General features: G+C 34.9%; 24 protein-coding genes, 1 non-coding gene and 1 pseudogene across 41 annotated transcripts; 13 read left to right on the forward strand and 13 right to left on the reverse strand.

Moving 5' to 3' along the window:
• Positions 1–4,524: 4,524 nt before the first annotated feature.
• Positions 4,525–6,454, reverse strand: LOC108998668 (gibberellin 20 oxidase 1). Its single transcript, XM_018975318.2, has 3 exons — positions 5,678–6,454; positions 5,258–5,579; positions 4,525–5,131 (listed from the first exon to the last, which is right to left on the reverse strand). The coding sequence occupies exons 1-3, from the start codon at positions 6,235–6,237 to the stop codon at positions 4,868–4,870; spliced, it is 1,146 nt and encodes a 381-aa protein (XP_018830863.1). The 5' UTR covers positions 6,238–6,454; the 3' UTR covers positions 4,525–4,867.
• Positions 6,455–13,029: 6,575 nt separating this feature from the next.
• Positions 13,030–24,006, reverse strand: LOC108998598 (phosphoglucomutase, chloroplastic). 2 transcript variants are annotated; one of them, XM_035692603.1, is made up of 22 exons: positions 23,613–24,004; positions 23,443–23,508; positions 23,142–23,186; positions 22,962–23,054; positions 22,807–22,859; positions 20,738–20,789; positions 20,541–20,609; positions 20,014–20,082; positions 18,759–18,881; positions 18,619–18,671; positions 16,907–16,985; positions 16,751–16,815; positions 16,601–16,668; positions 16,328–16,446; positions 16,162–16,236; positions 15,952–16,067; positions 14,479–14,620; positions 14,022–14,103; positions 13,885–13,931; positions 13,721–13,798; positions 13,521–13,626; positions 13,030–13,423 (listed from the first exon to the last, which is right to left on the reverse strand). In XM_035692603.1, exons 1-22 carry the CDS (start codon positions 23,862–23,864, stop codon positions 13,356–13,358), a joined length of 1,920 nt encoding a protein of 639 aa, XP_035548496.1. In that variant the 5' UTR covers positions 23,865–24,004; the 3' UTR covers positions 13,030–13,355. The 2 variants fall into 2 exon arrangements, 1 of the variants encoding a protein (XP_035548496.1); XR_004802044.1 differs by having other exon boundaries at positions 13,060–13,423; positions 13,771–13,798; positions 23,613–24,006.
• Positions 24,007–32,418: 8,412 nt separating this feature from the next.
• Positions 32,419–39,559, forward strand: LOC108998622 (agamous-like MADS-box protein MADS3). 4 transcript variants are annotated; one of them, XM_018975224.2, is made up of 8 exons: positions 32,419–32,772; positions 34,554–34,629; positions 34,993–35,054; positions 35,215–35,314; positions 37,625–37,666; positions 38,728–38,769; positions 38,885–39,027; positions 39,190–39,559. In XM_018975224.2, exons 1-8 carry the CDS (start codon positions 32,591–32,593, stop codon positions 39,284–39,286), a joined length of 744 nt encoding a protein of 247 aa, XP_018830769.1. In that variant the 5' UTR covers positions 32,419–32,590; the 3' UTR covers positions 39,287–39,559. The 4 variants fall into 4 exon arrangements, with proteins under 4 accessions (XP_018830769.1, XP_035549198.1, XP_018830771.1 ...); XM_018975226.2 differs by having other exon boundaries at positions 32,447–32,772; positions 39,207–39,545; XM_035693305.1 differs by lacking the exon at positions 38,728–38,769 and having other exon boundaries at positions 32,443–32,772; positions 39,207–39,545.
• Positions 39,560–43,023: 3,464 nt separating this feature from the next.
• On the forward strand, positions 43,024–46,917 carry LOC108998652 (probable fructokinase-7). The gene is made up of 7 exons (XM_018975283.2): positions 43,024–43,264; positions 44,316–44,530; positions 45,054–45,266; positions 45,375–45,572; positions 45,706–45,846; positions 46,022–46,138; positions 46,632–46,917. Exons 1-7 carry the CDS (start codon positions 43,243–43,245, stop codon positions 46,764–46,766), a joined length of 1,041 nt encoding a protein of 346 aa, XP_018830828.1. The 5' UTR covers positions 43,024–43,242; the 3' UTR covers positions 46,767–46,917.
• A 522-nt stretch (positions 46,918–47,439) lies between these two features.
• Positions 47,440–52,528, forward strand: LOC108998659. The gene is made up of 7 exons (XM_018975304.2): positions 47,440–47,710; positions 47,802–47,833; positions 49,322–49,419; positions 49,538–49,620; positions 50,203–50,280; positions 50,359–50,457; positions 51,990–52,528. The coding sequence occupies exons 1-7, from the start codon at positions 47,627–47,629 to the stop codon at positions 52,251–52,253; spliced, it is 738 nt and encodes a 245-aa protein (XP_018830849.1). The 5' UTR covers positions 47,440–47,626; the 3' UTR covers positions 52,254–52,528.
• A 12,106-nt stretch (positions 52,529–64,634) lies between these two features.
• LOC108998503 lies at positions 64,635–67,828 on the reverse strand. Its single transcript, XM_018975064.2, has 4 exons — positions 67,408–67,828; positions 67,229–67,329; positions 65,922–67,049; positions 64,635–65,769 (listed from the first exon to the last, which is right to left on the reverse strand). Exons 1-4 carry the CDS (start codon positions 67,604–67,606, stop codon positions 65,047–65,049), a joined length of 2,151 nt encoding a protein of 716 aa, XP_018830609.1. The 5' UTR covers positions 67,607–67,828; the 3' UTR covers positions 64,635–65,046.
• A 5,113-nt stretch (positions 67,829–72,941) lies between these two features.
• Positions 72,942–98,612, reverse strand: LOC108998644 (MADS-box protein AGL42-like). Its single transcript, XM_018975268.2, has 8 exons — positions 97,946–98,612; positions 97,656–97,840; positions 74,766–74,847; positions 74,392–74,453; positions 74,195–74,294; positions 73,942–73,983; positions 73,797–73,838; positions 72,942–73,441 (listed from the first exon to the last, which is right to left on the reverse strand). The coding sequence occupies exons 2-8, from the start codon at positions 97,835–97,837 to the stop codon at positions 73,328–73,330; spliced, it is 624 nt and encodes a 207-aa protein (XP_018830813.1). The 5' UTR covers positions 97,838–97,840; positions 97,946–98,612; the 3' UTR covers positions 72,942–73,327.
• Positions 98,613–110,314: 11,702 nt separating this feature from the next.
• LOC108998660 lies at positions 110,315–114,414 on the forward strand. Of its 2 annotated transcripts, none has more exons than XM_018975305.2 (5): positions 110,315–110,506; positions 111,277–111,524; positions 111,798–112,011; positions 112,133–112,286; positions 114,194–114,414. In XM_018975305.2, the coding sequence occupies exons 1-4, from the start codon at positions 110,357–110,359 to the stop codon at positions 112,253–112,255; spliced, it is 735 nt and encodes a 244-aa protein (XP_018830850.1). In that variant the 5' UTR covers positions 110,315–110,356; the 3' UTR covers positions 112,256–112,286; positions 114,194–114,414. The 2 variants fall into 2 exon arrangements, with proteins under 2 accessions (XP_018830850.1, XP_018830851.1); XM_018975306.2 differs by lacking the exon at positions 114,194–114,414 and adding an exon at positions 112,523–114,179 and having other exon boundaries at positions 110,340–110,506.
• Positions 114,415–119,296: 4,882 nt separating this feature from the next.
• LOC108998667 (pentatricopeptide repeat-containing protein At4g38010) lies at positions 119,297–124,381 on the forward strand. Of its 7 annotated transcripts, none has more exons than XM_018975313.2 (4): positions 119,297–120,046; positions 121,252–121,496; positions 121,854–121,967; positions 122,337–124,381. In XM_018975313.2, the coding sequence occupies exon 4, from the start codon at positions 122,369–122,371 to the stop codon at positions 124,151–124,153; it is 1,785 nt and encodes a 594-aa protein (XP_018830858.1). In that variant the 5' UTR covers positions 119,297–120,046; positions 121,252–121,496; positions 121,854–121,967; positions 122,337–122,368; the 3' UTR covers positions 124,154–124,381. The 7 variants fall into 7 exon arrangements, with proteins under 7 accessions (XP_018830858.1, XP_035538464.1, XP_035538663.1 ...); XM_035682571.1 differs by lacking the exon at positions 121,854–121,967 and having other exon boundaries at positions 119,297–119,699; positions 119,879–120,046; XM_035682770.1 differs by lacking the exon at positions 121,854–121,967 and having other exon boundaries at positions 119,297–119,503; positions 119,618–120,046.
• A 911-nt stretch (positions 124,382–125,292) lies between these two features.
• LOC108998656 (molybdenum cofactor sulfurase) lies at positions 125,293–127,625 on the reverse strand. Its single transcript, XM_035683604.1, has 2 exons — positions 127,611–127,625; positions 125,293–127,526 (listed from the first exon to the last, which is right to left on the reverse strand). The coding sequence occupies exon 2, from the start codon at positions 127,403–127,405 to the stop codon at positions 125,483–125,485; it is 1,923 nt and encodes a 640-aa protein (XP_035539497.1). The 5' UTR covers positions 127,406–127,526; positions 127,611–127,625; the 3' UTR covers positions 125,293–125,482.
• Positions 127,626–136,820: 9,195 nt separating this feature from the next.
• LOC108998512 (protein HOTHEAD-like) lies at positions 136,821–140,208 on the reverse strand. The gene is made up of 5 exons (XM_018975073.2): positions 139,863–140,208; positions 138,733–139,380; positions 138,123–138,520; positions 137,201–137,757; positions 136,821–137,075 (listed from the first exon to the last, which is right to left on the reverse strand). Exons 1-5 carry the CDS (start codon positions 139,939–139,941, stop codon positions 137,027–137,029), a joined length of 1,731 nt encoding a protein of 576 aa, XP_018830618.1. The 5' UTR covers positions 139,942–140,208; the 3' UTR covers positions 136,821–137,026.
• Positions 140,209–143,247: 3,039 nt separating this feature from the next.
• LOC108998528 lies at positions 143,248–143,571 on the reverse strand. Its single transcript, XM_018975096.1, has one exon. The coding sequence runs from the start codon at positions 143,569–143,571 to the stop codon at positions 143,248–143,250; it is 324 nt and encodes a 107-aa protein (XP_018830641.1).
• A 9,359-nt stretch (positions 143,572–152,930) lies between these two features.
• On the forward strand, positions 152,931–155,778 carry LOC108998508 (pentatricopeptide repeat-containing protein At2g22410, mitochondrial-like). The gene has a single exon (XM_018975068.2). It carries the CDS (start codon positions 153,024–153,026, stop codon positions 154,881–154,883), a length of 1,860 nt encoding a protein of 619 aa, XP_018830613.1. The 5' UTR covers positions 152,931–153,023; the 3' UTR covers positions 154,884–155,778.
• A 402-nt stretch (positions 155,779–156,180) lies between these two features.
• On the reverse strand, positions 156,181–159,099 carry LOC108998560 (L-idonate 5-dehydrogenase-like). Its single transcript, XM_018975124.2, has 6 exons — positions 158,843–159,099; positions 158,607–158,674; positions 158,241–158,477; positions 157,173–157,463; positions 156,827–157,014; positions 156,181–156,541 (listed from the first exon to the last, which is right to left on the reverse strand). Exons 1-6 carry the CDS (start codon positions 158,958–158,960, stop codon positions 156,349–156,351), a joined length of 1,095 nt encoding a protein of 364 aa, XP_018830669.1. The 5' UTR covers positions 158,961–159,099; the 3' UTR covers positions 156,181–156,348.
• Positions 159,100–161,199: 2,100 nt separating this feature from the next.
• On the forward strand, positions 161,200–164,825 carry LOC108998559 (sorbitol dehydrogenase). The gene is made up of 6 exons (XM_018975123.2): positions 161,200–161,493; positions 161,653–161,720; positions 161,807–162,043; positions 162,738–163,028; positions 163,477–163,664; positions 164,198–164,825. The coding sequence occupies exons 1-6, from the start codon at positions 161,367–161,369 to the stop codon at positions 164,388–164,390; spliced, it is 1,104 nt and encodes a 367-aa protein (XP_018830668.1). The 5' UTR covers positions 161,200–161,366; the 3' UTR covers positions 164,391–164,825.
• A 392-nt stretch (positions 164,826–165,217) lies between these two features.
• On the reverse strand, positions 165,218–170,798 carry LOC108998558 (zinc finger CCCH domain-containing protein 48-like). The gene is made up of 9 exons (XM_018975122.2): positions 169,658–170,798; positions 169,403–169,498; positions 168,631–168,720; positions 168,374–168,475; positions 167,672–167,818; positions 167,350–167,469; positions 167,190–167,249; positions 165,807–165,904; positions 165,218–165,679 (listed from the first exon to the last, which is right to left on the reverse strand). Exons 1-9 carry the CDS (start codon positions 170,081–170,083, stop codon positions 165,538–165,540), a joined length of 1,281 nt encoding a protein of 426 aa, XP_018830667.1. The 5' UTR covers positions 170,084–170,798; the 3' UTR covers positions 165,218–165,537.
• Positions 170,799–172,234: 1,436 nt separating this feature from the next.
• Positions 172,235–172,704, reverse strand: LOC108998561 (annotated as a pseudogene).
• A 4,433-nt stretch (positions 172,705–177,137) lies between these two features.
• LOC118344344 lies at positions 177,138–177,265 on the forward strand. The gene has a single exon (XR_004798116.1). It is a non-coding gene; the product is annotated as a small nucleolar RNA snoR80 (small nucleolar RNA).
• Positions 177,266–184,288: 7,023 nt separating this feature from the next.
• On the forward strand, positions 184,289–188,992 carry LOC108998584 (post-GPI attachment to proteins factor 3-like). The gene is made up of 5 exons (XM_018975162.2): positions 184,289–184,673; positions 186,230–186,491; positions 186,595–186,791; positions 187,183–187,370; positions 188,332–188,992. Exons 1-5 carry the CDS (start codon positions 184,579–184,581, stop codon positions 188,616–188,618), a joined length of 1,029 nt encoding a protein of 342 aa, XP_018830707.1. The 5' UTR covers positions 184,289–184,578; the 3' UTR covers positions 188,619–188,992.
• Positions 188,993–189,552: 560 nt separating this feature from the next.
• On the reverse strand, positions 189,553–190,774 carry LOC108998585 (dehydration-responsive element-binding protein 1D). Its single transcript, XM_035689005.1, has one exon. The coding sequence runs from the start codon at positions 190,588–190,590 to the stop codon at positions 189,952–189,954; it is 639 nt and encodes a 212-aa protein (XP_035544898.1). The 5' UTR covers positions 190,591–190,774; the 3' UTR covers positions 189,553–189,951.
• A 7,933-nt stretch (positions 190,775–198,707) lies between these two features.
• Positions 198,708–199,958, reverse strand: LOC108998614 (ethylene-responsive transcription factor ERF027-like). Its single transcript, XM_018975216.2, has one exon. It carries the CDS (start codon positions 199,849–199,851, stop codon positions 199,123–199,125), a length of 729 nt encoding a protein of 242 aa, XP_018830761.1. The 5' UTR covers positions 199,852–199,958; the 3' UTR covers positions 198,708–199,122.
• A 1,776-nt stretch (positions 199,959–201,734) lies between these two features.
• Positions 201,735–209,779, forward strand: LOC108998613 (traB domain-containing protein). Of its 2 annotated transcripts, none has more exons than XM_018975213.2 (7): positions 201,735–202,190; positions 202,807–202,922; positions 202,994–203,082; positions 203,184–203,258; positions 203,465–203,572; positions 208,867–208,962; positions 209,313–209,779. In XM_018975213.2, exons 1-7 carry the CDS (start codon positions 201,811–201,813, stop codon positions 209,586–209,588), a joined length of 1,140 nt encoding a protein of 379 aa, XP_018830758.1. In that variant the 5' UTR covers positions 201,735–201,810; the 3' UTR covers positions 209,589–209,779. The 2 variants fall into 2 exon arrangements, with proteins under 2 accessions (XP_018830758.1, XP_035540231.1); XM_035684338.1 differs by having other exon boundaries at positions 201,751–202,190; positions 203,441–203,572; positions 209,313–209,766.
• A 2,312-nt stretch (positions 209,780–212,091) lies between these two features.
• On the forward strand, positions 212,092–218,691 carry LOC108998612 (two-component response regulator ORR21-like). 3 transcript variants are annotated; one of them, XM_018975211.1, is made up of 10 exons: positions 212,092–212,274; positions 213,442–213,588; positions 213,848–214,030; positions 214,109–214,258; positions 214,364–214,440; positions 215,982–217,178; positions 217,323–217,430; positions 217,781–217,876; positions 218,097–218,156; positions 218,341–218,691. In XM_018975211.1, exons 1-10 carry the CDS (start codon positions 212,124–212,126, stop codon positions 218,389–218,391), a joined length of 2,220 nt encoding a protein of 739 aa, XP_018830756.1. In that variant the 5' UTR covers positions 212,092–212,123; the 3' UTR covers positions 218,392–218,691. The 3 variants fall into 3 exon arrangements, with proteins under 3 accessions (XP_018830756.1, XP_035538876.1, XP_035538886.1); XM_035682983.1 differs by having other exon boundaries at positions 213,848–214,258; XM_035682993.1 differs by lacking the exon at positions 212,092–212,274 and adding an exon at positions 212,405–212,467 and having other exon boundaries at positions 213,848–214,258.
• A 9,616-nt stretch (positions 218,692–228,307) lies between these two features.
• Positions 228,308–233,027, forward strand: LOC108998594 (serine/arginine-rich splicing factor RS40-like). 3 transcript variants are annotated; one of them, XM_018975176.2, is made up of 6 exons: positions 228,308–228,463; positions 229,501–229,612; positions 231,089–231,201; positions 231,290–231,525; positions 231,736–232,419; positions 232,530–233,027. In XM_018975176.2, exons 1-6 carry the CDS (start codon positions 228,332–228,334, stop codon positions 232,552–232,554), a joined length of 1,302 nt encoding a protein of 433 aa, XP_018830721.2. In that variant the 5' UTR covers positions 228,308–228,331; the 3' UTR covers positions 232,555–233,027. The 3 variants fall into 3 exon arrangements, with proteins under 3 accessions (XP_018830721.2, XP_018830723.1, XP_018830722.1); XM_018975178.2 differs by lacking the exon at positions 228,308–228,463 and adding an exon at positions 230,548–230,884; XM_018975177.2 differs by lacking the exons at positions 228,308–228,463; positions 229,501–229,612 and adding an exon at positions 229,630–230,884.
• Positions 233,028–256,823: 23,796 nt separating this feature from the next.
• Positions 256,824–258,692, forward strand: LOC108998511 (protein DETOXIFICATION 49-like). Its single transcript, XM_035694789.1, has one exon. The coding sequence runs from the start codon at positions 256,850–256,852 to the stop codon at positions 258,515–258,517; it is 1,668 nt and encodes a 555-aa protein (XP_035550682.1). The 5' UTR covers positions 256,824–256,849; the 3' UTR covers positions 258,518–258,692.
• A 26,838-nt stretch (positions 258,693–285,530) lies between these two features.
• LOC108998611 (BAG family molecular chaperone regulator 1-like) lies at positions 285,531–288,094 on the reverse strand. The gene is made up of 4 exons (XM_018975210.2): positions 287,173–288,094; positions 286,728–286,984; positions 286,463–286,609; positions 285,531–286,367 (listed from the first exon to the last, which is right to left on the reverse strand). The coding sequence occupies exons 1-4, from the start codon at positions 287,399–287,401 to the stop codon at positions 285,945–285,947; spliced, it is 1,056 nt and encodes a 351-aa protein (XP_018830755.1). The 5' UTR covers positions 287,402–288,094; the 3' UTR covers positions 285,531–285,944.
• Between the last annotated feature and the right edge of the window lie 264 nt (positions 288,095–288,358).

The raw sequence follows: 288,358 nt of genomic DNA on the forward strand, positions 1-288,358 counted from the left end.
TATGGACATAAGTCATTTTCGATCTTGCAATCGGCCTAATCCTCATTGTCCGACGCAACTAAAAACAAAAAAGCAGGGACTTTATTAATGAATTGATTAATTGGCGAATGGAGAGATAGCCAACTCTTGTGAAAAATCATCCCTACGTACGTACACTCTTTTATATAAACATTATTATTATTATTAAAAAATAATTTTCTGGGTCACGTGGCAAACTCTAATCGCTACCATGCATTAAGAAATGAGGACAAGATAATGCATGTAATATTACTGTTACTCTACAGTACTACTGTTGCTACCTAGCTAGAGAGAGGATAAGAGATGTGAGGACTGCATGCATATTGTATATATAAGCACTTCGTCGTCTTCCCCCGATCGACGACATGAATGATCACTACCCATTTCTTTATCACACTATATATATATATATTGCCGAAAGAAAAGACAAGGATATGAAAGAAATATAAGATTTTGTTGCGATTGATTAACTGTTGTGTGTGTTCGACATCCTGGCACGTAATTATTATATATGGAATATGATCCACTGTTGAATGCCACTTTAAAATATATAATATTTTCAAGAAAGAAGCTTGCTAGCTAGCTGCTAGGATATCCCAACTCGATCTGATCATGCTCGATCTTTGTCCTCACATGGTTCTATTAATATTTAGCTTTCTCGATCGATCGCCAGCTTGACTACCGGACCAGATTTTGAGCTAATTAATCTTCCAAATAATATCTGTAATTAATTAGTTCCCAATAATCAAGCTTTTCATGTTGTTCGATCTCGTGCATGCATGGAGCTAGCTGGTTACTCATGATCAAAATAATGTTTTGTTTTGATCTCAGTCGAAGGGCTATGAAAATGATATTATGGCATGGGACAGAAAAAGGAGTAGCGTACTAGCCCTGATTTAATTGGTGTGCACGTTTACAACTTTGACCAGCTGTTGCTTTGTTGTTTTACTTTTTGTTTGTTTGCATTAATTATATATTATGATTAATTAAATTCTCCTTTTATATATATGCGGGGCTCATGACAGTATAAATATTACGAATGAAAACAATTAAAGCTTGTCCATTCTGATCTATTAAAATATGGCAATAATTAAAGAGGTTTTGTAGCAATGGATCATGCAGTCTTTGCAGAGGTTCCTCGTGTTCATAATTGATTTCACGTTGGAATAAGTTTAATCTCCACGATTCAATCATGGATATGCCCAAGCTGCCTTTTAGATCCTCCTGTAACTAATTAAAACGCAAATCAATATATATCAACTTTAATTTGTGGGGTTCTTAATTTCTAAACTAATTGATTGTGCAGATTTACTAATCGGATACCCATAATTTATACGTGTTGCTTTTTCCATTGATCAATACCTAAGTTACCATAAGATGCATTTCATGTACTAGACCAGGGAAGAATTGTACCGATTAGTAGGTAGTTCTGTGTTTCCCCGAGCATGGATCTATATATGAATCGTAAGCTAACCACCGGAACTAATGCTCCGTTTGCACAATTGGACTATCAAGTTTTTGACAATTTATGCACTTAATTACATGACTACAATTGTTTATCAGACAAAAAATTCTATTTAGTCATAATTGTTGGGTTTGTGGAGCTTGATTTATTCGTGTAATGGCTCAATTTGATGATCTAACCGAACAAGGATTCATTACGATTTTTTTTTTATGGATTTTCAATGAGGCTTGTCGTGTCATGGAGTGCAAGCTTAAGCCGATAAGTCTAAGCTGAAGCAAACTGCCAGATAGAAAGTTCGTTCAGCATTCGCATAATAGGCCGCTCGAGTGAAGTTCAAGCAAATTCTTAAAGTTCAAGTAGAGAGTTTGCTTGACACTCACTCAAACATCAGACAGAGAGTTCACTCGAAGTTTGCTCAAGCGAATAACATAATAATAGAAGAATTAGGACTTCCACCGTATGACCAATCTGGAACAGTGTATTTTGCCATAAAGTGTATTTTTTCTTTCCTCAAGATAAGAAAACCCTCTGCAGTTTCGTGGACATAGACAAGTTAAAGCAGAACCACGTAAATCTTTGTATCGTGTAATTGATTTCTTATTTTACTTTACTTTTTTTGTATTATTTTCACAATAATATAACTGTTAAAGATAAACGAAAATTAAGTTGTAACGTGACACAACCTTGACGAGATATACTATAATATTTTAGTAATTAAAAGATACAACCAAGTAATTAATAGTTTGGGTACTGATGGAGTTACAAATGGGGGGATTAATAATTAAAAGAAGCAATATTAATAATAATAATAATTGGAAGAGTAGCAGACGAAACAGGAAGAAAACAAGAAGGGTACAGGTAGATACAGAGAAGGAAGGAAGGACAGGTAGTCGGGCATCCAAATCCAGGATACAAATCCTAAGAAATGTCGTATTATAAGAAAGAATAGTTGTACTGACCGCAAAATGTTTGCTTTGAGAGTTGGATTAGAAGTGGCATATATGGTGACAGAAGAAAGAACAAATGGGTTTCCACGTGATGCGGGCCTTTTGGAAGGTATAGGACGGGAATGGGACTGTCATTGTCCTTACTTGTGGCGGCTGTTGCCCTTTGCCATTTAAATGGATTCCTCAAATTTCATGTTTGTATTCATCATCAGTCTCATGTTGACAACGAAAGCCAAACTTCAAATATATATGCTACTTCCACAACATTATCTACGTACCTATATATACCACACGATTAATATTAATTTTGATCGAGAGAGTACTATAAAAAATATATATATATTTTTAAAGTAATGTTAGATTTAGTCTTAGATGTGCAAGTCATCTGCACTCATTTTGAACAAAAATGGGCTTTACTCATATTGAAAAAAAAAATCATGTGAATTATAGATTTATCAACTTTTTGTAAAATGAGTATGCGGGATTAGCACATCTTAAAATTATAAATATTATTTTTCTTTTTTTTCTTCCAATTTTGGGAGCCAAAGCCCCCCCTAAAACTATAAATTTTAATTCTTTTTTTTTAATTTTATAAAATAACTTACAAAAGTAATATCACTAATTTACATAAATATCATCATTTTAAAACATAATTATATAAAATATTGTAAAAAAGATTGTCATGTATTATAGAAAATTCTATACACCAGATTAACTATCATCTCACTTTTATCCCAATATGATGAGATGGCATTATCCATCAATCTTTATATTTATTCTTTAAAATAATAAAAAATTATTTAATATAAATAAATATATCACATCTTACATTATGATACGAAAGTGGGACGTGAGTGTGATAAACCGAACTACTAGTATATTATTACTCTATTTTAAAACCTTTTCTTTATTATCGAGGATTCTCTTTTATGTAGTCATCATTATGAGGATTCTCTTTTAATGCTGGGAAAGGCATAGAAATATTGCTATTGGTCTAATGGCATCTCCAACGTTCGAATTCTATTAATATAGGTTAAGGCTCGGAATTATTGACTGGAATATTACAGTTAACATTCGAATCTGATCATTACCTTTAAAAAAATAGAAGATAGTAACGTAAACTATGAATGAAGGTTGGAATCAAACACGTACCAGGCCTGATGTGTGTGTTTACTGTTTACAATATCATCCGAAGAATGTTGCAGCATTTAAAGACAAGCACCACGACAACTTCAGCAAATACTCCTTGGCATTCTCTACTGCAGAACCCTCCAAATTTCCAGGTATAAAAAAACTACAAGAATCAATACAAAAATAACAGTACTGGAATTAGCCCCATAAAAAATAAAAATAAAATAGAAGAAAAGGCTTGTGAGTCGTCATGAATCATGTACTCTAGCTCCCAATTCCTCAGAATCATTCAACAAGTGGACCACATTCTTTTTGGATTTATAGCTGGTTTTAACTCTTACCTTCTTAGGTCCAAGAACCTCAAATTAATGAAGATTATTGGGTTTTGCAGTAGAATCTAGCAGTGCAGTACAGAATCAATTCGATTAAGCTCGATCGATTTATGGTTACGCCAGGAAATATATATATAAATAATAAAAAATAGAAGTTTAGTTTATGGGTATAATGATCATCATGTTGTTTGCGCATTCCATAAAGAAACTGATCATCCTCTAGCTCCAGTCACGTTATCTTAAAATGCTCCTTTAAAAGCGCCCTTTTTTTCTTTTCTTTTTTTCCCTTTCTCATGTTTTCATGAAGAACTAGACAAAAGGGCAAAACATGGAAGGGATTGAGGGAAAGATAATTGATTTGTGAATGGGGATTTGGTGGATCTCATCAGATGATAGCCTTTCGTTTTTCCTTCGACCCCTTGTACTAGGTATAAGGTCCTCTAGTACTCCAACCTACAAGCTTTTTTAAGGCTCGGTCTCCAACCCGACCAACACAGTAAAATAAAAGTTACTTTCCTAATATATATAGATATACACGCGCGAAGATTTTTTTTTTTTTTTTAAAAAAAGACTAATTATTAAGTTCGTAATATATGAAGTTGCTTGCAACATTAATTAATAGACTCCGTAGTGTAATTTGAAATGCAATATTTTTATATAATTAGCGTGGTAACGCTATTGATAACCTTTTACATTATCAAATTAGAAAATTACAAAAATTAGCTGTTGAATACAGCCGTTTATTGGCTCCTTATATCTCTCGTTCTCTTGTCTTGCTTTTGTTCATCAATGAAAGTTATTGTACCAAACCCCAAAAACCATAAAACTGTCTTTTCCTTCAACTTTGGCCCTGTCTTCCTCTACCTCTTTAACGAAAGACTCCAACTCTCTCTGCCTCCATTTTCCTCTTCTTATCAACGTCATTTTCTGTGGAAGAATGACCACTAACATGATGGCCATGTCCGTTTGGAGTTTCAGCTGTTTTTCTGTTGAAGCCAGTTCGAAAAGACTTCGAGGGTCTTCATGTCAGCCCTGTAATGCTTCTGTGTGAATTCAAGCAGCATAGGCCATGTGAAATCCGGGTATATCCTTGGACGCACTGTGTCCACCAATTCACTTGGTGGGCTAACCACTTTATCATTTCTTGGACATAGAAAGAAAGCAAGAGATTTCCTTGGAGTTTTGATGTTCACCACTGCCCGATGCAAGCAACTTTTGTATCTTCCATTTGAAAGAGCCTGGAAACGTACAATACCCCTCTAAGTTCATGAAAGCTAATCCAAATTTCCAGATTTCAAATCAATATTTTGCAACAAATTAAAAAAAAAAAAAAAAAACATATACAATCTCCTTAACTGTCTTACCATGAAGGTATCGCCGATGTTAACAACAAAAGCATTCGAATTTGGGCTAATAGATCGCCACTCGTCGTCTACGAACACTTGAAGGCCACCTACTTGGTCCTGGTGAAGGATGGTTAACGATGTTGGATCGCAATGAGGCCCGGTGCCTAAAGTAAGGTCAGGTTTTTGGCACGGCGGATAGTAGTTGAGCCTCATTATCGAATCGTTCTCCTGAAAATACTCCTTAAAATGGGCTCTGCTTACACCTAGGCTCATTCCTAGGAGTTCCATGATCCCTAGAGAAAGAGTGTTCATTGCCTCGCAGTAGTCTTGATAAACCCTCCTATTGGAAAAAAAAAAAAAAGGGAATCCAAACCTCAGGAATAAGCAACATAAAAAAGAAAAGAAAAAGAACCAAAATGGTAATATATATTTGCTGACCCGAGTTGCTTGAAAGTTTCACCCATTGTATTACATAAATACTCCTGAACAACATTGGATGAGGTTTGGTCTGCTGAATAGCGGAAAGAAAGTGTTTCCTTCCAAGGGAGCTTGGAGGAGAACCTGCCTGTGAAGCTACTGGCATAACCACAGTGCTCACCAACTTTCCTGTGAGCCCTCTGCTTTGTTGAAAGGGGCAGCTCGAAGAAGTCGTCCATGTAGCCATGAGAATCAGCTATTAGCTTAGCATCCACACCATGATTGACAACAAGAAAGAAGCCATGCTTTTGGCACGCTTCGCCAACAAGTTTTGAGGCTTCCGCTGCAGCAGACGGGTCGCCCGAGAGGAAGCCGCCTAAGTCAATAAGGGGAACTGGAAGTTCCGGCGCATCAGAGCAAGGCTTTTCCTCGTCCGGCCATATGAACTGCTGTGGTATATTTGATTGGTATTTGAGCACCGAGGCATCAAAAACAAGTGGTAATTTTTGCTCGTCGCGCTCTTCTTCTTTTGGAGGTTGAGGAGGCATGGGCGGTATGCTTGTTATGCAGTCAATAGCCATTGCATTAATGAATTTTTAAAGCCCCAAAGGAATATGAGTGAGTCTGTAGTGGGGGAGAGAGAGAGAGGGAAATAGTAGGTTATGGGAAAAGAAGAGGTAGCTAGTGAAATAAGTTTGAGAGGTGGCGATCAAGGAAAAGCCAAGGCCGCTCTCATTGGGGAGATCGGTGAACAAAAATTGGAATCTTATAGCAAGCTCTCTCCCTCTCACAACCCAAAAATTGATTTTTCTTTTTAGCAATGAAGGACTTTGTACTGTAGTGAATTTGCAGTTTGGGTGCTTCTCAATGGGCAAAATTAGACAATGCTCCATTTTCCAGGCGCATTTGTCTTTTATATTGTTGCCAGGAAATCGTTTCCCAATGGATTTTGGCTTTTTTTGATAGGGGATATGCTAATGTCACCCCTTTGGACAAAACTCTTCAAGCGAAAATGTTGATGCTTAAGTACTCTCTAATTAATTAAAAGTTAAAAATAAATATATATATACATGATGGTGATACCCCTTTCAAGATCCCCATTTTGCTGTACCTAAGGGCTAAAAGCCCGCTTATGAAAGGCACCGTTCGTACCCTTTTCATGGAAACAAGCTGATATTAGAAATTCCGACCCATTGAAAAAGAAGAAGAAAGAAGTGAGTGTAAATGGGGTGAGAACCCCCAAAAAAAGCTATTAAACGGTTTCCCCCTACAGAATGCACCCATTACTCTCTTCTAAATTTCCTTTTGTTTGGTATAAACTCAGGATTTTTTGTTTTTTTGTTTTTTTGAAGTAGTTCAATTCGAGGAAAAAGATTGCCAACAAAAAGGGAAAAAAATGACGTTGAAGAAGCTTCATGCGAAGCATGTGAATTGAAAGACAATCAGGGCCGTTGGTTCGTGACGAAAGTACTTTGAGATGAGTAGCTTTTGTGGTGTGAATGGCTATGCATGCAGGAAAAGAGGGAAAAATATGTCCTTAAGATCATGTTTCAGAGGAACAGAATGACAGAAGCTAATTAAGAGGTAGAGCTAGGGACCGATATTTTCCTGTCATGATGGAAATAGCAGATCACTAACATGACCAAAGGAGGCTTTGGTTTGGTAGCCTAACTGTCAGCATTGCTCATTAGGGTCAGTAATCAGTATGATTCCAATTTCCTACGTAAAAGTTATAGCTAAAGATATGGAAAACTGAAAAGGAAACAACTTACTTGTATGGGGTAATGGGAACGGCGTAGTGCATGAGGTGGGGACTGGGAAAGCAAGAGTGTTTACTGTTCAGATGTGGCATGGTCCTATTATATAAGACTGGAAGAGAGAGAGAGAGAGAGAGAGAGAGAGTTCATGTGGAAACCACAAGGGCCCCATAGATTTGTTGTGGGGAAATAGCATACATGGGGTTTAAAAATATCTTCTATATACTGATCATCACAAACGCCCCTTTCATAGTTTTCATTCCAATTGGAAGCCTTTATATATATATATATATATATGGAAAATATATATAAATTTGACTTTGTTTATGATTTGAGCCTTTCTATTTCAGGTTCGAAATTAAAGTCGGGACAAGTACAAGTGATCATATTCATATGAGTTCGAATATTTACATGAATTCCAACTTATTTCCAAACCCAATGGATCCTAGAAAACAGTACTGGCTAGCTAGCTATCACCAGACACTTTTAATAGTTTATCGTTTATAACAGTTAATTTGAGACAGTACCTTCCAATATATATTTTATTTTTGTGAAGAAATTCCCAATGTTTCACCAAAAAAATGTTGAAATAAAATTTTCGAGACCCCTCAATATATTACGCCATTGGACAAGTACTAATAGAAGAAGGCAACTAATTATAAGTGGAGTGGTGGGGATTGACACAGTGCATTGCATGATATATAAGGAGGAGTTGACTCTCCAAAAAAAGTTCCTTGTAATAGTTATAAAACAAGAGTTGGAAGTCACAACCATAACTGGAAAAAATGAGTGCCATTTAGAAGACAATCTAGTTTTAAGTTATTTCATAATCCACTATAAAAGATTGCTAGCTTTTTGCCCCAATATTTGTCCCATCGTTTTCTAGTGGGTCCATTTTATCAGTTTATTATTTTAAGAATATATAAAAGGGGCACCTTGCTATCTATCTAATTATTATCCCACTTTTTTTTCTTGCTGTGGGCTTTTGAGAATAAAGAAACTCGATCGGTTTTATGTGTAATTAATGGCTTCATATTTAAAAGAAGCTTTAATTGTGCTAAAGGAAAAATTATTTAGGGTTGTAAAGGGATTTTTCTCTCACTCATAAGTTTATTGGGCGCTTGGCCGAGAGTAATAAGTTTCGGCCCGATACTCGACCCTTGGCCCAAATTTGCCCACGATGCAAGTCACCTGTAAGGAATAGTAAACAATGATGGCTGATGGGACGGATGAGTCTGACGTCGCTTGGTCGTACCCTGCTCATGGAGACTTGTACGGGGCAAAGCGGGAAAGACGAAAAACTTTTTACCTTCTGACATGGGAACATAGACGGAACACCAAAAACACCAACAAAGTAAAGCAAATCAGGGAACCACACTGCATTAATGGCACCACTACCCGAGCAACACTAATGGCACAGTCACAAAGGCACACTGCATTGAAAGGACTCTGACAAAATGAACAATAAAAAAGACATGGATTCCATAGGAGCAGGCACAATCTCCCCTCCCCCCCTCCCCCCCAAGACTCCTATATAAACGAGGATGCTCTCTGGTTTCTAGACTCTCTCATTATTTATAAATTTCTAAAATACTCTACTAACTTTAGCATCGGAGGCTTCTCGGCCCTACCCTCTCACAGCTGCTTTCTACTTCGTTTTCGCATGCTCATTTCTAAAAATCTAAGTTATTGGAACATAGTCCAAAAGCGTACAAAACACGACGTTAACAAAGATTTTCTTTGATCAGATATATAATTAGTAGAAAGGAATAAAAATAAATAAAACAAAGCAGGAAGAATAGTACTTCATTAGCAAATCTACTTGCAACAAGAAGCTAGCCCACAAAATACACTCCCCTCAGTTAGTAAACTAGAAAATGAGAATGGTACTGTTTCTTTTGGATAATAAAACTGGGGTGGTTCCTTCACGCAAATCAAAAAGGAAAGCTACGTAAATTCATGATCCAATTACCTCAGCTTCCTACGATATAAAAAGAATTTCTTTCGGAACTTGGAGAAACAATAGATCAGAGAAAATTAACATCGGGAGTGCCCACAAAGCACTATGTTCCAAAAAAAAAAAAAATCAATTAATACCACTATGTTATTATGCCATGCAAGAAACCAATAATGCCCTAACCTGTACAAACACAGCTAGAAAGCATACGTATCTGCCATCCCAATTGTTTCCCCTGTGCACATGCTGAGAAGTGAAAAGCATGATCAGATCGAAATTGATTCTGACAAACTACTCTGAGATCTTCTTGACCAAAAATATTGATTCCGAGCACAACTAATTCCTCATGACTCAAAGGCATTAATTGGAGGATCTTAGTGACATTAATTCAGTGACATGTGTGCATAAGATGTACAGCACCTAGCTAATTTTATTTATTTTTATTACTGTTTTTCTTGCCACGTATAATATTCGTAGAAATGGGCATGATATATGATAATCAAATCCATGCAAGTGGGTGGTAGATACATTGATATTTTAAGAGGTAGAACGCAAATTCTATCATGCACCGAAGAAACTGGAAACTCAATCAAAAAATACAGATATTTTAGTAGTTTGATCTTACTTCTCCTTTTTGGCAAATGGAAGTGGTACCAACGCCAGTCACAAAGAGGTTAAATGACTCTACATGAGCGAATTGTGTTGCACTAAGTTCCATTTAGTCCAACACAATTGATTATAGTTTAAATAAGTCAAACTCATTTCGAAATCAAATTGTTTGAATAGGTCAACTCATTAAAAAGCCAAATGCATTAAACAGGTCAACTCAATAAAGTCAAATTGTGTTGCACTAAATTCCATTAATTAGTACTTGAATTGATTACTGTTTAACACACTTTAATTTGTATTGTAGGAACTTTCAACATGATATATATGTACGTGATTAGTGTTAAAATCCATATCTTAAGGTTGAACTGACAAATTTTAAAGAAATGCTTTAACCACAAAGATACGAAGATTTCACATAAATAAATTTGTAAATTGACTTAACTTGATGTGGCATGTTAAATTGTAAAATTATTTTTAATATAAAATTATTTTTATTATAAAATAGATCTAACGTCGTATCACATTATAAAGTCATACCAGTACGTTTGTGAGTTTATTTTTATAAATTTGTAAATTGACTATTATTGTGCTTATATATCAACCGGCCATCTCTGAAAGTAATGTTCAAACGTGTGCCTAAATATTGTGCTTATATATCAATTTAGAGAAATTTATATCGGTTGAGCGCAGACCGTATTGTTTCTAATATTACATAATTTCAAGTTCGAAGTTGGACAAATACGGAGATAAATTTATTTGTAAAAAGTAAACTTTACCCCCTGGCCTTAAACTATTACAATTTTGCAATCCTATCCCAAACTATCAGAGTATATATTTTTAGTTTCGAACAACTACTTTCCTTACAAATTCTCCACTGATCATTTAATTAAAATCCAACTGTTTATAAGAGAGTAATTAACGATTTTAAGTCATACACTCATATATATATATATATATATATATATATATACATGTTAGGTTACATATATGGTAGGTCAAATTAGGCACAACTTGACAATTTTGATGGTTTGGTGGTCAAATCGTAATTATAAAAAGAACTGTTGTTTTTTTTTTTTTTTTTTTTGAAGCAAAAGAACTGTAGTTTGAGGTATTGATAAAGTATAACTTGTCCTGAGTGGAATGGCACGTTATAAGATTGTTGAAATAGCTCAAACTCAGTAAGAATATTATATACATGTGACTGATAATTAGGACTGCGACTGATGTTTGTTACTTACCGCGTACCAGTACTACTTAGGAAGAAGATAAAGAAAATCGATCCTACACACAAATTGTCTTGGTTATGGGTATTTAGCTGAAAGATCAAGAGTAAAAAGAGTTTGAAAAAACTCCTAATTAATTTGGTCTTGACAGGAGAAATTAATTAAGAAGCTGGTTGTTCTACTTGCATGTTCTTATATATATAATATCCATGGAGGCATTGCAGCACAATGACGAGTTCGGTACGTAGCTAGGTTGTCTTCATGAAATGATCCAGATTGATCAGAGACCACACGGTTTTGGCAATTTTGGGTTTTACATTGACGACCTCACAATGCATTCTCGATCTCTTTAAAAAGAAATAGATCTATATATAATATATCGTCAACATCTGAAGTACGTAATGGTTTATACTGTATTAATATATCATGTTAAAGTTACCTTCTTCAAATCACAAGTATTAGACATATTATATATATATATATATATATATATATATATGTAAAATTAATGGAAGGCTATGATCGTTGTAACACCTAAATATTCCATACTCTCAATTTGCAAAGAAGTGAGAAAACTGAGTCCTTAATTATTGCTAGTCTAGGCTAGGCTTCTTATTTCAGAACCACCCAATAATTATTTCCCTAAGAGCATAAGTTAGGAGTGTAGTCTAAGATAGAATTTGCAACTTGAGAATGAGACGTGATCCAAGATGATGATGATGATAATGATAGTCTAACATTAATATTGGTCCAAGGAGGAAACCTAGCGAGCTAGTGTCTGTCCCTGCATGTTGAGTGCGTGCTGTGCCATTATGTCACTTTGGGTTTGTTGGATGGGAAATAAGTTGTTGGTTTGCTTTGGGGATAGAAGACTTGAGAGTAAAGTAGGACAGCCTTTATTTTCCATTATGTTTACCAAAGATGAAGCTGGTGGTCTTGTTCTGTCAGTTGTACGTACACTCAGCTTCCATATATGATGGTCGGGGACATGCCATTGGGCAATTTGGTGGGATATGGAGACGTGATCACCCCACGGTTGGCTTGGACTTCACATTGCAGAAGCACCTCCTGCTGCTTGCTTTCCAAAATGCCAAAAAACAAAAAAAAAATCTAAAAGTAAGCCAATATACCGTCTCCAAAGAATGACCATAACCGTACGTGTATTAGTGTTGCTGCACTACTTGGGATACCTAGACCAATGCCTGACCTCTTCTTCTTCATATCGATGATCCTTGATCTTCATATAAGCATGTGGTTGCATATGAAGATCGCATTTGGGTGTAGAGAATATCTAAGATCATCTAAGATATTTTCAAACTGATGAGAATACCCTCATCCCAAACACAACTTATTTCATCTCAATTGATTTGATAAGACACACCACTTTTTTAACTTCTCTGAAAAAGTTCAATATATTTAAGCTTAGTTCATACATCCAAACTCACTACTATTCTAAGATTCTCTTAGGCTCGATCCAAACATCACAAAGGGTGGTGCGGGCCAGTAATAGAGAAGTGAAGTTATTTATCAATATTAGATTATTTGTATTATAACCTATGAAATGGAACTATAAAAAAGAATTCTAATCATGTTTAGAACATAGAATATTAGTGGGACTACTGTACAAGTCGAGAATCCAGGTATAGCCACTGAGTTCTACAAACACCAGGGCTTCAGTAGATGAACAATCAACCGATCGATGAATTAACCTGGCAGATAATCAAGTTATTCACAGCCTGACGATGTAATGATATTTGTTATATATACATAGGTCGTCTTCTTATACCTTGGATATTTAAAGAAGGTAGAAAATTCAGCTCATTCAAGAGATTCTAACCAGTACTTGGAGTTACTGGGTAGTGTTGGCATTTGTATGAACCAGAAATGCCAAAGGTATTATTACCATAACTATTACGTCAAACATATTCCGTTTTGACACATGATTTTACATGGCACATACATTTCAGAAATTTACATGGTAATGGAGTGGCCTTATTGATCGATTATTACAGGTTACCTACTGCACAAGCCAAAACTGAATGGGAGGAATATTATTATTGTGTATGACAACTCGAGAAAGGGACTGGTCAACCTGCCAGTGGGCATAACTTAAAATAAAACTGGATACATGAGAACTATCGTCGGATTGTGCTTTATGTGATGACAGTAGGTTTCTCCCTTCCTGTAAAGTCCTTCAACTTCGATATAGATAGCGCTAGATCTAAATCACAACAAAATAATAATAATAATAATAATAATAATAATGAAACAGATTGTAAAATTCAGTTTAAAGAAATTGACAATGGAAATGGTCTAACCTATCAATGGTTTTAGAGCCGTTTGGGCATCCACATCATGTTTCGATACATCTGGTTCAAACTGCTCAATGTAAACTCTAACAGTGGCACCTGCTGAACCAGTTCCCTGTTGATATTTAAAAAAAAAAAAAAAAAGCATTCCACTTAAAAGATGTATCCGCAAAATTATGACAGAGTGTGTGTGTGAGTTTGGCACATACTGATAATCTATATATAATCCTCGATCCATCTGTGAAAACAAACCGAACACCTTGCTTTGACACGACGCTCCCATCAACCTGGGCAACAAAATGAAACACGAGTTAAACATCTTGAGCAAGAAAAGTAAATTAGGATAATAATGATATATTCTGTTGAAACTTACAGGGTCTGTGTACTTAAAATCGTCCGCAAATTGGAGGGCATAACTTCCTGTAACAGGATTGTCAGCATCCAAATATTCCAAGCGAAAGGTCCTCTGATGGCATTAAAAAATAAAATTAAATTAAGATACAAACTTACCGTATTTTTCACCAGGCTTGCTCTTGGACACTAAATCTCTAAGATACTCTATCATCTTGTTGGCACCTTCAGATTCACATTCCTGAAAAAGAAGTCAAATAAATTAAAGAATGCACCTCCATGAGACAATACAACTTAGGGCTCGATTGTTTTCAGAGATGAGATGAGATGAGATGAGATGAGTTGAGATTAAAGTTAAAAAGTTGAATAAAATATTGTTAGAATATATTTTTTAATATTATTGTTGTTTTGGGATTTGAAAAAGTTGAATTGTTTATTTTATTTTTGTGTGGGGATTTGGGAAAGTTGTAATGATGAGGTGAGATGAGATGAGATGAGATGTTTTTGGAAAACAAACAAGGCCTTAATCTGGTGAGGAGATTGAAAATAAAAAACTCAAATTGGAGTAAAGACAGAAACATTGTGCAAGTTTCATTCCGAACATGGTATGACTTACTTCATAGTCATATCTAGAAAAGAAATTCCGTCCATAAATTGCCCAATGTTCCTTCACAACATCAGCTACAGAAACCAATTTCTCGCCCAGTTTCTTGTCTTTGTTTCGGTATGCAATAATTGAAATCCAAGCTAAGACAGCCCTGTTACATGGAGATATTGAAGTCACTTCACAGAGGAACTGATGGTTTAGGTAATAGAGACAGGATAGAAATAGTCATCTTTCAATGCTTGTATACGCTTCATAAACTATAAAAACTTGTGCTAGCCACTAATTGAAAAGTCAGGTTTTTTATTAGCATCACAAAAATCGAAAAGGTACAGTATGGGGAAAACTTTGATGGTATTGTAACTAAAGTCATATACCTGATTTGTTAGATCTTGATTTGTTATAATCTCGTCGATAAACAAAACTATGGTAATTAACATAAAAGGAAAAAAAGGCCTTGACAAAGGCCACAGTTGTTATCATGCATTTCTTGTATACTTGCCTTAATACTTGTAGTGCGCCATTTAATGAAATCTTAATACTTATAAAAAAAAGTAATCAAGTTCAAGCCCCATTTGATACTCGTTAGATAAACACACCAAGGCCAAGAGGACCATGCTTGGCTCAGTTAAGCTTGTGAACAGAAGGTTCAGCGAATTTTGTGTGATAGTTTTCACATTTTGAATCCAACTTAAAAGAGTTTTCAGTCAATTGTACAACCTGAAAATTGGAACAACAATGCATCAGCTCGTCTTAACATTTACTAACAATGTAAGAGTTTGTGTTATAGTTAATCTTTAAACAGATTAACTGAGACAAATCAAGCAGGTTTTGAGATCACAGAGCAGAAGCCATCCTGAATTTGAACAGAGATAGTGGCCCAAGGCTAGCTTGAGCTGAGGTTGAAGAATAAATTTTTAAACATATCCAAGTTCAACCGTCAGATACTGGGCTTGGCTCAAGCTCGTTTGCCAACCCTATTCAGCATACAAGCCCTTGAAAAAGGCTTGTGATTCTAGTTAATACAGCTAGTCAAGCTCTATGGGAGAAAAGGTTGAGCAATTTAAACATGGATATGTTCAAAGAATGTGGATAACAAAAAATTAAGATTTTTTTCACTTAGAAATCACTTAATAATGGCAAAATGGCATGCCACACCATGTAGTAACAAAATTGAGGCTAGGAAGCAGGGGGAGTTGCGGATGATTTTATGGTTAACAGCTCCATGGAACAAAAATCATCTAGCAGGACAAGTGATTTCTTTTTATTCAGCATGTACCCACTAAATTGAAAAGTGGGAGGCCAAATGAAGCATGTGCTAAGGGAGTGAGAATACATTATTATATAGATTCAACTAGGTGATGTCCTGCAGGAAATATTAGCCTTTTTCCTACAGCAAAAACAGTTTTAAATAGATGGGAAGTCCTGGAAAAGGAAGACAATATGTAGCACAACAATTACCCCAGTGTAAATGTACTCAATTACCATATGCCATCCTTCTCACGAATGTGATCAGAACCTGTTCCGAAACTCTCTTCCCCACAAATGGACAACTTCCCAGCGTCCATAAGATTTCCAAAGAACTTCCAACCAGTGGGGACCTGAAACAAAAAGATTAATAGTTTGTCAGTGGATAACTATGTCTAGATATAAGCCATTCTCCAAGTAATAATATAGTCCAAGGAGAGCAAAAACCTCAAAGAATGGAAGGTTCAATTTTTCAGCAACACGATCAAGAGCACCACTCGTTGGCATAGATCTGGCTAGACCCTATTAAATTTGAAATACATGTCATTTATTTCTTTTTCTAAAACTAAGCTATTAAGAAATCCAGGAAATAAAAGATAAAACACTTTTTTACCTTAGGGCCACTACGGAAATATGGAATCGCTTCTTGTGCATTGGCAGCAATAATTGCAACGGAGTCAGAAGGAGTAACAAAAAATCCTTGACCTAGAATCATATTTCTATCACCATCACCTATTAAAGGCAAAAGTACAACATCAGTCAACACAAAAAGAATACTAATTATAATATATAATACGTGTGTGCATGTGCACAAGAAAATGCTGACATTTTAGAATTCTATAGACATTAAACACAAATTTATGCCTCTTATAATCATCTAAAGTACCATCACTTGCAGCTCCAAAATCAGGTCCATTTTCACCATACATAATGTCGACCAACTCCTTTGCATATCTGTTTAACAAGAGAAGTCAAAATTGGTAATTCTCAAGGATAATGACAATCAGCTACAGCCAAACAAGTATCTAACTCTTACGTAAGATTGGGATCGGGATGACCATGCCCAAAATCCTCCAGAGGCACTCCATTCAAAATTGAATCCTACATGACATACCTAACATCTAAATGTCAGGAGCTCCAATAATAGCTAAGATTATAATTTCTTTCAGGATATTTCATGTGCACAACATACCAGACTGGCCCCTAGCTTGTCCACAAAGATGGGTTTTGCATAAGCACCAGTAACGGCGTGCATGGCATCAAATATAAACCTATAAAGCCACATCCAATATCCAATAGTTCAAAATCATGAACGCCTAGAAATCCAACAAATGACCACAATGTAAAGATTTAGTGATTTCCTACAAATAAATAAGAAAATAGAAGCAAATAACCCTAGACAGAATGGGGAGATCTACAAAGAAAGAATGGAAGGCCTAAAAAATGTAGATACACCAATTTGTAGACCTAGCTACCTGGCTAAACCATCTGATCATTACCAATAGGTAATAGTATGGAATATTTTAATGGAGAAATATAAAGAAAACCCCGGGGGTTTGGGTGCCAGCAGGTTAAGGATAGTATATAATTGTGAACTCCATGAGATTGAAGTAAACATCTATTTGGATAATGAAATTGAAATTCAATAAGGTATATACTAGAAATGCTAATATTACAAAGAAAGCAAAAGTTTAGCATTCCAAGATTTTACTATGAAGCTAACTCCCCTATGACTAAAAGGCACAATCTTTAAGCAAATTTTCAAAGATAAAAAAAAAAAAAAAAAACCCTCTGGTTTAGAAGCACTGGAAATCTTTGCATTGAAATAAAAGACAGATATGCATTATCTCTAAGAATGTAGCTCATAAGTTTAGTTCAAAGTATATCGATCAGATACTTTAAAGAGTTGTAAACCACAAGTCAGAAAGTTAAGGACCACTAGGCCAGGTTTGGATAGTGAGTTGAGATGGTTTGTGAATAGTAGTGAGATATTTGAGTTGAGATGAGATGAATTAGAAATAGTTTGAGTTAAAATGTTTTATGGGGTTTTGGGAAAGGAGAAAAAAAAAATTGAATAAAAATATTATAAAGTTAAGATATTGTTAGAATATTATTTTTTAATATTATTTTTGTTTTGGGATTTAAAAACTTGAATTGTTTTTTGTGTTTTGTTTGGAAGTTTGGGAAAGTTGTAGTAATTAGGTAATGAGTAGATGAAAAAATTGAAGATTTGAAATAGAAAAGTGTTTATGTTTCTGGTGTTTGCATATTGAGATGAGATAGAAGCATCTCTCTATCCAAACCAGGCCTAATTTACTTGATAGATACATTGGGGATGACTACTGCCCATAAAATGGATTAAGATGCCATGAAATTAATGAGACTTGAACCAAAAAAATTAAGCTCCATAGAATTTCAAAACAAGCATTTTTTTTTTTATAGGTTGACACCAGGGTTGAATTACAGATTACTGGTTTGTAACGCTAACAAACTAGCACTATCTATAGGTGTCAAAAGAAGCAAAAGGATTGAACAGAATTTAAAAGATGACAATCAAAAAGGAATGGGAGAATAACAGGCGTGAAGATGTGAAAAGCTCAGTTACAAAATTTTCTTAAAGGCCATCCCCCACACTTAATTTCAAGTCTTCACAGTAGCTCCACTGTCTGCCTCTATTACTGGTTGGTCAAATGGATAGCCTTAAGTCTTGGGTTAAGGAAGCAATAAGAGATACCATGACCAAATCTAACCATAAATATGCATGGAACCCATCAATCAGTCTAAGAAAACAGGATTCATGCAACAAATTGCATATAGAAAAGAGCAAAGTGAGGAGTAACAAGTTACAAACCTCTGAATATAACCAACAGACTATCTGGCCCTGTTAGATAGAGGGCATCATACCTGAAATTTGATCGTGACAGAAGACTTTTGATAAGCTGGAAGTCAAATACAATCTGCAGAAGAGCCCAGACAATTACTAAATCTGACCCTGTACGAATTTTCATCTCAAGAATCTAAAGGTGCAAATCTTTTTTGCCTACCTCCAGTAGCTCCAAATAGTCAGAAACTGGGTCTACCACTTCAACACTGAAGTTCCCATACTTAGTAACTCCAAGACGAGATAGGTCTACATCAGGAATGTCTGCCACCTTTATTTCATTAATCTGCATTGAACTTACACTATTGTCACAAACTAACAATATAAACGGAAAAAAAAAAAAAAAAAAAAAAAAAAGAAGCTAAAAAGGGCAGCAACATAAATGTTAAGTGGAAAACACTTGTACTGCTTAAAAGCAAATGTGGTAATTGAAAAAAATCAAGTTTCAGACCAGTAACATTTGCACCTAATTTTTTGTGTGCTTTCTCTCTCAAGAAATCAAAAGCTCAATCATTTTTCAAGGAACAAGAAGATTAAATAATGACCTACTAAAGTATCTGAAATAACAGACACAGCAAGGTTATCAGCAAAACAATTTGGAGAAATGATTTAAGAAAGGAGGAAGAACCAAGACTGATGTAGTAAGAAATAAATATGGCATGACCCCCCCCCCCCCAAAAAAAAGCAATAGTCCATCTTTCATAATAAAAAAATCTAATACGTTTCAATGTTTTTATCAAGGAGAAATAACAACATTGAAAAATGTATTGGATTTGTTATCATCGAGGACGGATTAACTATAGATATCAAACAATAGGGAGAGTACCTCAATCAGCTTTAATTAGACTTATCCGCTGTTTGGAGCTTCGATATTTCATATATTTCTCCTTTGAGAAGTCCTAAGTTCTACCTAGTTCGGTTTTGTGACACTCTGGCCACATGGTTGTTTCATTTAGAGATGCAATCTTACATATAGATTGGAAGGCCGCTCCTTTGCACTTCACCAAACTTTCAATTGGGAAGGAACTGGGAAGGGCTACTTTAGAGCTCAAGGATTTCTTATCCCAGTCTCATCTGCACAGATAACTAAGTCTGCAGGTTTTTCTCGCCCTTGCATGGACCATATAGATTCTTTACATTTTTAATTATTTTATTTGTTTGCTCTCCTTTGTCTAGGTGGTCCCTCTGTATTCTTCTTATGTACTTTTTTTGAAACCATTCTTCTTATGTACTTGGTCTCACCGCTTAGCTTTCATATTGTTTTTTTTTTTTTTGTACTGCATCTATCTAAGGATCAGAGAGAAAAAAAAATCACCTCAAAACAAGAAGTGACAGCAGTAACTAATTAACCTTATAAAGAGAAATGGAAGTAAAAATAGGAACCAAAATGAAGAGGAAAATAAATAAATAATACTTACAGAGAGAGTGTTTCCATAAATCTTGTCAGTGATGGATTCAGGTGCAGGCTGGCCACTGTTGTAATTGAACTGGGAAACCAACAGCAATGTCATTTTGAGTTGGAATACATTAGAGGATGTTATTGCAGGGAATGTTTTTTTTTTTTTACTGGTGGCTGGAGCAATGTTTTTTTTTTTTTTTTTTTTTTGCAGGTTTTAAAAAATAAGTAGGTTGATTGTTATAGGAAAAAAAATGTGGGCTTCCAGTACTTTTGGAATTTTAATCTGATATCAATCGGCATATCATGTGTTATCAATGAAAAAAAATAAAAAAGGAGAGAGAGAGAGAGAGAGAGAGAAATCCCATTACGCTAACCAAACACACCCAAAATGTTTTCTAAAAAAGATTCACTAACATCTAGGGAAAAGTGTAAACCTCAATTTGAAGGGAATTCAGAGAAACCAATATTTGAAATCATTCAAAAATTCAGGCATGAAAAACTCTTAAAGAGTATTTTAGATACTGGACATGTGAGATTGAAGTTCACCTTTATACCCCAATCATATTCAGGACCACCAGGATTATGACTTGCGCTCATTATAAATCCACCATTGGCCTGTGAAAATAGTTGTTGAGTTCCAAAGAATTGGGAGGGAGGATACAAAGCCAAAGGTAAATGAACCAAAATTTAGATATGCTATGTCAAGATGCTGAAGCATATAATTAAAAGTAACATGAGCATGCCTTTCTGTTGCGAATTACGGCAGAAACAGCTGGTGTTGACAGAATACCTTCCCTGCAAAGGTACAACACATGTTTATTGCTAGGAAAGGGGTATTATACGTGGGAAATTGCAGGAAAATGGCTTTGCAACATCATGACATCAATAGCATTATATATGTGTGGTGTAACTCACCCCTACAAGGCTACCTTCCTTTCTAGTTCACCATCCCAAAGGTATGAGAGGCACTTTGAAAATCAATGTATAAAGCAAATAGGCTTTCAGTTTATTGCTTTTTTTTATTGGAGCTTAAAGGTTATGGTCAGGTTAATGTTATGGTTCAGCCTAAGCCACACTCAATGAAGCAATTGACTTTCAGAATTCGGCCTTGGAATATTGGCAGTTAAATGCGGTTCGGTTAGATCTGAACAGAAAAGTGATTATGGAACGACTCTCAATGCATTTAGCCATCAGATCAATTAGTTGAAAAAGATGTTCTATAATATCAAAATGGCACACAAGAATCTCTTAACAGATGTTTAAAGGTAGGACATTGGAAAAACAAAGAAATTCTAAGGGAATGCGCAGATGCCCCATCATTCAAAATTATTGGAATCGCAGAAGCTGTAATTATCCAAGTACATAAGAGTTCTACATCATTTAAATTACTGGAGTCCAAGAAGCTGCAGTTATCAGAGAATGAACAAACTATTACATATAATCTCACAATTAAGCCAAAAAAAAACTTGTTTCTTTCAATGGGAGGAGAAATAAATTTGGCTCATTGAATTTTAAGTTTCAAGGGGAAATCTTAGATAAATTCTGGAGTATCGTACTTCGATATGTTGATATTATAATCAAAACATCACAGAATGTGTAGAATGAAATAGTTTACACATAAATATAGAATTATAATAACTGCCTCCAGATTTGGGCGTTGACTTTCAGTTTGTTTGTAACCATAAAGTATCTCTAAGTAGAGTTTTTCCAACAAATAAATTATCGACACATCCAGTCTCTAAAATGAAGAGAGGGAACCCTGATGAAACAATTTTTTCTGTTTTGAAGGCTTATGTTCAGCTATATCTGGATTTGCAAGTGCACATGTTAAAAGATGATCCACAAAAAGCAGTATAAATTAAGATAGATCGATAAATAACATGGCATAGCTTATATGCACAGGGTTAAGCTTGCACTTGAGCCTTGTTAGAGCTTGGATTGGAAAATACCAACATGCTTCACAACCAAAGTATATAGGGGTTCACTCTATCAACAATAACCAACAGAAATACTTTGGGACCCGAATTTGGGTCCCGAAGAAGTGTCCCGAATGACTTTTTTCTTTTTTTCTTTTTTCTTAGTGATTAAGGAAGTGTTTTTTAATGATGTTGTGAATTTTTTATTTTTTTAAAAAATGTTTATGATGATTAAAAAAATACATGAAAAAAAAAAGAAAAGAAAAATAGAAAAGTGAAATATACCGTTCGGGACAAAATTTCGGGAGCCGTAGCATTACTCATAACCCAATGGTAGTCCAATCTCTTTTTGGCAGCTCCACTCACATATTAGCATTCAATGACTTAGCACTATGCTTATACATGGTATTAACATTTTAATCTAGCCTCTAGGTCTCCCCCTTCAAAACTGTAACTTAATTGATCCCATACTTGGAAACCCGTATTCTACCCCTATTCAACATGGTGGTTGGCTCTGTTAATACCAAATGATAGAAACCATTGAGTAGAACTCACCCTTGAGAACCAGCTTGCAAGGAGAGGGTTCCCAAGAACTTATATTCATATGGTAAAGCTTACAATTAAGCCAAGCGAGACACTTCAATGGTAACAAGACAACACTTAGTTCTACTGCCCATTCTGCACATAACTAATGGTGGAATGATCTGTAATTATCCATTTTAGGTCTGAGAAGGGCATGAATAGGCAACTATGTCTCAATATGCAATCACAACCATTCTTTTGTCCACCCAGGTGGAGGAAGGACAAAAGGTGGAACAGATAAAGTAATTCGAACACTAAGGACAGGTAGGCATCTTACGCATCACTCTGTAATTGCAGCCAATTAAGAAACTTACTTGCCGACCAAAACTTTTCCAACACCATTTCCTGCAGCAATTTTGATAATTATCTGCAATGTAAACGCTAATTAGCTGTAAAAGTACAGAATGAAACTCAAAGAAAATATCATCAATTTAACATGGTGCATTGCGCAAATAAAGATAAAACTGACCTGTGCAGCTTCTCGATTAAAATAGCGCCCATCACCTCCTAACACCAATAGCCCATTCTTGTAATCCTCTGGTGGCAATGAATTGAACAATGCCTATAGACACAAATTCTGATCCAAATTGAAACAATAATACACTAAACATCAATAAAATAATTCGCTATTTCGAAGGTGTGTTAAAACCTGGATCCAATTGGCAAGGTAATTTTCTTGCATAAAAACTTTCGCCTACAAAACATATATTCAAACAAAATAAACATAACACCAATTATGCTCTGCTTGATTGCCAAGAAATTCGCAAGTATATAAAAGCAATGAAAATTACATTTACTTGAATTAAATACTTCATATTTTACAAATAATCAAGAAAAGATCACGAACCATACTTATTTTTCCCCTTCCTCTATTCTCTTACCAAACAAACAGAAAAGCACTAGAAAATCAACCAGAAATAGCATGACTAAACACCAAGAGAAAGAACAACCTTCTTGCGGAGTCCGCTCGTTCCAGTCTTCTGGCCTTCGATCGGCTTCGTAGGAATCGAATTAATCTGAAAACCGAGGGATAGACAAACCTCGATGCCTTCAGGCTCAGCAAAGAGAGAAATTATACATAGAAGTGTGTGTATGTGTGTGTAGCGAGAGATAGAGAAACCTTGATGCCTTCAGGCTCAGCAATGGCTGCGGAAGAAGAAGATGATAGAGAGGCCTTGATGGAGGAAAAGCGTGAGGCTCTCAGGGGGAGTTTGGGAGAAGCGAGAAGAGAAGGTTTGGAGGAGAAAAAAGAGACAGATGGGATCGTAGATGAGACAATAATGACGGCATTTGATGGCAATGATGATGACGACGATGCGGTGGATCTTGAGATAGATGAGGAGAGCAGGTTTAATCTCACAGAGAGAGCCATTGATGAAGTAATTCTCTTTTTCTTGGAGAGTTTTTAGAGAAGCATCGGGAAGAAGATGTTGAGCAATGTTGCTGACACTAGTAGAGTAGTCGGAGTTATATTTAAGAGGGAATCCATGGCTGCCACATGTTGTACCTTTGGAAGAACACAGTTACATACTTATCTCTACTGCTTACGTTATCGTGTGAACTTGCTTTTCCCACTCCGGGTTGTAACCGTCCGTTTTTACACATATTTTAGAAGTAAATCGGTATTTATCGATTTTAAAATTTAAAGAATTGATATTGCACCGAACACATTCTTAAATTGATATTTTTTATTTTACCGGTTCTGCTTCAATTTGATCTGATTTTTCTAATATATTATATAGTATATATAATTTAATATATTATAATATTAATGATAATATTATAATATATTATAATATATAATACAGTGATATATTATAATATATAATGATATAATATTAATATAACTATTAACATAATAGATTATAGTGATAATATATATAGTTATTTATATATGATTTTAAAACTAATATTATATTAATTATTAATTTATTATATAATATAAATTATTTTATATATAATTATATATATAAGAAATCATATAAAAAATATTTTATATAATATAAAAAATTAAAATATATATATGAACTAGTCATGTCCAATTATGTCAGTGTTAGAAAAAAAAAAATTAGAATCGGACCGATTTTGACTAGTTTTAAGAAAAATAAAATTAGTACCGGACCGAATCGAACTCAATACCGGACCAAACCCACCAGTTCGATCCAATCTTGTTTACTGGTTCATCGATTTTTTTTTTCACCCCTACTTTTCACTTTCCAATTCGTCCATGCATTGTTTATTGGGAATTTCTTTTGTGGAAAATGCTGGAGACCGATTAATTGGACCTCCCAAATTGACAAATACTATTTTTTTTTAAAAAAAAACGTTAATAGTGAACGATGTGTTTTTTTTAATGAATTGATATTTCTTTTTAAAAAAATATATATTTAAAGATGTTTAAAAAAATAAATAACAACAACAACAATTTTTATTCTTATCAGTTCATAGACTATCGGTACCTTTTATCAGTACCCGTAGCAAACCCTTCTTTTATAGAAAATCAAGGTTTTTATATTTATTTTTATTTTTTGAATTTTTCATATTAAATTAAATTGTCATCCGTAGATGTCTCGCTCACGCCGTAGATGTCTCGCTCACGCAGCTGAAGGTGGAAAGGATTGGCAAGAGCAAAAAAAAAAAAAAAAAAAAGTTTATAATAGATTTGGATTTTCTAAATACCAATAAAAATAAGTTAAAGATAAAAAATTTAAAATCTAATGGGACAGAAGCAGGCCTGGATAATACAACGGCCTGGGTCTGAGGAAAATCTTTAGACTCGGGCCTTCTTGGGTTGACCCAAAGGGCTAGAATTGGTTTGGCCCAGAGAGTCCGTGTGTAATAGACCGACCGAGCAGCAAAAATCAGCAAGACCACGGATCATCATTTTATAAAAGATAATGATAGGCTTTTAATTTTATATTATTATTTTTTAAAGTTTTTTTGTTAAATAAAAAATATATAATTTTATTAATAATTATTTTCTTAATTATTAAATAAATAATAATAATAATAATAAATAGGTGACAGAAGATATTATTAAGCCTATCATTCTCCTTTCCTGGAACATAACGTCCAAAATTTGAGTAGATCTGATGCAGAAATAAATAGGTACGTAGCGTGGGACGTGGGTCATACATTATACAATATTAAAGGAATATTTATGTTGTGCTGAGAGCTGTGCCGGCATCCATTTATTTCTTATTTAGTACCCACGCCGTATATGTACTAGACAGAGAAATGCGGTAAAGAAGCTTTGCATCAAACAATTTTCTCTAATTAATATACGATTTATTATTTTTATCATTCTATTTAAATAAATATATATATTTAAATATTAATATTAAATTATATTATCGGATCATGTTCATATTATATAAAAAAATATATATTATACTATATGGATCAATTCAAACACAACCCATTAAATTTATCGTATCAACATCTCAAACATTAATACGATTTATTAACATAACGGATCGTGTCACGACACAATCTAACTCGTTTCAATCTGTTTATATAAATGGGTTAAGCAGATCCGAAATTAACCCATTTGACTTTATTAAGTTCATCATAAATTTATACAAATGTTAAAATCACAATTTTTATAAAAAAATATAAAACTAATTATAAGTCTAAAATTACAATTCAAACAATAAAAATATCGAAATTAAAATCTCATCAATTTTATTTTTAGGTATGAAGGTATAATTATAACTTTAACTTTTTTACCGAGTTATAACAGGTCAAAACGGATTGATCCGTTCTCGACCCGTTAGACAATCATGTCTTAACATATCAATCCGTTTTGACCCGAACTCATTAAGATTAAATTTAAATATATTATTATCGTGTCATGTTCATGTTGAATTAACGGATTTTTCACATATTATCATCCATAATTAATATAGAATGACACAAAGAATAAATAAGATATTAATTATGTAGAAGTGTGTGATGTAAGATTTTCATATATAATTTTTCATACTTCATGTAATATATAGCGTTAGATCAATTGATTGAAGAAGTTAGGAGGATTTCAATCCCACCAACCAATTAGGCTCTTTTATTATTATTTTTTTTATGACATCAGCCAATTAGGCTCTTATAGTTGCCACATTGATTGTCCATTAATTTAAATAAGAGTACTCCGTAACATTCTTATAGTACGGCTGTAACAAACTACGTACTAAAGCACGAGCCCTATATATAGCTAGACGCATATATTTGTAGCTTAATAAATTACCTAACGAATCATGCACCTTAATGTTAATAATCAATGTTTTGATTCTTGAAGAACTATCATCCTATGTTTATCTTTAGTGCTCCTCTTATTATCATTAGTTTTTAAAAATGACTTAATTAATTTGCTATCCAACTGTTTACACTGCACATCACATTTGTTTGGATTTTTTTTATTTATGTTAAACTAATTAAGTTATTTTATTCATAATTCCTACACCACATACTTGTTAATGAAATAAAAAATAAATTAAAAAAATAAAAACAAATGCATGGTATAAAGATGATGAGTATAAATTTTATTCTAAGAAATAGCACGAGTGGCGAATTTCAATTTGAGTAAAAATGATATGGAGTTAATGTTGGATGTTTTCCTTTCAAATAATGTTGGATTTCATTAACTATTTTCATATACCTTATGGTTAGTAACTTCGTTCATTTCATGAAAAGTGGTACACTTCAAGTCTCATACTTATTTTCATGCAAACTTTTAAACTCGGTTTGGATATAATAAGTGTTTCAATCTTATTTCATCTCATAATTATTATAATTTTTTAACACACTATTCAAACAACACCTTATATTATTTGTAACTAATCCAAGAAAAACCTCGACTACAATTGGACAGACACTTCAATAAATAGTAAAGGTTACAATTGAAATTTTTATTAGACCTGAACTTCTCTCTCATAGATAATGCGAGATCTCATTCACGACAAATTTTTATGCACAATAAGATGTTACACTAAAACAATTAAGCGGCGTTGCTAACTATGACAAAGTTCAAAGGGAATTAAACGATATCGTTAGTCATTTGATGCTATGCATTTTTCTTTCATTTAATTATTAATCTCGGAGTTGTTTTCATCCATATATATCTACATAACAGGTTCACTATATTAATTTCATATCCATTTAGTTTACGATATAAGGTATTTTGATTTGTTTGTTGTCAATATATATAATATCTTTAAAAACATAATAACTAAAATACTCATGTTTAAACTAAATATACTACCATCTCAAATGAGATGATCAAGAGAATCATATATCTTATAAAAAAGAAAGTGAAAATTTGTATATAGGAGAGAATCAATAATAAGTCGTGATAATTAGCCATTTTCTTTTGGAAAATGATAGACATGTAATATTTTTTATAATTTTTTACACAATTATATTTTAAATGGGGGAATTTTTATAAATTAATTTATAAAAATAACATCACTTTACATAAATAATCCCATTTTAAAATATGATTATATAAAAGGTTGTACAATTAATTGTAAATATATCATTATTCTTTTCTTTTATACCATTTAATAATGTCGTGTTTCATATACCTTTGTGTCAGATTTCAGCAACCCGAATATTTAGAATTGAGCCTGCGAAAATAAAGTAGAAGGTAATTGGAGAGGATGACCTTGGAGTCGGAGAGTTTCCAACGCTAAAATTAATATCGTCTTTTAAAAATTTGTTAATAATAAAAGAGTTTAAAATTCAGAAAGAGATTTTTTATACTTGAGAGTTACAATTTATATCAAGAGTTTGAGAAAATAGATCGTGCCTACTCTCTATAGTCCATATCTTTTGAATTATTCTTTTAAGTAGACGTGCCCCTCTTTCCGGCCATGCGCACATTTTATTGGGACTTTTAAGAAATTGAGACTAATATAATTTACATAATTTAGGTGGAATACTTGTGGCGTGCAGTCAGAATACACGTCCAAATTGATTGATGCGCACATGATTTCTCTTTCCGGCCATGCGCACTGAGAATATCTTTTAAGAAACAAGTAATCAAACATTTTTTGTCATTTTCTAAAACAACCCTGTACTCTGCCTTCAACCTAATTAAGTTAAAGAAACTTGCTCTAAATCATCTAAAAATTAAGAGTGAGAATATGTGATACGATTTGTTAATTTAATATAAATGTGATACGATAAAAATTAGTTAGAGTTTATTTTTAACAGGTTCGAGTCAAAACGAATTGATCCGTTAAAAAATGATCGCTTAACGGGTTGATAATGAGTCAATCCGTTTTGATCCATTATGACCATTTAAGAAAGTTAAAGTTACAATTATATCCTTATACCTAAAAATAAAATTGTTGGGATTTTAATTTCTATTTTTTTATTGTTTAGATTGAAATTTTGGATTTGTAGTTAATTTTATATTTTTTATACATATTATGATTTTAACATTTATATAAAATTATGCTAAATTGAACTAGGTCAAACTGGTTAATTTCTGATTTTTTTGACTCATTTACATAAATGAGTCAAAACGGATTGACACGATACGACCCGTTATTTTAATGAGTCATGTTAGGGTTTGAAATTTTAACACGATAAACTTAACGGGTCGGGTTATGATTGACACATATAGTATAAATATATATGTCTTGACACGACACGAACACAACTCATTAACACAATTTGACACCCCTAATAAAAACACAATATTCATTAAATATGTGAATAGTACATATTTTCTTAAAGTCTAGTTTAAAAAATGAATAAATATAGATAAAAGTCACTATTGAGAGCATTCATTTTGTACACATGATGTGACATTATTTAGACCACACATTTTCTAAAGTGAGTATTAGAAACAATCAACTAGAAGTGATCATACAATGAATACAAAATATACATTACTATAATAACTTCTCTCTAATATTACTCTTAAAAAATTGACACTTCTTTTTATTAAAGAAATATGTTTCTCGCATCCTCAAAGAGTACGTAACAATTTTTTTAAAATGATAATGTTCATCCAATCCAACTTCTATTCTCTTTCTTGTGTAGCTGAGCTATCCTAGCCTTGAACCACAGATAATGGAACTATTAACGACAAGGCGAAAGGCAAGGAAATATTTAGATATGATTTGAACAGTCATGAGTTAAGATGAGATGAAATGATTTATAAATTATAGTAAGATATTTGAATTGAGATGAGATGAATTATAAATGATTTGAATTAAAATATTTTATGAGATTTTGAAAAATAAGAGAGAAAAAATTGAATAAAAATATTATAAAATTAAATATTTGTTATAATATAATTTTTATTTTGAGATTTGAAAAAATTGAATTATTTTTTGTTTTTTGTTTAAAAATTTGGAAAAGTCGTACAAATTAGTAATGATTAGATGAAAAAGTTAAAATTTTGAAATTGAAAATTATTTATATTTGTAGCGTTTAGATATTGAGATGAAATGAGAATAAGTTAGATGAGATGGAAACATTTCCTAGATGATGCATTTTAATCTTGGACATTTGAAAGGATGTTTGGAAGTAGTTTTTATCTCATCTCATCTCATATACTTTCCAAACATCATTTAAATACAAATATTTTCAAATAAAAAATAATTCAACTTTTTCAAATTATAAAATAAAAACTATATTAAAAAATTATATTTTAACCATATTTTAACTTTATAATATTTTATATTGAACTTTTTTTCTCTCATTTTTCAAAACCTGTAAAAATATTTTACTACTATTAACAAAATTTTCATCTTATCTTACTCTCTAAGCATCCCCAGAAGTTTTAGTAGGGGTGGCAAATTGTGTTTTTGGGTCATGTCAAGTCATGAACATTTGACTATATAGGTCAACCCGACCTCGACCTTTTAAACTAAACGTGTCAAACTTTCAAATCCTAATTCAACACATTTAGATAACGGGTTGTGTCACCCGTTTTGACTCGTTTAATAAGTAATTAGAAATAAATTAGCACAACACAATCCATTTAAACTCATTTCATATAAATAAGTTAAACTAACACGCTTAAATCATTTGACTTGATTAACATAATTTTACATAAAAATTAAAATATATATTTATTAGTAGCAACAATATCTTAAACAATATATATCAATATTTTTCAATTCTTAACATATAATAAAACCAATATTACATATCATACAATAACAAATACTAAGTATAGGTCTAAAATTACAATCCCAACAATAAAAATGTAAGCATACTTAAAAATATCAATATTACAATTTAACAATAATAAAATTTTTATTTTGAAATAAAATCTAAACAAGTCAAATAGGTTGATTTCGTGATAAGCGAGTAGACTCTTTAATAAATCGTGTCTTAAAGGGTCTACCCATTTTGATCTGAACTCGTTAACATCAAACTCAAACCCGCTAATTTCTTATTATATTCATGTTGAGTTCACTGATCATGTGATCACATATTGACACCCCTAAGTTTTGGGTGCTATTTGGATAGTGAGTTGAGATGAAAGTTAAAAATTAAAAAAATATTGTTAGAATATTATTTTTTAATATTATTATTATTTTGAGAATTAAAAAAATTGAATTATTTATTATATTTATGTATAAATTTTTAAAAAATTATAATGATAAAATAAGATAAAATGAGATAAGATAAAATATTTTTACTATCTTAACTAGTCTTAGTAATATATAATTTTTGTTCACGGTGTTTTTATTTTATTTATCTTTATGAATAAGAGAATAAAATAAAGAGAAATATTTCAACTACAAAATAATTATATAAAAATAATTTTAAAAATTAAAATGATTTAATATAATTTATTAGATTATAAAATTATTTATATTATAAAATAAATTTGACAAATTATATAAAATTACGTTAATTTTACTTTTGTATAATTGTTTGTTTTTTTTTTTTAAGATATAACATTCTCCTGAAATAAAGCAATATAGACCGCAAACAAAATTCACGGAGGAAAGCTATTTATAATTAATGGAGGAGTGAAGTTGTGACGGGAAAGTTCGACCGAAAAGGTACAAATACAGGAAGGGGGGAGAAATGGGGGCCCGGGCGATAGAAGGTCATCATATCACTGGAGCAAACGTCAGTAAGTAACTGACGTGTCACAAAAAATGCTGGGCGCACGGGCTCCGTGTGAACGGACCCTAGCATGAACAGTGTTCATGAGATGGTCCGTTACACGGAGCCCCCGTGCGGGTAGTACCTTAGCGGTGGTCGCGCAAATGGAACGGACTTTTGTAAACTTATCCATCAATTTAGTCTAGAAAAAGCAGGAAAAACCTACTGTACGCAGGTCGACACGTAGCACTGCCACTTCCCTAAACTCACGCAGCAAACCTCATAACACATACATCCAACAACAGGTGGCCCCACCACCCCTGTCGTTCTCTCTCTCTCTCTCGGCTTAAAAGCCGAAGAAGGAAAAGACAGTGGGTGGGGGGAATAGATTAGAGAGTCAGAGACCTCTACAGAGAGAGAGAGAGACAAAAGCCAGGCGCCGCTGCAAGTAAGATGTATAGATATTCAGCAAATTGATCCTAACTCATCCATCTCACACGCTATATACGTACACATGATTTAGAAAAAGGGATAACATGCATAGATGTTTTCTGTTGATACCTGATCGATCTAGCGGATGGATTAAACAGAAAAACACTGGAAAAGATCAAGAATGTGGCTTAATTTGGAGAGTAATAAAAACCGAACCTAATTTGTAGATTTTACCTTTATATATCCATTTGTATAATTGAGTGCGGGTTAAGGAAAGATTTTCAACAATTTGACTTTGTGTCCGGTGAGAAATTTCGATTTCACTTTCTCTAGGTTAGTTCCCTACGGCCTCTCTCTCTCTCTCTCTCTCTCTCGCTATCTTCTTTATTAAAAATTAAAAATGCACGCATGTATAGACGTGTTCTGTGTCATATTTTCAACCACCAAGTGCACACCACCCATTTTTTGTATCCAGAAAAGGACAAGCTCGGTGAGAGCCAGAGAGAGTGAGAGATCAGTTTATGCGCTTTATCTATCGGTGCAAGAAGGTAAGGGGAGACAGAGAGAGAGAGAGACAGAGCGAGAGAGAGGATGGGGAGGGGGAGAGTGGTATTGGAGAGAATAGAGAACAAGATCAACCGCCAAGTTACCTTTTCAAAGCGCAGAAATGGTTTGCTTAAGAAAGCCTTCGAGCTCTCCGTACTGTGCGATGCTGAAGTTGCGCTTATCATATTCTCCAGCCGCGGCAAGCTCTTCCAGTTCGGCAGCACTGAGTACCTCTCTCTCTCTCTCTCTCTCTCTCTCTCTCTCTCTCAATCTCTATATGTTGTCATATAGCATACTGATTTCTGTTCCATTTAAACATCAAAGTACTGTTATTTGGTGTTTACTTTGCTTAAATATATTACCATTTAACTAAGAAAGGAAACAAAGAACTAAAGAAGTGTTTGCTTTGCTACGCTTCCTCTTTAATACCTGGAAAAAGATTTTCCTTTTTCTTATGGGGAGGGCCGGGAAGAGTAGTGGCAGTCATCGGTTTCATAGCACGTCCGATCGTCCTTCCTTGTCGATCTCTTTCGGCGGATTGATGCATATTATGAGTCTTGTCAAATCGGTATGACCCCTTATGAGTCTGGACGTTCAATTGTCCTTTTTTTTGGTGGTTCTCTGGTTGGGTTTTAGCATCTAGGGTTGGTTTCTCTCTCCATGCGTGTGTGTATGCGCGCGCACTTCGCCTTTCTGGCTGCTTTGAGAAAGAATCTTTAAGCTTGAGAGAGAGAAAGAGAGAGAAGAGAAACTTTGTTTTCTTCTTTCTGCTTGGTACTGGGCATTTATACGAGCAAGTGCCTTCATTCATGGTGATTTTGCTTGAAACTTTTCAACATCTTTCTTTCTTAGGTACGCAACACCCTTATCTTTCTTGTCACTTGATGATCAATCTCGGCTCTAGATTTATTTTCCTTATATTATCATTCATTTCTTTCTTTTTTTCCCTCTCTTTGTGTTTTGCTTCGACGATATCAATAAAATAGAAGAAATGTTCTGATATATATATATTCTAAAAATCTTCATCTAGGATTTATGAAGCTCTAGGAACTGACTTAGAGCTGATCTTTTGATGTTCAACAGATTGGCTGATAAACCACTTTGTGAGCAAGTTAACTGGCCTATGAAAAATGCTAGGATTTGATGTGACGAGTTTCGTAGAGCATGTCATGCTAGGTTTCTCAAACTAACCGATCAAATGGAGACCTAGATAGCTATCTATAACTTCTCAAATAATCCTATCATAATTTCTTATTTTTTCTTGTTAGATTTCTCCCTTGTTACGTACGTAGGCTGGTAACAGCTAAAGTAAAGCCAGAGATTTTGGTTTAATTTTAGTATTTACACCACTATGGTTGTGAATTCAAATACCCATTTGGGCACAAAAGGCTTATTTGCACAAAGTTGGACGAGATTCTTGAGAGATGAAATCACGTTTGACATCATGATGGACGTCCAAAGTGATTGATCAGTATAAAGATCTCTCTTCCTTATGGTTAGTGTCAGTGAAATTTTAGTCACGACAAAAGTAGGAGAAGACAAGCTAGCTAGCTAGTAGTTATACTTGAAAAAAAGGATTCAGAAGACCAGAAAATTGGTGAAGCTGAAACCAGAAGGACACAAGAATGGGTGAAAGAAAAGAAAGAAAGAGATGCAATGGGAAGCGGCCAACAGCGATAGAAAATTGAACGAGATGATCATCTGATACTATGGAGAACTGAAAGTTATTCCTATTGTACCCTTGTTCATTAATGTACTGTTTCCGCAAGTTGATTTTGTAGCCCTTCACCCAACAACAAATGAACAAGCAAGTACTAAAGTATAAAAGGGTGAAATTGTACCCTTGTTCATTAATGTGTTGGAAGAAATGCATGTATGAAATAATTATGTACGTGCTAGATCATGTATCTACTTAATTAATAGCTTATACATAATATAATACTCATGCATGTAAATTCATGTAATGCTCATTTCATGAAATGGCCGATCGATTTCTCTCTGTTTTCAGGATGAACAAAATCCTTGAGCGCTACCGCCAATGTTGTTACTCGCAAGACACTGACGTTGTTGAGCAGGGAACACAGGTTTTGTACAAAAATATTTCTCATCAAAATTTCAATCTGTACGTTCAATGATGATTTTAACCTTGACGATCGAGTAGCTTATTACAGATCATTTTCTTCAAATTTTTCATTCTCTCAAATACTTGTTAAAATTCGGACAGAGATAGTAATTCTATTTGGTCTACGTACGTACTATGTCTTCTCTCTCTTAACTGTTGAAAATGTTTAAAGCAGAATAACTGTTACTTTAAGCAAAAAGTAACGTTTCTTTTAAGAACCCAGTACATTATTACCAGAACGATGCAGTTTATTAATGATTAATTGGACAGCTCGTTCTTATTTAATGCATGTACTGGTTCGGTCTCCTTTTGTTGTTCACTGCAGACCTTATACCGAGAGATCACAAGATTAAGGGCCAAATATGAATCTCTTCAGCGCTCACAAAGGTTAATTCATAACCAAAATTTCCATCCATTGACTCAAATGCATATTAATGCCTTTTCGTATCTCTTTTGAGTATAGTTACAGACAAATTAAAGATATCATTCTATCTCTCAAAATACTGCATGCATATCAACATTTCACTTTCATATTTATGTTTTATAGGCATATGCTTGGAGAAGATCTCGAACCCCTTAATCTGAAAGAGCTGCAAAACCTTGAGAAACAGCTTGACAAAACTCTCTCGCGTGCTAGGCAACGGAAGGTATGCACGTATAAGCTTGGTATTGTGCAAATAGCCCAAATGAAACCACAATAATACACAAGAATATTAATTACACATTCGCATTGTCACAACTTATGGATCGAGTCCATCGACCAATTTGCTTCCACATGCAGAAAAGTTCAATATGTTCTATATATTATGACCAAAGTTGATGACATCTTTCAATATAATGACACTCCCATAAGTATATATAGATCGACTGATCATGAAAACTCATGATAAGTATATATGATTCTTTAGTCATTATTTCTAGTCAAACATGGGGAGATTTGTTAAAACTTGAACATTCTCAAGCACCATCAAGGCCCCTATGAAATTCGGAGCAGCTTCACATGCAAAGCGTTCCTGTAGGATAGGGGTGATTGCATATACAAATAATAGGCAGCCAGAAAATTTCTACAGAAATCATGTATTCCTATATCTTTGATTTGAATATAAACAAATCGTCATGTAATCATCGACGGATTGCTTCTATTTTGACAAGGGAGGAGGACATGAAACAAAAAACGGAGGGAAAAATTTAAGGAAAAATTTAAGTATTGTGCTAGCACTCTTTATATGAACAGTGCTTACATTTTGCCCTAGGTATTTTTCGGCCTTGTTCCTCCCCCCTCGGTATATGTATCACGACTCTTACAAATTAGAGTGACCCATCATGAGTGTGTGTGTGTATATATATATATATATATATCTTTTGGACAAGCACCATGGTGGGAAATAACTTGATGTGACATCCCCCGTGCCACATCTATGAAAAGCAGGTAGTGAATAAAATTCTACATAAAAATCTGTTGTCACCTAATAGAAAGAAGTTGTTGAACTTTATAGTGATTCAATGAGTTTCAATTATAACTTTGATCAATGCAGCGTATCTTGAGAAATAGAGCATCCAGATCCACATAACAATTAACACAACCGAACTACTCACTCACATGATCACAACCAACCCAAGAAATTACTCGACATCAAGAAATCATCGTTTTTGCATAAATTGTAATTACATTGACTTCAATATGCCTTGTCATGTTTGTATTGGCTTTTTCCTTGCTAAAAGCCCAATCTCTTGCAGTGATGAAGCATTCTTTTTTTGCTAGATAGACATGAAACGACATTTATTCCCCAAGAACTCATCTCTTCCACATGCCCAATAGCTAAAAGTGAAGATTTTAGCTAGTCATGTGATAGTAGATGTTTGGGTGACTATAAAATTTAAGAGAAAATACAAGGAAATTGGTCACATTCAAGGTTGGCCTAGCCTCCAAGAGAAAAGAGAGACAAAGCATAATAGAAAAATAGAAAAATATTTTCATTAAGGTTCTGGATAATCCCCTGGGCGAATGCAACCCCACTACAAATACTCACCTGCTTTTACTATCTAATGGCCCAAGGCCAATCTTTTTTTTTTTTAGAAAGAGGACGGTACCTTAATTTTATTGATTTTTTTTTTTTATGGCAGAGGAAAACCGTGGTTACAACCAAACACATGGGGGATACAAATAAGCATAAAACCAAAACCCAGGTGTCAAAACAACCATTCAAACAAAACATTAATCACAATTGCTCAAATTACAATAACCAAAAATACAAAACCAACCCTAGAAACAAACCAACACCTGCAAGAAAGAGCACACAAACAAAAAATAATATCCAATGAATAAAAGAAACCATAGAAAACCAAACTTACCAAGGACAAACCTACGAGATGCAAAGATAAGGAAGCTCAATCCTGTCCGTGCGAAGAATCCCTCTTAACTGGTTAGGCATGTCGCTTTCATCCACCTAATCCCTGTTTAAACCTCCAGCATCCTTCTTAGCAAAAAAATCAGTCACAATATTACTTTCACGAAAAATATGACGAATACGATATTCCATGTAATCCTAGTATCTATATATGGGTCATGGCCCGAATCAACACTAACATGTAAATAAAATAAATGGTATCTAGTCACCCAAACACCAGGTACTATCAGGTGTGTTACAAATGGTATCTAGAGTCAGGCTTTCCTTTGCAGCTGTCTTCAGTGGGTTTTTTTTTACAATGGATATGTTCTAATGGAATGGCATTGCAAGTAGAAAGACAAGAAAGACAAACTGCCATCATCTAATATATTAATGTGACTTGTTCTATCTTATATATTTTGATACAAGCATTGGCTTATTAAACATTGTTTTCTCTCTATTATTGAATCTTCGATTTGTTTTATTTTTTGATTTTTTTCCCTTCTTACTGATTTATATATCCAGATTATAATGTTACAACGATTATAATTCATTTTGATTCAAATGCAGACACAGATAATGTTAGATCGATTAGAAGAACTACGGCAAAAGGTAAAGCATTCAAAATCAATAGTATATACCTTAATTTGCTTTCATGAATATTTGCTAGGGTTTGGAGGTGACAGTGGCTATAGTTCTGAAGTTTGAACTCCTTCCAATTTAATCATATTCTTTTGATTTCCCTAATTATATTCTGGGTAAACTTTGCCTTGAGAATAAACTTGGGACATGGTATATACTTGAAATGCCTGGTCTCTTTGGGCCAATTAGCTAGCTAGGAGCTGAACTCTCTCATTTTGTTCCCTTTTGTGAACTGAATGCCAAAAATATAGTGAGTCAAATTAATATTTAAAAAAAAAAATACTAATAAAGCCTAGATTCACCAACTCCAAGTATATATACAACTACGAACATCTGATCAAAGGTATTCCAAAAACAAAAAATGTCAAAGTTACAATATTTAGATGATTTCTATATACATCCGAAGTCTTTTCCTTACCCAATCACTACAGGCCGTCAAGACCGACCTCCTTTGACCCTTTAGCAAGCTCGACAGCTAGGTAGGTGTTTGATAATTTGCTATTAATGGGGATATTGGCCGTAATCTACTTTAAAGGATGAACAAAGAGTCTAATCGAGATTTCACATGAACTTACGTACACAGGTTACTGTTTCAAATATTTGATGAGTCATGATATTTATAAGCGAATCATGAATTAATCTCCTAATTAGCTGTAGAGAACTTCAGATATTTGAAAATAATTGATCGTCAAATTCATCAGGTATAGTTGGCTTATATATGATACCTGCATGGATATTTCATACAATTACTTATAAATTAAAGGTACTTAGGTTATATTGAAAAACAACACATGGAGACATGTTGGAATTTTGGTCGAATTTAAGATTTGATTTGGACAGAGCAGATGGTATTACAAATATAAATCCTTCAAATTAATGACGTGCGGCCGAGATTATCGAAACAATTTAAGGTTTGGTAGGGGATTTGCAAATAGCCAAATAAATGGTAGCCTGGGGAAAAAGTTGAATCCACCTCTATTATTATCATCATCATCGAAACCCTGTATCATTTGTTCAATACATCTTGGCAGGAGCGCTGTCTTGGAGAAATGAACAAACAGCTCAAGTCTAAGGTTTTCCCTTGAATACTTGAATTTCCGGCCTTGTCAGGAATATCTACGTAATAAATTAATTACATGTTTCGGTTATAAAGGCCTTATAAATGTGTTTCAATACTCAATATTTCAGATCGAGGAAAAGGGTCAACGTGTTCATGAAGCCATTCAAGGCCCAGGAAATCCTACCACACAAGCTCCTGTCGACTGTTTCGAGCAGTTGCACACTTCACATACCAATCACGCAGCATTAGAACGACCCACCTTTCATTCGGGGTATGCTCTCTCTCTCTCTCTCACAAACACACTTACACTTCAGTAATTATAATGATTTATTCAAACTATATATATAACATTTTAGTCCTTAGTCACTTATTGAAGTTTGCGAGCAAGAAATATATAATCTACGACACATGAGATGAATTCATATTAAAACAGGTACCATCAATCTGCAGTACTTGATCCCCAAGAAGCAGCAATGGAAACAAGGACCTTCACGGGTGGGACTAGCCGCTATCAGGCTTGGTTTCTTTGAAGTTCTTCGCATTAATTAAGCTGTACGTCCAACGTGTATGTGCGCGCGTGCACCTCTGTTTATCATACTCATGTGAGCATGCATGCATGCTGCTGAACATGCCTTGCAGCTAGCTTGTTCTCCCTATCCATGTCTCTCGTGTTGACTGGATCATCATTATCATCATGAACAGTTGTATGTGTGACTAATAATTTGTCATTGAACCATTTGGGCTAATGCATGATTGAATAAGAAAATGTGTATATAAGTTTATGTGATATATTCGTGATATTATATGACACATGCTTATAAGTTTACACCACTCGCAGTTTTCCATGACATTCATTCCGTTTTCCAACTTTTGAGCACAGGAAATTACAGGGACAATTAATAACCCTATTTTCTTTTAACTCGGCTTACATATTTGCTTCTTGCCTCGGACGCCGATCGAAGCTGCCGAACATTAGGTTTTGTTTGGATAAATTCGTTTAATTTCATCTAATTATTATAATTTTTCTAAACTTTCAAACAAAATATAATTAAGCTAGGAAATATCGGGTCACAACTTTATCTATCTGTGAGTCTGCGAGTCACAATACAATATTGGGCATAATTTTTGTAGTAGCCAGACATTTTCGGAATCATGTACCAATTTGACACCTGCCTCTGCAACTCTGCCCCCACCATTCTGAGTTATATCTTATCAAAATACTAATGTGGCAGTAATAAATGGGCACTTTTTAAGCCAATGCCAGTGGTCTGACGTGGAATATTCCCATTTTGAAAAGTTGGTCAAAACCAAGCGTCTAGCTCAAGTACAACTGTGCATGGTTGCAACCCAGCTGTCTGCACTGTGACCCGAGGCTTGTTCTTGGCTAGCTAGCCGTGTAAAGCAGCTTTCTGATAATGACACATGCAAAGAAAGCTCCTGCCTTTTCACACTGAAATATCATATTTTTATGTCAATATCATTCATTTATACATATATTATATGCCAGCCAGCGACCACATGAACTTCAATTAAAGCATCATTTTAATTATTTTCTCATTTCTTTCTGTGAACAAATGCAATACAACTATAGTACAAGTCTCTTTTTTTGCCCCAGATATATAGGAGAACTGATCGATCGATATAATTAATGTACAACCCACTTTTGTCGACCCTTGAAACAGTTTGTACACGGGTCGTGTTACAGATACGGCACGGAAGGCATCAGAATCCAGTGCACTACTTGATATATCTCTCCATTTCAGACATATAACGTTTGAACATTTTCCTAATTTTGTGCCATGCATGCATGCAGTAGCCCATACGGCTCATATTCCTTCGTTGGAACTGCAGCTGGAAGAATTGTCTCATTGTAAATATTCGTTGCTCTTTCAAGATTACAAAAACCTTATCGTTTAGTGCACGGATCTAAGAAAAAGCCAATGTATATCATGTTAATAATGCTTTGGGATTACCAAGCTGCATGCGTAAATGTTTATTACTATAATCAATATCTGTGTTTAATTGTCCTATGAAAAATGGTGATCATGCATGCTGCTGTGATTTTCACTTGAAATATATCATTGGATTAATAGGAGTACAACATGCAGATCACCAGGATAACATGATATATTATGAAATTTTATTACTCGATGATTTGGTTTTATATGCATTCTCCTGCATGTGTTTATCATCAAATACCCTTACAAATTACAAGCCTAATATTGCTCCATGGGTTTTCTTGGAAAAACAGTACTACTCCTCTCGGACCATCCAAGAATATTGTTCATTGGAGATCATGGACATGAATGCATCACAACTAAAGCCTGGTCAATTAATTCTTTGTGTCGGATACGGATATATAGTTGTCCCGATTAAGAACATGCATGGTAAATATATATCCAATTGGCTTCTCCAAACATTAATGTTAATTGGACAAGTTTCAGTACCCTTGAATTCTCAGTTAAGACTAATGGCCGCATGCATTAGAAACAAAGATTTATATAAAAAATCTTATATATATATATATGTATATATTGCATAAAGTTTCATTGCATTTTGTTTGCATATAAGTTTGTATATTTATAACGTATTTTTTTTCCCTGGTTTTTTCTCTTTTCATGCAATTTGTGATCTAATGCATGTTTTTTGGCTTGATAAATTATTTACGTACCCATGCATGTAGGGATCAATTGAAAATGAAGAGTTTGATGCATGATCGATTCGAATATGGTGAAAAATTATGGGACCGTTAGATCGTTACTAGATTTTTCTCATACCCTTGTTTTTGTGTCGGATGGAAGAATTAAAGTACTGATCATTATATTAGACACTTTGTTTTTTTGGGGCCTTTTGGCAATTAGTTAAAAGATTTGATAGAAATACACACTACAAGAAAAATGAATATTTATGATGAGTTATTTGCGACAAAAATAACTATTTGTGATCAGAATAGATTTATTTTGACAGAAAATAATTATTTTTTACAGAAAATAATTGGTAACAAATAAACAATTTTTTTTTAGTGACAATTATTCCTATTGTTACTACAAGAACAGTAGAGCAAAACCAAGCATAGGTAAAAGAACAGATTTACTACTCATCATCTTTATATACCACGCACACACCATACTTATTAATTTTTATTATTATTAATTTTTAATTTTATTTTTTATAAACTAATTGAATTCTTTTATTTATCATCTATATACCACATATTTTATAAGAGAAAAAAAAATTAAAAAATTATGTATGTCATGTGGTGAGATAATGGTGAGCAGAATTTTTCTAAGTAAAATATTCTACCAATTAGGGCTAGCTGGACCAGCTTGATTCTCCATCCATCTGAAAAGATATAGTCCATGGTCGAAGCCTACCGTTTAATATATTGGCATCTTTCAGTATTTATTATAAGGTTTTATAATTAAAAAAATTTAATAAACATGCATCTAAAATACTTTTAAAGTTAATTACGATAAGTTTTTAAAAATATAAAAATTAATGCCTTTTTGAAGAGTGGACTTTATATTTAGATGCTAAAAATAATTTTTTATAAATTTATTAAACATATTATTATTTTTAAATAAAGTTCTAGAATAAAAGTACTTTTCAAACTTTAACATGCACTGAATTTTAAAAATCATATCATTAATGTTAAATATAAATCTTAAATAGATAGATTTTATATAAATATTTTTATAAAAAATAGATTTTATTAATAAAAAAGTATTATAAATCTTAAATAGATAGATTTTATATAAATATTTTTATAAAAAATAGATTTTATTAATAAAAAAGTATTTTTTTTACATTTTTTAAAATTAAAATTTATATTTTTATAAAAAATTATATAAAATTTATTTATTTGAGACTTCTACTTATAATTTCTATCGTTATATATATGTCAAGTACAGCGAATTAATTTTAGAAGCAATTAGGATGGGACAGCTTAAACCTAGGTGGCCAACTACTGACCTATCCACAAACTACGGCGTGAAACCCAATAAGCTTATAATACTTTACAGAAAAGTCATCATACATATATGCAAACCCATGAGCTTATATTAAAATACTTGCGGCCCAAATTCGGTGGTTATTACTTTTGACGACGCCGACGATGACGACGACCATAATAATAATAATAATAATAATAATAATAATAATAATAATAATAATAAGTGTCTACATATGTATATAATGCAAATTAAGATTTATAATAATAATAATAATAATAAATTTTATGTATTCTTTTTTCCATCCTCAAGTAATTTTCGTGGTTGTTTCGTTTTCTTGTTTGGCAGTAAAATTTCCGTTATCTTTTCGTGGCTGCTCCGTGATATATTTCCATTTCAACATTTGTCAGCTGAATCCTTTCATTCCAGATCACAACCGCGTTCTTCCTTTCTCCTGTTCTCTTCTTTTAACGCTGACACTCTGCAATTGTTGTTGTAATACTCGGTTCGATCACTTTTTTACTTGCATCACTCCAATGGCTACGAATCCAACTCCAGGTTCCACCTACTTACTTCCATCTCTTCCATTGCTCATTGATACAATGATGGTTCTTGATTGAATATCTATCCTTTATTAGAATTATATTTCTCTGGTTTTACTATGCAGAGATTTCATATCTGGGTCATACCAGGTTTTTCAGTAAAAGATTGTTTAGTTATTATTACGGGTTTCTAAGATTATTATCGGTATCTTTTCTAGTATCTGATTATTGTTTTTCTTATTATCGGTATATATCTCGAATCTGATCGTTGTTTTTCTTGGGATGGTTTGTCTAGATTCAGCTAGTCTTGCGACTCTTTCTTTGTTTGTTTCATGGCTTGTTCTTGGTTGTGTAGTATTTTATCTTTCTGGGACAGTCGTAAGAACTGTTTCTGGTACGCCTTAACGTGAAATTTCAGTTCGTTACGTCTAAATAAAATGCCATTGTCAGTCTTTGCTTAATTAGTGCAAAACAGTCATTTTAATCGATTGTTTCTATTTGCTTTCGGTTTGTAAAACTAGTTTTTTGTTCTGTATGTGTTCACCAGACCTTAAGTTTTGTGGGGACACAGACGTTTGATAATTTATTGGGAAGTGGTAAAGGGGGGCATTTGCAAAAACTATGAAATTTGATTGAAAAGGATTAGTTCAGAATGGAATTTTAACAAATCAAGTTCAGCAGATAATATATCAGTTTTCCGACCAGATATAACGTTTTGGGAATATTGAATCACACAATTTGAAGCTTTTGCTCTAACGTGATATGGGATTTTTGGAGAATAAAAGAAATAGAAAGCTTGGATTACTGCAGGACATGTTTCCCTCTTGGACTTAATGTTTGATTTTTAACCATCTGATTTGCATTTTCGCTGGTATCCTTTTACATCCTTTTATTTCCTGTATCAACACCTTATATGTTTATCTGGGCACAAAAGGCCTATGCAACATATTTGTTTAACATAGTAAAAGACAGTGTTTCACTTTTCTGCTTTCTTGATAAATACTGTAGAAATGATATGACCATCAGACCACGACTCTTATTAATTTGAACCAATTTGATTTGTATAGGTGGTTCTGAAGATCTTCCCTCAGATACACAGGGGACTCGGGATAACAATTCACTGGTTGTTTGCTTTGGGGAAATGTTGATTGACTTTGTACCAACAGTTGGTGGAGTTTCACTTGCTGAAGCACCCGCTTTCAAGAAAGCTCCCGGTGGTGCTCCTGCTAATGTGGCTGTTGGCATTTCCAGATTGGGTGGTTCATCAGCTTTTATAGGCAAGGTGTATTATCAACTCTCTTTTTTTTTTCATCTAAGAATTTTAATATTAAACTTTAGATGCATACAAAGATGCAAGATGTGTGAGTAAGATTCAAAGGAACAGAGCACAATGCTTTTGAGTTTTAATAAGACAATGAAATTTGGTTGATTATGTAAAACTTTCTTCTAAAAATTTAAATGCTTTGTTAAATTTGTTTTCTTGTACTATGATGTTTCAGTCAATAATAGAATGATTTTTTGACCAACTGTTTTATATGAACCCATTGTGAGCTCCTATGTGGTTCCAAAATGATGCCTCAAAGGATATCTTCTCACTGTTTCTGCAGTAACTACTTTGGGACCTCAGTGCATTATCAATGGCTTTGGAGGAAAACTCTGTCCCTCTTGACTCGTGCCTTTTTTACTGCTTAACTCAATCCTCATACTTTTTCTGCATATGGCATACAAGTTTTTTTATCAATGGCTCATTGCTTCAACTTAAGCTAAGTAATACCAATTCTAAGTTCTTGACTTTACTATCACAGGTAGGTGACGATGAGTTTGGGTATATGTTGGCTGACATTTTAAAACAAAACAATGTTGACAATTCAGGCGTGAGGTTCGACCACAATGCAAGAACTGCACTGTCTTTTGTTACACTCCGAGCTGATGGTGAACGTGAATTCTTATTTTTCCGTCATCCAAGTGCTGATATGCTTCTTCATGAATCAGAACTTGATATAGACCTTATTAAGCAGGTCTCTCCTTTTGAATTTTATAATGAAAATGATAACAAAAGTTACCGATTCTACCGCAGATGCTTATTTCTGCAGAAAATTTAACATCCAAATAACGTATAATTGCAGGCAAGGATCTTCCATTATGGTTCAATTAGTTTGATTGATGAACCATGCAGATCAACCCATCTTGCTGCGATGAGCATTGCCAGAAAGTCTGGTTGCATCCTCTCCTATGATCCAAACTTGAGACTGCCATTATGGCCATCAGCAGAGGCTGCTCGGAAGGGCATAATGAATATATGGGACCAGGCAGATATTATTAAGGTGTTATATCCGATTATATAGGATTCTAATATGAGAGTTGTTTGCTACCACATTGGTGTAAACGAAATAATATTAGTTCATTGTAATAATCTGTTACATGGCACTCATCAAGCCTTCTTATATAAATTTGCAGATAAGTGAGGAAGAAATTACATTTCTGACTGGTGGTGATGACCCTTATGATGATAATGTGGTGTTAAAGAAGCTTTTCCATCCAAATCTTAAGCTTTTGGTTGTAACTGAAGGGTCAGAGGGTTGCAGATATTACACTAAGGTAAGTACTAGTGGATAATGTACTAAATGTCTAGCAGAGGAGACCTAGGATGATTAGTTTCTTGTGGAAAAATGAATGTACTTGCAGTTAGCAATAATTTCAGATGGTTGATCCTTTTATTCTATATCCTGTTGATAGGTTACAAGAACATTGACAACAAATGGATTTTATGCAGGAATTCAGGGGCAGGGTTGCTGGTGTTAAAGTTAAACCTGTTGACACAACCGGTGCTGGAGATGCATTTGTCAGTGGCATTCTGAACAGCTTAGCTTCTGACCTAAATCTTATCCAGGTACCTCTAGTTATTGAAGAGACTAATGAAATGTTTTGATTGCATCCTTTTTCCTTCCCCTGTTTATAATGTTTGCATTACATTGCTGCTATTTAAATCTACGTCAAATGCTTGTAGTTTGTGCGATCTTTGCTATGCAGGACAATTAGTACTATAGTTATATGTTTCTGGGTCATCTCCAAGAATGTAATATGCCTAAGAAGTGAGAGTTCCTGACATATCAGGCCATTTGGAATAATACTTGCTCTTGATATAATTGTAAACCATCTTATAGTAGTAGAGGAGCTTCAATGAGGCATTTAATTAAATTTTTTAAATGCATAGGTGCATTATATCATATGATTCTATATAGTGGTTGGTTTTTTAGTGAACTTATTTTGTGAAGCCTAAGAAGATTTATTCAATTAATCTACACTTTCGTTAATTGACAAGCTATAAACTTGGGTTTCAATGTGAATATATGTACTCTTAATGTAAACTTTTATTTTTAAAGGATGAGAAGCGATTACGAGAAGCTCTAGCTTTTGCCAATGCCTGTGGGGCCCTCACGGTGATAGAGAGGGGAGCCATTCCTGCCCTACCCACAAAAGAAGCAGTTCTCCAATTCTTGCCGAAGGTTGCTGCATGAAATACTAGTTCATGTACTTTCATTTCTTGAATTAAGATAACCTAATGAGTTACCTTGCCAGTGTAACTTGCTCCCATTTGTTGTGTACTGCATTACTCAGTATGGAACTTTCCATTCACCCATTTGTTATGTTAGCATACAAGTGTTATAAGGAAAATAAAAGATGCAATTTTAGTCACAAAAAGGAAAAAATGGTTTTGTTGAGGAGTATGAGACCTGAGCTGGGGATCACATCTTGCATGAATCACATGATAACGTCATCTCTTTTTGGGTGCTAATTTAAATGTCTTGAATTTTATTAAGAATAATTATATTTTCAAAGGAAATACGTGGATAGAACATGTTTAATAACTTGATAATAAAATAACTTTTTTATTAAATAAAAAAAGCAAACTCATTCCTTCTCGCGTGATTCCTATGAGATGGTCGATGAACCGGCCATATTGGATCATAAGATTTTTAACATTTTGAGATGCGTTTTGCAATGTATTTTGTGAAAGTGGATAGGAAAAATGAGAAAGTATTTGCAATGTATTTGTGAAACTGATAAATAAAAACCAAACATAGCAAATCGAAATTGAAGAAAAAAGAAAGGAACTCCTCGTTTTCCTTGATACCAACGGGGCAGTGGCAAATACTATTGATCAGAAGAAAAATCAGTAATCATTTTTTTATTGGAAAAAAATGTAAAATTTTGAAAAAACAAAAAACAATAAAATCTCATTTGTCGCCAATATCATTTCCCACTGAGAATAAAAAGATAATGAGTTCGTGGTAATATATCGGATGCAAGAGTTGGATCGAGGAGGGAGAGATCTGAAAAGCATTTTAGTTTCAAAAATTATTCCGGGAAACGGAAAATGGCTATCAATCCTTCTCTCCGACCCGAAATCGGACCGGATGGCCTCGCTCGTGAAGCCCCCGTCATTGCCTACACCGAAAAGGTTTTCTCCTCTCTCTCTCTCTCTCTCTCTCTCTCTCTCTCTCGCTCTGTGCAGAATGGGATTGTGATATATATTTTTGGGTGTGTGGCAGATAATTGAGGAAGAGCAGCTTCAATTAAAGAAGTACGTACATTTCCCAAATTTCAAGTTTTCAGACCCGTAACTGTTTGTTGTTCAATCTATAATAAACTTTGGTGTATCTTTATTTTAATCGGGTTTTTTTATTCGTCTATGATCTAAGTGATGGTTCTTTTGTTTAAATTTGGGGATGGAATGGAACCTTGAAGTGATGACCGATCTCGATTGGATGGTGGATGTTGTCGCGCCAGCCCGCGCCCCCCGACATCCCCCCCCCACCGGCTGGGCGCGGCATGCTTTCTTTGGCTGCGGAGAAAATAGAGAAGCAGGGAAAGAAAAACCAAGTAGCATATTTTGAATGATTGAATATGTATTCACAAAAAAAAAAAAAAAATAGTTGTTTCTAAAAGAGATCACAATGCTTTAGGGTTAGTTGGACAAGCAATTTATTGTGTTTATTTTAAATTTTCCTCCACCACAAAATGGAAGGAATGCTAGGACTAGTAATAAGCGTCTTGTTGGAAGTTTGAAAGTATGTGAAGTTGTGTGTTTATTAGTTTCCAAGCTTCTGTAATTATCATGGTTCGTAAAATGGAATGGTTTAGTTTTTTAACCATAACTATTATATACCTTGGTGAAATATTTGCACTTAATCTAGCCTGCAAACAATTTTCATAAAATGCCATGACGGGAATGAGATATATGGGTAGTATATAGCAAACTTCTTTAACTCTTTAATACATGTTTTCAAACCTAAATTATGATAAGATTTGGTGTCTTTTAAATCATATTTTTTTCCCTTAATGAGTGAGTCAAGAATGCCAAGGAGTTGAAACATGACGAGTTGATTGGTAAAAAGTGTTGTTAGGTCAGCATAGCTGGGTGGTCCGCGGGTTAGAGGAGGTAGCTGCACTGGTGGTAAAGTGATGGTTGTGGTGACATGGTGATGAAGGTGTGGTGGTGATTGTGGGTCAATTCTAAGGCTTGCTGCTGTGTTATGGTAAAGTTACCACTTATAGTAGTGGCTTATCACTGGTCACAGCTCTACTTTCTGGTGATTGTTGTAAGCTGGTGATGCTAGATTCTATTAGCTGTGAGGATCACAGTAACTGGTAGTGCTTGTTGCATGCTGGTGGTGGTAAGTATCTGCATAGTTAGTAGCAATAGGTACTTTGGTGGTATTTGTTTTGGGATGGCATGTTTATCATGGTGAGATTTTGGTGTTAGCAATATGATGCAAGCGACAGCATGGTAGTGGTAAGACATGTATTGGAGGCGGTTTTTGCTATCTTTGCCATTAGCCTTTTGATATCTTGCTTATAGTTTGCCTCTCGGCAGTAATAATAATTATAAGAATGATATCGACAAGTTTAAAGTGTACCTGGATTTTTTTGCCTTAATACAATGGCTTTCTGTTTCTCTGTCTTCTATCATGTAATTTAGTGTTGCTGCTTCCTTCATAATTCTTGGCCATGTAATAAATAATTTAGACAAAGAATGTCTTACTTAATTTTTTATGCTATTTTCTCCTAGGTACATTGAAGAAAATTATTCTAAAATTCGTGATGTGGAAAGAGAGCTAGCAAATCTTAACTTGGAGATGAAACTCACTGCTGGGCCCAAAAAAGCAGGTTGGTAGGTTGCCATCTTTAGTTTTTCTTCTATTGCAGAAATATGATTTTTTTTCTTCAGTAATGTGCATAGTTGATTGATTTTGTTGTTGCTGTCATGTATGACGCATGCCTTAAGCGCTTGAACACTTGAGAAAGAAAATAGAAATCTCAACAGAGAGAGTTCGTGTTGCCAAGCTGAAGGAAGACCAAGCACGAAAGGTTTGTCCATTTAATGCTTGATTGATTTTATATATACCCTTCAGATAGTGGAAATAATGTTTGACATCATTTAAATAGCTTATGAAGGCCTCTTCTTCAAAAGTGCCTCTGAAAATCCAAGTTGTTACTCAAGTCAATCAAGCTTTATTGAGAATGTTAACAATCAAATTCTTCAGGAGTGGGAATTTGGTCTAGTTTTTCGATTTCAAAATGCACTAAGTGCATATGTGCGTATATTCATAAGAAAGTGTCCTTAGCCATACTGAATTGGGAGAATTTTGGTGTCTTAAAGAATCTGATCTTCTTGTTTTTTTTTTTTTTTTTTTCCAAAAAATGGGAGGGCACATGGAACAAGATAAACTTTGTGAAATTTGACGAGTGTATTTATAGTATGTCTACATGTGCCTATTTAACTCTCAATGCATGTATTCCTTCTTTGACATCAGAGAGGGCTTTTGTTTTAAGTGTTAAGATATTTTTGGGTTACTGGAAATTCTTATTGTTTTCTAATCACTTCATTTTTCCAGGGCATATCTTTTTTCTCCATTCTGTCTAATAAATTGTTCTTTTTGTGTACTTCAGGTGTGGGAAGAAGCATCAAAGGCTGTGCAGGATGAGGAAGCAATTAAGCAGAAGCTATGTGAAGACCTTAGCCAGTTGGTATATATCTCTGCCTCATGTGTATTTGAATGGTTACTGGTTGAAACTTTGTCTTTTTGACACTATTATCTCTGATAGGTTCAAGAAAGCAGTAGCATACAGTTCTCTAGGCTGGAGGAATTAAAACGAAGACTAGAGGCCTTGAACCCAAGTAGAGCATCCACGTCTGTTCCTCTTGTAAGTTCTCTTGCTTTTTCTATTTGTTATATTAATATAAAGTCAGTGGCTTGGATGGGGCCCTATGGCTATTGATTGCTTGGATTGTTCTGTTTTGTGATGATCAGTTTTGCTATTTCTGTGTTTCTTTTTAACCTATCAAAAAAAAAAAAAAGTTATAGCCAAAAGAAAATAGTCTTGTGTGTATATTTGTTATATAAATAAAACTTTGTGCAGCAGCTGTTGTGATGAGCTTGTCCATTTCATTATGGTTTTGGTTTTGTGAAGAGATTCTTTATCACTTTTTATGGATATGTTTGCTTCATTTGATCTGCGGCGAGATAATCTACTGTCCAGATTGCAAAAGTACGAAGATTCAGACGCATGTTAACCTGGGTTTGTCCTGCTTATGTCCCTATTGACTTGCAAGGGAGTCTGCAAAGTTTAGACACTTTTTGGGGTGAAAGTAAAAGAATTGGAAGTGCAGAAAGAAGAAAGCATTAGTAATTTCTCGATTTGATCTGCCTTTTCAAGGACTTTTCCACTCATCCAAGTCACTAACCAAAATACAGTGATTGGGAAATATATTAGTGATCCATCTATTCATTCAAGAAACTAATAAAATGTCTTTGAAATTGAAAAACATATTAGTGGTTAGTCATTGTAAGAATTCTCTCATCCATAAATTTCTACTTTTTCTTTTCTGTACGATTAGACTCCTCTATGATCCTGTTGCTTTTTTTTTTATCAGGGTTTTGAGGTCATGACCCTATTTTGACTTTGGATTGTTCCAAGCTCATCTTCATCTTAAAATGGTTGGGTGCAGGTTTAGGCACTTCGACCTGTCGACTTGAACTTAACTTAGTGAGTTTGCTGTACATATTTATTGATTCTCATTTGATTTCAACTTTTTCATATTTTCACTCAATAATGACTGGTCAGCTTCAAGTTAAGCCATTTTAACTGTGACCAAACTTGCTTGTAGCTTGCACTACGTGTTCTCAACTGTATCTATTGATCTTGCTGCCCCTTAGTTTAACCCAATTTTTTCTTAACATATATTGTTCTTCTAATATCTAAGGATAGGATAACTGCTATATTAAGGCTGTCATGGGGTGAAATACTGATGTTCAATATATTGGAGGGGCTTTAGGTCAAATAAAAGGAAATCTACAAAAGAATGGCAGAGGTGGAGCAAGTACGAGGTACTGGACAGGCAGCTTTTGCCGACGGTGTAAATGCTGAAGCTTTGCAATTTGAATGGTGATGTCTTTGGGATGGTTCATTGCTTTTGTCTATGTCTGGCATGAGTGTGTGGTGGGTTAGTCAGTGGAGGGGAAGAAAAGGATGAGGGAAGGACGGGGGGAGGGGGGGGGGGTTAGTTTGGTTGCTGCTATTTGTCATTAAGCTTAACAAACTCCATTCATTTTGTTGCATTCTTACATCCGTCATGTACTTTCTGCTGATGTGACAAGCACTGATATATAATAGCAGTGTCAATAAAACAATTTTTTTTTTTTTTTTTATAATTTTGCACTCGGAATTATGTTTAGGATGGGAAACCAGCAGGACCTCCCCAGAATAGCGCAGTCGCAAATGCGGCAGTTCCTCAAACAACAGAACCAGGTGCTGGAGGAAATGTTGCTGTATCGAATGGGCAAAATCAACAGCCTTCTGTTGAGGGAGAAGGAAGAGGCAAGAAGAAAACTCAGTTCCAAGGAAGAGGAAAGGGAATTGGGGCTGTGCCTAAGGGTAGAGGACCTCCCGCACCTGGTTGGACTGGTGCTGGGTTTGATGTGGATGGTAGTAGAGCCTAGGAGCACCACTCCATGCAGATTCTTTGCTAGAGCCATAGGACAGGGATCGCCACTGTTGCTGGACTACTCGTCATTCTTTGGTTGATGTTTTACCTTCCATGTAATTCTTGTTGTTGTCTACATGAGCTTGTTGATAAGAAAATGTAATCTGAAATTTCTGACTTCTCATGGACACTTGAAAGTTGAATCTCATGTCACTAACATAGTATTTCAAGCAAGAATTAATAACATCGTTTGCAATGGTTCTGATCATCATCATGACCAAATTCTCTTGAGATTTTCCTGCTCGTTGAAAATTTGCCTTTGTGATCATGAATCGCATCAGTGAGTTGCTTGGAAATTTAGTTTCCGATCAACTTGTAGAATGCCTTCTCTCCTATTATATTTTGTTTAATTTTTGCAAGCCAGCGTATCTTTTATTAGCGGTATCACCGCAGAAGTGCCTTCTTGCTTTTGAAAGCAGACCTATGAAATATGGTTTGTGGGCTCTTCAAGTGATGTAAATAAAGGGAAAAAAATGGGGGAAGTGCTGATGAGATTTGAGCATTGTTTTAAGAGAGATGAAGAATCTGATTAGTAAAACAGAATGAACTGTCCAACGCAAAGAGCAAGAACAGCAAAGAATTCAGCAGCTTCCATGAAATTAGGAGGATCTTTGAGTTCTGCAAGGGTAAGGTGAACAGCACTTGTTTCTCTCAAATAATCTGATTCTGGCTTATACCCAACCTAAAACAGTCCAATCCCAGGCATCTTTCACTTTTCTTTCCTAAGCAAACAGCTTATTAATAAAACGGAACGAGATACGTGAGAGGGTGGAATTCCAAAACAAACATCCCATTCAATTAGTACAGCGCAAAAAAAATAAAATAAAAATAAAAACAAACAAACAAACAAAAACAAAAAACAAAAAAATGGGGCTATGGAATCAATTAGGAAAATTCTATACACCTATCTCATTTTTATCCTATTAAATAAGATGTAGTATATTTATTACAATTAAATGATCATTTATTATATTTTTTATCATATAATGATGATGAGGTGCCTGCAATTTGTTGATTTGAGTTGTTGTTTGAGGGGAAGACATGTATCTTCATCCTTAATATAAAAAGAATAATATTAGAGAGAAGTTATTATAACAGTGTATACTTTATATTCATTGTGTGACTACTTCTAATTAATTATTTCTAACACTCATTTAGAGAAATGTATAATCTAAATGATATCATATTATGTGTGTAAAATAAATATTTTTAATAATAACTTCTATTTATATTTATTCATATATAAAACACATAATCGAATTAAACCGCATTGACTGGCCCGAATTGCCAAGCATCTTTCACTGGTTTCTTCCATCATAATGAAATTTATACTGTTCTTCAGCACTATTTTACCCATCTCTGAAAAAGCATCTACGCGCATGCATCTCATAATGTCTGGGGGACTGCATTTCTTCAGCTTTGAGATTATTGTTATTCATACATAGTTAATGATATTTCTTATACCACATTTATTAATGTTTTATTATTTAATTATTTTTTTATTATTTAAATTTAAATTAAAAATCTCAAAACATAATCTTTTTATATAATTTATAAAAAAATAAATTCAATCAATTAACATAATTATATAATTTAATTAAAAATAAATTTAATTTTATAAAAATTAAATATCTTGTACTCTTTGAGTTAATTTTTATAAAATTAAATTTATTTACAATTAAATTATATAATTACGTTAATTAATTAAATTTATTATCTTCTAAATTATAAAAAAAATATCATATTTTAAAAATTTTAATTTTTAAATTCAAATAATAAAAAATGTAAATACATCATTACCATACATACATACATACATACGGCACAAAGATCAAAACATAGTTGACCATGAATAGGTTGTGGGAAAAATAAGGGCTAGGATGCTAGCAGGCAGCAGTACTACGTACAGTACTCCGGCCGAACTGACCTGGTCGACCTAACTTGCGACCGGGGAATGGCGTCTCTTTAAAGTTGTGCATTAACGATAATTTAAACACAAGCATAATAAGTTGGTTGAATACATTCAAATATTACAATGATTTGGTCAAAGGAACGTCAATTCCAGCTTCCACTTTTACTGAATTAAGTTGGTTAAAAGGGCCGTCCAGGAATCTCTTCTTTCCGGGTTTCCAACAACACTCTGATCTACCCAGTACAAACTTTTGGAGCTTCTATTATCATGTTTGCTTTGAGCCAATTCAATTATTTTCTTTTCTTTTCTTTTTCAACCCAAATCTATTTTACTTACTAAGTCGTTTTTTTTATTTTTCTCTGGGCATATCATTAGTACATTCAGATGTTTTTTATCTATTCATATACAAACAATTGATATTTCTATGGATGGAAAAGCACGAGAGGGATATTCCCGAGAAAATTTAAAACTCGTCTCTAATTGATCAAACACAGGAACAGTCAAAGCTCTACGCACGTACTTTTTTTTTTTTTTTAACCGACTGCATGCTGTCAATCCTAATTGATGAACATCCAACACATATTCAAAGTAGCTGGAAAGAAGGAACTTATATAATTTCAGCAATAATTTTCCAACTAACCCTCCTAGCTAGTCATTAAGAAGCTGCATGCATGGTCTCCTTGATTGTTCATGATCTGTTCTCTTAATAGCTCTACGGTGAGCTAGGGCAGTACATTACCTATCTAGCTACTTTGTAGCTAGCATGGATAGATGACACCTTCATCGTACAGCAAGAGCTTAACTGGAGGAACGTGAGAATGGATGGAATTCTACAGAATGGCACAGCAATTCTGCAGATAAATAGTCGTGGGTCAAGGCCTGGCTAGCTAGGGGTTCATAAACATTTCCATTAAAAACTTCTGGCAGCCGGTAGATTTTCTCTTTAAATATAGCCTGCAACTGTAGTTTCTCTTAGATTTTTTGCTGTATAGATGGTCTTGTTTGTCACGTCATTAATGGAGTTAAATAAGTTGTACTTTTAAGGGATGGTCGAGTTAGCCGAAGAGACCTGCAACCTATCACATTAAAATTTAAATTACATGATTCGTTTTTATATTAATTTATTTTTATAAAATCTTTTGATGACTACAAAACTTCTCTTATTAAAATTGTTTATATAAATATTACTTTTGAATAATATGTCACGTCATCTTATATTAAGACAAATACAACGTATCTTTATTGATAAAAAATTAGTAATAATATATACAACACATTATATAATAATATTATAAAATAAAAATATTTTTATAAAATGATGTTATTTTTATAATATTTTTTATAAAAATATCTTTTATTTAAAACATAATTATATAAGATATTGTAAAAAATGTTGTGTAAATCATTTTTCATATATAATTACTTCCATTAAAGATGGCCGCGGCTTCATAATCAATTTTGGGTGAACAAAAAGTAGTTTTTCAATGAGTATACAACATTAATTAAAAATAAAAATACACCAGGGCGGTGAACAAAAAAATAGTTACACCATAGGTCCATAACTGTTTATATATGTTTTGAAAAATAAATTAAAGTGACATTAGTATATAAAAAATTCAAATTAGAACGTGTTTCATGAAATTTGATTACAAACTGATCATTTTAATATTATCACTGTATTCAGAATGTCATATTCAAACTAATGAGTAGGAATAAAATATTATCCATCACTTAATTAATTTTTAATTGATTGTGTCGTGTATAATTTTTTTTTTTCAAGTGTCTTTCTGCATAATTAAATAGCATATAGTGTATGTCGATAAATATATTTGTTACACCAAAACTCTCATCAGATCTGTCGACATTGTCGTCGTTACGATCATCAATCATTAATCTCATTAATTACTTGAAAAATAATTGAAGAAATGGTACACAAATTCCACGAAATTGGATCACACACCCAAGAGAGAAAACTCAAGAATAAATAGGATCTTGGAAATTAGCAACAAGTCAGCTTGCCTCAAACAACCCCAACATTGATCGATCATGCATGATTAATTAAATAATTAAAACGACCAAGTCAAAGGTGTTCCCTCGTGAAATAATCCATGAGTACGTACCTCCCATCTCACCACCATTAATATACCTGACCACAATTAAACCATTACCTCACATTGACCGATCCAGTACCAGTACCATCAATCACATGATGCATGTCATTTGCATTTGCATTTGAATTTCCCGCTTGATCAGTAATGATCTTAGCTAGCACACTGGTTGTTCACTGCCATACTAGATTTGTGATCTGCAAGATATCTAAGCGAGATTGCTGTTGAAAATAATTAATGAAAGTTATAACACTCGTCAGGACTGGGGTCAGATCAGAAAATCGTACTTAATTATCGCAGAGACCCCGAGAGAGGCCGTAGCTACGTACGTACCTCCGCAGAACATGATGTTCATACAGTTACTTAAGGAAAACACTATTTGTTTTTCCCTTGGTGAATTATTAACTAATTATATATATACGTACTCGATCAACGGCGTTAATCATCTTTTCAAACCTTGTCCTTACTCATACGACGTGATGAATAACAATTCTTTTATGTACAGTTATTGATATAATCTACGGGAAAAATATTTGCATCAGCCTACTATTCATCACACACTCAACACACTTAGTGTATTGAGGTTTAAAAAAAAAAAAAAATTTTGAATACATAGTGTGTGAAGTGTGTAGGCTGATGCATAGAATTATCCATAATCTACGTGCAGTCATCTATATTACATTACATTTAAAATAAATTATTCTTCTCTTATCAGATTTCTTTTATCAGTTCGGTCTCTCATCTACTCGATCTCCCTCTCATCAAATATCTCCACGTCAGTCACGTTTATAAATTGTTTACACCATACGCTTGCAATTGCAACAGACGTTTTTCGATGAATAATAAATATCTCATGCAAGCTCGATCTTAATTTAGAACCGTAACATATCTGCATGTTGAATGATCTGAACGTTTCCAGGGACAAAACAAAATCATGATAACGTTAAAGTAGTAGTAATCCACAGATCGAAATAATATGCTTGATCAGATAAAACTTCTGATCATATATAGGTTTTTGAAAGAAATATACCATGTGTCAACATATATCTATATGAATAACTCTAGGCCGGGAACGGCAGTCGGAGTACTGCATCTAACGTTAGCTTTAAAAATGTCAGGTTTGAAGTAAAAAATACGTCCTTATGGGGAATCAACTGATCAGGGGCCTTCTCGGAAGAAAGAACAAAATATTTTATTTTGGTGCATGCAACCAGGAAATTCTCCGGCTTTTTATAGTACAATTGAACTTGGATAATAAATAAGATTTTGTTATATATGGCGTTAACTTGTGCAATTGGCACTATTAGATAATTCACGCTGTGTTTCTCATAAATTTTTCCAAAATTTGTTTAAAAACACTTTCTAAAATATTTTCTTTAATTTTATTCATCTTTAAAAAATTTCTTACATCTTATTTTCTATTATCATTTCTCTATTATATTAAAATCATATTTTTTCTATTACTTTTTTATTACTTTTTCTCACTTCTATTTACAAACTTAACTACTTACTATTTTCTATTTTTTTCTTATATCTTGAGTTATTACTCTCTAGCGAATATTTTAAACAAAAATTTAAATTATTTTTTTTGTGAGCATGATAATATTTTTAATTTTTTTTTTACATTTTTGTAATTATTTTAATTATTTTAAAATTATTATTTAAAACTATAATAAATATAAGCATAAGGGAAAGTGTAGATGATTGAAAGAATAATTTGTTTTATTTATTATAATAAAATATTTATAAAAAAATTATTTAAAGATAAATAGTAACTCTCCATATTTAGAAAGTCACTTTTCACATTCCAAAATCTTTTTTTAAAGGAAAATTTTATATATACACTACATCATCATCTCATTTTCATTTCATTATAGAAAATGTGATATATTTATTAAATAATTATTTATTATATGCTACATCTTAATTAATAAAAATAAAATAAGATAATAATATGATGTATAATATTATTTTATTTTAAAATAGGAAATCGGATGAATATGAGTTTTTATTTTTTTTAAAAAATGTAATTTCTTTTTTCAATATTTTAGAGAATCAGAAACTTAAGGATACGTTTGGATAGTGAAAAGTATTGAGAATATTTATAAATAGTAATGAAAAAATAATAATAAAATATTAAATAATAAACAATAAATAAATAATAAACAATAAATAAATAATAAACAATAAATAATAAAATAATAAAATAAAAAATAATAATAAAAATACTTAAAATACTTTCACATGCCAAACATAGGTTGTGTTTGGATGTTAAAGTGAGTTGAGTTGAGATGATAAAATATTGTTAGAATATTATTTTTTAATATTATTATTATTTTGAAATTTGAAAAAATTGAATTATTTATTATATTTTATATTAAAATTTGAAAAAATTATAATGATGATTTGAAATGAGTTGAGACCAAACTCACCCCTAAGACATTCGGATGCATCGGATGCTCTTATGGATAACAGGATCTGTTTTATTTTAAAGTCATTTTGATTTTTTTTTAAAAAAAATTCAAATGAAAGAGAAAGAAAATGATTATGGAAAGTCGTCAAAGGAACGTCAAATCAATAGTGAGCCACAGGGCTACTGAACCAGGGCCGTTCTCTAGCTACGGTCTGTAGAAAATGATAGTCTGCTTCGATGGTCTGTTTCACAGTTCGAATAGGATAAATCGTTTGTCGTGCACGCATACATGACTAGATATATCAATATACCAATGAGTATCGCGTGGAAACTTTTTGGAGTTTCACGTAAATAATCCTAGAAAAGATCCCTTGACGCGATGATGGTGATCATGATCATTCAGTACGTAAGACGAACAGTATCGAGCTCGCTCGCGTGTATATATATTTTAATAATATAGGCACGATATATTTCATAACATATTTTATAATATAATTTTATAAATAATATTAATTTTATAAAATATTTTACAAAATATTTATTTTTTTAAAATATTATTATATAAAATATTATAAAAAATAACATGTGTTTTTTATTTTTTATATATATATAACGAATCTTTCAATTCATATTATTTATTCTCACTATTTTCGTAATTATAATTAATATATAATTTTTTAATATGTGTGCTAATTGCACTTAATTATAGCATGCAGTTGGTGATCACTCTTACAGCTAGCTAGTACTCATGCAGTACTGGTTGTGAAAACTCAAAAATATTAGATCTTGAAAGTGTTCATGCGATATTTCAAATATTAGGTGGAATAATATTATACGAGAAATGATATTTATAATCATAAATGTGTAAGTATTGTATAATTATTTTTAAAAAATAAATAAATATGAGACTTATATAAAAAGAAATTAATTTTTTAATAATAAATTTTACTCTTTTTTAAAATAATTGTATAGTACTTACGTATTTTATAATTGTATATAAAATTACTCATTATATATATATATATATATATTACATGGTGGTAAAGTATAATTCCGGTTGAAGCGTATGATCAATCTAATCGTCTGTCCATAGTGTACATGTACGTAGACGATGATCATAAGTACTATATAGATCGATCTTATATAAATCATATAATTATATATATATTCATATATATATATATAATAATGAATACGTACCACATGTGAATGAACGTACATAAGGAAGTATGATTAGCATGAAAGGTCGCTGCACAACCTCAAAATAAAGTACAAAAATAGAGTACTAACCACAAACAGTACGTACAACCATTACTGGGTACCACATCACGATGCCACACGTCGTACCTATAATGATATTCAGGCCATTCGATCCCCAGAGAGAACAAACAAAATCATTAATTTTGATGTGGCAGAGTCAGGTAAAGTAGAAATTAAACTCATGAAGTGATGAAACATCAGGAAAAATCACGACAAGAGCAGAAAAAGCTTTAGGAAGGCATGGATATTGATTTGAGAATAGATAACGTAAAATGAAAATGAAAATGAAAATTTGAATAAAATATTCTTTTTATTTTAAAATTTTAAAAAATTAAATTATTTATCATATTTTATATTAAAATTTTAAAAAATATAATAATTAGATAAGATGACTCTTTCAACCCAAACAAGGCCTTAAACGCCTTCAAACAACACAAAGGAAATATCACTATGAGATATTCATACATGTATTGGTCTATATTCAATTTTCTCAATCAATTCCGAACTAAGTTTAAGATTGTGTTAAAATTTAAAAAAATTATAATGATTAGATAAGATGACTCTTAATCCAAACAAGGCCTTAAACGCCTTCAAACAACACAAATGAAAGATCACTATGAGATATTCATGCATGTATTGGTCTATTCAATTTTCTAGATCAATTCCAATCTAAGTTTAAGAACCGATCATGAAAAATAATTAAAAACATGTATAAAATATATATAGTTATATTCAGAATTAAAATAATCATCACCGAAATAAGAAATGAGAACTGCTAGAGACACATAGTGATCCTACAAACTGACGTATCAGTACCACACCTAGTTAAGTTTTTTTTTTTCCTAGCCCCAATCCCCCTTTCCCCTCCCCCTCCCTTCCCGGTTGCAATCCCACACTATTGTCCCCAGCAAAGAGCTAGCGCGTTTGTCGGAGCCAGCCCCAGAAAACCACTGATGCCGACATCTTAGCCGCCGTTCCCATCCCTCACCAGCAACAAACAACAGACTTCTCTCTCTTTCGGTCTCTCTTTCTCTCATACTCATTCTATTTTCCTTTGCAATTTTCTCAACAAACAAATAGATTAGGATTTTCCCTCTCAACAACCAAACACAAAACAAATTTTATGTTCCATTAATTTTCTCAACAACCAAACAAGAACAAGCTGCGATTTTCCCTCTCAACAACTAAATAGAGAAAAAATATTATTTTCTTTTCATTTTCTCAACAACTAAACAAAATTTTTCCTTTCATTTTCTCAACAACCAAACATAGAGAAGTATCCGGCGACAGAGGAATGGACAGCGGGGGAAGAGAGTGGGTTGTCGGCGACGGGGTTATGGGCAGTGTTTCAAATATCGTACCGTACCGGCCCAAATACCGGCCGTACTGGCCTATATTTCGGCTTGTACCAGCTGAAATATTTTGTTCCAGTACCTTGACCGATACGGCGTCTAGTACGATATTCAAAACATTGGTTATGGGGGACGGTGGTACTGGGTTGACGCCGAAAAGACATCGGCAACGTCACTGGGTAAAGAATCTCGTCGGGAGTACTAGAAGGGTCACAATCGTCGGCTGGCAGTGAGGAGTGTGGTGGATGGGGGGCTTCCGTGCATTGTCGGCTAGTAGTGAGGAGAGTGGCGGGGAGAGTCACAATCGTCGGCGGTGCTGAGGAGAGTGGCCTTTGTAAGGGTAAGGGGGGAGGAAGGGAGAGGCACTGGGAGGAGGGGAGAAGGGGAGAGAGGAAAGAAAAAAGGAAGAAAAAGAAAAAAAAAAAGACAAAGAGACGTCGGGGAGATGGGAAAAAAGAAAAAAATAGACACTTGGTGTGCCACATCTATTTATGGGATTCCTTTGTATCTATAGTATTTTCCATAATAAATTATAAACTAAATAACTTGACATTGCATTTATAAGAGGCAAATTAACCAGGATTAACATGCATGGAGGAAGATAACTTTTTATTAATACTATGTTTTGAAGTACTCCTTTCACAGTTCACATGAAAGACTCAAAGTTTATAATATTCCACATGATGATATTGCTCAGACATTCTAAGACAAGTGGATCGAGGTCGAGCATTAATGCATGAATTAATTTAATTATGTGCATGCTAATTAACTAGTGTAATTTCCATCATCTATTTATTCAATATATATATACCCCTCCAGTACTTGAATATTGCTCTTACAAAATACATAAAACTCTATTAATTTCCATAATCCACGCACGCAGTTATAGCTTTAAATAATAATAATAATAATAATATCAAAAACTCCCCTTCATATTTCTTTTTGTTCTCCCCACTCGTGTGCGAGACAACCTCAGCAACTACCATGAACCCCGAGAGAATGCAGAGGGTGCGTGTTTTACTTTAACTTTCCCAAAATCTCCTCACGAAACCACGAAGCACAACAAAAGAGAACCAGTTTGCACACATTTTTGTTCAAAATTTTGACTCTTGGTTTGCTTGACGTTGTTCTTCGTTTGCCCAGAATCTGATTGAAGCCCTTCGTCGAGTAATGGGGACAATTTCACTGTTTGAAGAAGTTTTTTTACTTGAATTTCATTGCGATGGAGGTTAGCATCGGGTTTGGGTCTTTTGTGAGTGATGGCCTACCATGGTTTGCTTCTGTTCCAAGCAAAATAAGGAGCGATGGGTTGTACGTAGCATTATTGATATTGATTTGGCCCAAAACGACTCATTTTAATAACTATCCACTTACTAAGAGCATTAATATTGGTTTCATCAAATTTATCTTCAAAATTTGATGAAAAATACATATTTTTCATAAATTCAAAACTTCCTTATCCATAACTCCACATTGGATTAGCCATTAGATTCATCAAAATAATAATATAATAATATTTTTAACTTTTTTTTTTCATATTTTACAATTACACTAATCATATATATATATATATTAATAATTTATTTTGATACTTAAATTATTGATACTAACTAGAGGGTCATTTATATTGTTAAGGCCAGAAAATGCATCAACACCCACCATGCAGTAATGTTAGTAAAAAAGGTACTCAAAAGAAAAGATGAAAGAATTACATTACACAAATTATAGGAAATGTAATAAATACATTTTATAATAAAATAATAGGAATAGAGAATGAATAGTGGGTCTTTAAATATAGAGATGAAGATGAAGGTACTGTAGCTCAAAACTTGAGCTTTGATAGTATACCGAATCCAATGCCAGCATTTTAATCTCCAAATCATCAAATTTTGATGAAAACTCCTCTTTGATGAGACAGATGCTGGTGCTCTAAGATGGCCATGTCGTTCTGATAAGTTTGAAAGAAAATAAAAAATAATAAAACTCACCCCAAACTTGAAATCTAGAGCTTGCACCATTTGCCCACCTTTTGTGAGTTTCTTAGAGAGAGAAGCGTGGGTGGGTTTTGGAGAGAGATACCGTGCGAGATATAGAGTCAGAGGAAGATAGAAATAAATGTGGCACAGTGTGGTTACGAAGGACTTGACCAGGGAACAAGAGAGAGAGAGACGGAGAGGTAGAGAGGTTATACAAAAGTTATATATACCAGTTGTACATAGCATTTCTGTAATGATATATATCGTAGGAGCTTTAATGCATGACAATTTACTCTCACTCACTCTGATATCTCCTCTCTCTCTCTCCCATGCATATTGCATATTCAATTTTTTTTTTCCAGATCAATGTTATTCTGATCCTCTCCATCATCTTCTATTCTGACATCTTACAACGGAGTCTCAGCTGGAGCTCACCTATTTTCAAAATAAAGGAATCTTAGCACTTATGTTCATAGACAGTGGTATTTAACTTCATGTCCGCCTTATTTATTTTTTTGACACGTAATATTTATGGTGGGCCGGAATATATGGTACTCATATAAATTATATGTCAGAACAGATCACACACACACAAACACACACATTATATATATATATAAATATATATGAAAAAAAAAAAAAAAGAGATCAATTGGTAATTAATGGTCAATTTACAAAAAAATGTCTTCATTTAAACTGGCCTGGCGACTGTTTACACGTTGTACGTACGTACAATGAAATTCAAATTAAACTTCTCATTTATTAATTAATGTACTTTATCCACGATAAATTAACAGAATCCAAGGATGTCCAATTGAATACCGTACCATCTGATCTCTTTTCTGCCAATAGTTGCAACTTTTTATTTTTCGGTCGAACTTGGTTGTAACTTTAGGGTGCCTCTGAAATAGAATCCACGTTCATGTCTCGGCTGCATGCAAGTCATCATTTTTTAAGTACCATTGTCGTATTAATGCAACTTTAAAGTATGGTAGACGGCTACTAATGAGTTAAAAAATACATGAGAAAAGTATGTATATATGTATTGTCCTCGGCAGAAGTCCTTAAACTGAACTTTCACTCTAGCAGTGTCAAGCGAACGTTTAGGACAGACATTTGTTCAAATTGAGTGTCGAGCAAATTCACAAGTTAGCTTCTCACTCAAACTGAATGTCGAGCTAAGTGTCAAGCCAGGATCACTCGATCCTAGGCCGAGCCACAGTCAAGCAGGATCAAGCAATAGCCAATCAAGTATTTGGAATGATATTTTCAATAAAAAATCAAGCCAAACTCAATAATTATTGCACCTAATTAATAATATACTGCTACTAAAGATTCAGAAGTTCTTTTTAAACCATACAACTTAAAGAAGAAAAAAGCTAAAGAAAAAACAAAGAGAGATATTGGAGATCAGTATTGCTTAAGAATAAATTAATTCTTTTTTAAAAAGAGAAAGAAAGAGTAGCAAATGAAAACAATATACAAGGGATGAGAGGAGTGAGAGAAAGGGATTCCTCTGCCAGCAATGCCTTTTGAGGACCAATCAGAAAGCGAATTCTGTCGGAAGTTCAAATCCCACGTGGAACCCTCAAAACTCTTTACAATTCCCAACCAGTGGCCCAACCGCAATACTGTCTCATCACGTGAATCACCCATGTGAGCCCCTCTGCTCTTTGTCTCTGTGTCTCTCCTCCAAACGGTGTCGTACGATCAAGTCCCCAACACCCCTCACCAAAACTCCAGAGCCGTTTCATGCACGAGCGTGTCCAATATGTCCTTCTCTATTTCCTTCACTATCTCCTCTCCTTCCTCCTCACATGCCATCGCACTTTGGAGCTTCAGTCTCGGAATATCCTTGTCGATCAAAGCATCAATGTCATCCAGAACACGACAATCGGCACATGGGAAGCTTCGGATTTTCGCACACAATTTTTCAATTAGTTGGGACCCTTGCATGTGACAAAAACCAGGTCCGCTCTTCGAACTTGCCCATGGCTTCATGTCTATGCAATTAGGCTTCAAAATCTCAACCAACAGTTCATCCACAAGATGGAACAGTAATAGTTTTTGGTTGCACCCTAAACCCAATTGACCAGGCATGATCCCAGTACTCTCAGTCTCAGTAGTAAAGATGGCATGCACAGTACTAGATGTATCGGTGCCAGTATATTCGAGTTCGTGAAGGATAGCCGGGTCTAACGGATGGGAAGGAGAGAACCAACTGGAGAAGGACACTATGCAGGTTTCTTTGTCTATACCAGTACGCCTTAGGATGTTGCTAACGTACTCATATTCTGCTCCACAAGCTCCGGTGGTGGAGTCACCGTTAAATTTGTCGTCGTTGCTTTCTCGGGCCATGAGCTTGTCCGTCGTTTCTGGTTTGTACTTCTGGCTCGTACAACTAGATAACTGTGAGCTACATCTTGATTCTTGGGCGTCAAATACCTGAAACTGTGTTCCCCATAATACAAAAACAAAATAAGCCTATAGACTAAACGATAAGTAACCCCCAAAAAAAAATTAAAAGCAAAAAGGAATACTGCTTGGTTTACTACAACAGATTTTTTCCTTCGAAAGGTAATAGAAAATCGAGAATAGAGCACCTGTTTTTGAGGAATCTTGGTTGCTTGTGGGGAAGGTTCTTTCTTCACTGTGAGAAGGTTTGGGACAGTAATGTTGAGAAGGTCATTTGACAAAGGGGTTTTCTTGCATTTCTTCTCTGGAATGTTGGCTCTGGTGGCTATTGATCGCCGAACAAATGGTTCCTCTTGCTTGTTTCGGATTATATCCGAAGTTTGTGGAGGCTTCTTTAGCCTCTGACGGAACCTTTCACCTTCGAGCTTTTCACATTTTTGGATTGTTTTCGGGCCCTGCTGCTGCTTTTGCAGTGGTTGAGGTTTCGGCTTCATGACTGAAACTTTAATCGGTTGCGGCTGGACATTCTGTGATGAAGACAGTGAAGACGACGATGGTTTTGGATAATTAAAAGATTTATCTTTGCTGGATACTTGTGTCATGCTTGATTTGATCTTTGGCTCCGAGAATCTGAGCCTTGGAGAGCAAGAAGGTGCTGAGTGCTTGCCTGGACTTGAATATTGATCTTCCACAACTTTGGTGAAAGCCTTGGAATACTTCCTCGATTTGAATTGGTTAACAAGCTCAGTTGATCTTCCTTGGTCTCTGTTCGTGATAGTGTTCGTAATGTCCATCCCGACTTTCCTGTTAACCTTTTCTTTCATCTGCTTCACAATTTGCCTAGCGTACTCGCTCGGACTTCTGTTATTCTCCTCTTCAACTCTGCGCTCTTTCCTTCTCAGATATGAAAATCGAGAGAACTCCAAGTCCTCACTTGCGCTCAAGTTCTCTTTGTTGATCTGAAGTGAGAGCCTGTGATCGACGTTGGATCTTCTAGCTGAGGATATTCTTGGAGTCTCCGGCAAAGACCGAGTACCAGTAATAATATCGTAGTCTAAGATATTTCTTAGCCTGCTTTGGAGGGGTTGCGGTGGACGAAGACGGTGAGAATGTGATTTGGGAAGAGGATTTTGTGTTCCATGTGCTGAAGAATAAGAAAAGGGAGAGCGAGTTTCGGGAAGAAGGTCGAGACCCATGAGTCTTGCTACCAAATTCGGGGTCTTGATTCCGGGAGAGCTGCTGATTTCCGAGGAACAATCATTTGGAGCTCCAGCCTTTGTTCCTCTGAGTCCACTTGTTTTAATTTGGATACCTATCTGGATTTTCAAAAAAAGAAATAAAAATCTTATAACAGTATTAGGGACTCCACATTATCATTATCATCACCATAACTCATGCACTTTACTAAACAAGAATCTTAGCAAAAAAATAAAATAGAGGAGGGTGCATGGCAACCTGGAAAATTGTAAAATAATTTTGTAACAGAATAACTTACAGGGATGTTAAAATCTTCTTCTTCCTCCTCTTCTCCTTCTCTTGTAATACATGATAACGAAAGCTCCTCCGATTGCAAGCTATTTCTTGGTGCTTCAATTCCTGGATTACACAGATATTCCATAATCGAAGTTTAAGAATGTATGAGAGAGAGACAGAGAGATCAGAGAGAGAGAGAACCTTTGGGATTAGTGGGTTCCTCTGGGAGGATACAGGTAGGCTCGAAAGAGGGTTTTCGGTGGTGCAAAGCGAACCGAAACTGATGGAAGTCAAAGAACTGAAAGACAGCATTCATGCAACCAGAAGAAGAGGCATCTTTCTCTCCTCCAGCACCACATTTCTTGGAGGATCTTCCGCCCCAATACCATTCCCTACCCATTTCTTAATGCTTCTCTTAGCTTGCTATTCCGTGGACAAGAAATATGGTCTGGAAAGAACTTTTCTAACAAAGAGAAAATCAGAATGAAAATGACAGAAAGATGCAGTCTTAGCTCACACAAAGAGACTATGTATGAGAGAGAGAGAGAGAGAGAGAGAGAGAGAATAGCTAAAAAGATTGTGGGATATGCAGGCGAGGAAGCGAGAAAAGCGGATCCATGAAGCATAAAACAGGCCCGTTTGATTTGAGGAATTAAGTACAGTGAAACTATTTGTCTGAGTTTCTTTATCTTTTTTCCCCCTTTCCCTTTTTTTTAAACCTTTTATTTCTATATATTTTCACTATCTCTGTTTATCTTTATCCTAGATTTTCACACTCACTCCCACGTTATACCAGAACCAACACTGCCCTCTCTTTGACAGTCATTGGGAATTGAGACGGGTAAAGAAATTGAGCTATGACGATATGACTACGTACCTCTCTATTTGCCAGCCCTGAGAGGAGGAAGCGTACGTACGGGCGTACAACGCCTTCCTTGCTTACAATGCAAGTGTTATAAAATCTTGATATACACTTACGCCTTGTGTTTTCATTTCATTTTATTTTTATTTTTAATTCTTAATATAAAATAAAATAAATAATTCAATTTTTTAAAATTTTAAAACAAAAATAATATTAAAAAAAATATATTTTAACAATACTTTATTCAACTTTTTAATTTTAATCTCAACTCATATAATCTACGAAAACAAACGAACCATTAATGAGTGATGACAAATATAATCTTGTAATTTTTTTGTATTCATTTTGAAAATAAGTGAATTCTATTTAAAAAAAATTAATTTTATGATGGAAATTTCAGATTTTCTTATTTTTCTTAAAAGTAGTGTATGCACGAAACTAACATATTTAAGACTATAAATATTATTTTTCATAGTAAAATATTGATGTAATAGACATTGTATATGCTCTCGTTTTGCATATCTTTTCTGCTCAACCTGGAATTACATACCTCTCCCATAGGCCATAACGTTAGGTTTGAAACAAAGCTATATTTTTTGAATCAAATAGATTAAAAAAAAAAAAAACAAAGTGAATTGGCTTGTATGGTATGGGAAAAGATCTCTTTAAATCATTATATGAATTTGAGGGTCTCAAGCGACATAGAGATAGACATATAAAGTACTGAGTTATACAACAGTTATTGTTGTCCATGTAAATTTACTAGACAAAATTAAATAAATATTCATTAATTATTGCAAGATTCATTTCATACATATATATATATATATATCTCTCTCTCATATGAGGGATCTTGATGTGTATAGTGTTTATCCTCTTCTATTTCCGAATTATGATGCATGTAGAATTCTCTAGCGTATTTAACTTATTTGTCTTTTTATTATCTTATTTTTTATGTTTCGAAGAAGACTATATATCTCAATTTTATTGAAAAAGATCGATCCTCATTTATAACAAAAGAATACTGTGGTAATTACAAGCTCAACACTTAATTTAGAAGTTGCATTAATATTCAAATGAAACCCAAATTAAACCAAGTCATAAAAAACCAAACGTAGCCACAACATTCACTATTCACTGATATCTCACTCATTTATTGGGTTGAGCCTCGCCTAGGACAACATGTTAACAAATTAAAGAAAGGCCTCAGCTGACTCTCGTTTGAGCTCCCTGTTTACTCTATATATAAAACCTTGATCAGACGGCCGGTATTAATCGCGCGTGCATGCAAGCATGGCTATATTTTGGGTAATGTTATTTTAAAGATCTTATATTGATCATCTATATTCTGACTCTATCCATTTATGTATTTATAATTGCTCTGGATCTATAAAAATTTCAAGATCGATCATGATTTATCTAGTGAAAGTCCCACCAGTACTAGTACTCCATATATATATATGCAAAAGACAAATCGATCGAGTACGTACTGGGATGAAAGCTTAATTAGAGTGGTTGGATGAAATCGGGGTGTACGTACAGTCATATCTCATATATAATGCATATGATGGGGGAAGAAATCGAAACATATAAAATCGTTATAAGTTGTCTAGGCAATTTGAGGGAATGTCAAATTTCTACAGTCTCTTTCTATGGTAAAATGGGTTCTTGGTACAGAAGTATGTACGTTCGTACGCATAAGAGTAGCCGAATTTCAAAATTTCTATTTCACAGAAATGGCGCCGGACCCATCATATTTTAGCCTATGTGCATCAGCCATCGGCCTGCATGTGATAGTTGTTGAGAGAGAGAGCCCGCGCGGTTACAGTGTTTGCAGAAGAAGCCACTGCAACATATTATCCCCATCACTCTCAGGCACCCCACGTAATAAAATCCCTCTTGACTCAGATCATTGGGGCTCGTCGGCCATATGCACCTAATTACAGTATACTCCCACACAAAACATCATGATGATATCTCTTTTCGTCAGTTTAAATATAGATATATACATGCATGCATGCATGAAGCCAACAGATCATCATATTACTTTAATTTTGATAAAATTAAAGTCGTTGTTATCAACTAACTTTGAATGACAATTCTCATGCATGCATGTTTATCCATTTGACTTGAAAAGAAAACAATTAGTACAAGTGGTCATGAGTCTAGTTTTAAAACGTCTAAGACCATCCATATATACTAGTACCTGTAATAATTAAGTCTATTTATTTCTTACTATAATGCCCAGAAACTAATTATCAAGAAACTGATCACCAAACAAAAAAATTAACTACATATATATATATATAATTTCTAAAACTTTTTGGGGGCCTAGATATATATAGCTAGCTTGTTGGCCCTACCGGTCCCCCTAATCCCGTCATTGCATTTAGACATTAGGGGACCACGACTATTCAAATGTTTCTATTCTTTTTTCTGATATGACACCATCTTGCATGATTCCTACCCATTTCCCTAAGATGAGCAGTTTTCAGCATGTCCCTTGGCTTTGTGTATATGAAAGAAAGATGGCGTGGGTTGAGATCATGAACATTACTATATAACGTGGTCCCAATTATGTTAATAATTAGGAGTAAAAGAAAGATGCCCCAACATTATATTAATATACTCTTTTTAATTATAAAATGCTAATTAATCAGCCATCTTGAAGCAGATCGATAATGCTAAATCTTGTTATAATTAGTCTATATATATATACTGCATTAAGATTAGGAAGATTAGTATAAGTGTATTAATTAACCAATGGAATAGTTCAGGATTACCAGTACTACTTATAGCTAGCTATATATATAGACTACAGTGCGTTGTTGAGAAAAACATGAAAAAAATGCACGAAACTCAATGCGCTGAGCCTTGAAGCTAGAGATCACACACGTTATCTGTATTGCATATATATTTAGTTATCTCGCCTGGATATGATTAACTAATAATAACAATCATATGCCGATCGTGAACAAAGTACTACTATAATATATATATATTTATATATATTTATATTGTGTTTATTTTCTTTTGGTGGGAGGAGATTTAATTAATCTTATCCTATTTTGGATTTACGTTAAGTTATCAAGGGGGTCCTGAGGTCATGAGATTCAGTTTTTGAGAAAAACTTGGCAGATTCCCCCCTACACATTATTCCTGAAGACCTGCAGTTTGCTCTAAATTCTAAGTTGAATCTCTGGAGAGAGAGAGAGAGATGTATTTGAAATTCAAAGTGGTCCTGTACTTCGCGGTGTCCAAATTAAAAGAGAGTCAATTAAAATATGTAAATGCTACCTAGGTAGGTCTATGCAAGATCATCATAAGAGTTCATTAATATTTTAACTTTTAAATTTAAGAAGAAAGGAACACAACTCTCACCATTTAATATATAACAGATACGAACTTTTAATCTTTAATTTCACATATATAATAACAATGCGGGCATGCTAGTTTTAATTAATTTGCTGCCTGCTATATATATATATATATATATCAGCATAGGCCAAATTGTTAATTAATAAGTAATGTGGGTTTATGGGCCTTTATTTTTTTTCTATTTATTTATTAATATGCTTGGAGCGTGGTATATATGGCTGATCATATATATATATATAGAAGATAAGACATGATGCATAAGGACTGGAGAAGAGGGAATAGGAGCGTGTTGGAGTGCAAATAAAGAGACACATGAGATTGGGATAGGGTGGGACATTATAAGTAGGGTTTTTTGTCCTCATGTTATCGAGCGTAGAAAGAAAGAAGCTTTATATTATTGAAGATGGGAATGGAAAGAGATGAGTAGTACTATATGGTTGGATAATATATAGAGAGGTCCCCTTCCTACTCTAAATTCCTAAATCATGCAAATAAACAATTATTGAGAGAGAGAGAGAGAGAGAGAGAGAGAGGCCATTATTCATTAATATACTAGTGATATGTATTATATATATATATATATATATATATAGTCGGTAGCTAGCTAGCTAGCTAGCATGCATGTTTAATTCTGACCAGGCCGCTCTTCAGGCCTTTTTCTTTTTCTGTTTTTGCTTTTATAGACAGAACTGTTCTCTTCTTATTCCTCCTTTTTATTCATTACAATCATGATTGTTTTTTTGTCAAATAAAAGGGGAAAGGATAATTGAGAGGAAAAGTTATAATTTCAGTCCACGACTTCTAGCTAAGCCTACTTACTGCTACCAGCTTCTACCTTCCTTTGGACTATAGTGAAATTAGCTCATATCCTCCCCTCCCCTCCCTCGCCAGGTATAATGGGGGGAGCGGCTAACCAAAAGAAAATTTATGCATGTTTTATATTATCGGGTTTTTTCTTTTTGTTAATAAAACCTCAAGTATCCATATATAAATTTGAAAAAAAATTATAATTTTATCCCTTTTTTTTTTTAATAAGAGATACATTTGTCTTGTTTGTTTTCGTAGCTTCTATCAACTCATCTAATTTAATCATTACAACTTTCTCAAATTTTCACACAAATAAAATAAACAATTTAACTTTTTCAAATTATAAAATAAAAATAATATTAAAAAAATATTCTAATAATATTTTATTTAACTTTTAATTTTAATCTCAATTCATTTTATCTCCGAAAATAAATGAGACCTTATAGTCCACCTCCCAAAAATATATAACAATCAACGCCCTGTCAACTGGGCAGGACAGTGCTGCTCAAGCCCGTCCCTAATAAGAAACTCAGATCTTAAACCCATGTAGTTCAGTCCATTTTAAGCAATACATAAGCTTTGGGTCGACTCAAGTCAGCCCGGATTTCACAACTCTCACTGGCCTTTCCAATAATTTCAAAGTCCTTGCGTCAGATCAGGGATCAAAAAAAGGTGGTAATGAACAATATTTCAATCAAATACCCATATATATATATATGAACTACATGTTTTTGCGTGAATGATAATGTATATACATGCAGGAATATTACGAGTAATTCTAATTCACTCGGTTAACATACTATATATTACATTGAAATCATTGCTAGCTTACATGATTACGATACATTATACAACTAGCTAGCTGACAAATTTGATGTCACAATATTGGAAGGAAAAGCATCATATGTATTTTGGGAATGAGGAATCAGAAGTGAACAACAAATCACAACTTATACTTATTTCTTCTAAATTATATAATAATGCATATATGGCCCGCCAGGGTATCATCATTATTCGATTCTGCTGACAAATCATAGAAGAACGTACGCCAAAAGCCCCCCCCACATACTTCTACTAGCAGCGCATTTGAGGCAGTCCAAGGAACAATTCAGTCTCCACATCTATGTCCGAACCCTGGCTACTTTGGCTGCAGTTGAGTACAATCTCTTTCTCTTGAGCAACTGGTAACTGCCGTAGACAATTTTTTGCACCGCAAGTAGTTGTGTTAAGTTAACATATGAAAATCAGACATCAAGATTCATGGTCTGCTAAAAGGATGCCAACAGGACAAGCTAATTAAGAAGCTGGGTGTCTTTTAATTCCAATGACATCTCAACTAAACTACTTTTTGTTTCTGGTTAGGGCAAGCATGAAGTGGAGAAACGTATGTTGGTTTGGAAATATTGATTTTTATGGTCAGTTCCCAGATTGGAAGCCAGCTAAAACATGCAGTTCTCTTAAAACTGAGTTATAAGACAGCTAACATTTCAAAGTAAGGTGTAGTTGCAGGTTTGAGTAGATCACGAGTACCAAAGGCATTCACCTTTTTTCTTAAGCTTGCATTCTCTTCTAGCAAAAGTCTCTCCTGAAATTCATGAAAAGGTTTTAAAAATTAACTACACACATATATTTTAGCAGTAAAAGTGAACAAATGAGAGCGTATGTGTTGGTCTCCAAGCCAAATATACCTTTTCCTTTAGATGCTTTATTTGATCCATCAATAACTGAGCCTGTAATTTAGGTCATTTCCTGTTTGTTAGCTTTTCATATATGATATTCATCTTCTTACTGTTTCGGTTGCTTAGAATGGCGAGATGCAGGAAGTGAAAGATAATTAACCAGAATCTTCCAGCCTCTCAACTTCCTCTCCCGTTTTCATGGCAACCGGAGAATATATAATTTCTGAAAGAAGCCGCGTGTTCAGGTCAGGTTTTGAAGTACCTTTCTTTCCCTGATGCGGCATAGGCTTCGCTCCAACTGGCTCTCGATCTCTTCAAGTTCCTCACAAGTACACAAACTTAAACCATGTCCCAAAAGCTTCCTATGACAATCAAATTGCAGAGTGTAAAATTCCAATTCAGACGGAGGCCGTAATTAGTAAACGCAGCAAGTAGCAGCGTCAAAGCAAGAGAAAGAACCTTTGAGAAACATCAAGAAGCTCGATCTTCTTTGCCATGCTTACACTTTCACGCATCAGTTGCTGCACGAGGGATGTAATTTAATTATCACAAAAGCAATAAGTACGCACTGGATTCGTATTGTTGCAGAATAAATTGGTCAAAGACTCAAAATAATGAGTTAAACTTGCACACCAAACGTCTCAACTTTCCAATGTGTAAATAATTATCATAGAACAGTGCACTGGATCTGTATGAAATCATGATACTAATGACCAGTGATCTATCTACTTGTTCTTATGAGAAAGTGCACGAACAACGGTTATGATAATTGGTCCACCTGCATTTTATCGCACTGTATATTTTCTAATCACAAGATCATAATAAAGGCCTACCTGCATATATTGGTCCACTGCAATATTGTTGAATTCCCCACCTTTTGCATGGTTAAGATATCGTTCTGTCAACTTTTGCATGCTGAACTTCCAAAACATAAGATGATATCATGATCTCATATAATCTATTCGATTTATCACCTTTTGCAATAAGATGAAACTGATCGAATTGCACTTATAAGTCAATAACTGAAAATATAACATACGATCAGCTTCCCAGTTTGTTCATAGTTTCACTTATCAAAACAAATTTCATCATGCTTTCGCTTGAAAAAATTCCTTTGCATTGTCTCACTGTAATATATAGCGACTAATTTTATAGTTTGTTATAGCTGATGGGGGCGATGTAATTAAGCATCTCATGTAAACATGCAAAGTGTGTTGATGAGTTGTTTATTTCCTTTTAGACTTCTGTGATTGTGCTGATTTATCTCTCATTTATGTTGATGATTGATATCTTCCCTATTTGGATTGTATCTTTCCTATAATGTATTTGGTCTCTCTATTATAAATAAGAATCTAGAGGAGAAGGAACCTAACAATCTGTGGGATTTCTCTTCTCCATTCACTTTGACTCCATTTTCTCTTCCTACATTACACTTTCAACTTGGTATAGAAGCATGCTTGGGCTGTGAGGGTTAGATTAGTACAAAACAGTGTGACTTGCAGCGGTTGGCGACAGCAACGTACGAACGGTGGCAGCGGCAAGGAAGTCGAACCCATGGGTCTAATCAAAATCTTCTGGGAATCCCACTGACCAAGTTTCACGGTGAACAGAGAACGTTTGAAGGTGATTTCTTGAAAAACAATGTTCCTTGGAGGTTCAACAAGAACTGTCTTTTATTGATCTGGGGTTGAGTTTTCCATGATTTCGGGCTGAAATTAAACTCAAGATGATGAGATCGGCCTGTAGCGGTGTTTTCGAAGCAGAATCGAAGCTTTCTGGTTTTTCCGGCAAGGCTCAGAGACGGAGAACGTTTGTATGGAGAACAACGACATGTCGTTTCGTTGTTGCATGTGTAAATGACATGTCGTTTTGTTGCTGCATGTGTAAACGACGTGTCGTGCAAAGGAAGAAGCAACGCCAGGAGCCAAAACGACCTGCCGTTTTGAGGTAAAGTTTCAAGAAAAAAAAAAGGAAGAAGGAAAAAGGGGAAGGAGGAGTTGTTCCAGATTGTCCACTAAAGTGTGATTAGTGGTTGTTGAGTTCCATTAATTGAGTAGTGGAGCTATTTGGTTATGGATGATCCAAAGAAGGGTGAAGGACAGACCAGTGACAAGAGAGTAGAGAGCCACGTGACCTACTCCAATGAAAATCCAACCCTCCAAATCTCAATTGTGAAATTAGATGGACTCAATTATTTGGCTTGGTCTCAATCTGCACTCTTGTATATCAAGAGTAGAGGGAAGATAGGATACTCGAATGGTAAGATCCCTGAACCAAAGCTAGATGATCCTGCTTATGATAGATGGGAAGCTGAAAATTCCATAATCATGTCTTTGTTACCACATTCTATGCAACCTGATATCAATAATGGTTTTCTACTTCTTCGCACTGCAAAAGAAGTGTGGGATGTAGCTGCTCAAACTTTTGCAAAGAAGGGGAATGATGCTAAAGTCTATGCACTAAAGCATGGGATGACCCAAGGAGGGTTATCTATGACTGCTTACTTTCATCAACTATGGACTTTGTGGCAAGAAGTGGATCAATATTAGAATCTTCAGACAGAGTGTACTGCTGATTTGGTGAAAATTCGGAAGATAATAGGAGAGGAACTTATTTATGCTTTCCTTGGAGGATTGAATGAAGAATACGATTCTGTTCGGATTCAGATCTTGGGAAAGGATCCTCTACCATATCTTTGAGAGGTTTTTTTCTTATGTTCCCCAGGATCGATCCGCCTTGCTTACTGCTACTCAGTGTATTGATAAGACGGGTAGGAGCCGTGATGGGGGAAAAAAGCTGACACTACAAATGAAAAGGACAAGTTGTGTTTTGTGATCACTGCAATAAACCACAACACACTCGAGAGACTTGTTGGAGACTTCATGGTCGTCCTACGAGAGGTAGAGGAGGTGGCTCTGGTGGTGGCACTAGGCCTCGTGCTAATCACACTTCGACTGTGGATTCTACACCTACCATGTCTATGCTTGGTCCTTCCACTTTGGACCCTGGGGGGCTTAGCAAGGAGGAACTTGACACACTCTGTCAGCTTATGTCTCAGCTGGAATCATCCACCATTGCATCCTCTTCATTTGCTCACTCAGGTAATGCCATATCTCTGAATGCATCCTCCATTGAGTCTAATGATCCCTGGATAATTGATTCGGGAGCATTTGATCACATGACTGGTTTATCATCTCTTTTCTCTTCATATCATCTCTATTCAGATAGGGAAAAGGTTAGAATTGCTGATGGATCCCTCTCATATGTATCTGGTAAAGGTTCAATTCTTGTGATTGAGTCTTTGTCCCTTTCAGATGTTTTACATGTTCCCAACTTTGCAAATAATCTTCTCTCCATTGCTCGTATCACTCTAGCCTTAAATTGTCAATCTCACCATTGTTTTTTCCAGGACCTAGCCATGGGGAGGATGATTGGCAGTGGTAGCTTGAAGGATGGTCTTTACTATCTGGATTCGCAAATCAAGACACCTGGGCAAATCAAACAGGCTTATCATACCACCCGCATTCACGACTCTATGGTTATGGCATGGCTTTGGCATCAAAGATTAGGGGACCCTTTCTTCTTGTTACAACATGTTTTTCCACATCTTTTTTCTGGCCTTGATGTATCTCAGTTTAAATGTGAGACGTGTGAACTTTCTAAACATCATCATGTGTCCTTTCCTCCTAGTAATAATAAAAAGTATGGAAGCATTTGCCATTGTTCATACTGATGTTTGGGGCCATTCTCATATTGTTTCTTTATCTGGCTTTCGTTGGTTTGTTACTTTTATTGATGATTTTTCTCGCACCACTTGGGTTTACCTATTAAAAGAGAAAAGCGAGGTGTTTTCCATTTTTCAAACTTTTTATAAAATGGTTCAAATCCAATTTGGTACATCTATTAAAGGTGTTTGTTTTGATAACGGAGGAGAATACATGTCTGATAATCTTCAAAATTTCTTCCATGTACATGGGGCATCATTCACCAAACTACTTGTGTTCCACAGCAAAATGATGTTGCTGAGAGAAAGAATATGCATCTCTTAGAGGTCACCCGTGCATTACTATTTTCCATGCATGTTCCAAAATCATATTATCACCCCACTTACAGCGGCCTACCTCATTAATCGAATGCCATCTCATGTATTGAATTCTAAGAAACCTATGGAAGTTTTGTTACCCTCATTGTCTTCCTCCTTGTTTGTTGTTCCTCCTAGAGTGCTTGGTTGTGTTTATTTTGTTCATGTTCAAGGGTGCTCGTGGTAAATTAGATCCTCGATCTCTCAAATGTATCTTCTTAGGGTATTCTCCCACTCAAAAGGGGTATAAGTGCTATCATCCACCATCGTGAAAACGGTTTGTCACTATGGATGTTACTTTCTTTGAATCTCAACCCTATTTTTCTTCCCCTTAGACTTCTCTTTAGGGGGGAGAATAGACTGAAGAGAAGTCATATGTGGATCCTTTACCTATATTTATCCAGGCTCCAGAACCAGCAAACCAACAGACACTCTTGCAACCTTTACCTAGTGAGAACCAGCAGCCAGAGCCACATACTGATAAGCTATGCGAGCCACCAGGTGAAGAACTGAGAGTCTACTCACGACGCCAGATTAGTAAGACTGTTACCTCATCTACTTGCCAGCTATCCAACCCGGGATTAGGTAATTCTTTGTCTATCCCATACTCTTCAATTCCTATTGTTCATGATATGGACTTACCAATTGCATAACGTAAAGGAGTAAGATCTTGTAGTCAGCACCCTCTCTCTAACTTTGTTTCTTACCAAAATTTGTCCCCTTCATATCGTACATTTATTTCCAATTTGTCCTCTGTGTTCATTCCAAAAAATCTACAGGATGCACTTAGTGACCCAAAGTGTTGAGAGGCAATGCCAGAAGAGATGAAAGCCCTTGTTAAGAATAACACTTCGGACTTAGTTCTATTATATGTAAGTGGGTGTTTACACCGAAACTTAAGCCTGATGGATCTGTTGATAGACTAAGGGCTCGTTTGTTTTCAGAGATAAGATGAAATGAGTTGAGATTAAAGTTAAAAAGTTGAATAAAGTATTATTAAAATATATTTTTTAATATTATTTTTGTTTTGAGATTTGAAAAAAGTTGAATTATTTATTTTATTTTGTATTGGAAGTTGGGAAAGTTGTAATGATGAGATGAGATGAGATGTTTCCTGAAAACAAACGAGCCCTAAATACAAGATTGATAGCAAAAGGGTTCACACAAACCTATGAGATAGACTACGAAGAGACGTTTGCTCCTTTGGCGAAGATGAATTCAGTTTGGGTTTTGCTTTCTTTCGCAGCAAATGAGGATTGACCACTTCATCAGCTTGATGTGAAGAATGCATTTCTCCATGGAGACTTGGAAGAGGAAGTATATGTAATTCCCTCCCGGCCTTGAGTTTCCAGAAGTGAAGAAATTGAAGAAATACTTGGCCAGCGAGTTCGAGATAAAAGACCTTGGAAATCTGAAATATTTCTTAGGCATTGAAGTTACTCGATCTTAGCATAGGATTTTTATCTCCCAAAGAAAGTATGTTCTTGATATCCTCAAGGAAACTGGAATGCTTGGATGCAAAATGGTTGATAATCCAGTAGAAACTAATGCTAAGTTGGGAGAAGATGCTGAAGGAAATATGGTAGACAGGGGCAGATATCAGAGATTGGTTGGTTGGTTGATTTATTTATCCCACACTCGTCCAGATATCGCCTATGCAGTTAGTATGGTGAGTCAATTCATGCATTTACCATGTGAGTCTCACATGGAGGTAGTCTATCAGATTCTTAGGTATCTAAAGTCATCACCAGGAAAAGACTTGTTGTTTTCTAAGCATAATCACTTGAGAATAGAAGCATATACAGATGCAGATCGGGCTAGATCAGTGGAGGATAGAAGGTCTACTTCAGGTTATTGTTCCTTTGTGGGAGGAAATTTGGTGACATGGCGTAGCAAAAAGCAATTAGTGGTTGTTAGATCAAGTGCAGAAGCTGAATTTCGAGCTATGGCACATGGAGTATGTGAGTTACTATGGTTGAAGTTGTTGTTAAAGGAGTTAAAGGACGATACTACAGAGCCTATGAGGTTGTATTGTGACAATAAAGCAGCAACTAACATTGCTCATAATCCAGTGCAACATGATAGAACCAAGAATATTGAAACTGATAGACATTTCACCAAGGAGAAGCTGCGTGCAGGATTGATTTGTACTCCTTATGTGAAGACAGGGGATCAGTTGGCAGATATCTTAACAAAAGAAGTTACTAGCAACATGTTTCAAACAACTCTTCGCAAGCTGGGAACGAGAGATATTTTTGCATCAACTTGAGGGGGAGTGTTGATGAGTTGTTTATTTCCTTCTATACTTTTGTGATTGTGCTGATTTATCTCTCATTTATGTTGATTGATATCTTCCCTATTTGGATTGTAACTCTCCTGTAATGTATTTGGTCTCTCTATTATAAATAAGAATCTAGAGGTGAAGGAACCTAACAATCTATGGGGTTTCTCTTCTCCATCCCCTTTGACTCCATTTTTCTCTTCCTACATTACACTCAACTAAGTGTCCCGTCAATCCAATTAAGAAATATTTGATCCGAATAATGGTTCATGAAATGATTGTGTTTTGGGAGCTAGCTGGAACTTCTATGCATAAGCTCAAGTTGATGTTTTTGAGTGTTTTCTTTCAATCCTGTGGCTCTTCTTTGTCCTTGTCACCTATAGGAGCAGTTAAATGCTCTTAATTTTGGTTTTCCAATTAGTTGGGTCGGCTTTGGGTCAAAGAGTTATGTCTCCCTATCTTGGACTAGCATGTTATTAGAATGAACCAAACTTATTTTTCTTAATGGTTAATTTCATGTCTTTGTTGCAGATTAGCACGACTATTTTCTCACTTAAGGTAATGCAATTATAGTATATATACTCAGCTGTATGTTATTAAATTTAAAGATACAATCTCTACTGTACATTTTAAAGACAACATTTAGGCCCTATTTGGATTAAGAGATGAGTTGAAATAATTTGTGAATAGTAGTGAGATTTGTGAGTTGAAATTTGTGAATAGTAGTGAATATTAGTGATCTTAACACATCTCTCAATCCAAACCGGCTCTTATAGTATGTCTTTAGGTTAAATTTAACCAAAAAATAACCACCCAAAACTCTGAAAGTTGATGCTTTCAATTCATTCTTGTACTTTCTAGTTTCTACTCTTCATAGCATTATTTCTAATGAGCTTTCTTTTCTTCAACTTAGGACTGAGATTAGAATTTAGGGGTGTCACCCGCACCATGCAGGTAGGGGCCACCCCCTTCTGCACCCCGCCCCCAGCATGGGCAAAGTCTGGGTTTCCCACCCCGAAATCCAGCCTTGCACCACGGGGGGGTGCCTATTCCACATGTCGAGGGGTGAATTGGCCCCTGGTCCGTATTTTATATATATATAATCAAATAACTTATAATAACTATTCTTTTTTATAAATACTTTTTACACATTTGATTATATATCTATTTCTCAATCTCTTCTATTTGATTATTTCTATGGTCTTGTATTTGATTAATTCTATGGTAGCATGATGAATCGATAAGACGGAAAAGTCAGATTGGACCCAACCGAAACCGAAAAATTGAAAGTTTTGATTTCAATGATGAATCGGTCCGGTATCAGTTCTTAAATTTTTAAAACTGGTGTATACTGGTTCGATTCTAAAATTTGTCAAAAACCAAATCAAATTGGACCGGTTACACTCCTAATGATGTTGAGAACAATGTGGCATGATGAGTGAGATAAAGCAATGATTGAGTCTTTTTTTGAACTAAAATAAAGTTTGACCGATAAAAAAATTATTTATCAAATAGTTGTAAGGTATGAACCCCACATTTGATTTGTTGGTTTGATTGCAGAACATTGAAGCCAAATGTGTTTTTCTTGTGAGGATTATAGGTGACGTATTGGCCATACTTGTTCCTATCGTTGCTTTCAAGTCAACCTTTAGTACAAAGAGATGTATGGTTTTCCTTTTTTAAAGCTCATTGGCTCCACAAACAATTGATACCCTTTCTATGATCAAAATCAAGACCCACTGATATTCTGGAGTCCATGAATAATATTGAGAACTTCTTGGTGGAACTAGGTAATGTCATAATCTGTAATGACCCGGCCTAATAATTCTAAGGTTAGAATATTGTAAATTTTTATTAGGCCTAAATTATATTAAATGAGCCATATTGGATAAGTCCACGAGCGATAAATTATTGAGATTGATTAGGAGTTTTAGTTAAGCTCAATAACTAGATTAAATCTCAATTATTATTTATTAAACGAGTTAGAATCATTTTAGAATTTAAAGAATAACTATTAGAAATTTATTTCAATTTAAAATCATCACTAATTGAAATTTCCTACACAATCTCAGTCACTCTCAATCCTACATTAAATGAACTACTAAAATACGTTTTTAATTTCAAACACATTAGGATTACAATTCTAGAATTTGCATCATCTTAAAATTCCTAAACTCAACCCATACCATCCTATATATAGAGTCTCATGCACTGTACGTGCACCTACCTCTTCAAGCCTAGGCTTTTTGTTTTAGCTCCCTTTTTACCTTCAACATGCCGTAGCCTCATCTCCCCCACCATGAAACACAACAAGGCCACAATTGTCTCTTCCTCCTTCCTAATCACAACCAATATCGTCGTCCCTCCATCGCATCGTGATCAATTTTGTGTCGAAAATTTTAGGAAGTAACACTATAAGGTAAGTAACTTGATTAAGATTAACATACGTTAACTAGTTATATATATTATTATAAAAGTCAGTTCTTTGGAAGCCAGTGTTTACATACCACGCATGTCATGATATTTGAAAGCACATCATCCATCATGTTTCATTCAACATATTATAATTATGTATGTATTATGTATCTCATGCATCTCACGTTGCATAAGACACGTAAGCTTTCATAAGATCAAGTGTAAAATAAGCTCAGAATAGTTAATCAGATGGTTATTCAGATGCATGATACCAATATGATTTATGGATGAATGTGCAAGCCATGGAGCTAAGCGTGGTCCACCATAGTATGCTAGAATACTATTAGCAAGCTCCCCTTGCGGCTGTGAGATGTGGGGCTAGTGCACAACCTTACACACAGGATTAAGTGTGTGGACTAGTATGATAAGTAAGATAAGTCAAATAAGCCAAGATGAGTCATGCATTTCATAGCATACGTATGAACAGTCATGATTTTAAGTTCTCAACATGAAATATTTTATGAAAAACGTTATGTTAAGTATGTTTACGTTATGATGAGTTTTTTACTAAGTCATCAACCCATTTTAGTTGTTTTATATTTTTAAACTACCCAAAATCAAAATATTTATGAAGGTAGAGCTGCAGGACAAGACTTAGTCTATAGAGGCATGACAGTGGCCTAGATCATGTACATAGATTTTAAATTATGGGTTTTATAGCACCGACTTTGAAAATTTTTAATGAATGCTTCCGCGTATTCTCATTTATGATTTCAGTATTTTAATACAAAACGACTCTATTTATTTTAAGGAACCAATGTATTTGACACTTTCTTTATAATAAAATAAATATATATTTAAATCAGGTTTAGTAGTAGCACTCCAGCTCTCCAGGTCTTTAAAAAATTGACTTTATTATTAACCGTGAGGAGCGAGGTGCTACATAATCATTTCAAGATAATGTAGCCAATTAGGTATTTGTTCATACATTTGCTTTATTGTAAATGTTTACCAATATTTATTCTTTTCTTGTCTATATAGAGGTGGATACACAATTGAATGTTACAATAAGTGATAAAGAGTAGGTATGGTGGAGAGTTCATGAGGGTCTGAAAGCTCTTAATTTGTGATTTTTAATTTTATTACTTTAAATTTGTAAGGTAATGATATATAGTTTTATTTTTATTGTACTTTTTGGTTGTAATGTATTAATCTATAGTGGAATTTGCATGGTGGTGGACTTTGAATTTTGAACATTGAATATTATTGGTGGGCTGGTTGTGGTGGAGTTTGAACTTTGAAGTGTCTTGTGGTGGGGTTGACCATGATTTTTAGGCATTTGATTTTAGTTTTATTTTTTGCTAATTAGGACCTACTTAGTCTATGATGTGGTTGTTAGAGACTTAGGATTTATTGTTACTCATTTACTCAAAATGCCAAATTTCCTTTTTATTATTTTCTTCAAATCTCCCCCACATACTTTCTATCTTTATTTCATTTGCCTGTAGGTATGGCATATAGACTAGAGAAGATTTTTCGTGATTTCCTATGGGGCAGTTTTGAGGACATGAAAAATTTCCATTTGATCAAGTGGGATAAGGTATGCACACCTTTGTCCAATGGCGGATTGAGGGTTCGTAAATTGAGAACTCTCAATAAGGCTCTCCTAGGAAAATGGTTATGGTGGTAACATAAGGAAATAGATGCCCTTTGGAGGAAAATTATCAACATTAAATATGGGAGCATTTGGGGAGGTGGGTGCTCTAATGAAGTAAGAGGGGCTTATAGCGTGGGCGTGTGGAAATTTATTCGTAATGGTTGGGAAGACTTGCTAATTGCAAGCTTGCAATGGATAGGGGCACACAAGTCAGATTTTGGCACGACACTTGGTGTGGCAATGTTACATTGAAGACCGCTTTTCTCTCCCTTTTCAGGATTGCGCTCGATAAGGATGCCTCAGTTGCTGATAATATGGCCATCTCCTCTACTCCACTCGATGGTCAGTGAGATTTATTAGAGTGGCACAGAATTGGGAAATGGGAGATATTGATGATTTTTAAAGCGCGTTATACGCGCTGAACTTCCATGCAGGTGGAGAGGATCGATTGCTTTGGACATCTACAGGGAACAAGAACTTCTCAGTTCGATCCTACTATAAGGTATTATCGGCCCACTCCCCCATTGCATTCCCTTGGAAGTGCATATGGAGGAGTAATGCTCCCCTCAAAGTGGCTTTCTTTGGTTGGCTAGAATCTCACGGGAAAATATTGACTATTGACAAGCTGAGGAGGCGTGGCCTCTACTTAACATATTGGTGCTTCATGTGCAAACATGATAGTGAATCAGTGGATCACCTTCTTCTTCATTGCAAAGTAGTTAAGGCTTTATGGGATGAAATATTCACAAGGTTTGGTATGGCATGGGTAATGCCTAGAAGGGTGATAGAGTTATTGGCATGCTGGAGAGGATTCCGGGGCAACAAGCAGATCATGACTATTTGGAAGATGGTGCATCTATGCCTAATGTGGTGCACATGGAATGAGAGGAATAGTCGTCGTCTCGAGGACAAGGAGTGCACACTTGAAGGGTTTAGAGACTTTTTTTTTTATCATAACTTGTTACTTTGGGCTTCATCTATTGTATTGAATGGAACATCTTTTAATGACTTTTATGCTGCTTTTCGCAACACTTAACTTGTAATCAAGCCTTTTTATATACTCACTGTGTACTTGGGCATTGCCTAATTACGAGAATTAATAAAATCTTTTTTTACCTATAAAAAATGATTTTCTTCAAATACAATTTGCGCTTTTCAATTTAAAATTAAATAGATGCCAAAATTAATTGCGCTTAGCACTTTTGGTAATTTAAATTCAATATTGTCCATTTTCTTTACAAATACAAATTAAAATCGAGTTTAATATCAAAATTAAGCTTTAAAATTAGAGTTATGACATTATTGGACCAAGAACTAGAAAAGAAAATCCTACTCTTAAAAATCATCAATAAATCCAATCCAAAAGAGGTAGAAAAGTGAAAGCACAAACCAACAGAACCAACCATAGACAGTCAAGGTCAGTTATGCTTGTTCCCAAGTAAATAAGAGTAATGTTAGATATAGTCATGAGTTGTGTAAGCATTGTGCACTCATTTTGGAAAAGAGTGAGTTCCACTATTAAGAAATTAATTTCTTCATGTAGGTCTCATATTTACTTACTTTTTTCAGAATGAGTGTATGGCGCTTGCACACTCTACGACTGAAATATCATTTCTCATAAAATAATGGGTTTGTCTTTAGCTTGGGATTGAATCCAAATTGACAATTCATTTTTTCAGCCCTACAACGCCTTAACCATTAAGAGGACCTACTATGGGTTAACCTTTCATGAAGACATGAGATTTTCAAAAAAGAAATGCTACTCTTCATCCTAAACTCTGTCATCTCCGGTTACATATAGTCATGATGTGTCATATTTTTCAAGTGTCCTCTTTCATCAACTACTTAAATGACACAGACTTGAAATCTACAAAATCAAGATGTGTGAGTGGAGATCATAGGAATTAGGGTGATTCAAAATTTCAATGTGCTATAATGGGTTTTAGGAACTACGATGATATTCAATGTTTTTTAGACCATGGAAATATTTTTAAAGCCTTTTGAGATTTAGGGCATGTTTGGGCGGGCAAAGAATTCTCAAGACTTCATTCCTAAACATTACTCAAACACAAAATAATTTTCAATGTCAAATTTTCAATTTTATAATCTAATCATTACTTAATCATTATTCAAACACAAAAACCAATACAACTTTTACAAACTTTAAAACAAAAGTAATATTCAAAAACTATATTCAAAAAAATTTTTAACTTTATAATATTTTTATTCAACTTTTTCTCTCATTTACCAAAATCCAATAAAACATATTCACTCAAACCATTTATTTACTATTCACAAAATTTTAAGATACTCAAAGTATCCAAACATGCCCCTTAAAGGAAGATTTAAGAGGGCCATTTCAATTTTTGGGGTTCCAAAATTTTATCCTCAACCCTCTAGCTCCACCACTGCGCAACTCCATTATTACAAGTGAGCAACCTAATGAATAGCTCACTCACAATTTGGAATATTACATGCAATGCATTTGGGAGAAAGGATGGTAATATGTCTATTTATGACACCTTTCTTACTCAATCTTACAATAACAATTTGTGGGTTGATAACTAGTACCTATGGTGCTTGGCTATCAATATAACCATATCAAACACCAGTTTATCACTGCTTGTTCCATTCGGATATCTTTCACAGGTCCTAGACTGACCAAGAGGTAGCAAGTGATCGTATTTTGAATGTTGGAGTTATAAGACGCATAAGTGTATGAGGAGATAACTCGAAATATGTTTGACTGATGGTGGGGTTCTCGGTGTGGAAGTTGACAAGACCTTATTTCCCTTCCTTTCATTACATGATTTTCCCTTCATGTAATTTGGCATAATCTTGTAATTCAATTTGAAGTCTCAAACACGATTCATCATTGAGAGAGAACATTTCACAAATGTACCATGAAACATGGTGGTGAAACAATGAGACTTAATAATTTACAATTCATAACTATTAGCTTTATAAAATGTTAATCTTATTTTATTTACAAACTAGTTGATCTTAATTATTTACCATCATCGTTATTGTGTTTTAAGCCTTTTTAGTGTACCGATATATCTAATAGTTGCGTTCTTTGTGGATCATCGTGCATATTGAACTTGTGACTAGATATGACAAATTAAAGTGAGCAAACCAATTAGGATTATAAGGGAGAAGAGTTAATGGACACGTGAAGAAGATGCAAAGTAGTGGACTTGTAAAGATTCCAAAAACCATCCTCAAAAGGCTCTAGGACTAAACGTTCCCCACATTATGATACTTAGCAATAGTATTGTTTTCAAGTAGAGGGCTATTGGGCAAGGTGCAGTTCAGACAGCAATGGATATAGTGAATGAGATATGATGCCTTTGCATTGAATACATGTTGCAATTAGTTAATATTAAATGTGTTGAGCTGTTGATCAAAGTTTTATATTAAGTTTTTAATTTTTTTCCCAATCAATCTCACATTTTGATCTTTAGTGGGGGGAGTTTATTTTTGGTGCATAAAAATTGCATCAGCAATAAGATATAAATATCACTTTCTGCATGATTTTTCTTCTGTTTGATATTCTATTTTCTCATATCATTTCATGATCCAAAAAGGGAAGAGTACTTTAGCGTGTAGATTGACAGAAGAGGGAGTAGTTATTAGATTAGTGTGAGGAAAATATATGTTTGGGAGGGGTTTCTGATGTTGCATATATGATGTAGTTTGACATTATGAAATATATCTAATCCATGTTGATATATAATGTATCTTTGACCCATTGATTATATTAACAATATTTCAGAATGAGCTGTTCTAATCATTGTATTATGTTTAATTATAGAGTAATGCTAAAAAAACAATAGTTACACTACTATTTCATCATTATTCTACCATGCTAATAAGATAACATTTAATAATCATCCCCTAGTTATATATTGAAAATATAAAAATATTCTCTCATTTTCGTTTTATGTTTGTTCCCTATGTGTTTGTGTGGTTGAGTGGTTTCGAGAAGCGGGGGTATAGTTCATGCAACAGATTAGTTGAGTTGCACTTGTAATTGGGATGGTCATATTTTTATGGTTTGTTAGAATTAGGTTCAATTATTTGTATTATTAGTTTTGTCATGTAATTGTCAAAGGGGAAAACTGTTGATGTAAAAATAATTGTGTTGGCAAATTCAAAGTCCAAAGTCAAAACTTGATTAATGTACTAAGTTGTAATGAAGTAAGATTAAGGTGCAATTTGGATAGTGAGTTGATATGAGATTAAATGAGTTGAGATGAAAGTTGAATAAAATATTATTAAAATATTAATTTTTAATATTATTATTATTTTGTGTAACAATATTAGAGATATTAGGGTAAACTTTGTAGCTCAACTCACTTAAGAGGGTGAGTAACCTCCAGAAATTGAGAGAGGAGAGGAAATTCTAGAATGTTCATTCAAAAGATTCTTTAGATAGTCCTTATAGGGTGCTGCAATGGAATTTAAGTGGAACCTCTCTAACGGTGTGGACCATTAGATCAAAAGCTCCACCACCGGTAAGTTCTTCGATTTCCTCAGTCTTCTTGACATGGTTTCTTTTGGTTCTGGTTTTATTGCTCCTTTGATGTTTGTGGGTGGTAAAGTTGGCTGAGCCGTAGTGTGTTGCCCTAATTTCTTTTTAATTTCTTTTTTCTTTTAATAAGTAAAAATATTATATATATATATATATATATATATCAAAAGGAGTAACCAAGTACACTGATGTATACAAGAGAACACCTTGCCCATAATAGAAAATCTCTTATAACCCAAAAAGCCTGTGACAAACAACTCAAAATACACCAAGCCCGACCACAATCCCTTGTTTCCCATAGAACTAATACTCTGCCCAAAAACCCCACCCCAACCCCTAGTTTCCCGTCTTCATAATGCCCTCCCCTTAGACTTCCTTCTAGTTGAGCTACCACCCTTGGCATCATAGTTGATTGTCGAAAAAAGACGTTGTAACTCCTTACTTTTCTTGAAACTTGATTTGGTTTCAAGCAAGTGGCTTGCCTCGATCGCAGGAATTAATTCTTTAAATTGGTCTTCACATCCTCCATGTAAAATTCCCACTAACTGCTGAATCTCATTAACTTTAGGCAGAATCCTATCTACTATTGGAGGAAGAGAGACCAAGGGAGCCACAATATCCCCAGACACAATATCTAGCTGCACTCCCGACTCTAGGCAAGGCACTAACGCCAAATCCATATTCAAATCTCGTACCTCCTCAACAACTCCATTGGTTGTCTCCAATGATATGACATCCAGTCCCCTCACCTCTGGTGACCCTTTATGTGCAACTTCAGCGGATCCCTCCACCAATGGTGTGACACCATTTTCCTTCAACTCCGACAAAGGAGCCATAGTTTCTTCAGGTACAGAAGTCACCTAAGGCGAATGACATTCTATTACAGATGTCTCTACGCCGATACCCGACGTAGAACCCACTTCAAATAACCTTGACTTCCTTTTGACCTGCCATACTCTTCTGGATTTGGTTATAGGAATAGGGCTGAATCTGATTTTTCGTTTTCCTTTATCTGAGTTTAAAGGATTCAAGCCTATCTTAGTCTTGTTCTTTACAACCTTGTTGCCTCCAGTTGAAAGTAGGTCTATTTTAGCAAACAAAAAAGCTATCGCTGCCTTCAATTCGACAAGTTGGGTTTCCATCTCCTTTAAAGAATTATGCATCTCGACAAGCTGGTTCTAAGGTGTGATCTTCAACCCACTTACCTCATTCCCCTCACTATGAACCCCCGAATCATGACCGGTCTTCAGAGCTGCCACATATGATCGTCTCGCCACCGTGGATATACTATGGTCTTTATGATTCACCTCCAAGTTGATATTCTCATTCTTCTGTTGGTTTTCCTTCTTTGACCCATCAGCAAAAAGCATATCCGCAGCTCTACGTAATTCCGCAGCAAATTTCTCCCAACCCAGACCTTCATACCCTTCAAGAATGGCTATAACACTCCGCCAGCCTCCTCTACCATATTCGGTGACAGTTAGAAACCTACCATGCTTATTGGAGCATCTTTGAGCCATGAATGTTCTGTTGCCTTCAGGCAAAGTGTTTTGTGAAGTCCAAATTTTTTCCCGCTTGTATTACTGCTTTCATCGTAGCCATCAACCATTCTAGACCACTGCGACCCATCACTAGATATCTCCACACCCTTCTACTCCTCTCCACAATTTTTAATGACGAACTCCATGATTCTGGCAAAAGCTCAAAAGCCTTCGATTTCACCCAAAAGCGCACCAGCTGACCCATACTGATCAACCCTTCGACTTCAGATGCAGGGGCATCCCACGCTGAAATGCATCATTATGAAGAGTAAAATCAGTGTGCGAATGTGGCTGGAATTATCAGGTTGGGAAAACCAGAGCCCAAAGGCGCACTAGGTTGGTAAAAACAGAACCCCTTAACTGAGATAACGGAAACCTCCAATCGCCGTAGAATGACCGGCGTCAGAGATCCCACAATGGGGTCGTCGGAGTCCGTTGAACACATCTGTAACGATGGCTAATGCAAAGGCTCAGGTCGCGTGAAGTAACGGAGGAAGTAACGAAAAAACAATAGAATACTCCCAGTCACCTGCAAAGGACCGACGTTGGATGCCTCACAACAGACTCACCGGAGTCCGTCGTCCAAGTCTGTGGCGGAGTTGAAAGTGCACGGCGATAGTACGACACCTTCGACAGAGATGAAGTGAAAAAACCAAGTTCGCCGGCAAGGACCGACGTCGGACGACCCTCAGCGAGGATGCTGGGGTCAGCCGGCCTCGTCTGTGATGGAGGTGAGATATCACACTCCGATTGATGATGGGTGAGAGGTGGCGGTGGGTTGGTTGAGTTAGGGTTTCTCGCTTCACTGTTCACCCACGAGAATCGCAAGGTGTAGGGAGAGAATCGCAAGGTTAGCCTACAAATTTCATTTTTAATTTGTGAAATGTGGAATACGAGGTGTATGGAAGAAGAAGGTGGTAGATCTAGTTTGTAGGCTACTTCTCCAACTTTTTGTATGATCTAATACGGCCCATAGAATCTAGGAAATAACTTAAGGCTCAGTCAGTTGGCCACTGAATGCTGCGTATAGGGTTGGAGTTTCAAATAAACTCACTCTCCCACTTCTATCTGATGTTTCTTCCTCTTAAGGTCAGCATACTTCTTCATGCGATCATGAGCCCTCTGTAGGTTTTTCTTTAATAATTGCAAAATCTGATCCCAAGATCTCAATTCCTCCTCCACGGCTTCCACCTTAGTAGTTCCAGGGGTATAGGATAGTAATTTTGGTGGGGCATAGCAGTATAAAGCCTCAAAGGGTGTGAGGCATGTTGAGGAATGGTAAGTGGTGTTACCACCATTCTGCTAGGGGAATCCAGTAGGCCCAAGTCTTGGGTTTATCACACACAACATCTTAGATAATTTTCTAGTCACTTGTTCACAGCCTCACTTTGATCATCAATCTATGAATGGTATGAAGTGCTTAAGGCCAGATGGATGCCTTGTATCCTGAAAAGCTCTTGCAAAAATAGACTAGTAAATACACTGTGAGATCCCTAATTTTCATGGGTTTTAATTCCTTATTATTTATTTAAATTTGTTATTTTATTTATGTTATTTTATTTTGGTGTGTTTCGATTTGGGCTTTTTAATTTGTAGTGTTTTTATTTTTGTTGGGCTGTATGTGTGTGTGTTTTATTTGGCCCAGCAGTGTGGCTTAACGGATGCCCAACCCGTGTGAATTGAAGGCCTAACCGTGTGGCTAAAGGGCCCAGCCCGTGCAGATTAAAGAACCCAGCCCCTTGATGAAAACGGTGCCGTTTTGGATAGAACTCTAGGGTTCCATCTCGTTTCCCTTGCGCCGTGCAGCTCATCTTCTTCCTGCTTTTCTTCTTCCTTTTTCTTCTTCTTCTATCTTCTTTTTTTTTTTTTTTTTGATAAGTAAACAATTCTTCTTCTATCTTTTTCCAGAGTCATCTTGTTCCAGCAGCTACCATTGCCACCACCTCCTTCATCCATCTCATGGCAGCTCCGTGTCGTTCGGCAGTGGCTTCGAAGAGTTGTTGTCGAGCTACAGCTCCACACGGCCACCACCACCTTCCACCTCGAGCTCCATGTTGTCCCCGTGTCAATCGGCAGTGCTTCCCTCAACTGCTGTCAACCGGCCATTTCACCAACCTTCACTTCCACCTCGAGCTTCCATTGCATGTGAACTGTGCTAGTCATCTTCAATCAAACCAACTTACTCGATCTATATATAGGCCACAAGTTCCCTCATTTAAATGTTCCTGTTCATGTTCCTCCTCCCTCTCTGGTATAGGCTAGTTTTTCTCATTTTGATCTTTGTTCTATAAATCTTTAAGCCTTTTGCCGTGTGCACCACCACACACAGTGTCTTACCGTGGTTGTGCGACCATTCTCGTGAATCACTCGATTGTTACAACTTGTATAAAAGCAACTCGTGAGTTAGGAGCTCGTTTCGGCATTGCTCCGCCGTGAGCTGCCGTGAGCTCCACCGTGTGCCGCTACTGTGCCGCCACCTTTGGCAACACCCCCTTTTGCGCGATCTTCCAGAAATTCTTCATCTTCGTGTAAGTAATTTTCCAACGCAACCCGTGAGGTTTAAAATAGGATTTTTATAATTAATGTTATTTTTGTAAACTGTTGGTTGAGATGGGCCTTGGGCTATTGAAGTGTTGGGATTTAATTGCAGTTGAGGTTAGATTTGGACCTTGGGCCAGATTGAGGACGAGATTATGCATGTAGTTGGTTGTAAACTAGATATTTGTAATTGTTGTGAATTTATAAATGAGTAATTCACTATGTCATCCAATATTTGTTGTCATGCATAATAATAATGTTTATGATTGGATCAAATGTGATTTTTGGCGTGAGCGATTAAAAGTGTATTTTTGAAAAAAAGAAATGTGGTTCTGTTTCCTTCATATTTGACTGTATATGGACGTGTGATTGTATTAATGTGTTTTAAATCTCTTGGATGTTGTTTTGCTTAATTACTTGTTGAGATGTCATAATCTCATTGTGGTGTATTACCCTACAGTTTCGTCTTATGGTATCGTAGATTCTGACGCAGAGCTCGAGTATGAACCTGAGGGACCGGCTCTGCCAAAGGCACGACTTGCTGATAAGTTGTTCAGCAATATGGGATTTGTTTCCCTTATGTTATTTATTTTCTTTAAATTATTTGTCAGATGGCTGTATAATTCTTGTAAAGATATTTTACTATTTTTTGAACATTATGGTACTTAATAAAATGACTTTTTTATTTCTCCGCAGTGAGTATTATATTGTACACTTATTACATGTTGTACACACTTTAAACACTGGTCGTTGGGGTGCATGATCCGTGTAGTCATCATCCCGGTATCACGAACTCCACTAAAATAACACGTGGGGGTAGAGGGCATCACATAAACTCCCTCTGTCTGAGACAATGGACTGAGGCATCCCATGCAACCTCAAAATCTGTTTAAGAAAGAGCTAGGCCACAGATTTTGCTAAAAAAGGATGCGTGATAGGAGTGAAGTGGGCATATTTAGTTAGACGATCCACCACTACCCACACACTATCAAACCCTTGAGATTTAGGTAGCCCTTCTACAAAATTCATAGTGATGTGCAACCAAGGTTGAGAAAGAATTGGAAGGGGTTGTAACAATCCACTAGGCTTAGCTTGATCTACCTTCACATTTTGAGAAAGTTATAATAATGAGATGAGATGAAACATTTCTTATATCCAAACGGGGCCCAAGTCTAGTTGGAAATTGGATTGGAAAATATGTAAAAATGTGGAGTTCACTAGGCACTCATGACACGCATACTTGACCAAATTCTAGAGACTTCGCTAGATGGCACACTAGACCCTTGCTCAAGCAAAATTTGCAGATTTTAGTTCGCAAGACATTCTTGGAGGCACTTGCATTAACAATACTTGAAACTAGTTCACGAGGTGCATGTGGGACATTGGCTCAAGCAAAATGAAAATTTTTAAGTTTGTATAGGATTATCTTGCTTTTAAAATGATGTATCTTCTCTTTATTAACCCTATATTCACGACATCAGATTTGAAAGGCCACATTTCAAGATTTCTTATTATTTTAGAGAGAGAAACACTTGAACATTCTTGTTTCTTTATTTTTTTTTATTGGCACTGGGTGTCTGAAAAGAGCATCGTGACTAATTCCAGAGGTGCACAGGCTCTCAGTAAGAAGTTTCCTACAAGTGTACTTCGGATAATTCAAAAAAAAACAAAAAAAACCCAATCCAATATATGGCCCCTAGAGATTGTTTGCACCCAAGGAGATTTGAACCTAAATATGCAAGCCATCTTTATGATTAATCAGAAACTAATTGAGAGATTGCTTGTGTGCATCTATGAACTTCTTGTAGTTAATTTTTTTTAGTGTATTTTTGGGTGTTGGGTGAGCACCCAGAGTGTTATTATTTTAAGTTCTTCAAAATTTTCAACTTCTTCAACAAAAACTGGCCTTGTGTTATTTACTTTAATTTCCTTCGGTATTAATAATTTTTATTGACTATAATTGCTGGAAAAGTTATCCCTCTTGAACTTTTGAACTGGTCATTATTGGCATAGAACACCTATATTCACCTCCCTCTATGTTTTTTCATATGTAACCTACCTCCTACGTGTCTTGTCAGGTCAAATATAGGATTTTCATAGATAAAATAAGAGACTCTTACAGAAAAGATATGGAAGTGTGCATTGGATGATTACTCTTATTGTTCTGGACGCAAATGAAGTGTAATTCCCTCCACGGTTTTACACCCTCACAACCTAATAAATGGTTCAAACTTCACTTATGTTGAGAGTTTATATATATATAAATATATATATATATATATATGCTGCAAGAGTAATACCAGGTACATATAGGTTCCAAATAGACAAGTCTCGTGCAGACTTTTTGTAACAATGTGGGTCACACTCAGAAGGAATTTTTTTTTTTTTTTTTACATTTTTTATGATAGAGTCTACTTTTTTACAAAAGACCTATGCAAAACTTGTTTATTGTAACTTGTACAAATTATTTATCATCTGAAAAAAAATCTGGAAGTGTGAACACTGTAGTTTATCTGCTGGTTTCACACATGCACTGTTATGGGTTTATCTGCTAGCTGGTTGCATCTTTTGCCCCTATGGGTTTTTTTATTGTTGGGTTTTCTCTTGGTCTTGGTTGTAGTTTATGAGGTGTTGTTCTTGTTGCAGTATTGGTATGATTTCTGTACTTCCCTGCAGTGTACAGGTTGCTGCTTATGGTCAAAGTTTCATTCAATTTTGAATTAGAGACGTTAATGTCGACTTAACCCCTAGCCTTCCAACAATACGGCGCTCTTAACATGTACTACGTAGCTCAAATAGCTTGTTCTTGAAGTATATGTGTGCTGGAATTTTGTGTTCTTGCGTACTATTTTTGCGTATTCTACTCAAATCACTTGGACCCTCCAAAAACAGAAGCACAAGGCCGAGAGGAATGGAAGGATGGAGAGGAAGTGGCGGTCATGATGTGGAGTGGGCCGGGGCGAGTGAGGTGTGATATTGGTGGTAGTTATAAGAGAGAGTTAAGGAGCTCTCTCTTATATGAGGTGATGGCGGTAACACAAAGAATTTATTGAAGGGAAATAATGAGCTGGTCACAAGAGCCATGGAGTTGAATTGAAAGATGGTTTACAATCCAGCTAAGCATAAACCGTTTCCCATCTGTTCGAGTATAATTTTCCACTGACTCAATTTTCGAATATATATTTCTTTTACATGAAAAATAAATCTTGTCTTATTTTTTACTAGTTTAAAACTATAAAACCGAGAGTTCATAGGAATTAGAATATACAAAACAACTTAGCTCAACAAAGATTTAGATGAGGACAATTGGTAGCATGCATGAAATCTTGTACAACATAAAATTAAGTCTTAACTAAACATTTATATGCATGTGGTGAAGTGAAAGAAAGAGTACTTATTGATATACTGTCATAATTAAGAATCTTAATTGCCTGATGTCGATGCATGCCACATAAACAAGATATATATATATATATATATAGCTGCTCAAGACTAATTAGAAGTCGAAAGAACGCAATTAATTAAGATAGTTTCTCCTGATATCATGTAATCTAACATATCTAAGTGCAACTGATGCAAACAATTAATTAGTAGCTATCAATAGAATGAACGTAAACCAAGCTATAGAATCAAATGCAATAAATTATATATATATATATATAGATGTATATTTGTTTTGTTTGAGTAGACACACAAAGTACAACCACCCCATAAAATAACATTCATTGCATTACCCACGATGCTGTACTGTAAAACTATTACTGTCGGTTGATTCAGCTTAAAAAGTGCAACTTTTCCCAATAAGTACTTATTGCTGTTATTAAAGGCTTCTTAATTGAAGGATTAGAATGCAATCCTCATACGACGGAATCTATATATGATGGCAAGGAAATTGGGGGAAGTTGTAATAATGGTATGTTAGCATGCAGATCAGGGTTTAGAAATTGCATTTAAAATGGCGGAATAGGGAAAATCCCATTGGTTGAACCAGAAGGACCAAAGGCAAGCTGGGGGGCTCCCCATTTCCAAAATCTCACTGGCTGTATGTATTTTCGTCCGACTTTAACAAACCCTAATGAACGAAAATTGCCTGCATAACGAGACAATTAATAATTGGAGAGGCACTTCAGAGACATCAGTAAAGATGAAAAGCGGCACAGAATCAGAAGAGATAGATCAGAGAGATCAGACCCACTAAGGAGATGGTTCTGAAACTCCAGACGATGGAAGAAAAGAAAACAGCAAGATGCCAGCAGAAAGCAAATCCCTAGGGCTGTTTTGCCTCCTAACTTGGCTATAGCTATGAGCGGAACTCAAAGGTATTGGCCAATCTAAAAAGTTCCCATGTAAAATCTAACCAACTGCTAGGGGAATGCTAAAAAGTAAGTAAGATATCACTGAGACACTCACACATGGAGCATATAATTGAAAAGAAACGGAAGAGAAACATATCCAACACAGAAAGGCCAAATTCCTCGTACATTAGGCCTGTACTGCAATTTCCCAGACCTTGTGCTACATCACGCAGTCATTAGTATTCCAAAAACATGGAAGTGCTCACAAATCTTTGATTACGCGTATCGAAGAAGCACAAGAGAGAAATAAAAGTAGAGACAAAAAGAAATGGAGGATTGCATAATTATTGTATTGGGAGATGAAGTAGAAAATAAACATACTCAGAGCTTGAAAACTCATAGAGCCTGCCTTTCTGGGAAAAGACGATCGCGGCGATTTCGGCCTCGCAAAGGATGGAGAGCTCGAAGGCTTTCTTTAGCAGTCCACTTCGACGCTTCGAGAAGGTGACTTGACGGCTCGTCGCGTTTTCGATTCGCTTCATCTGAATCTTTCCTCTCACCATGTTCTAAATGACCACAAAAACTGCTTCATATCAGTATGCCATATCCCCGATCGGTATCGGAGAAAAGTACTGTACGAAAGATCAGCATGAAATAAATCCAAATCTCACCAACTACTTTGGTGAAAATTCCAAGAACGCTTATGCTTTGGCTCAAAAAGTACTATAGGAAAGATATGTCAAAATTTACAGGAAAAATTACAGACGAAGAAATCCGGGAAGAATTTAGAAACATAAACGAAGGAAATTAGTGCTAAACTTGAGAGAAATTGTGACAACCCAGAACCAAAAAGAAACTAGATAAAAACTAAGAATTAAAATATTTTATGGAAAACTAAACCCCAGAATCTGCAAAAGATGCACACAAAAAAATGGGCATTTTTTATATGAATAGTCAGAACGCACAGACACCGGCAAGATTTAGACAAACCCCAGTTACATATCAGAGTGCTAGAAAATCTCAGAAACCCTAGGGAGATTCTAAGAGCAAAAACAAAGAGGGTCTTCTTAGCTATGGATGTATGGGTCTCTTTAACATCCATGCCACAGGCCCTTCCATTTCCAAATTCATCAATCCTTGTCTTTCTCTCTCAAGCTCTTACCCCACAAAACAGAAAAAGAAAAGCATATACAACCACAAACCAAAAGAAGAAGAAAAGGCAACTTCGAAGATCATGATTTGACGTATAAAATAAAGAAAATACATATCCATTTCTCTTAACTTGTTTTGGTAAAATTAAGAAAAGATTAAGAAAGACAAACCGAGCAAAATTTTTATAACTATTATAATACTGTCCAGCCGCTGTGGAGCAGCTCCAATGGGAAAAAAATACACAAAGAAAGGTTCAGTTAACTCACAACGTCAACATCATCGTACAATGACGTTCGCGACGACCCAATCAGATATAGACACGAGAGCAGTTCCGATTCTTGGCCGTGGAAGTCGACCGCGTCACGTGGTTCGCATTGTGCCGCGGGCCAGCTAACACTTTTTCACGTGAGCTTTGCTGCACAACCTCCACCACACTCCACACTTCACACTTTTTTTAATTTTTTAAATTTTTAATATTTTTTTTAAATTTTTTTTTGAGTTTATTCTTTTTAAATTATTTTAAATTTTTTATTCATTATTTATATAATAAATATTTAATAAAAGAAAAAAATAATAAAAATTAAAAATAATATAAAATGTAAAGGTTGTATAAATAATAAGAAGTTGACTAGATTTTTTGTTTTCATATATTTGTTTTGTTTTGTTTTATTTTATTTTATTTTGCGTTTGTTGCTGGGGAAGGGAGGGGGGGAGGTTGTTGGGAAGGAGAAGCGGAAATTCTGTGACACGTGGTTTTGGTAGAGAGATTCATCATGCCTTGGGGATTGGCCATTTCGGGGGAGTATCTGGGCTCTGATTTAAACAGTAACGTGACATAAAATAATTTTAATTGAATTTTAAAATTTTAAAATTTAAATTATTTATTATATTTAATATAAAAAATTTAAAAATTTATAATAATAAAATTTAAAAAAAAAAGATAAGATGAGTTTGTTTATCTATCTATCCAAATAAGTCATAAGTTTCTCTTCTTTTATTTTGGGCTTTAAATTATAATAATGTGCAAGGGACCATTGTGTTGTTTCTCTCATTTTAGATCTAATATTCCTCTCGTTGATCTGTATTTATAAATGAGTTGAGATGGTTTGTAAATAGTAAAATAAAAATTAAATTATTTATTATATTTTATGTGAAAATTTGATAAAGTTATTTGAAAAAGTTGAATTGTTTATTATATTTTATGTAAGAATTTGATAAAGTTATAATGATAAGTTGAGATGAGTTTATGTGAATTTTGAATACAAACAAGAAGATTACGACGAAATATCTTGTAACATGTTGGTAATTGGGAAGCACAATAAAATTATAAATGAATCAACTCTAACGTTCACAAGGAATATGTAACGCCCCGTACTCGAGGGTCCGGAGAGTTAACTCATGTCACTTAAAAATCATTTTTTTTTCACACAGTACATACTCTAATTTTTCTCTATCGCACAAAATACTCATATATTTACATCACTTACTCCAGAATAACGATTCTAAGACAAGACAAAATCTTAATATAAACATTAATCTCCCGACAAATCACAACATCAGAACACAACAAGTTTACTAAATGAAAACCATCAATACCCATATAAACATTCTATGCTTAAACCATCATTCTTAACTCTTCTCACCCATGCTCCATATCCTTGATCCTCAACTGAAATATTCAAATCATCTGAAAAATTACGTTTAAAAATAAATTAGAGTCTCCATAACATATCAAGATATTTGTTCAACCCAAAGATCCATGTTCCTACGTAAGGGCACCTCAATGGTGTCTTGTCGTTATACATAACTTTTCCACAAGACTAGAAATATTCATTACTTAACATACCAAAGTCACATAAAATTTCAATACTACCAAAAGTTACTCTCCAAAAGTCATTGTACCCTAAGGCACTTAGTCTTCCATAATCCACAAAACTTGCAAATACTTCCTATTCCTGATTCTCAACTGTTGCGTCAATATCATCTGAAACATATTATGAAGATAGGGGGTGAGTTATCAACAACTCAGTAAGCAGAGAACATATACTAGCATGTAAACATGAGCCCTTTTCAGAAAGTTCAATATGCAGAAACAAAACATTTTATTTTTATATGCAGATCTCAGAAAACGTGTTATCAGAAAATTAAAGCGACTTTTCAAACATTTCATACTCAAGTCAACAATTCATATTTGAGGATCCATTTCATATTCAAAAACGCTTTGGTATAACATAACTGAACATATTCATCTTATCATATCATATCATATACCATGTTTAACCCCCGTGGTAGGGTTGTGCTATCCCCGGTGGCCAAACCAGGCAGTATCATGTGGTGAACTTCCCATTTTTCAATCTCGGAGCCCCGAGTGTGCACACAGGAAATAACACGTAAAAAGACCACTTTGTTTCCAAAGTGGGTGCACTCATATCATATCATGGTAGTACCAACCATATCACGTGAACAGTATCATCATATCAGAACCATATTCAGAACAGATAAGTATGCCAAAGTTTTATCATATCCATATCATATCAAAACACGTGCGAAACATATTCATATCATTTCTATTTGATCAAAAACAGATCCAAATCATTTCATATCACACGCATAAAAATTTCAATAATATCATATTCGCTCTTTTGCATATTTCAGAAACATGTCAAATATTACTCATGTCTACACATTTCATGTCAAAAACATTTCTTTTCTCTTTCATACGTATCTCATGAGGGAAAGCAAAATATAAACTGAGGTTGTTTTTCACTTTTTCTTTTTTTTTAAAACAACATGCACATTTTTACAAACCAACCTCAGTTCATTTCTTTTTATGCAAATCTAGCATAGGAATCCCGCTTACCTGGACTTTTTAGCTTTTCAAAAATTTCCTCAATAATGCCGAACCAAAATTAATCGTCACCTATAAGATAATCACGTAAATTTTCATAAGTCTCCAATCAATCTCGTATTTTGATATTCAAGCCTACAACTTATAAAATAGTCCATTTTTAATTCCTCAAACTCAAAATTCTCATTATTCTCAACATACCAGCATCACTTTCTAAACTCGTCAATATCCGACTTCGACTAAACATTTAATTCTAACTTATTTAAGAAAGAGATCTTACTATAATTTACAATACAAGGTAACATAACTATAATAAATTCATTATCCTTCGAAATTCATAATTTTATTTAAATAATAATAATAATTCAAATATATTCTTTTAAAAGGATACGTTAAAATATTCTTTTTAAGTGTTACTTATTAATCTACTTATTAACTATTCCAATAAAATATAAGTCCCAAAAAAATACTCATTTAACAAAATAAATTTATGCATTTACGCCTAAATAAAACACACTTTACAATCCACGTATTATACTCATGATTTTAAATCCGAAATACATAACATAACTTAATTAAGCTAACACCCCAACACTAACTTTGGAGGCGCACTATAAGAGAACAGAAAATAAAATAAAATAAAACAAAACAATATTATTTCCTACTATTAATTTAATATAATTTTACATATACATCCGTATATATATATATACATATATATATTTGCACCAGAAAATCCGTATATATATACACATATAAATATATATTTACACCAGAAGAAAACAAATAAGTTTACATAACACTCATGCATATATATATATATATATATATGTAAGTACACACAAAAAAAAAAATTTCACTTCACATGGTGCGGCGAAAGCACTTACGGAGGGTGGGGGAAAGCACGGCGGCGTGGAGCTGGGGCTGGCTACGGCGGACGAGGGTGGCACCTAGCTGCGAAGCAAGAGAAAGAATGAGAGAGAGAGAGAGAGAGAGAGAGAGAGAGAGAGCTGAAACCGAGCAGTGAAAAATGAGAGAAGAGGTGGAGGGGAAGATATGGGGAGGGAGTGTCCGTGGCTTACTGAGGGGCAGAGGTAGCGCGCGGTGGACTGATGGTGGTGCGGCGATGGCTGGCGGTGAGGATTGCCAAGTTGGCAGCACACGGATGGAGGGAGGATTCCTCTGTTTTTCGGCGTGAAAACAGGGGAGAGGCTCTTAATCTAGTGGCTGAGAAACCGGACGTGGAACCCGGAGGGACGGTGGCGCACGGCTGGGGGAAAGACTCCGAGTGCTTGAGCTACCGGCGAGACTGTGTGTGGTGGAGTTGCTGCACGGAAGTGGCTCTGCGGGTGGCCATCTCTTGGTGCAGGCTGAGGTTTCGGTTTGGTGCTCTGCAGAGAAACTGTGGGCTTCTGTGAAGAGGGAACCGAGCGGCACTTAGTCTAGGGTTGTAGTTGCTTCATATATATATATAGATCAAAATAGAAAGTAGATTAAACCTAAATAAAAAGGGAAGAAAAACATGCACGAAAATGGAAACGAGAAACGTGAACCGTGCGATGCGTGGCCGTGAACCCGTGAAACGATTTCTGAAAACGTGAACCACGTGCATGGGTCTAGCAATGCTAGGTTTTACAGAATACCCCTAGTCTGATGTCGAGGATCAGAAATCATGACAAATCTTCTATATTTGAGACTAGGGGTGGGCGGCGAGCTACCACATCTAAACCCCTTCCCCTGGTCTGACCCTCCCTAGGCGGGGCACCCGTCTACACTTGACGAACGTGGTAAATGCTCGCATGCATTTGAGTGCCAAGGATGGGATTAGAGTGGGGCCAAACTTGCTCGAGTTTTATATATATTAGAAAATGAGTAATGATACATGCAGTCGTGGAGTACGTAAGTATCGCGCTGTCGCTTTGAAAAAGAGTGGAGTCTACTATTAAAAAATATTATTTTTTCATGTGAGTCCCATATTTATTCACTTTTTTCAAAGTAATTGTATGACGTTTGCACATTCACGACTACAACTATAATTTGTCTTAAAAAAAATAGATGCTACTCATCACACTACACACTTCACGTATTTTAAAATTATTTTTTATTTTATTTTATTATTTTTAAACTAATTGATTTGTTCTACTTATCATCCATATACTACATACTTGTTATGGGAAAAAAAAAAAAAAAAGGTATGGTGTGTGATGTGTGAGGATAAGTAGAATTATTCGTTAAAAAATAAGTTTTTAATAAAAAAATGTCTTTTTTATGTTTTATTTTGTTGTAAAAGAAATTCTAAACTCACACACGGGGGCTCTTGACAATGGTTTTTTTTTTTTATTTAGTGATTAATGAAGTATTTTTTAATGATGTTGTGATTTTTTTAAATATTTAAAAGTGTTAAAAAATGCATAAAAAAAAATTGCACTGTCAAGATCCCTCGTGTGTGGTTGTAGAGCCACTCTTGTTTTAAACCCTCTTTCTCTCACTTCCCTTTGTTTTAAAGTTTAATCTGATCGTAGTCACGACCTCTATCTCCCTTTCACTGTTGCAGCAGGATCGGGACCTGGGGCCCAACTCTCTCTCTCTCTCTCTCTCTCTCCCTCTCCCTCTCTCCCGGGCCCATGCAAAGGTGGGGGGTGGGGCTGGTTGTTGCCCGCTCAAGATGTTCGGGTAGCACCCCTATTTGAGACCCACCCTTGACTCAATTATCGAATCATGGATTGATGAGAATAACTTAAATTCAACATCCTAATTGAAACATTTCTTCTAAGTATAAACGAATTTGCGCACTATGAAGATGTTGACAATTATATTATATTAAAAAAAAATACAAAATACAAAAGATGAAGAAAAAGACATACGATGTGAGGGTGTGAAAACGTACTTCTCGTGTTTGCTAATCAACTTGTCTCCCCCAAAAACCCTCATCCTACTTCATTTTTTTTTCTCTCATTTTTTCCTCCCTTGGATTCCTTGACTCTTTCTTTATTCTCCTTGCTTGACAACTTCATCACTTAAATTTCTCCGTCTTTTCTTTTTCTCAAGTCTTTACGTCCCTCTTCAACTTATCTGCAACAGCAACCAAAAAACCAATAAATTCTGAGCAGAGCTTTGTTCTCGGTGTCATTGTCTCTCATCATCCACGCAGCAGTGACCACAACCAATCCCCATCTCTCAGCGAGTCAATGCCTTTCTAAGTTTTTACTGGGGTCTGCAATTGAATGAGAGATGAATTTAGGGTTAGAGTTCGAGGTCTCAGATCGTGCAAGAGAGAAGACAGACGGGGGAATTGGGAGGAGAATTGTTGATGGGGGTAAAAATGCACTGTTTCATTTCATGAAATTTCCCCCCCCTCCAATTTTCGTCTCCCGCATCCGTTATTTTTTGCCAAAACACATTGTTTCTTTTTGCTATGTAGATCGGGTGCGCAAGGGGTGCGCAAAGTCGTCTGCAAATAGAGTTTTCCTAACTGAAAATGTTATCTCCCAGTCATTCCTCCACAATTTCTTAAGAGTAATATTTACATCTAAAATAATATATCAATATTTGTTACAATTTCAGATCCACACATCTTTTACCACTTGACCATAGGCAGATATTGTACATTAGTATCACTATATTTAATGTTGTGGTCTACATTGTCTATGGACAATATTTAATGCCATGAAATCGTAGGCAACATCGTTCTCTCTAAATTACACATATTCTAAATGAGTGGTGTTACTTTATCGTCTGAGTAGCACTGCTCAAAGTGGCCGCTAGGTCAAATTAATCTTTTCATTTTTTTAATTTTTTTTTCATATTTTTTTTATCATTTTAAAATATTTTTAAAAAATATTTAAAAAATATGAATACATTAATAGTCACTTCCTTAACTATTAAGTATAAAAAAAAATTAAAATAAAATAAAATACATGAGGTATCAAAATAAAGATGCAAATTAAGTGGACAAAATATCATTTTTCATTTTAAACAAGAGCTTATTATAAGTTTGGTATAAATTACTATTTTTTCTTGTTTACATCTATAAGTTGACTAATCAATATCACTAAAGCCTTAATTTTAAATTTTGATTTTAGCCACCACTCCAGCGTTAAGTGTAACTATGGTCGAATGACTCACATTGGTTTAAATTAATCTTTGTGGGCCATTGAAAATGTTTAAATATAGGGTGGGGCTACTATATCACTCCATTTTTACCGTTGGACATATCGTCAAGTAGTTTTTTTTTTTTTTTTTAATACATTTAAATATTTAAAAAAAATATACCAATACATTTAAAATCACTTTTCTAATCACTAAGAAAAAAAAATTTGACAGCGATCAAACAAAGTGGACAAAGTAATATTTTCCTTAAATTTAATGTTAATGGTTTTTTGGTCTTTTCATCTTTATTTTTGTGAAAAGAATTTGTAATATTTTAGTGAGAAAAATAGTATACAAAACTCAAAAGCAAAATTAAAAAATATATGAATGTAGAAGATAATTACTTAGGGAGAATTGATGTAAAATGACAAAGATTGGTGGAAGGGGCTCGGATGCTTGGATATGATTCGGAACTCGGCCAATGTAAATGTCCGACCAAGTGTGAACCCCAATTGCCAAAAACCAAGGGAAAATCTAACACGTGGCCCAGCCGAAAAGAGATAATGATATATTATACTTTATTCGTTCTGTTATTAACTTATTCCTTCGCATTAATATCACTTTTCTAATAAAAAAAAACATTTATAAAGTTATTAAAACAGTAAATACTACGTGTATGTATTTTTAAAAAAGTTGAGCCTATTATTTAAAAAATATTTTTTATAAAAATTTTTGATTTAATATTTTTTTTTAAAACGTGTATGGTAGACTACTTGATCAATTTGATCTTTATATTATCGGTCTTTTTACATAGATGTAAAACATGCATTATGTAACTATTGAGATTGCATGTGATACAGCGTAATCTTTTACCCATCTTAATAATTAGATCTTAATTATATGGAGCTAATTGTAATTTTTATTTAAAATTTGAAAAAAAAATATATATACTATACTACTATCTCACTTTTACCATATTGTGATAATGCACACAATATAATAATAAAAACAAGTGGAGAATATGGTATAAAGTACAACTCAAAATTAGGAGATTAAGTAATAATGTCTTTGATAGTTCCCAATCTTATTCAAAATATGTGATATTAATTGTAAAAAAATTATACTCATTATCCTCTACATCACACATCACCATGTGATTTATCATTTATGTATTTTTATTTAAACACACATATTGATTTTTAAATATGTATGTTTAAATAAAATGACAAATCATATATTAGTATATGGTATAAGAATGATAAATAATATTTCTTAAATAAGGAAGTAAAACTCGACTTTCATAAATAATTTGAAATGAGATATGACCTCCTCAATAAATTATTTTACCTAAGAGCATCGCTACTCGGCCGCCTGTGAAGTATCGCTCCATTTTATCGTTTAACGTGCATGCCATGTGCAGTCACGTGGCTAATTTATTTATTTAAAGAAAAAAATTGAAACAAGACAATAGATTTTTCCTTCAAACCACCTATTTGCTTCGTCATAAATTGAAAGAAAAGACAAGAACTCTCACACCTATCAAAACAACTACCTACATTAGAACCACGACACAAAGATTTTCCTACTTCATTTTCCAAACAGGGTGTTGAAACCGAAAACATTTTTCCATATTCATTTATATAATTCTCTATAAACCAAATAGAGCACAAATATACAGGTTTCAGAAATTTATGGTTGCTTGGCCGGAAATAGTGGCTGAGAGGAATGGTTGCTTCTTCAGCCAGTGGGAATTAGGATCTGTTGCTCCATTTCCATTTGAAACCACGATAGGCACTCCCTCTACCTCCCTCCCTCCATCACAACCTGTGATTCCGTTTTCACACAAATCTATTACATACCCACCCTAATGAGAAAAGAAGAACGTAAAGAAATAACAATACGAACGAAAAAAATAAATCATTCTTTAACCCTACTTTTAAAGTATAGGGAAAATAAAATTGTTATTCATCATCTTCATACTACACATCACATATAATTTTTTTTTTCTTATAAAATGTGTAGTGCATGGATTATGGGTATAATAACTTAATTAGTTTAAGAAGAATAAAACTAAAATTTAAAAAAAAAAAAAAACACAAAATAAGTGTGGTGTGTGTAACTAGGCCTGCAAATGGTCTGGTCCAGTCCGGTCCGAACATTCAAAGGGATCGGACCGGACCAATAGCTATCGGTTCGGTCCAATCGGTCCGGCCTAATTTTTTTTTTAAATAATTAATAAATTTTTTTAGTTAAAATACTAAATTAAATCAAGTGACTTATTAATGTGGATTATGTAACAAACTCAATAAAAAAATATTTTATATGGTCAATGATAATAAATTAGATGAAAATTATATTATTAATTTATATAATCACTATATAATTAACTAATTGATATTATATATTAGTTAATTCATAGAATATTAACGAGTGTTAATAATATATTTAAAAATTTATATTGTTAATAGTGATAGGTTAGATGAAAATATATATAAAATATTGTTAATTTATAGAATATTAACAAGTATTAATAATATATTTAAAAATTTATATTGTTAATTGTATAATTATTATATATAAAATATATAATATTTTTTTTTCATTCTGTCTGGTCCGGTCCAAAAAAATCTTGGACCATGGACCGGATCGAAGCTTTTCGGTCCTCTAAAATGTGGACCGGACCGGACCGGTCTAACTCTCGGTCCGATCTAGTCCAGACCGAAACTATCGGTCCTACCGGACCGTTTATCACCCCTATGTGTAACGCCTAAATGGAAGGCTTAAACCACATTACCTATACTCCAAAACGACTAGTCAATGAAATAATTGGAACCTTATAAAGAGTAATAACTTCTCATTTCCAAGCAATGTGGAACATCATACACTACCTACCCTTAGCCTTATCATATGAGGTATCACAATCTACTCCTTTAAATTTTCGACGTCCTCATTGGGCCAATCTTTCGTAAGTGACACAACTCAAGTCCCACATTTTTTGTTGAGATAAGCTCTTATACTATTTATAATGCTCCAATGGAAGATCCAAATCACATGACATATACTCCAAAATGACTAGTTAATTATATAATTAGAGTCTCATTGAAACCTTATAAAGATCAATAGCTTCTCATTCTTAAATAATGTAGAATCTCATATATAACATACCCTTAACCTTATCATATGTGGTATCATAGTGTGTGTGGATGATGAATTGTAAAATTTGAAGGAAAATAATGATGGATTTCGTCCTTTCTTTTAGGTGCAAATGAAAAAATAGTCACAAACATGGACCACCCTTGCTCCTTAAAGGCCCATGGCTTATATATCAAAGCCCACCGACCAATATCAGATATAGAGTAATCACCAACAGGTGCATTAGTAACGGACCTTGAATTAAGAGGCCTGCTTACATATTTGGACGGCGATACTGAGACCCGAAGTGTCTTCCCTTTTTCCACCCATTATCTGATAGTACACGATTTGTCGTAGACTTTATTTGAATAAAGGATCAGGTTGTTGCGTAAGCCTCATCACTCCATCCTCTGTTCTATATATAGAAGGGAAAAATCCGCATTCGAGGTAAGTTGATATGAGTCTTGGATTCATAAATAGATTATACAAGCAATCTAACTTAGACATCAGAGACTTTTAATACCCTTCAGGCCTTCTCTCGATTTTTGGTGCATATTTGCTAAGGGTGTACACAGGGTGTGAAACACGTGCACAACAGTTAAGATTTGAAACATTAGAATTTTTATAATTTTTTACTCAACTATTTCGTACCATTTGGAAAGAGACAATCACAACATGTAGATACTATAAAATTAAATATCATCCTTAAACTGTATACCACAATATTGTAAAATTTACTCGTTATACTTGATGACTATTTTTTTTTAGATTAATGTAGAAAATGTTTAAGACAAAAAATGGTAGAAAATCTCTATCCAAAATATCTTATAGCCAACCAGAATATGCTCCTTCGGAGGGCTCGAAAAAGCAGCATAATATAAATAATCAACCACCGCAACTTTCTAAACTAAAAATAATGTAATCTTTAGCCATAACTTATTTCACAAACACATTTTCGAAATTTCATTTTTTATCATTTTCTTTTACGAAGAGGACGATACTTCAATTTTATTGATAAACTCTCACTTGTGGTGGAAGAAAACCGTGATTACATCAAGACACTTAGAGCTACAATAATATAGAAAAAGCCAAATCCAGATATTAAAATGACAAATACATCCTGAAAAGAAAAAACACAACAAAGTCCACATAAAAAAGATACAAGAGGGCGCAACAATAGTAAAATCTTCAATTCTAGACAAACAATAGTACCTGCAAAACAAACACTCACAAATAATAGAATGGGACAAATGAAAATAGAAAAAGAAAAACGTACAAGAAAGAATCTTAGGAGATTCATAAATAAGAAAGATCAATTCTATCCAAATAAAAAAAATCTCTGAAAATAATAAATAGTAATTAATTGCCAAATCAGTCTATATTAGAGCCACTAGCGTCCCACGAGGTCATCCACAGTCATGGTCATTTTCTATCACTTACCCGTTAAATCTGAATAAAAGAACAAATCCTTTTACACGTGGCATAGATACAATTAAGCCATGCACTTCAATCGATGAATTTGTCCCAATGGTTTTTGTTCTTATTTTTGTAATAAGGTAGTTGTAATATCATAAATATGTTGGAAAATTTTTATTTATTTATTTATATATTAAATAAGAACATGTGTTATATATATTATAAAAAAAATAAAATACCATCCATTCTAAATGAAATGAAAGCCTGCGCCCCATAAAAGAAGAATTGAATAAGGGTCATATGGTAAAGATTTATAGGTGTGGGCTAATGGGCTTGTGGCAAAATAAGCAGAAAACATTACTGCGAGGCCCATTTATTGCCATCGAAAACAACGAATTGGTCCACACGAAAGAGAACTTGGAGAGACAGAAGAGGCGAGAGTTGAATGGCAGAGATACCAGAAAGAAAGAAAAGAAGAATGGGAGACAGGAGAGGAATGGATACCAAGAGCCCGACTACATCAACAAAGTGGCCGCTCATTAAATCCAAACAAAATCTGCAGATTACTCGCCTCAAAGATACGGATCTTTTTACTGTAAGAATTGCATCACATACTCTCACCTTCTCTTCTTCTTCTTCTTCTTCCTATCTATTTATTAATTTATTTTAAGCATATGTTTATGAATGTATGCACTTGTGTATAAGCACGTGAGCTTGATTTAGTTTTGTGGGTTGGGCGTGATTTGTGTTCCAGGGCAAGAAGGATGCGATCTCATGTTAGTTTTTATCAATTTTAGCTCTCATAATTATATACCCACTTCCATAAATCTCCATAATAATTTGAACTTTTTGAAAGATATTTGGCAATGGGTTCTTGAAATTATCGTGGGATGGTGATTGAAAGGAAGGAAGCGGCTTGGTTTTCCATTTTACTGTCATTTTTTTTCACTATTAAAATTACACCCATTTGCAATTTTTTTGTTTGATAAGTGAGCCCACTAATCAATAAATTTCAAATTTGGGAAGTGTTTTTGGGATGTGGTAATTGTACGAGGATATTGATTGTAGGGGCGCGGTGAAAACGAACCCTTGATTAATTGATTGGGATTCAATTAGAAGCTTATTCAGGTTCGTTTATTTGTCTAACGAATTGAAATGGTCTCATTAGTGTTGTATACGGCATGTAAACTGTAATTATTCCGAAGCTTTCTTGGAGTGGAGTTGAAATGGACGGGTGGCTACTGGCAGGATCAGAAAGAAAAAGGCAGTCCTAGGATACGTGGTTGTTTACCTTTTATGATTTCCATTGACTAATTGTTTGAGTTTTACTGGTTTTAATATCTCCGCGGTCTTTAAGATATCCAGGTGCAAAATTTCTTCGCATCTGCTGAATCGAAGGCATTTATTAAAGCTGCAGAGTCTATTGGATTTGTCCACCAAGGGAGTCTTGGTCCAACAAAAGGTGAAGCTTATAGAGATAATGATCGAATCTCTGTGAAAGATCCTGTTCTTGCAGAAACCATATGGAAGTCTGGACTACACAAACTGTTTTCTGACATTAAAATTCGAGGAAAGGTTGCTGTTGGCTTGAATTCAAATATTAGGTTCTACAGGTTGGTTGAAATATTTTTATATGACCATATAAAAATAAATAGCTAAATAGTTTATAAGGAGAATCTTATTGTCAGGATTCATAATTTATTTCAATCTATGAAGACAGTGGGGTATATGAAGGACTGTTATGGATGCTGAACAGAGGATTTATATCACTTACACTTTTTGTTTATTATTCTTCTTCTAGGGAAAAGGACTATCCAAAGGCCCAAAATGCTGTTGCCCCATGCACCTTGAAACTTCAGATTATTGTGTATGCTTTGGTCTTTCAGGTACAAGGTTGGTCAGCGCTTCGGACGACATATTGATGAAAGTGTTGATCTTGGAGAGGGAAAGCGCACCCATTATACCTTGTTAATATATTTAAGTGGTGGTTTTAAACTTAAAGCAAAAAATGACACGAGTAGCCCCAAGGATTCTTCTTCAGAGCCTCTAGTTGGAGGAGAGACTGTCTTCTATGGTTCAAGGAACGCAGTTGTGGCTGAGGTAAGTTCCTTTTTGGTCCTTAAATTTCTTGGTCAATAAGAACTTACTCATCCCTTTCGTTAGTTTTTCAGTTGAAGTTTGTGAATTTTTGTTGCCCATTAATGTAAGTTGAACTTTGAAGGTGGCTCCTACTGAAGGGATGGCTCTCCTACACATTCATGGGGATAAGTGTATGCTGCATGAAGGGCGTAATGTAACTAAGGGTGTTAAGTATGTTGTCCGCTCGGATGTAGTCTTTGCCTGATCAGTGTGGTCTCTTAGATTTAGAAGGCTTGGTAAGTTTCTCAGTTGATGGCTATATCTCATTGCTTAGCTTTCTGTATTTTGCGCCCATTTCTTTTATCCTTGTCTTGGCGCACAAAATTTGTTTTTGGCTGATGCCATAATCCCTGATAAGTTGCAAAAAAAAAAAAAAAAAAAAAGTTGCAAGCTTAATTACTCCTTACCTAAACCACTTGTTACATTTGAGTTTATAATGATCTTAAAAACGACTCTCTCATCAACTGTATAGTTACAAGCATCTTGAGCATCAATCTAGACGCTGGAGGCTGTTCCCTTATTTTGATCTTAGAGAGAAGCAAAGCATTTGGGACTACCTTTTCTGATAAGTAAAGACAAATTCCATCCTATCCCCCTCCAGGCCACTACAAGAAAAACCAACACAGGTCACAGGGAGTGCAAGAAGAATAGTTAGGTTTAAAACTATCTAGGAAGACAGAGAGTCAGGAATGCAGTCTTTCAGACAAAATTTTGGCTGGAATTTAAAGTGAAGGTCGAGAATGAAAGAAAATGATGAGTTGCTTCCTCAAGTAGCTTCTCTTTTCCCCATTTCTTGTAAATAAAATATATACAATGTATATGTGCTTACTTGGAGATCGTTGAAGATATATACTGTACCGTGAGGCTGAAGCTGACTTAGAATTTGGTAAACTTTGTACAGAATCTACAGATTCTTATGTTGTGGGCTTTAGCATTTAAAACTTGTGGTTCTAGAGTTCTTTTTTTAAATGGTAGGATGGCTGTTTGGATGTGTAGATCATTTATGAATTAAATTGGTTGAAAATTTGAGGGCCATCTGGCTGATCTTTCAAAATGTCGGATGCTGATGCCTGCTTCAGAAGATAAAAATTTGATCGTGGGTTTTGATGGGTTGGTGATGGCAAAAGTTTAGGGGAAACTTTATTTTTTGGATAGTTTTTTAAAGGTGCAAGAGAAAAGGGTAGGCTTTAGGGAGAAGGCGAGAGAAGCAAACCTAAGGGATTGCTGAAGCACTGGCAAACTTAGGCCAAACTTAAGCATAGGAGGTTTGGATAGTGAGTTGAAATGAGATGAGATGAGATGAAAGTTGAATAAAATAATATTTTTGTTTTGGGATTTGAAAAGGTTGAATTGTTTATTGTATTTTATGTGGGAGTTTGGGAAAGTTGTAATGATTAGATGAGATGAGTTGATAGGTTTTCTCAATCAAAACTACCCCTAAAGCATCCATGCTTTCATTAACGCTAACTTGCATGTTCCCATATCAGTTCGATTTCTTTCAGTACAATGAAGCATATATAAATACTTGACTCTTCCTAACCTTACTAGGAATCCAACTTATAAAAAAAAAAACTGTACTAGGAGTCCAGGGGACTAGGACTAAGACACAGTTTAGAAAGTCGAATACGAGCCTAGCGCACGAACTTACACCTGTAAAGCTTTCAAATACTCCCAGGAAACTCTATGCTGGATAATATTTATCACTAAAAATATAAAGTTAATGCAAGATTATTACGAATTTTTATTTTTCCCTTGCTCATAAAAATGCAAACGATTCCCAGTTTTGCATCTGCACATAATTTTAGATTTTTATAAATTTAATGCAAGATTTGTATGAAAGGTATAATAGCTGCTCTTTTACTTTTGGGTTCATCTTGGGATTACATACGGTATTTTTGTACATTTTATTGTTTCGAGGTTTGTTGGTATCGGAACTCGTTGCATGAAGGCAAATATGACAATAAAGATGGTCACTATAAGTGTGGAACTATTTGCTTGGGCAACTTGTTCAAATGATAGTATGGTTGTATTCTCTTTTGATATATAGCTTTTCATTATAACAACTCTTTTATCGTGGTTTCCCCAAAATGAACTTCATTGTATTGCATCATCGTCGCTCTAATATTAAAATCGTGTCTCTCAGGTGTGGATGCCAAGTTTCTACTGTTGAATTGGCCGGCATGGCAAGCTGAAGCTACTAGTGAATATCTGTATGGCTCTTTTAATTCTATGAAGAATGGCTCCCAAAGAAATATCTTGATTTATTGTACCTTCTGTTTGTTGGCAAATTGTAGCAATGTGAATTTTCCATATGCTCTGCTCATACATTTCCCATTATTCCTATGCAAAATGAGCATTTTCATAGATCTATCGGCCACTGGTATATCAAGACCTCCATTACAAATTTATAGTCCTTTCATATTAGGCATTGCTAATATGCTCAGATTCGAACCAGGTGTTCTCCCAATACAGATGGTGACTTGATTGAAAAGACCGGCCTAATTTCCTAGGCAGTTGCCCAAGGCTCTCCGTTAAGCCTTCGATTTCATTTCAGCTTATCATTATAATTTTTTCAAATCTCTATACAAAATATAATAAACAATTCAACTTTTTAAAATTTTAAAATAATAATAATAAAAAATAATATTTTATTATCTCAATTTAATTCAATTCAATTTAAAATCTAAACGCATCCTAAAAGTCTCTGATAAATAATAGTAAAGGCCTTTAATATATTAAAAAGCCCAAAAGTGATATTAACATTAAAGAAAATTCTCTAGGAAATAAACATAGCCTCCCACTTGGGGTAGTACAAATGGTCAAAACGATCTTGTGTGAATGAGTACCATGTAACAGGTTTGACTCTTTTATTTAGGTGGGAGGTCATAGTGGTGGGTTGTTGTGCTAGTCTTCTCGAGAGTTTAGGTTTCATGAGTGAATTTCAAGGATTCTGCCGTGGGATGGTTTCTCGTCGTAAAAATATATGTATGTATATATATATACATATATATATATATATTATTTTCAGTAGTATACGGCCTGTGGGAGTTGAATAGGTATTAAAAGCCCCAGGCCCCCATTATCGATCTTTTAGCTTCTCTTTTCTCAATTGACTGCTCGACAATGTCGACATCCAAGTCTCATTTCATCATTTTCCAATCAGTCAAATGTTCCCCATCTTTATTTTCAAACGTTCCTTGGCAAATGCTTCAACAATCCCCCCTAGTCTTGTAATCGCCAAACACTGCTTGATCCGATCCGAACGGTAATGACGCCTGCAAAATGCTTCCCAAAACAAAAAAAAAAAAACTTGCGACGAAGGTAGATTTTCCATCATATTGATTGATGGGTCAGTGAATTTTACATTATGTACATATAATGTTCCCAAATAATCGGTTGGGTATGAAGCAATTATGAGGAAATGGGTGTTTTATTTTATTTTATTTTTATGAAATGGGTGTTTTAAATTGATTTTAAGTCGCATTTTTTTTTCTTCCTTTCTTGTGATTGTAGCGCTTAAATAAAATCTTTTCGAGAAATGATTTATACAAATTCTAAATAAATAAGTTTCATACAGGTCTTTGTAAAAAAAATGAATCTGGAAAAATATAAAATATTATTCTTTTTTAGTGAGATCTATTTTTTTTACAAAAAGCCTACGTAAAACTTGTCTATTTGAAGCTTGTACCAACTATTACTTTTTTTTATTGCTCCGTTTATGGAAAGCAATTATAAAAGATTTGAAATTAAAAAAAAAAATTGTAATGAAGGGATGCTATCACATTATTAATTTAAAAAAGAGTAATTTTAGATACAATCATGAGTTGTGTAAGTACCGCGCATTCATTCTAAAAAATAGTGAGATTTACTATTAAAAAATTAATTATTTTCATATGGGTCTTATGTTTACTCATTTTTAACAAAAAATGTGTGCGATACTTGCATATTTTATTACTGCAAATTTAATTTCTGTTTAAAAAAATAAGAAAATAAAAGAGAGATGATTTTGCATGAACACGCCATAAAACCCTTGGACCAAATAAAAGTGACACTCCTAACGGGAGCTTCATCTTTTTCTTCGAAGTCGTCAATGACTGAATAGTGTTCTAAACATCTAAGCCACCGAGCCTTGTGCTTGCCACCGAGCATAGTGTCCTTACCACCGCCACTCGACAATACTCAAGACCGTGGCTCTCCCTAAATCAAACACTAAACCTAGTATCGAGTCTGCATACCCACTTGAGCTTTTCTTCTATATTCGTACTAATGGTAAGAATTTGATGTGTGCATATTTCAATCACAACATGAGTATATATCTACTATATATATAAACGCGAATGGGTGATGAACAGTATTTTCGTCTAATTTTTTTTCTCAATTTTACCCTTGCTTTTATATTTACTTTCCTTTTCTATCATTCGTTTTCGTAATTTACTGATTGTTTTTTTTACAGTTTTTATCCTTCTTTCTGCCAACTATTGATCTTTATCTCTCATTTGTTTTCTTTTATTCCTGTTTTTACGTTTATATCCCTCGATTTTATTGGCATATTTACGGATTTACCCTTCCTTTTGTTAAGTTCTTCACATAACCGACTTACTTTTTAGTCTTTTACTTGTTATACTTATCCTGTTGTTTTATCTATTTACCTACCGTATTTATATTTATATACAAATGTTCACCAAGTGTTGTTTTTTCTAGAAACATCAGCCTTTTAAACAAGAGATTTTGGTAAGCTTAACCAAACAATATTTTATTTTTAGTAAAAGAAATAGTCTTAATTTGCTTATGAATGTTATATTTCATTTAAGTGCATTCAATTCTTGAGTTTGTTGCCTAATAAGATCCAAGATTCTCGTTATATGTTATTTTATCCAGAACTCATAAAAATACTATTGAATATAATAATTGATATTAGGATTTATAATATGAGATAAAAAGAGAAAATATTTAGTCAAAAATCTTTACTCCTATGCTACTTGTGATAATATGATGATCTGCTTTACACGATGATCTTGATCATTTTTTGCTGCCTATTATGCATCTGGTACCATTTAATGGTAGACAATTGGCCCTAACTAGTATTTAGTAATATATGAATTTGTGCGAGACATAAAAGTCATGTAGGTCGTAAAATGGGCTTGGCGTAACTGATATAAGCAAGACCATGTTCTCTCTGAAATGGGTTCTTCTTGATTCGAGGATGAAAAGGTTGTGTATTTTTGTGCAAGTCGATGCACATTTGGTCGGGCATTTGGTTGAGAAGGATTCGTAGACCTCTTATTAAGATGCAATTGAAACAACAGCATTAGAGCACTCGTAGTGAACTAAGCATTATCAAATTTTGGCCAAACTTTAGTTAGTTTACTTAAAAAATATTTATATCAAACTAACTAAATCTATGATAAATTTGTACATCATATTCTTGGTTGGCTAGATTTAGCTAGTTTACATATGCTTGAAGTCAGAGTATATAGTATTGACAGCTAAAAAAACAAGTCGTTAAAAATTTATATCGGTTGGAATAATATCAATATTAAAAAATTAATATGTATTTTTTTAATAATGAATAAATATTTTAATTATTATTAGAATTAAAATAAATAAAAATATTAAAATTAATATTTTAATAAAATAATGATAGATTTAAAGATTTTGTTATTTGATGTTATTGAAAAGTGTCTAACTAAATTTAAAAAAGTAAATTTTCTAATCAAAATTTGATTAAAAAATGATTAAGCCACTACTAATACTCTTAGTGCACGAAGACAAAGTAGTGTCGAGTCATAGTAGAATTGATTTAAAGATGGAAATTAAAAATTAAATAAATTTTATTAAAATATAATTTTTATTTTAAGATTTAAACAAATAAAATAATTTGTGTATAAATTTTAAAAAATTATAATAATTAAATAAAAACAAACCGATTATTTATGCAACTAGATCTTAAACGTTATGAACTATTTTTTATTTTTATTTTTCAATATCGATACAAATCTAAATTTTAACTATACGTGAGAAAAATCCACATTAAATTAGTCAATGCTCAAAGACTTGAGCTATAGTAAAAACAGAAGACTAGCAAACATTAGCTAGTCACTGTTTACACTTTCCAATTCAATGTTTTGAATACCGTACCGGATACTGTATCGGTCAAGGTATTGGAACGAAATATTTCGATACTAGTACTGTTTTGAGATAGCGTTTCGGGATAATATTTCGGAATACTCGATATATAAATAAATTATATATAAAAATTATATTCTAAAATAATAGTCTATATATAAATAAATTTAATATAAATATATATATAAATTATAAATAGTCTAGTCTGAATTGTGGATTAAAAAATAAGCTTATAGTTTGAAAAAATGAAAAAATGAAAAAAAAAATACTGACCGATATTTTAACTGATACAAAATAGATATAATACCTGTACTGGCCAGACAGTTGGTACTAGGGGTGTAAACTCAAACCGGAAAACCGGACCGAACCCGACTGGTTTTACCGGTTTTGAACCGGTCCGGTCCGGAACCGGTTTTTAAAACGTAAAAACCGGCCGGTTCCAGTCCGGTTCCGGTTCCGGAATTTTTTGGACCGGACCGGTTGATTAAAAAAAATAAAAAAATAAAATTTTTATATATAAATTTTATACAAAATATTTTATATATATTAAATAATATTTAAGTTTTATATATAATGTATAATTATAAATTTTTATGTGAAATTTTATATATAACATATATATTCATATATGAAATAATTTCTTATTATAATTTATAAATTATTACATAAAATGTTAATACTAAATCACTAAAAGTTTATAACTAATACTAATATATAATTTATAACTATACTAATAGTCTAATATTAATACTATTATATAGTCTAATATATTAATAAAAGTATAAAACAGTTTTTTTTAAATCAATTTTTTTTTTATAAACAATTTTTTAATAAAAAATTGTGAAATTTACATTTTAAAAAAATCAGAAAACCGGATCGAACTGGAAACCGATAAAATCGGAAGTACCGGTTTAAAAGGGTAACCGGTGCGTAATCGGTTTTGAAAAATACAAAACCAATACATACTAATTCGATTCTAAATTTTATTTAAAACCGGATCAAACCGGACCGATTTAAACCCTAATTGGTACGAAAAAATTCGACAGTACCAACCGGTACGAAATTTAAAACTATGCTTTCCATACCAAATATTATTTTATGATTTTCAGATCCTCGTTCCCTCGTTCTTTTCTCTCTCTTCAGTCCCGCGTATGCCCTCCTCTTCCTCCGTTTTTCTTCCTATCGCCGATTCTCTCCCTCTTCTTCCCGTTTTTCGCGGTGGTTCGGATGGGAAATGGTAGTCGGCACTCTGTTTCCTCGCGTTGCCGTCTCGCTGAAGTTCCACCAACACCGCCACACTCTTCGTCTATCGGTTTCTCTCGGTGTCGTAAGTCCTCTATCCATCTTTCAGTGCTCTCTTTGCCCCTATTTTCCCGCTGTCTCGCATTTGGGTTTCTTTGGGTTTTCTCAAGATATGATCTCGGGTTCTCTGATTTCTCAGTCTGACGGGCATGGGAGCTGACTTTCTGAGGTTTTGGCACCTGGGTTTTTTTATTTTAGACATGGGTTTGGGAGATAATGCGGTAATGAAGTTATAGTGTTTTGGTCAACTTCGGTTGATTATGATTTATGGTTTTTACTTCTTTAACGTGTTAAGCTTCTGATCCTTGTCGATTTTGGAAGATTAGGAGGAGAATTTTGTAAATAATCAGAGTGATTTCATGTTTATGTTTTGAAGGTGGATTTTGGTCTTGGTGTGCAGCGAAAGTTAGGTTTTTTTAGACGAGTTATGCTTTTGTTACATCTGTGTTTCGGATGGGAAGTGGTGATTGAGAGATAGGCACTTGATTTTGGAGGTGGGGTTTAAGAAATCTGGGGTTGGCAAGTCCTTGAACGACGAGAAATGGACAGAGTGATTCAGCCTCCTCTGGTAAATCTTTTATCAACCTTTACTGCTTATTTCTGCTCTATTTTACATCAATTTGTTTCTTTTCATTTCTGGTGGAATCGAATGGTGACTTGGGCTATGCTTTCTTTCCTTCTTACTCTTTGAAATTGCTTTTGTCTCGTGATTGAGTATACGTTTGCGTTTCTTGGTTGTTCTTGTTGTTGAGTTTTGTTCCAACTCAAGGATATGATTGCTGAGGTGCTCAGTTGATCATTTGGCCTGTTTTGGATCAGAATGGCTAAATAGATTCAATTGTTTTGGCTGTTGATGGTTTGGAACCTTTTAATTATCCTGCTACAATTGAAGTCACATTGATGTATAGTTTTTTTCCCATCTACATATTTGCAAGGGCTTGCATTTATAGAATTCATTCTGCCTTTGTTTTGTTTGTGATTCTACATGCAACAGCGGTGCAAATTCTTTTATTACTTTGCCTTGTTTGTAATTGCCGCAAAAGGTAAATTTTGAAGTTTTCAGATGCAGGAGCTTGTCTTATTTTTACAGCAAGCTTGCGGAATGGTGTTATCTGTCTAACTCACTAATATTCCAATGTCCTATTTCTGAATTGTCATATTGAATGAACTATGCAGTGACTGAGGTGGAGAAGAATGCATATTGTAATGGGGACTGTGGCAAGGGTGGTTGTTCTGTTTCATATACAAAAGAGTATATGTTGTTCTATTTCATATGCCAAAGATGCGTAGAATTCGAACTAAAGAAGAAGAAGTTGAATGATGTGCATTTTATGTATGATCTAGTGCTTGGACCCTTGATTTTTCCTTGTTATTTATAGGGTTTCATTAGCTCAAATGAAAGTTGTTGTGCATGAAGTAGTACTGCATTCAGATCATAAAGTTGTAATATGTAGGAAAAAATGAGTAAGGAGATAATTATTATACATTTTTTTTTTCTTTTTGGTTTTGATTATATGCATTATATTTATTAATTAATATATGAAGTGTATTTGTAAAATAAAAAAAAATTTGTAAAATATTATTAAAATATATAATATTATATTACTATTTTGGCTTTTAATATGGCTAGTCCAATGTGGATTCACGTAGCCAAAGTTTAACCCTATAGCCAAAACTTGAAATTCTAACCCTAGCTATTGCCAATGCTTTTAGTCCCCCATTACTACGACTTCAGCTTTATTTCATTTCAGCTCTATCTTTCTTTCCTTTCAGTGTCAGCCTTTCTCCCCAAACAAGAACACAGCTCCTCCAAATGCTAAAAACACAGCTCCATCTCCGCATTGACAATCCCAACCATCACATTCACACTCCAAGCCTCCCTCCGAGGCTCTCGCACCGGACCATCTGATTCTGCTCAATCTTATCACCGAAGAAACGTTCATCAATCTCCTGACGAATGTCCCAGCTCGTGTAGATCTAACTGCCGCCCCATGGCTGCAATAATGAGCTCAGCAAAGGTTTTTCCCCTCTCTCTCTACTGACTAACAGCATACGTTTTGGATTAATGCATGTTCTGAAAATATATTCTGTGCATCTTTTTTCTTAATATTTGTTGGGTACTAATGATGTTTTTATTAAACGATAATTATGAGATCATGAACTATAGTTTTGTTGTAATCGAAGTTTATATGTTTTTTGGTGTTTATTATACTATAAATACGATGGCTTGTGCTTTCATTCGTTGTATGTTTAGCTGTGGGCTTTGATTTTTTTTATTAGCTTGAAACCAATAAGAAACATATACCAACCTGTAACTAGACGTTTACATGGATATTTGTCATCTCTTACATTTTCTTAATCATATAATTTATTAGGCAAAGAGATTCTTGTTGAGAAGAGTCCTGCAGAGAGCAGATAAAAAATCCTGCAGGGAGCAGATAAAAAATTCTATTAGTCCTACCTTGGAATGGGCTGTTTTTGGGAAAAAGGCAATATTACCATTAACTCAGCCTGTCTCACTGTCTTTTTATATTTACGCTATCAATTACACGAATAATTTTTAGTTAGTTTATGTATTGCATCCATATTTAGTTCATGCACATATTTACCTATAAAAAAACTTCCATAGTTTCTTTAAATTGTTGATAGTTTCATGAGATATAGCTATCTTATTTTACTGCATTGTTTCTGTTTTGTGGAAAACAATCATGCAATATGAAACTTGCAAAATAATATATAGCATCACATCAGTAAAATATTAACTCCATCTTTGGTTTATGAGGATTGTGCAGTAGTTTTGCTTAAAATTATTTATTTGAACGTACACAAGCATAATCAGATGGGTTATTTGTTTGCAGCGATGCGTTGGTGCGATTGATGGGACCATGATATGAACAAGATCGTGCTTTCTTGGAAATGGGTTCTTTTAGATTTCATTCATAAGTGCAACAATGTGAGGTCCTTCATGCAAATCCATGCGCAATTATTAACATCCGGTGTCGTTCGTGACCAGTTGGTTGTTAACAGAGTTGCAGAGTTCTTTGGAAAATTTGCAAATTTTAGTGAATATGGTTGTGATCTTTTAAAGCAAATTGATTGGAGCATAAGTTCATTCCCATATAATTTGATGATATCAGGCTATGCTGGCAGTGACACGCCAAGGGCGGCAGTTCTGGTCTATAGACGGATGATGAGAAATGGATTTATGCCTGACATGTACACTTTTCCTGTGGTTCTGAAATCTTGTGCTAAGTTTTTGGGGATTGGGGAGGGTAGACAGGTTCATGGGGTGGTTGTAAAAATGGGGTTTTTGAGCGATCTAGTTGTGCAAAACTCACTCGTCCATTTCTACGGTGGCTTTGGTGATTTTCGTGTTGCTAGTATGGTGTTTGATGACATGCATGTGAGAGATGTGGTGTCTTGGAGTTGTTTGATATCTGGGTATGTGAGGGCAGGGTTATTTGATGAGGCTGTAGCTTTATTTTTGCGGATGGATGTGAAACCAAATATAGCAACGTTTGTCAGCATGCTTGTGGCTTGTGGCCGAATGAGGCATTTGAGCTTGGGGAAGGAAATTCATGGATTGATGGTTAGATGTGTAAGGGTGGATTTGGTGGTAGGCAATGCCATCATGGATATGTACGTTAAGTGTGAGTGTTTGTGTGAGGCAAAGCAGATCTTTGATGAGCTCCCTGAGATAGATATTGTATCATGGACTACTATGATTAGCGGCTTGGTGCAATGTAAACGTCCCAAAGAGTCATTACAAATGTTTCACAAAATGCTTGCATCAGGCATTGAACCTGATAGGCTTCTCTTGACTAGTGTGCTGTCAGCTTGTGCCAGTCTCGGGGCTCTTGATTATGGCAGATGGATCGACGTGTATATTGATTTTAGAGACATCAAATGGGATACTCATATTGGAACAACTATGATCGACATGTATGCAAAGTGTGGCTGTGTAGAGATGGCATTATGGACTTTCAATGAGATGCCTTTCAAAAATGTCTATACGTGGAATGCCTTGCTTGGTGGTTTAGCAATGCATGGACATGGGCGTGAGGCGCTCAAACATTTTGAAGAAATGATTAAATCTGGTATGAGGCCAAATGAGGTGACATTTCTAGCCATTTTGACTGCTTGCTGCCATTCTGGCTTGATTGATGAAGGTCGCAGGTGCTTTTATCAAATGATAAGTCAAGAACATAATCTTTCTCCAAGGTTAGAACACTATGGATGCATGGTTGATATGCTCTGCAAGGCTCAACTCCTGGATGAAGCTCAGGAGCTGATAAAAACTATGCCCATGCCACCTGATCTGCTGATATGGGGAGCTCTTCTTAGTGGTTGCAAGGCCAGTGGGGCTGTTGAACTCTCTCAAGAAATATTAGACAGCCTCCTGGAACTGGAGTCTCAAGATAGTGGGGTATACGTGCTTCTTTCCAACATACATGCTACTGATCAAAGATGGGCTGAAGTAACGAGAATACGGAGGTTGATGAAGGAGAAGGGTATAAAAAAAGCCCCTGGATCAAGTGTTATAGAGGTGGATGGTAAGGTTCATGAATTTTTTGCTGGAGATGCTAGCCACCCTCAAAATGAGGATCTTCATTATTTGTTAAATATCCTTTCTAGTAATCTCTATCTTGAAGGGCATTTTTCAGACCCATTCTAGGTTAAGGTGGGTATGCTTTTATTGCGAAGTTGAAGAGTCCCTTTTTTGTTTCATTTTTTTATGTAACATTCTGACAACTTCTGCCATTTTCATGTTCTCAGAAATAGTACTTTGGTGTTCCATTAAGGGACTTGTTTGATACTGCAGCCGTCATCTGATAATTTTGATAATCAATTTGACAGGCATGTATAAAAGAGCAATAGATTTGAGCATGACTGTTACTGCAAACTTAGTGTACTTTACTCCTTTTTTTATTTTTTATTTTATTTTTATAAGTAAACGATATTATTGATAAGAATAGGTAAAGTCCAAGAACACAAGATGGTATATAAGAGACAGCTTTGTGTACTTTATTTAACCTCATTAATCTCTGTTCGAGCGTGTGAGAAGAAATTTGACCTCCAGCACACATATAGGAAGCCTAATGATGTAAAAATAAGAGGCACAGGTAGGGTACTATTATTTCATTTATAAGAGGCAGGGTAATTGGCAATTGCTGATTGAGTGGAATATTATGGTTCAACTTCCACTCCAATAAAAATTATGAACGGTCATGACTATAGTCAACTAACTTACTCTTTCACTTCAGAGATCTTTTCATCTTCTATGTTCATAATGTCATCCTCATACCCTACCAAATACACACACATACACTCATGCACTCACTGATACACGTGCACTCATATTATTTAAATCCATTTCTTGAGTGCAAGCTGTATGATGTTAAAAAGTTTAGACATTGACCCAAATCCAATGCATTCAAGATGGAAGCTCGGGGGCGATAAGATCTAAACCTTTTCCCTGAGATCGTTATAAATGAAAGCAATATGACATCTAAATGGAGTCCAGCAAGACTTTGTTTTATGTTAGTTAATATCATCTGTTATTATTCTGACTGACTAATTTGTGAGCAAGGACAAGTTTTCTGGTCATTTAAATTTAAAACTAGAAATAGAAGCACATATGTCATCAGTTTGTGCTAGTCCTTGAGTAGAATTAGAATGACAGAGAAATATAGAGCAAACAGTAGCTTGTGGTAGGCAGAATGTTCGATAATTTTGGGGAAGAAAAACAAAAAAGTTTGCTACACCCTACCCTGTTGGTATCGGTTGCAGATTTGTTCTGATGAAATACATGTGCAAAGAAAAATCTAGAGAGCCAGTATATTCAAGACAATGGACTGTCCGAAAGATTCTGAAAGTCTTTATATGAAACAATAAATGGTATTACCTCTACTATGACAATTTACTTTCCATATGTTTGGAAATCTTGAGGCTTCAGTACTTTCTGAACTCCAGCATCCTGAAGAATAATCGAGTGAGTTCCTTATTAAACTTCAACTGTTTTCTGATTAAGAGCAGTATATCTCCATCGCTCCTTCTCCACAAAGTCGGCATCCAGGAACTGAGCAACAAAAGCCCAAAGCTTGTAGGTGTCTCGAAAATTGGCCAGGAACCCAAGTGCAGCTGTAACTACAGTTATTCCTTGATCAGCTTTGTCTTTACTCTTGTTTTTCACTATTTTCGTCGATCCATTTCCTCTTACCTCTAGTATTCTCTCCTTCTCTTCTGCGTACTTATCTGCGAACCAGATATTATGTAAGAATCCATAGCTCAGAGAAATGTTGCTTCTATCAGCAAGTTTCTGTACAAGAACAGGCTCAACCTTCTCCCCTTTCCAATCAAATATGTTGAATGCCAATGCAGGTCCTCTTTCAAATTTGATTTTTGGTCCATATATTCTCACCAAGGGAATTCCCTCTGTGTTAGGATGCTCAAGCTTCATCAAAGAGCTCACCAGCCAATTGATCAGGTACCTTGCTCTGTTACTAATCAGTATTAGTCCCGAGGAGTCCACCTGATCCAAGCACCTGCACTCAAATTCTTGCCTCCCATTTCTGCTGCTTTCAGCATTTCCAAGTTTAATTAAATCAGCAGGTTTTTCTGATTCCCGAATCTCGGAATCTTCTAATCCTTTCAGTTCCCCTGACAACTCATGTTCCAATCGTATTTGTAAATGACCGGAGAAAGAGCTCGACGATGCTAAATCGTCTCCTCGTAGTCCAGCTTTAGATGCCTGTTCAAGTTCTGTGTCGGTACCAGAAGACTCATCCCCTAACTGAAACAGCTTCTTTGCCGGTACAATATTAACAATACCGGCACTCGTAGTAGCTTCTAGAATTGGAATAGTAGACTTCTTTACAAAGAGGCACCCAAACCCAGATGGGTTTTCCCCAAAAACCTTGTAGAAGGAACAGATGAGGAAGTCCGGACGAAAGAGAGAGAGGCCGAAGCTGTCCATGTCCTTCGGTCCCAATGCGCAAGCATCAATCAGGATATGCCACCCATTCTCCTGTGCTATGCTCATCCAGAGATACGGGTATCTGGCTCCTGTTATTCGAGAATGAAGGGGGAAGACAAAGAGTCCCCTTTTCTTTTTCTTCTTCTTACTCTCAACCATCTTCCTTAACTTCGCCGACTGAATCCTCAGTCTCGGCCATGAAAACTCTGCTGACATAATTCGGGCTCCTTTTTTTTCAGAGCAATTTGTCATTGCTTCCACTGCCTCACTCTGATAATCATAAACTGTCAGAAGCTTCTGATTAGATTGAAATGGGTAAGCTTCTGCTAAAAGTTTAAAAGCTGACGTTCTGTTTGCAGTGAAAACCATGCAGTAATCGTTTTCAGAAATATTAAGAAAACCCATTATCCTTTTCTTCATTGCAGATTCGAATTCTGATTCTCGGCCACCATGAAGTAGCTGCATCTTTAGATTCCCCGTCTTTAAGGATATACTAAAGAAGGGAAAATCTGATTTTAAAGGAGGTGATGGGGGTAGTGGAGGATAAGAAGAAGATGCAACTTGGTCTCTTGAGGAGTCCTGGTTTTGCAGCTGAGAATAGGAGAAGAGGCCGATACCAATATAATCAAGGCAGGTATGGTCGGAGAGAGAGAGATGGTAGTATTCCTGGGCTCGGATTTGGTCAATTTGATCAGTAGCAGAGTATTGGGGGTAAGCTTTGACGAATTCAAGGAATGATTCTTGCAAAGATGGGAGAGATTCATGGTTGGTAAACTTGGTGTTTGGAAAGATGGAGGATGTAGTTTTTGTTGCAAAGTCACGGCGACAAGCTGAAGAAGAGCTTCTGGGCTTAGAGATAGTTTTCTCCTGTGTTGGCAGGTTGAGGAGAGGGTTTGGGCAGCAGCCATGAAGGCATACCTGTGAGACCTCATTCAGGCAAGACGGCGGCATTTTTGCTCTCTCTCCTCTCAATAATTCTTGGTTATCCCTCACTTTGGTATCCTCCCCCAATTAGTTACCTTACCATGTTCCTGTCTTCAGCCGGCTATCCGTTGTTTATAAGGAGGAATTTCTGTTTATTAAAAAACATAACATAGAAGGTGATTAGTTGAAGAATATCATTATGAGCGAAGCATGCGCTGTGGTAGTCATCTACCTGGGAAAAAGCCTCGGATTTGGATCCCTCAATTTATGCCCAACGCTTAGAGGGGAAAGAAATATAAATATATAGTGAATTTTATAATATTTATGTGATTTTTTTAATTAATATTAAATATTTAATAAATAAGGTAAAGTTTATTTTATGTATCAAATTTTTTTTTCCCAATTTAAGCCCTAAATTCTAGATTATCTAGATCCAAAAGTTTATGTAGAAATGGTGCCAAAGAGCCTGCGATGGTATTTTAGTTTATTTTACTCTTTTCGTGAGGCAACAGGTGGGGGATAGAAGGCAATAAGCGGAAGTGGACGACAAAAAGGCCTTTATATCGGCCAGCACTATTGATGGTGACCAAAGACGTCTCCTTTAGACTGCTTCCAAGTTGCTTATGGCTTAAGTTTCAGAATTATATGCACAAGCATGCCCCCACTCCTTAGCAATATGCGTGGAAGACACATCCATTTGTCTTGCGCTTGTTGTCTGTGCCAAAACTTGCATCAGTTCGGTTCTAAGACAGAGTCGAAGTGGGATTATGGTTCAACTTAGAATATAATAGTCTCAACTTCTTTTTCTTACAAAAAATAAAATAACATCCACCTAAAAAACCCCATAACACAGAGTTAGATTATAAGACTAGAAATTGTGATAGATGTATGAATCACACACGATTTTGTATGAATCGCGTAGATCATGTACGTTATTGCTGCAACAAAATAATAATATGTGACATTTAGCAATGAGTTCAGCGAGTGGGCAAAGCATTTGAGGGAAAGCTTTTATCGTCTCTAGCTAATGGGGTCTGACAGAAGCCAAATTTTCACATTTGACTGTCAGTGTGCGGCAAAGATGGAGAAAAACCCCCAAGTTACGCGCCAGCAAGTTCAGGACGAAGGTACGGAGAAACTCTCTTTTCTTTGCCTTTGCAAAAGCAAAGAAAGTGGGAAGAGAATGATTCTTATACGAGTAATGCTACATACAGTTGTGGAATGCGCAAACGCCGTGCAGTCGTTTTGAAAAAGAGTAGAGTCTATTATTAAAAAATTAATTTCTTTTCAGGTGGGTCCCTTATTTATTCACTTTTTTCAAAGCGATTGCACGGCGACTGCACGCTCACGACTGCAAGTATCATTTCTCTTCTTATATATGTATAATCTTGACTAGTCCGTTGTTGTAATTCGCTTTCATGTAAGCTTTATTTTAATGAGAAAAGCACCAAGCGTGCTGAAGGATCGAGATGATTTCATACACAGATCATCATATATATTGTTAATTAGGCTGTGGGAATTAGTTCAAGTACTTACAAAGTTTGAAACTTGGATTTATCACTACTTTAAGCCTTGGCCGTTGACAATTTCAATGGAAGAGCATTGTCGTCGCTCTCCCAATATTGTTGGGCTACAAGTGTCGCTTAAATGTACGTAGAAGCTAGTTTCATGCGGTACTTGATCACAAGTTCAAGGTCCGTGCGCATGCATTAGGGCATTTTCTGTTATTCTAAGGGGTGTGATCACCAAACGGTGTACCCCTTGAAATAATATTCTCTAACATGGTGATGGTTCCCATGAGGGGTGATGTTAAAGGAAGTGTCAAGAGACACAACCTTTTGATTTAGTCAAAAAGTTGTGTCACTTCTTAAGGTTGTGACCTTTGGGCTACTATTGGTTAACCAATGGATGTGCCCTTTACCAACCGGTGCATGATGGCCTATAAATAGGGGTCATTGGTGCACAAACAAATGCACTCAATTCCCTTTATTCATCACCAACTTATGAGACAAATACCTTCACGAGAGTGTCACCATATTGTCGTAATTCCGCTTCTATTTATTGTTTAATTTCTCTACATTCTCAAAACTGTGGGGGTGAAAATAGTTTTATTTCGATGGCGTCCCTCAGCACTCAGCAGCAGTGTCGTCTGTACGTGAGAAGATGTGGATCGCTCAAAAGTTAGTTGGCATTTGGGCCACAAGATAATAATATATATATATATAAAGCTCAGCAAGTGGCTGCTAGCTAGCATGATGACATGCACCAATTTCTACATTGAAAATATCTTAATTACAAAAACAATTATACAAAAACAATTTAATAAATTGAAATAATTTGATGTAATTTATTATATTATAAAATTATTTTTATTATAAATTAGATCTAACGAATCAGATAAAATTACATCAATTTATAAGATTATTTTTATATAATTTTTTTTTATATATAACAGTTCTCTTAATGCATGCCCAACTTCTCAAAATTAATTTGGTGGTAATATATATTGTCTCGATCACCCAAAAACCAAAATCTGAGCAGGTGAACTTACAACCATATGTAGTCTACTGTTGAAACACTAATACATTATTTAATTTGATGATCTCATGTCTTAATTAACTCGAAATTAGGATAAGTACTGCAATATGCCGATGGTTGCCAAGTAGTTGTTGTCTTGATCACTAACAATTTAATTCGTAAAAAAAGGGAAAAAGAAAAGAAAAAATAATAAAATTGCATCATCCTAACAATATACACATGATTAATACTGATCATCAAATATTACCAGTTGGCATTGAAAGATATTTGATAACAACCCTAATGTATACAAATTAAAGCCTGCATTGACCTGATAATTGATATCAATTATGAGATCGACGTCATGATCGCGTCTAAACTTTGTTAAGATCGTGGGAAGTATGTATATGATCATTTATTGTATCTCTGAATGAGATATTAATGGCCGATTTTGATTTTGGGTATTTATAATTTCAAGGAGCATGGCTAGGGCTAGCTAGCTGCTTGCACGTACAAGCTAGACATTAATACTTCTGGAAGAGCGAGTAGGAGCTAACATCATTCACATCCGGATGAGCAAATCTTTCTCTAAATTTTAATTCATAATTTTTTCATAATTTTTTTTTTAAAATTTTTATTGACCATCTTTTTACAATCTCTTATATTTCATCTTTATACTTTCTTTATTTTATTAAAATAATATTTTATTATTATTATTTTTTTCATTTCTTTTTACATCTTTAACTACTTTTTTTTTTCTTTTGTCTTTCAGGGATAGAACCAAAGAAAAATTTTTAACTTACTTTTTTTTTCACATTTTTTAATTATTTGTTGTGCCTATGTTTTTTATTTTTCATCTGTAACAATTTTTTTTAAAATAATTTTCTCTCTAAACGATAATATTTTTAAAATTAGTGCTTTGATAATAATAATATTTAAAAAAAAAATCATATTTTCACAAATGGTCAATTTTATTGGATCATCTCAATATTAGTGACATTTTTTATTGGTTAGAATAAAATATTTATAAAAAATGATTTAGAGATGATCATTAGAGTCGATAACTCCATATATTTAGAAAATCACTGTTTAAATCTCAAAAAATTTCTCTAAAATAGTCAGCCGGATGGAGAGGAATTTTTGTCAGAAAATTAAACAATTTTACTAAAATTTAGGGAATGAGATGGTATGCTCAATCGGATGCGGATGCTCTAGTACTATAGGCTACTTCAATTCTTCAACGCCAACATATATAACTTATATTTCAGAAATCAAAGTTAATGGAAAAATGATAAATATATTTGATAAATGCTAATTATTATCCAAACACAGTGCATGGCTTGAGCTTTGTAGGGGAAGTATGATCAGAAAAAGTATAAATATCTCCTTTAACCTCAGTTAAATTAGTTAATTACGTACGTACCTTAGATCTTCCATGGATTGTGCATATATGCATGCATGGAGGCTAGCTAGCTATGTGAATCTGTTAAGCTAAAGCAGTCACAGGGCAACTCTCCCTTGGCAAGTCATGATGTAATGAGAGCTATATATAATATATATATATATATATATATACATGATATATATATATATATTTATATATAGCTCAATCAGTCCCCACTTGCAAAGGAAGAGACGCCCTACAACTGGTTTGCTTATATGTATATATCGAACCAATTGATCGATCCCGGCCCGTTTATGCGTCCTGCCTCGGACTGCATGCTTCTGGGTTTTCGAAGTTACACCATTTCCAAGCTTTATATGCACTCCAGTTCGTGCTCCAACGAAAGAATAGCTATCAAGAAATGGCATATGCTATGGATATCCTTAATTCGAATCCACTTTTCTTTTGCAGTGGGGAGGTTTTCATTTCACGCCAGACCTCTTTATGATCTTCTTCATCTTCCACGATCGACCAAGTCTAGAAAAATCTCTTTAATTCCAAGATGATAAGATTCCTTATTGCACGAAAAATTAAAGCCGTCGAGAAGAGTGTTAACGTCGTGTTTCGCACGCCTTTAGGGCATGGATTCCAGCAATTCAGGAATTTAGGGCTTGAGCCTATGAAAATAGAGAAGAATGTAACTGGGAGTGGGCGGCCTTGGGGCCGGGGAATTTCCGATGCCAAAATTAATAAATTCTCTTAGGAGTTTGTAAATAAGTGAGATAGTCTAGGGATCATAGAGCGTTTCTCGTACCTGAGACTTGCTATTTATACCATGAGTTTTGGGGACAGATCGTGTCTGCTTCCATGGAGTTCTTGTTCTTTATACTGTTCTTTTTGTTAGAGTCCTTTAATGCGGTGTGGCTCTGCGACGATGTCATTAATGTGGCGTCTAGCTCGAATAGTAGTGCTATTAATTCGGTGTAGTTCCTTGGCATTGCTTTATCTTTGGTGATTCGTCGATGTTTCCATGTCAGGAGATCAAGGGTTTTCTGTATTTCCCACTATGCCCTGTACAAGTTTCCATGACTAAGGTGTGATTGAGCGATGTCAGGCAGGTCTATCCCGTCAGCCACACACTTGATTACTTTTCCTTGTAGACGTCTTGCTTCATGGGTGATAGTTGACCCTTGGGGCCGGGTATTGGGTCGAGGCCTAGTTGGCTTGTGAAGTGGAAAAAATTCCCTTACAAAGAGAATCGGGTGATGCTCTCGGTTTTGATTATATGAAGCTAATTAATTAGAGAGATCAACCTTATAATCATTGATGAAAGAATGTGGGTATGTACATTCTCGTGCATATATATATGTTTTTTTTTTCAGCTAGATCCCTTCTTGCGATATAGTTTATAAGTTCGCTAGCCTTTCCTTCTTTGTAAGTTTAGAAATTTCTTTGTTATGATCTGTATTTTTGCCTTTCGTGATAAATTAACCTTAAAACAACCAAAGGCCATTACAATTGCACCGTGTCGAGAAAATTAAGGATATACATACATACATACATACATACATATATATATACATACAAATGTATATAGACACACATATATATAGATATGTCGCAACATTAACATCTATGTGTGTCTATACACATAGATCATATGTTGCAACATTAATATCTGTGTGTCTATATACATAGATATAAGGTCCCAACAATATAGATGTGTGTCAATATCTATGTGTCTATATACATAATTATTGAAATTTTTTCGCCTAAGATTAATAAGGATCATGGCTACACTCAGTTTCTTTTTCAGCCTTCATTATCTTGGATTAGCCATACAATCGAATCATTACAACATAGGACATCCTTCATTAGTTGCTTCGATATCGAATAAGTTGATGAAACAAATTTAGTCATATATATAGTACTACCGATCATGATCATAAGGTTTTCTTTTTCAATTAACATAATTAAGCTAGCCAATAATAATCAAGCAAACATGACAAGGTCTAATTAATAGCATGACTTGTGGGGAAAACCCACAAAAGACATTAATGTAGTCCTAGCTATATATATAGCAGATCTAGTGTAATTAAGATGAGTGCACAATTGATATATAGATTCAGTTTCGGTTTGAAATAGACCGAACGACGTCCCATTGGATGAATGGACGCAGGAGTACTACGTGTGTCTTATAACAGGATACAAGCTGAGACAAATGTCTGATCATGATCAAGAGACGACATACATCTATCATGATTTCAGTGCATGGGTCCATGTAAAAGAAAAACGGATCGAAAGCGATTCGTAATTACAATAAATCATCCACTAACAACAAATTAACGAAAAAGACACAATATTCTCCTCAGAGAACCCTTGGATGTGAAAGGAAAAGTCGTGAACATGAATAATGTATATAGGCTGTAGCTAGCTTCAAAACATGACCAAACATTGTCTGCCAATGTTAAAAAAGAAGATCAAGAAGAGTAATTAGAGCTATATATTTTGTCCAGCCATATGCAGAAATGCAGCGAAAGCAACAGTAAGAGCTAGCATGTACCAAGAAATTAGGACATTAATTAATATTGCACACATGAGCCAATTAAACGAAGCAAAATCAGATCATGCAGGAGCAGCAGTACTATTACTGGCGCATATATATATATATATATATATATTTATATATATATAGCTACCATTATTGAAGATATCGGCCACCAGAAGGTGATAAATATTCTAGAATGAAAGGCTGCAAAGATATCTCGTAGAGCTAACAATATCTGGGCGTACGAATTATAGTTCGATGTATGGGCAGGCCGCGGCTTCCAACAGTTTTGAGTTAAATATGATGCATTCTCACGTCTCACGAAGGAGCAATCCTTCTAATTTATTCAGCGTTAAAGTTCCTGCAAACTCTGATCTGTAATTCCTTTCTTGTTTAATTAATTAATTTCAAAATGTTCCCAACAAAAACGATATATATATATTTATTGATTTGCCAGGGTAAATATTATTATATGTATTTATAGGAAATTAAAGCTCATAAAGTGAAAATGGAAAAAAGTTAATTACCACGAGCATCCTCGATCGGACAAAATATTAAAGGTTTTATGCCATTGATTGAAGTAAAAGGACCGGAGATCAACTTATATAATTATACCATGATCAATTATATATCTTGCATAATATTTTTTGCTTGAGAAATATGTCCAAATGTGTGTGTGTATGTATAAATATATCCTTTAACAATAATAACGGCTATATATGTACACCTCAGAAAAAATGAAAAACTTTGGTTTGCTACCTTACCAGTACATATGCAGGACTAGTTTGCGCTAGGCTATAAGCTGATAATGTTAAGCTAAAGTAGTCAGTACGGGGAAACTCTCCTTTGGCAAGACGATGAAACAGAATGCAGATCATGGTAATCCCACAATTGCACTATTCATCATCTCCTGCCATGCAAGAAAGAGATGCCCTATGACTGGTTTGCTTATAATATTAATGAACATTAAGTACTTGCATTGGCCTCGTACGCAGAATCGATACCTGAAATTCAGTGTTAGATATCTGTTCAAGCTTTGGATACTGCATGCATGGCATGAGTTTAGAAGCCTTCAATTCAGGCTGATCTTGAGAAAGGAATAAATGAACAAGCAAAGGCATATGCTTATATAATAATGGGTTTATGCTGGGAATATCCTCGATTCAATGTCAAGTGTTGGTTTCCGGCCAGGGGCCTTTAGGAGATCCTGCATGCAGCATGGCTAATGGCTATCTTTATATTCTCCCATCCAAGTCCTGAAAAAGCTATGGGGTCAAGACACGAAATTCTTTCCCTCTCATTATCCGTGATAATTGTAAGATCATGAGAAGAGGAAAAAAGCAGTCGAAAGGAGATGCTCCACCATGTTAGAATGCGTACGGCTATGAGTAATAAGGGCATTATAGCAGCATTAATATTGGCATATCCTTTCGTGTAGTTCTTTTACTTTTCTTCTGCTTTTCATAAATCATGTCAGCCTCTTAATTGGTATCGATCTCTACGGCTAACAAGCCTTTATACCATTTTGACCTCCTAAATTTTCTCTCTCTATTATTGGACTCCGATCCCCAAGATTGTATCCACCGTGCATGGCTTGTATATTTCGTAAATTATAAGCATCGTATAATTTAACGAATTACATAGATATTGATCAATCAAAGGGCCGACTGCAGGCAGCGTTAATTGCGCGCAGTAAAAAAAAAAAGGCCGGCCCCTATATATACATGCATCCATCAACGCTCTTATCCAAGACTCTGGGTGTTATATGATCATTGATCATAGTGTTAGGATCGATCTACCTTCAATTTTTTGGAGAACACCTGATCATGAGTTAAATTGATCCTATTCATGAATGGTATATATATATATATATGTAAAGAAGAGTAAACGCAAGAAAAACTTTTATAATTTAATTTCTCCGGCAGCGAGCTGACTAATTATTTTTATTCGGAAATATTGTACTTACATTTTGGTAAAAAATATTATTATATTTAAAATTGTTTATATATTATAGGTCGTAAGCCTACGACTACTAGTCTTTGGTAAAAATATTCATGTCTCTTGAATTAAGTCACGATGAGTACGTAGTTTGCAAATTACTACGACTCTCAGCTAATTACAAAGCATGCCCAATATCTCTTCGATAGTGTCCTGAGTTTATACTTTAGGCTGTGCTAGCTACAAGAAAAACGAATATCTTTGATACTTTTTTGTCTGAAAAGTATTATTCGTAATAAAAATAAATTTATTTTTATTATAAATAATCATTTTATTATAAATAATTAGTCGAAAATAAGCAGTTTTCAATTTATAATGTTATATAGCTAGGACAATGCTAGGTTGCACCTAAATATGTACACTAGTGCAAATGAGATTTTTTTTTATTTTCTTTTTCTTTAAGCATTTTTTAAACATATTAAACCATTAAAAAAATAAAAATATACATATAAATTCATTCATAGTCATTTTCTTAACTATTACAAAAAATAAAAAAATATAAAAAAATATATTTAATGAATATATTTAAAAGTCATAGTATCATAATTTTCCTTGTACGTACTTTAATAGGGCTTGTACGTAACGGATTATCCAAGGCTTTGATCGGTATATTAATTTTAGGTCTGATCTTAAGATTTGTGATGAGTTTTGAATTAATGATCCACCCTAGTTAACAAAAGATAAATGTCATGTTGTAATTGGCTATCATGCGTTGAAAGTTTTAGTAATTTTATAAAATTTAAAAATATCTATAATAAAAAAATAATAATTAAAAAAAAAAAAGCGCCATGAAGGAGGAGGCAATTAATACCTGATCCCCCGCCAGCCGGCCCCACGGGTGGCCGAATCCGGTCACCCTATGGTGGCCCTATTAATCAGTCAACCCATGGCCGTCGAACCACATGGCCGCCTGGTTTAGCCTCCAAGGGGTGGCCCGGTCGATCACCCCGTCTCGAAACCAGGTTTGATTCAATGGTAGACTAGTTAGCGTTTCTGAACCCCATATGCAAAGTAGTTTTTTGCTATGTCGAAATTGATCGATCCATGCAGTGTAATTTAACTCAATCGGCGCCTTATATAAATACACACTATAAGGTCTAATTGAGATGCATAAATATAACATATAACAGCTGACAATATTCCGAGTTTAAAATATGCAAAGGACCCGATCGATATTGATCATCTTTCTATTTCGACCTAGCTAGCTTCCGTGGGAATACCTTTCATGCATAATCTTCTGTCCCATATACCTGCATCAAATTAAAGAACAATATTAAATTTGTTGATCCTACGTTATACGACACTGACAATGAGATCAATCAGTACACAAATGAAAATTTATACTACAGGTCGTTAATTATTAATCTACGTGTACCTTCCCAGCATCATAACAGTAGCTTGAGGATTAGTCCCAGGTGAGCCTAAAAATGTGGAGCCATCAATTACCCTTAGCGCATCCACACCAAGAACCTTATAATCACGATCCACAACAGTACCAACTTGGCACCCTCCATGATAATGCCAAATAGTCATCACAGTGTCTATGCAAAATTGTTCCAAGGAAATTGCAGCGCTTGCATGTCTCCTCCTCGAGTTCAGGGGTAAATTTAGCATCCAGTTTATCAGTGCTTGCACAGGCACGCTGCGATAACGAAACTCCGAAAACCCCTCGGAATTTATAACGTCAATAATGGTGTTCATGCCTTGAACACACTTGTTTAGATCCTCTGGTTCATTGAAGTAGTTGAAGGTAACTGCTGGATTGTCATTTGGATCCGTGCTCCGAAGCTCGAGATGGCCTGTAGAGAGAGGTCCCGTGACCTTTTCAAGTATAACTCCGCCTCTTAGAATTATGTCGGCAACAGAATCTATGGCTTGAGCAGCTTCGTTAGTTGCTTCCACGGGCAGTACTGTGAAGTAGTGTTGGTCACTCTGCAAGTTTGAGCAAAGTCGAGTCTTAATTTCCTCGCATTCATCGAGGAGGACAACCTTGTCCAGTACATGCATAAGGTGCATATATACGCAGGTCGACCATGCATGTGTTCATACTAAATAATTTCCCCATGAAAGTTATAAACTACAGCTTTTGGTATGCTAATGCTTATAAGATAAAAAAATGGACACTTTTTTAACACTCGAGCGATCTTATACATCTTCTATTTTTTTTAGTAAAACGCATTGATCAAGATCAACGTGATTTGATCAGTCTCTGTTCCTTTTGCTTTGACATTTTTATACATCTATGGTGTGTGTGTGCGCTGTGTAAAAGTTCAGAATCAGAAGTAGGAAGTTAGGACCTGATTTACTAACAGGCCAGTATCTCTTGAAAGCATTTGACCCAAGAAATAAGCGAAGTCAAGTCCACTGGCAGCTTCGACGTAGCTGCCAAACTTGGTGATGCCCACAACTTGAATGAGGGACATCTCTACTGGACTTGGAGAGGGAACGAAGAGTGCATTCATTGGGTTGTCAGCCATCCCTAGGCCTACTATGGGCTGGTCCAGCACCATCTTGATTCCATGGGCCTTTAGCTGTTCAGCAGGCCCAATACCGCTCAACATCAACAGCTGTGGGCTTCCAATTGCACCAGCTGATACTATTATCTCATTCTTGGAGTTCTTTGTTAGGTATGCTCTGTGCTCCACTCCCATTGCATCTTTGAAAATCACACAGTTTGCTCGTGCTCTTCCTGTTCCTGTGTCAACAGAGTGATAAGAATAATCAAGACGCGAGCCCAAAAAATAGAAGTACTTTTCATCTAGGTTACAAGCAAGATTGGGTTATATATGACAAACAAAACCTTTCATATAGTACGATGCCATGGCCATGGTTAATTAATCTTTGTAGCTTAGCTTTCTAGGTTCATGCTTCTTCATTTTTTGGCAAGTTCATGTTACAAATGCTTACCATTGCTATTAAAAGTAAACAAGATCTTGTGCACAGTTGCATGCAAATAAACAGTAATCCTTGTTGGATTCGCATACTGGAGCAAATCCGCCGCGGTGTGTCTGTGACCCTCTCCATCAAAAATAGTGCCTCCAACTTTGGTCCCATCCACATGATCATATGTAAATCCATTATTGGGCAACACCCCGACCTCCAGCAACCCATTTCTCACAGCCGATTGCCACCCCAACAACGGCGGCTTAAACGCTACCAATTTCTCTACCCATTCATAAGATTGCTTAACCAATGTCTCGTTCCAACCAGCTTTCTTTACGTAGGCAGTGCTAGCACGGGTGTAGAACCCGGCGTTCAAGGCAGATCCACCTCCCAAGACGCGTGCTCGGGTGTTGAAAACTCCATCTTCGGAGATGAATTGTTGGGCAGGGGAAGTGGGAGAGGTGTCCGAAAGAGTGCTGGCGAAGTTGGCTATGTCGGAAATGTTGGGGTTGTCGTAGGGGGAGCCTCCTCTTTCGAGGACTAGTACCCTTGCACCCTGGGAGAGGCTTGCTGCGAGTGGACAGCCACAGGTCCCTCCGCCAATTGTAATGTAGTCGTAATATAAGACTGCTGGAGCTGAAGTCGCTTCTTTGACGAATGTGTTGTAGGGAGCTGCAGTTCAGAGAGAAATTAAGGGAGAGATATCACTTATCAGAGAGCAATGAATTGAAAGTGGTTCAACATGAAAGAAGAACGTACAACAGCAGAGCACTAGTGATATTGAAAGGAACGTCTGTCACATTTTCATTCTTTGTTTCGTTCTCTTCTCTTCTTTCAATGTCATAGAAAATAGATCAATCTAAAAAGTCGAACAAGATCAAGTATACCCGGATCTAGTTTGCTTGTTTTTTATGAAACACATGCAAGTATTTCAGCTAGACTGAGACTTACATGTTTTCTATTCAAAATTCCATGCTCAAACTAAAGGATCAGCTAGACATTTTAACTTTTTGAGCAACCTAGCTAGTTGAACAAAATAACAGTACTGTGTATGTTCAGGGACCACGCGTCCGATAGAGAGACAGAGAGAGAATGAGATCAGCGAGAGGTGATCAAAATCAGAAATTCTAGATGATCAACCCTTTATGTTATACCTTTTTCTGAGTGAACAAAGCCATGAAACAAAAGAATCCAAGGAAGAATAGCCCCAATAAGCGTACATTGCAAATCCATTACTGAACCAGAATGCACTTAATTCCCAGTAACATTAAAGTAATTTCTGAAATCCTCTTTACAGAACTCAAAAACCGATCTATTCTCGTGGGAAGAAGAATAATATACGTACGAACTCTCAGCACAACAATCCAGGCCCGCCTTTCATTTTTTCGAGACTCATAGTACTTCTAGGCCACAACATCAATTTTAACCACTTCATAAAGACTCAATGCATGTCCTCAATCCTAGTAGATCACATGCATGATGACATGATGTGAAACCAGCCTGTTCTTCAGGTCTCATATATAATATCTCCAGTTTAATTAGAAGAAAAGTACTTGATCATCCACGATCTGTAAAGCAGAACTGCTACTTGATATAGTAAATATATAGTTGATAGGCATGACTTCATTTAGTTCTTAGAGCAATGGAAGAATCATTATCTCTTTCAAGTAAAGATAGTAAAAGCACTATATATGTACGTGATATCACTCTTGCATGTGGTATTTTTTGGCTACAATTCATTTCTTATTAATTAGAGTCTTATTAATTAGAGGGTGGACAGTTGTAGCTGCATCCACTGTGATCCGTTTCTACCTTGATATCCAAACCATCTGAAATGGTTTTTTGATGATCAGTTGATATTCATGATCCAAAGAATTAACTACAATACTACTATTTCAAGTTAAAAACAACTTGGAATGTACAGGACACATTTGGGATATATAAGGGTAATACTACTTACTATTCCCCTCAATTTGTCCACTTGGTGTGCTCTTAGTGCAAATTGCAGTACTTTTCTTTTCTTTTTATTTCAAACATGTTTAAACATTTTTTTTTTAAAATAACATTAATACACTAATAATTATTTTCTTAATCAGTAAACAAAAATAAAATTAATAAAATTAAATACATGAACAGTAAAAATGAGAGGACATATTACTAGCATTATTCACACACACGTGTGTGTATATATATATATAATGACCATTTTTGTGCATGGGTAGTAATAGAGTTAATATTGGGCACGTCAGTTTAGTCCTGCATCTTGTCAGCATGATTAATTCAAATTGTAAACAGTAAAAGTCGAAGCTCTACACTTCACGCAATTGTTAAATATGCTTTTACCGATCGAGTAAGATTTGGAGTAGTTTTGAATTTCGATACGTTTGAAATTAATTTAATTAATGCACCCACTCCTAGCTAGCTCCATTTGAACTGGCGCTTAGATTAGGCTAGCTAGACATGAACGTAAGAAAGATGATCCCAAATACTGATCTCTTAAAGTCTCAATATTGCCCTAATTTCGTTGTCACGTATTTTTGCTCTACAAAGAGTAAATGCATTAAATTAGTAGATTAGGGAATAATTTGTCCACTTTTGAGAAAAAATGGACCACTAGCTACTTATAAATCGAGTAGTTAGGTGTGAAGTTGTTTGGTTTTTCTATATATATATTCATGTGAGTATACGTACTAGTATTATTGCGGCCGAAATTATTGAATTCTTTTTTTTTCTTCTTCAAAGAATTTATGGATCCTCTCCATTCATTTAATTGAATGAAGATGAACTATATAATATGGGTAGTGATAGGCTTACTACCTATCTACTACTCATCTATTACTTGTAGTGTTTTTATTTTTTTATCATTTTATTTTAAGTATTTTTTTAACATCCTTAATCATTAAAAGAAAATTAAAAAAATATATAAATTTACTAATTATCACTTCCTTAACTATTAAGTAAAATAAAAAATTATAAAAAAAATTAAATATAAAAAAAATAATAAATAAGTAGTAAGAGGATAGTAACCCTACTATTTTCTATTCTCAAATTAACCGGGCATGTTCAGACGGCCGAAAAAAGGCAGCCGTACGTGCTTGAGATTTTATAATATTCAAATGAGTTTTGTTATATATAATTAAGTTTGTATATTAATTTATATATTAATATTATTGTTTTTATATTCTAAATTTAAATTAATATTATTTTTAATAAAATTTATTTTTTAATTAATTATATTAAATAAATAGGCATATTAATACACAAATTCGTTTATAATTAAAATTTTCGAATCCAAATATATAACTAATTGCATTTCCTGTATGTATTATCTCCGATTGGGGAAGTAGTCACAAATCTCGAGAATTATTCCATTAAGGCTGCAGCCCTAGTGGAATATAGGCATTTATCTATTTTTGATTTTCTGAGATAAAGTAGAATATTTAATGCGTACGTACTTAAGGTAGTATTTGAGTGTGAGTAGTAATGATATTATATTTTTTGTGTAAAGTAGCGTTGTGAAGTTTTATCATTTTTCAAAAGGAAATGCATGATAGTAGTGAAATCTGCATGGCAACCTTAATTTTATGGTTTTTTTTTCTAATCAATAAAATATTTTACAGAAAAAAAAATTATAATCACGAGTCAGTGTGTAGATCGAGCACATCTTATAAATTAGTGTTTACATGTTATAAAATAAAAGTATTTTTATAAAATGATCATGTTATTTTTATAAGGTAATTTATAAAAGTATTCTTCCTTTTATAATATTATTGTGTAAAATAGTATAAAAGTAATGTATATTTATCATTTTTTAGGGTAGAATTACTGCTCACATACAATCATAAAAAAATAAATTCTTGTTGTAGTAGTGATGATGGTAACTGATATATTCATCTCAGAATCATAAAAAATAAATTCTTAATCATAATTGTGTCAAAGTTATCTAAAAGTTGCAACTTTATCAATTTCGCATAAGATATCGAATCTCTATCGGTTTAGCCTTTCTTTTCCCATCTCTCTCTCTCTCTCTCTCTCAAATAGACGAACAACATCTTTTAAGGGTTCTCTGTCAGTTGTCTTTTTCTTTAACCAATCCACGAGTCAAGAAAATCCACTGCATATAAAACGAGTTTCCTTTAAATTTGCCATGGTCTCCTTACATGCAAGCTGCTTTTTTTATTAGGATCGGCCACTATCATTACGAACAAAGCCTGAGGCAAATTAAGCAGTTGTTTAATTCTTTGAATGATATTATATATAAGCCTGTGCGGAACAAGTACTCCTTCTTTATAAGCAAGATTAATTAATCACGAATGTAATAGCCCATGGATGAACTTGCTGAAAACGCCGGCCTACTTGCCACCCATTTTAACATAAACTTCACCCAAAAAAAGTTTACTCTTAAAAAATACAAAAACAGATATGGTGTTTCCACTTCCTAGCCATGAGAACCCACATTCTCCATGATATGTTACATATATGCTAGGTATTCATGGAAAAGGGAAAGGAAAAAACAAATTAATACTAATTTCATATAGATCACTGCCTCAATAACTTCCTCGAGTTTGAGGGAGAGATGATCTTGATGACCAGTCCGGGAAAGACGTCATCGGGATCATGGATATGAGGGTTGCGCTCAACGATGAAAGGGTCGTCGCACTTCTCGCTGATGGTGTGGAGAGTCTCGCCCTCTCTGACCACATAAATCTCGTCACACGGCTTGTCCACTAGCTGGTTACGTCTCAGTGCTGCTGCATCTGCGAGTGAACTCTCCCTCACGGTGGCAAACAAGACTAAACCTAATAAGATTATCGCACAATACCATGATGCGGTATCGGCTACGGTTGTCGAGGGCTCCCTCATGGTTTTCGTTGCAGGAGAGGAATCCAGGCAGATGATAGGAGAAAGAAATGGCTAGCTTTTGATGAAACACTATACGTTTTTTCAGGTTTTGACAATATTATATATACACATATATTTATGGAAAGGAGTGTACGTCCTGATCATCTACGTATATGTCACAATATAATATATATTTATATACAAATCAGAGAGAGAGAGAGAGAGAGAGAGAGAGAGAGAGAGAGAGGAGTCTTGATGATTTGCATTGGGAGGAAGTTGGGTTCAACTGCTTAGACCTGACTAGTGTTTGAAGTGTAACATGAATGTTGAATCACCTTCGCTACACATGAACGTTGAATCACTTTCGCACTCGTGTATTTACTGAAAAGGACCCTAATAATAGATTAGGTTTTATTCTTTGGAAAGAATTGAAAAACTCGTAGACAGTTGGAGTACTAGATTTTCGATCGACATGTGGGGTTTGTCTATTAGCTAAATCAGCAGAAAAGTTCCGCCTAAGATGTTAATTCATATTCAAGGTTGATTTTGATCCATAAATAATGAATTAGTTGTTGGCGTGTTAGGTGAACATATCGTATATATGAGGGAAAGCTTTAATTTATTATATATATATCTGCATATATAATAATCAACCATATAATATTGGATAAAGCTGAAATATATATATGGGCGCGCAGGTCATGTACGTCCGTATATGAATGAGTCTTAATATAATTATTAATTGGCCAGAATTAGTTGATTATTGTGATGACGATCGACGTAGATCATCTAGAATTAATACTTATCAAAATAGAATTATTCTTAATTGGTAGAAAATTGCTTGATTTGCATGTCAAACGTACGCATGCATGACTCTATCTATTAATTAATTAATATCATGATAGATAATATATCTTAATTAGCTTCGACATGATCTGGCCTGCGAATAAGTTTCCAATAGTCCTGAAATTGTCATCAAACCTACTTATATATACATATATATAATATTCTAGCCTTTCCTATGCAATTTAATTAGACGTTTCTTTTTCTTTTCTTTTTTTAATTCGTATCTTGTTTTTTCCTTTGGAATACTAAAAACAACAGCTATATATATAATTAGCCTTTGATTGATAAATCACTGGTTAATATATATATATATATATATATATATATATTATAGATCAGAGTAAATATATTTTCGGGATTTTTTTTTTAATATATGAAGAGTAGGGGCTTTTAGGTACATCAACAAAATGTGGAGCTAGGAGTTTCGAAAAGACAGGTTTAATGAAGAAAATTGGTGAAAGAGAAAGAAAGAGTACTAAGGTGGAAATTATGTGGAAGTGGTAATATTTGTGCGTGGGGGATCGAATGGAAGCATGCATGGGCAAATTGCGTGAAAGATCAATATTGGTGGCCACGCCATTCTTTCACGCAATATATAATAAACTTAATTATAATCACCAGTAGTTGTACTATATACAACCATATATAAACTTATAATCAACCAGCACCCCCACTAACCTCCAACTATATATATATATATATATATATATTATATACAGATAAATGATATATAATTCTTCAAGCTGTATGCAGTTGATCTGATTTGTGTTGATCTTGCCTTCATGATTAATTTGTGTCCCGATGCTAGCTTTTAGTTGTGGTTTACTCTACTGATGCTTGTGTTTAATTTTCAAGTTGTCTACAATTAATTTATGCTGGTTTGTGCTGCACGTAAGGCTTTACTTGTGTTTTTCAAGTTGCATGTCTACATCAAAATAAAGAGCAACGACATTATATATAGTTGGTGATCACAGAACTACCAATGGGACTTGATCGGCCTCTTCACCACCACAACAACCCAACAAGACCTTAAGTTAATTTAGTTTGTGTATAAATATTAAACAATGTAATATACAGTGGATTGTATCGTGCATTTTACATTATGAATATTGAATTTTTTTTTGTTTTACGTACATTTAGTTAAAAAGTTAATTAGTTGTATATAGTTTTAACTATTTTTTACTTAATTTTGATATATTTTTTTTGTTGTTATGGACAATTTTCAATGCATTAGTATTATGTTTTTTAACATGAGTTTCTGAAAAAACTTTAATAAAATATAGCCTTTTAGATATATATAAAAAAAAGTATGCTTTTCAATATTTTTTCTTGAAAAAATTGTAATAAAATATAGGCTTTTATTAGGGGTGAGTTCGGTCCGGTCCGGTCCGGTCTTGGGCCATTTTATGGACCGGACCGGACCTATTCGGTCCAAGAATTGTCCACCCTAGACCGGACCGAGTCACATATAGGACCGGTCCGGTCCGGTCCATTTCGGTCCGGTCCGGTCTAGGGTCGGTCCAGTCGGTCTAGACATGTCTAAAATGGGCCATTCAGCCCATCTAAATCTGATTTTTTTTTTGCCCAATTTCAATTTTTTTCGGCCCACTTCAAATTTTGTACATTTTTTTTAGCTAAAACTACTAAAAAAAGCTTGATCTTGAAAAATACAATGATAAAAAAAAAAAAAAAACTATTCTATATAAAAAACTAAAAAAACCCAAATATTATGCTATTAGCCTAGTAGGTATATATAGTTATAACTTATAACTTTTAGTGATATTAATACTATACTATTATACAAATATTATGCTATAATACTATAACTTTTATAATATGCTATTAAATTATTAATACTATTATACTATAACTCTTATATGAGTAAAGTTATTATAACTTATAATAGTTATATAGTTGGTACTTACTACTTAGTATAATATATTATATAATATTTATATTATACCAAATAACTATTGACTATATCAATACTAAATTACTAATAGTAAAAGTAATATATATTATAATGATATAGTGATACTAATACTATATATTATATAATAATACATTAATACTATAGACTTATAGTGATTAGTTACTATGAATCATGAATCCATGATTACTTGATTAGTATAAGTTATAACTATATAATATTATTAGTATTAGACTATTAGTAAATAGTAATATACTAATATTAGTTATAGTGATTTAGTAATTAGTACAAGTTATAACTATATTATAATATTTATATTATAATGATATAGTAATACTAATACTATATATTATATAATAATACATTAATACTATAGGCTTATAGTGATTAGTTATTATGAACCATGAATCCATGATTAGTATAAGTTATAACTATATTATAATATTAGTATAACTATAACTATAGTCATAGACTCTTACTCTATATTAGACTATTAGTATTTTTTTTTTTATATACCATATTAGAGTATAGAAGACTAGAAGTAAAGTCTAGACTATTAGTATAAATATTAATATTAGTATAAAATTATAAATATTAGTATTAGACTATTAGTTAATAATTATTTAATGGTGAGTTAGTGATATGTTAAATGAGAATTATATAATTAATATATATTTTTTTTTCAATTTTAATTCGGTCCGGTCCGGTCCGAAAAACCCATAGACCGTGGACCGGACCGAATTAAGTTGGTCCTATAAAATTCGGACCGAGACCGACCGGTACCATTCTCGGTCCGGTCCGGTCCGGACCGAATTGGTCGAATATCACCCCTAGCTTTTATACTAAAAAAAAAATCTTTTCAACACTATTTTTTCTTGAAAAAAAATTAATATCATATAAACTTTTGAAAAAAAAAATCGCGTAAAGACCGGAACATGAATTTTTGAATTTAAAAAAATCTGAATTCATCTAAATTCCGGCCCAAATCATAATTCAGACCGGATATAATACCCAAATACCCGGTTCAAAAGCCTGATAAACAGTACTAAGAGAAGATTATGTTGAAGTGGCAATATTTGTGCGTGGGGGAATCGAAGTATAGGCAAATTGCGTGAATTTCACGCCATAAACTTATAATCAACCAACACCCCCACTGATAAATTTAGAATCTATGCCTAACATTATTCCTTATTTTTGTTGAATTTTTAGGCTAAGCATGCACGGGACAAGTACCGGTAGACTTTGAGACTTTTCGGGTGCGTAGGTGTGGGACCAGCGAGCTGACCAAGCCATTCTCACGTGCGTACGTGTGAGAATTTGGGACCAAAATTATTTTAACTCATCTTATCTTATCTTATCTAATTATTATAAATTTTTAAATAAAATTTAATAAATAATTTAATTTTTTCAAATTTTAAAATAAAAATTATATTCTATAATATTTTTTTCTACTTTCCTCTAATCTAATCTCAATTTAACCCACCATACAAACCTCCATATTGCACTTTCAATACTATCTAATCAGATTTTGTAATCTTTGTTTTGAGAGACGCGAAAGCAGTACACATATATTTTGCCAAAAAAAAAAAACTAGCACTAGCACTGCCTAATTGTTTGTTAAATTCTATGAAGTAGCATACCATCATAATTAATTAAAGAGTTATTCTATTATCAAGCTAATGTCTAAATCACATTATTCACATAACTTAAATGTAATATCTTATCTGAATGATTTGGGTTTAAAAATTAAATTTTTAAATCAAATTATGTCATGTTAAATATTTTATCATGTGTGATCGGTTTAAGAATATAATTGTTTTTAATTAAATATATAGTAATAGACCTAATTAATATAGATACGGTTGGTTTATTTAATTACTACAAGAAAAATAGATTTTTGTGGCCATTTAATTACGGTGAAAAGATTATTTGTGATTAAAATAGATTCATTTTAACTGTAAATAGTTATTTCGTTAGAATTAACTGACCACAAATAAATAATTTTCTTATAATAGATTCGTAGAAGTCCGATCGATTACTCATAATAAAACTTGCCAAGTATATATTAAAGTGTGGTACATTAATTAAAGCCACCAAAAGTAATAATTATCAACCAAACTATTTAAAACCGGATTTGATAAAGTCAAAATGTTATGCAGCAGTACTCTTTAATCACCCTTTTAATTTAATTCAATCTAGCTAGTGCTCTACATTACGAATTGCCATTTTAATATTTTACCATCTAACACTAGCTCTGATCAATAAGCTAGCTTGAAGAAAAAGTACATGTTTTAATGCTCTGGTTGAAAGTTGAAACTTGAGGGGGAGGGGATCATATGCAGTGAGAGGTCGTAGATCGATGGGGATGGAATAAAAGAAGTGGAGAGGAAATAAAGTAGTTCTTTATTTAGAAAGTCTACAGATTAATTTCGACCTCTTGCTTTTAATTTTCTGGATTTGTGCATAATGGAAAATTTTGTTCATTAGTTTTTTGCAATTTTGAAATTATTATTATTCTTTTCTTTATACAAAAGGCTAACTAGCTAGCTAACTCACAAATATAATTAAATAATAAATATCTAAATTATTAATTTTTCGTGTTTTAAGATAGAATAATGCTAATCCCACTGCTCTCAACTTTTGCTGGTAATTTTTTTTTTTACCTTATGATTAAGGAATTGGTTGTAAATGATGTTGTGACTTTTTTTTAAATATATATATATATATATATATTTAAAAGTGTTAAAAAAAAAAAGTAAAAAAAAAAAACCATAATAACTAGTGGTAGCTGGAGCTAGCAACGGTGGCTATAGTGCCACCTTTTAAGATATTCAAATCTCAACATATTCGGAGGGTACAAGACAATTTTATAAAGAAACAAAATGGAACATTAACTTTCTTTTACAATTTTATAAAGAGTCTATTCCAACCAGAAATTTAGAACTTGAGTCGTGCACATACAATGGATAGACCCGATGAGGACGTAGGAAATTTAAGGGAAGGAGATTGTGATATCCCATATGATAAAGGTAATGGTAGGTGGTGAATGAGATCTCACATTGTTTGAAAAGGAAAAATTCTTACTTTTTATAAGGTTTTAACAATGCTTTAATTATATTATTGACTAATCCTTTTAGAATATAGACCATGTGGTTTGAGCCTTTTATTGAGGCATTACAGCAGAGTTTTTATAAAAAAATTTGGCTTTGAAATTTATATAACCTTCAAGATTTTTTTCCTATTTGTACACAATATTCCTCATCAATAAGATAGTGTTATCAATAAAATTGAGGATACCATTTCTTTTCTAAACAATGACGAAAATGACTCCCAATGTAACAATATATATCTTTAAATTTTTGTTAACCTGCCAACTAAGATCAATAATTTTGAAAAGAAAATGTTAATAGCTTTATCATCATCTCATTTTTATTGTTAGTCATTAATTATTAAATTCCTTATTTTTTTAAAAAAAATTAAAAATTAATATAAAATGATAGATTAACGAATAGTATATAGCATGAAATCTATCAGAAGTCCAAGGTCCAAACCTCGGCCCACAGAGAGGATCTACAAGGAAAGCTTGCCATTCATATCAAAATCGACCTGGCAACTGCCCCATATTCATGGCTATTCTGGACTCTGATTTGTGAAGAAAAAGGCCGAATTACCAACAGCGAACCATAGGTGGTTCGCCCAAAAATAACCACACTCGTGTTAGGCCTTTTCAGCCCAAAAAGATATAGCTGGTTTTGAGCTTAACCCAATCTCTAGACCTAATTACATTAGATGTGGATCCTCTCAACTTTTAAAGGTACTCTTATCACGTTTATTGTTTTTTATTTAAATCTCCACAATTATTTTCAAATTTATAATGTTTTTTCTTTAGTTACATAAGCAATTATCATTTTTAGATTAAAATTCAAATCCGCAACTTTTTTAGTTATATTATAGTGTACCACTATACCATTGGACATATGTCAACATGTAGAAGAAATTTTAAATGAAAGCTGTATACCACATACATCCACCTAATTAACATGTGATTTATCATTTTTGTCATTTTATATTAATGCTTAAATATGTGTATAGAGGTGTAACCGGTCTGGTTCAGTCCAATCTTGGATAAATTTTGGAATTAAACTGGTATATACCGATTTTGGAAAGTTAAGAGACTATACAGACCGATTCATCACTGAAATCGAAATTTAGTATTTATTATTAACAATTACTAAATCATTAGTGTCTAATTATACTAATATAGTATAAATAGTATCTTAGCTTATTAGTGAGATTTATTCGTTATTAATGAGATTAAATCTTTTTAGAGCCAACTATCACTGCTTTTCATTAGAAAAATAATCATCAATCAATACAAAAATTATCTTTCAAAACCACATTCATGATCAGAACAGGATAGTCCTCCATCCAGATGTGCTCCTCTAGCAAAGAAACAGAAACTTTGACCAAGTTGTGTGCAGCCAAATTTGATTCCTGATAGTTGAAGAAACCTTCCAACCCAATATGTTATTCAACATTCTTTTTGTATCATGAATCAGAGGACTAACTTCCGCCCAGCTGTCCTGGTGGGTATTTGTAGCCTTAACAATCTCCTCGTAGTCTCCTTCAAAGATAGCCTTCGAGAAGCCTAAATCAGAACATATATTCATAGATCTTCTTAACGCCATTGCCTCAGCAATTACAGGTTGTAGGGTGGTATTAATGTTGCAGCACATGGAAGCTTGAACATCACCTGCAGAGTCTCTAATAATCACTCCTAGACCTGTGATCTTATCCTTGGCATCCTCAACAGCATCTCAATTAACCTTCATATGGTACTCATATGGTTTTTTCCATTTCCTTAGCTCCCTCTTTACTCCAGCAGTCTGATTGAGATTGTTTATGTTAGCTGGTTTGTGTGCAGACTGATAGTCATCCAAGTTCTTGAGGGTTTTCTGAACAATCAACTCTAGCCTATCGAACTTCTTGTAAAAAATGAAAGCATTCCTTCTGGTCCAAAGATTTCTCATAATGATAGCTACACACTCTATCTTTTCAGGCTTCATATTTTCAATCAATCTTTGCCATAATTCCCAGACATTGGTATCTGGATTCGACCATTTTTTAGAGGACTGTATTCTTCTCCCCATACATCACTAGCAGCAGTGCAAGACCAAAGGGCATGGATAGATGATTCCTCTTCCCTTTCACAAATGGGAAACCAAGGCCCTTCAACCACCTTCCTTTTAAACAAGTTTAGTCTTGTGGGGAGTAAGTCATGACAAGCTTTCTAGAGGAAGTGTTTCACAGATCCAGGTATTCTAAGTTTCTACAAAATTTTCCATGTTGTCTCCTCGGATGCTCATGTTAAGGTCTCTCCTTGTGATTTCCTGATTCTGTCCAATTCAAGATGATAGGCAGTTTTCACCTTGAAAATTCCATCTTTTGAGGGCCTCCAACCATCTTATCTTTAGCACCTAGCCTGCTACAGACTGTCTCGGCTTCTCTCTGGTTAAAGATCTGATTAATTAGACTGATATTCCGATCACCTGTGTCTTCGTCCACTAATGCTCTTACTTTAGCCTCTTTGTCCAAAATAGTGGTATGAGACTGTATTGTGTAAGTTCCTGGAGAGGGAATCCATTTATCCCCCCAAATTCTAATGTTTGATCCATTACCTACCCTCCAAAACAATTCTTCTTTGATTAACCTAATGCTCCTTCAAATGAAAGAAGGTCGAGGCCTAATGTTTGCTTCCAGTAACTTCCCATCTTTAAAGTATTTGTGTTCTTCATGATTTGTGAGACTAGAGAGTCAGGATGTTGCAGCAATCTCCAAAGTTGTTTTGCTAATAGAGCTTTGTTAAAAGACTATGTTTCTAAATCCCAATCCATCCCTTGTTTTGGACTCTCCCAACTTGGACCATTTCCTCCATTGGATTTTCCTGTCATTGTGTTTGTGACTCCACCAGAATCTTGACATAAGAGAGGCCATTAACGAGATTAGCTTAGCATAGTATAACTAGTGAGATTAATTTTATGTTATATAAAATGTTATGTTAAAATTTTAAGATTAATTTTTTGTTATGTCAAATTTTATATTAATTTTATGTTATAAGATTAATAAACATGAATAATAAGATTAAAGTTTCATGTTATATTCATTAGCAATTTAGCATATAATATATACAATATAATATAAATAATTATATAAGTAATATATATATAATATAAAATATTAAAAATATATATATCAACCAGTTAAAACTGATTTTCAAAATATGAAAACTGGTACCAGATAGGTTCAGAACTGCTTCGGTTCTTAAGAATCAGTTCCAAACCGGACCGATTACAAGTGTTCGGTCTGGTTCAATTGGTTTATCGAGTTTTTTATACTTCTATGTGTGTTTAAATAAAAAGATAAAAATGATAAATTATATATTGATTAGGTATAACTGTGTGATGTAAGATTTCTTTATAATATTTCTCAAATTAATTACCATATGACATATTTTAGAATTATATGTTCAGTAAAAAGGAAATTATTTGGACATAGATATCATAATTGAATTCCATTAGACAGTTTACTGTAACGCTAAATGAATTGTGCAGTGTCTCTTATACGAGCAACTTCGCATTCATGCATATATCATCATCCCAAGAGTTGAGAGAGGGATCAGCGCTGCTGCTCAATCCTCATGAAAATCGCAAGATCCATTTGCCGCCGATTCAGCACCTACACGGCGAACCAAAAATCAGAGCAAGTAACCAATAGACCCACCTCCCTCAACCCCATCAAAGAGCTTCACGCCCAACTCATCCGAGCCCGACTTTACACTGACCCGTCTTCCATATCTGAGGTTATCAAGTTCTATACACTATCTCAACCAGCTCTACCCAAAGCCCACTTTGTTTTCGACCAAATTGAGCGTCCCACATTGACAATCTGGAACCATATGATCCGTGGTTTGTCACTGAGTGACCAACCTAGTGAAGCGATTTGTTTTTACCACCGTATGTACCAGCAAGGACAAGCGGGGAATCATTTAACTCTAATATTTGTCTGCAAGGCTTGTGCTAGGGTCCCTGATATTGTACAGGGCCAGAAGGTTCATGTTCATGCTTGGAAACTTGGGTTTGAATCGCATGTTTTTGTTTCCAATGCTTTAATTCACATGTATGCCGCTTGTGGCGAGTTGGGTTTCGCAAGGAGGGCTTTTGATAAAATGGGCGAAAGAGATTTGGTTTCTTGGAACTCTTTGATATGTGGGTATAGTCGGTGCAATAATTTTAAGGAAGTCTTGGATCTTTTTAAAGCAATGCTGGTGGCAAACGTGAAGGCCGATTCAGTAACAATGGTGAAAATTATTTTAGCATGTAGTTTTTTGGGTGAGTGGGAAACAGCAGACTCAATGGTTAAGTATATTGAGGATAATCAGGTTGCGATTGATGTTTACTTGGGGACTACCATGATAGATATGTATGGACGGCGGGGTTTAGCGGATCTGGCGCGGGGCGTATTTGATAGGATGCATGAGAGGAATATAGTTTCTTGGAATGCCATGATAAAGGGGTATGCGAAAGCCGGGAACGTAGTTGCTGCGCAGAAGCTTTTTGATGAGATGCCCAAAAAGGATGTGATCTCTTGGACTTCTATGATCACGGGTTACTCTCAAGCTAACCAGTTTGCTGAGGCGGTGAGGCTATTTAAAGAAATGATGGCAGCAGAGGTGAAACCCGATGAAATAACAGTAGCTAGCGTGCTTTCTGCTTGTGCCCACCTAGGATCGCTTGATGTTGGCAAGGCAGTTCATGACTACATACGTAAGCATGGTATAAAAGCAGATGTTTATGTGGGAAACTCGTTGATAGATATGTATTGCAAATGCGGGGTGATTGAGAAGGCACTAGAGGTATTCCGAGAGATGAAAACAAAGGACTCTGTCTCATGGACTTCAGTAATTTCAGGTCTTGCCGTGAATGGTTTTGCAGATTCTGCACTTGAGCTCTTCTCACAAATGTTAAGAGAAGGTGTTCGGCCAACTCATGGAGCCTTTGTTGGGATTTTACTAGCTTGTGCTCATGCTGGATTGGTGGATAAAGGCTTCTACTATTTTCAAAGTATGGAAAAAGTTCACGGGTTAATTCCAGAAATGAAACATTATGGTTGCGTAGTGGATCTCCTGAGCCGCTCTGGCAATCTGGACAGGGCATATGAATTCATAAATAGAATGCCATTAGTTCCTGATGTTGTGGTATGGAGGATATTCTTAAGTGCTTGTAAACTTCATGGAAATGTGGTCCTAGGTGAGATTGCTAAAAACAAACTCCTGGAATTAGATCCGTATAATGGTGGGAATTATGTTCTTTCTTCACATACTTATGCTGGTTCAGATAGATGGGATGATGCAATAAAAATGAGAGAGTTAATGGAGGAAAGCAATGTGCAGAAGCCTTTTGGTTGTAGTTCCATTGAAGTTAATGACACAACATTGTACAACTCTCAATCCGTGCCTTACCCAATCTTAAAGAAGGAATCCATCAAGCAAGACATGTAAAACTTGGTACTCTGACAGAACAATTCATTGAATTGTTAGTTTCGGTAAAACGGAATGAATATGAGTACTATTTGAAGGTATGGACCTTACCCTCTTATCAATCTGGTGTGTATCGGAACCAAGATGTTATACTTTTTATTAGCTTGTAAGCTGCGATGCCATGTTGGTATTGAAAATGATTTTGGCGAGGGAACCAATGGAGTTCAATATTTTGCGTTCTGAGAGGACAAATTCTGCAAGAGGTGCCCATCACAAACTGAAAAATGGCTTAGTCCTATGATTGGTCATAGCTTTGATGATGTTGGGAAGGCTTGATGGGGTTCCAGTATTTGACAATGTGTCAGGAGGCAAATTCTTTAAGTATGCTCTCTCTCGGTAATAAGTAATATTTGGGGACAAAATTCGACCTTGGTAAGCTGTGAAAAAGGGAGCATTGGTGATAAGAGGAACTAGGCTAGGTAGGAGTGCTCCTGGAGATGAAAGACCTCACGCTGGACCTCTGCCTCATAATTTAACCCGCTAAACTTCCAGACACAAAATCTCCATTCGATTGTATTTTTATTGAAGAGCATATGGGAGAACCTTTTTCACGTGAAGAAAGGTATCACAACCAAGGAGTCCAACCAGAAGTTCTCAGTCCTATGAGAGAAAAACAAACTTTGGTTGGGGAGGTGACAGAAGCTGGCTACACTTCTTATCTAGTCGCTGATTGCTACAAATTGATTAGTAATCTCATGTAAATAGTAAGGGTTGAGATCATTGTTTCTTGAGGAAACCTTGGAAGACTTATTTCCCATGTTGTTAAAAGTAGGGAAAGAATTTGTAAAGAAAACAGAGAATTCTTCATTGCATTTCTATTATCGCTGGGGAAATTGATTAGTCGTGGAGGTTCGTCTATTTTTCACATTACTTTTGGCTATAATACCTTTCTTCTTCTAAAAGTTCATAATTCCATCGGATGTCCACCAGAATTGCTTGAAATAGGTTTCCTGATATGGACCAAGGTGCACAATGTCTTCAACAGTTCAATTAGTCCTTGTTAAATACTGAACTACACTGTCTTTATCGTTTTGCAAAGAACAGTAACCCAAAAGAAGAAAATGGAATTTAAAAAAGTAAGCAGAAAGAAAGGCGGAACATTTACTTAGTAGTTTTTTTTTCTTTAATTAATAAACTTATATTATTAAATTTAATATTTTACAACTGACAGATTTTTCCACTATCAAACTCTAGGCATACATGATGGAAGAAGGATTTGCGGTATACATCCAAATGTGAGATTGGATGCTGACCAGTGTGCAAGCAAGTGGGCATATCTATTCTGATCCTCCATAAATCTTTCACTTACATTTACTTGGTAGTTAATGGCAAGCAATTGGATACTCAGGCTATAGTACTAGATGGAACAAAACAAAGAAAGAAGCGACAAAGTTCGGTCTCATCAGATGCATCATGCGACCTTTTCCTACAGATTAAACATAACTTTAATAGCAGTACCTCCACGAGCACTTGTTTCAAAGGCATCTTCTACCTCCTGCTGCGAGAAGCCGAACCTGTGAGTTATCAATGGCTTTACATCTATCTTACCAGACTTCAAAAACTCAATGCAGAGTGGCCATGTATTCCTATATCGGAATATGCCAATCACATCAACCTCCCTGCCAGCCACAACAATTGGAAATAATCAATTGTATGAGATCAAAGTTTCAAAGGGAAAAACTGAGAATTTAAGAATGACATCAAATTTCTGCTCGTAAACACACAACATAACAAACACGCACACGGAAATGCTCATAGTCAAGCCATTGGAGGATGAAACCATTATGATTGTACTGCTGGCTTGCTATTACGTATAGTGTAGGAATCTAGGATCGAAAAGGGGTGTTCAGGAATGGACGGAAAATATAAGGAAGTCATTTGCTTTGCCATTGAAGTAGACCTACCTTGCTGCCGCTGGGATAAGAGGGGCAGTCATCTCGCTCTTAGCCAATCCAATAAGGCAAACTTTGCCGCCTGAGCTGGTGGCATTCAAGGCAGTTGACATGGTTTTATCAAAACCAACACAATCAAAGCTGACATCAATACCAGAGCCCATGGCATTTTGTATCTTTACTACTTCTTCACCTACATCCTGAGAAATGATCTTCAAGTTAGATCATTTACTAGCACAAATAACTTGGAGGACAAAATAACTTTTCTAAAATTGTCTGTATGTCAATAAAAATGTTCAAGTCCTTAAATGATTCGGTGAGTAGTTCAAATGACAGAGAAAAGAACAACATCAGGAACCTGAATGTTCGTTGAGACTTGAATAATCTCATCTGCACCGAGATTCTTCGCAATAGATAAACGGATATCATCAACATCAGCTATGATGACTCTAGGGGCCCCAAAAGCACGAGCAGCTAATAGTGTAACAAGGCCTATTGGTCCTGCTCCCATGATCAATACACTTGTCTCAGGACTAATATTTGCACGACGACAAGCATGGATACCAACACTGAGGGGCTCACACATAGCGCCTTCCTCCAAACTCACATTGTCAGGTAGTTTAAAACATAAATATGCTGGATGAACCACCTGGTACAAGAAAATTGCATTTGAATTATAACTGAAAATGAAGAACATTGATTGGCATCTCCTTGATCCAACATACTGCAAATATTCCCAATTTCGCTGATAAAACAAACAGGATCTCTAACATGGTAACATATGGTGTTTGGATGTGGTATGATTAACAAAATGGGGAGCAATTTGTACTGTTTAGTATCTCACATTTTAAAATCGCATTTCCAGAGCATTGATTTTGGGGTGGGAATCAAACCAGCCATAAATATGCTCATATGCAAACTAACAACCTATGGTGAAAGTTGTTTTGGCAGAAGTTGGATACTAAGATCTTTATTTGTGGATTATAATAGGGCCAAAGTAATCAAAACTTCAAAAGAAATTAATAAAATGCATGCCCACCTTAAGAAGTTATCATATTATGAAATCTGAGAGAAGCTAATCTCTATAAACCATGCCTCACTGCGGATTATATATAACATAACACATTGCATAATCTTCCTTAATTGAATCCCTATATAAATGCACTGATATGACCTGATTTTTACATCAGTAAGATAGTGCAGACAAATTTCAACAAACTCTGGATAACTTAACAGTGGCATATTCCTGTAGATTGTTTATATTCACAAGTGAATTTCGATTTCAAGAACAAAGTTGCAATGAACTATTTTTTATTTTTTCCCTCCCTGTAAAAACAGGATGGAAAGTAGTCAAGGATTCAAAGCCCAATGAAGTGTATTCTTTACTAATAAACATAATGTTATGAAGAGAAGCATTATGGGAAACCTTATTAGCAAGAGAGCCATTAGTCGGGGGAGAACCAAAAAATTTCATCTCTCGGCAGAGATTGTAACGACCATTTTTGCAGAGGTCGCACCGCCGGCAACTGATTCCAGGCTCTAATGCTACACGGTCACCCACTGCTAGAGACTTCACATGGCTTCCAACTTCCTCAATGATTCCAGCACACTCGTGTCCTATAACCATGGGCTTTTTCACAATAAAGTTTGCACATCTCATCGTCTGATACGAAACATACAAGTCATAGCAGACATCAGTTGATCACAAGAAAAAAAAAGAAAGGGGAAAAAAATATTACTAATAAGCAATCTCATCCTCTTTCTTATTGGCAAGGTACTGGGAATATATTACCTTGAAGTGATGAACATCACTTCCACATATACCCAGTGCTTTTATCTGAACTTTGACATCATGGGGCCCTAAATTTGTTACACGAAGTTTATGGTCAACATGAGCGACTGTCTCAAAAATTGTCGATACAATGACTTGTTTGAAACTTCATCCGATCATTTATTTTGAAACATAAACGAGAGAAGGCATTGCCTAGACGAGAAATATTAAATACAAGGAGAGACAATTTCATTTACCTAGAGCAGGGAGATGATAAGGTTGGATTTTAAGGGTTTTGATACCAAGAAGCCAAGCAGCCATATTCTCTTCTCCATTCCTGTGTTCCTTGTCTTCACCACCAGTAACCACTGACATCTCCCTCTCCCTCTCTCTCTCTCTCTGTCTGATTGAAGTTGAACGTACCTTATCCTCGTATACATTTCAGCTTCTGCACGTTGGCAACATGTCATGAGTCTCCACCTAACTTTTGGATTGAATCTCTCCTTCTACCAGTCTTGATTCAGGTTTTGCTCTCCTGTGATCAATTCCAGAGCTAAATAGCAAAAGCAAAACCAACTTTATTGGATTGATGCAAATTATGATGTACATTTGGATGCTGGCCCAAACATTAAAACTTTGGAATTTTTGGCCAAAACAGCCCCCTCTATATTTTGCTTTCTCATATTCCCACGTTTAGGTATTACATGATAATGTGGTCACTACTCACTAAAAGGCCTCTCAAACGACAATGAAATTAACAGAAGTTACTACAACATGCAAAAGCTCCGAACATGCAAATTCTGGATAGCTAATAAAATATAAGAAAATTTGATTTGTAATGAAGACATTTATATAGAATTTTAGATGGGTTTAATCTTGTGGTTATTAGCATTAAATAACTATTGAAAATATGATTTTTTAACCAATAATTTTATTAAAATATGATTACTAATTAACATATAATCTGTAGAATGGTAAAATATGATAAAATTAAAAAAATTAAAAATTAAAAAAAAATTAATATTATTTTATTATTATATAATGAATAAGTAGATAATTCAATGTGAGGATTTGATGTGAATGAAATACTCAAAGTCAAATCTATCTCATATTATTTTATTATTATATAATGAATAAATGAATAATTCAATATAAAAATTTGATGTGAATAAAATAGTCAAAATTAAATTCATCTCGGCTGTGTTTAGATGTTGAACTGAGTTGAGATGATAAAATATTATTAGAATATTATTTTTTAATATTATTATTATTTTAGAATTTGAAAAAATTGAATTGTTTATTATATTTTGTATTAGAATTTGAAAAAGTTATAATGATAAGTTGAAATGAGTTGAGATGAGTATAGGAACCAAAAGAAGGATTTCACTTTCGCAATTCGTGCTATCGATGGAAAAATATCCCACATTTTATACAGATTTTCATAAACAAAAATGTTATACGTTGGCCGAATTTGATTCGCCTCCATTCTTTGTCATTGTTTTTCCAGACTTAAAAATATACAAAAATTCAAAAATGCTAAAGACAGTCGCTCCATACAAACGGTGGGTAAACGGCATGGCACGTCAGCTGATATTTATTAAAAAAAAAAAGAGACAAAAGTCAGAACAACAAAACTCTATTTTGTAAGGAAATGGATTCCCGCTGCTTTGGTCAAAATTTTGTATCCATCGATCTCGTCTTCGGCTTGCTTCATGGTGTTGTTCCTCTCAGATCGTTTACTTGCATGGTGTTGTGGTCTTCAAGTGGATCTATGCTCATCCATTCAACACCGTCATTTTTTTCGTGTGGGTATTCAGCTTCAAACTAGCAAGACGTCATTTGTAGACTTCAAATGAATATTTTTAGACTTTAAAATCTACCCTCCGTTTGTCATTTCTCTTTCTTTAAATGTTCTTACGCCGTTGGATAGAAAGTCGAAAGCTACAACACCAAACAAGTAAACGATCTGGGAAGAACAACACCACGAAGCAAGCCGAAGACGAGATCGATGGATAGAAGCTTTTGATCAAAGCAGTAGGAATCCATTTCCTTATAAAATAGAGTTTTATTATTCTAATTTTTATTTTTATTTTTTTAATAAACATCAGCTGACGTGTCATGCCATTTACCCACAGTTTGTATGGAGCGACTGTCTTTAGCATTTTTGATATATTTATCTTTGGATATTCGCGCTATCAACCAGTGTTTTAAATTTTGTACCGTACTGGCCGGTACGGTCGAAATTTTTCGTTTCGGCCGTCCGACCGGTACATGTACTATATCTGTTCCGTACAAGCTAAAATATCGGCTGTACCGGCTGGTACCGGACTAAATTTCGGCCTGTGTTTTTTTTTCATTTTTTCAAACTACAAACTTATTTTTTAACCTCTAATTCAGATTAGACTATTTATAATTTATATATATATGTATTTATATATAGACTATTATTTTAGAATATAATTTATATATATATAATTTATTTATATATCGACTGTCTCGAAATATTATTCCGAAATACTATCTCAAAACGATACTAATACCGAAATATTTTATTCTAGTACATTGACCGGTACGTCCATTACAGTATTTAAAACATTGCTATCAACGGAAAAATATCCCACATTTTATACAGATTTTTATAAACAAAAATGTTATCCGTCGGCTGAATCTGATTCGCCTCCATTCTTCTTCACTGCTTTTCCAGACTTAAAAATAAACAGAAAGTGAACCTTCAACATCTTACCTTTCATAGCTTTTAAGAGAGAGAGAGAGAGAGAGCACATGGGTAAGGGAGGGATGTCACAGGGGGGTGCTGAGGAAGTCAGAGATGGTGAAGAAGAGAACATGGCTGTTTGGCTTGTTGGCATCAACAGCCTCAAGATTCAGCCTTTCAAGCTCCCTTCACCTGGTATCACTTTTATCTGTCTTTCTTTGCTTTTCTTGGATCAAGTAAACAGTCACAATTTTAACAGTGTTATTGAGGTTGTGCTTTCCGCTTCTTCTTTTTTCCTTTTTAAGCAAATTCACTGATGACTCTTTTGCTTAATTCTTTCTGGATATTTCTTAGGACCCCATGATGTTAGAGTTAGGATGAAGGCTGTTGGTATCTGTGGCAGTGATGTTCACTACCTCAAGGTAAACCCTTTTCAGTTGCTTCCACCTCTTTAATCTGCATCAATTGTTGTTTTCAGACCCATGTTGAATGTTCCCTGTGTTTTCAGACCATGAGATGTGCAGATTTTGTAGTTAAAGAGCCGATGGTAATTGGGCACGAGTGTGCCGGGATCATAGAGGAAGTTGGGAGTGAGGTGAAGACTCTGTTGCCTGGCGACCGCGTGGCACTGGAGCCTGGGATTAGTTGCTGGCGTTGCAACCTTTGCAAAGAAGGTCGATACAATCTGTGCCCAGAGATGAAGTTTTTCGCCACTCCACCAGTCCATGGTTCTCTTGCAAATCAGGTCAAAATTTGAAGCGTCTCAAACCATATTAGACTTCTGCTTTAACATACATACACCCAGCACAATACGAATCACATTTTATGCCTATTTATCTTCATTTGTAAAAGCATTCTGGTTAGTTAGCCCTTGAGTTTATTACTTAATCTTGCTGCAAGAGAGAGGCTAAAAAAGGAATCAAGATTATGAAACTTCATCGTGATTTTATCTACCCATTTAATCCTACGGCTCTGTTCAACAAATTTAAGCGCTCTATCATGCCATCATATATATACTGAAGAATTGGACTGTACCCAAGCCCCCCACCCTTTCCATGGGACAAGGACCGCATATGATCATAATGACCTTATCACATTATCCTACTTGTGCTTTGAAAGGCAAAACAAATGTGAGTTTAAGTAGCTCAAAAGGTACTCATTTAACAGTGCTGACATCTTTTTTTTTTTTTGTGTAGAAATAGTGAACTACTCATAAACTTAAGAAAGATTAACATTATTTATGTGAAAAAAGGGGGATTAACATGAAAGCACTATTGTGAATTCATTTGGCTGATAGCTGGATTAAGTTTTGATAAGTTGGGTTGTGTAGACTATACCTCCCATAATCCTGGTGGCAGGGCATCCGATGCCTAGAATTGAATGTGATGACTAAATTCATTGGGCAGAAAGGCCGTTTTTATGCATTTTTCTTCTGGCAGGTGGTGCATCCTGCAGACCTATGTTTTAAATTGCCGGACAATGTCAGCTTGGAGGAAGGAGCTATGTGTGAGCCGTTAAGTGTTGGTGTTCATGCTTGTCGACGAGCAAATGTTGGACCAGAAACAAATGTGTTGGTCATGGGAGCAGGACCCATAGGGCTTGTTACGATGCTAGCAGCTCGTGCTTTTGGAGCACCTAGAATTGTCATTGTGGATGTGGATGACCACCGTTTATCAGTTGCAAAAGAGCTTGGTGCAGATGGGATTGCAAAAGTTTCGACAAATATTCAGGTTTCAGTCTTTCTTTTCAAAAAAAAAAAAAAAAAGGAATCCACAATTTTGTAAGGTACTCAATCCCCACCTCCAACCCCTTCCAGTGGCTGTGGGAGAAAATGTTGATAGTAAACATAATGTCAAATATCTCCATCTTGTAAATTTGCTCCATTTTTGCTACTTTTTTCCAGTTTTTTTGGGTAATATTTATGTTTTAGCCTTAGCCCAAAAAAGTTCCTTAACCTGTCAATCTAACCTCAGTCTATCTTAGTTCTCTGATTAAAGTCGCAACATTAATTTTTGAAACAAATGTTAACTTCTTGCAGCGGATCAACAAGAAGATTTATGATCCATTCTTTTGTCGACTGACTATTCTTTCTACCTTTGTTTTCTCCAAATAGCTTCAAGTTCCAATGGCTGTTGCTTCAAGACACAACTTCTATTTTTTAACTTCACTATCTTACAGGATGTAGCTGAAGAAGTAGTACAAATACATAAAATAATGGGGACCAGAGTGGATGTGAGCTTTGATTGTGCAGGCTTCAATAAAACCATGTCAACAGCACTGAGTGCGACTTGTCCAGGGGGGAAAGTTTGCCTCGTGGGAATGGGTCATAGCGAGATGACTGTCCCACTCACACCAGCTGCTGCGAGGTACTGGATATTATCATATGATTGAATATATTGGATTGGGTTGAGGAATTGTAAAAGTTAGTGACAACTAGAATTCCTTTCTTGGTTTTGTGGGAAAATCATAAAGCCTGATGGTTGACATTGTAAGTTATAATTAGAGAGCAAAAGAATTGGATGCAAAGGAAAAGGCAAAGGGCATATATCTGCCTTTTTTTCATTAGTGGGAAGAAGACCTTGATAAGCATCTCGCATGGTCAAGAATTCAAAACCTCACTTGTATAATAATCCCTTTGAAGCCACTCTCAGGGTTCAGCGTGGCCTGTTAATTGCTCAGTGCATATAGAATGGAGAGTTGCATGTGCCCAAGTAGGAGCACATAATCTGGATACCATTGTCAGGAAATTAGCTCGAGAAAGTTGTTGGACTGTTGATTTGAGATGGAAACCTGTTAGGCTGGTAGTATAGGGATTTGAATTTGGTATAGTGAGTTTTCTTTTTCACTCTTCGGACTTTTCTATTAACCTTTGGCGGTAATAGTTTTCCGTCTTTTGCAGGGAGGTTGATGTGATTGGCATCTTCCGTTATAAGAACACATGGCCGCTTTGCCTGGAGTTTATAAGGAGTGGTAAGATCGACGTGAAGCCCCTTATAACCCACAGGTTTGGGTTCTCTCAGAAAGAGGTGGAAGAAGCCTTTGAAACCAGTGCTCGAGGTGGTAATGCCATCAAGGTCATGTTTAACCTATGAAGTGGGAGAAGCTTTACTGAAACAGCATTGTCTTGATACTAATAGTAAAAATGGTTTTTAGAGCTCAGTTTACCGTTATAATTAAAAAAGAGGTAAAAAAAAAAACACTAGCTTACGTATAAACTTCTTGTGGTTACCTATCTCAAAAGAGGCTTGTATAGACTTCTTGTGGTATATAGATGCAGAATTTCAGATATTAGTGACATCTCTCCCAGGCTAAGGCTTACCATTGCAGTCGTTGCGGACCTTAGCTTAGCTATCTGGGACTGAGCTCTATCATCCACTAGCATGAAGCATGCCTGAAGTCGGTGGTTATTCTTCTGATATAACCGTTTATCATTTCATCTGAAATTCCTTGCATCATCATAATAGACCTTTTGCACTTAATCAAGTCATGTTTCCTTGTCTTATAAAAAATAAAAGACCTTTTGCACTTGTTTACGATGTTGTGCTTTCCTCGGATTAGTTTAGACATTATATCATAATCTTGGTTCTGTAAACAGTGGTAGATGCCATTGAAATGAGAGCCATATCATACAAACCAAACACTGGTAAAGCAACTTTATGAAAGTTTACCAATTAAGCAACGATACAAAGAATTTGGCATTATAATTTATTAAGATGCTTTAGGGTAATTAAAATGCTGTCACCAGCATGTTGTGCTTTATGGCCATCGGAGAACCAAAACGCACAACTGCTGATGCTAAGTTCTACAGTCTGCGAATCTGTTTCCCTGAAGGACACTAATCTAGTATTAAGATCTGCAACAAAAATGAATGCTTTCCGATATACAATATAGGGCACAATGATGAGTTGCAGAACACACTGACAAGAAATCTGTCTATATTGCATCAACCAATATGAATATTGGCTCAATTTTCATGAATATTTGTCAAAATCTTACAGCCTGGATATGGTCCAAGAAGCATATCTTTATAAGTTATGACACAAGGCAAGGAGACAATAGCTTCGATGCTACTAAACAGAAAACACCAACTACTATAAACCCCAAACCGGCATTCTCATCTTACAATTCCTTCCACGAACTCACCAATTACATAAGAGGCCAGAAAAGAAAAACTAAAGAAGAAAAAAAAGTGAACTAAGCTGATAAATATAATTCAATAGAGAAAACTAGGGTCGCTCATCAGGCATTAGCTGTTGGTTCAGTTGACCACTGCCACACTTTTACTTGACCTGCTCCATCACCAGTAAAAAACAGGCCACCAGGACCAACCTGAATTGCTCGAACCTCTTGTTTAGCAAAGATTTTACCCCTCTCGGTAAATCTAAACCAGAACATGCCAAAAGAAAACAAACAGATTTAAGTTGGTTATTGGAAACAAACAACCAAAATAAATAAAATTTAAAAAAAGAAGAAGATGGGAGACAAGTTAAAACCAAGAAAACACTCACGATGGCAGATCATACAGGTGGACAGAGTTACCATTGGAAGAGCATAGCAAAATTGGCTTGGCTTCCGAATCATGCATTCCACGGAGGGTAAGTAGGCCCTGCAGCAGCCAAATTCATAACATCACTAAACTAACTATAGTAGGATATAAAGTATGACGGTGCAATGGTAATTCAATGTTTCGTAAATCTACAAGTAATTCCACCCCAATCCGATAACCTCCTTTTTCTATCATAATCCAATACCGATATAAGTTAAAGAAGTTGGGATTCACCTCCCCCACCTCCCTCTTTCCCAAAAAAAAAAAAAAAATCCAACTCCATACTCAACATTTGTAATAAGATTATGATTCACCTGGGAATATTGGAGACCCAACTCTTTGAGTGGATGCCGAAACTAGAAAAGAAGTGAATGAAAAAACAATAAAATAAAATAAAACATATGATCTTTTTTTTTTTATATATATTTATAAGTAAATAAAACATATGATCTAATACTAAGATAAGGTTATCTATAATGGAACAAATAAATTCAACCTAACTATGATCCAATGCTTTGGTCAATAAATCTGGCTAATTGAGTCTCAGTTTATACAATGTCTTTGTTGATGATTTGTCAGAGTGACAATTTACTTCAATATGTATTTAGTTAACCACATAAAAAAATTATAATATGTATTTTGAATAACTCAATATGTCTTTGTTGATGATTTGTCACAGTGACAATTTACTTCAATATGTATCATTGTATTTAAGTTAACCGCATAAAAAAGAACTTCACCATGTATTTAGTTAACCACAAAAAAATTATAATATGTATTTTGAATAACTCAATATGTAATCTCCCATTAAAAGAAAATGGATCTTACAATAGCAAAAAAAATTTGAGAACCACCAAACCTGGAATAGATATTTAGTTAACACATGCACAAATTTCCATTAGTTACAAATTTTTTAATAATCTGAAATATCGTTTAGGTCATTTGAATCCTGAAATAGTGTAAATCAAAACCTTATGTCAAGGGCAATCACAGTTACTCTAGTATAGTATCTATAAACAGCCAAATTCTGTATCAATAAAGGAAAGCTGGAAAACCCATTTAAGCCTATCTCATGGTATGAACAAAAAATTCAATACAAGTCAGCATACTTTACAACAAAATCTCCCAAGGTTTAGATGACCCAAAATAAATTTCATAATCTCAACAAATGTATACCAAGATTGAACGAAGATGCTCATTTTAGCAGTGTCAACATCTTAATTTAAGATATTACAAACAAATGCATCAACAAGCTCCCAACTTCAATTCTGATATGGCTAACTTATTTGCAAATCAAATTTCAATATGCATGGCCAAGCTAAATAAAACATCATAAACAGCATACATGTTCTTCTTCGTGAGTGTATGTGACTTCCAAATTTCCACTTTCTGTAGCAACCCACACCTGAACGAACAAAAATTGGAAGCAAAAAGTTTATAGCTCTAGCGCATATGAAGATAAACATGTGTAAATACAGTATGGGACAAGCACTAGAGACATCAACCTTTATTGTTTGGTCTAATGAACATGATAATAGAAACTGGTCCCAGCAAAGAACAGACATCACAACTGCAGTATGCTCTTTAAGTGTCTGTATACACTGCAAAGTTTCAAGGTTCCAGACCTGAAAAAGAAGGATGCAAATTTTTTTTTTTTTTTTTTTTTTGATAAGTAATAGAAGGATGCAAAATTTTGAAAAGAAAAAATGTCAAAATGCAGACAAAGAGATACCAAATCCAACTACAATGCAATTTCAAATCAAGACCCTAGAATTACACCAAAAGGATGAGATGTACAGGAGAAATATAATGCTGAAACCGACTTACTCTTATAGTACAGTCCATGGACCCAGAATAGAGTCTATTAGCTCCAACTACTAGTGAAACAACTCCAAGGGTATGACCTTTAAGGGATGCAGCTGGTTCAAAACAATTGGTAACAGCATTAAACTTCCATGCCAATATAGACCCATCCTGCACCAAAGAAAATCTTCCTTCAATCCTGTAAAACATGTTAATTCCTAAAGATGCACTGGCTCTTCCCTTGGTGAGATTCAGGCTACATTATTGAATCTAGCTTCCAAGGAAACTTTTTGATAAATTAGCTTCCAAGGAAAGGGGCCTTGTGTACCATATGTTCATTTACAGTAGAAATCACATATTCAGAACCCCCTAATATCCTGATGGGAGTAGAGATACATGCATGACTGTCTACTGATAACTACAAAAATACCCTTCCACTTTTTTCCAATTTTGGTTTTCTTTACTCTTCATACCTTCTTAAGTGTGTTGAATTTTACATCCCCAAAAAAAAAAAAAAAAAAAAAAAAAATCTGATAATTCATATAACATAGTTAAAACAATCAGATGGTTCATGTAATGCGGTATGATATTCATTATAAACCTACGGCAGGAAGCCTAATAAGACCGCCAGAAGTTTTAGAAGAAACCATGACGAGTGAGAAGCAAACACTCATTTTATTTTTTTTATAAGAAGAGAAGCAGACACTCAGAAATCCAGAAAATTACCTGCGTACCAGCAAAGAGTAAATCACTACCCACAACCATGGCATAAACTTGTCCTACAGGCCCACTTAGACTCAGCTCAGTAGAAGTTTGGGTGTTCCATGCCTGCAACACCATTGCCACAAATCCAATTAGGCAGAATTACTCACACGAGTATAAGCTGAACAGAACGGGTAAAACCATACTATAATACCAAAAAGGGAATAATAAACATTGTACTATAGTAAAACACACAAACCTGAGTTTGCCTCCCATCTTACCTTGACAATATTTGGTATCCCAACAAAGAGCCAAGGACCTTCACTGATCATACAACCTACTTCACCACCGAGATTAATCACTCCCATACACTGCAAAAGAGAAAGGTAAAACCATAACATATGAATTAAGTTGCCTACTCTTTCATAGGCTACAAGCTAATGAGTAATGAATTATGTTGGCAATCATTTTGCTGTCTCTGGAGTATGAGGGGAGAATAAAATTCATCTCAACAAAGCAAAATACGAGGGTTCTCAACTTTGAATTTTTGTGATATTCCAAGAGGACTAGCACAATCGATACTGACAAATGGTGTACAGATAGAACAAGTCTAGGATTTCTTCTTTAAAAGCAACTCCTATTTAGTCTTTTGAACTTCGGCAAGTTTGCTCACCACAGTTGCATTCCATTAGCATCAGAGAAGTGATCCAAAACATATGGAAATTGCTTTCAAAACACATGAAATTATTGAGACAATCAGACTCAACAAGAAACTTCCGTTTAATAGTTAATTCCCTCGATATATTTGATGATTGCAGTAAACTGTTAAGTTTAGCTAGCTAATTCCATGAGTATTACAAATTTAGCCACAATGTTTGAGGTCATCTTATTCGTCATTTCGAGTGGGTGCAACTAGTTGAAAAAATGACTTACAAACTATAAATTTCCCTTCCTTTCCCACAGATTCCCGGTGACCAAATACAAAATGAACTAAAACTGAAAAATAGAATCAAAGCCAATAATATCACAACAAAACAAAAGGTTGATACTAACCTGCCCAGACTGGCAATCCCAAACCCTTACAGTCTCGTCCTTACTGCCCGTGTAAAGGTTATTGGACCCCGATGGTAACGCAATCCCGCTCACAACCTGTTCACAAAATATTTACAATTAATCCACGAAATCCCATAACCTAAATACCATCAGTACCCAAATATTTTTTTATAGGTATCAGAAACCCAAAAAATTTAGCCAAATCAACACGCAAGAAGCACCAAAAGAACTAAAAAAACCAACCAAAATCTTCACCTTTTGATGCCCCTCGAGCTGCGTTAGCATCGAAAAACCCTCTCCCAAGCTCCAAGAATGCAAGAACCTACACTGCTCGCCGTAGCCACAATTCCCCTGAACCCAATATTTACAAATCTTGGATACTCTCTCCGGCTTCCTAACCGTTCTACTATTTGCACCGCCGTGGGAACGGCCCCACGTCGAACCGGTGTAATTTGTCCTGGCCCGGGGGCCCGAGAAGCCCGATGAGTCATCGACAAAGCCGTGAGCCCGCTTGGAGGAGGAGCCGTTGGAAGGCGGAGGTGGCAATTCTCTATGTAGATACGGACATGGGTGGCGAGTGCAATTACCGGCCCGCCAATGGAAGCAGACCTTTTGGTTCTTGGGATCCACGGGCCCACCCAGCCGCTGGAACATACGCTTGTTACCGCTGTCTAAGTCCATAGCTTAAATGCCCAATCTGTGACTTATCAATTTGATCCAATTATCTCCCTCTCTGTTTCAGAATTTGTTACTTTTTGGAAATGAGAAAGAGATAGTGACAGTGGGATAATAAAGAACTGTTTGTCTTTGAGTATGTTGGATTGGAAGTAGAAAATCTAAGTCGGAAGAATCGGGGGATGAGTAACGTAATTAGAAAATATCAGAAAACCTAATTTATCTCTCCCTCCAAACGTGTGTATGCAAGAGATATGTTTTGAGAATATTAGAATCAGAAACCCTAATTTTCTTTCTGTTTTGCCGAATCTCTCTCTCTCTCTCTATCTGGGGGTGTCTCTGTTCTCCGGGGGTGGAAAGAAGGTGGGTGGACTGGAGGAGAAATACAGTGCGAAACCGCGTCGGAAGTAAGAAGAGGTGAAATTACAAAGGTACCCTGTAAGTCGAAAGATTGTCTCTTTACTACGTGCGTGCTACTGAGGCTGATCGGGCCATCGGTGATGTGTGAAGTTAGCACGCCGTTTTCAGTTCAATCCTGCAAGACGAAAGGGAAGCCGAACTGAATTCCACAGTACATCCAATCATAGATAAGAACTCTCCCTCTCGTCTCCGCACTTGGCTCGACATCCTTTTTCTTTTTCTTTTTCTTTTTCTGTTTTCTTTCTTTGTGCGTGAACAAAACACTCGGAAACTTCTTGATGATCCTTGTTTCTTTTATCCTTTCTTTCCAACTACACAAAAAACGCATCGGAGGGACAACAAGTTTAAACTCTTCAAGAAGGTGGGTGATTCATTGACATGCACACGTTCCAGTTGATAATTGATATAAGATAATACAAGTCCAGCAATTTAGCGAGGCATTTTTACATTTGGATTTGAGAGTGAAAACAAAAAGAACAAAGGAGTTGGAGTTCACCTTGCCATTTATTTTACACAAGTTAAAAGCAACGAGAGAATCGCATGTCCAAAATTTAACTATAGTTGAACAATAGTTTCTTAGACACAAGGAGTGTCCAGTCGGCTTTGGGTGGTCCTTTAATGCTATGTTTCTGTTTATGCAGAGTCTCTGTTTTCTCAACAGGGGATCTTACCGTCTTCGTATCCATAATCTGCAAATCTCACACTGCCCCAATAATGAAAATTCGTACTCCAGATCAGATCGTATACATCCTGGCTGCTTCATTTTCAATTCCTGATCGATCGTTCTCCTTTCACACAGTGCACGCCAACCGACAGCTGCGGGTAGAACCTAAAATGAATCCTTTTCTTTATTCGAGCGTACCAATAATTAGCCTCTTTTTTTTTTATGTACTGAAAAAGAACTGAATAGTAGGACAGACGAATGGTAGGATCCGGGTCAAGTTATTTTCCCAAATAAAACGCTTAAACCAGTAACATCATCATCAATTATAAACACTAATTCTCTGTCAACACCTCTTACAGAACAATTTTTTCATTATCAAAACACTAATTCTATGTTAACACCTCTTTAACCCAATAAGCCAATCGAATCATCTCACAAAATGTACCTAACAAGAAGATTACCTCGGTCACAAATTGCTATGCATGATATTAGAGAGCAATTCTCTTCGGTTCTGAGCCATGTCAAGGGAAGGACCAGCTCGTAAAGAATCAAGATTTAAACAAATACTATTGGATCAAGAATACTCAAACAAATTCCACCTTTCCTAAACGACTAGGATTCACGATAAAATATGTTATTGCTTGGGTAATCTGCATTTGACCCACAAAAGATCCAAGCACGCAAGACAACATACTAGCAGAGGGAAAGATATCGTTTATTTTGTGGTTTGCACATATTGTTTTTGGTTCACGACATACTGTTCTGGTAACATGCATGCATTCAACTAAGCTTTTCTTCATAGAGAGAGAGAGAGAGAAAGAGTTTCCTGAATTAAGTAATAAAAGAAATGAGGCTTTTATAAAATTAGTATAACTACATAGGTAGAGAAGAAAAAATTGAGGAAAAACGAAAGGGAGACAAAAAGACAGAAAGATCAGAAATATATAGTATGACTAGATTGAATATGCAAAATGTATCTTATCTTACTTCATATTCGAATATGAACATGAAACTAGAGAAATTTACAAGAACCAAATCTGTCAAGACAACTACAAGTGCTTTATGAGGAATTGTCAGCTGGCAAGCTGGAAAGCATCAATGAAGAGACCATAAGTGAAGCCCATCTTGAAATTGTTAAGAAGAGCAAGTGTGAATGTTACCTTGGGCTGGCTGTAATAAAATTTTGTCACATACTCTGTTAGGAGAACACATACAACTGCAGAATCACATCATTCACTCCTAAAGCTCCAAATGACAGAGAGATTGTCTGTGCAACATAAAATCCGCCCAACAGAGAGATTCCCCCAAAATGAGTCCTCCGAGAAGGACTTCGAAAGTAGTTCTTCCTCGAGAGCTCTGGCACGAGTCTGATAATGTCAACTAGTCTTTGAGGCCCTCCATTCTCTTGCACGGCTCGGACACGAAGAAGCCGAGGCGAGGATCTCAAAGTAAATAGTCCATATTTATTCAGTGAAACTTGGGTTTGATGACTCAAGCCAATTGTCGAGAGGCCTGTAGAGATCAAACTCATAGAATATGCCATTTAGAGTATCACTACCAAAAGGACCAAACCCAATGCCTATATAGGAAAGTTGAAGGCAAGCACATTAAATAAGAATACATCTCTAATATAGATAACAGGAAAAAAAAAACACAAGCAATAAAGACACTAATAGAACATGTATCAGTTAATAGTGGGAGTAATAAGAGACTACAGTATGGTTTTCACTATACCAAAACTTCCAAAATTCTCAAAAGTGAAAAAAAAATTGTTGTTTCATTATGCATGATTTTTCATATAGATGTGACATATTTCTTCCAGTTTCACGATTCACTTCACAAAGTATTTATGAATATCACTGATTTCTGAAGTGTTGTGATGGAAGTTACAGTTTGTGGAGTACAGAAAGATGATCTACCTAGATGGAGACATCCAAGTTTTTGAAAACATAGATCACCTCTCTGATCTGCCAGACAACTACTGTTATGCTATGATGGATTTTTTCTGTGAGAAAACTTGGAGCCATAGTCCTCATACAAGGTTGGTTATTGCCAACAGTGCCCTGGCAAAGTCAAGTGGCCTCTTCAAGAACCTCAAAACTACACCTCCTGCTCCTTTTTCTGAACAGGTAGTTATGTAGTTTGCATGGTTAGTTTAAGCATTATAAATCTTTTGTTTTCAAGATTCATCACAGTTGTTGCTTAGTTTAAACTAAATCTAACTGACTTGAGTGTTTATGATTCTAGCAGGACTTTTTGAACATGTTCTTCAGGGTGTGTACAAGCCGATCCCTCCAGTTTACAACCTTGTTCTTGCCTTGATGTGGTTGACACCCAGAGAACATGTTCCTTCACAATTCATTTCGATAACATACAAAACAACATTTTAGTTTGTGACATTTCTTGATTCATTAGCACAAATGCAGGTGTTGGCAACATCAACAGTCTGTCCTATATCGGCAAGAAGATCTTTTTATTCTTCTCTATCAAAAGTGCGTCTTCAATACAGTCTCCCTAAACCATTTCGACGTTGTCTTATCTGTAGAGACGTTGATTTCATACCCTTATATTCAAGCACCTGATGTGTCAACTATTAGGACAAATAAACCAATCAAATCTCATAAACAAGTTTGTGATATGCCATATGATAATGATAAGGATAGGTGGTGAATGAGATTCAACATTGTTTGGGAATGAAAAGTTCTTGCTCTTTATAAGGTTTCAATGGGGCTCCAATTATATCATTGACTAGTCATTTTAAAATATCGATTATGTGGTAATGGGTCTTCCATTGGGGTGTTACATAGTTGTTCAAAAATAAACACATTTTTTTTTTTTTGGATTGGCACCGGGTTAAACACATTAAATAAACAATACCATGTTATGCTATATATGTGTATATACAATTACGCAAGTTGATTGCTTATAAAAAAAAAAAAATTATGCAAGTTGATTTACCTGTTAGGTCGCTTCTTAGGAAAAACTAGAATCTTGTAGACGCTATATTCACCTAAATTAGGTTAAGAGATCAAAATCCCAGCACTCAGAGCCTCCGAAAAAAAACTATAAACACCAGAAAGTATCCTATAACTTTCAAATGCATGCACGAACGAATGAGGAAAAAGTTTTATTTGAAAGAAAACCCATCACCACTTGCGTAAGAACTCAAATGAATTCAATCCAACAAAAATTTAGAGAAAATAAAAGAGTAGAAAAAAAAACCTCAATCAAACCTACGATTTCAAATGCAGAGGCTTTGCAAGCTCCATTCTTCTTCGTTGTCGCAAACAAACAAGAGAGAGAGAGAGACAGAGGGAAAGATGTAACTGCCCAAGAGGTGTGTAGAGGAGGCGATACCTTTCTCACCCCATAAGACGCTGCGTTGGTGGCGAAGTCCTCCATTTAGATAACGTGTGGGTAGTTCTATTGCTACAACTCAATATCGTCTTAACAACAAGTTTTGGTCGTTATAAAAGATGAGACACCAAATGGACCTGTTTGGACGGGAAGTTTTTTAATCCGAACAAATTATATTTGTAATCGTGGAGTGCACCAACGTCATGCAATCTTTTTTAGAAAAGTAAATAAATATAAGATCCACATAAAATTAATTTTTTTAATATTGAATCCCACTTTTTTTCAAAACGATTAAACTACGCTTGCGTATTCCACAGCTGTATGTAACATTACTCAAATATGACACATTATTCCCGTGCATAGAACAAAATACTTGCCATGGTGCTTCTTAATTTTGATGATAATTTATTAGTACAACTATTTTGTTTAACTTTTTTTGTTGATCAAAAGGTGTGTTAGTCAGAAATTCTCTTTATAAAAAAAAAAAAAAAAAATTATACACCACATTATCATTTTATTTTCATTCTGTTATGTAAGATGTGACACATTTATCAATATTGCACATTCTCCTTTCATCCCATTTTTTAGAGATATAACACATTTATCACCATTGCACATCATACTTTCATCTCATTATGTAAGATGTGATATTTATCATCATTGCAATTAGGCTTGCAACCCAACCAATCCGATATGTATTTGGTCCCGATTCGACCCGACCCGACTTCCAGGCTAGCACTAACCAATCCAACCCAACTCGTGTCGGGTCAACCCATTATAACACCTACTAATTAAAAAGCCTCAGTTTGACTGCATGCATGCTCGACTTTTTCGAAAAAAGAGTCAATATCAATATATTTGGCTTGACAAGGTCTCTCACTCTCTTAAAATTACTTCAATACCTTGAAATAATCCCTGATCGCCATCTCATCACCACAACTTCAAACTACTATGCACTCAACTGAAAGCTCTAATAGCACTAGCAGCCATTCAAGTTCAAGTCTAAATTTTAATCTTTTCTGAGATAAAATCTCTGCATTGGAATAGCCAAACCTATATTTTCCTAATTTGAGCTACGGTAAATCTCTCTCCCTAGTCATAGTTGGCGAGTTCCTGTAGAAGGATCAAAGGTATATTTTATTGTTTCCATCCAACTGCCCCTCTCTCTTTCCCTCGTATTTCCCTCGTGTTTTCCCTCGTCTCTCGTCTCTCCCTCGCTCGTCTCTCCTTCTTCTCTCTGTTTGCCATTTTTTTCTGAAACTCCTCTCCCTCTTCTCTCACTCTTCTCTCTTCCTCAATCGATTGTCTCTCTGTTCCTGGGTCGATCTTCCACAGTTGTGCAATTTCCTCTCTCTTTCTCGACTTTGCTCAAGAACGCAGCAGTCTCTCTCGATTTGGGTTGGTAAAACTACCGAAACTTTATTTGGGTAAGCTTTGTATTGAGTATTTTGAGTATGAATTTGTGAAATGGGTATGAATTTGTTTGGATAAGCTGGTTATTATCATTGCTGATTTTTCTACTGTTGGTGTTGCTGATTTTTCTAAAGTTGGTTATTATCGCGTCTAGCCAAACCTCCTCTCAGAGTCTTAGAGCTAAGCCCCCATATTTTTTTTTTTCCGGTAACTACAATCCTTTATTTCTGCTTTCATTTTTTTGGGTTTGTTTGCTTTTCGTGCATGGCCATTTTCTCATGTCTTACTTTGTTGTTTTACTAGTCATTTTGGTTATCAATTGGTTTTGTGTTTGCTATTAATTACTTGGTTTTGTATTGTTGTTGTTGTTGTTGTTTTTGTATTAATTCAGGGTTTTGATTTAAGCTTGTACTCAACATGAAAAGATAATGTTGGGATTTTCTTGTTTACTAGTTTATATGCTATCATGTAGAATCTTTTTTTTTTTTTTACGTGTGACCTCTATTTTTTTTTACGTGTGCACATGAATCAAAACACATTTTCTGTGAATCATGTAATGAAGCTATTGTAAGGATTTCGGGTTGATTCTTCTAGAGAATGATCCTCCTAATGTGGCACACAGTAGACATAGAATGCAAGTCAAACTTCTTCGATTGCTAAGAGAGAATTCCTACATCCTTCCAACTAAGAAATGTGATAATGAAATTCAATGCATCTCATCAACAGAAAGGAACGAGTTTCTAAACCGACAACCTCATATTAAATCATCACCCAGCTTCTTCATATCATTCATCAACAATTAAATGTCCACTTTAATAAAAGGGCCAAGCATGTAAACTTGCCTCCATAGAATTCCACAGAATTCAAAAGGAAAAGATATTTCTATATCAATAAGAAGGATTGCAAAAAATTCTTTTTAACTTTCAGTTAAGGATGTGGTGGTCCAAAATCTCTTTCCATAAGCTTTTTATCTTGCTGAGTTTTTTTTTCTGTTCGTTATTGTTTACTTGGTTTTGTATTGTTGCTGTTGTTGTTGTTTTTGTATTAATTTAGAGTTTTGATTTGAGCTTGTACTAAACATGAAAAGATAATGTTGGGATTTTCTTGTTTACTAGTTTATATGCTTTCATGTAAAGCCTCTTAATTTCTTTTCCTTTTCTTGAAAATATCCCAGATTTTTCCTAATTTAAGCTCTCCTTTCATGTAAGCATGCTTTAGGGTGTATTTATGTGCGTATGTGTGTAATGACTTGGATGCTACATATAACGTTTGTGGCTATCCTGATCGATGTTTTCTTTCAATGTCATTTGATTCAAGAAACACCACATATATTATTTGTTATCATCATTAAGACACTTATAAAAAAAAAAAGTATATGTATATGGGTATGTATGCATTTTTTATGTGCAGAAGCTAAATCCTATTATTTGAGATCCATAACATGATTTGCTACGATAAAGAGTTTGTGAGCATGCTTATTATTGTTTAGATAATATTGATTTAGATTGATTAGAACATTAACATCAACACATCCAACAAAAAACAGATAGTTCTTTGCTATTCTTTGCATACCAAATCAGGAATAAAGAAATAAAGGAATAAAATGTGTTTGCTGTTTTTCTTTACAAAACAAAACAACAAGTTTATTTCTTTGCTGTTTTTCTACATATTTCTTTGCATACTAGATCAGCAAATGACTTTTATTTTTTACTCTGATTTTCTGCATATTTGTGGATTGTTTGCATGTCAGTTTGTTTAATTTGTGGTAACATAATTTGCTGCTTTTTGGGACTTGAAAATTTTTAAACTTTTCTGACTCATTGAAAATGTAATATTTTTTAAGGATGGACACACAAATTGATGATGATCATTTCTTCATCACTCTATTACAAAGTGGATGAGAAGGTTGTAATAGCACCCCAACGCAACATTCTAATATTGTGCTCCAAGCAATATTCAATGATGGTGAAAAGAGGCATCATTCAAAAAAAGTTCAAATGGGCGCATCTTTCACTACAGAAGAGGATAACCTCCTCGTCTCAACTTGGCTCAACATTAGTATCGATGCAATAAAGGGTACTGATCAAAAGTTTACTCAAATGTGGGACATAATTTTTGAATTTTATCATGAATATAAAAAATTGAACAATGTGAACCGTTCTGTAGTTTCTTTGATGAATCGGTGGTCCTCGATTCATAAATACATAAATAAGTTTTGTGCATTTTTAGCACAAGTAGAGTCATTGCATTCGACTGATGCAACAGAGCAAGACAAGGTATGTAACATTTTTCTTTAATTATCACAATTATATAGGACTGATTTATGAACTAACAATATTCCTATGGATTTGTAGATTGAGAAGACAAAAATTTTATACAAAGAGGTGGAAAAGAGTAACTTCACAATGGAGCATTGTTGGTGTCTTCTGAGACACCAACCAAAATGGTGGCAACACATCTCCACTCTTGGGACGAGGAGAAGGCCACAAGAAAAACCGCACGGTGAAGTTGCTATTAACATGATGGAGGAGAACATGGAAGTTTTTGCTGAGAGACCTCTAGACAAAAAAGCTGAGAAAGAAAGTGAGAGGAAGCGGAAGTCAATGGAAGGAAAAGAGTCTGAGATCAGCATTTCCTTAGCTAAAATGACCGATGATAGAGTCATGACTATGGAAGAACGGAGAAATGCTGCATTGAAGCTAGACCAAAAAAGTAAGAAAATATTTGAACTAAAGAATAAGAAGTTTGAACTAGAGAACAAGAAATTTGAAGGCAAGATGATGATGCTAGATCTACGTGGCATGAATGCCATACAACAAGAATATTTCTGTATATTCAACTAGCAATTTTTTAGGAATCGAAATATCATTCCAGAGGTAGATCTAACTCTCACTCGACACCTTATTATGTAGATATCTTAACTTCTAATATTTATAGAACTAATTTGTTTGAGAATTTAGTGGCTGCCCGGCCACATGTGGGTTGGATAAATATGTGGCTGGGTAGCAACTAAATGCGTGGACTGTGGATATTATCTTTGAACTGGAAACTGAAATTTGTTGGTATTTGTGGACTGTGTTGCTCAATACTAATGTTCATTTTATATATGTTGGACTGTGGACTGTGTTGGGGATACTGATGTTGGATTGTGGACTGTATTGGTATTTATTTGTGGACTGTGTTGCTCAATACAACTAATTCATTTTATATATGTTGGACTATGGACTGTGTTAAGGATACTAATGTCAGGAATACTAATGTTTGTTCTTTAAAAAGTTGACCAGTTGTAAGCACAAGTTTCATTTGTATTCTTTAATGGTATTACCTATGACTTCAGTTGCAAGCACAAGTTGAGAATACTTGACCTGCAATGGATTGAGATATTAGAGGTAAAGTATTTATTTTGCTCTGCAAATCATAGTGATGCTTTTCATCTAAAACCTATTTGGTCTATCCCCAAAGTCTCTTTTCTTTGTTTGGATGGCTGCATTGAAAGATTTCTGAGGTTGCTCCTAGTAAATTGGTGTCGTGTATAAAAGGGAGGAGAAACTATGGTGGGTTGGATTTAGGTTCCAAAATGTTTTGTATTTGCACTAAGCTTGGACTCTGGTTTGTGTATGGTTTGTGTATAGCTTGTGTATGGTTATGTTTTAGCATAGAAGGACACACATACTCCACTGATGCAGTACTATGGATATGCGTAGCAGAAAACAAATAAATGGAGCATTTAGCACATATTTAGGATCCTTGTTTTCTCCCTTTCATTAGTGTGTGGTTGCTTCAGGTTGGTTCTAAGCATGGGTAACTTAGGATTAATGGACTGAAGTGGTGGTGGCATAGAGTTCACCATATCTGGTTTGCCATGACAACCTTGTTAGTTGTTTTTTTTTTTACTTCACATTTATGTCCTTAATTTTCAGGTTCTTCTTCTATATTGTGCTTTGGAACTTCTATATTTCTTGTAGATGAAAAATAATAGGTTGAGGAAAAAAATTAGTTAGGAAATAATAATTTAAGGATCAAATTAAATTATTAATTAACATATGGTTAGTGTAATTGTAAAATAAGATAAAGATAAATTAAAAATATTATTATTAAAAAATTATTATTTTGACTAATCTAATGGCTAGTCCAATATGGATTCACCTAACCAAAGATTAATGCTATAGTCAAAACTTGAAATTCTAGCTAAAATTTAGACTTGGCAATGCGCCATTGCCAATGCTCTAATAATCTTCATTATTGTTCAACAAAAGTCATTCAATCCTACCGCCACATCTCCATAAGGTTCCATCTCATTCTTGCCCGAGGTCCGAGAGGCTGACTTTTCCCACTACAACACTCCACTTCTCTATATCTCTTCCTCGCAACCATTTTTTGTCTTGCAGGATATAAACAATTAAACAAAAATCGAGCAAAGGGAGAAAGAGACCCTTTCTGTATTGAGTGTGAGAGAGAGAGAGAGAGAGAGAGAGAGAGAGAGAGAGAGACCAGCGCTGCTTTTACTAGTATGAGCCAGCACCAAAAATGGGTTTCACTGCATTTCTATTCTATGTTAATGTCATCTTTTTGTTAACGAGCCCAACATGGACTTGTGCAATACCAGAGCTTAGAGCACTCATGGACATTAAGGCAGATTTGGACCCACGGAGCCAGTACCTATCTTCATGGACCATCGATGGTAACCCATGTGACGGTTCATTTAAAGGTGTTGCCTACAATGAGAGAGGTCAAGTGGCGAACATTTCATTGCAGGGAAAGGGGCTCTCAAGCAATATCTCTCCAGCCATTGTTGGGCTCAGGCACTTAATGTGGCTCTACTTGCATTATAACTCTCTTTACAAAGAGATACCAAGAGAAATAGCAAACTTGACTGGGTTGAGTGATTTGTATCTGAATGTAAATAATCTCTCTGAGGAGATACCTCCTGTGGTTGGAAACATAGCCGGTTTACAAGGTTAGTACCGATGAATTTCTGTAAAAAATTGAAGACTTCATCATGAACGAATGTAGAGAAGTGTAGATGAACAGAGGTGACGGTGATGACGAAGAGAGAAGACGGCGATGATGATGATCACAGAGAGAAATGGGGAGGGATGGCAGCAAGGGGGTGAGATCTGGAGAGGGCCAGAGGGTTGGCGGCTAGGGATTGAAATCCTTGAGCTGTTAAAACATGTAGTCGAATCATTTTTACTTTTAGCAAGTTCGACCAGCAAGCTAGTCGAAACTGCATTTCTCGGTTGGGTCGGGTTGGGTCGCACTGACAGACCGGATCATCAACTTTTTTGCATAAGCCTAATTGCAATAGTGATAAATGTGCGGCATCTTATATAGTAGGATGAGAATGTGGTGTATAGCATTATTTCTAAAGAATACATAAACATATAATCATTCAATCCTTTGAAATATACTATGAAGAATGTTATAGATGCGGAGATCGTCTAATATATCCATATAGAAAATCTAGATTATATTTGTTATATATTTTATAGAAAAATGATAAAACTGAGTTAATTGAAACTAAAGTTGATTATAAAGAGATAATAATGTTATACACCACACTCTTATTTCATTCTTTATAAAGATAGTCTACGTATCTATAACATTCTTTATAATATATTTCAAAGGATTGAATGATTATATGCTTACGCATTCTTTAATTATCATAATATTGTCTCTAAGAATGACAATTCGTGTTTGCAGATCGTGTCAATTAATGGATGTTTGACTGCACGGATTTTTATCCAAACCCAACTCGTTAAGATAAACGAATAAAACTTTTAAACTCTAACTCAATCAATTTAAATAATAGATCACATCGTATCGCCTATTTTAATCTATTTACTAATTAATTAAAAAAAGGTATCGTATCTCATGAAAGAAAAAAACTTACTAGTGAAGTGTCTTAGACTCTTTAATATATGTAAACTCAGGCTGGTTACATGCATGTGTTCCATTGCTAGCTAATTCATCCCAATTCATGCTCGAAGTTTTTCCAGCAGTAGATATTCCTATATATAATTAGGTCACAGTTAAATAGATTTTCCTATTAGCTTTTTTCTTCAAGGGCTTATTAAGTCTCGTTTGGATTCGGAAAATATTTCATCTCATCTCATATCATCATTACAAGTTTTCTAAATTTTCACATAAAATATAATAAATAATTCAAAATTTTCAAATCTCAATTCAACATTTTCAAATTTTAAAATAATAATAATATTAAAAAATAATATTCTAATAATATTTTTTTTAATTTTAATTTTTCATCTAAAACTAACTCACCTCATCTCTGAAATCAAACCAGCCCTTATCATACAAAAAAATATTTCCATGAGTCTAAATTCTAATTACTTATGTGATCATAGCTTCAGCTTTTTAGCCATATACTTTCAAAGAATAATAATAAGTTTAGAAGAACAAATCTTGCCGCAATTGGACATCTTTAACCAGATATTAGGAAAAGTTTTCATTGAGTCATTCTTCTACCTTATTTTAAAAAGAGAAATGATACTTGTAGTCGTGAGTGTGCAAGTACTGTACAGTTGCGTTGAAATAAATAAATAAATATGAGACCTACATGAAAAGAAATTTATTTTTTAATAGTAAACCCCACTCTTTTTCAAAGCGACTGCACGACGTTTGTGCATTCCGCGACTGTATGTAGAATTACTCTTTTAAAAAAGAATCATTTTATTCATCATTCTTATATTACATATCACACATAATTTTTTTTATTAAATATATGGTGTATAGATGATAAATAGAAGATTTCATTTAATTTAGCAAAAAAATATTAAATAAAAATAAAACATTATGTATGATATGTGAGGAATGTGTTACGAAAGATGCATTTGAAGAAAAAAAATCAAGAAAAAGTCTTAAGATCAACCCCTGTTTGGCTGCATCCTAACACACACCATACGTGTCGTTTCTGCGTTTCCCTCTCTCACAGACTCAGCTCACAACAGACTCATTTGAAATGAGTTTGAAATGCGTTTCCTCTCCCCCGCGTCGCCCAGCTCTCCTCCCTCCCCATTGCCATCTTTTTTTGTTTTTTGATTTCCTTCCTCATTTGCTCTCTCTGTTTCAACCCACTAGAAGAAGGGAGAACTTGATCTTCTGCAACTACATGCGTCACCCAGCTCTTCTCCCTCCATGTCGCCATCTTCTTTTATCTTTTATTTCATTTCCTTCCTCATTTGCTCTCTCTATTTCAATCCACTTGAGGAAGGGAGAACTTGATCTTCTGCAACTAGCTCTAGTCAAGCTCTATTCTTCTTGATGTTTTTGGTTATTTATTAGAGCTTGAAGTTGGAGATTAGTTGAGAATCATATTATCCTCTTTTTGTTGGTATTTTTCTGCGACTTCGTGTATCTCTTGGTTTCGGCTTTGCAAATTGCAGGAGTTTTTGTGAGCGTTTGACCGACAATCAATGATTATTCATGATTTTTAGGTATGGCTCTAATTACAAGCATAAAAAGTCCTAATTAACTCTGTTTGGTTTTTGAGAAAATGCAGTATAAGAAAATAATTTGAGCTTTTGAAGCATAGATTATTTACTGTTTAGGACCTGAGAAAATGATAAATTCCTGATTAAACAAAATGCAGTTCTACAACTTAGTTTAGCTGAGTCGATAATTCAAGGTTTGAAGGTGATTTGTGGCCAATCATTTCTTGAAGATGCATTGGGCATGGAGGACGAAATTCTATAACAGCGAAGCATCTTCTCACCCAGCGACCTCGACAGACTTCGGGACCAAAATTTCTGATCAACCTCCATCTCTCCATCCAAATCGTAACCGCCGTCATCGTCTCGCACTTCTTATGCTTTTGCTTTTGCTTCCTCCTCATTTTTCTCTTCTTTTGCCTCGTTATCGTCTTCTACACAGTATTCACCAGCACTGCGAGGGGGCTTATGGCAGATCTCGATGATACGCTGGAGGACTTGGTCGACACTACTCTTGTGGTAGTAGAAAGTCGAGATGGCCATTAGTGAGGTCCCAACTAATGGCGTCATGGCTAGGTGCAAATACGATGGAGAAGATGAAAGACAAGGAATTTTGTTCTAATTTGGCGGGAGGATGTGTGTGGGGAAAATTCGAATAAGATGCAAAACGATAATGCAAAACGTGCTTTTTGCTTTTGAAAATAAAAAAAAAAAATTTAGGTAAGGTGTGCTACAAATCAGCTGTGAATATGATTGATCCGAAGAAGAACACAAAAATCAAAAGCCTTCGTATCGCCGCTACAAAGTCTATAATCCCCGAATCCCGATACAATACAAAGTTGAGGAGGGTCATTATAGTAAAATTATAAGTCGCATGTGGGTGTCCACGTGTTCAGTAGTGGATCGCCTCTGGGGCTCTGAGAATCACCCCTCATCTCGAGAGATTCTGGTCTCTCAATCTGCTACATCTCACCCCACGATTACGAACCGATTCACTCCCTCAAACAAACGCCCAAAAGCTCGCCCGCCTCGCAGACTGACCACAGTTCGTGCGCCATCGACTCCATCCTTTATCTGATTCCATGGAGCGCGAGCTGTCGTATCGTCTTTGTGATCCTTATGCCTCGCCCTTGATTCTCTAGAAATCTTCTGAGCTTTTCTTTTTTCTCTGCTGTTGACTTCCATTTTCAACGAATCGGATGGCTCGGTTTCATGGGATTCTGCTATTCTCCGCACTTCTCTGTCTCGTTCGTGCTCTAGAAGCTAGCACTGGTGACGCTGATCCGGTTTACAGGTAAGTTTCTTTTTGTTCTTTTATCTTTTGCGTCTGCTCTAATTTTTCAAATTTCTTTTTGTATTATCATAATCGGTTAAATATGTAACCGCCTTTCTTTTCCCCAAAATTTAAATATTGATGGTTGCACTATTTGATGGAGAAGATTAGTTTGTTTACCTTATAATACCTGTGCAGCAGTGGAGAAGTATTACTTTCGAATTTCTGATACAGTGGAAGTTAAACGATTAGATAAATTTGAATGTGAGGGTAATCGCGTAAAGTTTGAGATTTATAAAATTTAGCACTGCTAGATAAATCTTTTCAGGATAATTAAGTTTTTTTTTTTCTCGGTCTTTTAAGATTATTTAGTTACTGGAGGAGATGTGTGCTTTGGCCTCGTCTTTTTTCGCAGATGAGATGATATAAGATGAAATGAGTTATGATTAAAATAAAAAGTTGAATAAAATATTGTTATTTTTAATATTATTTTTTGTTTTGAAATTTGAAAAAATTAAATTGTTTATTTTATTTTGTATGAAAATTTGAGAAAATTATAATGATTAGATGAGATGAGATTGAATGAGTTGAGAGGAGTTGTGAAAACAAACGAGGCTCTAGAGGCTATGTGAACCTAAGGTTATTGTGTAATGAATAAAGTTATTGGAGAAGGCAGTACTTGAGTATTGTTAATGTTTGTAAGAAGGAACACTCGGTCAAAATTAGAAGAACTTCATCCATTTTCTTGGATGTTAAACCTCCGATTGTTTCGAACTAGCAATATTTTTTCAAGAAATGATTTGTTTGTCTTTTGGTTAAGATTTTGAACATGGTTTTTCACTGTTGGTTGGATCTAATACCATAGAAACCAATCATGCTAAAGCCTATTAGCTGATAAGGCAACAGATATGATTTGAGGATGGTAAATCAGGAGTTGGGGATGGTGCATTTGAGGGCGTGGTGCCATGGAGTGAGGGAAGGAGGCTGTGGTGGTGCATAGGAGTTATTAGGGGGCGATGGGGGAACTGAGATGAAGGTCGTGGTGTGTGGGGTGAGGAGAGAGGGGAAGCTGGTGCTGTGTGAAGAAGTGAGGATGAAGAGATCCGAAAGACAGATAATAGACAAAAATATGTGGGAAAGACAGAAGATAGGAGTAGGACTGGGGTTCTGAAGAATGACTTGTTTTTTAAAGCATCATGTTCAGGTATTTCGTCTATAATGTTTGGTTGATCAAGAAAAGCTTTCGGCTGACAAATATTTTTCAGTGCCTCTAAACATAGAAAATATGAAAACAAAATTTTCTGGAAAACATAACCTGCCAAAATAATTGACTGTGAGAGGTAAAAAATACTTTTTTTTCTAGCAATATCCTAAGTTTAGGTTGGAGAGCTGAATCTACCTGGGATTTCAAGTACATTCTACAAATTAAAAGAATTAGTTTCTACATGGTTTAATTTGGCAATTACAACCAGGTAACTTACTTATTCATGACTTTTTCTTTCTGATTTGGCAGTTTACGCATATTTATCCTTATAGTTTTAAAACAAGTCATTTCCATTCTCTTTTGTCTTTTACAGGGCTTGTGTGGACCAGTGCGAGAAAACTGGTTGCGTAGGGGAGAAATGTTTCCATCATTGTAAATTCTCATCTGATGGAAAATCTATTGATGGTCCATGGTATCTGCAAGAACCACTTTATCTGAGGTGGAAACAATGGGACTGCCTCAGTGACTGTAGATACCAGTGCATGCTAAGTAGGGAGGAAGAAAGAGAGCAGCTTGGTCATAAGCCTGTCAAATATCATGGGAAGTGGCCATTTCAGCGTGTTTATGGGATTCAGGTTGTTACGTCAATATTTGAGGAGAAAAGTTTAGTGTGAAATGGTTATTACCTTGAATATAATTGCTTACACATTCTACATATAAATGTCTTTCATTTTTTAGGAACCTGTTGCTGTTGCTCTGTCTGCCCTCAATCTTTCTATGCAATTTCATGGTTGGCTATCCTTTTTCATCCTTTTATACTACAAGTTACCATTGAGGCCTGATAAGAAGTCTTATTATGAGTATACTGGCTTGTGGCATATCTATGGGATTTTATCCATGAATTGCTGGTTCTGGAGTGCTGTTTTTCACAGTCGGTAAGCAGCCCTTACATCACTGCTAGATTTAAAGGATAGTGTAAGCAGTGCATAAAATACTCAAAAAACAAGAAATATGATTTTACTTCACACATAAATGATCTATTAATATTTGTATTCTGGTTGTTAGTAATTGCACATCCTTCTTGGCGCACTTTGAAACAAAGTGGATTAAGTTTCGTGGTATTAGCTCTAAAATAGGGATGGCCAACTCGAGACATGCTCAGAAACCTAGTGCCGTTCACATCCTGCGGAGGGGAAAACATATTGTGGATCATTATTTCAAAGCTTCTTTTGTCTGCTTTTGTTTAAAACTTACTAAGAGGAAATAATTTGTTTTTTTTTTCGCTGTGTTATGTTGTTAACTGTTTCTTGATTCAAATATTTACAGAGATGTGGAGTTGACAGAGAAGCTATATTATTCATCTGCTGTGACCTTACTTGGGTTTAGTCTGATTCTGGCAATACTGCGAGCTTTTGATGTGAGAGATGAGGCTGCAAGAGTTATGGTTGCTGCTCCACTGATTGCATTTATGACAACCCATATCTTGTATCTGAACTTCTACAAACTTGACCATGGTAAAGCATTTTCCTACTAATCTCCACTTAAGGAATGATGTTTGTTATTAATATTCCAAAGTATTGGTACAATTGTGTCAAATATGTCTATCTTACTTTTCATTGCTTATGGCTTGGGTACTCTACCAGCAGTTTTAGAGTTTCCATTCAGCCAAGATTGGATCATTTGGTAGTTTCTGTAGAGTTTTAATGCACTGTTTATTTTAAATAGCCCTTATCTCAGCTATTTGGGACTGGTCATGCTTACTTTTGTTACTTTTCTGTCTTGGGCGATCTTTCCTGCAAAATTTTTTCATTGCTCTCGTCTCTGATGGCATGGTTGTTGGATCCTTTCCCACACAATTTACCATCTTGATTGACCATATCGCAACTTTTTCCTGAATTACTGATGCCCTATTTACCCATGAGTGGATTTGTATTTCATTCTATCCTTTCTTGTCTTGTCTCTCATCTATCTCAACAGCCTTGTTTAAGCTAACCCTGTTACCCTGATATTCACGGACTTTCTGGTATGTAAGACAAATAATATCTGACCAGTACAACAATATTTCTTGGTACCTCAATGTTTGGATCACTAATAATTCAAAGTTCCCAGAATTGTTATATTATGCATTTATTGGGAATTGAAAATGCAATCAACTTTATGATGGTACATGCTCAAGTGTCAATTATGGTGAAGCAGCCTTTGAACCTGTTATTGTGTTCATCAATAATAATGAAAACAGAGTTAGAAAGTTTTTGAGAGAAGTAAAGGTATCATGTGTGTAAAATACCAGCATGGAGTTCTGGAATTGATCAGTTTCTATCATGATCCCTCAATATATTTACCATACCTATCAACGAAGTTTAAAAGTTGAAATCTCTTTAGAGAAAAAGCTACATGTATAATATGTACGTGAAGTTGGAATAGGAGTCATGTTGGGTGACGAGTTCTAGTTTGAAAACCCACTTTGTATTGCAGATTTGAACATGAAAGTGTGTGCGATCATGGGTGTCATTCATCTTCTTGTGTGGGCAATCTGGGCTGGCGTCACTCGTCATCCATCCCGCTGGAAGTTGTGGTTGGTGGTTGTGGGGGGAGGCCTCGCAATGCTGTTGGAAACTAAAGACTTCCCACCCTACCGAGGATTTGTTGATGCTCACGCACTTTGGCATGCAACCACCATCCCTCTTACATACTTATGGTGGAGTTTTATCAGGGATGACGCAGAGTATGGGACATCATCTCTCCTCAAGAAGATGAAGTAGCATATCTGAATCTATTGCCTGCACTAATCAGCTGGTGGATGCATCAAGTACATGACATGCTCGCTCACTCTGTTAATACATTGGAATGTACTCTCTTCTTTCCTTCCTGTGTATGCATTTCTTTGAAGTGCTTACCATTATGTGTCCCCTTGTTTTGCTTTTTGTTTGATAACAACCATTTTTTTTTTTCTCCCACATGAAATTGTGGGATGTTTATCTGTGATGGAGTTTTACATTTCCTGTTTTTTTTTTGCTCCCCTCTTAGAAATTTCATAGCTCTAGATGTATAAGAAGCAAACAACCATTGCAACTTATATTTTACTGTAAAGAAATTGTGTAGCCTTGCTAATTTAGATGCTCGTGTTTATCTAGAATCACAGATACATGCTTACGCAGGAATGTATGAAGCGGGCAGACATTTGTAGTTCTTGAGCGAGCCACATTGAACATGGTATAGGCAGAAGTATAAGCCACGGTCTCATTGGGTTTCTGATTGCAGGCAGAGTTTTGGGTCATGTCACTGAAGAAGTTCTATCATCGGGAGTTAACACGACAAATGTACATTCGGCTACATTTCTTTTTGACCAACATTTACATCATGACTGCTGAGTTTCTATCCAAAAAACTTCGGAAGAGTCTGATATAACCATTGTGTAAAAAATATATCTTTATTTCGTGTTTAAAAGAAATTTTTCTCCCAAGCACTCCCCAGAATTGAACTAATTAGAAAGTATACGTTTCCTTCCCCCATCTGAATTATAAAAGAAATTATGCGCCGCAAAAGGGGTTACCTCAAACTCCAAGTGTGGATAATCCATTTCCATCAACCCCAAATCCAAGCACTCGGACTAGTTTTTAGAAAAGCAATATAGACTTGAGACGCATAGAACTTTCCTTAATTCAGAACAAAACAAAAAAAAAAAAATTTGAGAAGTTTTTTCATGTATAATATTATGGCTTCGCCATCTCTACTTATTATATATATATATATATATATATATATATATACACAATGAAGCACGAATAGAAACTTACACAGCATCTGCTTGTTGGGCATTTTATGTGCCCGCATGACTATCATGATAATAATATCCCAATACTTGCTATCTTACAACATACAATGCTTATCTCTGTGTAGATCGAACACATGACAGTGACACACAGTCGCCGCACTCAATCAAAAAAACAAAGTACGGAATGATGGCCGCTTCAACTTCGAAACACGTCTCATGATCACCCATTCGGTTTCCTAACACTACTACTATTACTCTCACCTTTATATGGTATATGTTCCGGATGATCATGATATGATTTTATATTTATGAGTTCTAATTTATATGGAATAACTCCATAATGACATGTCAGCTGAAGCTTCCACGTCATCTCCACCACTGAAAGCATCATCTCCCGCACAATATGGTGGAGGCAGTAGCATCGCCTCTGCCATATTTGCCAGCAACCCCGGCATCCCAAACACTGCTTCTTCATCCATAAAGAACACTCCCTCCGACGATTGCCTCTCATTCTCCGCCACCGTTTCCGACGAAGTGTCCATCAAATCCGCTGGCCGAAACGCCTCTGCCGCCTCTGCAGCCGTCCTCTGAATGTCCTTCGCTTCCCCCGACGCCGGCCTCGGCAACTTCGAGGCCGAGTCCGCGAAATTAAGACAGGCGGACCGCCCACGCAGAGCTATTGCGGCGACATCGTGAGCGCGCGCCGCCATCTCGGCAGTCGGGAACGTCCCCAGCCATATCCTGGACTTCTTATTGGGCTCGCGGACCTCGCACACCCACTTCCCGGAGTTCCTCCTCCTCACACCCCGGTAGACCGGGTGCCTGGTTTCCTTGAACTTCTTCCTCCCGGCACGTTTCTTCGGGTTCCTGGAAGCCAAAAGAACCTCCTCGTCAGACAAGTTGACGACGCGACCACAGCTACCTTCGGAATCGGGGGAATACTGGAAGAAATCATCCATGTATGTAGTTGGTTAGTTGGAGAAGGAATGGAATAGTGGAAGACGCAGTAGTGGGTACTGAGGAGTAAGTTCAATCAGTTTTTGCTGGTGTAGCAGATCAATGGGAAAAAGGGTGTGTTGGTTTGAAGTAATTAGAATGGATAAAAGTGAGTGTGTATATATACGTTACTTTGGGAATGAAAAAGAGGAAGGAGGGGAAAAACACGGAGAGTGATGAGGAGGAGCCAGGCTGGGAAAGCCACGGCTTCTACGTAGTTGAAGGGGAAAGCTACCCCCAAAAGAAAAGTTGAACAAAAAAATAATGATAATAATTATAAAGAATGGGGTTTAGGAGCCAGCTGGATTTTGACAAGTTGTAGGGAAGTGGGTCTCGTGAGGTGTATGGATGACACTTGGTGTATTTGACCAGTTCAGAGACTATTGATTGAAAGGAATTAAACAGTGCTTGTTTGGAAGAAAATGAAATGAATCATCTGTAAAGGTGTCAGTTTGGGAGTCAAGGAACGGTCCTGTCTCTCTCTCTCTCTCTCTCTCTCTCTGTGCTTATCATGTACTACGTGCTGACGCTCGTTATCCATTTGCCTGGGATTCCCTTCTCACCAATTCCTCGCCCATTCTTATTCTGCTCTCCCATTTTTCATACAAAATTACATTTACTTTTAACAGTAACTTTGCTTCCTCATCTAAAATTTATCGTTCAAATAATATAGGTAGGAAGGAATTTTTTAAAAAAAATTATAAATACAAATACCAAAATGTAGAGAAAAACTATTTTTTTTTTTTTTGTATTTTTAGATATCTTTTTAATTTGAATATATTTTTTATGTTATTTTAATAGACCAATTGGTACATGTGGTGATGTAACGTCAAGATGATCATCTAAGTCGTTAATTTCAGATGACCTAATAACAATACTCTTGTTTTTAAGAACAACCATTCTCTTTTCATTTTTTTATCACTTTTTATATATATATTTTTTAATTTTTTAGGGATATTTTTTTTTAGAGTTTTGCAGTTATTTTTATATATTCATTGCGTACTCCATTGATGTAATTGACTAAAATAATTAATTTATATTAAAAAAATAAAGCAGTCAATCATATTAATAAAATACGTAAAAGTGACTACATATAGAAATTTTATTTTTTTAACATTTGATGAACAAGTTGAAATAAAGAAAAAAAAATAAAAAAGAAAGGAAGCATCTACTCAAATACTATAATAGAATAAAAGGTCATTTTAAAAAACAGTAAAGAGCTAGCATAGAACTCAAATTCCTCAAGAACTCGACTATATATTTAAGATAACCTTAGAATATTTCATTATTGTTATAGTGACTTCCAATTCAACAGTAACAGCTAAAATTTCATGTTATTTGATTTAAGAAGTGTTTAATTATTGTTGTATAGGTAAAGATGATTCAATTCAGTTCGCCCACCCAACAATAAAAGAATAACACCTTATAAGATCATTTTAAAATTGCATTTGAATATTGAACTGAGTTAAATTGAGTTGAGTTGAGATGATAAAATATTATTTATTATTATTATTATTATTTTGATATTTGAAAAAATTGAATTGTTTATTTTATTTTGTATTAAAATTTAAAAAAATTATAATGATGAGTTGAAATGAGTTAAAGAAGTGAAAGAATAAGTTTAACTTTTAATGATTTTTTGAAATTTTGGGATATTTTTTCCCCAATATACAACGAACGATCTACTGTTAATGCGCATCAATTAAATGTTTTTTATAAATAAATAAATAAATAAAAATATTCTTCAAATGATTACCCAGTCAAAAGAGAAGTTAAATGGGAAAAATAGGCGATTAATCGGCAGCAGTTTAGAACTTTCGTGGAAGCAGGAATGCACGTGGCACGTTTTTTTTATAAACAAGCGGAAACCCTTTTTGGGATGACGTCACGCATATCCCAAAACACGGTTGACAGTTAATAAGGCCGTTTTTAAGAGTACGTACAACGACAAGGAGAGACAGCGGGCGGTGGTGGTTTCGCCACGGAAACGCGTCGTTGAACCAGCCACTCTGGGTCCCACGTTATTTTTTTATAATTTTATAATCTCCTCTTTAAAATTCCTGAAAAGATCCCACTTATCTCAACTTGATAAATCTAACACGTGTCCAGCTTTTAATTCTTATTTTCTGCCGCCCTTTCACCTCTCCCCATCGCTCCTGTCCCCTCCTTGAGAATCAGTTAAATCACATTTGCCTCGCTTCCAATGTGCCTCCAATCTTTTATGAGTAACGTTAGGTAAATTTATGAAATATGTAAATATTATATAATTATTTTCTAAAAAAGATAAATTTATTATTACAAATTAATTTATTTTTATATGAATTTTATATTTATTTATTTTATTTAAAAAATTTATATGTCACTTATACAATCTACAATAATAAATATTATTATTTTTTATTTCTTTAATATTTTTTATTGTTTATTTTGATACTTTTTTTCTATTAACATGAAATCATTGTTGCTGATGTGGCATAAGAGGTGGCATGGATGGGCTCGGTCAGTGATAGCAACATGAAAGTATGCATAGGGTGGATATCAATCCCAATAAAATTATGACACGTGACCAAGTAAAGAATTTATTGTGTTTTACTTATCACTCCCATCGTTCCAATCTAGAAAGGCGGTGGGGGAGGATGAGAGTGACAGCAGCTATGGATAGCCTAGACCTAAATGTGGGTTTGTCCTATATTAAGTTTTTTTGGGTATAAAGTTGACCATACGTACGACTCAGATACTCTCTTCCTTAGCTATTAATGGAATTATGGAGGAGGAAGGAGAGAGGCATGGGGGTTCTCAGGACTACTACTACTGCGATGGACAGCTCATTCATGCATTTGAGTTGGCCTAGTTTGATTGGGACAAAGCCAAACCTTTGACGTTGACATAAGCTCTTTCCTGGTTAGATTGAAACTCAATTGAGAATTTGTTTCAGACCAAGATATCCGACCATGACTCTGATCCACTTGGCAACTAGGCTCTGGTTCCATCTGAGATTTTGCATTGATTCAGTTTACATATATTGACCAGAGAAGGAAAAACGAATATAGAAAAAGTCCATTGCTTCGAGATAAGCATCCCCTTAATTCTTACAGCACGCGCTTCTCACTAATTCAGCTTCGACTTAGCCCACGTATTCCTTCCAGAGTAAGCTCGTACGTAGCACTAAATTAAAGATATTTTATACTGCTGCATTTCCCAGAAACTTCTATTTTCAATGAAGTCATCCCTGCATGTCCAAGATATCTCATTATATTTAAAAGCGACTATAAATATGAATAATAATAAATAATAACATATTTTTCTTTCATGCGTGTCATTTGTGTTTCGGTCTTATTACAGTTTTGTTATTATTTTTGTCATTTACTTTCTGCATGTTCCGTGTAATACCATCTTTGCATCTTCTTTTTTTGATCTTCTCTTCACTCAGTGGTGCAGGGGACAGAGGCAAAGGGAGGTGGGCTTGGACATGGGCCATGGCGGTCTAAGGTAGTTAGTGGCAGCACGGGGATGGCTGGAGGCCGTGGGTTGAGAGAGAGAATGGGAGAGAGACGCTGGACAGGGCTGGAGCAGTGGTGAATCTTAGTGGCTCGACAAGGAGGAGGCCCACGATGCCTCGTGGTTGCACTGCCAGCGGCACAAATCACAAAATCACCACACAAGTTTCCACACAAATCACAAATCAGGGGTTGTCGGATGAGGAAGGAGGAAATGGAGGGGTCGTCGGCGAAGGACGAGGCTGGTGATGGTGGTGCGGTGCCGTAAGGGTGGCTAACGACGGTGCTACGGGAAGAAACCCATGCTTGTAGAGGAAAAGAGAGGGCTACGGGCTTTGGCATGTTGTGGGGGGAGAGAGAGAGGTCTGTGGGGACGAGATCGACGTGAGGAAGGTCGCCAGTGACTGGGCTTGGTGGAGGCGCAGTAGAGGCGGCCGGTGGCTCTGGGAGGAGCCGAGGAGAAGAGAGATCGAGAGGGAGAGGGCCGTGCAGTTGGAAGGAGTGAGGAGAGAGAGGGAAGAGGAAAAAATGAGGGAAAAAGTTAGGGTTTGGGACTTTAAATGTCAACCCTTCATCTTGAATCTCCAAAATTGATCCAACAGTAGAGGTTAAAACATTAAAAATAAACTAACTTAAAATAGATAATTAAAATATAAATTCAACTTTAATTTATAAAATACTAATATTTCATCGTTAAATAAATGATAGAGTTTTGTTAAATATTTTTAAGAGAGTAAAACCATATAAATAATTAGAATTTTTAATATAATTTAAATCTCATAATATTCTTAATTAACTAAAATCATTTAGATAAAATGATTTTCTACCATTTAATATTTTTGGAGTTTCCAAAATAGAAGAGACTTACTTTAATGATGAAAAAATATAAGAGCAATATAGAAATGAAAGACGCTGTATTTTTTCAGTGCTCCCTGGGTCGTTGAGTAGTGTGGTTGAATTTTACCATTCATATATTTTGCTAAGAAAACTATTGCTAGAATACTCAAAATCTTTTAATTTTCATATTACTATAGCGTTTTGTTATCATTATAATGCTTGTTAAAATTTATTTTTTTGTTCCTGTACATTAAATTATTAACTAATTAATTTTATTTAAAAAATCATATTATCTTTACATTTCGTGGTACTGTCGACGTGCGGCGGCGATTGGCTGAGGAGAGGTGGCGTGAGAGAGAAATGGTGTTGTTGATCTTTGGTTTTGATGAAGGAAAATACTATGCCCACAGAACATGTCTATCGAAATCCTTTACCAATTTTTTTTTTTTATTTTTTTTACTTAATGATTAAATAAGTTTTTTTAAATGAATATGTGATTTTTTTTATTTTTAAAAAATATTTAAATAGTTTTAAAAAATAGTGATAGAAAAAATAAAAAAAAAGATTTGTAACGTTCAATAAATAATTTTTGTAAAACTCTTCTGTGGACGTAGCAACGTCAAAAAAATAAAGTGTCTCAAACAATGAACAACTAAAATTCATCAAATGACATAAAGTATTTCTTTTAGGTTTTCTTTGTTTGGTTTCTGGGTAAGAGTGTAGGAGATGAAAGAAAGTACAAAATTGCTCAATTTCTTTGTTTTCTTTCGGTAGCTCATCGATGACATATCAAAGCATCCATCATGCATCATCCAAACTAAATGATAATGCAATAATTTTATCAATAAATTATAATATAAGTAATGTTGATCTATATAATTTAATTAAAGAAATATTAATAATAATAAATAATAATATTTTATTATTATAGAGTATGTGATAGTTAATTTAATGTAGATTTCAATTAATGAGTGATTGGCTAAAAGAAAAATAATTAATTTTTAGTCAAATTTGTAACTTTTTTATCTACTTGTGAAAATCTTGTGAATTAAAAAGCGTATTAATGAGATAAAAATATAGAAAACATTCAATTGGGCATGCGTGCCTTAGGCACGTAACAACTTTTACCAATATATATATATATATATATATATATATACTAGCAGTGGTTTAACATGCAAAACACGTTTCCCACGTTTACCTAATTAGATGAAAAAATAAAATTTTTGAAAATAATATGTCCAAACAGCAAATAAAGTGTGACTGATCCTTACATGCAATACAAAATTTTGAATAATTGAATTAGTTGTTAGTTCACAATCATCAACATTGAAAGAGTACATAAGATAGATTAGTAAATAACCTAATGCATAGGAGCATAAAGCCTAGAGGGCTACTACAGACACAAATGAATCACACAAAGAGATTCCACACATTGATATGGTATACTCATAGTGTGCCACCATGTATCCCAACTCTTTTTTTTTTCCCCTTCACTTGCCTCTGCCCCTTCCCATGCGTCTTCGCCTATCTCTCGCCCTCTTCGTGGCTGCCATAGTGGTCGGGGACCACCTCAGGGCTGGCAGAAGTCAGGCCCAAGCGGTACCGTCCCCCATTCATGGCAGCGCCTCTTCCGTACGTCTCCCCTCCCCTACTCCCCCTTTCCCTCGCTGCCTCCGCTTGTCTCAGCCAGCTTGCCGTGCATGGGAACTCCCATCCCCCACTGGATGCTGCCGCTTGGACTGCTAGTGGATTCTGCTGGCCCTGAGGTGGTCCCCGACCACCATGGCGGTCACGAAGAGGGCGGAGGCAGGAGGGAAAGGGGGAGGAGGGGAGAGAAGACGCACGGGATGAGGAAAAAAAAAAAGAGAGGAAAAAAAAAAAGACGTGGCACACTCAGTGTGCCACATGAGTGTGTGAGATCCCTTTGTAGGATCTTTTTGTGTCTATAGTGTCTATATATCCTCGATCCAAAACTTATACATAAAAAAAAAAAGGAACAAGAGGGGCTAATTAATTTGATGAGTGGTGCTACACCCAACACTGGGGTTGGGAGCTCTTGTTGGGGCTCTTACTAGTTGTTTTAGGTTGAATTTTTTTTTTTATATTTTTTTATATGTATTTTTTAATACATTTAAATATATTTTAAAAAATAAAAAAATTATAATATTATTAAAAAATACTTACTTAATTATTAAATAAAAATAAAAATGTTAATAAAAAAAATAAAAAACTTATAATGATAAAAATTGACGGTAGAAACTAACCGTAAGAGTAGAATTTTCCTAATTTGTTTGATAAGGTAAGGGGGGTGTCGGGGGAGGCAGTCTTTCTAGTCCAAGTCGCCGTACGTCACCCATGACGAATTAGCTGCATTGCTCTAATTTATTAATCTTATCATTATCATTATATTAAAAGGTGATTGAAGGTTTCCAAATCCAATCACGCAGCTTGAAAAGATAAAGGTGGTTATGCTTTCCTTCTCCTTCTATTCATTAGTCCTTTTAACTATTTCTTAGCCGCTTTTGGAGCAGTATTATTCCTTCTGTTAATTGAACCTATCCGCTAATATTATTTAGAAGAGTAGTAATATCTATAAGCTTCACATTTTATATATTTATTTAAAAATATATCATTTTATTTTTACATCCTATTTTACTTACAAATATGTCTGGAATTATTTTCATTACGTGGATAAAAAGGTAAAATGATATATTTTTAAATGAGTGCAGGGTGTGAGACTTATGTTTAAAATTTTTCTATTCAAAAATATTATTATGTTAATTAATTAGCTTTGTATATATAACTAATCTTCTAATCTAATTCCCACTCAAAATATATATATATATAATACTAATAATATTCTTAATTTAATCCCACCGGCCATTTACATTAATAGAAATCATTCTCTAGTGCTAGGCCATGGCTGCTTCTAATTTTATTGACCTTATCTTTAACAATCATCCTCTTTTGGAAAGACAAAACAGATCAACTTTCTTTTTAAAGTAATTAGATCATCATTCATGTGGTCATGATCTTTCTTGAGTATCTTCATCATGATTGTTAATTTCTTTTAATCTTCCGTCTAAGGTCAGCCGAGGGATTCTTTGATCTCTTTGTTGTCTTTTTTTGGGTATGATATTTGATAAGATCACATGATTTAATCAGTTGATGAAATAACACGACCTTTAGATCGATCTTATGTATATATGTATATATATAAAGTCGGACCCATTGTGAAATAATTATCATGCATAAATCAGCTCGATCGGACTGCTTTGGAATGATTATCAAAACTCAAAGGTGCAATCGTGAATGATATATAATCACAATTAACCCTCATGCATGGATGAGAAACAGAGAAAAGTTCGGTCAGCTTACGAAGTAAAGAAAACAAATAGAAATTTTAAAAGTTGATCAGTCAAAAGCTATTCAAATTTCCTGAAAATGCTGCCCTTGATTTTGGCACAAATTTTGCCTCGTCTCAAATCATGTTTGACTACCATCATGTCTAAAAAGTTTATAGATATTTGGATATTTAATAAAATCCTTCTTCTTTTGAATCAAAAGGGCGGATTAACTATTAATTAGCAAGGTACGTGCGTAGGCGTATCTCCAAGATATAATATAGACAGGGTGAAACTTACTCGATCGTAGGACGTCGTATCAATAAAATTGATTACATAACCATTAACTTTAAACGATATAACATTATTTATTTGAGTACGTAGCATGTGTTCTGACTTCTGAGGTTAAGTGAACTACTGGATTGATCATAGGCCATTGAAAAATAAAAAATAAAAACTTGGCAAGATCCAACACATGAGAAGGTCGAAATATTGTAAGCTCTTGAAATTTGTATATACATCAACAACACAACCACCAAGACATGATCAGCAGCAAAATCAACACTAGTTCTACCTTGCTACCTACCTAACGCAACTGCTGCTCATGTAGTTCAGAACCAGAACCAGAATGCAGAGAATAGTGTAGGAAAGCACTTTGAAAACCTAATTGGAAACCAAAAATAAAAAGAGAGGGAGAAAACCATACGCAATATGGAAAATACTCAAAACTTTTCCATGAATACCATTACCTGAAGTGGCGAGCGACGATTATCTATATTTATATATATGTTTCTTTCTTCCGATTTGTGCCTGCTTAGGAATAACTCCATAAATCTTCTCCATCTGAGTCGTCCGAAGACTTCGACTCAATCCTCGGCGGGCTCACGAGCATTCCCTCCGCCATGTCCACCAGCAAGTTCGGCATGTTCAGGAGCGCTTCCTCGTCGATATACTCCTCGCCCACCTGAGTACTGCTACTGCTGATCGTCGTGTCCTTATTTTCCGAGGGCTTCGTTTCCTGTTTTCCTCCAGTACTCTCCGACGTCTCCGGCTTCCGTGCTATAGCCTCCGCCGCTCTGGCCGCCGCGGCTTGAATATCGCTCCCCGATGTCGAAGCTGGTATAGGGTACGAAAGGATAGAATTCGGGAAGTTAAGAGAGGCATCGGGGCCTTTCAAGGCCAGAGCGGCCACGTCGTAGGCGGCGGCCGCCATCTCCGGAGACGGGTACGTACCGAGCCAAATGCGCGTAGTCTTACGTGGCTCCCGTATTTCGGACACCCATTTCCCGCTCCGGCTCCGCACTCCCCTATACTTCGGGCTCCCACCGGAGGCCTGTTGACCCGGTGATCCGCCTGGAGATGGTACGGGCCTACGAGACGGGTCTTCAAAGGTTGCGGGGCTGGGAACAGAAAGACGTGGCGTAGTCTCCTCCTGGCGCACATTAGCTGGGAAAGAAGGTTCAGGAACTTGTATGGAGAGGCTGGGCACCGCAACTTGGGGCTGTGGGTCATCTTGGCGCACGTTAGCAGGATTATTGGCCATGTGAGTGCATGAATATGTATACTTTTGTTTGTTTACGTAAACAAAATATGGAAAAAATAGATAGATAGGGGTCTGACCGTAATATAGAATTGATCTGTGAAAGGTTTGATGGTATGTGTCATGGGATTTTGGGTTCATTTAAGAGGAAGTGAAAGGATGGGGAAAAGCGTGGGAAATTCGTGGCTGAGGCTAACCCTCTAGGGTGACATGGTGTGACCAAAAGTGGGCACACACGTATTAGGCGCAAACTAGCAATTAGCTGTAAACTACCCGGTCAATTAACATTTCCTTTTCATTGTGGTACTTAACCAAACACTTTTATCTTTTCTTTCACTTTCATGGAAAAATCTCTAATTCCAATTTCTCATCATAATAAAATAGAATAAAAATATATAATATCTATTGAATATCTCATGTTTTACGAAAATCTATTTCTCTTCTATTTGAAGTTTTTAAGGTTAATGAAATTTCAGAAATATCTTTTTTAATTTCATGTGAATTGGGATTTTTTTTTTTTTTTTTACTTTGTTGGTGATGATTAATTTAGTTCATGGTATCTATTGTTATATATTAATATGTTGGTCAGTTTTGGAACTTGTTTTGCATTCTATTAATTACGAGGGAGAGTAGGAAATGATATCCATCGGCACAAGAACATTAGCAATTTAGCAGGGACTAATCATTTTCTTCAGTTAAAAGTCTGTTTCGTTTTACCACATATTATTATTGTTCCTTGAGTTTGATTTTCTGATGTGGTTGGAAAATTATATATATATATATATATATTTTCCTAAAAAAATCATAGGTCAATCATCTTATTCATGCGAATACCCTCTTTCAGTAGTCTGTGGGCCACTGATGTTAAAGCTGCAATTGCCAAAGTCTAGAAACAGGCTTGTGCATTGATATGGTTAGGTGACTAGCTAGCATCTGAAAAGCTCAAGCAAGTCCTCTAGAAAAACACAGAAAATAAATTAACAAAGGTGCTCATGTAGAGAAATTTAATAGATATATACATGCCATTTTTATATAATAAAATAATTTATAAAATTTTAAAATATTACTTCGATAATCCATAAAAAAAAAATCTAATTTTTAATCATAAATTTTATTTTCTTTAATAAAAATGTACTAAATTTATACAACATAAAATTATATATAATATTATTCATTCATATAATATTTTCAAGTAATAAAATCAGTTAGGCTCTGTTTGAATTAAAAAATGAATTAAAATGATTTCGATTATATTTAGATGTTGAAATGAGTTGAATTGAGATGATAAAATATTGTTAAAATATTATTTTTTAATATTATTATTATTTTAAAATTTGAAAAAATTAAATTATTTATTATATTTTATATTGAAATTTAAAAAAATTGTAATGATAAATTGAAATGAATTGAGATTAGTTTGGTATACAAACGAAGCCTTGGAATACAAAGGAAACCTAATCATTTGTATATTTTACACATAATTTTCTTTTCATTATTCTTATTACATATTTTTTTCTTAGATCCTAAGAAAGTTTGTTTGTTTATTTTATTTTATTTTATTTTTTTATCATTTCCATTTTCCAAAACACGGTTTTTTTAAATATCGGTGACAGAGCATGAAAAGCTTTCAGATAGGTGGGTGCACGTAACATTACACCCAGGTTAATGGTTATGCGCTGTATATGTCATATCACCTGTCTTATCATTCTTCATGAATCATGAGTCACCAAACTCCAGTTTCCTGACTCTCTTTTGGCCAAATTTAAAAAACATAAAATTGCAAAAAAAAAAAAAAAAAAAAAAGCTCATCTACACGTGTGAAAATCAATGCCCTGCTCACGTGTGGGCTTATGGTAGTTAAAGTTAGTTGCCTTATCTAAATTCTTAAGACACAAAATTAGCTAGGAACACTCGCATTTCTGTGAGTCGCACAAGACCCACGTAGCTCTCTCATTTTCATCCATGGAGACCCTCAAATCATCCTTCCCCATCTTCACCACCAACCCCTTTTGCCTCTCCAAAAAGCCCCGAAAACCCTCCAAGGTTTCAATCAAACCACCTCCACCAGACTTTGATTTTAGAACCGAAATCCTGGATGATTCAAGAACCATAATAGCCCAAACTTACCCTGAATTGCTTGATTTGGCTGATACTGGGAACTTGGTATTGATTGAGAAAAGACGGTATGGTCCAGTACCAGCATGGAGGACGGAGTTTGTGGAGCCGGAGAAGATATGGTTGGTCGGGACTACCCACATATCACAGGAATCGGTTGAGGATGTTGAGCGCGTTGTGCGGGCTGTGAAGCCTGATAATGTGGTGGTGGAGCTATGTAGAAGCAGGCAAGTGTGATTTTTTTTACTGGTTATTGGTTGAATTTAGTTTGTCAATGCAAATTGTGAAGTAGAATACTGAATGCTGATATATAAACAAAGGCATTTCCCTGAAAAAGGAAAAAAAAAAAAAAAGAGGTGATGCTCCATTTGCGAAATCTTAGAGATTTTTACGACTTCCTTTTCCATGTTGCGGTTTCACAAGCGAAGTGTTTGACCAATTTTCACTAATATACATCCAATTACCCCAATCTACAATCATGACTATCATAGACTTAACAATTACGGTTCTTGACCATTGGAAACTTAAGGATTTAGCCAGCAATATCACCTCGAATATCTAATTGAGAGTACAGGTAACATATAACTGATGTCAATAAATAGAACTCAATCTTATGCAGGATTTAGTTGATTCTATATGCTGCAAGGCCTCTCAGATGGCCAAATGTTTTCTTTTTCTTTTTGATCTCAAGACTACACTTTATCTGGACAATGGACATAGCATTAACACTAATTTAGTGCTTTGATTGGCAACAAAGATTGCAATAATTAAGCAGTACGGTTCTCAAACTTGTTTACCTTCAATCCACATCTTAACTCCAGTTGTTGCAGAGTTCATTTTCAGAGCTGGAATCATGTACACTTCAAATGATGGTGCGGCTGTACAGCAATTACGTTCAAATATGTTTTCTTTGAGTGGGACTGAATTCTTTGGTGCAGTTGGTCGTAGCATAAACTTGGGTAAGCAGTAAGAAGTTGTGTTTTTCAACATGTTCCATCCGAAAATTAGTTACTAAATATCCGGATGGCAGGGGGTCAAACCGCTCTAGCACTACGTCTACTACTGGCAGTGTTTTCCTCAAAAATCTCTTCAGATATCAACCGCCCTTTTGGTGGCGAGGTAGTCGATTTAAATTAAATTACCCAATCAAGCACTTGAGAAACTTGCCTTTGTTTTTGTTTTGAGAATGCTGATTTACCAAGTTGTTCCCTAAAATATAGTTCCGTGTTGCTCGAAAAGTATCCGAAGAAATAGGAGCTCAAATAGTTTTGGGGGATCGTCCAATTGAGATAACGGTATGTACAGACATGTTGACTCTTGCATTCTTGTGAGACATTTTTAAGTTAATTCCTATTCTGGCCATAATGATTTTTTATTTTAGTGATCATGCATCAAATTAATTAGTATATTCATTGGTCTAATTTGTTTTGGAAGCTGGGTTTCTTAGATATACATACGCCAAGTGACAGAATTTCAGTCATTGTCATCTGTGTTGTTGCAGCTTGAAAGGGCTTGGAATTCTCTAACTTGGAATGAGAAATTGAGTTTAGTGACATCGGTTATTCGTGGGATAACATCATCATCTGATATGTCTAGGAACGGTCTCAAGGTATGCTTTCCCTGGTTTCTTTGTCATCTGTACGATCTGATTTATTCCTTATTGATGTCTTGATGATAAGGAGGGAGAGAGAGAGAGAGTACGCACACATAAATGTATCCATGGCTCCGAGGATTTCTGCATCGTTGCTAAAGTTTCTTTAGAAAGTATGATTTTATATATGACATGTTCTATACTTTCCCAAATCAAACTGCTTTCTTTAAAAAAATCTGTGCATATAATACTCCGGCTGTTACACTTCTCATTCATATTTTGGTGTTTGAAAATGTTATGAAGTGATGACTCAGTCAGTATCGATTTCACATATTGAGTTGGGATTGGTTACAAAGATTGTTTTTGCCATCTCCAAGACATTTGCTTTGACCATCTTCAAGACAATTGTTTTGACCTAGAGGATGTCATTATTGGTCTTATAATTTGTTGTCCGAGTTATAGAATGTAATTTGAAGAGAATTATATACAGGCAGTGAGGTTCATGCTACCCATGGTGGTTCCCACGTTTTTTGGATAACTTCATCATCTTTGTCTCTCTCTGTGAATTATCTCTGCAATTGGCACGAATTGCAGATCCCTTGTTTAGATTAGCAGAAGGAATTAGATTATGGAGTGATTCCTTATCAGTGCTGAAAAGTTATATAGCCTCGTAAGTCAAGGATAGCATGAATTGGTAAGCAGCCTTCTATAATGGGACCGAGGTAAAAGCTAACAGTGTCCAGCGAAAGGAGGGGGTAGAGGCTGTATCTTATAAGTTATCAAAGTGGGATTGTTGTCATAAAAAGCTATAGACCCTAATGCAACTAGAATCATGTTGAGACCTTAATTTCAGAGTTAAGTGTGTCTTCTCTTTCTCAATCCATAGGTAAAGTGGAATGTAGTTTTTTTTTTTTCTTCCAAACTATGAGATCTTCATTGAAAAGAAAAGGCAAATAATGTTCAGGTACAGTAAGTTATCCAGACTAGTACCACTGTTCTAAACAAAAACCAGAAACTAAACTAAGGCAAGTACAGAATCTGATGGTGGATCTTTCCCACTATGAAAGTTGAGCATGCACTCAGGCAACATGATGAGAGGTATATCTCCAAAAAAAGCATTTGAAGAAGCCCACTACGCCATTGTATGCCCGCATCAGTTCTGATTCCGATGTATTTTAACAACCTTCCAACTTTCAAGACTGTTCAACATTAATCTGGAATCTCTTATACATCCTTCAATGAGCCAATCCGAAATTTGAAGAGGTTGTTGTAGAGCTGAAATTACCACCTGTGAGTCACCTTCAAGAATGATGTTTGCCCATTGGTTCCTCTTTGCCATTTTAACACCTATAAAAGCTGCTAAGGCTTCTCCACAGTTTGGATTACAACTAGAGGTGAACTCTGTTACACAACCCACTATATTTCCTAAATGGTCCATTCCTATTGCTGAGGCTGTACTACCAGCCTGCCTTACTGCTACATCAAAGGAGACTGAAATTCTTCCTATTTTAGGAGGTTCCCAGATAGTGTTGCCACTAGAAAGTTTAGAGGTAAAAGCCATTCTATGTTCTTGGTAAAGATTTGAGACCTGCATGACAAACTGTTCTATTGGAATTGGGCTTGAGCCATGAGTGATCCGATTCCTATAAAACCACAAGCAATCCATTGATAATATAGCAAAGAGTTGAAAGTTATGAGCTTTTTGAATTTGAATGTTTAGATTGGTAGATGGGTCAAGAATGGCCAGAATCCAATCTTTTATATCCTGACCAATTATGCTTTCAATATTCAAAGGCCACGGGGATTGCCTCCACAAAATTCTTGAATACGGGCATCTTAAGAATAAATGAGAGGTTGATTCATCCTCAGTTTGGCAAATTGGACAGAAAATCTGGTCACTATTGAGAGAGAAGCAGTGATGCAGTAAGGACCTTGTAGGAAGAGACCAAAACTTTTTCCAAATATGAGGGGGATGAACATTGTTAAGACTGTGAACAATGGCTGCATATGCCGACTTGACTGAGAATCTGCCACTAGAGTGATGCAACCATTTCAAACTATCTCTCAAATCATGGAAGTTGTATTGAGCAAGGGGAATTTTGTTTATCTCATGAACAGTTTGTTCAGAAAAAAGAGTGTGGAGCAAGAGGATATTCCACCTCCCTGGTTCTTCTAAAATAAGCTCAAAAACTTTCAGATCAGGGTCCTTGAAAATGTCCTGAGAAGAAGGAATAGGTAAGGGTGGAGACATAGTGGGGATCCAACAATCTTTCCAAACTCTAGTGCTTACCCCATTGTTAATTTGACAACAAGCACTAGAGGTAATGAAATCCCTTTGTCTTGCTAATCCCTTCCAGACTTTTGAGTCACTTTGTTTGATTTGAACTTCCAGCCAGAAAGATGACTTCAAATACTTATGGGACAAGACTTTTTTCCAAAGACTAGAGCTATTGTCATCATTTTGAAGGAGGGACCAACTAAGTTTACTCAAGAGAGCTTTGTTGAAATTGGAAATGAGCCTTAAGCCAAGACCCCCCATTGATTTTGGTTTACAAATGGAATCCCAAGACTTCGGAGTAAAGTTATGGGTCTTATTAGGATTAAAACCCCACCAAAATCTCATAAAGGATCTATCCATGCTTATTGCAATTTTTTTTGGAATAAGGATGCTTGACATCATATAAGCCGGAATGGAGCAAGCTACTAATCTAATCAAAGTGGTTCTACTAGCTTGGGAGAGAAGTTTGGCTTTCCAACCCGACAATTTTTGTTGAAATTTTTCCTTAATTTCCTCAAAAAAAAAAAAAAAAAAATTTATTGGACCTATCCAAATTGAGGTGAAGACCAAGGTATTTGAGCTTGTTGGTGGCCAGCTTGAAATCCATGACAAATCTAATTTCCCTAATGGTAGAGGGAGGAGTGGTTCTACTAAACTGAATTGATGATTTGCCTCTATTGATCTTTTGACCAGACCACTCTAAGTATTTGTCAAGACATTTGAGAAAGGAAGAGGCATTTGGGAGAGTGGCCTCCCTAAAAAGAATTAAGTCATCGGCAAAAAGAAGATGAGTGAGAAGACGGCCATTTCTTCCCATCTTTATACCTTTAATGAGGCCAAGACTTTCCTCCCTAGTAATCAATCTAGAAAGAACTTCACTCCCAATAATGAAAAGGAATGGGGAAAGATGATCTCCTTGCCTAAGTCCCCTTGAAGGAGTGAAATGGCCATATGGTTCCCCATTTATGAGTACCGAAAAGGAAACGGTAGTGATACAAGTCTTAATCCAGTTAATCCATTTTGGGTGGAAACCAAGGCAATTAAGAATAGTTAAAAGAAAATTCCATTCCATGAAATCAAAAGCTTTTTCCATATCAATCTTTATTGCCATCAGTCCTTTTTTCTTCCTGGTTTTTTTCATAAAATGAAAAATTTTTTGTGCTACAATGGTATTTTCTTAAATGATCTTCCCAGGGCTAAAAATTGATTGATATGGAGAAATAAAGATTTTAAGCACCTTTTTAAGTCTGTTTGCAAGGATTTTTGCAATGATCTTGTAACACACATTTGAAATACTGATTGGTCTAAATTGATTAATAGTATTAGGCGAACCAGTTTTGGGAATTAAAGCAATGTGTGTGTGTGGTTGAGTTCTTGCAAAAAGTGACCGTGAGCAAAAAAGTACTTGACAGTACAGTTGAGTTTTGGGAATTAAACCAGTGAAACCATTTGGGCCAGGGGATTTTGAAGAAGGAATTTGCTTTATAGTATCAAGAATTTCCTCATCAGTTGAAATTTTACAAAGATTCTCATTATCAGTCGCAGAGATTTTCTCAGGGAATAATTGCTCTAGGTCCATAGGATAAGTTGGAGATGAAGAATTGTAGATTTGTCTAAAATGATCCAAAAAAGTAGATTTTATCGCTGTGGAGTCATGAATCCACTTGTTGGAAGAGTCTTTGAGGAAGGAGATGTCATTTCTCCTTCTCCGCATTGTGGAAGTCATGTGAAAGAATTTTGTATTAAGGTCCGTGGTTGTCAGCCACGGATCTTCTTTGGCATTCTATCAGGTCTATTAAGATCAAATCCTTTTGGAAGTGGCTTCTCTATGTCCATCTCAACTCTAATTCTCAAATATCTTCTCAAAGCTACACCGAATACTGATGCTCTATCAACTTCCTTTAATTCCCCCAGAACATTTTCTATCCTTTCAGCATTTTGGTTGGTGAGCATTTCCAATGGAAGACCATGAACTTGCACCCAAAATAATGAGGTTTTCGGACTTACCTCCTGGATACTCAGTCCCGGGGGCCAATTTTTCAGAACCATATGGAATCCTTTGAAGTTCCAGGGTCTGTTAGCAAGGACTCTGTCCTTGTCCTGCTGCGAGGGGAATGTGAAGAGGAAAGTATTTATGTCAATATCTTCAATCATGAGGCCCAGCTCCAAACTGCTTTGATCGTAGCTTGGAAGGTATTTTTGTTGAGAGGTTTACAGGATATCAGCTTCCCAATCAAAGTTAGGTTGGAGTAATAATTTGCTATGTTGAGCTCTGGTTCCAAGTGAAGATCTTCCCATGAAAGAGCTTTTGCCTGGATAATCAGCTGATCAATATCTTCTTTGTTTGCAGACATGATAATGGTTGGGGGTTGTGGGGTCGCAGAAAGAGATTTTTGGGTCTGAAGTTGATGGTTGTAGGGTCGCAGAAAAGGAAAGGAAAGGTGGTTGGTACTGAGGTGCTAGAAAAGGAAAGGTTGAGGCTGGGTCTGTTGGTTGACTAAAAGCAAGCTTTTGGAAACTAATGTAAGGAACTACACAGAATGGCCTGGTTCACTTTTTGTGATGGAGAGACTCATCTAGAGAGAGGATGGGCGTATGTGGAATGTAGTTGATATCGCCCATGGTGTGTTTTGCAATTAACTTGCTTTTTCTTTTCGGTTGATTGTTATTTTTATGTTTGTTTCACACCCGTAGACAGATATTATGCGGACAAGATTCATAAGTAAGTTGTCTATTCTCAAGGAACAGGAAATAATGATAGAGCAGTTGCAAATTGCTCTGTTTTGAAGTAGGATAGGACACAGGAGGCCTTCGATTGTTAACAGAATCTAAATTTTGGGGTCTTGTCCTCTTAATAAGAAAAAAAATTGTTAACTGAATCTAGAAACTAGCATGAAGTGTAACAGCTAGGGGAAATGCAATAATAAAAAAATCCTGTCTCCTGAGCTCTTAGCATGTAAAATCAAAGTTGCCTATGCATTTTACACCATTGTCGACATTAATATGGTTATAATAATATAACTATATTTTGCAGGAATCAAATTCAGATGATAGCACCTTTCGGCTTTACGAGCAGCTAAGTTTTTCATATCCATCACTCCTGCAGCCTCTTATACATGAACGAGACACTGTAAGTACTTCCCAGCCTGGAAAAGCACTAGAAACATAAGATGTCCTTGAATTCTGAAACGGAAACATTCTCATGGATCAAAAAGTGTTGGGATATTGGAATAAAAAAAGTTTGGGCACAAACTTAAAATTTTCATTTAGTTCTGTTGAATCAAGAGTGGAAAGATTAGTCTTTGCTAACTCATGTTGTAATATCATAACTAATATATAACCGCGTTGTCACTTTGGATCTCTTTAATTTCTTTTCCGAATCAAGAGGCATTCAATAAATTTCTGCTTTGCTTTCCTAATTAAGCTCTATAATCATCTATGTAATAAAGGAATATGTGATGTTTTTCTGTCTCATGCCAGTACCTTGCATGGTCACTAAAGCGGAGCAAAGCTGTGAATAACAGTAAAAGAGTGGTGGGGGTGATTGGAAAGGGGCACATGAATGGAGTGATATATGCATTGGTATCAGACCAAGGAAACTTGAGGTTTCGGGACCTTGCAGGAGGGAAGAGGCCAGATGGTGATGATCATGGCTCCAATCGTTTGGTTGATGGTCTTCTTAAGAGTCTGGCTAGAGACACTGTAATTGGCATTCTGCTGTGGGCATTATATGAACAGATAAAAGGTGGAGCCTAGAGTCGATCGGGTTATCCTCATTTTCAACTATATATTCGATCTACTACTTTGTTTATTCAAAATTCAAATTTCTATAATAAATATGCATTTTTATGTTATTAATTAATAGAACAACTAATCATTAAATGTGTTAGTTTAAACATGAAATGGCATAAATTGTGAGCTGGCTCGGGACAGTTCAGACAGATCAATTATTGATCTTATCTGGGATTTTGTTAATTTCATTTTACTTTTTTTTTTTTGTGAAAATTAATGAGTTTTTAACCTTTGGAATTATCGAAAGTCAAAGCTGAATAGGAAAGATAAAGCATTAATATAAAGGAAAAGTTAAGAGCATAATAAGAAGAAGACAACGAAGCCTTAATTTAATGAACCCTTTTTGTCCTACACTGGAAATTAAGTTGACTAGAAAATTATAACGGCCAAAATTGTGAGCTGACTTGGGACAGTTCAGAGTCTTTAATTAGATGGAATACTCATCTGGAACTTTTTTTTCCTTTTTATTCTTTTTGTGTAATAATTAATGAAAAAGAAAGCAGCATTGTAAAAAGAACCAATGAAGATGCTGCATATTCAACTTATATAATCAACTTTTGAGATTTTGGATTCTTTTTAAGTAAAAATTATATATATATAGGATAATTATTATTTACTATTTTTCAATCATTATAATTTAACGTTATTTTTTTATTTATAAAAATGATAGTAAAAGGATAAAAAATATATAATTTTTCAAGACCTATTATATATATATTAATCTAAGTGGCTTAATTAATTAATTATGTGGTATTAATTCATGTATCATGAGTTGGAAGAATAGCTCGGAGGCACTTGTCCATGCCAATTTTGAATTAATGTGGACACAATAAAATTCATTGGGAATTAATTTCTAGATAATAATTAGTATGTCATGATAAGGCACATTTATTATGCATGATTTTCTTTTTTAACATCTGGAGCCTGGAGGTGGGTCAACTTTATATGGAGTAAACTGAAGGAAACGGCCGGGTCCTTTTCTACCCATAGATTTATAGAAGTGTTTTCCAGAAACCAGCCAAAATGACACAACAAATGGCAACATTTTACTTGCACACGTGTGTTGCCACTTCACTTCTTGGTAATTTCCTCATGATTTCATTTGGTACACACTCATAGACTGATCATGTTCGTACTAATGATCATGACTAGTCATTTTGAAGTTTGTTTAGTAATAAAGAATTAAGATCATGATTTGAAAATAAACTTGGAGTCGTGATCATTGATTTCAATAATGTCATGTCATAACCCTATTTCAATGCACCAGTACTTCAAATAGATAGCTGTAAATTATAAATAAATTTGAAGCATTAGTCCTTTTAATCATGTATTAGTGTCTAATTAAATTCAACTATTTTTTGTTTTGTTTGAGATAACGGAATTATATACATTTAAATGATTAAATGTGTATAATAAGGCGTCATAATATTAAGTATTACAAGATTCACTTGACGTAATCATCTTGTATTTAAGATGCTTGACCGATCGTTATATCGTTATTACCGTTAAATCAAAGACCTGCGCGCTCGGGTCGTTTATTTAGTTTTATTTCTATTTATGATTATAAGATCGTTTTTCCGACACGATTAAACCCTAACTGTTGTAACTATATGGTTAATTCAAGGTTGAACAAGTTTAAATAATTTTGTAGTAATTAGTCTTTAACCTTAATTAAAATCAAATATTTCATTGATCAATATTAAGGAAAATAGTCTTCTATATTATCTTACATATTGTATTGTCATAAATTATAAAAAAAGCAAGAGGCCATGTTTTAATTATTAATTTGAGGTGATTCCAAATGGAAAATAATTTATAAGCAAAACAACTCTAATAAAAGGGAACTAATTATTAACGAAAATACTTGTATCTTTAAGGCTAATTTCCTAGATCGAATTGTCATTTTGGATTTTACTAAACAGGCAGCCTCTGATTGGCATGATCATATATATGAAAAAAAAAATGTTCATTACGGCCTACACATGAATTAAAAAGACAGATCAAATGGTACTACATGCATTTTATAAGATTGAAAATTTAAAATTAACTTCAAGGCTAGCTAAAACAACTGATCCTAAAGCGGATTATGAAAACCAGGGAACTGTCATTTAAACAAAGATTGCGAAATCTTCTTTACAAAGGGTCCATGTAAGAATCTCCAATTTTGGCGAGATAGCATTAAATCTTTTATTTTATTCCAGATTTTCTGAGTTTAATTAGTGAGGCCAGAAGTGATGCATGTATGTTGTCTTCATAAAATACAGTCTGCATTTGTTTAGAAATGAAAATTTTTAAAAGAAAAATTGCTTGTAGATTCAGATAAGGCCTCCGGCCGGCCTATCTATCCCTATCTCTCCATATAAAAGCACGCAGTCATTGACAGTTGTTGCATCTTCTTTATGCCAACTTTGATTCAACTAGCACCACCTTACACTATAAGTACTATCTCTCCTTCCAGTTGTGGCATTCCTAGCAGCAAGCATATTGAGATTAATCATCATGGAATGTGAGAAGCTTGGAGCAGTTCAACCTCTGTCCAACACCCAATTAACCCCTCCTCCCATTGTTGATATCCACATCTTGGTTGTTGATGATGACGCTACGTCTCTCGCCATTGTTTCAGCGATGCTTAGAGCACTGAAATATGCAGGTATATATATTAATTGTATATATATATATATATGCCTTTTCGATTCCTTTTGGTTTATTGTTTTTACAGATATTGGATGTCATGAGGATGATCTTGACATGTCTGATGATCTTCAGCCTGTTCGATGATATTCAATATTTAAGGATATATACTCGATCCGTTCCCGGCCAGCTAGCTGTTGTTACCATGAGAGGTGATCGGTGTCGACGATTTAGATCACTGGCCTGTTTGGGGCTACTTACCTTTCAAATTACATACGCCAATTAACGATCAAATTAATTCTTCTTAATTTGTCTGTGAAGTACTTATGGTCTTCATTTCTTAAAGATGTTTGTTCCCTTTTATTAGACCTCTAAACTTATTTTTCTAGTATTTTGTTGTAGGTGCAGATATTCATATATCGCACTGTTTGGTAAGCCATAGCATGCAAGTTTTTCAATTCACTCGGCCAAGAGACTTCATCATTTTCAGCCACATGCAAAGCATATAAATTGAAGTGAAAATCCGAGCTTCCATATATAAATACTTGGCCCGCCACCGGATTAATATATCCAACTTCTGATAATTCATCGTTTTCTTTCTCGCAATGCCTACTTTTCCAATCCCGGCCCTTTGCTTCTTCCTTTCACTGGATGTCATGCTTTTATGGTTAATTGGTATTACAATATGGGTATGTTTAAAAGTACTGTAACTGCTTTTTTCAAGTGTCAGTATCGAGACGTTCTCGATCTGAAGAAGAAACAAGAAAACCCTAGCTAGACTTCGTTCCGATCGGTTCCGGCAGGCTTTAGTACTTCACCTTCTCTTCTTTGCATTATCCAGGCGTTGAAGAATTTACATCCATACAAACAGAAATTTTATAATCTTCCTTCTTCAAATGTTATAAGAATAATATATAAAACTTTTTTGGTCAATTTTGGGGAATTTTATTACATATATATTAATTGTTGTTTTCCTTTCAGGCCATTGAATAACAAGCTGCTTCAATTAATTATTTCTAATCTTTACTTGGAAAATTAAGACTTTATATATCTGCAAGAACTTTTCTTGTTTTGCACAATAGTTGTACTTAAATATCTTAAGAGAAATTCCAATATATATAACATATTTATGCAATAACATCTTCCCAAAGTACTGATGACGCCGTTCCTACATTTTGATCATCAGTTGTGACTGTTAGAAACCCACTCGATGCTTTGGCTACTCTTCGGATGCAGAAGTTCGACCTTGTTGTTACAGATCTACATATGCCTGTAATGAATGGGTTTGAATTACAAAAGGAAGTTGAAGAAGAATTCCAACTACCAGTGATCAGTGAGTACTGCCATTTTACATTAATAATCTCTTACTATTTGATTTTTAAAGCATTAATTCTAGCCAAGTTCAGTACTTAGGGTTTTGCTTGTAAACAACAAGCTGCCTACCTTCAGTGAATTACCATGTAATTAAACTTTTATATATTTAGACATGTTCAGGAAAACTGATCGTTAAAGTACCGGTACTGCAAATTAGTACTTTTTTGTGAATGTGGTCTGATATCATAACTTTTTTTATTTTTTATTTGATCATGCAGTGATGTCCGCAGATGATGAAGAAAGTGTGATATTGAAGAGTTTAGAGAATGGGGCTGCTTTCTACATGGTAAAACCAATAACCCCAAATGATCTCAAGAATGTTTGGCAGTACGCTGTTGCAGGTAAAAAAGGCAGATCTGCTGCTATCGAACAAATAAGAGGCATCCGGGGAGATTCATCAGGTGAGAAAGGATCTGATCATCATCATGAGTATGTACATTCTGCTTCATCCTGCGTGAATGAAGAAAAGCGTACTACAGGCGACACTAAGCTGGATCCCAAGAGAAAGGCACCGGCCAAAAAGGCCGGCAAGGAAGATCTTGGGGAAGAGACTAAAAAGACAAAGGTGGTATGGACAACTTCACTACACAACCGGTTCTTGCAAGCCATAAGACACATTGGCTTGGAAAGTACGTAATTTATATATAAGCCATCCCTTGCTAATTGATTCCATGTTTTTTCTTCCAATAATATTGGTAACAACATTGTTAATTTTTTAATTTTGATTCTTTCAGAGGCTGTCCCAAAGAATATTCTCCAGTTCATGAACGTGCCTGGCATAACCAGAGAAAATGTAGCAAGTCATTTACAGGTTTGGTTTTCCTTCAAAGAAATCTGATGGCAATCACTAGGTATAGCAAATAAATGCATGTTTCCCATAGACAAACCTGGGCATAAAGATTTAATTAATTAGTGTTTGGATGTTTAAATATAAAGATTTCCAAAAGCATTTATGTTTTATTCTCTTTATGGTCGTTTTCCTTAGCTAGAGTTCTACTATATAGCAAACATGCATGTCATGTATATATTAAAACAGTACTACTGCTTGTGAGACCCAATAATAATATTATAGTTATATATAATATAAAAAAGTTAATACTTTTTTAATCATTGTGGGACTCAGAACTAATGATGTGTTGGACGTATAAGAAACAAGAAACAGGTTTGCAATTATTATTATTATTTAATTTTTACATCTTTCCATGATTAATAGGGATAACTGATCTCATGTTACGTTGTGGCCGGGAGACTGCACAACAAGAATGAGAACTTTATTATATATTCATGTTTTAATACGTTATATATAATCTTTAATACGAGATGCATGACCACCATCATATATAAATGAATTAATTTTGATGAAAAAGATAGGATGTTTTTCACACATACTTATTATCTATTACGTACTATATAATTTTGAAAGGTAATTAATGTTGTCTTTTGCTTCTATTGTGCCACCTCAATATTTTTAATTAATTTTTTTTTAATTATTCGAATGATTTTAAATTTTTACAAATATATTCTAATTTATCATTAATTATTATTTAAATGATCATTCAATACACAAAAGGCCCCGCCCTTCAGTTTCTACTTTTCAAAATAACTGATCATAAATTTGAATCATCTTAGAGGACCACGCACGTCATCCATTCATATATTAAATAGTAATGCTACTCATCATTTTAATTTTCATCATCATCTCATTATCTTATAATGTGATATTAGATGATAATTTTATAAATAAAATATAATAAATAGTCTCTAATTATCTAATATCATATTATAAGATGATGAATAGATTTACTTTGTATTAAATGACCATAATTTGAAAGGTCGAAAATACTTATTCTTCTTTTATTTATAAAGTTTTATCTTCTTTCGCATCTATTAACATTTCGTTTTCTTTCATTTATAAACATATATATATATATATATATATATTATTTATTAAAAATATTAATTAAAGAAAATTACATATTTAAACAACTTAACACACAATCAAGTTATAAACAGAATAAGAAATTTATATATGTTATAACAATTTTTTCCGGACGTCGCGCGGGTGCATGACTAGTACGTACGTATATTATATATATATATATATATATATATATATATATATTATATACATATATATATAGTGCAGTATCAAGAAATTAGAATAGTAAAGAAAGGAGGTTTTCTACAATATTCAAGCAAATTTTAATTTCAAATCATATTGTATATGTATGTCTTTGATCACAACTCGAATGAATGGAAAAATCCATATACATACAAATTTTTGTTAATATTTTTCCAATCTTCATCATTCCTTAATTAACGATGCTATATATGTGTGTGTGAATATGGCAGAAGTATCGTATATTCTTGAAAAGAGTTGCGGATAAGGGTGCCGTCGCCTCAAGAGGCTTCTCAATGTCTGCTGATAGATACATGAGATCAAGCTTCGCATCTGGCCAGCTTCCATTTTCGGTGATGCAAAATCTGCACCAACAACAATATCCAAAATTCCCAGAACAGCAGCAAATGCGAGCATCAATGTTCCAACAAGGAGGACTAGGAGGTAATATGCGGGCTCTTAATGCTCCCAGCACTGTTGACCCTTTCCTTTTTTCCAACAGAGCAACCTCAAATGGCAGCTCTGTGCCTCATTACGGATTTGGACATTCATTTAAAGCTCCCAACGTCGGCCCTGTCCGCTTTCCCGACAAGCAAGCTCCAAGTTCCAACTTTAATTTGCCTCAACTAGGGCATGGGCATTGGCCTGCCTTGATCAGCCATCAAGCTAATCTTCGGGAGCAGTCTTTTGGCAACGGAAATCCTCTTTACCAGGCAAATCGCTCAGTATTGGATATAGATCAAACTAAATACAATTTGGGGTCAATGTCTTTGTCAAATGGAGATATGGCACATGGCCTCATGAATGCTGCGAACAGCCTTATGAATGGTGCAAATTCAATTCCCACATACCCACAACAAAATGAACAAAGGCAGGGACTTTTAACCAGCTCCCCAATTAACTGCAACTTTGGGATATCTGAACTATTAATGGGGACTGCAAATAGCTCTAATCCACCCCCAAATTCTAGCTTTACTAACGGTACTTCTTATGCTGGCATCAAATTAAGCAATGAAGGGCAGCTAGTTTTTACGGGTCCAAGTGGTGATCATGGCTATGGCTTGTTGGCTGGGAAGAATAACAATATTGCTGTTGCACCTATGGGGAATATTGGGACTTCTGGTTATATGACTCAAGGAGGGGGGTCTTCTTCTGCGCCAGGGTTGGAGAATCCAAATCAATTGCCACCAGTGTTATTTGACGAAAGCACTGCCAATCAACATGAAAATGCTTTGTTGATGGCGCCTCAGGCGCAGCAACAATATGGTCTCTCGAATCGAGGAGAATTTACTAATCATTATGGCTCTGATATTCTGCTCAATAACATTTCAACCCTCAGTGGAATTTCGGATCCGGGGCAACAATTGGGGGAAGATGATCTCAGTGATCTTTTCTTGCAGCAAAACATCAACCAGCTTCCTTATCAATGTGTAAGAAGACCCAAATCTGTTCTCGTTTAGCAGAATTTCATTTATTAATAACTCGATTTCTTTACGCAATGTAGGCTTCATAAACCTGCATGCATGCATGATTGCTTCTGACTTCTCTAAATATTCTGATCATGATCGTCACAGGAATCCCAAGTGAATTATGACATTTCCGGTTCATCATCTTGTGTTGAAAATATGAATGAAGACATTGAAGAGAATCCACTTTTGAGTGAAGTACCATCCCTTGGCCAGGTATCTCTAATTATACTTCTATCCACAAATAATTATCATTTCTTTTACTTTACAGTCTAAACTATTAAAAGTTTCTGATTACACCCTCAACTATCAATATTTTTCAAATGAGAATATAATCCACTAAAATTTGACTGTTAAGATGGATGAAAAAATCAATCTTCATGGTCAAATTTTTGTTAATACTCAAAAATTAATTATCTTAATCTGAAGTGGAAATTGGATATATATTCTTTCAACTTTTCATTTCAATCCATTTCCTTAATTTACAAGTCGTCTTAAACAATGAACATTGTCCATGTGATTGTTTGTAATTGATGCCAAATGTGTTGTCACACAATCATGTGTAGAATCGGGCCAATGAACAGCTACCGAACGCAGTCTTTGAAAGCAATGTGTATCATGATCCAGAGAAGAACGTCCAGCTTGATCAACACTCCAACCAGGTAATTTATATATATAGCTTTCCCTTTTTTTTTGTCCCAAGCATGTATACATAGCTCGTACTTCATTACAAGCATTTTATATTATCTTAGAAATATAGAATATAATAGGTTTAGATAAACTCTGAAGAGAGAAAAAAAGAAAAAATCTAAAGATCGATCGGGTTGAAACGCATGCACTTTTTCCCTCCTAATCCTAACCTATTTCTTAAAATGCGTACAGCAAGAAAACGACAGAGAACTCGAGAAGGATGATGATCTTATAAATTGCATTAACGATCAGGTAAAGAATACAGTACGTACCTCCTGAAGTAATCCATTTCTCATTCAGGCATGCATATATGGGGATCATAAAGAGCTTTTATTTTCTTCCATACAGATCAATAAAAAAAATGTATTTTGTAGTTTCGAATTAATTCGATCGTTTAGTTTTTTCTAATGCAAGTTTGGAAATGATTTTTGTTAAGGAATGGCCGGAAGAGGAGTTCATGGATTTCTTGTTCGGTCTTGGGCCATAGCTAGTAGCTGATCAGGGAGTAAGCTGAGGCTGCGCGCATGCATGCATGGCGAGGATCTAAAATATCCGGTGGCTGATCGAGAAACAGTACTACTATGCATCCTAGTTGACTGACTGGATTTCAAATAATAGTATAGGAATTGCGCAGTTTAATTTTTAACTCAGTTATGGTTCTGTGGTAATCGAACTTTGCAAGTGCCTTTTGTTTATTTTCGTTGTGCAGCTTGTAATGCAGTGACTCTTTTCTGTATGCTCATTACCAGTATGAAACCAAGTAGGAAACTTATAAATAATATTTACCCCGTATATCTGCCTATATCTTAAAAGTGTCTATAACATCAACAGTAATGAACAGTTTAAAACAGTGCTCAATCTAGCGTCGTCTTCTTCTTAGTTGAATGTTAAACATCTAACGCAGTGTCGTCTTCTTCTTCTTCTCCTCTCTCTCGCATGTTTCTTTTCTTTCTACGGCTCAATCGCATGTTTGTTTTCTTTGTTCGGCTCAACAATATAGATATATTTCTTCTTCGTTTCTCTTCTTCCCCATATGATTTCTTTCTTCATTTTAGATGTATTTTCGAATCTTGATTTTATTTCTTCTTCGTTTCTTTTTGGTTTGAAGAGAGGAACAGAGAGAGTTGTCGTGTGCGTGTGAATGGCAGTGTGCGATGGAGAGGGAAAAGGAGGATCGTGGTGGTTGGGTCTGGTAGAGATTGTTGCCGGTGTGAAGTGGTAGAGGTGCGGTGGCCTGGGTGGCTGCGTACGGCTGCGCTAGTTGAAAGAAATGGGAGAAACCCATTTCAGATGGGTTTCCGCGGGGGACAGATATGGCTGGGTTGGTCGCCGGCGTGAGGGGGAGTCGCCTGTGGTGGTCGTGACTGTAGGTGGCAACAGGTGGCGGCGTACATCGGCGCCGGTTGAGAGAAATGGGAGAAATCCATTTCGGATGGGTTTTCGCGGGGGAAAGTTAGGGCTGCACGTGGTGGACATCGATGGTGCATCGATCGGTCGTCGGCGTGAGAGGGACTCCCGGGTGGTGGCGGTGAGGTTGGCCGGCGCACGGCGGCGCCGGGCTGGGCTGAAGAAGAATGGCCCGTCAGATGAATCGGGCCACAGAGAGAGAGACAACGTGAAGAAAAAAAATTTTTAATAAAATCATTATAAATTCACTACAAAAAAATAATATATACAAAAAATCATAAACAAATTATCAGCAGCTATACTATTACTATGACCCATATTGTGCAATGCAGATGCTATATTATCAAATTTAATTTAAGAATATTATCAAATTTAATTTATAAAATACTAATATTTTATCATTAAATAAATGATGAAATTTATTTAAATATTTTTTAAAAAGTATAACTATATAAATAATTAGAGTTTTAACATAATTTAAATATGATAATATTCTTAATTAACTAAAAATAACTGCTACAACTAACGAAAAAGTAATCCGAAAATATGTCCTGAATGTGTATTTCACTTTTTTATTTTTATTTTTTATTTTTTCATGTATTTTTTTAATCATCATAAATATTTTTTAAAAAATTAAAAAATTCACAACATCATTAAAAAAACACTTCCTCAATCACTAGATAAAAAAAAATAAAAAAATAAAAATTAGGCAAATGTCCTTGGACGTTACCCTACTGCTAGTGTATATATATATATGTGTGTGTGTGAGCTCTCTCTCTCTCTCTCTGACAATTATTTAAGTATTCAGTTTTTAATTTCTTTCTTAAAAAAAAATAGTTGATTCGTTAATTATTAATCGTACTACAAAATAACGTATATTTTTGGTCATATATAACTTATATATAATAAAAATGATAATTTTCTATCGAAATGAGTTTATTGTCGTAGTAATAAATAGTCATTTTTATCACAAATTACTCATCTTAAATATTACTCATATGGCCCTTACGTGGTATAAATCATGTATGGATTAGTTCCATTTTCAATGTAGTAGTTCTTACAATAAATTCTACTCTAAATTATTTTTTATGAGATCTCTACGTACGTAGGGTAGAATTCTTGAAATTTCAATTACTATATTAAATTAAATGGTTCAAGATTGACACAACGTTATATATACGTTACACGAACTAATTAAGATAATGTATCCAACTTAAATATTAACGTACAAATTTCACCCTCAATGGGCGATGAAATTAAACTCACGTACTACTTGATCTTATCCTTTCAAATAATATAAAATATTCGCAAAGCCGACTAATGTGTATCTTCTGAACAACAAATTATATTCACTGATCATTCACTTAATTGTAAATTAAAATATGGACTTCTTGCAATTTGATTAGAAGAAGAAAGGTCTTGAAGGTTTTTTTTTTTTTTTTTTTTTTTGTGAAAGAATATATATAGATACCCCAAAACCTATTGTATAGAGAAGTGAAACTCTCAATTCTCTTGGTCTACTGATCTTACCATCTATAAAAATTAAGCTTTCCTTTGATCTAGTCCCCAAATTGAAAGAATAACATGTACATATAACTAGACGTATATATGTTGGAGGCCGACTCTGATCCAAAGTTGCACCCACCCACGGCATGCAATACGAATATTGATCTCTCTCTCATTAATTTGGACAAATGATTAATGATCATTAAAGATTTTCATTATGCATCTATATACGGTACGGTATAAGCAAATTATTGAAAAAATAAATAAAATCTTCGTGGCTTTAGACCTTTGATTTTCTAGAGGATTAATTTGGGACCATTATCTGATCTGGTAGCTAGCTAGTAAGTATTTGAGAAGAAAATGTTCTTTCTTGATCTTTAATCAGCAAATTAATCGATCCCATGCAAAAAAAAAAAAAAAATGCTAAATATACAAATAAAAAATGTTGAGTTCCTTGTTTTGCAGACAGAATTTTGGATGCAAAAGGCTAATTTGATGCATTCTTGTCGTTTCATTTCCAGCGAACAAGAAATCGTTCCCAAAATTTACTTTTTGGGACGAAATTATATCGTTGCAAATAAATTTGACGGAAATAATTATTTGCAGGTTTTTTTTTTTAGTATTTTGAGGGAGAATTAAATCGCCTCAAAGATCATAAAATGAAAAAAATTTTCTGGCTAGTTTTTAGGTTTTGTGGCCAATCTTTACTCAACGCAAATGACTATAAAAAAAAAAAAAAAAAAAAAAATTATGATGTGTCTTTAGTAATTTGTGATGAAATTAAATCGCCGCAAAAGTTTAAAATCAAAATAAGAAAACTCTCAAAATGGTGTGTTTTTTGTTTTCACTTTTTTTCCCTCCTTGTTTCTTCTCCCCTAGCCTATGCCCCATCTCTCTCCTATGAGTTTTCTCCCTCCCTTCCCAACGCTCTCCGCCTACTAACGCCTTGCCACCGCCTCACTTAGCTGGTGAGTCTCTCCTTCCTCGGTCTCCATCTTCTCTCTCTCCCTCTCTCTCTCTTTTCTCTCTATCCATTCGTTTCTCTCACAAATTTTTCTCTTTCACATATCAACATATTTTCCGCATCTGTCTTGGCCGTTTTGTCTAATTTGGTGGTTGTTATGGGCCAAGTTATTGGGTCTATACACTTGGATTGGGTCATTGGCTTTAGGTCCACAAATATTGAGTTTCAGTCTAGTAGTTAATTTGTTCTAGTTTGAATTGTCAATGTAATCATGGTTGTTAGAGCACTCTCATTAGATTAGTCAAAATTAAATGACAGTTTTGATGAATGTAAGAGAAATTTAATTTTTGACTATTCCATTCACATAAATCTCCACATTGGAATAACTATTTTTCATTATATAATAATAAAATAATATAAGATGAATTTGATTTTGGTTATTTATATCAAATCTCCACATTAGATTATACATTTATTCATTATATGGTAATGAATAACTAATAATTTCAAAAATATTTAATTTTTTTAATTTGATCATATTTTACTATTCTACTTATTATATGTTAATTAATAATCATGTTCTTATTAAATTAATATATCACTAAGTCAAATTAATATATTATTGTGATAAAATATGTGATAGAAAGAAATGGAGAGAGAAATAATTAATAAAATATGTATTTGATGTATGTACAGTAACCTTCAAATTTGAAAAAGCTTTTGAAAGTCATTGTAGCCATATTTGAAATTTGACTAATCTAATGTGAGCATATTTTACTCTTTAATAACTAAATACTCATTGGATTTAGCTTTTAGCTAATCCAATGAGAGTACTCTTAGGAGTTAGGGTCAGTCTGAGTCTTGGGGTCGTGTTCTAAAGAGTGGGACTACTCGAGAGAGTGGGCTGATGATTCAATAGTCCATGTTTTTAGTTGATTTGTTCCTTGTATTTCACATTTATGTTGAGTCACTTATCTTGTATTTAAGTTGGTTTGTTAATGAAAAAGGGCAGGAAGTTTGAAGCCATCTTTTATCGTACATTGGAGGACTAATCCCCTTGAAATGATTAAGAAATTAAATTAGTTTCTGTCAGGACCTTATCAATTGGTATACGAGCCAGGTTTTTACCATGATTGGGGGCACGAGTACAAGGTATTCTCAGCTGGCAGAAGCTATGACAAATGTCAAACACACACTGGAGATACAACAAAAAAATCAAGAGTCTTTACAATGAATAGTAGAAGGATTATCACAACAATTACAGAACATGAGCAACAATTTGAAAGCATTCATGCGTAGGCATGAAAGGAAGGTAAAAGATTCAGCATTTGGCTCACAGGTTGCAAATCTGTTATTTGATGAACATGGTGGCATCCAAACCCGTGCTATACGCTTGGATTTTTCAAAGTTTGATGGTGAGGATCCTCAAGGATGGGTCTATTGTGCTCAATAGTTCTTCATGTATCACCAAACCAATCCCTATCATAGAGTACTCTTGGCTTCATTCCACATGGAAGGAAGGCTCTTGTATGGTTTCAGGACTTGGTGGTTGTTGGAGGTATCGCCAATTGGGAAGGATTCACCAATGCTCTACAAACAAGATTCAGTCCCACTATTTTTGAAGATCCTATGGAGGCACTTATGAAGCTGAGACAAACAACCACAGTTGAGAACTATAAGACTCAGTTTGAAACCTTATCAAACCAATTGAGGGGTTTAGCCGAGCCTTATAAGCTCAATTTTTTTCTCATAGGCCTGCGTGAAGACATAAGGTTTATGGTGAGGATGCTCAATCCTCAAAATCTGATAGTGGCGTATGGATTAGCAAGGATGCAAGAGGAAAATGTGGCAGCACTTAGAAGGGCTAGCAGACTGAGCCCAGGGCCCATTCGGCCAACACTTGGCCTACCTCCCGCCACGAAAAGGAAGGCCATTATTCTTGTGCAGTGTCTCTCACCAACTCAGATGAAGGAACGAAGAGATAAAGGGTTATGCTATAATTGTGATAACAAATGGAGTCCAAGACACAAGTGTAAGGTAGCCCGTTTGTTCATTATGGAATGTGAAGATTGTAGAGAAGATGAAAGGCCTAAACAGGGAAGCACCTATGATCATGGAAGGAGAGAGTAGCAGAATCAATTTTGGGCCAGAAATTGTAGAGGTTGAACCTTGGATTTCGATCCTGCATGCTCTTATGGGTTCCCCAAGTCCCAAAACAATGAGGCTGGTGGGATAGATTCAAGGCTGTAGGGTGGTGATTCTAATTAATACATGGAGCACTCACAACTTCATAGATTCATCCATTGTCAAGAGAGCCCAATTGCAAACATTACCAACAAAAGGATTAGTGGTCAAGGTAGCTAATGGGGACACTATAATCAGCCAAGGGAGATGCCTCGAGGTAGTGCTGCACATGCAAGGTAACTCTTATAGCACTGATTTTTATGTCTTAACCTTGGGTGTCTGTGATATTGTGCTAGGAGTTCAATGGCTCAGTACCTTGGGACCCATTTTGTGGGATTTTTCCAAATTGCTAATGGAATTTCAGTTTGATGAGCAAAAAATGAAATTAAAGGGTATACACCCTTCAGAACTATCCTTGATGATTGGGGAAGAGTTAGGTCAAGTAAAATCAAAAGAGAATAAAGGACTAATAATTCAACTTACTTCACAACCTACCATTTTCTATTATTCTCTTGAATCTGATCCAGCCTTATTAGAATTGATTCAAGAATTTTTCACTATTTTTTATGTACTTAAGGGACTTCCTCCTTCTAGATAGCAAGACCACATATAATCCTTCATCCTGGAACCAAACCTATATGTGTGGGTCCTTATAGATATCCCTACTTCTAAAAAACAGAAATAGAGAAACTGGTACAGGAAATTCTACAATCGAGAATAATCCAACCTAGTCAAAGTCTATCTTCTTCCTTCATCCTATTAGTAAGAAAACAAGATGGAAGTTAGAGACTTTGTGTAGACTATCATGCATTAAACAAAGAAACTGTTAAGGTCGAATTCCCTATTCTAGTAGTAGATGAATTATTGGATGAATTACATGGTGCCACCGTTTTTAGTAAACTTGACTTAAGGACAACTCAAAAACATATTTTAGAACCCATGAAGGACATTATGAATTCTTGGTCATACCCTTTGGATTGACCAACGCACCTAGCTAGGGCGGGTGGTGGGGAGGGCCCAATCTCACCCCCATATTTATATATATATATATATATTATATACATATATAAACATAAATATATATATTTATATTTATATGTTACAAATTATGTATATATAAATATATATTACAATTTGTTAGACTTGTTCACAAAATATGCATTGGCAAATTTAAAAACTACATATTTTAAAAATTAATACACTACAATTTACACAAAATATGCACTAGCAAATTTAAAAATTACATAGTTTTTAAATTATAGTCATATTTACAAAATTTAAATTTATAATTTGGATCTAAAAATGTTTTTTTAATTACTTTTATACTTATAAATAATTTTTAAATCAAATAAATGTAGTATTTTTTTTAAGTGAAAAGAGGCGGGGTAGATTGGGAATCCGCCCCGCACCCCGCCCCCGCATCTCGGGGGTGAAAACCCCACCCCCTGCCTGCAGAACGAGAATGCGGAGCGGGGTGTGGGGAAGGGGTGCCCTCGCCCCGTAAGGGGCGGGTAGCACCCCTACTCTCTCGTTCTACATCTTCTCCCAGTGTCTCTCCCAATGCCTATTCTTTCTCTACCGCGTCTTCTCCCAACTAAGTGCATCTTCTTTCTCTTTATGTGTCTTTTGAGTCTTCTAGCTTTTTTCGGGAAGAAGAATATTTTTTTCCATATGAGTGTGTCTTCTCCCATCTGAAAAAAATCCATATCAGATGAAATCTAAAACTATAAGAATTGCATGTACTAGGAAGAAATCTATTTGCAGCAGAAGAAATTTGTACCAAGTGCTTCAAGTCAAGAAAATGAATGAAAGCCATGATATTAAAGAAGGAAGATTTTGAGTTTCGAGTGCTTACCTACTACTCACAGGTCCACTGCACCCTTCCTTCTAATAGAAAAAACTAGACTTTACAAATCTAGAGTCTTCCTCCTCCACGTTAAACAACTTCAGGTTTGGGTTTTGGTCCTTAAACAAAGTATTCCTTCTCCGTGTTAGGGTTTTGATCCCTAAAAGAAATACTCGGCTAGAAAGGACTCTCTCTCTTTCTTTTGTTTTTTTTAATAATAATAATATTGACGTGGCAGTTTAATTATGGCTGTGTTGAAGCCAATTCCGACTTTAATGACTTATTGCCGGAGCAATTCATGATCGACAGGCCAGACTCTAGAGTGTTGTTGTTGTTGGCCTATCTATGATCCTTTGTCCAGTACTCATACTTTATGCTCGGTGCATTTGGAATAATTTCATAAGTCCCAAATTTAGAGAATAAAGGGCTAAAGAAATTTATCTTCTCTTCGGGTGAGAATAGTACCACAATTTGAATGCAAAATGATTTCTTGCTTTTCATTGACAACCTTGGCTGCTTAAATAAGCAAAGCCACGTACAAGCAACTGAAAATGAAAGGGAAAACGAGTAGCTAACATCTTAACTGAAGCACACCTGAAACAGGGCATGCTCATACACGAAAAATGGAACATAACTAACGGAAATAAAATGAACGTAAAACTCGCAACTTCTGCAGACCCATTCGCATGACCCTACTGATTTGTTTGCACGTAAAACTCTCGTCTACCAAGACCTAGTCCATTCCTGCTTTTCACGTGTATAACGGTTCCGTCTACATGCATGCAATGGTTCTTCACGTTTCCACTTATCCCAAGTATTTGGGATTCGGTTTATGGCCCCTCTCCGAACGACGTGGCCTAACATAATTATATTTTCAAATGTCGACTAGTTACAAGTATATATATATACGTACGATATATGCATATTATAATGGCCGTCTTCTTTCTTCAATGCATTAAAGGCTTGCTCTCGCATCGCAAAATTTGTAGCCTTTTGTAATCTTGGGTTTGTAAGATTTTAGGCTATATTCGTAGGACCATATTCTTGAAGATTTTTCTAATTGTTGAGAGGATTTCTTGATATGAGTTTTTATTTTTTTGGAATTTGTGAAAAAAGATAGGTCCATGAAAACTATTGAGAAAGTTTTGTAGCTATTTTTTATTATTTTTTTAAAATTACTTGGACCCATTATCAACGTGTTGAATATAAAACCTTTGTGGAATATTTTTAACACAAACTTTTGAGGTTTTGTGTTTTATTTTTGCTAGAAAAATTAATTAAATGATTAGATAAAAATGTAAACTTCAAAAATATCAGAACATGGGCCATTATGCGTAGCCTGCTAGTCCTGAGCCCGAGAACAAGCCCAGGCCCAAGTCAAACTTTTTCTGGTCAGCTGGTAAATAACGAAGATATTTTCTGAGAGTGGCGCCAAGACAATCAGCACGTGGTTTCAGACGGTAGTAACGGTCACTAAAACACGTGGCTTGCTACCATTCGTGAGTTCTTCTAAGATTTGTTGCGTTATTAGTAACCCGCAACTTGCATCCGAAACCTTTGTATTTACGGGTTTTCCGCTATGCATCATTTCTGAAAGTATTGCTTGCAATACGGACCCACGATAAAACTCAGGTTCGGCTTCCTAGGAGCTTGTCTCACTAATGTATTTACAGTATTTTGATGTTCTGTATAATAAAAACTTTTCATATGCAGTTTGGAAAGGCATATCTTTTAAAAAATAATTCTAAAAATTATTTGGAAGTGGCTTATAGATTATTTCTCAAAACATAATATTATATATATTTACAATTTTTATTTATATTTTTACTTATAAGACTCGTATTATTAATTATGTTTTTAAATTTAAATTTTATAATTTAAATTTTTAGTATATCAATAACTGTTATATAAAAAAGTAATTTTTTTATAAATTTTTCTTTAATTTTTTAATTTCAAAACCGATAACAATCTAATTGCTGCATAAGGAAATTTGTATAGCTAATTAAAGCTGCAGTTTATTTTCGAAAAAAAAAAATATACACCAAACAGCTCATAAGTCTTTTTTGTTTGTGTTCTTGCGTATTATCAAGAGTTTTATAACATAAATAATGTTTTCACATTTTTTATTGTATATTGCTATATTTGACAAGGCATAGCTTTTTATAATTATTTTTTTTAAATTAAGATAACATAAAAATAAAAAATATGAACTTTTTTTTAAGGATGCATTTAGAAAGAATTCTATTTTCAAGTAAGTATATAGAGCATATTTAATAAAATATTTATATAATATATTTTGTTTTAAAAAATAAATTTTATAATTTAAATAATATTAATAATATACTTTACACACCATATTTAAAAATAGAATAAATCAAAATATTTATGAGCAAAAATGTCGCTCAAAAAAGCGCAAAAGGGTCGGCTGGAATAAACTTTCCGGGCATTAGGTCCCCCCCCTTACAAATACTAGAAAATATAGGGTCCATTTAACAATCTCGCAACGTTGTTTTCGTCTATATGCTTTCATCACACGATAGGCTTTGCTTTTCGGTCAATCCAAAAATAATTCTCGTAATCTTCTCTCCTTTAGGGTTTTGGAGAACAATTCTCAATTTCTTCCGACTTTTTTCCGGTCACTGCCTTCGAAAGGTACAGGAAGAATCTCAAATCCTTCTAAATGCTCTATCCTAAACGTGAATTTCTTTTTTCTTTCTGAATTTCCCCTTTGTTCCGTTTGGTTCCCGATGAATTAAGACAGAACAGAGAAGAATTTGGGATTATTAAGGGAATTTGTAAGGGCTTTACGTTTTAACTTTATTTTCTTACAGTTTCACGGAAACCAAATGGTACGTTAACGGTCTGATCCGAGATTGTCGTTTGTTATCTTGTAGATCTGATATTTCTCTTACTTCAACTCTTTTAGAATTGGGTTATTCGGGCTCTAATATAGTTGTTTGGTTGTTATCTAAGTTTCATATAATTTTCTCGCTTATATTTTTGAACGATTGTAATGTGAACATTTTGGCGAATATTTTCTTTCCGGGTTTCGTTTCCTCAAGTTAATTTTCTTTAAAAAGAATCCCCAGAAAGATGCGATGTTATTCGCATCCAACCCACACTAATTTTGGGGTGTGGTTCTCTTTCAATCTGAATGCGTTTAATGACTCCTCTAATGTGTTTATACTCTCTATGTATCTTTCTCTCAATAATTATATTTACTCGCTCTTAGTTCATTATTGGTTTGATAGTGTGGTCATCAGAGGGAGAGTACAAACATTCGAGGTTCTTATCTATTGATAGGTGGGGTTTGTTGGTTTCCTGTGTTGAATAAGTGGTTATGAGAAGTTTGACTTGTAATTTGGGTCATCTTTTGCCAAAAAATACCATTACCCTGATTTTAGTTCCATTGGAATTTTCTTGGCTGAAAAAGGCCATGATGTCTAATCAGATGCCGTGATAAACTTATAGACTTTATCCGGTTATAAGCATATCGTATATTAGTTGACTTGCATTTTACAAAGAAGTTGTGTGGACAATATTCCTTGGGTTTTTATGCTGCAGTTGCACTTACTTTTATGAGGCTGCACTAATTGCAGTTGCTTTGACCAAGTTTCTTCTTGCTTTGTCCGAGATATATTCAGCATATATTTATATATATGAAACGTGCTGTCTCATAATGTGGCCAGGAAAAAATGAGGCCAATCTTCTGTGGGAATTTTGAGTATGACGCTCGACCGTCTGATCTGGAACGGCTTTTCAGTAGATATGGGAAGGTTGAGAGGGTGGATATGAAGTCTGGTAAGAACTTTTGTTTTGCCCATCTACCATTTGGTCTTTTATGAATTCAAATCTACCATATTTCTCTGTTCTCTCTTTCTATCTGGCTAATCATTAAGGCCTTGGTATATGAGACTTGGAGGCTGACCTCGTCAAAGTGCCAGGATATTAGTTTGAAACTTTGCATTTAGCTTATGAAATAATCCATTAGTAAAGGTTCAGCATTTATGGGATCAAACTTTTAAGAGAATTCTCTCAGAAGGTGGTCGAGGGATTGGAAGTTTTGCGAGTTAGCAAGTTTCACGCATGTGTTATAATTAATCACATAAATAAGAATATCGGTAACTTAATTAGGCATATTGTCCAATTGGACTTAGTTACACTAAGGAAGAGAGAGGAAATGTGGTGCAAATTGGGAAATTATGGAGAATGAGGAGTGCTGCTGCTAACGGTAGATTTAGGAGTTGAGGAGTTCTAATTGCTATATTTGAATGTCTTGGAGCACCACACAATTTCACTCATAATAAGGTAATCACTTGAGCTTCTTCCTTGCAGGCTTTGCTTTGCTTGAAAATAAATTGCTTGATTATCTTTTTGAGGTGAACATAAAACCCGCCTAAATTTGAAAAAAAAAAAAAAACTTTTATGCTTGTAACCTGCAATTGTGTGATGTCTTAAACAAAATAAACACAATCATACAAAAAATGCCTGCACTCTTCTCAATAAGGCATGGGATCCTCCACCGGCAAGGCAACTCGGCAGTAGCAATCCTATCCACAGAGGTGGCAGCTTCCTAGCACACATAGCTTGGCAGTATGACTGTAACATCAGTCACAATCCGTGACTCAGCGACTGCTTTCTTCCTTTGTGGAGTTATATTGGGGGTTCAGGATATGTTTAAGAAAAACACTTTTTTGAGGCATCGACCCCCATATTCAACATTTTCTTTGGCGCAGGATTATCTTGGCATGTCCCCCATTCTTCCTGGCTAACGGATGGGCTCTTCAGAAATCTGATCCCTGCCTGTGACAAGCTTCTTCTTCTTGTTTTCAAGAAGAGTCACTCTGATCCTCAATGGACTACCTTCCCACGTTTCCCTCAGTCACAATTGCCTATCATCCCTCATGAATTTTGCCCAGCCTTCAATTTCAGACATGTTTCTACCTAGAAACATTGCCAACCTCACAGCAGAGGCAGCAGAATAGATGGAGAAGGCACTCTTTTCATTGACCTACTATGAGACATCCACTTTTGGAATGTTGTTCCTTGACACCACTTAGTTCATCACACAAGGTCTGTTACTAATTTTGCTGGTCACTTAGTTTATAGAATTAACGGAGGTTACCAACATCTTTACTTCAGGTTAGATTTTCAGTTGAAGGGGGGAAATGCCGTCATGTTGAAGAATCCTTTAACGGGAGGATTCTTGTTTTGGATACCTATTTTCAACCTCTATTTTATTTTATTAATTTGATTCTTTTCTTCATGGGTTTTTAGGATTTGCTTTTATTTATATGGAGGACGAGAGAGATGCTGATGATGCTATTCGGAGACTTGACCGAACAGAATTTGGTCGAAAGGGACGCAGGCTTCGTGTTGAATGGACAAAAGTAACATATCTACATCATTGTTTAGGTTCATAATTTTTGTTCCAGCTCTGTTTTGTTATGCCTGAGCCCTTTAATATATGTGTTGCAGCATGAACGTGGCATTAGAAGGCCTGGAGGTTCCAAAAGATCTTCAGCTAGTACGAAACCTTCAAAGACTTTGTTTGTTATTAATTTTGATACACACTATACAAGGACTAGGGACTTGGAGAAGCACTTTGAACCATATGGAAAGTTAGTGAGTGTGAGGATTAGAAGGAACTTTGCATTTGTGCAGTATGAATCACAGGATGATGCCACAAAAGCATTGGATGCGACAAACATGAGGTATAACTAACACTTTAAAACATATTTAATTTTCACAGAAAGGTCCTTAGACACCTTTCAGGCTGGTGAATGGCGGGTTAAAATGTGGTGGGGTTGTTCTAGGGTTTGATTTTGCATGTTACCAAATGCATTCATATCGGCGTTCTTAACATTTTACGCTCATGTTGTTGGTTATGATAATGATGATTGTGTTCTAATGGTGGCATGCAGCAAATTGCTGGATCGAGTTATATCAGTGGAATATGCAGTCCGGGATGATGATGATGAACGGAGAAATGGGCATAGCCCTGATAGATTTCATGATAGGTCATTGGATAGAGGTCGTGATAGAAGGCGATCCCCTAGCCCATATCGAAGAGAGAGGGGTAGCCCTGATTATGGACGTGGCTCTAGTCCCTCTAGGAAAGAGAGAGGCAGCCCTGATTATGGGCGTGATCGCAGTCCAAGTCCCTATCGAAGAGAGAGGGGTAGTCCTGAGTATGGTCGTGCACGCAGTCGTAGTCCTCAAAGAGAGAGGGTTGGCCGTGATCATCGCCACAGTTCCAGCCATAGTCCCTACCAAACAGAAAGGGTGAGTGCTGATGTTGGTCATGGCGCCGGTCACAGTCCTTATGCAAGAGAGAGGGCAAGTGCTGACCATGGTCGAGGCCCTAGTCGCAGCCCTTATGGAAGAGCGGGGGCAAGCCCTGACAATGGTCGTGACCCCAGCCGCAGTCCTTATGGGAGAGAGAGGGCTAGTCCTGAAAATGGTCATGGCCCCAGCCGTAGTCCGTATGGAAGAGAGAAGGCTAACCCTGACAGTATTCATGAAGTCAGCCCAATACCTGAACCTAGAGAGGACAGCCCCAATTATGGTGGTGGTCCAGATACCCCTGTGCATGAGAGATATCAAAGGTAAGCGTTGTTGTCATTTATTTGTGTCTTTTCTACCCTGCTCTCTTTTCTATCGTATGAACATAGTGGATTTATGTTTTTATTATTTCTATATTTTTTTGATAATGCAGTCGATCACCACCAACAGAGGAGTGATCTAGATCATAGTATAGAAGAACTCCAATTGGTTGCTCTGATTTGTGGTCGTGGCATAACTCTTATAGAGTTTGTTCCAGTTTGCCTCTTTCAGTGACAACAATCGTGGAGTTAGGGCCTCTTCCAGTAATATGCTTATGAGCTTGTGATGTAGGACCTAGTCGTGCTTTGATTTCTGCTCGAATTTTCATGGACCGTTTGGACAAGACTACTGTATACAAACCTCTGATCCATGTTGGACTCGGTCTATTTTCTGTTATTGTTTAGTACTTCGAATCAGAATAATTGTTTCTGGTAGAAACTGATGGTTGTGTACCCTTATTTTGTGATAATGATGACTGTCCACTTTATACATTTTGCTGTTAAATCTTATAGAAGTCATGTACTCATAAAAAAAAAAAAAAAAATCTTATAGAAGTCATGTGGGGTTGGATGACATGTTTAATCGTTCATGGGACTGTTCTTTTTACTTATCAAAAAAAAAAAAATGTTAAGACTGGGTTTATGTGCGCTTCTTTGCTTGCAACCATTGTTGGAACTCAGAAGATTGTGTTCCTGAGACTGAATCATTCGGTATTTGATTCTACTGAAGAGAAGACACCGAATCATATTTTTTTAAAGCTTATTCTTCATAAGATTTTTAGTCAGCCTGAACCTCTATATGCAAAGTTAGTCCACATAAAAAATGTTGGCCGTTCTAACCGTGTGGCCAACGCCGTATTGGCAGAAACTCTCTGTAGACACAGTATTGTTTTTTGAAAAATGTTAAATGTATTTAAGAAAAATTTATAAAAAATTTAATTATCGATATATTAATTATTGATACATTAAAAATCATAAAATTTAAAATTTAAAATTTGAATTTAAAAAAAAATTAACAAAATAAATTTTGTAATTAAAAGTATAAGTAAAATTGAAAGTAATGTAACCCGTTTGTAAGGTGCATCTTCATTTGCTGATCTTTTTTTGTTGAAAAATGATAGGATTACTACTCTCTTACTATCCGTTTATTACTCTTTTTGTATTTAATTTTTTTAAAATTTTTTTATTTTATTTAATAATTAAGAAAGTGACTATTAGTAAAATTATATATTTTTTTAATTTTTTCTTAACGATTAAGAATGTTAAAAAAAAACTAAAAAAAAATGATAATTTTTAAGTGGTAAATGAATAGTAATAGTATAGTAACCTATTATTATTATTATTATTTTGTTTACCACCCCTCAAAAGAAATAGCCCGTTTGGATTGCATCCTTCCCGAAGTTAAGTTTAGTTGGGCTGGATTCTGTATACTTAAAAGCATGGATTTATTGTTACATAATGGGTCTTAAGACCATGTAAAAGACAAGTAGAGCAAACCTGACCTACACCGGGGACATGAGAGACAATCATCATCATCATCAGTAGCATATTTTAGAACCTTTTTTATAAGGAGGTCCGGCTAAATTGGATTTGGAGCATGTATTTTAGCGTGTTGAATGAGTCTGAACCTCACCACAAACAAAGTAGAAGAGGCCGGCTGTAGAACGAGTCGTCCACAATATCAGATCTAGAAGCTTTACAGTAAACATATCCAAACTTGTACGCCATTGACTTGACTTAAAAGCGATGAAGTGGGTGTAGTAAGTAAGTACTTGGGGGTAAAGAACATTTGCAGAGTTTCTCTTCATCTTCGTGTTGATTCGATTGTATGCGCACTTCCTTTTTTCCTGTTTTGTTGTCTTTCTCTCTCTTTCCTTTTTTTTAACTCAGCGGTAAGCAGCACGTCACCACAGTTATCAGCAAATACACCACCCATAACAAAATTCAGGATTCGGCCTTGCCGAGAGAGGCCTTATGTGCTTTTTAAACCAGCTGCACTTGCAGTCAGCCAAGCTTTTTTTTCACTTTTTGGTGGGGTAAGTAGGAGAGGATTTATATTTGGTACTTTTAGAAATACAGTATTTTCAGATAGAGTAATAATACCTATATAATATATTTTATAACATATTTCATAATATATGTTGTAAAATAAGGATATTTTGATAAAATAATGTTACTTTTATAAGTTAGTTTATAAAAATAACATCTTTTTGAAATATTATTGTGTAAAATCTTGTAAAAAGTAATTGTATTTATCATTTTTCTTTTAGATATCTTCAAATATTTCATTTTCAAACATCACTTAAACATAAAATATTCTTAATTTCAAAATTTTAATTTTTTCAATTAATCATTACCTAATCATTACAACATTTTCAAACTCTCAAACAAAACACAAAATACAATATAAACTTTTTCAAATCTTAAAATAAAAATAATATTAAAAAAATATAAAACAATTTTATAATATTTTTATTCAATTTTTTTGTCATTTTTCAAAATTTAATAAAATATTTTAACTCAAACTATTTCACTAATATTTAAAAATATTCTAAAATATCCAAACCCCATAAACTTTTTTAGTAACAATACAAGTACGATCTTTTTCTATAATTTTTTATACAATTATATTTTAAATTGTGGGTATTTTAATAAAATAACATTATTTTTATAAGTTAGTTTATAAAAATGTTCCTCATTAAAAATAAAATTGTATAAAGAATTGTGAAAATAATTATATGTGTATAATTTCTTCTTTTTTTTCAATGCGATATGATTTGAGCCAACCCCTTGTTAAAACATGTTCACTTATCACATAGCCAAGTCAACATTTAGGAACGTAGAAATTGAACATAGGTGGTGGGGGTGCTGACCAGGTATACATGGTTCACCCGAGCTCCACCTGGGGCAGGCACCACCCCTAAGAGCATCCGCATCGATTTCTTTAAAGTATTTTTCATCTTCAAATTTAAATAATTTTATAGAAAGTTTACCAGCATTGAATTAGCCAATGCCTTTTCAAATGAATTTTAATCTATAGTAATTTCATCTTTCTTTTTAAAGATGAAAAGAACTCTTTGAAGTCTGAACGACTCGTTTATAAATTTCGATCATCTCTCCCGCGATTCTTTCTCTTTCTTCTTCCCTCTTCCTCTCCCGCGTTTCTTCTTCTCTTCTTCCTTGTTTCTCTCTCAAGCTCCATTCTCTTCTTCTATTTTTTTTTTCTCTTCTTCTCTTCTTCTCACTCCCGCGTCTGTTCCTTCTTTCTCTTCTTCTACTTTTTTTTTTCTCTTCTCCCCTCTCTCTTCTTCCCCATTTCTCTTCTCCCGCAACCATTCTCTCCTACGACGGCACTCTCCAGCACGGCACAACAGCAGCTTTTCTCCAGCACAACAAGCACACGGTAAAATTCGAAACCCTAGCCGAAATTTCATTCTTGATTTTTATTGTTTGGGTTTGATTTTGTTAATGTTTTTTGGGTTTGATTCGAAACCCTAGCCTTGATTCTAGTCTTGATTTTATTGTTTGGGTTTGATTTTGTTGATGTATGGGTTTGATTTTGTTGATGTTGTTTGAGTTCCCCGAACTGTCAATTGAATTATTTGGAGCGTGGGCTGAGCTTCTAGTTATGTTGCTTATTTTCAGCAGCTTCTGTAAACTGCTGCGAGTGTTGGTTTGAACTCGTGTGTTGTGTTTTGACAAAAAAAAAAAAGTCTGGGCATTTTGTATGTAGTAGCAGGCTAGCAGTGGTATAAACTTACAGGGTGTTGGCATGTTGTATATCGGCTTCAAGAGCTTTGAGAGATTCTCTGAAACAAGATCTTTTGGACTGTTTCTGCCACATTTGTCTTTCTTTCTATTCCTTGAGTAAAAGATGGAACAAAGGGCGAAAGAATTACAAAAAGACTTGCTTTTTGGGAGTGGTTTTGTTCTGGAATGGAATACTAGGGAGGAGAGAGAGAGAGAGATTGCTTAATGTTCAACCTTCCACACTTGAAGAAAAGAAAGGGATACCTTCTCTCTTAAATGTATCTGTTCATTTCCTTTCATTATTTTTCTCAACTACAATTTGGGCTCGCCATTATTCCAACTCTGACGTTGTTAGTGTGGAAGAGAAAAAAACTAGCTCGTGATAGGCTTTGAAAACAAGCTGCAAAAAAGTTTAGAACATAATTAAACAATTTAGCAGAACTGCCATGCTTGTTTAAGCTTGTTTTGGATTATTAAATTTCCCAATAGCTCATGCTTGTTTAAGCTGTTTTAGTAGCATTGTTTTAGTAGCTTTGACTTGACAAGCATTTGTATGTTTCAGTCGCATTGTTTCATTGTTTTAGTAGTTGAGAATGTGGGCAACAAGTAGGATGGCAGCCTATTGTACTGAAGATGAATAAAAGAAAAAAACTAATTGGGAAGATCCAGAATAGCGACCCAGAAAGTCTGATGATATTACATAACGATATAGAATGAAAAAGAAGATCATGGGTGTGCTCTTCATTTCTTAAACGCAACATTATCACCATGTTTCAAGGATTGAGAGATGAATGTATTGGGCTTGTTGGAGATAAATGCTAGTGGAGGTGCCTGGTGGCTTGTTGAGTCATGCATCACTGAGTTGAGAGAAAAATTATATTGTGCTAGTGAACTATGGCGTAAATGACTTTGATTTTCTCTTTCACAAGAATGGGATAGAAGGTGAGGTCGTGTATTCAAGACATACTGGTAGTGGTATCAGGTATGTGGGTTTGTATAACTTAATAAAAAATATCTGTGGCAATCTTCTTGAGATGGAAGTCATTATAGTGGCAATTTGTTTTTGGAAATTTTGCATTAGTTGGTGATGATGTTTGTGAGAATTGGTTTGGTTGTATTGAAGATCGATGAAATTATTTTGATAATATTGATATCGTGTGATGAAATTCTGTTTATTGGATTGTGAAAATGAATATGAATATGATTGTTGGTGATTATAGAAGGTTATGAAAATAGAATTAATTAAAAAATAAAAATTAATTATAAAAATATAAAATAATAATATTTTATTATTATAGAGAGTGTGATGACTAATCCAATGTAGACTTTAAGTTTTGAATAATTAGCTAAAAATGAAAAAATTACATATTCTTCAAAATTTGAAAAATAAAATAGCTAATCCAATGCCAATACTCTAAGAAAAAAGCGGAAGTGGGTGCCAAGTGGGGCACTCTGCCCAAATTTCACCCGCACCCCTTTCCCCCGAAACCCTCTCGGCTCTCTTTCTCTCTCAACTCTCAGTCACTGTCTCTCCTCTCTAACTCTCTGTCTCACTCTCTCTGTTCTCCATCTTTTGTCGTCTCTTCTCCATTTCTATCTCATTCTCTCCTCCATCTCCCGTCTCTTCTCCGTCTCTATCTCACTCTTTCTTTCCTGTCTCTCATCTCTTTTCCGTCTCTATCTTTGTAACACCCCGTTCTCGAAGGTCCAGAGAGTTAACGCATGTTACCAGATAATCAATTCCAACACTGCTAATATACTTTCAAAAGTTCTAAATCAAACGTAAACACTTCAAGTTTAAAATAATCACACAAACTCATATATCAAATCCTCAATAAAGTAATCCCAAAAATATCAACTTCTCTACATGTCACTTAAACTCACATTTCAACAATATAATTAACAAACATCACCAATACTCATCAAGAACTTTATATTTTTAATTCACTATTCTTAAGTCATCTCACCTAATATTTTATAGTCTTGATTCTCAGCTAAAAAATCTAAACTCATCAGAAAATATTGTGAAGATAAAGGGGGTGAGTTATCAACAACTCAGTAAGTATAGAATATATACTAGCATGCAAACATGAGCATTACAGAGTTCAGAATGCAAAACAAAATACTTTATTTTCAGAATGCAGAGTCAGAACATGCTATCAAAAATATCAAAGCGAAAGGTCAAAAATATTCTATTTCAAAATTCCCTTGGCACAACATAACTAAAACATCATATCAGAACATAATTCCATGTTTAACCTCCGTGGTAGGGTTGTGCAAATCCCGACGGCCAACCGAGTAGAAATAGAATGTGAATCTTCTCCTTATCATTCTCGGAGTCCCGAGTGTGCACATAGGAAATGCCATTTTGTTTCCAAAGTGAGTGTACCAGAAACAGAAAAGTTTGTACCAACCCAAACAAAGGCCATAGTTTTACACCCGTTGTAAGGTCAGAACATAATAGAAACAGAATGTCATGCCAAAGGTTTCAGACCAAAGTACAGAACATTTTCAAAACAAAACAGAATCAGATCACAAAAATATAATTTGTGCACAATTTTTCACATTCGCTTTCTTTTGCATAGTTCAGAAACAGAATGCCAAAATTTTGCTCATGTCTACACCAGTCATGACAACAAGTACTTTATTCTTATACAAAATTTCATGAGTCATGCAGAACAAATAATTGAAGTTATTTCAAATTTCTTTTCATAACAAAACATGAATATTTTTTCAAAAAGCAACCTCAGCCCATTTTATTTATTTTTATGCAAAGTCTAACATAAGAACCCCGTTTACCTGGATAACTTAGTTTTTCAGAATTTTCCTAAAAATGTCGAGTCGACTATAAATCGTCACCTATAAAAATAATCACGTAATTTTCATAAGTTTTCAATCAATTTCGTATTTCGATATTTAAGCCTAAACTTCTAAAATAACCTATTTTAATTCCTCAAAACTTAAAACCCTCATAGTCTCAAAATATATCATCACTTTCTAAAATCATCAATATCCACCATAACCAACGTCAAACTCAAAACATCAATATTTAAATCCAAAACAACCAACAAATCTCATAGCATAAACCAATCACACAAACAATTCCATCATTCAATCCAACCGACCCCCATACTCCTCGGACTCAGTCCGATACAACCAACTAATTCACAGTAAATATGAGTTAGCACAAAAATACATTTAAATCTCAAAAGTTTTTTGAAAAAATACTTACAATGCTATAATATATTTTTGGAAGGATCACAGAGGTGTTAGAAGTGACGACACAACAATGGAACAATGCAAAATGCACTAGGCCGTGGGTCTCAAACACTCACTTTTGAACATGGACAAACTAAGACTCGAGATTACTAGGGAATGGCTTAGCGATGTTAGTGAAGCTAATGGTAGTGGTAGTTGGCCGTAGGTGGCGGCGTGGGCGGCTGTTGGAGTGCAAAAAGCTCAAAACAGAAATAGGGGTGGATGGGCTTCATCGGTGGCGGACCGGGGCTGGGGATGGGTGGGTTAGGTAGCTAGGGTAAGCCGGTGATGTGGTGAAGAGGTGGTGGCCAATGGCGGCGCGACGGCGGCGAGCGAACACAAGGAGTGCCGCAGCTTGAAGCCATGCATGGGGGTTGACGGTGGCGCGAGAGGAGCTGGAAATGGAGGGGGGTGGTCGCTGGCTAGTGGGTAAGAGGTTGGGAGGGGCGATGACGACCACGTCGACGCACGGCAGCACTGGGTGGAGGACGATGCACGGATGGGGGGAAGAGAAGGAGAATGTCGCGAGGGAAGAGAGAGAGAGGAGAAAAAAAAATGAAGAGAAAAAAAAAAATGAAAAAGAGGAAAAAATGAAAAAGGAAAAAGAAAAAGTGAGGGAAAGAAATGAGGTACAATCCTCACATATTGGGTCACAAAAATGATCCAACGAAAATAATTTCAAAACAACGAGTTAAATAAAATAATTTAAACGTAGTGACTTGTTAAAATAAAATAATAATAAAAATTTAACAATACAATAATTTTAAAATCCAACATTAAACAAATTTAAAGTAAAGAGCAATTTAAATGCAAAACAATAATTAATATCAAGAAAGCACATCAAATTAAATTTCACAACTTAAAAATAATAAAATAAATCTAACGAGAAATCTGATAAATTTAAAACAAGAGAACCAATATTTAAATTAATTAAAAAAATCATTCAATAAAAAAATACATTAAAATACGGGGTATCACAATCTCACTCTCTCTTCTCCATCTCTATCTCTATCTCTATCTCACTCACTCTTCTCAGCTCTCTATCTCTCTCAACTCTCAGTTGTTGTCTTTCCCCTCTGACTCTCTGTCTCACTCTCTCTTTTTCATCTCTCATCTCTTTTCCGTCTCGCCATCGTTGTTGCCAATGGCCCACTATTGCCCGGGGGTGGTCGGACGACCATGGGCCAATCCACTCGCTCGTCTGGCCGAGCGAGGCCACCCGCCCTCATATAGCAGGGCCGGATGGAGGGACTAGCTTCCCACACACATAGGGCGGGTAACAGCCCTATTAGGTGGAATATTGGATTGCACTAAAATATATTTTGGGGGTCATGACATCTTTATCCCTTCGAATGACCATTATTTTTGTAATATAACCACAAGAAATTAATCATGTCTCTCCCTTCATTCGAAATGTATGTTCTAATTCATCCCCTCATCACAATCACACTGTTAAAAAAGAAATGTGTCCTAAAGTTTAGCAGGTAAAGTAACAACTTTGATGATTTGGTATCCATGGACCGTATGAATTCAAAAAGTAAAAAAGAAAAGAAGAAGAAAAAAAAGTGATAATCTGTATTAATGAACGCATCATGCATAATTTATTGTCTATCAAAAGCCATATTGGCAAAAGGGATACTAACAGAAGTAATATTCTTGATCCAATCCTCACATAAACAGTCAATGAAAGATAATTGAACCGAATCCTTCTCGTTTCGTGTCAAGATATTAAATTATTTGTTAACACGGACACTCTTTGCATGCAAAGATAACTGCCAAGTGTTGACCAATTAAATTCCATTTGAGAAAAAAACAAAACAAAAAAAGCAAAGAAAACCTTTATCCTTATCATGCTTGGTGTGACAATGACCCGAACATGAAAGTTTGGCTGAATTTCATCAATTCATAAATTAAAACACGACATGCACTCATGGTAATGAACATTGTTCTATGCAATCTAGGTAGCTAGCTAGCTAGAAACCTACTAATTACTCCTCATTGGACAAAAGTGGTGTTCTGAAAGGTGGGAATATTTATCTTACGTAGGCAAGACCAACAATACATATTTTTATTCTACCATAGCAATTTGTTGCCTTTAAAATGGCGAAAAGATCATCAACTTAGCCCTAGTCTCTAGAAAGATGATCACGAAATGAGTCACACCTAGCATGTGGATATCTACGTCAAAAGAAGTTCCATCATAATCTATCTATATTTTGGGCGTGGGGCTTGAATAATTTCCGTGAAAAGAATTGAAATCCTTATATAAAGTCTCCATCGATCTGTGTTGGCGTTGCAGTACAGAGTGGGTATGAATACACTCACACACACATATATATGATATATATATATATATATATATGTCAATTACGCACGCTCACACACAAACCATGCATGCACACAAAAAAAAAGGAAAGGAAAGATAGTATTTTATTTAAGTGACTATTATGAGAATGAGAAGGCAAGTTGCTCCCCTACTATTTGCTCACGGCCTAAATTTTTCCGACCGTTCAAAAAGCAACCCACGAGTGCTAATTAGCCTAATTTGATGGATCCCACTCATTGCCTAATGCATTTGCTTTTTCAGACAACTTTTTCTCTTTTTTTTTTATTTTTTATATTTTCTTGAAAGTTTAATCCGAAATTCACATTCCCAGCCTCCATCCAAGAGCGTGCTATCCAGCTTTTCGTCCCCAGCAAAGAAAAAACACCAATCCTTTCAGAGCGTATTCCAAACGGACCAAACACCCTTGCGAGTAGGATGTTGATACCGCAGAGATATTATTACGTATTATTGATGCAAATCACTTCAAGGATCATTAATATGCTTTCCAACGCAGCTGTATCTCAATCAATTAGGCTGTCACCGGAAAGAAGACAACTGATATGATAGAGTGTACTTAAAAAAAAAAAAAAAAATTATCTACGTCATACAATTAAGACTAAAAAAAAAAAAAAAATTCAGCAACCTGATCAGCATCTGTGATTGACAGTTTTGAGGAGATGTTTTATATAGGACTCCCATGCATGCATACATACATAAATGTATATATATATATATATATATATATTACCAGTAATAAACGTGTAAAGCTCGTTTCGAATATTAAAATAATTTAATATATAAAATTATTATTTATTTATATTCATTATTTATTATGAAATTTAAATTATATTAAAAATTTAAATTAATTAGATAATTTTTTTCATTTAAATATAATAAAATTTCATCATTTATTTAATGATAAAAAATTAATATTTTATAAATTAAAGTTAATTTTTAGTGTATGATATAATATTATTCTCTTAAAAATATTCAGTAAAATTTTATCTTTTATTTAATGATGAAAAATTAATATTTTATAAATTGAAGTTAATTTTAGATGTATAATAGAATATTTATATTTTAATTATCTATTTTATGTTAGTTTCAATCAATATTTAAACTTCTACCGTTAGATAAAATCTGAATATTAAAGATGAACGGTTGTAATTTAAAATCTAAAAACTAATATTCTTTCCCACTTTTCATTTCTCCCTCTCTCATTTCTCACGCACAATTGTGATATTACGTCGCACACTGGCATTCACACGGACGAACTCAAAAAAAAAAAAAGCCAAACAAACATTAAAAAAAAAAAGCCTCTTTATTGATAAACAGTAATGAACAGTAATAAAATATACAAAAAGTTTTTTTATTGTTCATTACTATTGATGAACAATAATAAACAATAATAAAGATAGTCTTTTTTAAGTTATAAGAAGATATGATTACAGAAATGTTTTGTCTCCCATTCGGAGTCTAACTAATATTTTCAATAAGATTTTATTTATTTTTTATTTAATGATTAAAAAATACTTATTTTTTAACGATGTTATAATTTTTTGTTTAAATATTTATAATGATTAAAAAATACATTAAAAAAATATAAAAAAATTAAAATACATTATTCGATGACCCTACACATATTTTCGGTGACTTTAACACCGCTGATATGATAAAGCTAGAAATTATACCGACGGGACAGCAATCAGTACGTCACTTTCATTTGATAAAGAAGATAGGAGAGAGGTGGTCATATATCATGCGGATGATTAATCAGCTAATAGCAGTATATGATGGTCATTAGCTAGGTACGTTGAATGGATTTAATTAGTTTTAATTTTGAATTTTGTTGCAGTTAATGTGAACTTTCGATAAATCATGATCAAATCTTGATCGAGTTTTCAGTTTGTGGGGGTTTCGTGTTTTCTCTGAACAGAGTTTCATATTGCAATGTTATTAATTAAGTGTTGTAAAATGTTATACAAAGCACACATACAAACAATGGTAAATGAAGTAAAAATAACATAATCAAGCACACGATACATAATATACGTGATTCGATAAATTATGTACATCAAAGAGCTGTAGAAATTTTATTAATCAGAGGATATTAAAATTATTTAATCTCAACTCACACTCTTTAAGACTTTTTGCTCTCTCACATAATATGCACTTACTAGTAGGGGTGTAAATTCAAACCAAAAAATCGGTCTGGACCGAATCGGTTTTATCAGTTTTAAAACGGTCCGGTCCGAGACCGATTCTTAAAATGTGAAAACAGGCCGGTCCAGTTCCGGTTTTAGGATTTTTCAGACCGGACCGGTTGATAAAAAAATATATAAAAAATAAGTTTTATATATAATGTATAATTATAAATTTTTATGTAAACTTTTTATATATAATTATATATTCATATATGAAATAATTTCATATTATAATTTATAAATTATTACATAAAATATTAATACTAATATATAAGTTTATAACTAATATTAATAGTCTAATATAGACTATAGACTATAGTTATACTTATAATTAATACTAAAAGTTTTACTAAAAGTTTATAACTAATACTAATATTAAATATATATTTTATAACTAACACTAATATATAACTATACTAATAGTCTAATATTAATACTATTATATAGTCTAATATATTATTTAACTATACTAAATCACTAAAAGTTTATAACTAATACTAATATATTATTTATAACTTATACTAATATATAACTATACTAATAGGCTAATATTAATACTATTATTAATACTATTATATAGTCTAATATATTATATAGCTATATTAATATACAAGTCTATAACTATTTAACCAATAGTCTCATACTAATAGTTTAATATAGATTATAGTTATAGTTATACTAATATATTTATACTAAATCACTATAACTAATACTAATATATAACTATACTAATAGGCTAATATTAATACTATTAGACTATAGTATATTAAATGTATTACAAATATATATATTATATAGTCTAATATATAATATATTTGACTATAGTATATTAAATGTATTACAAATATATATCAATTTTAATTATCATTTAAAAAAAAAACACATTGGAAATAATCAAATATTAATTAAATAGAAAACGCCAAACGGCGCCGTTTTCCCAACAACTAAATCCTAAAATTGTCTGTCTCTAAGTTTCTGCCTCTCGGCTCTCACTTCTCAGACTACTGCTATTGCTCTCGCCTCTCACTCTCTCGTGCGCTCACTCTCTCGTCTCTGACTCTCTGCCTCCACCTCGGTTCAGTGACTCAGTCCCTCATCTCTCGCTTTCTACTCTCTCGTCTCTCACTCTCAACTCTCTCGTCTCTCACTTTCTCACTCTCAACTCTCTCGTCTCTCAACTCTCCCGTCTCTCACTTTCTCGTCTCTTAACTCTCTCGTCTGTCGTCTCTCACTCTCTCTTCTCTCAACTCTCTCGGCCCTTGTCTCTATGACGAGTCTGCCCCCTCAACGGTAAGTTTTTTTTTTTTTTTTGAAATTACATACTAGGATTTTGTGATTGGGTTTTGTGGTATTGGGATTTTTGTGAATATGTGATTGGGTTTTCAATTTTGTGATATTAGGATTTTTGAATCCGAAATTTAGGATTTTTTGTGATTATGTTTATTATTGTGTTTGTGATTTTAAAGTTTAGTGATTGGGCTTGTGAAATTACTTTGAAATTATGATAAATGATATTTGTGATGTTAGGGTTTTTTAAATTCGAAGTTTACTTTGATTGAGTATTGTGATTGGGTTTGTGAAATTACATTGATAGGGTTTTGTAATGTTTTTACTTGAATAACATCTGTGTAGTGTGGCCTGAAATTAATGTTTATTTTTATTACTACAGAATCACATATGAATCCTTATTGAAGTAAAACAGATTTTTTTAGTAAAAGTTGAAACATATTTTTTTAATAAAAGTATAAAACAAATTTTTTTAAATCAATTTTTTTTTTTATAAATAAATTTTTAATGACAAACTGTGAATCTTAAATTTTAAAAAAACTAGAAAAACGGACCGGATCGAAAACTGGTTAAACCAGAAGTAACGGTTTAGGAGGGTAACCTGTGCGTAATCGATTTTGAAAAATACAAAACTGGTACATACCGGTTCGGTCCTAAATTTTGTCCAAAACCGGACCGGTTACACCCCTACTCACTAGACAATTATTCTCTACAGAATCAACGATCCAATCTTATAATCAAACTCAATCTCTACAGAAGACAGTTGATTTGCGATCGTATCGAATTCATTCAAGTGTTGGGCTACAGACATACCTTCCAACATATTCAGATTGAACAATTTCTTCAATCAAGTGCAACTTATTGTTCGCAGACGATTTTTCATACATACCTGACAAAGTCGCCATGAGATCCACCGTGATTCTCTTCTTACTGACATTGTGTGTCACTGTTCTGGACAACATCAACCAAATAACCCCTAGAACATGTCGATCTAACGGGGTCCACTTAGCATCATCCATACTCTCCGGCTTCTTTTTCAACAATGGAAGGTGTAGCCTCTTCCCATAAAGATAATCATCGTTCTACATCTTCCAGTACCCAAAATCAGTGACGTCGAACTTCTCGATCTCGTCTGCTTTCATTTGATCTCAAGACATCATTCTCTTTCAGATCCGACCTTAGCTCTTGATACCAGTTGTTGTGAAATGTTGTGCAAAACACACATACCAACGATGACAAATAAAGTAAAAGCAATACAATCAAACACATGACGCACAATATACGTGATTCGGCAAATTATTTACTTTCACAGAGTTGTAAAAATCTGATTAACCAGATGAGATTACAATCACTCAATCTCAACTCACACTCTCTAGAACTTTTTGCTCTCTCACACAATATGTACTCACTAAATAATTGTTTTCTCTCAAAATATGCTCTAGGTCGTACAAAACAAGTCTGCTATGATATATTTATAGCAAATGACTCTGGAAACCTTAATTTGGCAAAATCTGCGTTATTCGCTCGAGCGGAGTGTCAAGCATGCATCAAATATCAGTTGAAGAAATCAAATCAGTTCAGCAACAATGCAGCAAACAAATCACCTCCGAATTTTTCTCATTCTGTTTTTTATTAAAACAACAGATTAATGTTAGCTGTAAATTCTTTATTTGTACTCCTTGATTTTCTATAGTTTGTTATATGTAATACTCTATAAATACGTTGAATGAAAAGCACATGGTAAGTAAGCCAAACAGTTCAAACACTTTCAGTCTTTCTTATTCTCCTCTGTTTATTTGTCTTACATGGTATCAGTTGGTGAAAAGGCACACGCCTGATCCTAACACACGCTTCCACTTTCCAAACAATGGCCTCCAACACAAATGCCCCACTTCCCCAGCCTACTGTTCAAGCTAATGCCTAACCTGTTTCCCAAAAATTGGTTGGCCCCAACTATTTGCCTTGGAGCGTCCAATTCATAGTCTTTCTCAGGAGTCATGATCTTGCTGATCTTGTGGATGGAAATGCATCTCCTCCATCAACAACTATTTCTGATGGGACTACTAACCCAGCTTACACCAGTGTGATTAAATAAAGACACATGTGTTCTAAGTTAGCTATTAGCTTTTATTACAGAGAAGCTAGTCTCTACTGTTTATGGACTGAAGACCTCGAAACAAGTGTGGGATGCTCTTCACACTCGGTTTTCATCTACTTCAAGGTCTAGTATTGCTCTGTTAAAAAGACAGCTTCAGACCATTACTCAAGGCAATCGACCTTGTAGTGAATTTATGGAGGAAGCCAAAAATCTGGTTGATCAACTAGCAGCAGCAGGAAAGGCTACAGATGATCAAGATTTGATTAGCTTTCTCTTGGGAGGACTTTGGCCAGTTTTCACACCCTTCATCACCTCATTCAATTTTGCATGTCGAGATAGAGATTTGTCTTTCGATGACTTCCAAGCTGAACTCTTAAGCTTTGAGACTCTCATTGATGCACAAAACAACTCAGCTCCTAATCAACACTATGCCTTTGCAGCAAACCAAAAAGGGAGAACACCATTTCTCTCAAGGAAGACAAAGCAACAACTGCCAACTCCAAAGCCACAATCATCTAATCATCCAAATAAAGGCAATCATTTTCCTCCTCCTACTCGAACCAATGACAGGCCAACCTGTCAAATTTGTGGTAAGAGAGGACATATTGCCCTTGATTGCTACCATCATTTTGACTTCTCTTTTCAGGGACGATTGCCACCTGCTGATCTTGCTGCAATGGCTGCTGAAACAAATAATTCGTATGACTAGAATGTATGGTATGCAAATAGTGGAGCCAATGCTCATATCACCGCCAATGCAGCAAATTTAACAAACCAAGCGTCCTACGAGGGTTATGATACTGTCCAAGTTGGCAATGGCTCAAGTTTAATTACCAAAAATACTGGGAATTCAACTCTAAACTTTGATCATACCTCTTTCACACTCAGAAATATTCTTCATTGTCCAAATGCCTCTGCCAATCTTTTTTCCATCAATCAACTATGCTTAGACAATGATTGTTACTTTGTGCTAACTGGTACTGATTTTTGTGTAAATGACAACAAGACGGATCGCATCCTGCTTCAAGGTCTGTTTGAAAACGGACTTTATCCATTTGTTGGACACAAGAACTCATCAAATAAAATGCGTTGCTTCACTGCAAAACTAGGAATAAAAACATCTTTGGAAAATTGGCATAATCGCCTTGGGCATCCTGCCAAGTCTACCTTAGATAGTTTACGCAATTACTTGCCTCTTTCTGAAGCCTTCAATAAATTTGATTTTGGCCATTCTTGTCAATTAGGCAAAGCCACCAAACTGCCCTTTGTTGATTCTACCCGAAACACTACAAAGCCTTTGCAGTTTGTTCACACCAATGTTTGGGTATCTCCAATAATTTCAATTGGTAGTTGTCGCTACTATGTTATTTTTGTCGATGATTTTAGTAGGTTTACATGGATGTATCCCATGCGTTTTAAGTCTGATGTCTTTATTATTTTTCAACAATATAAAGCTCTTGTGGAAAATTTGTTCTCTTCTAAAATTCAACAACTACAATCTGACAATAGAGGAGAATATCTTTCCAATGATTTCAAATCCTTTTTAACAAAACATGGGATATACCATAGATTAACCTGCCCCTACACTTCTCAGCAAAATGGAATTGCAAAAAGAAAACATCGACACATTCAAGAAATTGGTTTAACATTATTAGCTAAAGCACAACTACCAAATAAATATTGGACTAATGCCTTTCTTACATCAGTTTTTCTCATCAATCGGCTTCCAACAAAAGTCCTCCATAATCTATCTCCTTACTTCATGCTTCATAAAAAAATGTCATCCAATACTTCACTAAGAACATTCGGTTGTTCATGCTACCCTTACTTGCGACCATATGAAAATAACAAGCTCTCCTTTCAAAGCAAACAATGTCTCTTTCTCGGGTATGCAACTCAACACAAGGGGTATAGGTGCTTAGATTTGGACTCCGGCAAAATTTATATTTTGAGGCACATAGTGTTTGATGAGAACTCATTTCTAGCAAAAGATAAAAGCTGCATTTCATCAGACCAAGACAGCAGGATATCGACAGGTTAGTTTCCTATCTCACATTCCATTCCACTCACTTTTCCAAGTTCAAATTCACTTGATCCTGCTTGTGACAGCAATACATCATCCAAACCATATCCTACCTCAACCTTGAATGATAATGATTTTGTACCTTTGTTTGTGAACCCATCAGAGACCAATCTAGACACTATCTCTTCTCACAAACATACCACTCCCGACCCACAAATATCTCAACTCGAGCAACCTGAAAGAAAAATCATCACTTGGTCCAAAACAGGGAATTCAAAACCAAAAGAATTTCCTGGATTCAAAATGTTTTATTCCACTCGTCATCCTTTTCGTTGTTTGACTAGTATTTTAACAGAATCTGATCCAACTTGCTATACACAAGCAGTAACAAAACTTGAGTGGAGACAAGCTATGGGGTGTGAATTTGATGCTTTGATGGAAAATGGGACGTGGTCTCTCTGTCCAAGACCACATGGCAAACATGTAGTGACGAATAAATGAGTTTTCAAAATTAAAAGACACATGGATGGTAGCATTGAATGCTACAAAGCAAGGCTTGTGGCAAAGGGGCTTTGATCAAAAATCTGGAATTGATTACTTTGATACATTTTCTCCAGTAGTTAAACCAACTACAGTTAGATTGGTTTTATCAATTGCAGTTCAATTCCATTGGCCCATAAGACAATTAGATGTCTCTAATGCATTCTTACATGGCATCCTTGATGAAGAGGTATATATGGAATAACCTCAAGGCTTCATTGATGAGAGTCAACCTGATCTTGTATTCGACTTCATAAGTCTCTCAACGGCCTCAAACAAGCTCCAAGAACTTGGTTTCGGAGGTTATCTCAACAATTATTAGAACTTGGTTTTGAGGAATCAAAGGTTGATTATTCATTGTTTACACTATGCACTAACACATTAAAAATTATTGTGTTAGTATACGTAGATGACATTATCGTCACTGGAACAAGCAATTCTGCCATTATGTCTTTTATTGACAGCTTGAAAGTAAAATTCCATATAAGAGATCTTGGACAGTTAAGTTATTTTCTTGGAATTGAAGCCCAACGTAACAATGAAGGTCTTCATCTTAGGCAAGCCAAATACATCTCAGATCTTCTTGACAGCACAAAAATGCAAGGAGTAAAGCCACTCACATGTCCAACAACTTCGGGAATGAAGTTATCTTCGCATGATGGCAAACTTCTATCAGACCCTACTGAATATAGGCGTGTGGTGGGAGCCTTACAATATTGCACCATTTCACGTCCTAATATTTCATATGCAGTAAATCAGTTATGCCAATTTATGCATAATCCACAAGATTCTCATTGGATGGCCATAAAAAGAGTGCTTCGATATTTAAAAGGCACAGTGGATTATGGACTGTTTTATGCACCATCTACGGTTGACATTCATGTTTCCTGTGACTCGGATTGGGCTGGTAACCCAAATGATAAAAGAAGCACAAGTGGATTTAGTATTTTCCTCGGGCAAAATTTAATATCATGGTGCTCCAAGAAACAAGGAGTTGTCTCCCGTTCAAGTACGAAAGCAGAATACAGAAGTATGGCTTTAGCCATAGCTAAAGCTTACTGGATAAGAATGTTAATGAAGGAGTTCCAACTATATCTCCACTCACCTCCAATCATCTGGTGTGACAACATAGGCGCATTAGCATTAGCTTCAAATCCTGTCTTTCATGCTAAAACCAAACATCTGGAAATTGACTATCATTTCATTAGAGAAAAGGTAGTTAATAAAGATATTTTGGTTAAGCATATCTCAACAAAAGACCAGTTAGCATATATATTTACCAAAGGACAAACAACAGCCCGTTTTCAATTTTTAAGGTCCAAACTCATGGTTCGTCAACTCTCCATCAGTTTGCAGGGGGTGTTAGAGCATGCAATGACTCATGCAAAGACTCAATCAAATATCAGTTGAGAGAATCAAGGGAGAACTTGAAGGAATCAAATCAGCTCAGCAACAGTGCAGCAAACAATGACTCAGTCGAATATCAGTAGAAGAAATCAAATCAGTTCAGCAAAAATGCAGCAAACAAATCACCTCCGAATTTTTCTCATTCTGTTTTTTATTAAAACAACATATTAATGTTAGCTGTAAATTCTTTATTTGTACTCCTTGATTTTCTATAGTTTGGTACATGTAATACTCTATAAATACGTTGAATGAAAAGCAAATGGTAAGTAAGCCAAACAGTTCAAACACTTTTAGTCTTTCCTATTCTCCTCTGTTTATTTGTCTTACAGAAACTAGGACTATATTTCTTTTGCTAAGCTCGAGGGGATTCAACCCCCTATCAATCTGATCATACTCTAATACAAAATGATCCTGAATGTTATTTAGCCTAAGGTCACTAACATCTATGATTTTATATATATATATATATATATATATATATATATGTTGTGAAAACACCGCACCCACATACAACGATAACGAGATATGCAGTAAAATAAATATAGAAATATAAGAATCAAGTACGCACAAACAACACATATAATTTAACGTGGTTCAGCAACGTGCCTACGTCTACAAAGCTGTATAGGATTTTATTGTACTAAGTAATCACAAAATACACTACGGGGCCAAATTTCACTATTCAAAACCTTTATAACTCATTAAATACATATTTATAGAGTCACGCGGTGAAAATCTTAATTTTCACTTTTCAGCATTATTCGCTCTAGTGAAGTGTCGAGCGCACCTCGACGACTGAGTTTCACGCAAGCTACCTATCACGCGAACACCGAGCGAACTTTTTGCTTAGCATTGTCAGAGTCAAAACAGTGCCAAAGATCCACCCCATGGCTCAAGCCTCCTTGAAAATCTACTAAAAAATCATAACACATCGTTGTCGTTTTTAAGAATCAAATCGAACCGACACATCAACAAATCAGACTCCACATATCCAATAATATATATATATATATATATATATAATATTATGTGTGTGCGAGAGAGACATATTACGAAAATTATCTGTAAGAATTCCGGCCCATCGAAGCAGAGGTAGTACCGACAAGTGGATTTATAGGCAACATTGTGCGTGAGTAAATACCTGATTTTCTTTCATTGAATAAACTATATATATTGAATATGGAAGGGGCTTCGTATATGATAGCCTAAAGGAAAATGCTATGTCTACAAAATTATACCTACATACATCGTAATACAATGACATAAGTTAGATTTATTTTATTATAAGAATTTTACACACGATATTAAGTCACCTCATTTATAAAAAAAAATTATAAAGTTTATTTAAGACATGAAAGCATCTCTCTTACCTAAAAATAAGAGTGTTGGAAATTTATTAATTATGATATTAGATTTGCAGCTGGAATTAATATCTCGTAATCTCTCTCTCTCTTTCTCTCTCTGTTATCCTGCTATATATACGTTTACGCTAAGTTTTATAATTATACTGAGTTATTGCAACAGCGGTTAATTTCCTGATTGTTACAGTATCGTTCATCTAGAAATGGTACTAGTTAATTAACTTCTGATTGTAAAACAACAAATAACAAAAATATATATAGCTTTAATTATCCAGTCCTGACAAAACTGCAGTTAAAAGCCTTTGCTCACCTAATTTGTTTGTGTTTTCTATTATTTCTTATCATGTTTTAAAACCAATGACTAGTTACTAATAAGTTACCATATGCATGATATTATATATATCCCGATAAGAACATTATGCAACATATCATTTGCATGAGATGAACATTGGGTGGATGAAGTGACATCTGTGATAAGTATATAGTTTTAGTCGTGTGAACTCCAATGGTATCCACTAACTCACACTCCGTCTCTTCCGGGTTACCAACCAAATGAAAATGGCTTTGCCTAGAAAAAGAAAATAAGAACTAAAGGAAGAAAAACAAATGGGAATGGCTTTCGGTGAAGAAGACAATAAACAAGCTGGTGGCATCGTATTTCGCTTTAGTGATGAAGACGAAGTCAAAAGGGAAAAAAGAAAAAAATAATTTTTTTTAGATGCTTCTGATCTTCACTGCTCGTCTTAGTTCAAGAAAAAAAGAACTTAGTGTACATGAGTACTTGATTCTCTTGAGAGCAATTAATCAGACTGACTGAGACTTTAAGATCAGTTAATCTAGAAAACATCTTAGCTACCTACACCAAAACCTATGCAGGTATCAACATAACGATCCTAATCAACACTAGACAACAAGAAGACAAAAGAATTAAAGAAGGATTTGGGTTCTTTTCTGTACGTTGCTAGCTAGATTAGAATGTGATACGTTAATAGTTACCTATGATCGATGCTCGATCCATCAAGCTTACTGTCTGTATAGGAAATTTAGATAGATTTTCGGCCGTTTAACACTAGGGATAAGACTAAATAAGCTAGAGCTGGTGGTTAAATGTACGTGCGGTTTAAACAAGAGATTAGTTGGTTTTTAGATTGTAGGGCCTTAAACTTTGTGAACCTAAACTAGGTTTCTCTATCTTCTCGTTTTATTTTTTATTTTTATTTTCTTTCCTTGTTTCTAGGGTTCGTTCTTTTGGGTAATGGGTAGAACCGAGGTCATGCACGGTACTCATTACTGCTCTCAGTTTTCAACATCTAGTTGTCAACATAATGACTATATATATCCTATTCGTAAAGCTAATGTTAACATGTGTTATACGAAGATTAGCTCTCAAAATAGTGTGTGTATATATATATATGTATGTATGTATGTAATATTCTCAGCAATATCTATAATTTTCCCGTAACAAGCGGCAGATTACCTTAGAAGATTCTGATCTATCTGAAACTAACTTAAAATCTTCTTTAAGACAATAATCTGAGACTAGAAGAACAGATCAACTTATAACAATCTTCCTGTACATGTTCTTTTTTGGGGAAAAAGGAGATCGAGGGTACGTACGCATAAAAATGAATTCCGTAGTGGGTTGATTGTCGGAGCATGCGATCCATAATGTTCTCTAAGCATGATCGCATTTTTCAGCTCACGTTAGACTTTAGAGGTTCATGGTCTGTTGTCGTATTCTCTACTATATCATCAAGCCACGTCTTTTTCTTTCTTCTTTTATTTATTTTCCCATGTGTCGGTCTGTACAAGGGTGTATACGCGCGTAGGATCTATAGAGACCTTAAATGACATATGTAATAGTTCCCTAGCTACCAAAGCACTTTCTCCTATGATCTTGATTTTAAGGAAAGCAAATAAGTATAAGGGCAAGAACTACTTCAAAACTTTGCTTTTACCTTTGAAATTAATTCATTTAACAAAACGTCCCATTAAAGCACTTTTTTACTATTTTCTAACCTAATCGATCGAAGTCTTGCATTAATATTGTATTTTTTCCCCTTCTTTTTTTTGTTTTATATGTGTGTTGTCTATAGCGTACTCTTAGTTTTCCCCAACTTTATCGTTTTGTATTCTTTTTTTTTTTGCCCCCTTCTATTTTTAATATTATAGTAATGTCTTTTCTTGGTCATCAATTAGGGTATTTTCCAAAACTTAACGCGCACGTCGAAAGATCCGCCGAAAGGGGATTGCAACTAGACAAAACATCCCCCAGCTGATAGTACTTACAAAAATATGGTGGGAATAGATGATGATCTTTGTGCTGCTAGTGCTTAAGTTTGGTTTAGAAGCAACGTTTTCCAGAAGCAGCAAAATTCTGGAGGTCAAAGTATAATGAATTGAGATGCATGCAAACTTTTCTACACGTTTTTATGACCAAGGCATTGTGTCTATTGTATCTTGGAGTCAAAAGAACATCCCTTCCGGTGGGCTCATGCCCTTGTCATGAAAGGCTCGGCTAAGATCGTGTCCAAAAAGACCAACCCACTCATGGAAACGTCCACGACTGCCATCCATCCACTTGGCAACTCATACTTGAATGGCCCAACTGTAGTGAGAAAGTAAGACTTTTGAAGAAGACTTCCGCATTAAAAGCTAGCTGAGTTGTCGTTTCCGTATTAAGAACAACTCTGTTTCAAATGCAGTATGCATGGAGAGTGTGTTAAACTTAAACCAACGGGGAACCCACCGGACCCCTAGAATCGTTATTGATCCTCTTTAGACAAAGGAATAGTACGAAAGTATCGAAAGCAATGAATTGTCTTTTTTTGGTAATTGAAATGTTCCCTGACGATCAGCAGTACCCTGACCAGTATCTAGCCCTGCCCTAAAATTTAAGGTCGATAAGGGTGCGTCACTGCCGATGAGAATATTTATATAAATATATATATATATATATATTGTGTATAATTTAAAAAAAAGTGAATAATACGAAATACATGCACGTAAAAAAATCATTACTCTTTGTTTGTATAATATATACTGGAGTACCATGCAGTAGTCTCCTCCCTTGGATTTTTGTATTTCGAACCATGCAATAATCTGTTTGACTAGTCGGTGGCCGACTAATCTTATTAATTAATCCCAAAGTTTGAAAATAACTAAGTGCATGCATGTTTCAGTTTAGTGGGGCTATTATAAGAAAAACGGAATTTTATGGTCATTTAATTGCGATGAAAAGATTATTTATGATCAAAATAGATTTATTTTAATTATAAATAATTATTTTATTAGAATTAACTGACTATAAATAAATAATTTTCTTATAGTGGAGCCGGAAAAAATAAGAAAGAAGATCCACCCTGATGAAATGCAAGCTCTAGGGGGCTAACGGTTGGACAATACGTCCCATGACTCAAGAGGCGTAAAATGGTTCGAATTATAAAAGAAATAAAGAAGTGCAACAGTGCGCGATCGATCGGCCGTCTGGCCATTCCAACTTGACGTTTAATCCAAAATTCCTTGTACAAAGCCAAAATTGACGGGCCCTGCTGGGCTTTTTTTTTGTTGCATTGTTAATATGGTCAATACAACAACTGTCCAAGAAACAATCTTTGTCCTTGTTTTTCAGTCTAAAGACACAAAAAATAGTCCCCAACGACCATATATATATATATATAGAGCCCTGGCCTTGACCCGAAGAGTTAACGAAAAACCGTCTTCTTGTAATATAATATATTTTGATCCGAACCCATGCCAGTATTGAAATAAGTACTGCGTGAGTTTTGTTTCGTTAGATCAGATCTAATTTAATCCAAGAAGGAGATGTATAAATGAACACAGGAGTAACAGTACCACTAGTACATAATAATTGAACCTCCAAATCTTAGTTCTTCAGACTTCAGAGTTGGATTTTACTATTTCCTATCTTTTGCAGGCCGGTCAAAACTCAGAACTGGACACTTGCGTCCTTCCAAAAAAGTTAGCAGACTCTGTTAAGTTCAAGGTTGTTAAAAAAAACACACTCGGGCCGCGTTCTTTCAAAGATCAAACCCTATAAAACCCTTACACCACCACCTTCCCAAACCCCCCCTCTCGATCCCGAGCTCTCTCTCTCTCTCTCTCTCTCTCTCTCTCTCTCAAAGCTGCAGCATATATATTTTAACCACGCTAGCTATAATGTGCCAGCAAACTTCTGTCCCCAGCAAATGCGATTCAGACTCTGCTTGTAAACTTCCCCTAATGAAGGAAGCAGAGCAGGAGAACATACTTACCACCCCATTAATCTGCAGCCCAATAATATCACAAGAAGGTCGAAAAAGGGCGCTACCGGACCGAACCACCTGGAAACAACCACAGAAAAGCTGCCATCTATCCCTTGCAGTCGCAGAAGTCATTTCCATAGCCAAAATAGCTCTCCCCATGATGCTGACAGGCCTTTTGCTTTATTCTCGCTCAATGATTTCCATGCTCTTCCTCGGCCGCCTAGGTGATCTCGCCTTAGCCGGTGGTTCCCTCGCTGTTGGCTTCGCCAACATCACCGGCTACTCTATTCTCTCTGGCCTAGCCATGGGGATGGAACCCATTTGTGGCCAAGCTTTTGGTGCCAAAAAACACACTCTCCTCGGCCTCTCCCTGCAGAGAACAGTGCTTTTGCTGGGCTTAATATCAATACCTATTTCTCTTCTCTGGTTAAACATGCAGAAAATTCTTCTCTTTTGTGGTCAAGATGAGATTATTGCCAGACAAGCACAAACATATCTTCTCTATTCTCTCCCTGACCTCTTATCTCAATCACTTTTACACCCATTACGCATTTATCTTCGAACGCAATCCATAACTCTGCCTCTAACATTTTGCGCCACTCTCTCAATTGTCCTTCATATACCCATAAACTACCTTCTCGTTTCACATCTTAATTTAGGAATCAAAGGCGTTGCTCTTAGCGGTGTTTGGACTAACTTCAATCTTGTAGGCTCTCTAATCCTCTACATCCTTATCTCTGGCCTCCACAGGAAAACTTGGGGAGGTTTTTCAATGGAGTGCTTTAAAGAATGGAGATCTTTATTAAGTTTGGCCGTTGCAAGCTGCATTTCAGTCTGTCTCGAGTGGTGGTGGTATGAGATCATGATTTTGCTATGCGGGTTGCTGTGGAACCCCAGAGCAACGGTGGCTTCCATGGGCATCCTAATCCAAACCACAGCGCTAATCTACATATTCCCTTCATCGCTAAGCTTCAGCGTATCCACAAGAGTTGGCAATGAACTAGGTGCAAAAAATCCAAGAAAAGCAAAGCTGGCCGCCATTGTTGGCCTCTCTTGCAGCTTCATATTGGGACTTTTGGCACTGGTTTTCACAATGATGGTAAGGAACGGTTGGGCTACCATGTTCACCCGGGACAAAGACATATTGACATTGACATCAATGGTTTTGCCGATAATCGGGCTGTGTGAGCTCGGAAACTGTCCGCAAACAACAGGCTGCGGAGTGCTGAGAGGGACAGCAAGGCCAAAAGTAGGAGCGAACATCAACCTGGGGTGCTTTTACCTTGTGGGAACGCCGGTTGCAGTGGGGCTGGCTTTCTACGCTGGATTAGACTTCCGGGGGCTGTGGTTGGGGCTTTTGGCAGCGCAGGGCTCGTGCGCCGCTACCATGTTGGTGGTAATCAGTCTAACCGATTGGGATTTAGAAGCCAAGAGAGCAGAGGAGCTGATCACCGGGGCTGTCGGTGTTGATCATGACAGCCAAGATCAGGTGGAGGAACAGAAGCCTCTCAAAGCTGAAATCAAGGAAGATTTTTCAATTTTATCTGGGGATTTAAACCAAGCTAATAACTTACTTGTTTAACTTTACTTCTGTTTTTGTTTTTATTTTTGGTATTGTCCTATGAGTGCTGCTACACTCACCGCTCCCAGCTACCGCTGGGAGCTACCGTTAGTTATAGGATTTTATTTTTTATCTTTTCATATATGCTGTACATGGCGGGAGCATGAGAAACGTCATTGCTACTGCCAAACCCCAATTCTCAGTGCATGGCTGTTCAAAATTTTTGTAGTACAAACAAATTGAAAGGATACTTTATTTCCTGATGCAAAATTCTTTCAGGGTCTCAATATGATCTTTCTTTTTGTTTTTCTCTGTGAAACTTGGTTTAGGTGAGAAATAAAAAAAAAAAAAAAGGCTGAGAGGAGTTAATTAAATGGAAAATGCTGTTCTTCCAGTTGGCAGCTCTTTCTGCTGAATTTTTTTATTTTTTTAAAAAAATATTTAAAAGTGTCAAAAAAATATATGTATAAAAAAAAACAAAAAAAAAATATCCAAAATACACTAACGAGAGTTCCCAATAATAGCTAGCACCCTAATTAAATATAGTTAATCAAGGAAAAAATGCACAATTTTCAACAAATTAAGCACGACCCCATCGGCTATATATATCAAGGCTAACTCACTGTATAAGCTAGCAGTCCAGCGCAACATAATTAAAATCAGAAGCGATATATAAAATAGGTTCTATAAAAATAAGCGCGCATGCACACGTATTAACATAAATTCGTATGATAAATTTGATCTATTTTATAATTAAAATAGTTTAACAATCTAATTTATCATATCAAATTATATAAGTTGTTAATTTACTTTTATACCATCTCTTGTCATTTTAATAGCTTTGACTTAAGTAATTCGCGTTGCCAAACCATGTCGCGAGTTCAAAAAAAGAAACGCGATTCCCTAGCAAAAAATGTTGGAAAATGCTAGATATGTTCGATTGGTAGAACAAAGTAGATATGACAGAGAATCAACTTTTGCGAAATCGCCTTATATTTTTTAGGGTCCATACTCGATTACAACGTCTAGTTCAATGTTATACTTCATCGCGCGATCTGATCAACTTTGGAAGCTGCTTGGAGGTCATTTAATTACTGTTTTAGCTATGTTGATTATTCATCTACTTGGAAAAATCTAATTTAATATTTTTAGTTTAAAAAATTTATAGTAACCTATAAATGAATTAATGATATTATACGTACTGCATGCAGAGTCATATCTATGAACTTGTACTAATTCTTCATTTAGTAATTAGCTAGTGTCTATAGTTTTTCTGCCATATCTATTAATAATCATCTGTAAGGTCGTATTAATTAAATGCACTAAAATATAAAGAAGCTACCAAATAGAAAAAATTCTAAAAAATTATATACGTTATTTTCATTAACTAATTTTGATTATTCTCACACATTGCACAAATTCACATTAACTAATATTTACGTCAATGACCAAAGCGAAGTATCCTGCATGGCTATAATTACCATGGAAGTAATTATTACTTACCATGCATATATGTTAACCTAGTTAAAAAATTTAACCTAGTTATTTCCTTTTTTTAAGTCTCGTTTGGGTACTCAAGAGAAAACTCTAAAAATTACTCCGATGGTTAAGATCCATGGACCACGCGTATTGTAATCCTATATATGCCCGGATGAAGAAATTGATCAGGGATTTATAGTCATGCTCATTGAGGTATTATTAGACCTCGCTTGTATGTTGAGTTGAGTTGAGTTGATTTAAGTTATGTATAAATAGTAGTGAATTGAGATAGTAGAGTGAGTTTTGTGATATCCACCTAAGATGAGTTTAAATGTGTTTAGATGTTAAAATGAGACGTTTAAATATATTTATGAGAAATTAAAAAAAGTTATGGGTCCTGTATATAAAGAGGTGTTGAGTTGAAAAAAGTTACGGATCCCACGTGTAAAGAGGTCTTGAGTTGAGTGATGTTTAATGATTTATGAGTTGTATATTTAGATGTTAGGTTAGACTTAAAATTAAACTCAACTCAGATCAATTGAAATGCATCCACGTTCGAAATGATCAGGATGGTTGTGTTTTGATAGTGAAGTATTCTCAAATATTCTATAAATAGTAATAATAAAATAATAATAATAAGTAAATAAATAATAATAAGATATTCTCAAAATATATAAACCAGAAAAGGCATTCATAATTTCGTGCCCCTTTCCTGAACCAAAACCGTCTAGTGATTGGAAAAGGGCATCAAAATGTCCCATCACGAAGGAATCAAAGATTAAGCTTAGGTAATTTTTTTTTATTATAATCCATTTCGAATTATATATAGTACCACGTCCACTCTTCCAATATTCCAACTTTTAGGTTTGTGTTTTACCATATTATAATAATATGAGGGATCACTAAGATTAATTACAATTAAACTTAATAAAATTTTAAAAGTAAATAATATAAAAAAGAGATTTTATTTAGAGCCTTACATATTTTAATTGTCTTAAACTTGATATATATTTGAGGGTTTAAAGTAAAGATCAGATCCATCATGTATGCATGTTACACGTATATTGGTTGAACCCCTAAAGTTCACAATAATTGTCGGATGCCTTTGCATCTATATATTGTGGTTCGTTAGATTATAAATTTATTTTTAGTATAAAATATATATAACGTACTATATGAAATCATATAAATTTATGAATTTTTTTTTATGAGATATTCTTGTAACTGCAATACTTTTCTCTAAATTAATTAATGACTTGGTGATCTCTTTTTGCTGTCAGTGAGTGCGCGCCAATCCTGTCTTACTATATAGTTGATATTCCAACCTTTTTATTAACAATTTTTGCTAATTTTTGCTGATCTCCGCGCGGTATGTTTCCCACAAGAATAACTTAATTATATATATGTTCTTCTTTTTCCAAGCAACTTAAACGTGTGTGTGTGATCGATCTAGCTTTATACCCTGGATGACTGAGCTCCTTGGAATCTCTTTGCCAATATATGGCCGAAAGGAAATATATATGCAGATCATCATCGATATATACAAAAATCCAACTCAAAACGAACCTCAACTAGCTTGTAAAGTTCCTTACATGCATGCATATATAACGAGTCAACTAAAATGTATCTAAAAGTAGAAGAGTCAGCGCGAAGACTCCAAAAAGATCAATGTTTTAATTAATCCCGATGATCGAGCTAGCTAGCAGCTCCATTGATTCGTGTTCTTTTTTCTTCAAAAGTGAACCTCGATCGATCCATCTCTCTCAATTCTAATTAATGGACCATATGGATTGAAAACTATAAAGTCTTGGAATCTGACAAAAAAAACTTGATTTTTGGAATCAACCAAGTATTTATGCCCTACTAATATTTATTCCATGATTTCTTCGCACCATATTCCACGCTAATTAAGGAATCGGAAGTGACCGGCGCGGGGTTGATTTTTTTTTTGTCGATTTCCAAAGTCAAGTCTATTATATACGTTAGTTGAGCACAAACCCATAGTTGATAATTGTAGAATGGACAACTCTTTCTTTGATCTTTTCTTTTCTTTTCTTTTTATACACTTAATTAAATTATCTTGAACACATTTTCTGTAAGTAAAAGAGTTAACAAACTAAATTGAATAAATCATATCGTTAATATGATTTCTTTTATTTTATTATATTTATCAGTTGACTTGATATTTATTTATTTATTTATTTAATACTCAAAACTCTCATTGGAGTAGTAGTTTAGATTCTAGAACTGCCGGTGGCACCACTAGCTAGCTAATGACTTCTACAGCAGCACTTTAATTTAGTTGTTGCCATGACCAAACAATCGGTAGGCGCATATATGCATTTTGCCTAGCGATGATTGAATTAATTGCATGCGTAGTCGCCACTAGAGACTATTATATACTTGTAGTTTTCTTCATCGATCGTCGGCGTATAAAATGGTATATGATCCAAAATTATGACAGCCTGCAGATTGACACTGCAATAGTAGTACTGATGATACATATATAGCAAATAATTAATATATTGCATGACAGTTGCTATTTCTCTGGTACTTTCATTTTTTATTGTTAGGCCACCGTTTGGATATGCAGTTGGTCTAATCTCATTCCATTTGATCATTTCACTACTTTTTAGTTTTTCGTTCATATTTTTTCATCTAATCATTATAATTTTTTCAAATTTTTATATAAAATACAAAAAATGATTCAATTTTTTTAAATTTCAAAACAAAAATTATATTCTAACAATATTTTAATTTTATAATATTTTTATTCCATTTTCTCTCTCATTTCTCAAAACCCAATAGAAATCTAAATTCAAACTATTTCACTACTATTCACAGATGTCTCTTCTGCCTATTCAAACGATGCCTTAGATGCGGTTTAGATAGTAAGATGAGATAAGATAACTTTAAATGAAAATTGAAAATTGAATAAAATATTGTTAGAATATCATTTTTTTAATATTATTATTGTTTTAGAATTTAAAAAAGTTGAATTGTTTATTATATTTTATGTGAAAATTTAAAAATATTTTAATGGTGAGATGAGATAGTTGAGATACTTTCACTATCCAAACGAGGCCTTATTCTTTCACAACAAAACATTCCAGATATACAAAAAAAGTTCCTTTTCTCTCGACAAGAAAAAGACAAACATTAAAGTGTGTACATAACAGCACTAATATTAATACGAGTAATGTAATTATATGTTAGATTGAATTAATTCGCAAGTCTGGAAATATGGTGAACGAGAGTTTGGCCAATGAAATCTCATTTTGTCTGGGATGAAAAAACACTTTGAGTTCATTGGCGACTCCAAGAATTCCAACTATAATCTTGATTAGGATTTTTTTGTATAAGAGTACATAGAACTAAATTGTTTTTAGCATCAATATTAGATCATCAACTTCATCAAACCAAGGAGATATAGATGTATTTTACCGATTAAGAGTCCTGTTTGCATATAATTCGTATTTGGATTAATGACAAAATGCGTTCTCCCCCTAATTAAGCACCAATTTAAAACGATAGAAATGTAGTTAAGTGGAAGGTGATATATTATCCAAGCTTTTGCAGGAGGATCTTTTGTTTTTAATTAAGAACCTAAATAGAGGTTTAGATTTAGCGGGGATTGAGGATGTTTAAGGAATACAAGTATCCGCATGATGATCAATTTGCGTATAACAATAAATAAAGTGATGATGATAGTCAAATATACATGATTTATCAAATGATCATTGTACATGAAAAGAGTACCTCCGGTCGATCGATGTCACCGAAGCCAAATCGAACGATAGAGTAGACCAAGACAAAAGGCAAAGGCGTTTGTTAATAATCCTGAAGTTGCTGAACATGCAATAGGCTTGCATGCAGAACCCGCAACCCAACTACTCCAAAACTGCTCATGAATTCCCCCAAGGGGAACTTAGGGGCGGGTAATTATATATTGATCCAATCTAGGATAGACAAGTAGATGACTTTAATGATCAGTTAATTGTGTAAGCTTGAGCCTAGGGCTCTTGATTATGGGCGCGCGCGTAGAAGACATGTTAGCTAGAGACCACCATTTCAGGGGATTTCTCAAGGTTAATTCGTGTGCGCAATTAGCCCATGCGCCGCACACATTGGCATGTAAATATGTAAATGCATGGCAATAGATATTATAGAAACAACATTATGCATTTATCTGATGATCTCTTCCATTCTCCAGCAAAAGAATGGAATATATATATATAGGAGCTCTAAAAATAGTACTTAATGTAGGGGGCATGCCAAGATCAGGGGCATGCAACGCAATGAACAGCCTAAAATTAGAAACTTAATTAATTAAACCCATAATACCATATAATCGGACGCGCGTGCATGGAGTCGATAATGGATCGGTTAATTTCCAAGCATTTTTCCCAGAACACTACTCTATTTATCCGGAATGCTCGTATTCAGATCACCATATATAGCTCTAAGTTGTAATTACAATGTAAATTAGTACCATGCATGCATTAATTAATATCCGCAGAAATTACATCTCCCTCGTGAAGGAAATAAAGATGAAATTGTCTTTATTTCAGTGATCAGATCAGAACTATAGTACTCGCAAAAAGTGTAAAGTAAACAATTCAAATTTGGGATATTGTGTTCAAAATATTATTTAGTTGCGTGCATGTCATGATATTTAAAGTCAAATATTGTTTAAATAATTTTAATTGGCACTTCTTATAAGGCATGCATAACATTTATATTGCATATATATATATATATATATATGATATCCTTTTAAAATAATTAGAATTAGGACAAATAATATCATGAGATCATGAAGTATATATCAGCATATATATATTTATAAATAAAAAATCATTCAACAATTTGAAATTAACAAAAATTCTGACAAGTATATTATTAATTTTCCCTTTATCATTGCCTGAAACATGTCTTATTTTAATTAGTGTATTATAGTTTATCACTTTGATGCCTTCAAAAGGCCGTACTTTATTTGGGTACTTTCAGTAGATGATCCTAATTTAATCGTTTTTTGAATCATTAATTTCTTAGATTTAAAAATCAGCGATGGATGGAGAGCGGGTTGACATGATCATCAATAATATAAACTTGTCAACGATTTTTAAAGGTGTTGACTTTGGTGATCAACTAACGCCTCAGTACATGAACATTTGAGGGCTCGTGATAGTAGACGTGAGCAGTAATGAGTACGTTTCCTTTATATATAATTTGAACTAGACCGGAGGTAAAATTTATAATAATTCTTTTATAATTCATTTTACGACTACCTAATGTTATCATATCAATATTCCATTAAAAATCATTTTAATTTTATCTAATTATTTAATTTCTGTTTGAAATAATATTATCGTAAAATAATTGCATGTAAGGTACTTATGACTTTCCTTAAATATTTAAACTAAAGCAAAGTACTATTTGTCTTACATTCATAGCCAGTGGATCCCATTACCTCCATCTCTCTATCAGGCCGGTAGAGGTGTTCATCCGGGTTCCATGAACAGGAACCCGGGTCTATCCGGACCCGGACCCGGATTTCAAACCCGGACCGGGTTAATCCGGGTCAGACCCGGGCCGAAACCCGGATGAATCCGAGTTTTTCAAAACCAAGATTCTGGGTTCCGGGTTGAATCCGGATTTTTTTTTTTCTTTTAACAAAAGCTTTTTTATTATTTATTATTCTCAATAGAAAACCAATATAAATCTCTTTTAGTCTTACTTCTTAATACAACGTAAGCATATAAACAATTAATTAACTTTTTAACTAAATGCATGTAAAAAAAAATCAATATTCATCATTTGTATCCTCAATTATAACACCATAATCTGTCCCAATTTCATCTACACCATCTGTATCCTTAACTATCACCAGAGAATCGCCTTCAAGAACAGCATTCGATAACCCCAACTCCAAACAATTTGTATTCCATGCTTAAATGATCACTAGTCCAAATTTTAATACTTTCAGAAAACCATGAAGTAAGACAGGTAAAATTTGGGAAACTAAAGCATCCACAGAAGCAACAAATGCAGTCTTCTCATGATCGACATGCCCAATAGTTCCCACATGCACACAAGGTTCTGTTTGAAGAAGAGGATCTGATCGTAATTTTCCTGCAAAATGAAAGTATCAAATGTTGGGAAAATCAAGATCAGCGAGAGGGCCTGTGTCTCAAAATTTATATTATCTATATCTATATTCATGAAACAACTTTTATTTACACTTACTAATTTACTAAAATTTGTAACATCTCTTGATAAATTTATAGCAACAGTTAAAGCTCACCTCAAAATTTACAGCAAGCAGCTTTCTTTTGTTCTCCCCATCAAGAGAAGGCCACTCTCTTCTTGGTCAAGAAGATGAACGTCCTGACAAATAACTTTCATGCGCAGAATAAATGTTTATTCTTCGATGCATAAGCCACAAAGTTCATAAATAACTTTCTAACTAAATAAACCCAAACTCAAAGGAACAAATGGTACCCTTTTTATTTTCCCGGAAATAATGAGATGTTGGGACCCTCATTGACTAATCACTTTAAGTTCTGGTGCGTTTTTGGACACACAATGAACAAAATAAGAACTCTAGCAGTGAATTTAACAGGATCCAATCAACGATATATACCTGTGGTAAAAGATACACAGATCAAATCTATTTTTTCTGTCCTCCTAGTTTTGACAAATTTTTCTCTGGAAAACTTGCAGAGATGATCTTCATTAGCTATAATATTTTTATATTCTTGAGATAAGTATCAGGTTTCTAATCCACAATCCCATTAGATATGCAGACAAGCCCACATAATGGGACAAACTTCTTACTCACTGAAATAATCTCTAGATCTTACATTCATTGTTCACCGAATCAATAAATCTACCCATATTTACATTCATTATTTGATGGAAGAGAAAAGGGAACGGCAAAACAGAGATAAAATCCCATTCAACAAGTTCAAGCACAAAGAAGAGACCCAGTTCACCAAATCACCAGATATACCCATATTTACATTCATTGTTCACAGATCGAGAGAGAGACTTACCGAAAGGTCTCCGGCGAGACAGACACGGCAGCAAGAGAGAGATCAATCTCAGCCACCACATTGAGAACCTCTATGGATCTCGATAATGTAGAACAGCAGCCTCAGAAACTCGAAGCGGAGAGAGAGAGAGAGAGAGAGAGAGAGAGAGAGAGAGAGAGAGAGAGAGAGAGAGAGATGTAGTTGCGGCTTTTGGGTTTGACAGAGAGCCATGGAATGAGATAGAGAAGATGGGGGCGGAAAGTCGAAACCCTAGCAGATAAGAGTATCGTGATACACGGGTGGGGGGACTAGCCGACTGGGATTTGAAGAGTTTTTTTTTAAATATATATAAAACCGGGTACCGGATTTTCAATCCGAAACCCAGTTTCAAAACCCGGATCCGGACCGTATAGATCTGGGTTTTGTAATGCGGGTTCCGGCCCGGATCAAATCCGGGCCGAAAACCGAAACCGATACCCGGGTTCCGGACCGGGTCGGGAAAAAACCCGGCCAGTATGAACAGTCTTACAGGCCGGGACGACATTAATATATATAAGAATACTTAATTATTCACATTTTAATTTGTGAAAGTTTTATTTATTGCTTCGCTTTTAAGGCTTCCAAGAAACTTGATTAGGTGGGGGTAAAAGGCTTAATTGCGTCGTCACAAGTGTCGTGTAATCCACTTCAGTTGAAAAGAAAGACCAAATATTGTTTCATGCTTGTGAAGCTTTGGCCGATTGATAAGGGCTATCTTACACCCTTAATTAGTTGCTTAAAAGGTTACATTTAATTTATCTTGTTAATTGAAACGATCAATTAAGAAAAAAGAGCTAATTGAAACTATATGTATACAATAAACATATATGACTTTGGACTTTGGAGTACGTATGCCATTAGGCTTTTCAGTAATGTACGTAAACTATTTTGAGTTTCTATAACATAAATTGCTACAAGGGGTGGGTGGTGGGGCTCTGCCACCAGCCACGGGTGGGGGGCCCCGCCTGCAGACGGGGGGCGTGTGAATGGATGCCCGAACGCTTTTGACTATCGAGGGATGGGCCTCGTTCCAGGCTAGGTGGGGTTTACCTCATTTGCCCGACCCAAATTTATATATATATATATATATATATATATATAAACACACACACACACACACACACATATAAAAACAAATTCATAAGTATAAAATGACATTGTTTTATACGTACAAATTAGTATATTTAACTCAGAAACCTTAATTCTCCAGTTCTGATCTCTTCTCTGCTCTCTCATCCTCCATTGTTCTTAGTTCTCTCCTCTCCTATCCTCACTTCTCTCTCTCCCTCTGTTGTTCTCTCATCTCCTCTTCTTTTCCTCCTCCTTCATCTTCTTCTTCACCTCCCTCATCTCCTCCTCCTCCACTTTTCAATTTTTCTTCTTGTTCTTAAAGCATTTTTGTGGAACCATGGCCACGAATAGTCATGGGATTCATGGTCGTAGTTCTTTACTCAAACCCTCGGCTAAGCCGTGGTCTTGCTCTGACCGTGATCTTGTTGTCATGTGTTTGACTTTGTAATTTCTTAGATTTTTTGTTGAATAATAGATTTGTGGATTTTAAGGATTTATCTATAAATTTTAAGGATTTTAAGGCCAATCCACCCCTAGCATCCAAACAGGGGCACTAGCCCATGAGAGGCAGTGTCTGGGTTTGAAGGTCTAAACTTTTCCCCACCTATGGGAGGGCGGAGGCAAGACAAGGGCACCACCGTCGAGGGTGCGAGTAGTACCCATAATCAATGTTGTTCTTGAAAAGACACGTGGATGGTGTGCAGTGTAAAAGAATTTCAAATAGCACTACTCTTTGCCAACCGGTGACGTAAGTGCTGACACTCAATAGCGTTAAAGGGCACTACTGACTTCACATTAGCTAGTCCTTATCGAACAAAGCAATCAAATATGACGAGTCCATTAATTTACATTAATTATATACCAAAAAGCCCTAACAAATCTTTAGATAGCCCACATTTTCTCTTTGAAGATTAAGCTTTATCACCTTTTCTACTTACTTTGGTGAAAGGTTCAACACTAGAACCCCGCATTTCTGCTGAAAGTAACTTTAGATTCCATCTTTGTTGTCACGGCGCTGTTACGATTATCAACCGTACTGTAGATCGAACAAGCTTTTGTAGTTGTATCTGTGCGCCCACGTTGACCAGATATAAAAAGTAAGATTTTTTTTTTTTTTGTGGAGACAGTGTGAAACTTTGAAGCTCGTTTCATATATATATGCTTTATGCTGATGCTTAATAATGGTGACTGTTAGAGTCCCATTAGGATCAGTTGCTATTAATTTTATTATGCATTAGCAGTACTTTATGAGTTGTTCTTTAATTTGTTGTTCAATAAATGGCCACTAGTGTTAGAGTTCAATGTGGATTAGGTTTAGTGACATCAGAAAAGTTAGGTTTGAAATTATTATATTTGTTTAAGATCAGTTTTATCTCTAATTTATTTGTGTAGGATTTCAATTAAATAGAAAGTCCTAAATATTGTACGTGACCTGCTATGATGAGTTTATAATTAATATAAATATTAATATTTTTGGAGTGAATTATTTTTATTGAGAAAGTCATGATTAATTAATTATCCCCCCCTTCCCTGTCACTTGATCTCTCTTCTTTCCCGGCCAATAATATCATTCCCTCTCTTTAATTTCCTGAGCTTTCTTCTGCCCTCTCTTCGGCTTCTTTTCCCTTCTTAATTTCTATTATCTCAGTACCTCTGATCATCATCTTCTTATTTTGAATTTCTTCTCAATTCTGCTTGCCCTACATATCATATCATGCCTTCATTTTCTCGATGAATATAAAGTTGTAAAACGTATGACTTCAGCGGTTAAATGCTTGGTTCAGTCATAACATTAATTTATTTTCCTTCATTATCTATTATTACTCGCATTTATATTTTACCAGCATAAATATCGAAGGAATTGCTCCTTAACCTATTAAATTAATTAATAGCTCTTATAGTGTAGTTGTCGATTAATTATTTGTCCCGTGGTCTTGGCTAGTAATTATTAATTTCGGTCCGGGCTATTTTTTGTTTTCTTTTTAATTTCAAGTTTTTGACAAAGAATTATATAAAATGATGAAAAAATTAAATAAATGATATAATCTAAGTTGTCTAAATAAGTATATACTTAACTCATTACAAATTTTAATCATGTATAATAAGTTAATAATGCTAATAGTATGTGTACTATCAATAATTAATAGTTAATAGTACTTTGTCTTAAAATTATTAACCTTTAATTTTTATATTATTTAAGCATAAATAATTAGGTTAGAAGATAATCAAATAATTACTTATAATTAGTTAGAAAAAAATTACACAATTATTTGCTTTTAATTTATATAACTACTTAAAAAAATTATAAATATCATCATGTAATAAATTATTTAAAAATTTATATTTTTTTATAGAAAAAAAAAACTTTTACATTAAATTCGGTCTAGTCCGATTGATTTTCCCGGTCCAAAGAAAATTTTTTACATCCCTAATATTTTCCATGTAATATTGGCATTCAAATGACTGTTAGAAAACGTGGAATAATGGGGCACATCGATGAACGTACAAATATATAGTAGTGTCAAAGAACAGGTGGGCATGCATGCACTGACTAGTACCAGACCATATAGCTAGGTAAAGAGGAAAAAGTTAGCTAGGTAGCAGTACGCCAGTACCCTCACCTGCATGCAGGAGACATGCTAGACGGCGCACGCATATACGCAAGCTAAAAAAAAAAATCAGTACATCATTTTAATTCTCATCATCTCATCATCAATTCATAATATAGTATTAAATAAAAATTTTATAAATAAAATATAATAAATAATTTACAATCATCTAATACCACATAGGATGATAGAAGTTGTTTTTAAATTATTTTTTATATAAATTTTTTAATAATTTTAAAAAATAAAATAAATTTAAAACATCATTAAAAAAATATTTTCTTAATCAAAAAGTAAAAAAAAAATTATTAAAATATGCTTTTTTAATCACGAAATAAAATAAAAAATAAAAATTTTATTTTTTAATAATATTATGTTTTTTTTATTTTTTAAAATATTAAAAATTATTAAAAAAATTTATATAAAAAAAAATTTTAAAAATACATAAAAATACACTTACTAAACCCCAACGGAAGATCTATCATTTTCCAAAACACTCTGCTTGGTGGTAATTTGCCTCCTCTCTGCCCGCCCACAATAAACATGACCTGTCGGCAGTCACATGCATATATAATAATCCCGCCCACAATAAACATGACCTGTCGGCAGTCACATGCATATATAATAATAGATAAAATATATTTATAATTGTGAATTATATAATTATCTATAATTATTTTTTAAAAAAAAATAAAATATGAGATTTATATAAAAAAAAATTAATTTTTTAATAATAAATTTTATTCTTTTTCAAAACGATTATACGTACTTTATAATTGTATATAAAATTATTGGTGTTAATATTTGCAACTTTTAGATTTTAAAGAATTTCAATGGCCGCAATTGCCGTGTCAACCTGGGCCACGTGGGGATCGTACGTGAAAAGCAGATGTCATTGGCCATATATATAGAGAAAAATGATAGGATTACTACCCTCTTACTACTCATTTACTATTCTTTTTATATTTGATTTTTTTTATAATTTTTTATTTTACTTAATAGTTAAAGAAGTGATAATTAGTAAATTTATATATTTTTTTAATTTTTTCTTAATGATTAAGGATGTTAAAAAAATGTTTAAAATAAAATAATAAAAAAATAAAAACACTACAAGTAGTAGATGGGTAGTAGATAGGTTGTAAGCCTATCACTACCCATATATAGACACAATCTTTCTTTCTTTCTTTTCATGATGGCCATGAGTTAGGTGCATGGTTATGTAAATCTGTATCAATTTCTTGGAACTTATACACTTGCATGCCTATATATGTAGAACAATTTAAGATTCGTTTCCTTTCGAGGGAAGGTGTTCTTTTTTTCCTTTGCCACCCAACATTAAAAAGAGATTCTTTTCCTTAAAGCCAATTAAGCCACGGATCGAAGGGTGCATGCATGGCCGGCGCGCGTAGATAGGGAGATTAATGTGGAGGAAAAGTATCAGATCTTTTGGGTAAGTCAAATAGAAACATTATTATGTTGAATTTATAACTGAGCGTGCTAAGAACTACAACACAAGCTGGAGTACGATATATAGTTTGTAGAAATTGGTTAAGAACCCATCAATCTTTTTTATTAGATATTGAGTACTAATCATGTGGCTGGATTCAAGGAGGCCGGAGACAATATTAGTTTTAGTCCCAAAAAACTTTTATATATATATATATATATCTATAATAAAACTGTTATTTGTAATCAGTTATTTTTAACAAAAATAATTATTTCTTTTTAAAATGAATCGTTAAAAAATATTCAAGGGTGTGCTTAAATTAGTTTCTAATCCGGTCATGCCAAGATGATCATCAGCGCCGTACGTGCATGAGATCGATGATTGTTGGATAAACTGTTCAACGATCATGCATGCAATATAGCTCCTATATATTTCGTTGGAGATAATACCTCGAATTAAGAATGAGTTTGAAAACTGGATCGGTATATATACTGGGAATTAGCTAGCTAGACCATCTGAACGTACGTACAAAAAGCTGCTAGGTTCGTTCCAAATGTAGGTGGCGTAAATGATCTGAAAATTAAGGTTGTTTTTTTAAACTAATTATAAGACTGTTTCAAGCACTACGATCAAAAACGTTCAAACAAAACGGCACGCATCCAAAAAACGACAAGTCTTATATGTTAGAAGGGGTTTGGGATCCTATGACGATCGAATATATTCTTCTCTCACGATAATTACGCTACCTAAATCATCAAGTCCTTTCATTCAGATTCTCATACTGCGAGTCTGCGACGACATGCGGAAGTTTGAAGGAATCAATACATGCGCGCACGCTGAGAAGTCAAGCGTACCTGTGGAAAGCAAGCATGCATCCCCCTTATAACGCACATATATATATATACACAGTCATGATAAAGGAACCACAGAACATTATTAATTTTAATTCAAGTATATATATAATCATTTTTTTTTTTGTCGGCAAAAGTTGCAAAAATTAAATGCACACTGCGCAGTGCGGTCCATGCACATATACACGTGTACATTTTTCTTTTCTTTGTCGGCTGGATAAAATCATAAAATCCAATTCTCCACACACATAAAAAATAAAATAAAAAAGCAAGAATATGTGGAGAGGGTATGGATGGATGAATCCAGATCAGTAATATTCTATTTTTCTGAGAGATTTAGATGAGTAATATTTAAAAGGTAACAAGATAATAATTCTAAAATAATAATTAATTAATATATACTTCTTTGCATGTCATCCTTAATTAGGAGTAAGTCGCTGATTTGTGTTTATAGATCCCTTATTGGAGGATGGTTAGCTAGCTAGGTAGGAGTTATTTCTAAGCATCGATCCACATGCAATATCATTTCCAATTAATGCTAGTATATATATATATGCATGTTTAAAAGTTTTTTCCTTAATTAAAAAAAGAAAGAAAGAAAGAAGTAGAAAAAAGCAACATGCATTGTACAATGTAGGATGAAAAACCTTATAATATATGTTCACAAAACGAATACGAAAACTTTAAAAAACTTAAAGTCGTTCAACACTTAGCACATGGGCAGCGGCCGAGAACAACGACATAATTGGGATATTGTGAAAAACATTAATCTCATTAAGTTTGGTAGTAAGTACTGGAGCGATCATCATGGGAAGATCGATTCGAATTAATGATCAACGACGTTCGTTTTGTGAGAAAGTCTTCTCCTAATTAATAATGCTACTCATGGGATTAACCAATCGATTAACATATATGCGATTATTTCCACATCCTACAAAAAGAAAGCAAAAACATATCACCCCCATAAAATTTCCACCCTTGTTCAAATGCAATAACTTTGTAAATACAAAAGCAAATATATATTAATATTACAAAAAATATATATCATTTTTTATACTAGTATTTCACTGTAAGGAAGTACTGTTCTCTTCAAAAACGTACAAGAGAAATGCATGCTTGGGATCCCGATAACAAATCCTAAACATTTCTCCTGATAGTGTTTTTTTTTTTACTTAGTGATTAATTAAATATTTTTATTGATGTTGTGAATTATTTTTTAATATTTAAAAATGTAAATAAATAAATAAAAAAAGAAGGCAAAAGTACTGCCTTGTCTGGTGGGATTCAGCTTGGTGGCAGTAGTGCCAGTACTCTTGCCTTGTATACATGAATGTTTTCTTCATGTATAATATAAATAATTATTGATCGACGTATATTCCATTGAAGCTTTATAAGATACTTATAATTAAGATGGTCCGATCAATAAAAAAAGAAAAAAAGGTATATATATTTTATGTTTGTTTTTGAGAAAAATGCTACTCATATTACTGACAGTTGGTTTTCGATTGGGTTTTGATATTTTTATTTATTTATTTAATAATTAAAAAAATATTTTTTAATGATATTGTGAATACTTTTCTTTTTCATATTTAATAGTATAAATGAATGAAAAAACATATTACCCCCAAAAAAATGTCCACCCTTGTTCGGATGCAATATTAACTTTGTAAATACAAAAGCAAATATATATATTAATATTACAAAAATATATATATCATTTTTTATAGTGTTTCACTGTAAGGAACTGTTATCTTCAAAAACAAGCGAAATGCTTTGGAATCTCGGTAATGGGTCCCACATTTTTTTGGATAATGTTGTTTTTATTAATTAAGTAAGTATTTTTTTTATTAATATTGTGAATTTCTTTTAAATGTTTAAAAATGTATAGAAAAAAAAAAAAAAAAAAGGCAAAACTGTCTTTTTCGGACGAATCCAGATTCTCGATGGCTGTAGTGCCACTCCAAAAATAAACATAAAATATATGAGTATTAATATATTTTTACAACATATTTCACAATAATATATGAGATGAGAGTATTTTGGCAAACTAATATTATTTTTATTAAGTGTTTTATAAAATTACCCTGCATTTACCATATTATTGTAAAATATGTTATGAAAAATATTGTGTATAAATCATTTTCCATAATATATCTTCTTATACTTAAAAACCGCTATAATGTGAAAAGTAATAAATAATTATACATGTTTTAAGCTTTTCTTCTTCCACCTTATCCCATCTCTGCATCCGCGTCCTTTTTTGCATCTTCACTGCAAAATTATAACAAAATCACCACAAAATCACAACAAAAATATCACAAAATAAAAAAAAATCACCACACAAATCACAGTGGTGGAGGGGAAATTGTTTGTGTGAGAGGGAGAGATGCCGTGAGAGAGTGAGGGAGCATAGGTGGCAGATCGAGGCCATGGGTGGTTGGGATGGGTCGGTAGTGGCCTGAGGATGCCGAAGAGGATGGTCACACGCCGTGGGTGGCGGCATACAGTGGTGGAGGTGGCCTAAGAGGAAGTGGGTGTCCGTGAGGGAAGGTGAGCATGCATGGTGGCTCGGCTAGACGTAGGGTTGGCTAGGAGAGGTGGTCGGTGGCCAAAGGAGGTCCCGGTGGTGATGCGATGGCCAAAGGAGGTGGAGCTCCGTTGTGGGTGTGGAGAACCCGTGCAAGAGAGATGTGGACTTCGTGGGGGCAAACGGCAGGGAGATGGAGGTCGAGCTCACTGGAGGAGGATGGCCAGTGGGAGGGGAGGCTACCGTGGAGGTGATGGCGCACAGCGGCGCAGCAACATCAAGCTCATTCGGGCTATGCACTGCCGAGAGAGAGGAAGAGAGAGCGTGAGAGAGGGAGACCGGTGTGAGGTGGAAGGGGCGGTGAGGCTCACCGGCGCACAGCGGCGACGGGCTGGGCAGTGAAGGAATTGGGCATGTGAGAGAGCTGCGTATGACATACGCTGAAGAGAGAGAGAGAGAGAGAGAGAGAGAGAGAGAGAGAGAGAGAGAGAGAGAGAGCCGAGGGGAGAAAAGTGAGGGAGAAAGAGAGAGGGGCTGGGGTTTTATTGTTAAACCTAACGTCTGGGGATCTACGTAACGATACGGATCTCAAACACTGATTTAAAATGCATAAACGTTAATTTAATTAAAAATACTTAGAAGAATTAAGATAGAATAGTATTTAAAATAATATTCCTTCATCATTAATAAAATGATAAAATCTTACTTAACATATTTAAGAGAATAAAACCATTAAATTAATTTAAAGATTTCATCATTATTTAAATCACGTAATATTTTAAATAATTGGAATCATTTATATAAAATGATTCTCCACAATTATAATATTTTTGGAACTCTTCAAATATATTATAATTAAGTTATTTAAAATATTACTTAGTTAAATAATGATGGGAATATTCCATTTAAAATACACATAACTTCAAAACACAGCTAGATTTAGAGGTGGCTAACGGCAGCGTTACGGAGAGAAACTCATGCGTGTAGAGGAAGAGAGAGGGCTACGAGCTTCGACTTGTTGCAGCAGTAGAGAGAGGTCTGTGGGGACCAGCTCAGCGAGCTGCTGCTGCTGGTGCGGTACCGTAGGGGTGGCTAACAGCGGCGCTACAGGAAGAAACCCGTGCATGTAGAGGGAGGAAGAGAAAGGGCTACGGGCTTCGGCCTGTTGCAAAGAGAGAGAGAGAGAGAGAGAGGTCTGTGGGGACGATATCAGTGTGGGGAAGGTCGCCGGTGACTAGGCTTGATGGTGGCACGGTAGCGGTGGCCGGTTGCATTGGGTGGAGCCAAGGAGAAGAGATCAAGAGAGAGAAGGGTGTGCGACTGGAGGGAGGGAGGAAAGAGGGAAAAATGAAAGAAAAAATTAGGGTTTGAGATTCAACCTTTCATCTTAAGTCCTTAGATTTGATCTAACAATATAAATTTAAACACTGATTTAAACTAATTTAAAATTAAAATAATTAAAATATAAATAGCAAATTATACATAAACTATCAAATTTAATTTATAAAATACTAATTTCATCATTAAATAAATGATGAAATTTTATTAAATATTTTTAAGATATTAAAATCATATAAATAATTAGAATTTTAACATAATTTAAGTATGATAATATTCTTAATTAACTAAATAAATAGCATATCATACATAAACTATTAAATTTAGTTTATAAAATATTAGTCTTTCATCATCAAATAAATAATGAAACTTTACTAAATATTTTTAAGAAATTAAAACCATATAAATAATTTAAATTTTAATATAATTTAAATTTAATAATCTTCTTAATTAACTAAACTAAGCAATCGTTCTTTGAATGTCACTCTATTGCTAATATATATATATATATATACCTTTTTTTCTTATTGATCTGACCATCTTAATTATAAGTATCTTATAAAGCTTCAATGTAATATACCTCGCTCAATATTTATTTATATATATACGAAGAAAACATTGTACGTATACAAGACAAATAAATCAAGTGTCCTTGTAGAACGTATTGGCCGGCGTAGAGCCCAAATACTGGAGTGTTTTCGAAGAAATGATTGCAAACCAAAAGTTGTCAACGACCTTTGATGGCATTTTCCAGCTCTCCCCCGCATTTCGCGAGGATGGATGTCCGATCGAGGCCAGACTGTTTCCTCATAATATCAAACATCAATATTACTTAATAAATACAGTACTACGTCATTTAATTAATTCAGGACATATTTGCTAGCTAGCTTTAAGCTGGATCGAATTGAATATCTCAATATATATTCAATACGTATGAATTATTGCCAATGGATTAAATTAAACTAATTTATTCCTAAAAAATGATTATAAAATTGTGAGAGAAAAAACCTTATAAGAATTTGAATTTAAAAAAAAAAAACAAATTGTTAATTCACCGGAAACAATAAAGTATATATACGTACTACATTCGAGAATTTAAAAAGTCAACTCATGCAAATAACAATAATAATAATAAAAGACAATAAAGTATGAAAATAAGAAGTCATGAATTATAAATTATAATAAATATGGAGCAGTTAGTACTGCTATAAATTAATTAAAACCGCTAACCAGCATGCTTCGACCCCAGATTTTTTTTTTTTTTTCAATCAAAGAGGAAGTTGGAAACTTGGAAAATTTAAAAGTCAACACTTGAAATGTTTTTTTTTTTTTTTGTTTAAGTGTCAAAATCTAGCTAGCTAGCTAGCTATGTATCTCTATAAGAAAGCACTAGGGGTGCACAGTGGAGCTCCGCTTCCGCTCTGCCCCCGCATGACATGACGGGCAATCTCGCTCCACCCATGCAGGAGCGAGCCCCTGACCCCGCATCTAGGGCTCCTAGCGGGGGCCGGGTGACGGGGAGGGCCCGCCCCCATTTTTACATATATATATATTATATACATATATATAAACATAAATATATATTTATATTTTACAAATTGTGTATATACAAATATATATTGACAAATTTAAAAATTACATAGTTTAAAAATTAATACATTACAATTTATACAAAATATGCACTAGTAAATTTAAAAATTACATAATTTTTAAATTATAGTCATATTTACAAAATTTAAATTTATAATTTAGATCTAAAAATATATTTTTAATTACTTTTACACTTATAAATAATTTTTAAATAAAATAAATATAATATTTTTTTTAAGTGAAAATAGATCGAGCGGATTGAGAATTCGTCCCGCCCACCGAGGTGGGGTACCCCATCCCCGCATCCCGGAGGTGAAAGCCCTACCTCCCACCTCATGCGGGGCGGGGTGCGGGGGCGAGTAGCACCTCTAGAAAGCACGAGTAAAATCCAAAACGACATTCTGGCAATCAAGAGCAAGATGATGATTCAATCACTTATAAATTAATAAGCATGCACATGATGAAAAGCTAGCTAGCTAGGAGTACTATATATTAAAATGCAACATGACGTACAGTCAATACGTACGATAAATATATACACACATATGCATATATTCCAAACAGAAATATTTATAAAATCTTCACAACCGGCAGGCCTGCATTAATATAATTAAAAGGGCTACTTCATTAATTTAAAGGACAGCTATTATAAGTAGTTTTCACACATAAAGACAATAAATATATCAGTACTTATCTATAATTTAGCTAGGGTGCATTGACCTTAAAAGGTATAGAGTGGTGCTACAGTCACCGAAATGAGTGCCTCAAAAATGTCCTAATTTCAGTTTTTTTTTTTCATTTATTTTTTTAATCATTATAAGCATTTTTTTTAAAAAAAATAAAAAATTCACAATATCATTAAAAAATACTTACTTAATCATTAAGTATATAAAAAAAAATTTTGAGAGAAATATTCGAGACCCATTTTCGAGATCCCAAGCATTTCTCGAAATTATAATATACAACGAGTACTTTTGCCAACATACGTACCAAACTATATCAAAAATTTATAAATGGTTGGTATTATCTAATTATAGTGAAAGTATATCATCTCATCTTATCTTATCATTATTAACTTTTTCAAATTCTCATATAATATATAATAAAATTTTTTAATATTTTCAAATCTCAAAACAATAATAATATTAAAAAATAACATTTTCTTCGCTCCCATGCATGAATATTGATTATCATCGATCAAGATGAATTTCGTTCGTGGATAGACTGCTATATAAGTATAAAAAGGATAAAAATGGATACACAACCACACACACATGTACACACATAATGGAGACGAAACTTATAGGAAATATATCTAGTTTTTCCCATTAAATGTATACGTACGTCCAGCTTTCTGCAAATTACATATAGGGTTAGATTTAGTTGATATTCAAAAAAGAACAAAGAATTGTAAAACTCTAATATATCATCATGTGTATATGTTGTAATCTATATACATTAAAACAAATTAAGGGACATCGAGATAAAATGATGGAAAATAACCCTATAATTTAGGGAAGTCTAGGGATCAGAAGATCATTATTTATAATAAAGATCAAGCATATATATACACATATATATATATATAGTACTTGAGTCATTCTTAAGTTTGTCGCACGATCGAGTTAATTTAATATATAATTTGCAAGGATTAAGGCGATCATCTCGAAGAAATTAAAACAGTATTAAATATGCATAAAGAAGAGAATATAATATTTGACATGCAGTAGTACTTGACATGTCATAGTGTAGTACTAGCTAGATGATGGCTACGATCGAGATGGATGATCATGATCTTGCTTTTATCCTTCTAAGAAAGCACCATAGAAAGGCATATATAGATTTGCTGTCGTAATTCGTAAAACAATGTACTGAAAGGATAAGTGATACGGTCCCTTTCACAGAAAGGAGTGGACCACTGAGAAAAAGAACGGAAAGATAAGCGAAGAAGAATAATGGTGGCGTTGCTGATGTTACCGCCTACCGGAATAATCGCAACAACAGAGGGAGTGGAACCCTCGCATGGAGACATGGGAAAAAAAAGTATATATATAAATATATATATATATATATATATATATATATATATATATATCGATAACCAGCCCGCGTAGTAGTAGTTAATGTACGTAGTAGGCTCGGACCCCGAACCGGAGTGGTTCCGAGATCTAGGACTAAATTTGTAGTCATGCGTTTGTGAGACAAGTAGCTAGCTAGCTGCTAGATAGGTACTTTAATTAGCAGCCATGTAATTCATGAATGCAATGCATGAGACACGATTCCTTGTCAACTTGGATGTCCCTTTAATTTAAATGTCATGCACGACACGGGGGACTAGGCCAGGCCAGGAATATATGAAGAATCAGTACTACTACTACTCATGTAAAGTATATATATATATATATATATATATATATAATATGGATGTCAATTCCCACTCCGCGCGCCCAATTGCGTTTATCGCAAGCCTGATCTCTAACTTTCTTACTCCACAAAATATGGATCCCATGCACCAGTACTTTGATCAAGAGACCATGCGCGTTATTATTATTAATATTTCTTTCTATCTAAGGTACTCTTTTGAGATATTATAATATCATCTCAAGTCTCAACACCGATAAATTATAGATATAATATCTTCTCGATGACGTTGAAATGCTATGAGATAATTGCTAGAATATGCTTTGATCCATTGGCATGCATACTGGTTGCATGCCAATCTCACCAGGAGATCATGATCGATCGAGGAGATCACTACTAGCTAGTTTAGTCGGGATCGAAGGAAGGAAAGGTAGCCATATATATTAGAAAGCTAGCTAGTGCAAGTCTGCATTCTATACACCTCACTACAGTACTCACCACTAACAATATATAATATCCTACATGGGCGGCCAGTCGTGTGAAGGTTCGTCCACTCACTTTGAAAAAAAAAGTGCATAAGATCTACTAATATTTTTTTTTTATATGAATCTCAAATTTATCTACTTTTTTCAAATAGAGTATGCAAGCTTCCACACCCTATGGTTGCAAATATTATTTTTCTAATAGTAATATTCATTATATCGTACTAAAGTAATATTAGATACAGTCTAATTAGGATGTGCGAGTCCGAGTGTGGTACTCCACTTTTAAAAAATATTTTTTTTATATAAATCTTATATTTACTCATTTTTTTAAAGATAATACACAAAATTTATACATACTAAAACTACAAATATCATTTCTCATTTTATTATCTCTTTCCTAAAATGTGGTCATCCAAAGAAGACAAGATTAGCCCATAATACTACTTCGCAATATCCAATCCATGCTAAACAGGCTAATTATTAAGGCCTTAGAACAGAAATAAAAGCCTAACTGGTTCCCAAATGTCATGATCAACTTTATTAATGTATCATGTATCTCGATATATATTATAGTACTGAGTATATATAGTGGTTAATTATAAGTACTTGCCTTGCTTGTCTTTTCTGGCACTTTTCTTTACCATTTTCTTCTACCTTTTCTTGGAACGATGAGATGTAATTAAAACAATAGTGGTGGACATTACAAGAAAAATTATTATTTGAGTCCGGTTATTTACTGTAAAAATGACTATTTTCTACTAAAATGAACTCATTCTTATCATAAATAGTCACAAGAAGAAATAAGAGGAAATTTCAAGTGTAATTCATGTGATAAAAGAAAAAAAAAAAGGGCGGGTAGAATTACAAATACTGCGTCCGAGTTAGTTATTAATACATATAAAGCTACTTGCTTTAAAATTAATTTCATCATTCATAAATTAGTTAATTACTTCTTCCATAAAACCAAATAGATGTTCTCTTTTCATGTGGCTCTGGTACTGATTTACAGACAATTAATAGACAGCTGCGGAAGGTCGAAATGGTGTCCAAGCTCTTTTGGGCTTAGGCCCATTCTCTATCATAGCCTTATTCGGTCTCCATCTAGGTTAACATGTTACATGTAAAACCAGAGGCCCCCCCCGACTTGAAAAATTCAAAGAGTCTTCTTAGACCCAGTTCGGGTTTTTTTTTTTTTTTTTTAATGCACAACTCTAGCCTTTTTGCTGACAATTGGCAAATGATTTCTCAAAGCCAAAATAAAATTACGAATTTATTCTTGTCCTGTTCTTTTGTATTCTTTTAACTGAGTGGATTGAGATTGTCTCTAATTTTTTAATCCAAGTCATATGATTCAGTAGGGCTGTACAGAAACCGACAGCACCGGCTGCCACCGACGCGAACCGACCGGCCGCGTCAGGAACCGGCCGGAACCGGTGGAGAACCGGTCGGCGTGCGGTGGAAATTTCAAGAAACCGATGTTCAACGGTTCAGTCTCGGTTTGAAGCTGGACCGGACAGCTGAACCGACCGATATAATAAAATCTTTTTTTTTTTAATATACCCTTATCAAAACGGCATCGTTCCACTTAAGTTTAAGTTGAACGGCGCCGTTTTAGTTAATAAGTACTGCAAATGATACTGGAAACGACGCCGTTTGGCATTAAACCAAACGTCGTCGTTTTATTAAGGACGTAAGAACAAAATAATAAGTCTGAAACGACGCCGTTCCACTTAAACTTAAGTGAAACGGCGTCGTTTCATTAAGAGTTCTTCTTCTCCCCCGATCTTCTTCTTCCCCGAACCCTCCTTTGTAACCCTCTCTCTCTCTCTCTTCTGTAACTCTCTCTCTCTCTCCTATGCATCTCTCCCTCTCTCATTCTCTCTCATAATTATCTCACTAGAACCGTCAAAGAACCGACGCCGACCGAGAACCGGCAGAGAACTGCCTCGATCGGTGTCCTCCTCGCCATCAACCGGTTACGGTCGGCAACTCATCCATTTTTCCAGCCGTCGGTCGGCGTCGGTTTTGCCCAAAAACCGCGCCGACGACGTCGGTTTTCACCCCTATGATTCGGTATGAAAAGCGACAAAAACAAAACATTAAATAATTAAACACATGAAGTCTATATTGTTGGAAACTTTAATACATTATTGCAGATCAAATCATCCCGAGCGAATTAGTATGCTTTTATTTACTGCAGTGTAATCAATGCATGCCACCCAACGTGACAGAAAAGAAAATATATGCTCAGATTAATTTTCATTAGTACGATTCCAAGGTAGTTTTACAGATCATGTGGAAAAATAATAAATTGCTCAATTAATAATTGTAGCTGTAATAATACTGAGGGTGATCATGTTGTACTTAAATTTATGAATCGGACTTAAACCTATGATCTTCTCCTTTTAGCCGACACAAGTACCATCTAGGCATGCAAGACGATCCACTGCCAGTGTGCCACTAACAATGGACTCAGTCTTGACACTTTTTTTTTTCTTTTTTTGCAGGAAAACCAATCATTGGAAGCTCCATGATCTCAAGAAACAAGAACATGTTTCATTCTCGATATTGTTCATGGTTTCTTTTTTAAATGTTATATTCTGTCTTTATCCCACTCTATCCTATCGTATTGATATGGTATAATTCATCAACTTTTGAACATATAATTCTAACAATAAAAGTTGATCTAATGGTCATCAATAGTGGATTTAAAGTGAGATGAAAGAGTAATGAATAATACTATATATAGTCTTATTATGTGCACTCTTTTTAAAAAAGAGTGAAATCTATCATTAAAAATTTTAATTTTTTCTTTTGGTTTAGTTTTTTTCAAAGAGAGTACGCAGAATTTATACATCTTAAATATGAATACAAATATCATCTTTCACATGAAGTAATATATAAAATAATTCTTATTTTTTTCTCAAGCTTCGCTATTCGTTATCCCCACACACCATCCTTATTTTTATTTTACTTTTTATTAATTTTTTTATTTTTATTTTGTTTTATTCTTCCTAAACTAATTGATTTATTTTACTCATTATCCATACACTATACATTTGGTTAGAGAAAAAGAAATAAAAAAAATTATGTATAGTGTGAAGATGATGAATATAATTTTTCTTTAGAGCAGAAACTTCTTGGGAGCACTTTCAAATTTTTAATTCACTGGATAGTACTGAATCATCTTGACCTGTTATTGGATTTATGTTTTGCATATTTTGCACTCTCAAGATTACGTACCATGTGGAATTTTTTTCAAGGTATAGGCTGCTTTTTACATGTTGAATCATATGTTCATAATCAGATATGCTTCTCGTGCACTCTTAAAGAAATGTCAAGGTTGTACTGTTTGGCTCCTAGTTGACTATCCGATGCACTTGTTTTCGTTCTGTTTAGGCATCTGATGCATTTAGCGGATAGTTCGAGCGAACATTTTTAAGGAAAACTAACAAAATGGGTCGGAGGATGTCCTTGACACCCTCCTTGCATCGAACAAGGGTTGAATCTCTTGTCGTCGTGGAGAGGGAGAGATGCCACATTAAAAAATAATATTTTTCAATGATTCAATGTCCCATCAAAACTAATAATCAATATAACTTTTCATATTCGGCCATTTTGAGGAGAGAGAGAGAGAGAGAGAGAGGGATATGCTTGGCAAATGTGTGTGGCTCAGGAAGTTTATCACAGTGAGTTGTCCAACACAAAGCTGGAACAAGAATGATGGCCGTATGCCAATAATAGCAGCAGTATCAGTCTTGATCGCAATCTTAGCTGGCATTAAGATGTTTACATTAGCCTCAGTAGCAAAGATCAAATATTCTTATTCATTAGAATCATTACTACTCCACCCACAACCACAACCACAAGGTGGCCCCTCTGTGTTTCTTACGTGTCGGTGTAGCAATTTAAAAGGGTTTTCTTTCTGAATTCGGAAATGTGGAAGAACTCAATAATCATAACGCCAAAACACATTTCCTTCTAAATTTCTAACCTATTCTACATTGATCATTTCATCCCCTCTTCTTTGCTCAGACCTGTATAGCCATCATTGGGTGGATTACTATTTGTAATATTATAATTATGTAGATTAGTTATTTGATTAACTAAGCTCTTTTTGTCAGTTTGTAGCCCCTACTGGAAGCAAGTTATAAACACAGGATTTTGTTTCTTGTCTCGACTGGGAAGCACCACTCATTGATATGGAAATACAGAATAACCCACAACTACAAGGACAAAACTATAGTTCAGAGAGAGAGAGAGAACATTATCCAGATGGGATTACAGGGATTGCAAAATACAGATCTCCTTCATCTGAATGTCTTATAGCCTATAATCTTCAAGTAACGAATCTACATGGTACCATCCCTATCGGAACAGAACATTCAGATGGTAAATGAACGGTAGGAAAACAGAGGAAGAGAACAGCAGGTCTGTAATAATCAATATATGGTACTGACCCCATTTATTTGTGATGACAGACTAAAGGGGGTGCTCAACAAAATCTAGATACAGAAAAGAATGGAGAAAAAGATACCAAACCCAAGTAAAAGACAAGCCCAAATCACATCATCCACACAAACCAAAAAGGAAAAAAAAAAATACGCGGCCTATGGCTTACTCGAACAATTCCCAGCGGAACTTTGGTTTGTCTGAGTTATGAGTGGCTGAGGTGGATGTGGATGTGGAAGGGAGTGGAACCAATGCAGGGGTGGAATCGAATGTCTCCCATTTGGTCGTGACAACTACCCCTGATGTCGAATGCCTTGATTGCTGCTGCGGCTGCTCCTCCTCTTGTTGTGGTTGCTGATTGATCGACAAATGCCCAAACGAACGCCTCGTTTGCTGCTCTTGAATTGGTGCCAGTCTCTGCCCATTGGAATGCCTCTGCCGCTCATGGTTCGGGGCACGTCTTTGCCCATTTGATTGCCTCTGAGGAGGATGTTGCATTGGATTTTGACCTCCATTGCTGGTTGTCGGCGTCGTGTTTTTTATCTTCAACATGTCTAGAGTTTCAACATACTTTTGCACTCTTCTCACCTACATTAAGATCAGGACAAACCAATGTGAAACAGAAATTAAAGAGAAATAACATTCTTCCTTATCGTTTGGGGTAAGTAAAATCTAAAGCATACCTGCATTTTCCTTTGCAATTTCACATCTCCATCGGCCACGATTCCATCTAATTTAAGCAACTGATTCATCAATAGCTCAATCAGAGTAAGCACATCTGCTTCCGCAACTTTCGCACCTTTATTGATTATGGATTCCAGAGCCGACACCTACCCATTCCCAAGTCGAGGATCAATTTCCATGATAATCACAAACTAAAAACTTCCATTTCTCATTCATTTACTGGGGAAAGAAAGAAAAACTCTTCACTCGTGTTTTGAACGATACCTGGCCAGCAAGCCTATCAACCTCCAGACTGATTTCTGAGATAGATTTCGATGCCTTCTCCATTTTTGCATTTCGTCTCAACTCAAGGTATCGTCTTTCTTGACTAATAGGGTCCTCAACTAGCACGATCTTTGATCGGTCCTTCACCCCAGCAGTGTCGAGGAACGCCTTTGAATCCCTCTCTTTATCCTTGTAAATCAGCTTTTGATCTTCATGGTGTAACCCCGTCGGCCCCGACAACATTTTCTTCAACTCCCCTACAACAAGAATCCAATATCATTGATAATTTTGAAATGTCCATTCGTTTACAATTCCCATGTAAATAAAGATTCTGAAGATTAGGAACAGTATCTCTTTCATTCAATTTCAATTCCACCCTAATAATAATCATAATAAGGATGCCATTAAAGATGGACAATTAAGGAGTTAGGAGAGTATAATGTACCAAATGTAGCTTGAGAACTGATATAGATTTCGTGGTAGGTTGACCCGTACTTGACCTTAACTCTAATTGTCGGTGCCGGAACCGTGTTGCGATCGGAATCCGGGTCTCGCTTCTGAACTAACATTCCTCCGGGCCTTAGCTCCCACTCGGAAGTTCCTCCTGGCTCAGCACCACCGCCTCTACCTTTCATTGGTTCCACCCCCGAGGTCTTAGTCTGCATTCTCATCATCTTTAGCTCCTTCTCTTTTTTTATTTAGTCCCTAAGATGTTTCGAAGAACTTCAGATCTCCGTGAACTTCGATTATGGGCGATCTGCGTCGAAAATCAGAGATACCCAATCGAGACAAAGGTTGCTAGACCCCGTTGGAGCTTCTGACCCCAGCATTACACGAGTCCAACCCCACGACAACCACGCGTAGAGAGAGAGCGAGAGCGAGAGAGAGAGAGAATAAGAGAAACTTCAACTTTTTTCTTTTTCTTTGCAGAATCAATGGCGTCTCGCATAAGAAAAAATCGAACCCCTCAAGCTTACTCTCCAAGAAAGCCACCAAGAGATCGCGGGCCGGCGAAAGTAACCGGCTGCAACCCAAAAATATTGAACCTGTCAAGGCTCAGAAAATAGATCTCTTGAGCAAAAATGTAGTCAACCAGCTGTAGATTTCCTTGGTCAAACAAATTATTCTGAAATAAAACCAAAGCCCAAGAATCTGAAACGTACGATTTCTCCCAAGAACGTGCCGGAAGACTCAATGCCGAAGCAAAATCTAAAGAAGCGGAATATCAAAGGACTAAATTTTCACGCACCCTCATCCTCTCTCTTTATCTTTCTTCTTGTTCTGGAAAACTCGAGGAAGAAGAGCGAAGAAGAGCGAGGGAGGGAGAGGAAAATGAAAATGAATATTAAAACGAGTGGCCAGCTACCACGGTTGCTGTGACCTAAATATATATATATATATATATATAATATATAATGTTTATAAGTAATAATTATTTCAAAATTATTGGTTCACTTAAAAAATTATATACAGAAAAATAGAAATGGAAAAGAAGCCACGAAGCCGCCAAAGCTTCCTGTTTTTTTTTTTTTATTTATTAATAAAGCTTTCTGTTCAAAGGGTAAAAAAAAAAAAAAAAAAGTTGGAAACTTGTGTCTCTCACCCGGCTAGGGGAGAGTACAAGGTACATC

Source organism: Juglans regia, chromosome 1 (assembly GCF_001411555.2).
Source record: "Juglans regia cultivar Chandler chromosome 1, Walnut 2.0, whole genome shotgun sequence".
In the NCBI taxonomy this organism is placed as follows: Eukaryota; Viridiplantae; Streptophyta; class Magnoliopsida; order Fagales; family Juglandaceae; genus Juglans; species Juglans regia.

Coding starts and splice junctions, on each gene's coding strand:
- LOC108998584 (XM_018975162.2), top strand. CDS start 184,579: ATGGCTCGGTTTCATGGGATTCTGCTATTCTCCGCACTTCTCTGTCTC. Junction 186,792..187,182: donor AGTGCTGTTTTTCACAGTCG/GTAAGCAGCCCT, acceptor AAATATTTACAG/AGATGTGGAGTTGACAGAGA. Junction 187,371..188,331: donor CTTCTACAAACTTGACCATG/GTAAAGCATTTT, acceptor TTTGTATTGCAG/ATTTGAACATGAAAGTGTGT.
- LOC108998656 (XM_035683604.1), bottom strand. CDS start 127,405: ATGCCGCCGTCTTGCCTGAATGAGGTCTCACAGGTATGCCTTCATGGC.
- LOC108998612 (XM_035682983.1), top strand. CDS start 212,124: ATGGAATGTGAGAAGCTTGGAGCAGTTCAACCTCTGTCCAACACCCAA. Junction 212,275..213,441: donor TAGAGCACTGAAATATGCAG/GTATATATATTA, acceptor TTTGATCATCAG/TTGTGACTGTTAGAAACCCA. Junction 218,157..218,340: donor TAAATTGCATTAACGATCAG/GTAAAGAATACA, acceptor ATTTTTGTTAAG/GAATGGCCGGAAGAGGAGTT.
- LOC108998558 (XM_018975122.2), bottom strand. CDS start 170,083: ATGGACTTAGACAGCGGTAACAAGCGTATGTTCCAGCGGCTGGGTGGG. Junction 168,721..169,402: donor GGGATTGCCAGTCTGGGCAG/GTTAGTATCAAC, acceptor TCTCTTTTGCAG/TGTATGGGAGTGATTAATCT. Junction 167,470..167,671: donor CCATGGACTGTACTATAAGA/GTAAGTCGGTTT, acceptor CTTCTTTTTCAG/GTCTGGAACCTTGAAACTTT.
- LOC108998614 (XM_018975216.2), bottom strand. CDS start 199,851: ATGGCCAATAATCCTGCTAACGTGCGCCAAGATGACCCACAGCCCCAA.
- LOC108998613 (XM_035684338.1), top strand. CDS start 201,811: ATGGAGACCCTCAAATCATCCTTCCCCATCTTCACCACCAACCCCTTT. Junction 203,083..203,183: donor ACCGCCCTTTTGGTGGCGAG/GTAGTCGATTTA, acceptor CCTAAAATATAG/TTCCGTGTTGCTCGAAAAGT. Junction 208,963..209,312: donor TTATACATGAACGAGACACT/GTAAGTACTTCC, acceptor GTCTCATGCCAG/TACCTTGCATGGTCACTAAA.
- LOC108998659 (XM_018975304.2), top strand. CDS start 47,627: ATGGCTATCAATCCTTCTCTCCGACCCGAAATCGGACCGGATGGCCTC. Junction 49,420..49,537: donor TGCTGGGCCCAAAAAAGCAG/GTTGGTAGGTTG, acceptor GCATGCCTTAAG/CGCTTGAACACTTGAGAAAG. Junction 49,621..50,202: donor AGGAAGACCAAGCACGAAAG/GTTTGTCCATTT, acceptor TGTGTACTTCAG/GTGTGGGAAGAAGCATCAAA.
- LOC108998598 (XM_035692603.1), bottom strand. CDS start 23,864: ATGGCTCTCTCTGTGAGATTAAACCTGCTCTCCTCATCTATCTCAAGA. Junction 20,610..20,737: donor CCGTAATTCGCAACAGAAAG/GCATGCTCATGT, acceptor CTATTTTCACAG/GCCAATGGTGGATTTATAAT. Junction 18,672..18,758: donor ACTATTTGGAGCTACTGGAG/GTAGGCAAAAAA, acceptor GCTCTTCTGCAG/ATTGTATTTGACTTCCAGCT.
- LOC108998512 (XM_018975073.2), bottom strand. CDS start 139,941: ATGGATTTGCAATGTACGCTTATTGGGGCTATTCTTCCTTGGATTCTT. Junction 139,381..139,862: donor CTTTGTTCACTCAGAAAAAG/GTATAACATAAA, acceptor TCTGAACTGCAG/CTCCCTACAACACATTCGTC. Junction 137,758..138,122: donor CTGGCCTGTTAGTAAATCAG/GTCCTAACTTCC, acceptor TCAAACTTGCAG/AGTGACCAACACTACTTCAC.
- LOC108998668 (XM_018975318.2), bottom strand. CDS start 6,237: ATGGCTATTGACTGCATAACAAGCATACCGCCCATGCCTCCTCAACCT. Junction 5,580..5,677: donor GAAACTTTCAAGCAACTCGG/GTCAGCAAATAT, acceptor TTTTTCCAATAG/GAGGGTTTATCAAGACTACT. Junction 5,132..5,257: donor ACATCGGCGATACCTTCATG/GTAAGACAGTTA, acceptor GTACGTTTCCAG/GCTCTTTCAAATGGAAGATA.
- LOC108998660 (XM_018975305.2), top strand. CDS start 110,357: ATGGCAGAGATACCAGAAAGAAAGAAAAGAAGAATGGGAGACAGGAGA. Junction 110,507..111,276: donor AAGATACGGATCTTTTTACT/GTAAGAATTGCA, acceptor TAAGATATCCAG/GTGCAAAATTTCTTCGCATC. Junction 112,012..112,132: donor GGAACGCAGTTGTGGCTGAG/GTAAGTTCCTTT, acceptor TGAACTTTGAAG/GTGGCTCCTACTGAAGGGAT.
- LOC108998622 (XM_018975224.2), top strand. CDS start 32,591: ATGGGGAGGGGGAGAGTGGTATTGGAGAGAATAGAGAACAAGATCAAC. Junction 34,630..34,992: donor TTGTTGAGCAGGGAACACAG/GTTTTGTACAAA, acceptor TGTTCACTGCAG/ACCTTATACCGAGAGATCAC. Junction 37,667..38,727: donor TAGAAGAACTACGGCAAAAG/GTAAAGCATTCA, acceptor ACATCTTGGCAG/GAGCGCTGTCTTGGAGAAAT.
- LOC108998503 (XM_018975064.2), bottom strand. CDS start 67,606: ATGGGTAGGGAATGGTATTGGGGCGGAAGATCCTCCAAGAAATGTGGT. Junction 67,050..67,228: donor AAGAAGATTTTAACATCCCT/GTAAGTTATTCT, acceptor TTGAAAATCCAG/ATAGGTATCCAAATTAAAAC. Junction 65,770..65,921: donor CCAAGATTCCTCAAAAACAG/GTGCTCTATTCT, acceptor TGGGGAACACAG/TTTCAGGTATTTGACGCCCA.
- LOC108998559 (XM_018975123.2), top strand. CDS start 161,367: ATGGGTAAGGGAGGGATGTCACAGGGGGGTGCTGAGGAAGTCAGAGAT. Junction 161,721..161,806: donor GTGATGTTCACTACCTCAAG/GTAAACCCTTTT, acceptor CTGTGTTTTCAG/ACCATGAGATGTGCAGATTT. Junction 162,044..162,737: donor ATGGTTCTCTTGCAAATCAG/GTCAAAATTTGA, acceptor TTCTTCTGGCAG/GTGGTGCATCCTGCAGACCT.
- LOC108998611 (XM_018975210.2), bottom strand. CDS start 287,401: ATGATGAGAATGCAGACTAAGACCTCGGGGGTGGAACCAATGAAAGGT. Junction 286,985..287,172: donor CAGTTCTCAAGCTACATTTG/GTACATTATACT, acceptor TTCTTGTTGTAG/GGGAGTTGAAGAAAATGTTG. Junction 286,610..286,727: donor TTGATAGGCTTGCTGGCCAG/GTATCGTTCAAA, acceptor GGGAATGGGTAG/GTGTCGGCTCTGGAATCCAT.
- LOC108998585 (XM_035689005.1), bottom strand. CDS start 190,590: ATGGATGATTTCTTCCAGTATTCCCCCGATTCCGAAGGTAGCTGTGGT.
- LOC108998511 (XM_035694789.1), top strand. CDS start 256,850: ATGTGCCAGCAAACTTCTGTCCCCAGCAAATGCGATTCAGACTCTGCT.
- LOC108998644 (XM_018975268.2), bottom strand. CDS start 97,837: ATGGTGAGAGGAAAGATTCAGATGAAGCGAATCGAAAACGCGACGAGC. Junction 74,454..74,765: donor CAGTGGACCAATATATGCAG/GTAGGCCTTTAT, acceptor TCCCTCGTGCAG/CAACTGATGCGTGAAAGTGT. Junction 73,984..74,194: donor GCCGCATCAGGGAAAGAAAG/GTACTTCAAAAC, acceptor CCTAAATTACAG/GCTCAGTTATTGATGGATCA.
- LOC108998652 (XM_018975283.2), top strand. CDS start 43,243: ATGGCTACGAATCCAACTCCAG. Junction 44,531..45,053: donor CATCAGCTTTTATAGGCAAG/GTGTATTATCAA, acceptor TTACTATCACAG/GTAGGTGACGATGAGTTTGG. Junction 45,267..45,374: donor ATATAGACCTTATTAAGCAG/GTCTCTCCTTTT, acceptor GTATAATTGCAG/GCAAGGATCTTCCATTATGG.
- LOC108998528 (XM_018975096.1), bottom strand. CDS start 143,571: ATGAGGGAGCCCTCGACAACCGTAGCCGATACCGCATCATGGTATTGT.
- LOC108998560 (XM_018975124.2), bottom strand. CDS start 158,960: ATGTCAGTGGTTACTGGTGGTGAAGACAAGGAACACAGGAATGGAGAA. Junction 157,464..158,240: donor ATGGCTCTCTTGCTAATAAG/GTTTCCCATAAT, acceptor TTCTTGTACCAG/GTGGTTCATCCAGCATATTT. Junction 156,542..156,826: donor CTTATCCCAGCGGCAGCAAG/GTAGGTCTACTT, acceptor TGTGGCTGGCAG/GGAGGTTGATGTGATTGGCA.
- LOC108998594 (XM_018975176.2), top strand. CDS start 228,332: ATGCTTTCATCACACGATAGGCTTTGCTTTTCGGTCAATCCAAAAATA. Junction 229,613..231,088: donor GAGGGTGGATATGAAGTCTG/GTAAGAACTTTT, acceptor ATGGGTTTTTAG/GATTTGCTTTTATTTATATG. Junction 231,526..231,735: donor TTGGATGCGACAAACATGAG/GTATAACTAACA, acceptor GGTGGCATGCAG/CAAATTGCTGGATCGAGTTA.
- LOC108998667 (XM_018975313.2), top strand. CDS start 122,369: ATGAACAAGATCGTGCTTTCTTGGAAATGGGTTCTTTTAGATTTCATT.
- LOC108998508 (XM_018975068.2), top strand. CDS start 153,024: ATGAAAATCGCAAGATCCATTTGCCGCCGATTCAGCACCTACACGGCG.